Below are 288,358 nucleotides of genomic sequence, written 5' to 3' on the forward strand. Positions count from 1 at the left end.
CTCTTCTCCCTCTGCCCCTCCATCCCATACTCTCTTTTCTCTCTCTAAAATAAATGAAAAAATATTTTAAAAATTAACATTTAAATCAATGCACCTGAATAAAGCATATTACCCTTCATAATGCTGGTGGTCCTCATTCAATCGGGTAAAGGCCTGAATAAAACAAAAGACTGACCTCCCCAAGAGGGGAGGAATTTCCCAACATTTGGTTTTTGGACCCGAACCACAACACGGGCTCTCCCCTGGGCCTCTAGCTTGCCAATCCACCCTGCTGATTTTTGACTTGCTGACCGCCATTATCACATGAGCCAATTCCATAAGTAGATCTTTCTACAAGTACACATCTTATTGGTTCTGTTTCTCTGGATAGCCCTGGCTAATGCACACTGCACCTCACACCAGCACCAGTGAGACAAGCCCCTTCGCCCAACTGGCTCTATCATTCTTTCATTCCTAAAGACAGCCAGAGCAGGGAATCTGAGAACTTCCCAGAACTTCCACATTTCCTTCCTTTGGACGTCCCTTCTGAAGGCTCTGTTTCTGAGAAGGACTCATGATAGAAAGTAACATCCTCAGAGATTATGAACCTGGGTCTTCATAGAAAGGAAAGTGTAGGGTCAGCCCTTGGAAAGTACAGAGTCAAATGGGCAGAACATTTCCTGTTACTGTTCCATCTTTGATCCTCTTCCTGAATCTGTGTTGATGCTTTGAGACAAGAAAGAATGAGAGCCTAGGACTTAAGCTTTTCCTAAACATGCTCTCTTCTCTCCCTAAACATGCTGCAGACATTCATTATTCACGAATAATATGCTTTTCTGCATTGAATTAAGACCAGTTTTCCTTCCCCATTATTCATTTTTAAAGTGAATAAAACAATATGCCATTGTTTCTTCTCTGAAAAAAATCAAGTATCCAAGGTTTCCTGCATGAGGTGCTCAGCTGATATTCCCACCAGCAATTTTTTGTAAAAGGGCACAGATCCTCAGATCTTTAGAAACATCTAACTCCATGCAGTAGGACTCTGTTTCCTGAGCACAGATGGGAAAGCATCTGATCAGGGTCTTTGAGAGGACTCAGCATTGCTCTCCAAGTCAGCCTTAACACAAGGGGGAGGATTGTCCCAAAGACATGTGCAATGGAAGATAGCAGGCCAGACACAGCTATGGAACTGTCACGGAGGGCTCATTAAGGATACAGGAGGAGACAAGAGGGAAAATGTGCACCCACTATCCAGGCCACTAGATCCCCCTACCCTTTTCTAGACCTTACCATTTTCCACTCCATCCTTTCATCATGTCATATATATACACACTAGTACAACTTTCTATTTATTCTACATCTAGCCCAGATGCTGGCTGGGTCCTCCTTTTATCCTTGGAGATCTTGGCTTTGAACCTGTCAATTCTATGGCAACTTTGAAAGTCTGAAGTTTATTCTAGAATTTCTGCTAATTCCCTGGAATTTACACTCTTGAAATCTCCTCCATTCTTCATACCAGTCTCTCCACATGATCTATTTTGGCTTTGCATCCATCCAGACACATTCCTCAGCCTCCCCTCCAGGCATCCCCAAAGGAAGCCACTTTCATAAAAAAGTCTCCGTGAGCAAAATAGCCTGTACTAAAGATCCTGCATGGGTAATGATGGGTGGGTAACTCATCCCACCGCAAACAATATATATTCATCTCCTCAAAATTGTTTTCTATCCAAAGTGTTTTCTGGACCTTTATGCCCATCAGGCTCTCAGCTCTCCTCCCTGCACGTGAACAGTGTCCTGCCCTGCTGGGTCTCTCCTCTTTGCCAGGTCCCCACACCATCACCACCATAATATCAAAGTCACTCTTTTTTATATAGAGTTTGTCAACTCTCTCAACCTCCTACAGAAACTTGGATGGACAGACTCATCCTGATTTGGAGGGTGAGGCTTTCACTTTAGCATATCTATAAGTTAATTTTTTTTAAAGAGTATTTCATTTATTTAAATGAGAGACATAGAGAGAGAAATAGGCAGAGACACAAGTAGAGGGAAAAGCAGGCAGAGGGAGAAGCAGGTTCCATGCAGGGAGCCCGATGCGGAACTTGATCCTGGGTTTCCAGGATCACACCCTTGGCTGAAGGCAGCGCTAAACTGCTGAGCCACCTGGGCTGCCCATAAGTTAATTCTTTTATAAAGGTTTTCTTAATTTGTCCCATCTGCTTGCTAACTTTTCGTCTAAATCCCTATTGGTTGTTCAATACTTATTTATTTATTTATTTATTTATTTATTTATTTATTTATTTATTTTTAAAGATTTTATTTATTTATTCATGAGAGACACACAGAGAGAGAAGTAGAGACACAGGCAGAGGGAGAAGCAGGCTCCATGCAGGGAGCCTGATGTGGGACTTGATCCCAGATCCTGGGATCACGCCCTGAGCCAAAGGCAGACGCTCAACCACTGAGCTACCCAGGCATCCCTCAATACTTATTTAAAATAAGTGATGGTGGGGTGCCGGGTGGCTCAGTCTGTTAGGCAGCCGACTCTTGATTTTTGGCTCAGGTCATGATCTCAGTATCCTGAGATCTAGGCCTGTGTCAGCCTCCACATTCAGTGGGGAGTCTGCCTGGGGAGTCTCTCTGCCCCTCCCCCACCTCTAAAATAAATAAATATTTTTTGTAACAAGTAAGTGATGGTGGTTACTAAGGGCTGCAGGGTAGGGGCAAATGGGGAGGTGTTCAACAGGTATGATGTTTCAGTTCTGCAAAACGAGTAAGTTCTAGAGCTCTGAGGGACAGCACAGTGCCTACAGTTAATAATCACAAAGTACTCTTAAAGTTTGTTTAGGGGGTAGATCTCCAGTTGTGTTCTTACCACAAACAGCCACCATTACAACAAAAACCAAATGGGCAAGAGGCAACATTGGGAGGGGATAGATGTATTACCTTGATCATGCTGGTGATTTCACAAATATGCATATGTTCAAACCAGTCAAACTGGACACACTAAGTATATGCAGTTATTTGGATGTCAATTACACTTTCATAAAGCTGTTAAAATTAGTGGATATTGTGGTATATATATCTGTGTGTGTCAGTTTTATCTACTCACATGAGCCATCTATTTAAGAGATTTATACTACTTATAGCCTCATTCTTAAGATTTTACACGGTGGAATTGAAGCACTATATGATTTCCTTACTTTGATTTCCTCAATTCTGTTGTTAATGTTTATGAGTCATTTTGCCCAGAATTCCCAAACCTCTCCTATCCATGGGATGTGGCCTCATGGGAAGTGGCATTCCTCTCTTTCAGCTTCTTTCTGCATCAGTAGCTTCTCCAGAGTTGCCTTCCCACAAAAGGCTTACATTTTCAAGCTCTGCCCTACCATTCTCTATTCTCCTTCCATAAAAAATAAATTTTGTTCAGAAAAGTCCCTCTGCACATCCTAGTGTCTCTGGCATTGTCATTTGTGGCCTCACTCTATTCCCTGATTGATCTGAAAGGCAAGGACTCCCATATCTGTAAGTACCCTTTCAAGGATGAGCAAAAGGAAGCTCTGAGAAAACTACTTCCAGGTAGAAGAATAGGCTTTAAAAATGGCCATTGGCTGCATTCTTTAAAAATGTCAGTCATAAAAAATCTGGAGAGTTGTTCCAAATGAAAGGAGACTAAAGGATCATGATAAATAACTACAGTATATGATCCTCAACTGGTTCCTGCACTGGAGGAAAAGCATGCTGTAGAGAACATGCTGGGTAAATAAATTGATGAAATTGAAATAGAGATGGTAGCTAATATAAAAATCCAGTGTTCACATGAAATTACACAAGTTGAGAATTATATTGTTAAGATGTAAGGAAAAACTCTTTTTCCTAGGAAATATACACCAAAGTATTTGGGAAGAAAGGGCCACGATATAGGCAACTACATTTCCAAAGTCTGAGACAGGGAGCCCTGGGTGGCTCAGTGGTTAAGCACCTGCCTTCAGCTCAGGGCGTGATCCTAGAATCCCGGGATCAAGTCCCACATCAGGCTTCCTGTTTGGGGGCCTGCTTCTTCCTCTGCCTGTGTCTCTGCCTCTGTGTGTGTGTGTCTCTCATGAATAAATAAATACGATCTTTAAATAAATAAAAGTCTGAGACAAAGAATAATGTTTATAGAGACAGATAGAGAGCAAGTAGGACAAATTACAAACACTATGTAAATCTGGGAAGCTAAATCTGGGGCATTCTTGCAACTTCTGTGTAAGTTGCAAATTGTTTCCTAATCAACAATGTTAAGAAATGGCCTGTTGATCAGTCCCACGGAGTTTTTTTTTATAAATTTTTTTTAATTTTTTATTTATTTATGATAGTTACAGAGAGAGAGAGGCAGAGACATAGGCAGAGGGAGAAGCAGGCTCCATGCACCGGGAGCCCGATGTGGGACTCGATCCCGGGTCTCCAGGATTGCACCCTGGGCCAAAGGCAGGTGCCAAACCGCTGCGCCACCCAGGGATCCCCAGTCCCACTGAGTTTTAAACCCCCTGGAGATGAACAGACTCGTGTCCACTGCCATCACGATCACACTCAACTCCTGAAACTGAGGAATTTCACCTTCTAAACAGTTTTATCAAGGTTCTCTCTCAGGCAAAAACACTGGGATCATTACAAGTGTGGCTCTAAATGCTGTCAACATGGGTCTTAAAAAATTATTGGGAAAAAAGACAAATGGGATAAGAACACATACTACATATAAAGACACAAAAAGAATCACATTAATATCACAATTTCAAACCCTTGCCCTGTAACATACCAGCTGTTTGGGAAAGGCCATTTTACCTTTTCCTTTTCAGTTTCTTTCTTGGGAAAGCACAGATAAAAATCTGTGATAAATACTAGCTGTGATTAAGAATACTAACAGAATCAATAGGAGATAAGCAGACCTGCTTTATCAGGTCTTTATTCAGAGGATCCCAATTTATCTGAGTGCATCTGGCACACTCCCAGCTCAATGATCCATGGGCCACAGTCCTATAAGCCCATTGGTGGATTTTCCTTGCTAAGATGGAGTGCGCCATTCTCTACTTCTGTGAGTCAATATTGCCTTGGAATGCTGATTGTCGGGGGCCCACTCCAAGCTGAGGGCACCACATTTCAGCCTGACTTTGGGAGTCTTCCAGAGTCCTGTTACCTCAAGCTTATCTCTTCCTTTAGGCCTCCTCCCGGTGTTGGGTTAAGCAGATTTCACTTAAATTCTAATCCTCCTCAAACCTTTTCTACATTGGGATAAACCATGTTTGCTTACCATGCTTCATGTTTTGGTACTTCTTATTTCTCATTTCCTCTCTGAATATCAACTTAATGGTTGTCATTTTCTACTATCTTTTGTTGCCAGCCTCCTACACAGTCAAAACAAATATTCAGGTACAGGTGTCCAATACTCCTTTCTATGTACATCTGTGTCACTATCTAGAAAGAAATCTAGGGCAGCCCAGGTGGCTCAGCGGTTTAGCACCACCTTCAGCACAGGGTGTGATCTGGGAGACCCAGGATCGAGTCCCATGTCAGGCTCCCTGCATGGACCCTCTGCCTATCTCTCTCTCTCTCTCTCTCTCTCTCTCTCTCTCTCATGAATAAATAAATAAAATCTTTTAAAAAAATAGAAAGAAATCTATGGCTGTAGTGAGAGTATGACCTGCTTTTGGAAATTGCAGACCACCAGATCTGGGGATGAAGTGTGTGCTTCATCAGATTCTTGATTAGGACAATGGAAACCCCCAATTTGAAAGCTTAAGACAATAAAACATGAGGTTTTCTCATGTAGCCAATGCAAAACATTAATTACTGAATGATTTGTATTAATGAGGAAAGAATACAAAAGGTTTTGGCACTTGCTTTATGTAGTTGCAAATTTATACCAAAATTCATAAATTTTTTTAGAGATGTTTCTTCTGAAGTAAATTTTTTGGTCTCAAATACAATTTTTTCAAGGTGTTGCTTTTACCAAGTCCTATGTAGGCATAGCATTTCAGAGTTTCATATAATAAAATGATATTTGAAAAGCAAGGAAAACTTTTCAAATCATAACTAACTGGAAAATCATATGATGACCAATATTTCTGTGCTCTGCCTTCCTTCCCCAAAAGAGAAAATAGTTATTCACCTTTATTTCCAAGGAGTGAGATAAGAGATTTCAACGACGGAACATAAGGTTGTGAAAATGTAAGGATCTAAGAGGTAAATCCATTTAACTCTCTATTTCATATAATAAGAAACTGAGGCCACGGAAGTTTTGCCCAAAACCTACACAGCTACAGACAGCACATCCAGGTCTTCACTAGCCACCTTGTTCCTACTGCTGGCACATGGCAACCATTCTACGGCCTTGTCTCCAATATCGTTTTCCCTTGTCAAGGCCTCTTCTGGGCTTGCTAGACAGGCTGCTTCAGAATAACATCTTGAAGTACTTACTTCAATTACTAGTTTTCCTTCTGTAATATTAAGATTGAACTCGAATGGAAAAACCCCATTCTTATAGATTGAAGTGCGATTTGATAGCATTTGTATCAAGGAATACTTTCTTATACCTTTTCTTTTACCTCCATTTATCCAATATAATGGAAGTCCTACTGAATGAGGGGAACTATGATAGATGCTGAGGATATAAAGGAGAGTGAGACAAAGCTCCTGACAGAATTCAGAATGTTCCTTGAGTTATTTCTACTGTCATTATTTTTTTTAAGATTTTATGTTTTTATTCATGAGACACACAGAGAGAGGCAAAGACACAGGGAGAGGGAAAAACAGGCTCCCCACAGGGAGCCTGATGCAGAACTCGATCCCAGGACCCCAGGATCATGACCTGAGCCACAGGCAGACACTCAACCATTGAGCCACCCAGGTGCCCCTCTCTGTCATCACTGAGAGTATAACCCATCTGCCAGTTTGCCATTCTCTCAGTTCTCGCTTTTTTTCTGTTTGATAGGACATGGTCTGGCTAATATCAGCTGCAATTTGTCTACATGAATATCATATTGGCTTACCATCTATCTATCCATCGGTCCATTCTTCGTCGGTCCCTCCTACCCCTTTACTCCATCAGCTGATGATACCATACCATTCTGTTGCCTAGGACACTGAACTGCCCAATTTATCAGTTGGCCCAACAGAGGCATGTTTCATTGTATCACCTATTTCTCATAATGAATGGTCTTTTGTCCATGGGGCAAATGGTTTTGAGTTATGTAAAATGAAAATCTGGCATGCAGTGGTTTTTATTCTTGTCCCCTTAGGGGCGATCATTTTAAGGTGCTTCCTCACATTTTTTAAAGCTACAAGATGACATTTAAAAATAGTACCCTATAGCCAAATCTCAAAATACCAGGAAAGAATCAGTAAATGTATAGAAACTCGAGTCCTTGTGTTTTTAATGGCTAGTGTCTTAATTAACGGCTTAGAGATCCCATCTGCTATCAAAATAATTGTGCCATCTTTTCACTTAATTTTATATGACCTCAAAAGACCCCCCCCCCCCAGTTTGTTTGTTTGTTTGTTTGTTTGTTTTCCGTTTTGGAGATTTACTTTACTTCCCACTTTATGTTTCTCATAAAGTGTTTCCATATACCTTCCAACTCAAGGAAAAACTGAAAAGAAGGACTGTTTTCTTTGTTAAAATACAAGAGCCTTCTTGACAGGGAGGGGCTCTGAAATAAAGGGAGCAGCCTTGTTAAAACTTTGAGCTGTGCTTGAACACATCCTAAAATGATTAAATTGTCTGTTCCGGTTATAAATTATAAGCTGGGTAGTTTAAAGCCAACTCCCATTGACTAATAAAATGGAAAATATTGGGGTAGGCCAGATACTAGTTTTCTGTGAACTACTTCTTTATGAAATGCAATGCAAAATGTTCAGTACAAGTGACAGTAAACAAAAGTTGGATTAAAAAAGTGCCTGGAGGATATGTGATTCACGAGAATTATGGAATCTGTTTCTGCCGCCAGATAAAGTCTACTAATAAATTATAAGCACATCCAATGTAGCTGCTGATACAGTAATAAATATTGATGTAAAACAAAACTCAGAATACCTTCTTTTGCAGCCTGAATCTTGCAGTCCAGTCTGGCAGCTCTACGTTATTCAGACTTAAATGAAGGGAAACTTTCTATTTTTTTAGATCCAACAACAACCATAGAAAACTGTGTTTCTATCTGATACAGAGGCATTACAGGTCACATAAGAGGAATGAATTCTGGGGGAGAATTTTGTATAATGCCAAGTCCCCCTAACGTTTAAATAATCGCTACCTCTAACGAAACTAGCATGTAACAGCAATAAAAGATGAGCTTACATGCTTGCCTTCTTGTGTTTCAAGTAAAACCACAAAATTTAAGAGTCTACTTTCACTTTCCTTCAGAAAATAATAATATCTGATATTTTATTTCCGACTGATTAATTGCATTTTTGCCCTTTGCTTTCCTACCCAGAATGCTCCCATTGTGATTACTTTGATGAAAAAAGTTGACTTTTGTGATTGGCTTTGATTTCTGCTATATGCTGAAAATCTGGAAATGGTATAGAATCAAAAGATCCCCAGTTTGGAAACTGGAAAACCTGGACAGTGGTTTAATATCTGCCTTGAGTTAGCTGTGAGACCACAGGGAATTCATTTAGCATCTCTGCACCGCTGTGTTTTCATTTATGGCATGAGAATATTGGCCTGGATGACACATACAGTTCCTCTTAACTGTGGATCATGACTTAATCAGCTCTAGCTTTATACCCCCAAGTCTTATTAAGACTACCCCAAAAACGTAAAAACAAGAGAGCCATATCCAAACCCCATCCCCCGAGATTTTCTGATCTAATCAATCTGGGATGGGACCTGCCATGAGTATCTTTCAAAAGCTCCCTGAAGATTTGAATGTGCAGCCCGGGTTGATGACCACTGCTCCATAAAACCCTCTCAAGGCTTCCCATTTCTCAGTGCTTGTGCACTATCTCTGACACTCCACACCGTAGCCTGAATCATCCAATCTAGCATTTCTTTTTTTTACCGCCAGCTTCAGTTTTCCTCACCAGATTGTAAATGTCTTTTCCTGTGTTGGCCATAGAGTCTACCTCTGCTTATGGCAGGTTCTGAATAAATTTTTGATGATTGAACCATTTTCACTTATTGTATGTATCCTTGAATTGCAAAAACAGTCCCAGCCTTTGATTTTACAAACCCTGAACAAAGTTAAGTTTGCGGTTTCTGCCTGTCTTAAAACCATCCCCTTGTACTGTAGTGAGTCTGTTACCGAGATTTCTGTGCTAGGCCGTAAGCTCCATGAGAGCAGGGTCCATCAGCATTAACCACTGTTCCTACCACCTCGTATCTAGTTAAACACATAGAGAGGCATTGGAGCAATCATTGTTGAATAACTTAATGAAAAAATAAGTACGTGAACAAATACATTTAAAGCCATACCAGTGTATTGTCTTGTTCATGGAAAGTGAGCATACAGTCATCACAACTTGAAGTGGTATGTGTATGTGTGTACGTGTGCATGTGTGACTATCTGCGTGTTGGGGGGTGTGTGTTCCAATGCACAATCACTGTGAGCATCCTAAGAGGATCCAAAAGTTGCTGAGTATTCCGAAGGATCCCTCAGCACCTCTTGGTTCTGCACAGCTGGTAGCTCTGCTCTCCGGAGCTACAGTCCTGGGAAATATGGTATTAATACCGAGCGAACAGATGGTGTAGGGTGTGTTACTTAAGACAGTTTTGCCAGGAGGTAAATTTATGCTTTATAAATGTACTTCAAAACTATGCTATTTGATTTAATCACTTAATGCAAAGACAGCTGCATACTATATTTGCCTTAACTGCAGTTATATGGGTTATCTGCCAATCTGTTAATTATAGTATTTTGAAAGGCTTCGGGAAAAAAACAGTAATTATACAGATTGGGGCGGGGGGAGTGGGAGAGAGGAACATTTTTGAAGCCTAAATTCAGACATTCATTCCCGGCTAACACAAACTTATTGAAGATTTAGAAAACCTGTTAGGAAAATGGGAGTGGATGGGATGGTCTCCCTTTGCAAGGGACCTGTGTGTGTGTATTCAAAGTGGGCCTCAGTTACCATGGGTACCCGCCAGGGACTGGGGATGGGGTACTGTGTGACTGGACAGAGCTCCAGCCCACTCTCCGAGGTCTTGGAGCAATTGCTTGATTCCATAACATTTTTAAAAAGAAGGAGGACGATGAAGAGGAGGAGGTTCCACTTTAATTACAGACACCATTCTGCCCTTGCTTTTCTCATACTCTCCCAGAAGCTACTTGCTTCCTGAGCTCTCTGTACCTGCATTCTCTCTTCTAAGAAGTTGCAGTAATGATTAAGCAGATTTAATTAACACTATATCAGGGAAGAGGAATATTTTAAGCTTAGTCTGACAGTTTCCTTTTCTCTCCAAGGACTAGATGCCACACACTTGTAGAGAAGTCTGGCCCATTTTCCCCTTCCCCTGGGACTTATGTTCAATGAATTTCATTGTCATTTTGAGAACAAGATTTCCTCTCTTGGGGCAACTCTACCACAATGAGAGATTTGAATGGGACCCAGGCTATAAATCAAAGAATTCTGGGAAGGGCATTGCAGATTATCTGGTCCAACTCTCTCTTTTCACAGATAAGGAAACTGGGGACCCAAATCTTTAATTGATTTACCTTCCCATATTAGTTAAGGAAAGATGGGGACTTTGACCAGTGTCAGGGAGGGCAAATTAAAGGAAGGTCATGCATGGGAGGCTAACATTCCAAGACAGGAGAAATTGTTTTCTGGTTTATACTGAGTTGCCTACTGCACAGGGTTGTGGGAGTGTATGTGTGTGCGTGTATATAAAATAGCTTCTAAATAAATAAATATAAAATAAAATAAAATAAAATAAAATAAAATAAAATAAAATAAATAAAATAAAATAAAATAAAATAAAACAGCTTCCAGGGAAGCTCTGCCACTAGCCCAATTACCCACTTCTGTTATTCCAAAGAAGGCATTGTTCCTAGGAGGTATGTCAGCTTTGGGGAATTCCAGCTGTTTCCAGATTCACAGCCCCACATAGAAAAATCTAGGTGTCTCCTAGCATCCTCACTTAACCAGCAGTATATTGGCAATCCTTTTCTTGGATACTGTGATTTAGAGTAAAAAAAAAAAAAAAAATCTCCTACTGTCATCAAAGTTAAAATCTGTGTCTGCGTATGCCATTATTCTTGTTGCTTGGAATGATTTCTGAAACTAGGGAGCAAAACCAACTTTATTCAATCCTCTACCAAATTCAAATGAATACCCTCTCTTTATAGATCATTTATATTTTACTTATTTTGATTTCATTCTATTTTTAAAATCTAATAAGTGTTACTTTTAAAATAGAGAAAAAACATCAGATCTGCTCAAATACAGTAAACTGGTCTTTGTCCAAAAAAAGGGGGGGGGCAATTAAAAAAAAAGCATAGGTTTCCCAAAAAATGGGAATGGGACAACTGTGCATTCATATGCAAAAATATAAATCTAGACACAGACCTTATATTTCTCACACACACACACACAAAACAACTAAAAATGGATGATAATCCTGAATGTAAAATGCAGAACTATAAGACTCCCAGAAGATAACAAAGGACTTCTAGGGGACCTTTAGCTTGGCAATGAGTTTTTAGATATGACACTAAAACCATGAGAAAATACAAGAAAAAAATTGATATTTGGACTTTATTTAAATTAAAAACTTCTCTGTGGAAGACATTGTTAAAAGAATGAAAGGTAAGGTACAGACTGGGAGAAAATATTTGCAAAACACATATCTGATAAGTGACTTGTATCTAAAATAGACGAAGAACCCTAAAAACTCAACAGTAAGAAAACAAAGAACTCCATTTAAAAATGGGCAAAAGATCTAAACAGACATCTCACCAAAGAAGATATATAGATGGGAAATAAGTGTATGAAAATGTCATATGATATATGTCATGAGGGAAATTGCACTTTAGAACAAGATACCACTACATACTTAACAGAATGGCTAGAATCTAAAATATTGACCCCACCAAATGCTGATGGAGATATAAAGCAACAGGAATTCTCATTCATTGCCAGTGGGAATGCAAAATGGTATAGCCAGTCTAGAAGAAAGTTTGACAATTTCTTACAAAAATTAAACACATGATCCATTTACACCCCAAAGTATTTACTCAATTGAGTTGAAGGCTTCTGTCCACACAGAAACCTGCACATGAGTGTTAGGCAGCTTTATGCATACTTATCAAAATCTGGAAGAAAGCAAGTGCCCTTCAATGGTTGAATGGCTAAACAAACTGTGGTACATTCATATAATGGGATATTAGTCAGTGATAAAAGAACTGAGCTTTCAAGCCACCAAAACCATAGCGGAATCTTAAATCCCTATTGCTAAGTGAAAGAAACCAGTCTAAAAAGACCACGTACTATATAATTCCAACTGCCTGATATCTGGACAAGGTAAAATCATAGAAACAGTAAAAAGATCAGTGGTGGCCAGGGGGAGGAGGGTGATTTTTAGGACAATTAAACTATTCCTTATGATGCTATAGTGGTGGGAAAATAGCATTATGTATTTGTCAAAACCCATAGAACTATCCAACATAAAAAATAAACCTTAATGTAAACTATGGACTTCAGTTACAATAACGTGTCAGTACTGGCTCATTAATTAGTACAAACGTACCACACCACTCAATATAATAAAAGGGACAACTGTATAACGATGGGGCAGAGGGGCCATACACAGAAACTCTATACTATTTACTCAAATAAAAAGTATCTTTCGTGATGCCTGCATGGCTCAGTCAGTTCAGAGTCTGATTCTTGATTTTGGCTCAGGTCATGACCTCAGGTCATGAGATCAAGACCCATGTTGGGCTCTGTACTCAGCATGGAGTCTGCTTGGGATTCTCTCTCTCCTTCTGCCCCTCTTCTCACTTGTGCTCTCTTTCTCTCAAACAATAAATAAAATATTTTTTTTAATAAAAGCATTTTTAAGATATCACATTTAATTTGAGAGGCCAAAGCTTTGGGTGATAATGCTATCAAAATAAAGTCTATGGAAAATTCTTTTTCAGACTACTTTAAAAGGATGTGGTGCATTTTTTAAACATCTTCAATGCTAGCAAGCATTGTTTTTACTGTGAGTTTCTGAAATAATCTAAAGTCCTTAAAAGATAACATAGGTGAAAACTTCTGTTTATTAACCTAGGAAACACATCTGTATTTCAAAGACTAAAATTTAATGTGTTTATGGTAAAGCGTATCTGTGAAAGATGGATTTTTTAAAAGACCGCAAATAATGACCATGTTATTAGTATATTGTAGTTTCCTAAGGTGACTGTTGTGGAAGACTGCGTTCATTCAGATGCTCAAATACTGATTCTTATAAAATCCATCAGAAATATTAACCCATTTTATCATGCAGATACATAAGGAGGAGGAAAGAATGGAAAACAAGAGCAGAGGGGGTCGGGAATCAGGAACTTGACAGAAGAAGGCAGAAAGAAAAAAAATTGTGTGGGATGATGGTGCCAATAACAAAAAGGGAAATAATACCTGTTTACTTAGGAGGCATTTTACTTAGTCTTTTTACTGGTGCAATAAAGAAAAAAGGAATAGGTTAAAATTAAATCTGTATAATATGTATGCCAACATTATTTTCTTCTAGAATATAGAAGATATCCAGCTAATTATGGGAATATAAGTTACATGTAAAGATAGTTTTGGGGTGATCGTCTCTATTGCTTAGTATGGCCTGAGGGACAAGCTTACATATCCTTTGTTCACAAAACTCTTCTTTCTCATTGATTCTGCTCACAAAGAGCCACACCTTCTGTACTTCAAGTTGCCCTAGAGTGTCTCTTAAGTCTTCTTACCAAAAGACTCCAGATACGTGATTTAGAAGTGGATTAACCCAACAAAGGGTATTACCAGTGCATGCCCGTGGCTGTCTGAAGCACAAGCTAGAACAGAGAGTTCAGGATGCAGCTTCTGTCTGAGTAACACAGTCTCTGCCTAGGAACAGTAGAGAGGATACCACTGAGAAGAGCAGTCTTTTTTTGAAGAATGAGAATGGCATTTAGCCATGGTAGATTTTGGGTATCATGATTTGTATTGCTTAGTGTCCCAAGAAAGTGCCTTAATAACTGAATCCCATTTGATTCTTGTGTATCTGATGTATATTAATAATTTTGAGTTCTCTACAAACTACACAGACCAAGGTATACGGTTGACACTATCATTCATTTGGAACTACCTGTCATTTTCTTATCTGTTACTTATTTCTCCAACTATTAGTAAATTTTTTTTAATTGAGAAATACTATGTCTTATTCTTTGGCTCATAAAACCACACTGCCTTGAATACACTATATGCTGAAAAACATTTAATTTAAAACAATTTTTTTAAAGTTTCGCTTAGATTTTATTTAAATGTAAGTAGATATTCAAAAGCATATATGATGCAGGTTGTAAAATTTTTTGTGTTTCTCCTTTTCCTTCTTGAAAGCACTATTCTTTTAAATTTACTTCAAAACCATATCAAAACATAACCTCCTTTCTGTTTTTGTTTTCAGCAAAATTATTACAAATCCTGTCACATTAATGTCATATGCTTACTGTATACATTAGAAAACTGCTCAAGAAATGTGTGAAGATAGCTATTATAACATAATCATGTGGAATTTTTGGAGTTCCTATTTACTCTGTTTGAACACTTAGGTTCATTTTAAATTTCAGCATTGATTCATATATTGACATGTGTGTCAATGTTTTTAGAAATAAAATGTGAAATTTGACAAAGACATAAAACAGACTTTTTATAGGACTGTTGCATTTCTACAGTATAACTTACACATAAATTTTAAAAATTAAATCCCAATTGTAGGCTTTTAATTTATGGCCATGTTTAAATTACTTGTCTGAGACCTATCATTCTGTTATTAAAGAAAAAAACTATAAAACTTAACAAAATATGAGACAGTTATATACAGATAGTGGAAAAAATAATTGGGATCATTCCTACAGTCTCCCTAATGACCATAGCCTTTAGATTTATTTCTGGACCATAGTGCAGGACAGCAGAACTCAAGCATAGCACAGCCGACAAAAATCAAGTTTGGGGAGACTAGAATAACTGAAGTTTTCAGGCAGATTATAAGAGGTAGTAGCTGTGTGAAAAGTATCTCCAGAAGTTTGAACAAGAGTCCTTTTGAATCTTTTGCTGAATATTACATTGCACAGGCACAGGATGAAACTCCATAGGGGATCCACTGAAACCCTATAAAATAAAGTTTCCAGGGCTCACACAGAGATGAGAAACAAATTTGTAGAGCCATTGTTGAAAAACCATGGCATTCAGTACTGACCCTAAAAAAAAGTTACCTTAGTAATAGAGTTAAAGTAGCTATATATTAAAAGCTTCTCTACATGAGCCCTAACAGTGCTTAAAAGCAAATGTGTGGGAAATATCAGAAAGGGAGACAGAACATAAAGACTCCTAACTCTGGGAAACGAACTAGGGGTGGTGGAAGGGGAGGAGGGCAGGGGGTAGGGGGGAATGGGTGATGGGCACTGAGGGGGGCACTTGACGGGATGAGCACTGGGTGTTATTCTGTATGTTGGTAAATTGAACACCAATAAAAAATAAATTTATTTTTTAAAAAAAAGCAAAACTTAAAAAATGAAGCTGGTGTGTAAGTTACGTAACTACCTGTCAGAACCACATCCACCACTGTTTAAATAAGAAAATAAAACCAATTATATGCATAAACAATCTATATGAAACTTCTAGAAATAAAAACCACAATGTTGAGATGTCCAGTATACAATAAAAATTTACTAAACATACATAGAAGCCAAACAATATAGCCATTAATCAGGAAAAAAATCAGTAAATAGAAACATGCAGAAATAAAAATGGTAGTAGAATTAAGACTTTAAGTGAATTATTATAACTCTGCTCAAGATTTAAAAGAAAAATCTAACATCATAAGAAGAAAAGAGATATAAATATTATTTCCAGAACTGAAAAATATCTGAAATTTTAAAATTCACTGGACATGGTTAATGACAGACACTACAGAAGATCACTAAAATTAAAGGCATAGCAGCAGAGAAAGACAAACTGAAGCAGCAAAAGAAAAAAAATTGGGAAAATGAACTGAGACTGAGGAACCTATGGCAAATATTAAGTGTTTTAATATACATATAATTAGAGTCCCAGAAAAAGTATGGGTGACAGAACTATTTCAGTAATAATGACCTTTTTTTTCCCCAAATCTGACGAAATCCATAACTTAACACATTCCAAGCAGATAAACCCAAAGAAAACTACATCAAAACAAACCATAATCAACTTGCAGAAAAACTGTTGCAAAGAGAATTCTTAAATGAAACTAGAGAAAAAATGGACACACTACATATTGGGAAACAAAGAGGAAAACAGTATCAGAATTCATATTTCAGAAAATATGTAAGCCAGATGTTTTAGTTTATTAGAGGTGCCAGGTACCGAGTCTGTGGTACTTGAGTCCTGTGTTGGGCTCCCTGCTCAGTGGGGAGCCTGCTTCTGTCTCTCCTCATTACTTATACTATTTTGATCATTATCTCTGTCTCTGTCTTTCTCTAATAAATAAATAAAATCTTTAAAAGACAAAAGACACAGTCTATACACAGGAAGAAAAATAGAGACAATAGCAGATATTAGAAGCCATGCAAGTGAAAAAAAAAGTGAAGCAACATCTTTAATGAAAGAAAAAAAGCTTCAAACTTAGAATTCTATATCCAGTAAAAATACCTTTCAAAAATGAAAGCAAAACAAACATTTTTTAAGGTTTACAAAAGCTGAAAGAAATACCAACAAATTTTACATTATAAGAAATGCTAAAGAAAATGTTCCTTCAAACATGAAAAATGATATTAGATTGAAATATGGGTTTACAAAAATGAATAAAAGAACAATGGAAAGGATAACTACATATGCAGATATCTGATGTTTATTTTTCATTATTTAAATCTCTTCAAAAGATAATTGACTTCTTAATGATAATAACAATGCAGTGTGGAGTTTATATCTTATATAAAAGTAAAGCATATAGGAAAGTCAGCATAAATTGCAGAAAGGTAGAACTAAAAGCATACCATTGTAGATTTTTATACTAAAAGTAAGTGACAATATATAATTTGAAGATGTGTTGACTTAAAGATGAATACCATAAATCATTAAAATAGAAAAATGTATATTTTTCTATATTAAATATATAGTGTTATAGTTATAACAGGAGATAAAGTGTAATTATAAGAAATATTTAACTAGTGCAAAAGGATACATAAACAAAGAAAAATGGAACAGGGACCAGATGAGGTGAAGAAAAAAACAAGTAGCAAAATGATGGATTTAAAAGTAACCATATGATTGTCATCTTAAATATCAATGGCCTAAATATCCTAATAAAAAAAGAGAGGTTGTCAGATTGGATATAAAAGCAAGACCCAACTGTATGCTGCCTATAAAAAATGTACTTCAAATGAAAAAAAAAATTGGGTCAAAAGTAACAAAGAAAGATACAATGCTAGCACTAATGAAAAGAAATCTGAAGTAGCTATATATTAATATTAGACATAGATTTCAAAGCAAAGAATATTACAGATTAAGAGTTTCATTTAGTAATCACAAAGGGACATTCATCAAGGGAATATAGCAGGGGCATCTGGGTGGCGTGGTCGGTTGAGCATTCAACTCTTGATTTTGGCTCAGGTCATGATCTCAGGGGTTGTGGGATCCATTTTGTGTCAGGCTCTGTGCTCAGCAGAACCCACTGGTATTCTCTCCCTCTCCCATTCTCTCTGACCCTCCCCCTTGCTCATGTACTCTCTCTCTCTCTCTCTCAAATAAATACGTCTTAAAGAAAAATGTTCTTATCTTAAATGTTTTTGCAACTAATAATATGACTTCAAAATACATGAGGCAAAAGCTGATAGACTACAAAGACAAATTCACAGTTTCAGTAAGAGATTGCAATATCCCTATCTGAACATTATCAACGAATTTGACCTATTCATGGACTACTCCACCCCACAAGGGTGGAATACACATTAATTTGTAGTTGAAAGTCTTTCCACAAAGAAAACCTCAGATGGCTTTACTAATAAATTCTACCAAACATTTAAGGAAGAAATAATACCAATTCTACATAAATTCTTCCAGAAAATTGAAGAGAGTATTCCTCAATTTATTTCATGAGGACCAATGTTATAACCATGATAACAAAGTATAAAGACATGTAAGGAAACTATAGACTGATATTCCTTATTAACATATATGCAAAACTTCCAAACAAAATATAGCAAGTTGAATTGAATAATATTTTAAAAATAATACATTATAACTAAAGCTGACTTTATCCTAGGAATTCAAGATTGGCTGAACATTTGAAAATAAATAAATTAAGGTAATCTACCATATTAATAAACTTTTAAAAATTCAACTCAACAGACACAGAAAAATCCCTGGACAAAATTCAAGATACCTGATAAATACTTCCAGTAAATGAGGGAAAAAGGGAACTTCCTAAACCTAATTAAGGGCATAAAAAAAAAAAAAAAAACAACTACATTTAATTTCATGCTTAACAGTAAAAAACTAAACAGAACAAGGATATTAGCTCTCACTACTTCTATTCAATATTACATTGGACCTTCTATCTAATGTAATAAGATATGAAAATAAATTTAAATTGTCCATATTGGAAAGAAAAAAAAACTGCTTTAATTCACAGGTGATGATTTCCTATATAGAAAATGAAGTGAAATCTGCAGAGAAACTACTAGAATAAGTGATTTAGTAAGTTTGCGGAACATAGGATCGATATATAAAATTAATTGCATTGTTATATGCTGGCGAAAAACAACCAGAAACAGAAATTTAGAAAATACTGATTACAATAGCATCAAAAATAGAAAATATTTAGAAGAGATAAACCTAAGAAAAGGTGCAAGACTTATACTCTGGAAACTACAAAAGATTGCTTAGAGACTTAAATAAAAAAGAAATATACTTGTTTCACATGTCTAAAGACTCAATGTTCTGAAAGTGCTACTTCACCTCAAATTGACTCATATACTAATAGTAATCCATTCTAAATCATCAAAGGTTTATTTTGTAGAAATTGAAAATTTGATTCTAAAATTCCTATGGCAACGAAAAGTGCTCGCTATAGCCAAAAGTACTTAGAAAATTAAGAACAAAGCTGGAGGATTAATACTACGATATTTTAAGGCTTCTTTTAAAGCTAGAATAGTGAAAACAGTGTGATATTAATGTAAAGATAGTAAAATAAACAAAAAGAACAGAAATAGACTCACACATATATGAACAACTGATCTTCCCCACCAAAGATCATTCAGTGGAGAAAGGATAGTCTTTTCCATCAATAGTGCTAAAATAACTGATCGTTCATAAGTAAAAAATGAACTTGGATACATACTCACCTAATATATGAAAATTAAATCAAGATGAATCATAGACCTACATATAAAACTTAAAACCATTATACATGTACAAGAAAAGATACAAGAAAAGCATTGTGACTTTGAGGTAGACAAAGTTTTTCAGATGCATGATCCATAGAACAACAACTTAATAATTAGGCTTTGGTCAGCAAGTCTGACCATACCAAGTGTTCGTGAGGATACCAAGAAACCGAAACTCTCATCCTTGGTTGTGGGAATATAAAGTGGTCTAGCTTAGAAGTTCCCTCTAAAGTTTTATTCATACACACACACACACACACACACACACACACACACACACCCATTCCTCATGACCCAGCAATTCTAGCCATAGGTTTCACCCAAGAAATAAAAATGTTGTATCAACACAAAAACCTTTCCATGAGTCCTCATAGCATCTTTATTTACCATAGTTGAAAACTTGAAACAAATGTCCCAATGACAGACTGTGGACATCTCAATGATGAAATACCACTCAGAAATGTACTAGTGAGACAGAGAATATAGATGGTTGCAAAAACAGTAATAGAAGCCAATATAGAGAGAATGCATACTTTATGTGATTTCATTCATATGAATTTCTAATAAAGAAAAATTCATCTGTAGTGACAGAAACAGGTCAGTGGTTGCCTGTGACTTGATGAGTTCTCTGTGGGGAAAGGAACTTGACTCAAAAGGACACAATGGAACTTTTGGGAATATTGGAAATGATTGGTCTATCAAAATGTATTAAGATCTATAGTTAAACCTGGTACATCTTGCTGAATATACATTTACAGAATGTAAATGTGATTTGGGCTCTAGATTGTCTAACTCCACAAAACATCCTGACCAGAGCACCTGTTCAATGGTGAGACCCACATCATTTTCTCTGCTTACTGTACCTCAATTTGCTCTTTATTTAAAAAAAAAAAAAAGAAGAGGAAGAAGAAGAATTAATGGGTATTAAAGGAAGAAAAAAAAAGCCTTTTAGAGATGTGCTGGCTTGCTTTCAAAACAATCATTTATATAACTGAGATTAAAATGTAACTGGCCTTTTCAGCTGAAGCCGATAAAGATCTGGGTTGCTCAAACTTGTTTTGCTGCTCTATAAAATCACTGCAGTGTTACTGGCACATCCCAGGCGGAGATGTGGGGCAAACTCCCTGTTTAAAGACTTGAGCAGAAGAGTTGCATTCCGAGCCTCACTGATGTGGTTGAGGGTGAGACAGGGGCTGGAGGTGCCCGAAGGCTTGTTGGGGGTCAATGCAACTGTTCCCATTCAGGAACCACCCTTTTGCCTGGCTTATGCTTTCAAATCTCATTTTAGTCCAGTTGATACCATTTTTTCTGCTCCAGGAATGCAGCCACAGCTATGGTTTTGGGCAAACACAAGAGTGAATATGAAGTCAAAAGATGTGGCTTTCCTTCTTACTCTGCCTCTTTTTGGACCATGTGACCTTAGAACAATTATTTACCTAGGTGATCTTGGTTTTCCTCATATGTCATATGGAATCAGTGCTCCCACCACACGAGTAGTTTTATTCAATTTTATAATGTATTTGAGTGAATCGAGTCATCCTAAGCCCTGAATAATGGTTGACCAGGAAATCAGAGTTTCGTGCAAAAAGCTGACATGTTGAGGCCACCCAGAAACAATGCAGCAGACAACAATTCCGCCCACTGAAGACAGGGAATTGACTGTTCCTCTCCAGGCAGGCTGGCCCTCACACTCAACAGAGAGAGTTTTGGCAAAGTGGTACAAAATGGAATGTTAGTTGACCTGGATTAAACATTGGGCTAAGTGAGGTTATCCTCTTTCCAGCTTCATGTTATCAAGCATATCATCTAAGCATAATCAGAACTGTGGGGAGGAAGGGGACTCCTTTGCAGACCTCTTTCCCCCACCAAGAAAACCTTCCTCAGTAAAAGTTGCCAAATAAATATCTCATTCAAATTGGGTAGCATTCATGAGATAAGACAGGAGTTCCGACAGGTTTCCAATTCCAGAAAATTCCAGACCTGTACAAATGCAGGTCTTCATACCTGAAATACCAATGCTCCCTGCCTTAAGGTCTAAGGATTTCTCCTCAGCACTAACGGTAACATATTTGAGGTTAACTTGTATTTTTTAAGAACGAAGCGTCAGAATCCACGGTGGCTGTCTCCTAAGGAATCCCTTTTTAAAATATTGTTACTGGATTGCTTTGATATAAGCACGCTGTCCCTTAAGATCATGTCCCTGTAGTTCCCTAAGAAAGGCTGATGTAAAAAGAACATGGTGTGAGTAATAACAGACTTATACACCAAGGAGAAAGTTAAACTGAGCCAGGAGGATTTGCGTCTAAAAAACTCTTCCTGCAAAGCCTTTCCAGGAAGTTACTTGTCAAGCCCTAGGCCACATCCAGAATTAAATCCTTTGCAAATCTCCAAAGTGAATTTATACAGAAGGGCAAAGAATACCAAAGCTATTTGTGGGAGTTTAAAAGCAAATTTTGGTGATAACATACAGGAAATTTGGAGAAAATTCATCACCTAAGCCAGTAATTGATGGTACTGTCTTTGAGACGCTGTAGTTTACTTTGCAGTAATCTCAACATCTGCTTAAAAGTTCTCCACTAAAATTATTGAGTTCTCTTTACCTGGAAAAATAAATGTGTTGCAAAGCACTTTTGTGTGCAGAGTGGAAACTTTAACATTAGCAAATATGCTGTTAAAATTAATTTGTCTTACACTTATCAATGTCAAGCATTTATTAATCTAGAGACTTTAGTTCTCATAAGGAAGAAATAAGAGTATCTAGCATAGTGTTTAGAATTTAGATACTTAATAATGTGCTAATTTTTGTTGAACAAATGGACTATCTGCTCTATGCCCAGCCCTGCTCTTGGGAATACATAGTTACTCAAAAGTATAGGTAAAGGTCTAACCATGTCTCATAGAGTTTTCTAATGAATCTCATATTGGTTCAAAATGTTTCTCTATAGTGTTCCATTTCTCAAATGGTAAAATTATAATTTCTGTAAGTATATTTGTAGAAAAATTCAATTCTAATTGAATTTTTTTTTTTTGGTTCTAAAACCAAAGATACTAGCTAAGTTTACTTTTTTTTTGCCTGAAGAGGAAATTTTATGTACAAAATGTTGAAGACTGCAATGACAGTCACTTAGCAATGACAGTCACTTAGTACAGAAAGCAGAAATCAGAAAAATGATTTTATTTTTATCAGTGATATATTACAACATAACCTTTAATTATGCAAAAAACAAAATAAGCACTTACAAAAATCTATCTAAATTAAGTCAAAGAAAGTTCCAAACAAATGTTTCCTTTTACTAGAAATGAAAATCTTCCTTTTGTTAGGAGAGAAAGATAAAGAAAACTGAAAACAATGATTTTATAAAGTCATTTTTCACTTTCAAATTCTAGCCATGATATGCAGGATTAGCATCAGTGAGAAGCCTGGCTTCTATGTAGCAAGTATTTCATGTGGCTTTTATTTCAATGTTCTTCATATAGACTTTCTTGTTCAGAATACAAGGAGCTTGGCTTTATCACTTATATTTTCTGACTTTAAGTTAGAGTTTCAGGAATGCAAGATTTTCTTAAGAACTGACTGAACAATCCATTGATTTAGTGCTTGATATTTTTCAATAACCACAGAAAAGCCTGAGGATATACTCTTCTTTTTGCACTAAGCATTTACTTTGAAAAAAGAGCTAATTATAATAGAAACAGAAAGAACATAAACTCTCGAATTTGGGGAAAAGGGTGTATATCACTTTCTACTCTGCTTTGTATCTTGGGTATGTTTCTGAGGAAATATAATGATCCAGTATTTTAGAAATGAGAAACAGTTCCTTTCCTGAAGAATCCATTTAGCCACTCAGAATGAGGATGGGCTGGGGACCAAGGGGGCTCAGGGTCGGGAGTGAAAGACAGAAAGCAAAGGAGTGTGGACTCTACTGCCCTCTAGTGGGGCTGGGCTCCAGAGAACATTACCCTGTTTCACTTGTTTCCTTTATTCTCTAGTGGCTTTATTTTCCCTTTGAGAATTTAAACTAAATGGAAAGGTCTTTAACCAATTGAAAACATTTCCTGGAGTATCAGGAATTGCCACGTTTTCCTGCATTAGTCATAGTTATCATCTGGTCCTTTATTTTTTTAGGTCACTGAGGAAGCATACCAAGCCCAGAACCAGCACTATAAAAACATTCCTGGAAAGTGCCCCCACCTTCTTCTCAAATTCAATAGCCTAGTTTCAGCACTGTATGCATGTTTTCTCCATGTGCCTCCATTTCTAATAAACATCTAACGTCCTTACACTTTGAAGCTTTAAGAAGAATTAAGATAACTCTGGCCCAATGGTGTCACTGTTGCACTGCTCGTACACACCTGAACTGGCATTGCTTGTTGAATGCTAAATGGCGATGCTCCTGAAGTAGGCCTTATATTTTTATGTGGGTGCAAGGTTATTTTGCCTTTTACATTTATTTATCGTGTATCTAAAAATCATAGGCTGATATTTAATTTTTTTATTCCTTAATTTTCCCTTCAAAGAGGACTTGTGCTTTTTAGAAACTTACCCTGAAGCATCTTAATAGCGTTCATTGCTAATCTATATTTATCAATTTCAAATGCATTTCCATTTATTGAATGTGCTTTATAATCACATATAATTGCAAGTGAATCTATATGCACAAATGCTTTTTAAGCTTCACAAAATATTAAATTACCATAAAATGGCTCTGTTTTGTCATCTGATATTGCCATCACTGTTACACCAACAAAGACATTTAATCAAAGTTATGTAGGGAACTTGTGCCAGTAAGAACCACAACAGTAATCAAAATATAATTTTGCCTTGTTTTGCTTTCATGTAACTGTCCCAAGACTTAGTACTGATAGGTGCATTCGCCTTATGTTGCTATGGGTAGGGCAGATGAAGTTTAAATCAACTCCAACTCACAGACACAATTTAGGAAACCAAGGACTTTTTTTCAAAATACTTGCTGAGCAAGTTGCTCATCTGCAGCTTTCTTGTCGGTCAAAGAAAGAGCTGAATTAAATTAAAAAGATCCTCCAAGTAGTTTCCTGCTAGAAATTTCTATATACTGATGACTATGAACTCTAATGGTGTAAAGTCTGAACTTTTGATAGGACAGTTCAATAAGTTAATGATGACAGTCAACTATTATTTATCCATCTTTGCCCCAACTTGAATTGTACAAGGTGAGCCAAAGATCAATTAAGCGGATATGGTAAGACAGTATTGTTATAAGTTATTTCAAGTATTGAATTCTTTTAAAAACATCATTTTGATGTACTTGTGTTAAATTAAAAGAGTTGGTCACTCATCGTCAGAAAATTTTGAGTTTTAGTCCTAGTTTTACCATAGAACTGGTAACTCTGAAGATCACTCAACCATATTAGTGGATTCTTCCCTAATTTAAATTTTTTTATCTCCTTGAAAATCAGGAATTTCCAGGCATGTTACTTAGTATCACCTGTGGAATGATGCCATGCCAGACCATAGGATATGATCAATGCTTTGTTCAAAGTTAACAAGCTAGAGAGGTGGTAGGTAATTGGAATATGAAAATATACCCAAGCATAGGCACGTACCAAATAAAAACAGCCAACTTGGAAACATATTTTACCATTAATGGACTGGCTTGTACTCGACACCACCTAACTGTCCAATATCAACTAACATGTTTCGCTGCAACTTAGTGGGTATGCCAAACACTAACCCAATATTTCCCTCTCTAGCTCCATGCTTCCTGCAGGTTGGACCATACACAGAGGGTTTCCTTTTCACCACTCACAAGTCAGCTAATTCCTCAAAAATAAAAACACAACTCCTGTCCAGTTCCTTTAGGAAAAAAAAAAATCTTTCTCAGAAAGAAAAAAAAATGTATTATAGCCTGTTAAGTTTTGTGGAGTAAAAAAAAAATAATGAGAACCCAATCCTTCTGTCTCAAAGCTCAAAATTTGTTGGGGAAGAGAAAATATAGTTAAAATAGCTTCAACAAATCAAAGTCCAGTGGGGTAGAGGTGTGCTCCCTAAACAGGTATTCATTAGAGCTTGTATCTTACTAGATATTTCTGGTCAAACAGGTTTGGAAAATGGTATTCTACACCCAGTGAAGATTTACAATATACTGCTTGCTGTATTTGACATTCTGATAAATCTGACATAGATCAAATCTTTTTAACTGGATTTAACCAATATTCCAGCAATTTATTTTTGGACCATGATTTGTGAATGCAGAAAATTTGAAAAATACTGTGCCAGAGATAAAATTTTGAGCACAAGAAGAAAGATGAATTCTAATTAATAATAGCTACTGTTTTTTGAGTTTGGATTATGTTCTAGGTATACTTTCTATGAGAAGTATACCTACTTTAACATGTACCAGCTCATTAAATAGAAAACTTTGTGAAAAATAAAGAATTTGGGCTAAGTCTTGAAGAATTAATAACCCAGGAACATATTTGAGGAAAAGGTCATTCCAGAAAAAGGAAAGTATAAATAGAAACATGAAGGCTAGCATACGCCAATCACATTTGGAAAATAATAAAGCAAGCTATAGATTTAGGCTTCATCAGAATAAAACTTGGGAATCAGAAGGGAAAATTTGAAACCAGGTTGTAGATGCCTCAAATCCTACAGAAGGTATGACTTATCTCTCTATAGTAGAAAGCCTGAGACATACCTGAGCAACAAGTGGCATGTTTGAACAACTGGTCCAAGTAATGCCAGTGATACATATAGATCATAAACAATAAAGCCACATATTTGAAAGTAAAAATCAGGGCTCATAAAGAAGCAGTACCATGTTCACTTCTAGAGCTCTTGAACATGTCCAGCAGTTTTCTTCAAATTCTCTACAAGGAAGCCTAGTTTCCCTCAAACATTAGCATCCGAAACATCCCAACACTAGTTTTTCAGGTGGTTTATCTTAAATGTTAACAGAATACTGTATTAGCAGTGTTTATTTTATTTTATTTATTTATTTATTTTTTTTTGATAAAAACTGCAAACATGGGATCCCTGGGTGGCGCAGCGGTTTAGCGCCTGCCTTTGGCCCAGGGTGCGATCCTGGAGACCCGGGATCGAATCCCACGTCGGGCTCCTGGTGCATGGAGCCTGCTTCTCCCTCTGCCTGTGTCTCTGCCTCTCTCTCTCTCTCTCTCTCTCTCTCTCTCTCTCTGTGACTATCATAAAACAAAACAAAACAAAACAAAAAACAAAAAAAACAAAAAACTGCAAACATTTTAACCCATTTTGTGGGTTAAATATTTGGAGGTAAAGGAACCCATTTTATAAAGCACCAGAGAGGAGTGGCCAGATAAATGGCAGGAGGACCCATTCACTCAGAAAGATGGACACTCTGGCAAGATTTAAGGCAGGTTTCGGTCAGTGGACAAACATATGGCATCATGGCAATCTGCACTCCCAATCCAGATAAAGAGATGGCAAGAAAGGAGAGACACTAAGATAAGCCAGACATGTATTTCATTCAAAGCATGGGTATGTAAAAACAAACAAACAAACAAACAAACAAACAAAAAAACGAAGCATGGGTATGTGGCAATGATGACAAATGGAAGGCAAGCCATGGTGGAAAATGTAAAGCATGTAGTAGGGGATTAGGTGAGATTCGGCAGATTTGGACAGAATTCCGTATGATCCCTGGATAGGGAACTAACAAAGGCAAGCAGATGACTAGAAAAGACAATAAAGGCCAAGGGCAAGGACAAGAACAGGTCCTAGACAAAAGAGATGTGGAACATAAAGGAAGTAGGGTTTCAAATCAAGGTAAGGCTGGTAATCAAGATAACCATGTTGATCTGCAGATTGCAGAATGACAGTAAAATCTTTCCTTTCCTGTCTCTGCTCAGGGCACCCTGTGGGGAACAGGGCTAGACCTCTGCCAGTGACCATATAACATAGCCCAGGAGAAGAGGGCAGTACTGAATTATCTTTGCAGTTCAAGGAAGGAAGATTCTTCCCTTACCAAACCAGTCTGGACATCGAGAGTCTGGCCATTGGCTACAGCATTGGTATAATATGTCCTAAGTCCATCATCAACCAGCACCTTCTTCATTCCTAAATGGCCGCAAGTAAAATTGTGAAACACTAGCCACCTGAGAGTTAGAGCTATCCTCTGTGCATGGAGACTTAAAAGTTTGCATTTTGGGAAATAGAAGTGCCATAAAGCTTGTTGCCCTGCCTCTTAGAGAACTTTCCACCTGGTAATGAAATACACTCACCTCCTTAACCAAAGGGAGGAAGAATTTTTCCCCCTCCATGTCACCAAACTCACCCAAGTCATCCAATGCCTTCTCTATCAGTTGGGGGACTTATGGTGACTAGTTGTGTCACACAGTGGGTTGTCCACAGGTAATAGGGTGGGGAAGGAGGCAGAGTCAGGAGACCACTGGTCAACTGCACGTTAACTGGCAACCAGAGATTGTCACTCAAGGACACCAGGGGACTTGGTCTCTACCTCACAGCTTTCTGTTCCCTATACTGGAAGTTTCTTCTCCACTCCTCCCTCCACTTTAGGTCTCTCATCCCCTTATTCCTTCCCCCTCACCAGCCTTATTCTGATATAACTCAGGGGAGTGAAAATATAATGCATTAGGCACCCAAACATTTTCCTCTAACATTTTTGCCAGCAGGTACTCTGAGACTCTGCTTATATTTCAGTGTGACCTGAGGAAGGGAAAAAAGGCTTTTCGACAAGGAAAGAGAGAAGGGTGGAAAAGGAGGAAGGGGGAGAGAGATACGCAACATATAGAAAACACACATAATTACAGTTCCATGTATAATCCCCTCACAGATCTGAGCATTATGCTATACATACTCACATACCCTGCCTTGCCTTCCCTCAGTCTCCCAAGCATATTTTTTATTTCTGTTTGCTATAACTTATGTATGTCCTGAGACCAGGTAATGGGATTATTTTACCAAGAAAAGTGGTCAGAATTAGAGATTAAATGTATTTCCTAGGAGCTACTCTGTGCTGCCCTCCATGAGTCAAGGAGTGCATGGAATTTGGGGGTTGTCCAGAAGTTCTAGGTCAACCTGGCAGGCCTGGCAGACACAGGTGGCCATTCCAGTTTGAAGGTGGAGGGAAGAAATGGGGTAGCACGTACTGTGAGGGAAGTGCTGGAAAGTAGGGGAGGTGATATAATTTTTTATCCTTTCTTTGAGAGAAGATGATTAGGATAAGATAAAGGTCAATCAAAAGATTTTTAAGAAGGTTTAATGAGCATAACATTTAAGATTTCATAAATGAAATAAATATGTAGACTCCTTTTAGTTTTATTTTTCAGTTCCCAGACTGTGTTTCTTGGAATATTGCTCATTTATATCCGTAATACATATAGCTTGTGGTTTACCTATTGATCATACCTTTATGATATCAGCTTTAGCTTTCAAGTCTATCATAAAATTTGTATCAGAAGTTTGGAGGGGGACCACACAAAAGCCAAAGAGACTGGGGAGCCTGGGTGGCTCACCTGCCCCATCAGCACAGAGTCTGCTTAAGAGTCTCTCTCTCCTCTCCTTCTGCCTCTTCCCCAGCCCATGTGCTTATATGCTCTCTAAAATAAATAAACCTTAAATAAAAAAAAAGAACAAGAGCCCAAGAGATTGGTAAATTGATAACAAAGGTATGGGTAGAAAAGGCTTAGTCAGCAGGGATGTCATGTTTAGCTATGGAACACCAGGGAAAAATAGGACTTCATGAAATGCCCCATTTAACTCACTTAGCTTGCATGAATTTTGTTTGTTTTACATTTGTCAAGAAGGGGTTGCAAGCACCTTTTCTAGATGAAATGTTAGTGAAATTCTGAGAACGAGCTGTGGTCTTGAGCCTTTGTAGTCAGACAACAGATTGGAAATGAAGCCCTCCCTTGACTGTTACAATCAGATTGCCCTTCCCTCTCAGCCCAGCCTTAGGCAATGAGCTCTCAGCCCACACATCTGAACCAGGCTCCTTAATGCTGTGATCCTTCTTAAGGAAAGGTCTGCCATCACTGTCACCTTCCACTTCTACTGATCCAAACCAAACACCACACACCCTTTCATTTCCAGGAATTTAGCTCCTACTGATTTCTGAGAGAGTCAAGGAATCATTCTTCCTATAGTTTTGAACAAGAGCAACAATAATCATATGGACAGAAAGCATGTCAGTATTGCAAGGGAACTGCTCTAACGGGACTTGAAGAATGCAAGAATATTCTTCACTAAAGGGAGGGTTGTTTGGTGTGGGGGGAGAAAGGGAAAGGTGAGGAAGATCCCACAGAGGATGTCTTTATAGTCACTGAGCCTCTACCAATCATCCATTTCTAGGAAACATTCACTGTCTAGAGACTTCATGCAGAATATAGGTACAAAAATATTTATTTCCTGGACCAAAGACTACTCTGGTCATCAACTCTTACCTTATTTATCTAATATACAATCCATAGCCCTATGTGTTCAGTTTGTTATTATTGCTGTAGTTTGATTATACTTCTAGCCAAATCTACTCTAGAAACTATCTGGGGGACTGGGACACTTACTTAGCAATTTAATCCAGAAAATGAATTTCATCTGAAATATCTGGATCTTGGCTTTACTTCATTTCTCCTCTCAACCCATCTGTCATGATGCTTCTCAGAGGACTTCAGGTGGTTCACAGACTAAAGGAGGGAGGAAATACCTTTTCCTTGCATGATATCAAGTACCCTTGGAATGGACTATTCTGATTATAATTAATATTACCTAAGATAAATGTCAAGGCGATTGAGAAGGCTTAAGTGCTAATTTTTATAAAGATTTATTATTTGTCCAGCAGATGGGGCACCCATTTTGATATGTTGTATAAAGTGGGTGTGATTAAATAAGATACACCTTAACACCCTTTTTTTATGATAAAGACTACTTAGTGAGCAACTCCAATCCATTAAGAAGAATTCACAGAAAGATATAAACCATACTGCCAGCTAGATACCATCCATTCCCATGGAAAGCATCCACTGGACCTAAGTTTTGGCAATGTCTACAGAAACAAGCAACAGTTACAACCTGCCTTTCATGCCCTTGAGACTGTGAGCATTTTTTTCTATTTCCTCAAAGAGTGAAAAATATCCATGACTTATCACTGTTCTCTTTTTCTTATCATTAGTCTCATTTTCCCAAAGTTAAAAAGTTTTAAAAGAAGGAAGAGACAGAAGATACAAACCAACAGTGGCCCCCATTGGCATTATTCTTGGTTTTCTTTGATCTGTCCAAATCTGTCCTAAACTGATTATATCATTTATTTATAATCACTAAACACTTATGAAGCTCTTGGTAATTATATGCAATTTGTGAGATTTTTGTAAACTCTGCTTTATGTCCTCAAATTAGAATTGACCGTGTTTCTTTTGTTTTCCATGGACTCTGAGGAAGCCCCTATTTAGCCTTTATATACAGTGGTAGAAATTTTATCAGAATATGCTTGGGGCTAATGATCTTTCCTCTAAACTAACTTTTTCCTTCTAAAAAAAAATAATTTTTTCCTTATTCCTCCCACCCTTCTGCCTCTCCCTCACCTCCGCCCCCCCCCAATTGCTGAGCAGAACTCCTGAGCTAATATTATTTTCAATATAGTAGCAGTCCATAATATAGACAAAATAAAGCAACAAAGTACAATCATTTCCTATAAAATGTGAATGTACAAGACACAGTGAAGATAAGAAGGTGGAAATATCATACTTGGGAATGGATGTGGGTTTGTTTTTAAAAATTATGTACTGCAAGGGCACCTGGGTGACTCAGTTGGTTACGTGTCCTCTACCTATGGTTTTGGCTCAGGTCATAATCTCAGGGGTTGTGAGATCAAGCCTCACATGTGGCTCCTCACTCAGCAAGGAGTCTGCTTGAGAAATTCTCTTCCTCTGCCCCTCCCCCTGTGCTTACTTGCTCACACATCCTCGGTCTCTAAAAATAAATACTCCTTTAAAAAAATTATGTACTGCAAAATATTAAAAAATTATATACCACCTCATACACTGGGAAAAATGGGATACATGTGATTTACTAATAAAGTACTTTATTAGTAAAAATGTTTCACTTCTAGGGCTATATAACAGAAAAATGACAGCATAGATAGACAGCATTGGTCAATTTGGTAACATTTTAATCAAAATATCTATAAATGTATGGTTTACACCTAGTATGTAGCAATGGTCTATGCTTTAAGACTAAAAATGTTCACATGCATTACATAGTTTGACTTTCAAAAACCTCGGTGGAAGATATTATTCTCATGAAGAAATATATTAAGAAAAACTAAGTATCTGGCCCTAGTAAACACTGGATCCTAGTATGGATCCAATTCCTTTTTTCCTCCTTTGAATTTTGGAACATTTTTCACAATCCCATTCAAATTCTTTAGTAACTAAATTTATATTCTCTCCAAGATTCAGAATCCCCATATGGAAAGTTAAGTTACTTTTTTAATATCTTTTTCTTTTTCTCATGTGGAAGGTGAAAAACAGAGAAGCTCGGGTTTTCCAATAACATTATGATAAGTATGTCACACCAAAAAAGTGATGCAGGGTCATAGAGCAAAGCTCACCAAAGCCTTGTATATTTTAGAACTTGCCATCACAACTTCACACGGGTACATCTATCTGCCAATGATCACTTCTGCACAGGTGGTTATAAACACTGTATTCTTTGGGATCTCAATTCCTTAATGTTTAAGGGTGATTCTTGGTGCTTCACAATGTTCAATAATTAGATAACTGAAAATATGGTTTCTTTTATGAGTACTCATAAACTATTTTATTAGCAAGTGGGTATTGAGAATGCTTTATAAACTTACACCATTCAATGTACAAACTTAGGAATGACTAGTCTGCTCTCTGGCTCAGAAAAACACTACTCTTCATCACATCCAAGGAAAAGTGTGCTGTAGAATCCCAAATAGAAGTTTCTATTTTCCCAACCCTCACCTAAATCTTAAATAGTATGAACTTACATATAGCTTGAAGTTTATTTTATTATCACAGGGGATCATCACTTGGGAGAAGTCCTGTCAAAAAGCAAATCTGGCTTTCCCTGACTCCTTAGAAATTTAAACACTAAAAATTTAAAAAGAATTTAACCATTTGTAGTACATACAATTTCTACTTTACATTTCCCCAAATGATTTAGTATCAGTCACTTGAGAAATAAGATCTAATATGGAATAAAGGAGTACCTGACAGACATTCTGATCTCACCAACTTCCTTCTAGAAGACTGGTCTACCAAATTAATTTTTAAAAGATTTTATTTATTTGAGAGAGAGAGAGAGAGAGAGAGAGAGAAACCTACAAGTGGGGGAGGAGAGGAACAAGTAAGATCCCTCACTGAATGCTGAGCCCCCTGTTGGGTACCTGATCTCATGACCCTGAGATCATGACCTGAACTGAAATCAAGAGTTGGATGCTCAACTGACTGAGCTACCCAGGTGCCTTAGTCTACCAAATTAATTTCTGCTTTGTTCTCTTCCTTCTGAAAAGGGATTGCACATAAAAAAGAGGATGAATGTAAAATTTATTTATCCCAATGAACACAGATGACTGAGGGAGATAGATTATGCGAGTGACAGATATTGTATAATTCCCCATTTACTTTTAAAACTAGATACTTGGCTTATTATGCAAGAGATATGGCTAGATTGATAAAACCTCCCGCTGTGTTTAAAACATTCCCATCCCAATATCTTATTTAAAATATTAAGGAGTGGCACATCCACATTACCAACCAATGGGACTATAGTTCAATTCTCTTGGAATTATCTTTGCTTTTGCTTCCCATTCTAGCAGAAATTATGAGACAATTACTAGAATGAGAAAGGGGCACTTTACAAGTTTATTTTTAAAGCCAGAATATATATCAATACTAGTGATAGTGCATTCCAGATGACCCCCCACAATTCCACTATGTGTACCATCACAACCCTGGAGTTCATGGACTTTCTCATTTATCCAGTGCCATCATGTGCAGACCCTTCATTTCATTTGATACTAAAAGAACGAACTGTGAAGACGATGCTATTATTCCCATTTTACAGGAAGGAGGTAGAGGCTCAAAGATGTTAGCTGCCTGCCTGTTGGAAGTCAAGCCAGGGTATGAATCCAGGGCTTGGGAGCCAGAGGCCCAGACTCTTTAATATTTTATTAAATATTTCAGAGAAATATTTCAGAGAAATCTAGGGTTCCTTCAGCATAAGACATTTATCAGCAATGACACTCATGCAAGATAAAGTGGGTGTTGAGACACTGACAACTTCATTATATAAATACCTATAACATACTGAGGTGGAAAACCTTTAGAAAAAAATCAACTACCAAACAGAAGAAATAAGAGCCAGGGACTGATAAATTAAGGTAGGTGAATGGGGTGTAAATGATCCGCATAGTTTGTTATCCAAATGGCAAAAAAACCCTACAAATATAATTTTTAAATGTACAGTTCATTTTTTATTAACTCTGAGCTGAAAAGATATAGAAATTATATGCTCCTCAGCCTAAAAAACCCTCCACTTTTTTTTCTCCCTACCCCCACCACTTAAAAGTGGAGCAGCACCTTTATCATGCAATGAATGCCTGGCACCAGATCTCCTATTTTGGTGGAAACTATGTCTAAAAAAGAATAGTTTATCCTTTTATTTTTAAAATGTGGGTAGCAAATATATATGAGAAATAATAGGTGTGTATAAAAAGTCTCATGAAGGCATTTAAAAAAATCACTCTGATGCTAAAACTAGAAGATGCTGGTTGTCCTTTTAACTGCATATTCAATGGCCACAAAATGAAATTCATGAGAACTCACATTCCTTAAATGAAGATAACTCATAGAAAGTTTTAAAAAATTCACTGACATCTCTGAAATACCTGTAGCAAAACAAACTGTCTCTATACTTCATTATACTGATATATTTGAAGTAGCTACTTCTTAAAATATTGAACAAGAACTGGTCAACCCAGTTTACACCTACAGTGAGACATCAAGTAAAGTTTGTTAGGATTCAATTAGTAAATTCATCTTTCTAATTAATGTGTAGCCAGTGAGATGTAAACTTAAATTTAAGTATTCCCTGACTGCTTTGAGAGCAATCTTTTTCTTATGGGACTGATAGGTATTTTGATATTCACAAAAAGGACAAAAGACCATGACTGCATGACTGCAGTAGTTACTCATTTTTAATATCAGGTAAATATTTAATTATTTCATTTAACTTACATAATTGCATTTTTTCCCTTAAAAAAAGAAGTATGTCAGGCTGTGTTTATGTATTGTGTTGCTGCACTCAAATTTGTCTGGAGCCAGTGAATGAACATATTTTATACTCAGTTGAGAGATTTTTATCAGTACACTTAAAGGCAGCAGGGTGCATAATTAGGTATGCCTGCCATCTGCATAGCCCTCCAGGTGCAAGAGGCATTAGCTTTATTTAATATTACCACAACATTAATTTTACTACATTAATTTATGTCATTTGTCCTTTATTTCAAACTCAGATTGCCAAAACAAAAGCACTGGAGGTGATGACCCAATTCTGGTTTTAGAGAAAGCCTTATAAACAAAATCTTAACCTCATTAGCAAGAATACTCTTAAGAACAGGAATTGACTGGCTTGCTTTCACATTTTTTAAAAAAGAAGCCTACAAACAAAACCTTCCTGACTTTGGTATAACAGAATTTTTCCGAAGACGGAGTATCTGGTGAGATCACTGTTGTAGGTGGCAATGACAGGCATTAGAAAATACTGAATCACATAATGAAAAGGTATTTTCTTTCAGTTCCTTTAAGAAAAAGAGTTACCTGCAGAGTCACCACCATTTTAACATTTGTACATTTGTTATTTCTCCCTTTCTTACAAAGTGAGCAGGCCTTCTGATCCTAGGTAGGCAAGAGTATCCTGATGGATTTAATAACTTGGGTTTTGCTTGTAGTTACCTTATACTTATGGCAAATGAGACTAGTTTTCCATTTTAAGTCCTGAGACACAATTCCTCTTTTAAATACATTTAAGTTAAAAATTGGTCTATATTTAAAGAAAAATATTTAGCAATTATATTGTTAATTACTAAATAGTATAACAAAATACAGAGATATAGAAAACATGGATTGCATGACAACTGAAATTTTGATATAAACTGATTTACACCCACTTTAGAAGAAAAAAGACAATATTATACAAAAATGAAAAGTGAAGGTCATTAAAGAAAGCCATTGAATTTCTATTACCCTCTATCTACCAGAATAAAACATATATGCACAACTATTGCCATTCCTTGATAGATTACCCTTGCATGGTATCAATGCTTTATATACATTGGATTTTCCAAAGCAAGGTAAACCTGTACATCTTACTGAATGGAATAAAGTTCCTTTGGGTTAATGAAGTTCAGGGGAGTAGAACTTTGAATATCAAGCATTTCACGGTACACTCAAGTAAAAAAAATAATAATTTCTAGTACATTAATAAGAAAAGATGTGAGAGAAAAAAGTATGTTTTCCAAGGATAAGTGTGCTGTTTCTGAAAATATGTGTGAGTATGAGGAGAAGGAGGGCAGGGAGGGAAGGAGAAAGAACCACAAAGTATACCCAAATGACACCAGCCTCTGAAAAAATGCCCAGTGTTAAATGAACAAGTTGAAGCTCCTCCTCAAAGCCATCTAAAGCAGTCTTTTGATGGTAGTACTTTTAGAAACTTCAAGAAACATTTTTAGTGAAAGAATTCTGAGATCATTACCATGGATTTGCCTCCTTTTTGACAGAATTCTTTTTAAGGGCCTACTATTGAACTTTTAGTACTTCATCAGTAAGTAAAATTCTTAGATAATAGATTTTTCCCTAATTTACACTGAAATGAGCAATATGGACTACCCAGGTATATTTTGAAGGGAATAAGCAGCAGCAATATCAAGTACACAACCATCACTTTTAAAACATTTGCTCTGCCTAGTTTTCATGTTGTTTCATTTAGAAATTTTCTTGCCGCCCACAATTTTTTTTCCCACTTGAGGTAACAGAGGCCAATCCTGTCTTACAAATAACTCTCTTTCAAAAGGGCAAAGTAAAACATTAATTCCTAGTAGACCAAATGAAAGAACATCTTTGCATAAATCAAGTGCGTTCCAGAATACCTGTCACTGACATGAAACAACACACCAGGGCTGCTGGAAGCAGGTGACAATAGTTTTGGCATTCTCACACCTAGACCAAAAAAAAGGAAGGAAGGAAAGAAAGAAGGGAGGGAGGGAGGGAAGAAAAAGGAAAGGAAAAAGGAAAGGAGAGGAGGGGAGGGGAGGGGAGGGGAGGGGAGGGGAGGGGAGGGGAGGGAAGGGAAGGGAAGGGAAGGGAAGGGAAGGGAAGGGAAGGGAAGGGAAGGGAAGGGAAGGGAAGGGAAGGGAAGGGAAGGGAAGGGAAGGGAAGGGAAGGGAAGGGAAGGGAGACGCTGTTTAGTCCTGTTTCCCTGCAGGTATCCTTTCAACTGCTCTATTCACTTAGCCTGAGACACGAAGAAAGACCTTAAATCACCGCGCACCATCCTCAGACAAGAAGCTAGCTGACCAGCTCTAAGGCAACTTAGGACAGCTTACCTCAGAGCAAGGAAGAGCTTCCTTTGCTTCACCAGACCTATGAAACTCCGCTTTACCGCTATTCCCCACAACAAAACAAAAACTTGTCCTTTTCCACATTTCGTCTTCCATGAATTTAATGTTTTCATGCTTCCGACTCCCTCACCCTTCTGTTGTATGGAGCCTACTGACTTGCAACACCACATGACGACTCCCACAGCTACATACCAGTTGGTGCTGAAATTAAACACATTATTATTATTGTTATCCTTATTATCATCATCGTCCTTTGGGAGGGATCACAAAGAACACCACAAATGTGTCGTATTCACCAGTGTGGTTTAATCACACAAGCAAATATATGGCACCTCTTATGGGCAATCCACTATCTTGAATTGTACATAGCATTTATTATAAGGTTCAAGTCCTCGGACTCTACTCACTTTCTTCCACAGAGAACTCTTATATTTACACAAAATTATAAAAAGGAAGTATTTGTCACGTGTCCCCAATGCTGATGAATTTATATGCTTCTCAGTCTTTCCCTTCCTTCCTGTCTCCCTCCTCCTTCATGTGCTGACTTTGTCAATTAGTAGCAATTCAGGAGGCGAACTTTTCCTCAGTGTCTTTATATCCCTACAGCGGCATGCCCATGGTTTCTTTTTTTCTGCAGTTAGCATGAAGGTTGCAGCTAACCAACTAAAGCAATATTAACACCATGAAATGAATCATGACCTATAGTTTAATCATTTGCACGCTCAACAAACATGTTTAGCACTTCTCTTGTTAGCCAGGTACAATGATAGCAGCTGTGAATATAAAACATTTGAGACACTGTGACTAGTGTCCCGGGGCCTCCATAACAAAGTACCACAAACTAGGTGGATGGTAACAACAGATACTTACTTATTCTTCCACTGATCTGGAGACCAGAAGTCTGAAATCAAGGTGTCAATAGGGCCAGCTGTCCTCTAAAGACCCTAGGGAAAATCCTTCCTTGCTTCTTCCAGGTTCTGGTAGTCTCCAACGTGGGCTCTGGTGTGATTGTGGTCCCTTCTTCACATGGCCTTCCTCTGCTATGTCTCTGTGTCTCTATCTGGCCTTAGGGATTTGGGGTCCACCGTAATCCAGAATGATCTCATTTTAACTAAGTATATCTGCAAAGACTCTATTTCCAAATGAGCTCACATTCCACGGTTCCCTGTGGCTGTGAATTTTGGGGAGATGCTACTCAGGCAAGTACAGACACTTAGCTGGGCCTGTTCTTCTGTGGGGAGTACTTCCACATATTGACTCAAACTTTAATTTGGTTCTGTCCATTCTGTGTAAGAACCACAGAATTCTTATATTTTAGAACTCGGAGCAAGCTTTGAGATAAGATGACCTATCACTTTACAGGTGAGTGAATCAGATGGAACACACACATTCATTGGCTAATTAGGGGCAGAACGAGCAGAACAAAATGTTCTCCAATTCCTTGCTCAGTGTTCAAATCATACTTTTCTCATCTATTATTTATATTAATTTTTCTATCTGAACTCACTTTAGGTCTTGACTACCCCCAAGAACAATTTACAATATTACTACATTAATATAGCATCTCAGAAAAACAAATACAGGCAGGGCACACTTCAGTATTAGTAAAAATCCTGGATGTAAGAAACAGAGCTTTTCATAATGATGCTGTCCAAAGTTCCTCTGGTTGTAACTATGGACACCATATGTTCAGTTAGACATGATAAAAACCAATTTTAAATTGTAAATCTTGAACAACCTAATGAAGCCTTTTTTCCAATAAAAAGAACAAAAAAAATACGCCCGTTTATTTGTGCACCATGAAACTTGTTATTTATTCACTTCAATTCTGCGTTTACACAAAAGTGCTGTAATAAAATATCTGTACACTACTTCTGTTACAAATATAGATAATATTTAAAGTGACTTTATATATTCTAATGTAGGAGTTTCACGCTCTAAAATGGGAATGAACACATGATAATTCCTCACCAGTTGTCTCAATAAACAGCTCCATCTGTTTCCTTTAGTCTTAAACTATTGTATTATAAGATGTTAATATAAGGCAATGAAATGAAGTTATGTTAATCCCCTTAATTTTTCTATCAATTTACTAATGGCACACAACCAAAATAATTACTAACACATTGCTTTTTTCTCTGTCATTAAGATTAATAGTAATTGAAAACCAATTGCACAGCACGCTAACACATTTTTAGTGTTGCATCGGTTAAAACCAGCATTAAAGATTCTGAGAGACTTCTATGTTCTTCCATGGTTAGCATGCCTGCTTTCTAGAGAAACTATAGTCAATGGTGGGTGGCATCACCATTTTACTTACAGAAACATGAAAATATTTTATAACAGGTCAAAAATAAAAATGAACATCAAGATTCACATCAAATGTGTTCTTTACCAATTTAGGGACACTGCTTCATATAATCACTATTTACTCAGTCTTAGAAACTCATTTTTGGATGAAAATATGTATGTGTATATTAAAGGTGGGGAGATACAATTTTTCTATAATACTCAAATAATTTAGATACTGAGAGTGTTTTTAAAGATTTTCAATAGAAAAAAATGTTTTATTTTCTTTTCTAGTTAGAAATGGGGATAAAATGAAGCATTTAAAAAAAAAAACTTGAGATTTTCTTCCTTATTTTCTATTTTCATTCTCACCCTAATTTACTAAAGCCATTTCTCTTAGGTTAGCTTTAGAATTATTTCTCTCGTTCTCTACTAACCAGGTCAGCACCTAATTTCTTCACATGCGACTACAAAATGTCAGACATCTTTACAAAGAAAGACTGGATTCACCTATGCACACAGTCCATCCCTTTGAGTTTAGGTTCACAAGAATCTAAGGAGAAAGGAAAAATGATGCTAGCTTGTAAGAAAATCATTTCCACATGAGAAAAACAAACTTAAATGATACTTTCCCCCTAGAGTTCTGAAGAGCCTGATGAAGATGATGCAGGGAAAGTCATCCACAAGACCAGTTCCATTCTCTTCACAGTGTGGGATGTGAGCAAGGGGTTGTTGAGTTGGCCCCACTCTGCAGTAAATTCAGGAGAGAACCATCAAAGTGACAGTTCCTTTAGTCCGCTTAAGGATGGCAACAGCTTCTTCATGGGTTACCCCTTCCAGACTCTGCCCATTGACAGCAATGATCTGATCACCCCTTTTTAGACGCCCGTCTTCGGAGGCTGCTCCCTGCAATTATAAAGTAGGCTTGTTTGCTTCTCAAAAAATGCTGCCTTGCAGCTACACAACAGAAAAAGATCTAAACAAGAATGTAAATTGCTCTGCATGTACACACACATTGCTCTGGGTGCTCCACGGGTGCTCCACAGCCATTAAGCAATGATGAACAGACACAAAGGAGGTCTTGCTCCTAAATGGTTTCGGCACTAAGATTACAATTTCAGAGAGAATTTAGCAGTCAATAGATTAGTTGGATGGTTCTTGGCTGTTCAGCACAGCAGTTGGTGAGAACTCAAATTAATAAAGAATATTTGGGAATTTGCCTAGCAGGAATGATTTCATAGAATCCAGGATTTTTTATCCTGTAAAGAAGGCCTACAGAAGAAGACAAAGGATTAGACAGGAACAAAAGCAGTTTTACAGGACAAGGGCATCAGGGCATGGAGGCAAAGGTCTGCAGAAGCATAAAGCCCACATGCACATTGACAAGTGCAGGGCAGGGCAGGATGCAAGTGGTGCTAAGTCTAACTGTAATTCTTTCTGTGGCTTTGAATAGGCTGCTTGAGCTGCTTGTTCTTTACTTCCCAAGGGTATTGGTGGGGGGGGGGGGGTCTTCATATTTCTTATGGGCCTCAAATGATTAAGATTAAACACAGACATTGCTATTTGAAAAAGAATCCCATCTTAAGGCATGCTTATAGTAGGCAATTATGCAATTAAATATAAGATTAAAAATATGGAAAAGTTAATGAGGAATCCATAATGATGAAATTCTTAAAATATGTTCTAACTAGCATGCCTTAAATAAATTGTTCCAAGGCTGAGGAAAAGGACTGCATGACTCTTCTATTCACTGACAAATGCTGTTTGTATTTTTGGACATACCAATGGCTTTTAAAAAATCTCATAAATTAAGCCTTTAACTAGGTTGCTGTAGATACAGCACTTTAAGTTAGTTAAAAATAATAATTCTTTTTCAAAATAATGGAATTAAAACCTCCATAGGTAGGCACTTTAAAGGACTACAGTGCTAATCTAAAGCCCTGTATCAAACTGTTTAATAGGTCGGCCATAAGGTTTGATCCTTTGCACTGTAAAATCTTGAGATTCCAGATTTTCTCCTGTAGGAAATTATGTCCAATTTTGTGGCTCCTGAAAAGTGTCTAAAGAACATATTAACGATAATTATATGGGTTTGAATTATTTTAACAGCTTCACCAATGTTGCAAGTAAGTTTATTCTTATTCTAAATATCCTTAAAATAGAATACTTATTGTACCATTTCAACTAAACACAATTTTCTTCAAAATTTGAATTCCCTGATTATAAATAGCTGATTTACTGCAGGTGACAGAGCTTCTGGATATTCTGCAATTTTTTCAGTTGTAATATTTTCTATTTTATGCAATAAAATTAAACTGTAAAATAAATGCCCTATTAGTTATTTAACCTGCAGAACTATTTTATGTACTTTTCCACGTCTATTTTATATTCCACAACAGAAGAAACACAAAGAAAAAGAAATGCCAGCACTCTACAGCTTACACATTTAAAATGTCCCGTTTTCAAAAGACATTCAATCATAGGCAACCTGTTTTCCAAGGACAAAAAAATCAGCCCTTACTGTCTAACTAAAGTCCATTACTATTTTTGTTGCGTATTGTCAAGAGTTCCCATGGAATTTCAATTTGAGCCTATTTTCCTTTAAATATAACTAAACCTCAAATTGGACAAAAATATTTAATGACCTGTTCCTGAAGGGAGTTCCAAAAGAAAATGATCAACTGTTAACCATTTGGCATTACCTCAGGCCATAAACTAATAAGCCAGCTGCTGACCACTATTAATGAATGTTTCGGGGGGGAAGGGGGTGGTTAAAATGTGCAAGCTTACCTTCGCAAACACTGTTTTAACGTAAATGGGTAAGTCTCCATGAGGGCTGCCATACCCTCCTACTATACTGAAGCCTAAGCCATCTGGTCCTCGGTCTAGTGTAATAGATTTACACTGAGGAGGTCTAGAGGAAAGGGAAGAAAAAAAGAAGAGGTTTCTGATTTTTAAAGTCAAATCTGTAAATTACGGATTATCTGACATCCACCTAGAACCACTATAAATCTCAATTCTACTGACAGCGAGTATACTATGAGTATTTTGGGGAGCTTGAACTGTCGGTGCAGGCTATGCTCAGTATTTTAAATTTACTTAATCCAACAAAATCCTATTTTAACACCCTAATTCTATTACTCATTTATAGTTCCCCTAAACTAACACGTTCATGACATGTTCTCATTGAATGCTTGCATATTCTTTTTACAGTTTAAAGGAAGAAGACTACGGCACAGAGGACTACCATTAAATAAGTCATACATCAGTACTCCCAAGCTCAGAGAGAAAAATCTATTATCTAGCAATGTAAAGGCTGCCTCAAATTATTTAAAAATTCTAATATTTCCCTCTCTTCTCCTCTCTTTATATCCCAATTCTTGTGTACAACTGGGGAGCTATAAACTTTTTAATCAAAAGGATGATCTATTAAATGAGTTGGCAATGTGAAATTTAAAAAGGATAGGTTTGATCTGTTCCATGTCACACAGGGTAATGAGGTCCAGACTAAAATATTCCCCCAAAAACTCAGAGCCAAAAAACGTGGGAAGGTGAACAGCATGCTATCTAGCTATGTTCAATAAACTAAATCCATCCCATAATTACTTAACAGTTCAGAAACACTTGGTTTTCATATCTTCATACCTCATCCCGTTTTTACACCTTTTTGTAAGTGGTAGGGACACAGAAACCATAATACATGGACTCACCCTAAATCATCCTGAAATATACTGCTTGATGTCAGCGCAGTGAAAGAAAGACTAGAACTGGCAGGCTCTTGCTGATGACCTGTGACCACACTCACATCTCCTCCAGCAACCACCTGTACATGGGAGAAACAGAAAGAGAGAAACACGTTTGTGTGGCTAGAGAGACATCAGTAATTGTTCTTCAAAAATAGCTACAGGATTAAGACATGTACTTTACTGTTCACTTAATCATTTCTGTTAACCTGATATACAACCAAATAGAAATTTCACAAGGTCCAGAGGCCTCTTCCACTGACAGTAAAAATATCTGAATAATTCAGTTCTACAAAGTTTGATGTTTTTCAAACATGGTCTCATATGTAATTATTTTTTAAGGATCTTTAGAATACAGAGCCACTCACACCATTTAACCCTCTAGCAATTAATCATTTACTGCTAAGACCTTGTGGGGTTTTTTTCCTTTAGATATAAAGCATGAAACAATAAACACATCAAGATAAAATGTTTTTTACACACTTTCTTGGAACTCTCAATGTAATCATTTATGTTCAAGGGACTTACTAAATAAAATAACATCAGTAGTAATATTAAGCACTTTTACTTCCTTAATGCTAAAGCTTATGTGTCCTCAAGCTACCCATATTGGGAAGAGTGCTTGAGTGCGAATTTTACCTGCATTTCAATGGAGCCAGGGGCATTTTTCAGTAAGTTAACTGCTTGGGTGTGAGTCATGCCCTCAGTGGAAGTGCCACAGATAGTGACAATCCGATCCCCAACCTGCAAGGGAGACAAGGAATCAGGCATCTGTTAAAGCAGCCACAGAGAGTGAGACCCTGACACCTGAACGAGATTTCCTTCTCTACCTTGCACATCACATACACATTGCTCTCAGCAACTGAAATATAACCAAGGAAGCCAATAATTTCAAGAAGTAGCAATTATAAAAAGAAGCTGTACATAATGTTTGAGTTCAGTAGTCTCTGGGGGCAGGTGGAAAATCACTCTTCCCTTCTCTTCATTTCTCCTGGGTAAGACATTGCTTCCTATTGAAGAATAAAATATCTGCTACCCCTTAAGAACTAGAATGTCTTTGGACACTATAATTATACATGTTATCTGGAACTCTAGGCCAACTTTGGCCCACTGCTTATTTTTGTTGACAGAGTTTGGATGGAAGACAGCTGTCTTATTCATTGCCTTCACAGGGCAGAGCTGAGTCGATATAACAGAGACCCATTTGTCCCACAAAGACCAAAGTATTCACTATCAATCCTGCACAGAAAAGTTTTTTGGTACATGCAACAATCAATGTTTAAGTGTCAGTCAGTCACAAGTTCAGATATCAAAAGGGACTGAACCATTTTCAGTTTAGGGATGAAACTAAGAGGTGGTTAAGTTTTGAGGCCCTTTGTGACACATGAGGCCATGCAGATTTTACTTCATAGAGACTTTAATGAAATATTCACATGATTTCAGAACTGGGCAGTTAGCAAAAATAGGGCCCTGCATTAGCATAATCCCTCAACTGTGAAGTAAGTTTTGTATATTTTTACAATGAAGGTCACATTGATATTAAACTTCTGCAAAAAATTTTTTAAAGATTTCACTTATTTATTTGAGAGAGAAAGAGAAACTGAGCATAAGCAGGGTTGGGGAGGGGAGAGAGGGAGAGAGAGAAGCAAACTCCCCACTGAGTAGCGAGGTCATCTCAGAGCTCAATCCCAGGACCCCGAGATCATGACCTGAGCTGAAGGCAGATGCTTAACCGACTGAGCCAGCCAGGTGCCCCAATTTTCTGTAAAATTGATGATCAATTGCAACAAAATGATAGTCTTCAATTCAATAAAGTTAAATTGGCATTTAAACCAGTGACACATGTAAGGAAAACATTTCATCTCATTTCAAAGTGTTGTGAAACACTTTGTTTTAACTTCTCTCACTGAGTTGCACACAAGTAAAAAATACCAAGAAACGACAGATCTTCCATATCATTGACTTGTCAATTCTCCTCTCTTCATTTTCTTTACCTTTACTCAAAGCAAGCTCTGCTGTGGTGGGATTAGCAGATGTTTTTTTTTAATTTTTATTTATTTATGATAGTCACAGAGAGAGAGAGAGAGAGAGAGAGAGAGGCAGAGACATAGGCAGAGGGAGAAGCAGGCTCCATGCACCGGGAGCCCGACATGGGATTCGATCCCGGGTCTCCAGGATCGCATCCTGGGCCAAAGGCAGGTGCTAAACCGCTGTGCCACCCAGGGATCCCAAGGGATTAGCAGATTTAAAAGCAGATATAGATATTCAAACCTCCCTACAACAAGGGACAAGGTTCAAAGGGTTTATGAAAACTTTTGCCAGACTTGCAAGGGCTGCCAGGGTTATTAGCAGAACTTACTCTGAGTTTTTGGGTCTGAGCTGCAACTCCATTTGGGTGCATCATTGCAATAAATATAGGAACATCACCAAGTGGGCTGCCCACTCCTCCAGCAATGCTGATTCCCAGTGAGTCAGCAGGCCCCTGCCATGCAAGAGATTAAAATATTTTGGTCAATGTGGCATTTTAAATTGATGTTTGGTTTCTTTGGCCCAATATCCTATGGCAACTCAGGTCTCTGAGGTGTGAGGAAAATGAGACTCAAGAAAACTACATTACTTCATTTGACACAGGTCCTTACTGTGACTTAGGAAAATAAGCATCTGTCCAGGAAATAAAAGAAATCAAAACACTTTAAGTGAAAATCATGCTGTGAGGTTGATGAAAAGCAGGTATGTGAATGAAGTGAAAGACCCAATTTTGGAATCAGAAAGATCTGTATTAATGCCGGGGACCCACACTTAGAAATAGTGGGACTGACCAAGTTCAGCCCTCTTCCTAGACCTTCAATGACAAAACGGAGATCAGAGCAGCCCCTACCGAAGGCTGCAGAGATTACATGAGCCAATGATAACATGAGGCAGCTACAAGAATGATCAGCAGATAGCAAAGGTGCAATACACCGTAGCTGCTTTTACGTTCTCTCATGTGTACTGCTGTCAGGGGAATGTTTCATGAGAGTAAGAAACATTCATGGAAGGCAGAGGTTTGGTTCTCTGTGTGACAAGTGAGAGGTGGGAGGTGGGACTACATTGTGTAGGGTTGGGTGGATGCCATTTTTGGCAACACAGGATATGCCAACAATGATTTTTCATACAAGGTTCTGTGACCAGGAAATTCAGTGAAGACTGTATTGTGATATTTCCACTGTATACAGTGCATAAGTTTTCTGATGATACAGTAAAATCGTAAGACAGCTAATAGGAAAATATATATGCAGATGCCTCTGAGGTCAACAGAGTTTATATGGTTTTCTCTTCCCCAAGTTACCTTTTTTATTTCAACTGTTCTTAATCCTTGTATTTCAGATGCCACTGTAAAGGGTGAAAAATATGGTTATTAAAGTATTTTCATATTCAATTAAATTTCAGTCAAAGCTGGAATGGGACTAAATGAGATACATTATTATTTTTTTTTGAAAGAGCGTGCTCAAAGTTGCCAGTACGCATGATTAAATCTGTCTCACATAGGGAATCTTTATTTTGGAAAAATGTGCACACCATCCCATTTCTTCCTTCTTATTTCAATCGTTGATTATATAACTACATAATCCACTTTGAATGAGTCAAGAGCAGAATAGGCTTTGGGTTGAAAGATACATGTGCACAGCTGAGAAAAATAGTCATGGACACATTAAAAGGAATTCATGGACTTAAGTAGCTAAATTTCTAGAATATTAGTCACAATGCAAACAGAGATTGCCATATGGTTAGTTCTTCAATTTGAATAACTTTCAACCAAAGCTTCAAGCCAAAAAACACTCTGCATCATGATTTCATGTAATTAAAACACAGGAGAATCATACTGACTTTCTCAATCAAAATTTTTGCATCTTCATGGAAAAAGAAGGCTTCACTTAATGGAATCTTCTGAATTATTGGTGTTAGAATAAACAGAAAAGGAAATAAAAATTAATTACACCAGTCTGCTTAGTAAGAAAAAATTACAGAATCCTGATTCTAATGTTTTGTATATCATGTAGAAAAAACAACAAATGAGAAATCTGCCAGACAACAAAGATGCAGCTTCGTACTGTTCAGAATTTTTGCCAACACATACCTCTGCACCCATATTAGGGTATGAAATAATTTGGGGAAAGAGAGCTCAGAGACAGAGGAAAAAAATCAGTGTTGGTTACTAAAACTCAAACCAGTAATCATGCTTAAAATATCAAACCAATCTTACATGCATTCTTCTTCAGGCTACTTTCTAGTGACTCAGATGTACTGGATCCAGAAAGTGGAAAAGTGAATGATGACAGGCTGCCTTCGCTCATCTAAAATACACAACAATTATTTTAGAACGTTTTGAAGTAATAATATCCCCTAAATACCACTTATTTCAGAATTCAGTTCTTTTAATGTATCTAGAGAGAAATATCTATTAAGTAACAGTGGCATCTGATAATTTGAAGGGCAAATTAAACAGTTTCTATTGACTTTTTTTATGGGAGAATTTGCCTAGGGACATAAATAAATTGAGGCTAAAAGAATGAATGAGATTGATTCCAAAGCACCTAAAATTTTAGTGGATTTTATTTCATTCAAGCTAATCCTAAATTTAAATGGATGTTGTACATAGACTGGGGCTTATGAAAAAACTGTAAAATTAGGGCAAGTCAACAGGAAATGAATGGCAGTGTTGAAGGGGTGAGTAAAGAGTCTTTAAACACTGGCTGATGAAAATGGGCTTCTGTCATCAGAAGACCCAACTAAAGAGAGGGGCTGGCCAGCAATCCTGAACATACATGGAGGTGAGCTTCATACATAGTGGTGAGCTTCTATAGTTCACCTTACATGGGATTTTTTTCCGTTTAAAACTGATAAGTGTTTGTTAAAAAATACTTTAAAAATATATCACCTTGGTAGGCTCTACATATATTAATCAGTTAACTTATATAATTATGGAAAAAGAAAAGAAAAATGGTTGAAATTAAGCTCCTTAGGAAGACTTACAAACTATTCAAGAGCTATACCTTGTTCACTGCCCACACTCACTTGTTGGTCTTCCCCATCCCAGACTCCACACCTCACTCTGCCCTCTGCCAGAGGGCGGGACCTGTGTACACAGTACCAGCAGGGCCATCTCGGAGTTCCTCTGGCATGTGGACTGCATCACCCTGATGAACCGCACAGCTACCCACCTGGCTGCTTTGAGAAGGCCTCCTCTCTGAATGGAATGGACCGGCTTTGATTCTTCCAACTTCCAAGGTCACTGTGCCTAGGGAACACTACGGGAGTGGTTGTTTTATGAAAATGCTTCAATAAGATGCTACAATCATCTTCGGGAGTACATACACTCCTTAAGATTAGATTGTAAAGGCATCCTCCTTTTGGGATTTCCACAGTCAAGGATACCTTCAATTCTTTGTGGAAAGAGGCCTTTCCAGGGACGCCTGGGTAGCTCAGTGGTTTGAGCGTCTGCCTTTGGCTCAGGTCATGATCCTGGGATCTGGGATCGAGTCCTGCATCGGGCTCCCTGCATGGAGCCTGCTTCTCTCTCTGCCTGTGTCTCTACCTCTCTCTCTGTGTCTCTCATGAATAAATAAATAAAATCTTAAAAAAAAAGAAAGAGGCTTTTCTAAAACATAAAAAAGAATGACGGCAAGCAGCAGCAGCAGCAATACCTAGTGTCTGTTATGACCTCATGATTTACATGGAGACTGTTTCTACCAAGGAAAAGAGAAATTGGGAATTGAGCAACTATCTCATGAAACATACTGGTTTAGATAGGCCAAATGTACTAAGTAACTCGGGGCTTAAAAAACAAAAGAGAAACAGTAAGACAGCCATGACCACCACAACAGCTTAGATAACTGGGCAAACTCTCTATGGCCACACTGTACCTGAAGAGACCTAAGACACAATATTAAAATAAGCCATATTGCTAGCAACATAAAATTAGGACTGAAGACAACTTCCTTGTGACCTCTAACAAATAAATCACAGGCATGCAAAAAATACTATACAGTCTAAGGTGAAAGCACAATGAGGTATTTTGTGATTCTTGGCTCTTGGAGTTAGACATGCTGGTTTAAATCCTACTGTGTGATTTACTAGCTGTGTGACCTTAATGGATGTCTACCTTGAAAAGTCTTTTATTTGGCATAAAATATTTTATTTCACTAAAATATGGCATCGTACTTAAAAATGTGTCTTACTTGAGATAACACTTTTAAATAAAGAGGATTCAGTGCTTATTTGACCATGGTAGCCCATGTAGTATCTCTTCCTTCTTCCATACTACTATACGAAGTCCTTTCTGGCACTTGATCTTTACCTTTAGCAAAGCAGCCACAGCTTCCTGGGTGGCGTTACGGACATCTTCTCCGTTCACCGTTAATATCTGGTCTCCCTGCACCAGTCTTCCATCAGCATCTGCAATCCCTCCTTTGACAATGTCTGACACAAATACTCCGGTATCATTTCTGTAAACATAGTTTTGAGTTTCAACATCACCATTTTTTCTCCAACATAAGGTAGAGTGTTTATGTATTGGAAAACTTTTTTAAAACTAACATTTTTAACTGAAAACTTGACCTCCATCTTTGTGACTTTAGAAAGTCTGTTTTCAGCAACACAGGGGCAACATTATCAGAATTATTTTCTGTGATAATAATAGCTTATGTCTTATAGTATTTCATGGAGTAAATATCTTTCACAAGCATATTTATTCTTCAACCATTATGTACTGTGAGCTGAAGTGGCTACTACTGTTTACTCACTTTATGGGTCACACAGTTACTACACAGCAAAAATGCGACTTAACCGCCAGTTTTGGGTGCTAAGTCTATTGTCCTTTCTACACCATAACAAAACCCTGAATGAATACTGACCTGAGGCTACATATATATGTTGGTATTATCATTAATGTCATTAAATGTTCTTGAAAATAAATAATACGTACCTCTCACTGAAACTATTTAAGTACCATTCCCATGATGTCTTTTATTTTATTATGGATCTAACTTGTATGCAAGATGGATTTATGAAAAATAAACAAATGGTAATCTTATTCCAATCTTCCTTTCATTCATGAAACTACAGACAACTCAGCATCTTCTTGCTGAGATACAAAGACAACTGTTAAGTAGAAGTGCATAGTGAAAATGCAATTGTGTCACTTCTTGCCAAGGTCAAGACTTCAAGGGCACCATTTCACCATCTGATCCTCTGCTTTCCCATCTTTAGAATAAAGGCGTTGGAACTTACTGGATTATATGTTTGTTAATATTACTTATTTATAAATATTTAAATAAATTAGATACTAAATTTATATATATATATTCACCAATTTACCACCTCGGCCTCTTACTTTCTGTTTTCTTCTGATGGCATGTTTATGTTTGAGCCAATCCTTCTCCCCAGAAAATCCTCTGCTCCCTGCAAATAGACCAACTATCACTAATCATTTTCAGCCTCAGCTTAGGCATCTATTACCTGAGAAGTTTCTCTAATCTCCTTTCTCAAATAGAATCACTGGTCTCCTTTTGCTCTGCTGCCTAGACTCCTCCATAATATGTTTCTGTCACTTATCAACAGAATCCTTTGTTGTAAGAACATATTTAATTCTCGTTGACCAAACCATGAGTTTTTTGAGGTCAGGAACCAGGTCTTATTTAACTTTGTTCCCTAGAACTGAAGGTGCTCAAGAAATATCAAATCGTTTTTTGTCTAGTAGCCTCAAGAGCCCCCAAAATACGAACTTGAAAAGTTCAAAAGTGAGGTCTTTTGATGCTCCATTACTGAGTGAGCTAACAAGAGCCATCCACAGAACACCAGCAGCTGATAAAGATACAACAACTGTGATTTTTCTTTAAAAGAACCAAAACTCATCATTTCCTAAAGGTCATGAGGTTTGCCCTCTTCAGTCATACCTTTTCCCAACAATACTTAATCCAAGGCCTTTCCCCGGCTTCTTCTGCAGCTCAATGGTAAGGGTGTCATACACATCTTCCTCTTTGTATGGGGCCTCATCTCTGTAGAGTGTTAGGCGTACTCTTTGTGGGGTCTGTCTCAGGACATTTATTGCTTCATCATGGGTGGCCTTTCTCAAGTCAATTCCGTTCACCTGTACAGAAATGGGGCACTGTGAGGAGCCAGGGGAGTCAAAGAAAGAGCGAGCAAAGAGAGAGTGAAAGAAACAAAGAAACAGAGACCACCCTCCCCAGAGTAACCTTTTCTTTATTAGAAGTATTCTGTTACCTCTAAAATCTGATCTCCAGCCCAGAGTCTTCCATCTTTACATGCCGCTCCTTCTTCATAAACTTCATGGATAATAATGGCACCCTAAGGGCCCAGACAAAACATACTCATACTTTAGCTCATCCTCCCTAGGACTGGTGAGCAGAAATAAAGTTAAAACATACTGTACTTTTAAAGATAATGGTGGGTTATATACTCACTGGATCCATAGTGAGTCACAAAAAAATTAAAGGAAAGTGTAATGCAATTTTTGCTACAAGGCTCAAAGAAGTTTTTTTTTTTTTTTAAGGCTCAAAGAAGTTTATATATCTTTCTAACGAGAGGGAAGTTTAAAGAAAAAATTATGAAACACATAAATCATACACACACACACACAATGGATATACATCACCCTTCCTATATGCAAATGAAATCAATAGATACACATCATTTTCCTATCCACAAATGCAGCAATTAGATTTTAAAAGCCTTTTGACTTTTAGAAAATTTTGTCTATAATTTATCCAGTTTTCAGACTCCTTTCGATATGGATCAACCCCACTATATCCAGTCAGTAAAAGATAAATTAAAACATGGCAAAGACTGGTAAACAAACAGAAATGTTTTGAACCTAAAGGTCACAACCTCAAGTCTAACTATCTTATTGAGTCAATATTCACGGACTCAAAATGAAAGTCTCAGCACTCAATTTTTGGTATTTGCTCTACAGATTAAAATAACAAAGGATGGTGCATTTTTCTAAGCCTTCATGTTTCATTTAATAAAATTGATAGAAATCTCCCTGACAGATCTCTTTCAGGGCCCACTGAAGAGGCTATCTGTGTATCTGAAGCATCTGGGGGTGGTGTCCTCACCAGCAGAGTGTCAGACCCTCCAACAATGCTCAGGCCCAGCCCTGTGCGCCCTTTGGAAATTTCAATTGTTGTTTCACAGCCTGGTATAATGGGGCAGGTCGCAGGATCAGAAGCAAAGATCGCTGGTGTTGATGACCTGCTTGTACCTAAGAATAAATTTAAAATGAAATGAAATACAAATACAAATTGATTAGATGGTATAGACATCAAACTCATCCCACTGGTTGCCTGTGGAGGATGGAGCAGAAAAAGGGTCCAAGATTAGAGACAAAGAAGACTTTGGATTTACTTTAATCTTTTAGTTATATTTTTAAAATATCAAACAAAATGATTAACTAGTCATTAATTTAGGGCGGCAGGTACAAAGTTACCTTTTGCACTATGGCATCTTTTCTAAATTGCTAGAGAGAATACATATAAAGGAATAAAAGCAGAGAGTTGAAGTGAGCCTCTAGTTTCATGCTGAGATTCTACATTTCACTAGAGCCAAAAAACTTCTGATGAAATTATGATTTGTAAAACTTAGAAGTGAAATACGTGGCAGTAATCTCAAAACACATTCTGGGAAGACCACAAAACACAAAGTACATCAGTAATTCCGCTCGTGGCGCCTGCATTTCAAGGTTTTTTATGTTTTGGTTTTGGTTTCCTTTTCTTATCCTAGGGTATCTCCTCTTACGTAATCAAATCTGTGCACATGTACAACTGTATTTAATATCTGAGTTTATAAAACATGAAGTGAGACTCATGTGCAGTTTCTTTCTTTGCATGTCTCGATGTTTTATAAACTCAGATATTAAATTCTGATGCATATATGCTCAGGATTGAAGAGATAAGAATAGATTATGAGAAAACAAGGAGAATATAATTTCACACGTTGTTTTATGATAGTCTTCATATCATATGCTTTATGATATACCAAAGAGCATACAGTACATGTCATGCTTTGAAAAAGCTGAGACACTTGTTGAGTAGCTTTAGGCAAGAGGATCTCTTTTTAGAAAATCAGAGACAGACTAATAATTCTTGCTCCTGAAATGGTAAGAGCAGGTGTAAGATATTTTCTTTTCTGTTACATTTTCATTTAGCATTTCGTATTTTTATAGACAATGCTATTTTGGGAACAACATAAAATTGAAAAAGGAGACAATTTCTGTAAAACCTTTTAACATTTCAGTGAATTACCCAGTCTTTCTAAATAAAGGATTACTTTTATCAGATATGTATTACTTTAAGACTTTTTTGTCTAACTATTACATACGTTTTAAACTGCTATTTCCTTTAAAACCTGTCAAAAGAACTTAGTGTTTCCGTTTGGAGGCCGAAAGAGATATTTTTTCCTCCCATAGCAGAAAAAGTCTATGTGTTTAAGTACTTTTCTCAATGCTACGAAGCTTGAAATTTGCTGTCTTATTAAACACTAGTGTAATTTTTGTCAAAAAGTAGCTTAAAGGAATAATTAGCCTCAATTTACTGGACTGGCATTTTAATGACACACACGTCTCATTCCATGGTCCACATACAACCATTTCATCTATTTTAACAGGATCTATTTCACCTAAATGACAGACCTCAGATCAATTATGCTTATTATAGCAATGACCATTATTTTTAAGAGTTTCTTGTAATGCCAGGCACTATGGACTCTATTGGTAAAGTGGCATCACTGTATCAATTTTACAGATTAGAATACTGAGGCTTGAAAGAAGTTAAATTACTTGCTCAATATAAAAAAAGAATATTCAAAATGATGTTACTTCATTAGTCAAATGCCTGGAATCACAGGAACCTTCAACAAAAGATACTCAGAGAGTAAAGAGTACCGCTCAGAAGAAGCCGAGTCTCAGAGCCGGTGGATGGGTTGCCTAAGGCCCTCTGGGTGATTAACGTGTAGCACACAGGTGCCCTGCCTAACAGTCCAGTGATCTTTCTTCAGGAGCCCCTGTCTTTATACCATATCTTCACCAAAGTGTTCCCTGACTGGGGCCTGTCACACAGTGAGTGACATACAGGCAGCAGGCTCCCGAGGAACCTGCTGTTGGGTTTGGGTGTGCCACACAAGCAGGAATCATGGGAGACTGGCCCTTACTTGGGATGGACTCTGGTTCTGGGGAGCCAGAAGATGGGGCCATCAGAGCCAAGGAGCTGCTCTTCTGTTCTCCGCTGGCTGCACCCGCCGCTGAAGCCACAGCCTGAGGGTCGCGATTCTCAGCACGAATGCTAAGTTTCACTGTTGTCTTTGCTGTTTTCAAAAGGCTAATAAACTGGCAGGGTGTTGGTGTGGTAGGGAAACAAAATTCAGAAGCACATTAGTAAGTCACTGTTATAGCTGGAATCATTTTCCTTATCAGAACTTAAGGTTTCTCAGTTGCCTGATATTGATTAAGGCCACAGTGAATTCCTATTAGAAGTCTAGTAGTGACCATATCCTTTTTTATATAAGCATCAGGTTTTCAATTTTTGACATTTTTAATTAATCTCGCCCATTTGTCTGAACCCCCACAAACTTAGAAGATAGACGGGGTATTTTACCCATTTCTTGATTCTACTAAGAATCTGAAACAGCTTACACAGACACTTTTAATAAAATGGAAACATTTATGTTAAAAGCAGGGTAAGGAAAACTATGCAACAGAACAGTCAAGCCAAATGGAAAGTTAGAACATAGACATATGGGCTAAAGGGTCCAACCCAGACAATTATTAAAGCTGAATTTTAAAAAATGGTTTAACAAAGGGTTGCAGAAGGGGAGACAGGTGGGGGGTGGGGTAACTGAGTGATGGGCATTAGGGAGGGCACATGTTAAGATGAGCACTGGGTATTCTACTACACGTTGGCAAACTGAATTTAAATTAAAAAAGTAAAAATTAAAAAATGATTTAAGCTTCTTGCTGGTCAATGTAGAAATAAAAACATTTGCACACCAAATCTCAAGAGAAACACAGCTTTTTTTTCTAGCACTTGCTATGAAAGGCTGTAAGTGAGACTACTAGTTAAGTATTACCACTTCTGAAGAGAAGGAAACTCATAGGTAACTGTTAATCCCAATGAGAGTAAGGCATTTCATGACTGAGACTCTTTATAAAGCAATATATACAGTGGATATTTATTGGAGCAAATATTCATGAAAATTTCTTTGGTCTTAACACTAAGTTGACCTTTTATATTAGAAGTTTCAAGTTTTTCTAAGGGTAAATAGAAATGATATTTATCAAAAATGCCCACTTGACACTGGATTTACTAGGCAATAGAAAATACTCTAACATCATTTGATTAGAAAATAGAAAAAAGAAACTGAAGAACTTCTGTATACTCTCTTCTTTTCCTTAATGATCTCTGTTTTCTAGAATCTGTCTGGTATAGCTATATGGTTCCAATTCCCTATGATCACACACACAGAGACACACACACACACACACACGCCCTAGCCATGCCCATAGATGGGTTAACAGTGTTATCTGCTTCCTTTTGGAAACTTACCTTTTCAACAGGATAGCCAACAACGACTTCATCATCTACAGCCAAAATCTGATCTCCGACTTTGAGCCGTCCATCCTAAATGGAAACATTTAAGATTTGGGGTGATTTTATGGAAGTAATTCCCTTCTACACCACTTTATGAGAGCAAGAGAGCCTCACCTTGGCTGCTACCCCGTGCTCGGTTAGACTCTTTATGACAACTCCGCTGAGCGTGTCTTCCTCAGTGATAGCAATGCCCAAACCCCCTTGATCCTAGAGAAATAATAACAACTTAGAAAACCTGAAGCAGATTAAATTGATCCAAAGGAAAAGTATGTGGCCATGACTTCTGAATATTATCTTCTATCCAAGGGCTAGAAAACTGATTGAAGCCATTCTGAAAGTTCACTAATAGAAATCTCTTCATAAGCAAACTTTTAAACTTTTTAATGGAAATAAATTCTTTTCTATCAAATATTCAAATGTATTCTTTCCTCCCACATGTTTACTATTTCTAGTATATTTATCATATATATCCAGTTACACATCTCTAGTAACTTCAGCAAAACATCCAGAGAACAAAATGCGTTCAATAACTCATTGAATGTACATCATTTGCCAGTGCAGTTTTGTGTAACTGGCCGATGGAATAAGTCATTTAAAACCAAATCAAAGTATCTTGCTTCCTCTTTTTGGCCTACAGCTAAGAAATAACCACCAAAACGGGCCCCTTCATCCCACCCTTCTTCTCTTAGCAGACAGACTACAATTACTTCTGCATGCTCGTCCTTTCTGGGGCTGAATACCCAGTATTGTTTCCCCAGACACTTGTGTTTTGATTTGGTACAGAGTGAAAATCTCTCAACTCTAGGCCCAAAGACGTGTGCTGAAAGCCTGCCAAGCTTAGAGAGCGATACATATTTTGTCTATATTTTCCACATTTTCTTTTATCAAGACCAAATGTTCCAGAGTATCAGCTTTTACATTTCTGTAATGTTTACATTAATAAAATTAAAATAGGGTTTTGAATATTTTCATTCTGGTTAGAGCTAGCAACCATTTTCATTACAGTTTCTGCACAGGGAAATGTGAAGCCAAAGAGAGGAAAGGAAATTCTACCATGGTTTCTATGAAATGTGCACATGGGGTCCACACCTGCCATCAGGCATCAAGGGTCATGACAATGACATCAAGAGGAGGCCCACATCAGCATTTTAAAGATTATCAGCATTGTGGCTTTTCAGAGGTAGATTATTTGTGTTTGATGATTTTCAGACTGTCACTGTGCATCGCTCTCTACCACAGCTCTCCTATCAGTCACACGTTGGTTAAGGCAGAGAAAACTGCACTTTTAGAGTGAGCAGAGCTCAGTTCTCACTTACTTACTGTCTAGCTGTAGGAATTTGGATATGTCACATGACATGTGTAAATCTCAGTTTTCTTCTCTAAAAAGGGGGAAATAGGCTGACCCTTGAATGATGTGGGGGCTGCAGTCCCCCATGTGCAGCTGAAAATCCATGCAGAACTTCTGACTCCTCAAAAGTTGAACTACAAGGAGCCTGCTGTTGGCTGGGAGTCTTACCGATAACAAACAGGTGATTAACACATGTTGTATGTTATATGTATTATATACCATGTTCTTACAATGAAGGAAGCTACAGAAAAGAAAATGGTACTAAGAAAAATCGCAAGAAAGAGAAAATACATTTGTAGTGCTACACGGTATTTATCAAAAATCCCCACCTATAAGTGGACCTCACAGCCCAACCATGAGACTGCTGTGAGGATCAGGTATAATAAGAAAGGGACTGAAAACTTGATGCACTATATACAGTGTTATTATTACACATGCATTCCTTCTACTTATTGTCCTACAGGATAGAATTACATTAACTTTGGATACATTTTCTAAACTTGCCAGGATTTTGATACCCTGAATCCTGATCCAGTGGGGAAAGAATCAGGTTTAATGAATCCAGAGGTGAATGTGCTACCAAAAAGACAAAATCCCAATGCCAATGCCAAATACACCTGATTTAGTTAAACCCTCTATTTGGGATTTTCTATACCAATGATCTCTCCTGTTACCATAAAGAAACATTTGTTTGAATAAGAAATACTCTACATCTACAATGACTCTATGTATTCAACTCAGATTTGATTCTATTATTGCCTATCTATAGTCAGGAAAGTACATTATTAGTACAGTGGGCACTTGCTAGTTATCTATTTAATACCATTCTCATCTTATTCCTTCATACAAGCTCACAGATTTTTGTCAGAATATCCAGCCCCTTGCCCACCCCTTGCTGCTTCAAACAACATACAGGGGCATGCTCTCTTTCTTGCTCATTCTCTCTCTCTCTCTCTCTCTCTCTGCCTATGTTTTGGGTGGTGATTTTAAAATATGCTCACAAACCCTTTAATATTCCTCCCTTCAAGAAGGGGGTCCTGAATGTGCACTAGACTGGGTTACCTGATTGTAAAATACAGAATAAAGCAGAAGGAATGGTGTACAATTTCACAACTATGTTCAAAGGGCATCAAGACTTCTTCCTTGCTCTCTTGGATCACCTGCTCTGAGGGAAGCCTTATGAAGACAAGAAAGCAGCACCACAGAGAGGAAACAGGGTTTCCTGCCAGTAGTCATTCAAGTAAACCATCCTGGATGAGGATCTAGCCCTGCTCAAGCTTTCACATGACTGCAGGCCCAGTTGGCAGTGTGTTGGAAAACTGTACAACAGAGTCTGACCAGACCACTCAGCTGAACTGCTCCCAAATCCTTGACCCACAGAAACCGAGATAATAAATGTCTATTGTTTCAAGTTTCTAAATTCTGTGGTAATTTATGCAACAGTGGAGAAATAACTCCAAGGAATTCTATTCCCATGGTCACAGTCCCTAGCTTGGGAGTAGGCACGGGCTGAACTGGCTCACCTAGCATGGATTTGAGGAATTTTACTCAGAATTATGAGACAGCCACTTTCCCTCCAGCCCCCAACTGCACGTGAAAGATGTAGCACGTGACCCCCAACTATGGTTGGCAGCCATTCTAAAACTGAGAGGAAGACCACTCTTGCAATATACCTGACCATTGATGGCTGTGCAGAGAGAGGAAAAGAACTGGCTCTTGATGACACCACTGACTGAGCCACAGATCAACTATCCTGGAATATCACTGCCCAGTAACCTGAGACCATAAACCCCCTTCTTCCACTAAGCCTGTAGGAGGACGTGTTTTTGTTATTAGCAACAGGCAGGGTCCTAAAAGGAACAATAAGCTACACATCTGCATATATAATATGCTCAATGCTATATAATGCTATAAAAATAAACACATATATACACAGCTACAGACAATCTACTGATATCAGAAGAGCAGGATGAAATACGAGTAAGGGTAAGAGGGTGTGAGTGCAGTTTCCTAGCTTACTGTTCAGCTCTCCACCTCACTGCTGCCACAGGACATATTGTCCTGAACAGAAAAGGTCTGAGAAACACTGTTCTGAGCCAGTTACTAAAACGCCATCATATAGAGAAGGTGAAACAAGTTAGGGAAACTTATTTATGGAGTAACAGTTTTATCATTACACAGCTAGAAAAAAGTGAATAAGAATTAAAAGTGGGATGAAGCTAACCCACCATGATTATCAGCAGAGCTGTTCTGAAGTTGGAAGATGCTCCAAAAATACAGAAGAAAAATTCTTAATGCTATCTGAAGACTCTGACCCTATAAAACAGTATGGACATGAAACGTATCTCTGAAAAGTTGTGTAAGGTTGCTTTTGATGACAGGTACTCTCCTAGGGTAAAATGTGCTTTAAAACAAATCTGTAATCAAAAGTATTTTGTCTGATAAATTGAATTAGCATTTTAGTCACTAAGGGTTTAGATTATACACATTATAAACTTTCTGTTTATACTTCTATTCTCACACTTTAAAAAGGGGATTAAAAAGAAAAAGAAGATAACCGGGGCTCGTGGGTGGCTCAGTCAGCTAAGAGTCTGAGTCTTGATTTCAGCTCAGGTCAGGAGATGGAGCCTTATGTCAGCTTCCGTGCTGGGCCTGGAGTCTGCTTAAGATTCTCTTTCTCCCTCTCCCTCTGCACCACTCTACCCCACCTATACCCCAGTTACACTCTTTCCTTTTTTTCCTTCCCCCAGAAAAGATAATTAACCTGTCTGGAGAGCTTCTAAGGAGTGAAAACAGAACTAGAAATGCACTTGTACTACAATTTCTATTTTGAAACAGTTATAAAAATTATCCCATACTTGGATCTTTCCCTTGTGTGCACAGCATGTCAGTGTTCATCCATTCTTCCCTCCTGCATACTTAGTATGAACCATGGCATCCCATACTATGTAAGATAATAGAAGTAGTGTAACAGTTTCTTCTTTTTCAACATGTTTGCAATATAGACATATAGAAAATTTACCCACAGGAGTGTTTTCTGCAAGAGACACGTTTGAGCCAGCCATGGTCAAATGGCAGATAAATGAAGAATTTACTAGTAAACATTATATAGGTCAGAATGTTGAAGGAATATTTCAAAATAAACAGACATGAGATCAAGCTAGATCTTGAGTTATATAGGATTTAGATAGGCTAAAAGAAAGCAGAAGGTACCCCATGTGGTATAAGCAAAGGCAAGAAGGGAAGAATTCTCAAAATAAATCACCATGGACTCTTTTAAGATTTTATTTATTTATTCATGAGAGACACAGGGAGAGAGGCAGAGACTTAGGCAGAGGGAGAAGCAGACTCCCCACAGGGAGCCCAATGTGGGACTTGATCCTGAACCCCAGGATCACACCCTGAGCTGAAGGCAGATGCTCAACCACTGAGCCACCCAGGTGCCCACCATGGACTCTTGATACGAGTCAGTCTGAATGAAGTAGAAGATTCTTATAAGAAATATATAGGTGTTTTAGAAAAGTAAATGGGCCCCAGTCTCAAGCTGAAATAAGGAATGGAAAAAATGGGACTTGGCGGTATAAGACCAGAATGTAAGTTCTAACTCTCTCATTTTAAGTTATGAGAACTATTATAAGTGGGGAAAATTTTTTTAAAAAATCAGAGTTGCTGAGAAGTAAACAACATAACACACGTGACTTTGTCATTAAATTGTTTCAAATAATCATACTTTTTAAAAATACAGAGTATTTTTAAGACTTGCAGATGAGGTATGGATATTAGAAGGCTGAATTAATTCTCCCTTCTTTGCTTTCTTGAGTTTTGTTCCTAGAGTCAGCTAATAATGGGGTTCAGAGTGGACAGGTGTCTTTTAATCTTTCATTTTTAGCATTGGCTGCCTCAAAGAATGTTTTTAAGAACATATTCTGTGAAGCATTCAGAACCTTACAGTTAAATTATTAAGGAAAATAACTTGAACTGTGCTAAGTGTAGGCTGCTTTTAGGCAAACAGGCTTGAGCAATGGAATGCAGAAAAGGCCCCACCATGACTCTCCCCACTCCCCAGCTGAATACAGACTGGCTCATCAGGCCACCTACCTCAAAACATCCACAGGCCCTAACTGACCAATGGGCTCCTTACCACTAGGCACAGTTACCAAAAAAGGAAAAATTTCATACCTCTGCATACCTCCTTACCTTCCCTCTTTTAAAATAGCCCTCACCCGCTGCCTCATGGTAAACAGCCTCTCCTCTGCTGTCCTGCCCACCGCTTCCTGTGTTTCCAATAAACTTCTATTGCCTTTGTTCTGCCTCAGGTGAATTCTTTAACCCCCTGCATCACTGGCTTCCACACAATCATTGCCCCATATCTGGGAGCCCCCATCCAGTTGGGAGAGACACCGTACTAAGTGCTTTATACAGATTCTTTCATTTAATTCTTACAAAAAGATTTCTAATATAAAGGTTTTATTATTTCCCTCTCCTACAGACAAGGAAACAGGTCCAGAAAAGCTGAGGGGCTCCTAAGGCCCACACTTTAAGCCACAGTTGACTGCTTCTAATGTCAGCTGATTTTAAAGGAACAATGGGTAGTGGAAGGGAGGTGGGCAGGGGGGGGGGGGGGGCGGGATGGGGGACTGGGTGACGGGCACTGAGAGGGGCACTTGATGGGATGAGCACTGGGTGATATGCTATATGTTGAAAATTGAACTCCAATAAAAAAAAAGAATAGAACTTGGGGTAAGAAAATAAATAAAAGATTCTTATTCACTTTGGCTTTCATCAATAAATACACTGTAGTTAGCCAAGCTTTAGATTTGTTTGAAATCTACATATAAATGGAAGCTTTCTGTAGGCAATAAACCTGAAGTTTCTTCAAATTCTTGATTCCCCTACAGCAACTACTTCAGAGAGGTAAGTGCACATAATAGACACCTGCCGCATAAATCAGCAGGAGGCTAAAGACAGAGACTAGCTCTTATACTGACTGCCATAATGAAGGCAGCTTGCTTATTAGCTTAAAGAATCCCAACAGTAAGCCTTGATAAGGGCAGCCCCAGTTACAGAAGAGGAGTGAGGACCAATGAGATCAAGTTTCCAAGTGATTTATCAGAGATCACTCAGAAGGGCCTCTATCCCTGCCCCTTGCCCTCCAGTGCTGAATGCCAAGCCAAGAGACTTGAATTTATCTGTTTGAGAATGAAAGTCCTTGAAAGATTCTGAATAGGGGACTAGGATGATTAAACATCTACAGAACACCTTCTTTAAGTAGCCCAAGGCAGCAGGAGACAGCATCAGAGAAAACTGTTCCCAGGAAGCAGTCAAACGTCTCTCTGCCAGCTTGTTCTTTCCTAATAATTATGACAATAAAAAGAACACAGTAGTTACACAGGTGTGCAAGGTACTGGACTCTTCACACAATATATATTTAATTCTCACTACAACTTTATGAGGTGAGTACTACTATCATCTCCACTTGGTAGAGGGGAAATTGTCCAGATTAAGAACCCTTTCCAAGGTCACAGACAGCAGCCTAGAAGAGGCAAAGGAGGGCTCTGACCTAGGAGGTTTGGCTGTAAGTCTCCATGCCCAACCACTAACTACAGTGTTCTGCTTGTACTTCACCTGTTTAACAGGGTCATTCCTCCAACATTTCCTGGGCACTCATTATATTTTAGGATGTTCTAAACTCTACATAAATAAATTAGATCAATGCAATGAAAGGATATGTGTAAAAAAAGATCTTATTTTGGGCTTTTCTAAAGATAAGCATAAACCTATATTAAAAAAAAAACCCACATTATAATGAATCCAGCACACATATTTAATGCTTCATGATTCAAAAATTGTAGGGAAATGACTACACTGTTCACTGCTAGAAATTCTGATACTTCTGGATTTTTGAGGAAAAGTAAACTCAATCTGAAAACACCAGGGGAAAAAGGAAGGTATCTTCTTTCTTAAATGAGAGCAAGGGATTCCTTCCTGGACTAAAGTGTATGAACTTCTTGGTAGAAAAAGCAAAAGGCTTTACTGACTCCTGCTCTTCTCCTTCTACCTACAACACAAACTGCAGGTAATAATGATTTCTTTTAAATGTACTGTAAGGACGACCAGGGCAATCCATTTTGCACACACTTATTAAAAAAAAGAAACCAAATCAATAGAATAACAGTCAATTTTTCACCCCTAAATGTTTAACAAAGTCTGACTATATGCCAGGTATCATGCCAATGACTTTCAGACGGCTCGTTTAATCATTACAATCAGGTCAAAAGTAATATTATCATCTCCAATTAACTGGCGAGAAAACTGAAGCAAAGGAAGATCACGTAATGGGGTCAGGTACACACACGATGAAGCAAGGACTGAACCCAGATTCTTGGGCCAAGGCTCATGAGCACCATGCTATACTGCCTCGTAGCTGGAGAGGGGCACATGGACCACTTCTCTTTGTCCTGCCTGCAGTGAACATCCCCCTGCTCCATGCCAGCCCCTGGCTGGCCTTCCTCTTCTTCCTGAGCACTTCAAGGCTTTCTCTGCGAATATTCTCCCTCGACCACCCGCAGACTACATTCCAGCATGAGCCTGCTGCACTTTTCTGTTCAGCAAACCACCTCTTTAAAGTGGTCATTTGAACCTAAGATTCAGATCTTTTCAAAAGTAAATATTTCACTGATATCAGGGAAACTTCTAGTTATTTGAGCTTTCAGTTTTATGAAGGACAAAGACTATAATTTGTTTCTTTATTCTTTTTATTTCCTCCATAGCAGATCCTTGGTAAATGAATCAAAGGAGAGACTGCTAAATGCTACACCCTTGGGATAATCATAAACGCAGGAAAAAGCTTAGTCCCTGCTAAAGTATCAATTAACACAGACACTCTCAAACATCTGTGTGCACTGGAATCACCTAGAAGGCTTATAAAAACTCAACATGTGGGTCCACCCCCAGAATTTCTCATTCAATAGGTCTGGGTGGGCCCTAACATCTGCATTTCTAACGAGAGCCCAGGTGATGCTGATGTTGCCGGTCTAGAGACCATGCTTCTGAGAACTAGTGAATTGGGTCACTGGTATAAAAGGTGCTCACATCATTTCAAACCAATTCAAAGCAGATTTACCTTGGGAAGCTCCAGATGTTGCACGTTTTTAAATGAACAGAGGTCCACAGCTGCATCGGAAGTAGTACCAGTTGGCTCGGCCTAACAGAGGGAAAGAAATGCCAAAAAAAGACAAAAATTGTCTGTTTAATAAGGGCCACTTAATCAAAATTATTTCAAGTATTATAATTCATTAACATTTCATTAGGCAGTTTATGAACATTATATTCTCTTTAAAATACTTATAAGATATGATTAGACAAAAATTATTTTAGAGCACAGGGACACAGTGGTTCTCAAGACTACCTGGATTTATTCTATAATGAAGTCGAATAGCAACCCAGTTACCCAACAGTGAAACTCACTGACACACAGGACACTAGCAGAGGCACCAATCTCTATGATTCGTGGTTTTAGTCATCAAGTAAATTTAGCAGCTTTTAAATGTTTTGCTTGAAACTTATTAAAATATTCCATTTTATTAAGGGCTCTATATGTAGTACCATTCATATGAACATAAAATTTTCTCCTTTATAATCTTTAAAAACCACTTGACTCTATTCACCATTATGAATGATTGCTCAGCTCACCAGAATGAGTGACATTCATCATGGACAGATAAGGCCAGTGTTTATATACCCCTTTAGGGGAGAGTTTCCATTTCTATACCTTCTCACATTGCAATCATCATGGCTCCTCTCATTTTAAGCTTTTCATTCTCTAGGTGTTCTTTTATCCATCCTAAACGAGTATCTGAAACTTACACATATCAAAGTCCCACCAAAACACTCTAAAGTCTATATTATCCTCTAATCACTGTCTTCTCTATCCTAATTTTTTTTATCCATCATTTGCTTTTTCAGAAAACACTAGTAATCAGCTAGGCGCCAAGAGCAATGGACTCTATTGACCTCTTCGCAGCGTTCAAGATTGTAGAATATACCCTTCTTCTTGAAATGTGTGCTCCTCCACTGCTGTGCAACATACCCGCCTGGTCCTTCCTCATTACCTCTGACCATTCTTTGTTAGGCTTCCTCCTTGTTGTTATTAAATAATTCTGACCTTGGCCCTCTTCTCTTTTCTAGGTATTCTCTGTACTTAAGAGCCTCAGATCCCACTGCTAACAAATGACCAATATTCATCTATGGGAATTCATCTCTAAACTGTAGACCAAATGTCCTAATGTAAATCTCCACCAGGCTTTTCAATAGGCACTTCTTTCTTAAGGTGCCTCAATTAGAGTGTTTTCCATTTTTACAAATTATCTGCTTTTTAATTTTTTTTCTATTTTGGTAGAAGTCAGCCATTCACCAAGTCAGTCATCTGGAAGCCTTCTACATCTTGTCTGTACCATTCACCAGCCCATTCCCAGCCCCAAAAGCAGTACCTGATATAAGGCAGATACTCAATAAATACTTGTCATATAAATAGATTCTCAACCACTCACTGCTCCTCACTGAGTACATTTCACTATGGATAATGTACTGCTAAGTTGGATCCTAAATTTCGGAAACTTCTGACATAATCATTTCTTTCTCTCTTTGTCTCTTTCTCTCTTTCCTTTTCTTCTTTCTTTCTTTCTTTCTTTCTTTTTCTTTTTCCTTTCTTTCTTCTTTCTTTCTTTTTCTTTCAGGGTGGGGGGAGGAGGTCGGGAGGGGAAGGAAGAAGTAGGGGAAGGCGGGAGGAGGTCGTTGTGAGTGCTTTCTGTTTTTGTGTGTATTCTTTCTTTCTTTCTTTTTTCTTTCTTTCTTTATTTTTCTTTCTTTCCTTCATCCCCCCTCCCTCCCCTCCCTCCTTCTCCTTCTCCCGTCTACCTTTACTGCCCTTCTTCTTTCTTCTTTTCTTTTTTTTTTTTTTGGCAGTTAGTTGCAGGGCCATCCTTATCTTTTCTCTGAATTACTGTCCATGGATTGTTCTTACTCCCTTATACACTATGGCTCTCTTCCTTGAAACCTCTGATTTTTCTCTACATGATTTCCAGAAAAATGCTTAAAAATATAACTCCTATTCTTTGAGTTCCCCAAGGCCTCAAAAAGAAGGCCTCCATCACAATTCCCATGATCTGACGCTATCTCCTCCTTCTCAATGACCCTTTCCCTCACCAGTTCCTCATTCCCCATCTCCCACTATTCAGTGATGCTCTGCAATTTTCATTCCCTGTATCTGCCAGAGCCACCATGCCATTCCTTAGTCCATGCCCTATGCTTGGAATATTTTTGCCCCTCACATCTTCTACTTCCAACATATACTCCATGTGTCGCCTCACCTAGGGAGTCATTGTCACTATCTCTGAAGGAGACCTGACAACTTTTTCTACCTTCATTATTCCCTATGCAGACTCTACTGATGGCCTTCATGTAAGTGGTGTGCTTATTTACATGAGTGTTTCTTATACAAGGCTATCAACTCCTTGGGGGCCATGACCATGAGTCATTTCTCTTTTAGCATTCCTGTAAGGGCTCTATAATTGTTCGCTGAATTAATACATAGTTTATCAATCATATCATCCCAGAGAAACAAACACAAGACACATACCTCCTTATTTTGAGAATTCTCTGAGGCAGAAGGCAAAGGTTCTACTGTATTTCCAGGACATACAGCCATCTGACTTACCGCATCTTTATTTCTAAAAGAAAAAGCATTGACCTATCATAGCATAATGATTCATATTATTTCCATTCTTTTACTTTGAAGACTCAGAAGGATTATTAGAGAAAATTCTGCAACTGGGACTATAACACTCATACATTTATAAATGTTTTATTTTCAATTAAGGAACTCTGAATTGAAGACCAAAAAGTACTTAGTAAACCAGGAAAAGAAAATGCTTACCTGATAAAAATTATTTTCACTTTCGAAGGAGCACATTTAATGATTGAAGAAGCATTCTGATGACTCCTTCCGTATAAAATTTGACCATTGATCTATGAGAAACAAATAGCATTAACTGAACCTGAAATCTTAATTTTGCTAATTCTTTATCTTATCTAGCTAATAAAATGGTCATTTTTTCTTCCTTTAAAATATTACATGTGTTTTCCTTCCCAGAGCATGAGCCTGATTGTGATGGTGAATGAAGACAAGCATTTTTATTTTTTTCAAAGATTTTATTTATTTATTCATGAGAGACACAGAGAGAAAGGCAGAGACGTAGGCAAAGGGAGAAGCAGACTCCATGCAGGAAGCCCGATGTGGGACTCAATCCCAGGACTCCCTCCAGGATCACGCCCTGAGCCAAAGGCAGGTGCCCAACTGCAGAGCCACCAGGTGTCCCTACAAGCCCATGTTTAAAGCCAACTTTAAAATGCAGGTTGGGCAGCCCAGGTGGCTCAGCGGTTTAGCACTGCTTTCAGCCCAGGGCATGATCCTGGAAACCTAGGATCAAGTCCTACTTCGGGCTCCCTGCATGGAGTCTGCCTCTGTCTCTGCCTCTCTCTCTTTCTCTGTGTGTCTCTCATGAATAGATAAATAAAATCTTTAAAAAAAATAAAATAAAATGACATGCAGGTGGTCTGATCCCCACAGATGACAAAAGCATCACTTGGACCCACTATAGGTAAGCAGGGAGTAAACTTCCTAAAGGCACCAGGCTTCCAGTGTGTTCTGTACAAAGCACAGGCTCTCCTGGAAGCACTAACGACCTGCACAGATTACCCTGGAAGTCCCCTGTGATCACAGTTCTGAGTTAATCTCAAAACCCAGGCTTGAGATGAGGCCATGGGGAAAAGCACTCCCAAAGGCAGATTTGGGATTTGGGAAGCAGAAAAGTGCTGAAGCAGAACGGTACCCATTGGGAAGTGCAAGGCATCTGATCATTTAGCCACTCCTGACTAAGTCGTGCCAGCCAGTGGAGAAGCAAGAGTGCAAGAAAGAATATTAAGGCAATCTGAAGACACGTGGATCCCAGCCTCCAGAAGTCAAGGACAAACACAACAAGCAAATGCAATTCGAAACACTATAAAGTATGGTCCAGAAATTTATTTTGTTTGGATGGCTGAGTTACTGTTTTCATTATTTAGCCTTAACCTTGACCCCATGGCACCCCACCCTCATCACTTCTACCATAGGAATTCAACTTCCAGAATGTCCAGTGGGTCAACCTCATTACTGAAGAGGGATTGGTCATTTGGCTTTTCAAAAGCTCCTAATAAAAATGCAGCACACAAAAAAATGTTTTTGAAGTGTGATCTTTATTACTGTCTTGGGGCAAAAACTGTTTCTGGTGCTACCCAGTCACAACCTTTTAATGGAAGTTAATGGGAACATGGACTCTACTTAGCAGAGATCTGGTTTACAGCCAAATTTGCTGCAGTGCATCTATTTTATTAGGCAAGCAATAGTTTTCTCAGTCACCAAATAGGGCCCGAGTGGATTTTCTGGAAACTGATGATTCCAGTACACCAATTCAACAAGAGTAAATTCAGCGTTTTCCACAAGAACTTACCTCTAGAAGCTCATCTGCAATCTGCAGTCGACCATCTTTCCCAGCTGCTCCATTTGGATCAATCCCCACTACAAAGACACTCATCCTGGATCGGTCCTTGTTCCCAGCAAGACTTAGACCCAAACCACTACGACCTTTCTCCAGTTCAATCATATGTAGCTCTCCTGTTAGGGTTCCATACCGCTCTCTGACATTTTCTACACACAACGACAACAACAAAATCACAGGTACTCAGTTAATTTACAGTTGATGTTTACTATGAAAGGTTATTTAGCTTCAAAAGGACATTTACTTGGACCAAAATGTAAATCCCAATTACCAAATTGTAAAAAAAAAAAAAAAAAAAAAAAAAAAAAAACTAAACTCTGGCCATGCAGGTGTGTCAAGACCAGTTTCCTGGAGTACCAAACTTTGAGGAAATTTCTTTGCATCTGAAGCACAGAGAGTGGAGGGTCTGGACAGATCAGTTCACCTAGGTGGATTCATTAACAAACTCTCAAAAGACTCTGATTAAAATGGAGTGCCACTTTGTCATTTGCAGAGAACAGAACATTTAGAGGATTTATCTTTACTGGTCAGTGGAACCTTTTCTCCCATAGGAAAAAGGGCATGCATGTCGCACCTGGTTGGGCAGCTGCTTGGTACATATATCCAGAATAAGAGGAATATATTTTCTTATTGCACACAGCCATCAGGTAAGACAATCAAGATGCTTGTCTCAGCTTTAGGACACATGTCTTAATTAGAGGAGATCATTCAACTCTCCCATCCCATGTGTTCAAGAGGTAGAATTTATTCTTGAATCTGAGAAGATAAGACTACATGCAGGTGCCCTAGGCCACATAGGCCCAGATGAACAACCACCCAGGAGCCAACACGAAGTTCCAGCCATGTGAGTGAGCCCAGCGCAGCTAAGCCCAGTCAACCTCAACACCATGACACAATAATAAACTGTTTCCTTAAAGCATTAAGTTCTGGGGTGGCTTGTGACATAACATTCTGTCTCATGTTCTCAGAGTACGTTCTGGCCACCTCAATAGATTAGCAATATATCGATTCTATTGAAAATAGACTTAGAATATTGCAAACTTTACAAATTATGTTACTATGCAGCTGATGTCTTGCATTCCATATTGATTCTTAAGTGCATCAACTTCATAAACTGTCACTTCCTGATTCCTTCTAGAATCTAGCAGCACAATTTTTATACACTGTATACTCCCCAAAAGCATATGCCATGGTTTCTTAAAGGAAATAATTCTATTTTTAAAATAAAACTTTTTAAAACACTGATACATTGATAATTTTTCACTAAATTTTTAACATTTCCTTGTAAAAAGGTTTATTTCATTTAAAAAAAGAGACACTGCAATGATCCTAATAACAGCTGCCTTAGAATGCTTCCTGTGCATCAGACATGGTGGTTAGCATTTCTCAGACATTTCAAATTTAATGTTAGCAACCTGGGTAAGGACAGTATTTTCCAAAGAAGAATGGCCACTAGGCAAAAATTTAGAAGCAGTTTTACAACTTGTCAGACATCCCAAATTTTCATCTCCACAATTATTCCACATTACCACGCTAGTACCAAAAATGCCAGAGTTCAAGGCAAAATACCAGCAGCAACCACATTTTACAGTGAGGAATCTGAGGTTGGAGAGGGACAATGACTTGTTCAAGGTCATCCCGTACTTCTGAGAGAGTGCCCTGCCCCCTTTAATTCTCACACAAATGGCAAAATGGGCTTTAGCAGGACGGGTCCTTTAACGGAAAGGAAGAACATGATCTCATGCCTGGAGAATGTGTCCTGTGTTCAGGCAAAACAAACAGTAATTTTTCCACACAAAATTGCGGTATGTGTAACTAAAGCTGAAACATACTTAACCATCCAGGGCATAAGCCTGGAGAAACTCAGCTATTTTTAACGTCTCTTATATATCACAAAAGGCAACTTACTCCAGCTGTAACCAAACTCATCCTCTTTATCCACATCTTCTGAGATTTTGCTTGCAGATGACTGTGTATGATCACTGCTCATCTCTGCAAATGCTGAAGAAGGGGGCGGAGGCACAGTGGACAAGGGAGCCTTTTCTGGCTCTGATTCCGACTGACTGGGTGCCTGTGGGAACAGGAAGAATGAAGTGGGTATGCGCAGTCTAACGAAGAAAAACCCAAAAGAAATAAAAGTATAATGTCAAAAACTGGTGCTAAAACACCTGACACATAGATCATGGGAAAAAAATACACATATGTGTGTGTGTGTGTGTATGTGTATGTATATATATATATATATAGGCAGACAGGATTCAGGTAAGGTTTAAATATACCAAACAAAGTAGTATGTTCAGAGCATAATTCATTAAACTGCTTTTTGGTATTTTAGGCCAATGAATTATTCAATTTGAAGGCTTCAATGACAAACTCCTCCTTTTGGAAAAAAAACTCTCTTTCAAAAGTTTTCATAAATATGCAGGGGCATGGGCAAGATTCTGTGGATCTAGAAAAGTCTTCCAAGAAACTAGGACAAAGTTAACAAGTAAGTTAATTAAGCAATTAAAGAAGTTCACAGGTTGCTTGTGAGACTATATATATAAAGAATTCCTCATTGCTACCTGAATCCTCTCTCCAAGTGCCTCTCTTAACAGAACCATGAAAATGAGCAGGACACATGCAGGTTCACCTACCAGGGGAGCCAGTTTGTCAGCACAGAGCACACAGACTCAGTTTTAAGGGACAACATCATCATCTCTTTGTCAAGGTAGCTCACAAGGTAAATGAGAAAACGGAAGAGACCACCTCATACAAACCCAAAGTGTGGCATACTTGCCATCACTGAGGGCTATGGGTCCTATTTCAAAAAAGTGACTTGGTATCAGGTTCCTATATTATAGATTATCAAATAGAATACTAGAGTTCGAAAGGCCCGTAAGTCACTGAATTTGTTTTATTCACTTTGCAGATGAAAAACTTGAGGCCATAAGAAGATTTGTTCAAAATCACACTGGTACTATATTTGTTTTGCCTCAATTCTTAATCCAATGCACTTTCCATTATGCCATGCTGTCTCCTCCAATTTCCATAGTGACAGTAACTAATTCAATGGTCAAAGATACCCACTGAAGTTCTAATCGTAGTATGAAGCTGTCCCTGAGGCCCTGAACATACATTTTTCCTCTCTTTCACTGTATCCTTTATCCTTCCAAAAATCCTTCTGATATACCTCATTTTGTTTTATATGTGTGTATTTGGAAAAAGATTGCAATTTATAAAAACTTCCTATAGAACACATCTAATGATAAGCATGCACACATATTTAGGAATTATTCATTGGTGTCAAGAATCAGAATACCACAGAATATTACCTAATACTAAAACTATATAACACTGAATGTGATCTTTCTTTGTTGATTCAGATACCACTTCAGGATTCTAAGCTGCCCCAAAACGAACCCAATAAACATCAAGTACTGTTTTCCTGGCAAAGTAAAGGAGAATTGAATGATAGAAACTTATAGGCAATAGATTTTCAAGTTACAGAATCCACTGTGTTAAAATGTTTGGTTTACACACAACTGGCCACATCAGACCAAAAGTACCAGTGCAAACAATAAACAGTGCTCTGCCATAAAACTCTCAAATCAACAATGTGCAAATGAAAATGACCAAATAAAAAACCTCATTTGATCCAATCCAGGTTCATTTAATATACTAAGGTTGGGGAGGGGGAAAGTATATAATTTACATTTTCTTCTGGTTAAAATAAAAAAATTATAATAACAGAAAATGTTAGCAAGTCTAAATTAAGCCCATCTGATTTCTAAAAAGGGGAACAAAATCTGCTTTAAACTTCCCATAATTTTAATAAATTTATGGATGCAAATGTAAGAGATCTTGCTTCATAACTTTCCTCAGCTGCCATTTACAAAACAACAACAACAACAACAAAAAACAAAATCTGCCAGTCTAAAAAATTGCTCAGGACCTTACTTAGGCACAACGTTTTCATATTGTGGGTAAACTGAAATAGTGTCCTAACATTACTGATTAATCATAAAACAAATACAAGCCTGTATTTACAAAGGGGCAATTAGGTGTTCTATTTTACTACTCCTGAAACCTTCATTCTCAACAAAATCATGTAATTAGCTTGTTGTTGACACTTCTTAAGATTTTTTCGTGAAAATATAACTCTTTAACGAAGATCAGCTAGCCTTCATTGGCAAAAAAGAAAAAAAAAATGCAAAGTGCATTTGAAATCACTCCATGCCATGTATGCACACATGTATAACATACACACATAGCACACTGTAACACACCTACTGATTCACGAAAATTTCACACTGAGACAAACCTTAAATGGTGTGGGAGCAAAAGGGTTAGTTGGGGAACAACGGAAGGTAACTCTACTTGAATTCTGTAATTCCTACAGTAACAGAAAACATATTCCTTCAGATACAGAATCTTTGGTTATCCATATTACAACAACATGAAAATCCAATGAATATTCATAAAATGCTTCTGGAAATTGTTGAAAGCTTTCTTCCTTATCACGATCAAATTATAATATACAAGTTCTTGTAAGTTTCTGTTTCAATTTTGGGCTTGAAATTTCATCAAAATATGAGTCCATCCAAGTATAGGTTTACCAAGCAATGAAACAGTTACATGTTTCCTGATTCAGATATTTACATGGACATTCAATTTATGAATATTCAACACACTCCTGCATATACACAATTATTTGTAGAGAGATTAACACACAGAAGGTCTTTTTTTAGGACCACCTTGTATAAGTCTGAGAAGGACTTAAACGAATACAAGGCTTTAAATCAATCTTGTGTGAAAGTAGTTCACGTATTTGGCAATTAACAAAAATTTACATATCAGAAAATTTAACTCACAACCAAATACAGGAAAGGCACTGGACTCACGATTCTCCCTTACTGTTCAGGAAGGCCATCTAATTTCATAAAAATGAATATGCTCTGGCAAAAAAAAATGTGCTTAAGAAAGGATTTGCATGCCCACTCCAAACACACAGTTGTTTTTTTTTTTTTTCTTTCCTGCCCAAATTTAGTAAACAGTGAACTAGGACAAAGGCATAGTAACAAAGAACGAAACATTTGCAAAAAGCAATGGCAAGACAATGGCATTATCCAACCTTGTCAGCGTTGAATTGTAGAGAATCAGCAAATGGGTTAGTGCTGCTGAAGTTGTACTTAGGGTAAAGGTTGTGCGGCAAGGAAGGCAAAGGGGATTTCTAAAAGGAAACATAAGAGGCGCTGAGCGCAAAAGAAATGTATTTAACACAACTCAGTTTTAAGAACAAAGTACTGATTGAAATAACAGTGTGAAACCAGATCCTGTCAGATCTAGTAACTAATAACAACATCATATTAAACAGTCTAGAACTAAAGGTTTACCTCCAGTGACCTGGATCTACACCTGAATCTCAACCTGGCCATAAACTATGGAGGAAATGAGTTTGTGAAATTGATACCAAATTTCTTTTATTTTCACTATCACAGACATACACACATAAATTTTGCCCACTTTCTATATTAATCTATGTTCCATGCAGAACAATAAACAGTTTCAAAATTAAAACCATAAACGTTTTTTTGTTTATATTTAAAAGCAAATGATGCTTTTTTTTGGTAAAAATAAAAAGATGGTCTATCTGTTCCTGAATGCAAATTAAACATTTGTCTGCTATCACTGGTAACCTTCATGATTCTTTTATCTTGTTTCCCAGGAAAGAAAATTTTCATACTCAGGCTAGAGATTAAGGTTGCTTCAGATCAACAGTTTTTCATTTTTTAAAAAAATGAAATCAACAATTTTAAAGAAATGAACCACTGTTCAGTGGTATTCTCTATTTCTGTCCACTTTCTGTGGAGGTAGAAACACTGATTTATTTTCCTATAAAAGTTCCCATATTAGGGGGAATTATGAGGCTTTGAATATATCTGAGGGTCCTGCCTTAGATTGTTTCTCATAGATTTTGTGGCTTGCTTGAGATATGCCCTGCGCTAGGACTATTGGAGTTGAATATACATATTAAAGGCAGGATGACTGCCAGATAGAATTTAGCATTTTCATAGTTTAAAAAAAATAGGAAAGTAATTTCCTCAGCACAATAAATTCTTCTCCTTCTTTTCATACCCGCTATCTTTTTCTTTTATTGACTACATCTTTCAGGGGAAATTGCAGACATTTAAAATTCATTTTGGCTCCAATTAAATGTTTGTGTTACTTCTGTCTATAAAAAAGTCCTACTGGCAAGCATCAAGAGTAGGGAGAGGTTGTCATGTGACACCACCCTGTCTGGGAGAACACTCTGGAAAGACTCTATCCTCAGTATGCCTGCACTAAAGCTTATGCCACATTACCCTTTCAATCTGCTCTTCTTGCAATGTTTTTCCTACAGAGGGAAGATGGGAAAAAGAAATGGGCACAATGACATTTCTGCTCATCTCAACTTTCTCTCTGCTTTTCAGTTTAAATGTCAACTCCTACTTTACAAAAGAAAAGATCACAAATGCCAAGGAACAGGACCATTTATTAAGGTGGAAAAAATGACTAGGCAGAGATTAAAAACATATTTTAGGCAAAATAACTCAATGCTATGGAAGGTGGAAATTATTTCCAATCCTCATACATGGAATTTTTAGGCTTTACATTTCCTTTGTAATTCTATAGAACGATAAAGAAAATAAAAACCATAATGCCAATGGAATGAATATTGGAAATGGAATATTTAGAGAGAGCTCTAGTTTTTTTATTTTGCTTTTTTTTATTTGTTTCAATGTCCAACTCTTAGAGGATTAGAATTTGGCCCTGATAGCAAAGTATAAAAGTACAGCATGAGCACAGCAAATGAAGTGGTAGATCTATTATTATGAAGAGATTTATAGAAACAGGCCACATTTCTTATTAAAAAATCGATGAAATTCCTGTTTATAATTCGAAGGGCTGATAGGAATGAAGTATTATTAACTAAGAAGCACAAGGAAGACAAAAACATTCTCTGGCCCACATGAATAGGGCCTACCCTTTGGTATGAAATGTGGTCCAACTGATGGAACTGTCAGGAATAAATCAGTAAGTATGGAATTTACTATTATTATTCTCAGCTCTGGGAAGTTCTGATTCTCAAATAGTTTATGTGCTAAAGGGACTGTCTTTTCAGCCTATATATAAGATTTTTTTGAAGTTTTATTGCACCTACAAATAAAACATTTCCCACTAAGAGACTCTTATGTATTTGTGAGTTTTTTCCTTTAGATTACTCAAGACATGATTCTTTCATAAGGAAGTAAATCACTGAAAATAGAGTACATATATCTCATTTGAAATGCAAAAGTAATTCTGATTTCCCAAAGCTGAATGCATATGTAGAGGAGGAAAAATATCTTTCCTCTATTCATCTTAGGTTCTCAGCTGGATCTCTGTAATAAAAAACAGATTAACATGAGAAAAGTATCTATACTGATTTAATGTTAACTTTTATGTGACACAGAGCCTTCATAAGATAATGAAGACCTGAAGAAATGGTTAAATATGACTATTTTGACACTAGGTTTGCTGAAGAGTGGAAAGACAGGGAAACTCAATAGGACAAAAGAGTATGAGCTAAGTGGGGAAATGGGCAAACTTAGCATTCATTCAGATCCTTACCCAGGCCCCTGCATCTCTGGAGGTAAGGATGTTCTTTTCCTCCAGGTACGGGGAGGGGACCTCTCACATGAGGGTTTTTATGACCTGCTCCAGGGGAGAAGGGGGGGATCTCAGAGTCCTTCCAGCACCTGTCTTTTCCTAAATTATTTCAGTTTAAAATATTCAATATGCCAGGGTGTCCTATCTGGAGGTAGCACATCTCGAATCCTGTCACATGTATCTTGACTAAACATGTCACTCTAGACAAGATTTCTCCCAGAATGATTTCTATAAACTCAAGTGTCATTATACCTCAGAAAGTAAGACAGGAATGTTTTCCAAGTCTATGAGAAAGTCTTCCCAGCTCATTAGAAAGTGACTGGCATTGAAAGAAATGTTGTAGTTTAAGTTTTTAAAAGTACTATGAAGAATCCTATTCAGCAGTTTACAGTATTGTCCTACATGATATAAAAGGTGGAAATTAAAAATAAAACAAAAGGAATAAAACCCACCCACACACACACAAAATAGTTTTAACTGAAACAGCCATTCACCAACACCATAGTGCTGTATCTGTTTGACACATAAATGGAAACAAATGTGGAAGGATTTGTAGTTATTTAAACAAACTGAATATCATTTGAAGAGAATGCAGCATGATGCAGCCCGACCATTTGGCAGATTTTCTCATCTGAATGGATAATTATTACCTAACAATAAACAACTGAATGATTAAAAACGGCAGATGTGAAGATAACTGCTTACATTAAGAACTACTAGATTCATTTCTTACAGTGAACCCAGACCAGAGCTACACCTGTCTTGATAACAAAGGAAGGACCAACAGGATAAATTTGGTCACTTTGAATTCCTTGCATAGCACACTAACAAGTTACTTTTACTGGTCTACAGAGCTGTCCTGCTACTCTCTTTCTATCATTTGAGCACAGATGTCTTATATTCTTAATTTTGAAATGATAAATTATAAAATAATTGTATATATTAAAGTTTTAGATGGTTCTGTTAACTTCCCTCACATATGTTCACATTTTCCTTTTAAAGACAACCAACCCTCAAAGCTAATGAGCAGGTACTTCAAAGACAATCAGTATAACAGCAGTTGTTTTGTTTTGTTTTGACTAAAATCCAGAAGTAGAACCTCTGTAAGTTTCAGGAAATCTAGGAAGCTCCTGAAATGATGCCCAAACTTTTCAGTAAACATGTATGTTTTGGAAAAAGTTTTCAAGAGGTATGTGGCCCAAATATGTTTATGAAGTGTTGCATGTGAAAATAATCTTTTTTTACTGAGATATAAAGAAGGAATAGTAAAAAAAAAAAAAAAGTTTAATCTTGGAGTAATTTTCATCTTCAGAATCATTAGAGTATATCAAATATACAAAGACTTATTTAGTGTCTTCTCCATCAACATTCCTTAAACGCATTCACTGTACTTTTAAAAATATTTTTAAAGCCATTTGACTTGTCATGACTGATGATAAAATGGGCTAGTAGGTTTCTGTCTCCACCAGGGGCTGTCTAGTGATGAAGAGCTAGACGGCGATCATGATTGGGAAGCAGCAGTTATGAAATCACGCATATTTAAACATACTGCTTAAATTTCCACTATGTACAATGTTCAGTGGGACAAATACATTGAAGATATTCACAGGTGGTCGTGCAATTGCATAAGCTGGGAATTCTATCTAGAGGATATACGTATAAAGAAAATGTAATCTCTGGCTTCTCAGGAACTCAGAGGTCACACACTAGTAAGCTAAGTGATTATATCACATTCCTCCTAACAACTTATATATATATATACAGTGAGTACTAATAATTATCTATCTAGATACCTATGGCCACCAATAAATCCTACTTCTGTGTGCTTTCAATAGACTTGAAGTGTTTATTAAACAGGTAGAAGGGACTTTCAGGACAGCTCAATTTAAAAAAATATATATAAAATTTTAACACGTCTCCTGAGATTTCAAGACTGGATACCTGTTCCTAGAGACAACTTGGCCCTCGATACATTAGATTCCAAGTTGAACATTGTTTGGATTTGCCTACCTTGCCCTTTGTGTTCGCTTACCCTTGGTCTGTTTATAATGCTCTGTACCATAAAGACTACGGGGTTGCCTGCTTTCCGAATGGCTTCCACAGCTTGCTCATGGCTTGCATCTCTGAGGTCCATTCCATCCACCTGCAATGGAAGGCCTCAGCTTAACATTTCAAGAAGCTACAAAACAACAGAACAATTTGTGGATCTGGAGTTTTGAGGATCCTGTGTGAGGCTCCCAGAAAATCTGATCAAAAATAATTGAGACTACTTGTGAGACTCCAGACCTTTCTCATCTGTCTGGCAAACTTGCCGTCTCTTATTCTGAACCCTGATTTCCATCTCCCATAGTCAACTGAAACAATAATCAGTTGAAATGAAGGCTCTGCTTCTACTTTCCTTATACTAGCAACTGTTCCTTTAATAAATCAAAATCATTAAAGAAATAATAGAGGGGAACTGCCTTGCAGCAATGACTTCATCATGAAAGTCACTGTACAAATTTTCTCCTGATTCATTATAGACTAGTCTGGGAAATGAGTGGGCGATGTTTTGTGTGTTTCTCTCTGTTTAGAGAAGCTTCAAGTTAAAAACAAAATTCTGATGTTCAGAAAAATCAGGTTATGGCAAGATTAGTTTTGCAGAAAAATCTTTGTAGTAGACACGACAGGAGCTGGAAGCCAAGAACTTGTGCTTGTTAGTAATTCTTTTATAAATAGCTTGAAAATGAATGTTATTTTGTAACTTTTTATTGACCCTGGATTGCCTGGGTGATGATCAGCTCAGCTTATGTACTATATATGAATAGGAAGGAAAACAGTTTGAAGGCCAAATGCTAATCCTGCCAGAAAACTATAGGATACTATCATCATTTATCATTTCCAATTACCAAAATATGGTATACACAACAGAATAGCAAGATTGGAAATATACACAATTCTGGAAAAGAAAATCATTATCAGATCTCTGCATAGAACATTATCACCTTTGAAAGAATTATACCCATGCAAATGAAAACCTCCCCCGGGCTGATACTTAGATAATGTAATATGCATTTCAGTGCATATTAAAAATGCCTTTCATTTTTTGTAGAATAAAAGTTAGTATTCACATCTACTATATACTCCATTTGTGGAAACATTTAATAGGACATTAAATATCTTTGCTCCAGTCCAAAGAACTGTATCCTTAGAATGGAATACCTTGTAGGTTTCTACTTGTCTAGTATAAATACACTTTCACAAACTTGGCAAAGATAGGTTTCAGAAAACCCAGGATTACAGAGGCCTAAGGCTTTCTTACTTACTCCCATACATAATAGCCTTCAATAAACCACTGCTAAACTTCACACAATACTTTACAACACACACAAAAATACTTTTTTCTTCAATTTGAAAGGAATGCTTTAACTCCCTCAATACATTTAAATAACATTTTGGTAAAAACTATGATCAATCCTTTCTAGAAAGAATTATAAATAGTTCTTACTTTTTCCTCCCTAGGCTAAAGGTATTTAACAGTTAATTATCCATAAAATAAACTGCCCTGTGATAATCTGAAATTGGGAACTTTAGATAGTAGCCGAGTGAAAAAAGAGTTCTTTAAAAAGGGGCTAAGATATCCTCTAATGAGAGACAAGGAAGCAGGAAGAGAGAACAAGCCAAGCCCATCATTCTTCCTTATAAACGGCTGGTGGAAAAAACAAGACCAAACAGACTTGGCCCTTCTGTCCTCCCAAGTCTCAATCCTCTTCCCTCTTCAGCTCTCACAGACAATCAACCATTAAGGACTAAATAAATAAATCCTAAAAATGTTCATTTTACAATTGTGGTTCAGATGTTATAACCTTCTTCTACACAATTAATGCATTTTAATGGTAAGTTATACGGATTTAGAAAATGAGAGACAATCACTTGTATAAACTAAATGTAATGGTCCTTATCGTAATAAAGTGGTTGGTTTCTACTGGGAAGCTGTCTCTTTTACTCTCCTCTATAAATCCTGACAACTTAGTAAAACTGGGTCAGGTACCCTGCCTCTACTCTCTTAACTAAAACTAAATCAAATAATTTACCACACGGTTCTAAAGTGACTTGATTACTTGTTAAGTCTGTCACACTTGACAGGCAGGCATGGTGCCTTGTTTACTGCAAAATGCCCAGAGCCTGTCATAGCATCTGGAATGCAACAGCTGCTCCAGAAATATTTGCTGAGTAAATGAGTAGTGACCCTGGGAGAACAGTCTATTTAAAATATCATACTTTGTTTTGAATTAAGAGATTAGGAACATTTTGACTAAATACTTCTCTTGCACATACCAAAGTTACACATACATGAAGGTGTAAACACACACATACATTCTCTCTCTCTCTCTCTCTCTCTCTCTCTCTCTCTCTCTCCTCAGTAATGAATGGGCACAGCACTCAGAAGAAGGAGGAAATACTGAACCTGGACTGTGGGGGTGGGAGCATTTACATAAGAGATAATCAAGCAAATTAGCATAAAAGATTTATCAAAAAGACTAACTTGGAAAACAATTTTATCCAATAAAGTTAATCTACAATGAAATGACAATGTTAATCTACAATGATCATGACAACAAAGAATTTCTTGAAATAAAACCTCGTTAGAGAACTTAGTTATGATATATTTTGTGTATGCATACATAATTTCAAACAGTTCATTTTTTTTCTTCAAGAAATTGGTTTTGTTCTTTCAAACAGAACTTCATTATTTTAACTCAGGGCCAATGTTGGTTATACCTCCAAATATCAGTCTCTGAATCAAGATATATAATGTCACCATGCACTGAAGAAAAAAACTATGGATGAAATGGGACATATAAGAAAGAAATGCTTTAACAACAAACACATTTTACTTTCATATTCGGTCAAGTGACCAATGTAAAGATGATTATTCCCTTATTAAAGAGGATGGAACAGGTGAAGAACTTTGGCACAGAAAGCTCACTAGAGGGTACCTCTACTATTCTATCTCCAGGTTTCAAGGTTCCATTTTTGCCAGCTGGACTATCGTCAAGAACATGTTTGATGAAAATGCCCCTCATCACTTCACCGTTGCTTAGACGACTCCCCATGCCTCTTCCACCAACAATGCTGATGCCCAAGGATTTGCTTGGTTCTCTCCAAAGTTCAACTCTATAAAGAAAAAAAAATAACTCTTATAAGAAAGCTTCTATGGGATAAGCTTAATAACACCAGGTTTTGCAATGATTTTTGGATAGGACACCAAAAACATAGGCAACAAAAGACAATTAGACTTCAACAAAATTAAAAGTTTTTGTTAATAAAAAAATACTATCAATAAAGTGAAAAGGCAACTCACAGGGATTAATATTCAGAATATAAAGATAACACCAAAAATCAATATTAAAAAATAAACAATCTGATTTTAAAATGGGCAGAGGAATTACATAGACATTTCTCCAAAACGTGGAAGCAACCCAAGTGTCCATCTAAAGATGACTGGATAAACAAAATGGCATATATATGTAATATGACTTAGCCTTAGAAAGGGAGAAAATCTGATACATGTTACAACACAGATGAACCTTGAAAATATTAAGTGAAATAAGCCAGTTACATGAAATAAAGGACAAAAACAATACAACTGAACTTAAATACCTAGAATAGTCAAATCCATAGAGACAGAAAGGAGAATGGTACAAAGTTTCTTGAGACAAATGAAAATGGAAACAACATAGTAGAACTTATGGGATGAAACAAAAGCAATTCTGAGAGGGAAATTCATAGCATATATCACAACATTTAGAGACTACAAAGATTCCAAAGAAGCAACCTAAGTCTATCCCTTAAGGAACTAAAAAAAAAAAAAAAAAAAGAAATGACTCCAATTTCAGCAGAAGGAAAGTGAGAGTAAAGATGACAGCAGAAATAAATGGAGAACAGACAAGTAAAAGAAAAGATTAACCAAATCAGGAGTTTATTCCTTGAAAAGATAAGCAAAACTGATAGACCCTTAGCTACACTAACCAAATAAAAAGGGGCCAAATCGAAAAAATTATGAATGAAAAATAAGTTATCACAATTGATATCGCAGAAGTTCAAAGGATAAGAGGCTATTATGAACAACTATACACCAACAAACAGGACAACCTAGAAGAAATGGAGTAATTCTTAGAAACATACAACTTACAGACACTGAAGAGGAAGAAATAGAAAATCTGAATTGATCAATTACTAGTAAGGAGTTGGAATCAGTAACCAACAAAGAAATCAAAGAAAAGTTCAGAACCAGATGCCTTCATTCGTAAATTTTACTAATCTCTTAAATAATAAACACCAATCTTTCTAAAATGCTTCCAAAAATCGAAGATGAAGGAACACCCAAACTCACTGTAGAAGATTATCCTCATACCAAAACCAGAAAAGGTCACTTTTAGAAAAGAAAACTATAGTAGACAATATCGTAATACCGCTGAGTGAATCTGTATGCAAAAATTCTCAATTGAATACTAGCAAATTGATTTCTACGGCTCATTAAAAGGACCACTCACCATGATTAAGCAGGATTTATCCCTGGGATGCAGGAATGGTACAACTTAGGCAAATCAAGCAATGTGATAAATCACATTACCAGAACCAAATAAAAGAATCATATCAGCATTTCAATAAAGAAAGAAAGCATTTGACAAAATCTGACATCAGTTCATGATAAAAACTCTAACAAATTAGGCATAGAAGGAACATATCTCAACATTATAAAGACCATATACCATATATAGCAAGACTACAGCTAACATCATACTCAATAGTGTGAAAGGATGAAAGCTTTTCCTCTAAGATTAAGAAGACAAAGGTGCCCACTTTCACCACACCTATTCAACATAGTACTGGAAAGGCTAGCCAGAGCAATCAGGCAAGAAAAATAAATATAAAAAGTATCAGAACTGGAAAGGAAGAAGTAAAATTGTCTCTATTTGTAGATAACATAATTTCATATATAAAAAAATCCTAAAAACTCAGCTAAAAGACTGTAAGATATAATCAATGAACTCAATAAAGTTGTGGGATAGAAAATTAACATTTAAAAATAAGTAGCATTTCTCTACATAAACGATAAAGTTTCTGGAAAAAAACTGATCTCATTTACAGTAGCATCAAAAATAATAAAATAGTAATACACTTAAGGAAGTGAAATATCTCTCCTATGAAAACAACACACAGATAAAATAAATCAGAGAAGACATAAATAAATGGAAAATATCCTGTGTTCATGGATTGGAAGAATATTGCTAAAACATGAATACTATCAAAAGCCATCTACAGATACAATGCAATTTCCAATCAAGATTCCAAAGGTATTTTTATTTTATTTTATTTTTAAGATTTTATTTATTTATTCATAAGAGACACAGAGAGAGAGCAAGGCAGAGACACAGGCAGAGGGAGAAGCAGTCTCCATGCAGGGAGCCCGATGTGGGACTCGATCCAGGGACTCCAGGATCACGCCCTGCGCCGAAGGCAAACGCTAAACCGGGCTGCCCCCAAAGGTATTTTAAAGAAAAAGTATTGCCAAAATTTATACAGGAACACAAAAGATTCTTAATAGTGAAAGAAATCCCAAGGGGAATAAAAAGAACAAAGCAGGAGTCATCAGTCTTCCTGATTTCAAGCTATTCTACAAAGTTACAGTCATCAAGACAGTATAGTACTGGCATAAAACAGACACATAGACCAATGGACAGAATCAAGAGCTCAGAAATAAACCCAAGAATATAAGTAAATAATATTTGACAAAGAAGACAAGAATACTCAATGGAGAAAAGATAGTCTCTTCAATAAACAGTTTTCAGGTAACTCAATATTTACATGGAAAGGAATGAAGGTGACCCATATTTTACACTACTTACAGAAATTAACTTGGATTAAGGACTTAAATATAAGACCTGAAACCTACTGTGATAATCTTTCTATAATATATGTAAAATCAAAGCAACATGTTATATGCTTTAAACTTTTACAGTGATGTATGTTCAATTATTTCTCAATAAAATGAAAGTAGAATGATGGTCAAAAATTATGCCTAAATTTTTAAAAACTCACTATAATAAAATGTGATAGAAGTTATTTTTTTGCCAATTTTGTCAATTTATTAAGTTTTAATCAGTAGTAAAACAAAACTATTTTAAATAGTTTCCCAATTATGTGTTTTCTAGGGTCTGATCAACACTAATGTATTCCTGAAGTGATTGGTTATGAGTAAATACTGGACTCACACTCCAGGCTAGGACGTGGACCAATATAAAAGCACCATTTTCCAGGAGCTCTATTATGGCAGACATTAAATAATCAAAAAATTCAACTACTCTTGAACATATGGTAATGTCTAAGCTTGGAAATCAAATCAAGGAAAAAACATTCCTGCACACACCATGTCAGAAACTGATCTCTACAGAAGTCTTCTTTGCCAAAGGCAGACCTGGGAACTAATAATGGTCAGGGCATGGAAAGCCGTGGCTGATGATATTCTGCATGATCTGATCCTACCACCATCTCCCTAAACTCATCTCCCATAATTCTCTGCCTTCTTTTTTCCACTCCAACTACCACAGCATCTTCTTCTTTTTTTTTTTTTTTTTTTTAGCATCTTCTTGTTATTCCTTAAGTTCATCAGGCATGTTCTCCTGGTTTGGGGCCTTGGTGCTTGCTACTGCCTCTGCCTTGAATGCACTTCCTCTACCCAAGTAATACACACGGACACTCATATTTAATAACTTCATATAGCTCTGAAGAGCTATGAATGCATTAAGTTCACGTCTTATGAAAAGACTAGGTTATATGACTAAGGTCATTTGCAGTGAGGCGTCTGGCTGAGAGTAAAAGAGTAGAGACACTTAGCAAAGAGATCCGAGGAAATGAGACTATAATCTGCTCTGTGCTGCAGAAAGGGAGACAATGTTGGACATTAAACAGAAGAAGAAAGTATAGTCCAAACATGCCTCCATGTGAGGAGCTCCCAGAAGAGAGGAAAAGATTGAAGTAAGGATTACTATGGGGTGAGGGATGTTCCAGTAAGAAAAGGCCAGGGATAAAAGAGTACCAGGGGTGGAGGGAGATGAAAATCCTGGTCAGATGGAGGCACCTGAGTTCAGCATATTTTCCCTTATTAAAAATCTGTAATCCACTCTTATCTGTTTGGTTTGAAAGGATATCACCATGTTCCTGAATCTTAATAATGTTTGCGTGAATAGTCTAAACTAGTTAAAATCATATTCAACATTTTCTCCACTCTGTGAATTCTGTGAAAGACAAGAACCAAAGTCCTTCCTTGTTTCTTAAAGCAGTTCCTAAGATAACATGGCAAAGCAAAGAAGTCAGTAAATTGAGCCATTTGTAGTAAACATTTAAGAATTCAGAATACATACATGGGACTACTTAACCCTCTTAAAAAGGGGAAAAAATAAAAGAATGAAAGAAAATGTCTCCTAGGATTCTTTGCAATTAGGGTGAATTGGAAAGTGGTTCTTATAATTTCTTAAATAATAAATAATAGCAGCAAATACTCCTTAAGAGCTTATCATGTGCTCAGCATTATTCTCTAGGTGAGTTCCACAATCTTTCATTTAATTCTCACACCATTCCTAGGAGATGGATACTCTTATTAGCCCCATTTTACAAAGGGAAGAGGCACAGAGTTTAAACCACCTTTGGATAATAGCTCTGTACACCTACATAGGGTCTGGCCGAGAGCAAAGTGCTTTCAAATACAGTGTACTCTCTAGAAGAAAGGCTGTGACTCCTTAAACACAAAAACAGAGCTGCTAAAGTGACCACAGTGCTGAGGAACCAGACTCACTCACTGAACAAAACATGGTAAACATTCCATGGGCAGAAAAAGGAGACCTATAAAAGAAAAATTCTATAGAACATGTCCAAAGCTAGTTGTATGGCAAAACGGCAGCCTTTCTTGAACCCTATACACAGGCTTATAAGGAATGAAATTCATAAAAGCAAAGTAAAAGAGCTCCGAGGCCAGGCTGCTTGAGCTCTGAACGGAGTCCTTGGGTTCATGTCCTGATTTTTGCTACTTAATAATTGTGTGACCCTCTACAACTTAATTTAGTCTCTCTCTTCCGTTCCTCAGCTATGAAATGGAGCTGGTAAGTCTCTCTCTATTGGAGTTCACTGTGAGGATTAAATTAATGAATGTATGCAAAGTGCAAAATGAAGCTTTGGCATATAGTGAGCAAACAATCTCTTATTACTCTTATTATGATGACTGGGATTATTATTACTGAAGCAATGTAAGCAAGATATAAAATTCAATCCACATGAGATGTGAGAAACTGTGCACCCCACCACCTTAATCCTGCTTTGCGTATACATTGTTTATTAAGACCAGATACCATTTTCTAACTATGAGATTGACAAAAACTTGTTTCAATGATCATATGACATGGTAACAAGGATGTGGGGAAAAAGGGAACTTCCATATTTTGAGAATTGAAGTAGAAATTGGAACAGCCACCTTTAAAAGCAAGTTGACAACTTCTGATATAGTAAATAATACATTTAAATCTGTGAGCCAACAATTCTTCTTATGGGTACATGCCCAGATAAATTCTCATACACATACATAAGAAAATAAATATATTTACTGCATAAAATCATTACAGCAGTAAGTAAATGTTAAGTACTCAAATATTGGCCTGGGAATAAATGGTGTATATTCATATATTGAAAATCACTGCAACAATTACACTGAATGAAGTATCAACATGATAGATGTTCAAAACACCTGACAGAGAGAAAAGTAACAAGCTAGAAAATGATATATACAGTATTGCTACCAATTCTGTAAATGAAAATCACAGGCAAAATAAGAATAACAGCTTATTTATGATCTTAGAATCTATGCTTTGCTAAAAAATATTCTCTATTTCCACACAAAGTAAACTTCTTTTAACAATATAAATGAGTGTCCCATCATGTTTCCCATGTTGTCAAGCACATTCATAACACTTGCTCATTTACTAACAGTCTGTTTATTTTGGTGAGCTCTTCATACATTTCTGTGAACTTTTCCCAAAGAAGTACCTTTGTTAGTGAGTGCCGGGTATCTTCTTTAAGATTTCTGGAAGTTCCAGACATATTCTCTCTATAAGGTAGTTACCACCTTTAGAGATATCTCAGGCTGATGTAAAAACTAAAATTGAGGCTAAAAGTATAAAAATCTTCCAGTTCAGAAGCTACACCTAGCTTTTTCCTAACAATAAAATTTCAAAATGATTCCTGTGTCCAACATTTTCAAAATATTTGCTTAGTTATTAGTGATGTGGTGATTATCGACCAGGCCAACCACTGACTTGAGAGCTCACTCTGCATTAAGAACCATGCTAAAAGTTTTACATGCATTATCACATTGAGTTTTCCAAATTTAAGATTCTATTATTAATCTCATTTTACAGATGAAGTAACAGACCTAGCAAAGACGAAGAAATTTATTTTAAAAAGCGTCAAAGTTAGAATTCTAATATGGCTCTTCTGGACTCCAACCATTTTGCACATTGTCTTCTAAAATCTACTTTTTCTCCAACAGCATTATTAAAACTGACAAACCTTTTTCTTTGCCTGTGATTACTGTCCTCCAACTAAATTAAACTAAATTAAAGTTTATCACTATGATCATCATCTACAAAATAATTTCATCTAACTTACTTTTTTCTTTATCTTCATATAAATAAGAAACAACATAATCTATTTTCTGCCACAGGTTCAGAATTTATATTCATTCTCAGTACAAGTGATGATGTAGAGAGACCTTGATTTAAGAAGGCTAAATAGCTTTTTAAAGAATTCCAATCAAAAAGTCATTTTATTTTTTTAAAAGATTTTATTTATTTATTCATGAGAGACAGAAAGAGAGAGAGAGAGAGAGGCAGAGACAGGCAGAGGGAAAAGCAGGCTCCATGCAGCGAGCCTGATGTGGGACTCAATCCCGTCTCCAGGATCACACCCTGGGTCGAAGGTAGGCGCTATAGCACTGAGCCACCCAGGGATGCCCAAAAAGTCATTTTAAATGGCTATAAATGCTTACTGTTTTTTGTGAAAGCAACATAAAATGTTTTCTATACTTTGAATAGGGCTCACCCTAAAAATGTTTAAATGTAAGCAAGGAAAATCATCAAACTCTATTACATCTCTGCAGAGTAGAAATTTTTCTCTCTTGAGTATTTTATGTATTCATTGTAGAATACATATTAAGTGTTTCCTAAGAGCAAGAAACCATTATGATGGTTACCTGTAGATCTGTTTAGAGGGGATATCCATTGATGATTAAGATTCTACACTTAATGCAAAATACCTTATATTTTTTTTTAATTATTTTGTGTCTCTCTATATCTTGCCTGTACAAGTATATTATACTTCCTTGAGGGCAGGATTTAGGTCTTATACTTCTCTGTTATTCACAAAACCATCTGCATCCGTAATCAGGACTCAATAAATTCCTATTAAACTGAATTTGATTTTACTCAGCATGAACACAAAAATATGCCTTAGTTGATGCATAGTGATATATCTGAACATATTTAGGAAAGCTATCTTTTATACTATAAATGAAATTGGTTCCAGATAGAGTATGGGTTAAAATAACTGTGGGCTGTGATAACAAGCTGCTTAAACACACACACACACACACACACACACACACACACACACACATACACACACACGTTTTGAATATATATGCTACAAATGCTAGAGAAAATTTAAATTAACATTTGGTGGTATACCTAAGATTGAACTCTATAGAAAATATTATCCATTCCAAGTACTTATGCATAATTTTCTCTAGTTAATTTTATTTAGTCCCTCCTTTGTGCCAAATTCATATATACATGTTAGTTTAGACCTTGTATAATAACACATTGTCTTCTCCACCGCACACCTGAAGAAATGGAGGGTAGGGATATTAAAACTTAGCTTTGCCCTATGTCACAGTAGCAAGTCATAATCCAGTACATGACACCACACCTCCCTATCTTTAAACACTTACTAGGCAGAAGACAGAAATAGTCCTTACCGCCTGGGCTGGTTCCAATTACTGTATGCTGCATTTTGAAGCTCACTTTCTTCTCCCTCTCCTTCTTCTCGCTCTGGTAGTTCTGGAATGTCTCTGTCAAAAATTTACACAGTGAATACTCCAAAGTCCTAGTAAAACCATGCAAGTTTTTCATATATATATTTTATTACCGATTTGCTAAAAATGCAGAACTACTTTATATTTTCACCATACTTGGCCAATTTCACATTAAGGGGGGAAAGAAAACCTGATCAAATGAAAATAAAAACCTTACATCAGAATCAGTCTAACATAATTTAGTCTGGAGATACAGCTGAATAGTAAGGTTGTTCGGTAGTCTGTTTCCTTCCCAAGGAAACGTGGAAGAATAAGGAAAAGGAACAAGAAGGGGATAAAATGCCCGCATTTTAAGGAAAAATCTTCAACAAGTATTTCTTAAACACAATATATTAAAAGATAGAAGAACCATGTGGGTTATAATTTTGTACAGCCCTGATTGATCCCTGCCTTGAAAGAACTTATCATCAAGTGAGGCAGAAATTTAGCATCTCTGCTTCCTAAGGATGGGCCAATGTCTTCCCTTCAGGAAAGACAGAAAATGCTGAAATTCCAGCTTCAGTCCATCCAGAGGGGACACAAAGAATACTTCTTTCAGGAAGCAGTTAACAATGTCCCTGTATTCAAGGTCACTTTCCAATTTCTGTAGGAATTCAGATTTTGCCAAATGCCAGGCATGTAACAAAATGTGTCCAGTCTGTTAACTAATTGTAAAATAAACTATAAATAACCATATTGCTAAATGTCTTGTTTTTCTGAAGGTATACTCTGCATCAATGAGTGACACTGTAAGGGCAACAGAGGATGCTTAAGTCAATCCTGGTGTGTCCTTGTGCTGTTAGTTAAACTAGGTTTTCTAAAGATGTCTTTTGAAAGTAAAGAAGGCTATAAAATTATCATTTAATAAATGTTTGCAATTGATTTTTATAGGAATTGAATAATCTAAAGAAAGTATACGCTCAAGTTAGGTCCATTCTCCAGTGACAGGAATACTGAACTCTGTCAACCTTTAGAGTGAAGATGGGATGAGAAGTCACAAAATCCAACAATTCATCTGTGTTTGAATATGTTTCACAACATCTTTGGAAAGCAACAAACTGTCCAGGCTCTCTTTGAATGTGTCCTTCTTCCTTTGACCTAAATATTAGACTTTTGCTTTTCAACCATTCAGAGGAAATCTATCTGCTGAGCTATACCACCCACTATTGTATGTTTAAATTCCTCTCCAGTACAAAGTGAGGAACAAGGTTCTGAATGAGGCTGGAACCCAAGAGTTGAAGCATGACCGTGGGACAAGACTTCTGGGAATAGATCCAAAAAAGGGGTTTTATTTTATTTTATTTTTTTCCAAAAAAAGGGGATTAAAAAGGATGTTAAGAAGCAGAGTGAGGACGAGATAAATTGAGGGAAGCTGTCCTCCAGAAGAGGAGGGCAGAGAGGTGAACACTAGGACAACCTTCGGGAAACACAGCTGGAGGGAACAGGACAAAAGAAGGTCTGGAATACAGACAGCAATGAGGACTTAGAGTGAGTTCCTAGAATATGCAGTGATAGTCATAGAGAAAGGGCGATTCTCATCTACCAAGTCCAAGCTGAGGGAGCTACTCAGAGAGACTCTCAGATACACTGGATCACAAGTTTCTGTCTTTGTAACTATGAGAAGACTCATATCCTGAATCCTCTGATACAAAAACCGCATTTTCTTCAAATGATTCTAGAACCCATGAATCCTCTCATCAACCCAGATAAGCTCCTGTAAATGTGTTGATCATCCCTTATCCAACTTAGAATGTGGTTTACAGGACTCAAGTGTTGTGTGTTCCAAAGAGCAAAATGGATCAGTTCTCTTCTCCTGAACTCTAACTGCCTAAGAACGAGTGAGACTTCTTTGCACCCATTTGACTGTTGACTACCAATGACATTTCTATCAACTCTAATAACTCACTCTACACATCTGCATTAATATACCAGACATTGGCACAAAGTAACACAGCGAAGTGACAGAGGTAAAATATGAATGGAGGCCTCAGCTTCCATACTATGCTGCCCCATATTTCTATACTGGGCTTGTGCATTTCTTTCTTTGAGTCCAAAGGGTAAGAACATGGAACCTGACTGCTTATATTCTCATATTAGCTCTGCCAATTATTAGCCATGGAACCTGGACAATTTACTTAACCTCTCTGGTATAGATTCCTCTTCTATAAAATGCAGATTGCTTTGTTTTGAGGACCGTTATACTAAAAGCAAATATACTTTCTCTGCAGTGAAGCAGGTGATCACTGCACTGTCCAGTCCAGGCCATTCTCCTTTCTATGCTAGGAGGGAGGCAGTGCTGAAGTAGCTGTTTCTCTAATTACTTTTGAGAGCTTTAGAACTTAATAGGAATACAATGTTACCTTGGCATAGTCTATGCTATTTGAAATATTTTAGGGGGATACTGAAATTACTGCTTTTATCAATTTGACAGGAAGCTACAATCATTTCATACCATTAAGCCTGAGACAGAAATTCCATGCTCAGAGAGGAGCATGGCTAAACTCTGTACTTGGTGAAGTGAATACTCCTTCTCCTGTATAATTCATGAGGACCCAAGGCCTGTAACATCCTTTCCCTTAAATACATAACATATCTTTCCCTTCCCCTAGCACTTTCCATATTACTGTAGTCATCAGCACTTTACAGAGGAAACAGTGATGCCATATCAAGATACCTGTGGAGTCACGGACATCAGGGTGTTCTGGGATGTTCTGACACCCCCTATGGAATGGTGGAATTCTTCTGAGAACACCCCAGGATGTTTGCAGAGCCATCTTTTCTCTAGCATGCTTAAGGAGAAATCTGGTACTCAGTTGCTAATGGAACTGAAAAAAACAGGCCCAGGGCTGAGAGCATAAAATGCTTCATTCTTCATGGAAAAGCAATTTGACAGTATTTCTCTCCTTGTGCTGAACTCTGTTAGCAGTAGCATCAAAATTTAGTTCCTGCCTTTCTTAAGGGGGTAAAAAAAACCTTTATCTGCATTAACTATTCTTAATAAATTCTGCGTCAAAAGCCTTTAAAAAGCCATGCACTGTTTCCTACCATGCATGTATACACAGATGCTCAGCTCTCCAAAAAAGAAATAACCATTAAAAATGTATCTGAATCTACATTTATGTTAATAAAAAAATAAAATTTCTGAATGTTTGAAAACATTTATGAGAGGAAAAACATGATACAGTATCATACAAACTGTAGGCCTCAGTAAATTAATGAAATAATATTGAAATCTGAGGTGAATTTTCAAAACTCAGTATGTTCAAAATACTAAACAGAGTATTACAACTTAAAATGAATTTAATTTCTTGACTTGAATTTTCATGTATCTTCCACACTATATGATAATTTCTTTAAGGTTTTTTAAAATTTATTCATGAGAGACACAGAGAGAGAGGCAGAGACTTAGGCAGAGGAAGAAGCAGGCTCTCTGTGGGGAGCCTGCTGCAGGACTCAATCCCAGAACTCCAGGGTCATGACCTGAGCCAAAGGCAGATGCTCAACCACCGAGCCAACAAGACACCCCTATATGATAATTTCTTAAGTAGTGGAGAGGTTGCAGTAAATATTTTCTTTTTTAATCTTGAAAGAGAGAAAAGGAAATCATTCTTTTTCATTTCTAGTCCTCCTTGACTTTGAATCAAAACTCTTCTTTACAGCTTGCTGCATCATTTGCTCACTGCAGCAGGTTTACTGCTTCACTTACCTGCCAGTATATGAAGACAAAACATCCAATGCCATTACTCCTCCCGGCTGTTGCCCCAAACTGATTTTGAACTCTTCCAAATGTTCTGCAGGCACATAAGTAATTCTGGAACAGAATACAATCCGTGAGGGAAAAAAAAAAAGGAAAGCAAAGTCTTGCCTCACAGGAAAAGATTCCATAGCTCACAAATAAAACTATCTTGTCTCTTCATCCCTGCTTTTTACAAAGCTCATTTAACCAGCTTATTCAGCAGAGAAAGGTTGGAAAGGTTAAAGCATCCCACAGGCAAAAATAACAGACTGAAGTTTAAATTTCTTACTTTAAATTTTAAACAATTAAACTTTAAAATGCTGATAAATTATGTGTTTATCAATAATCACATGGAGGAAAAAAGCAGCCTTATTTCAATTTCCAAATGAGAAGACTAATAGCAATTTTTAGAAAGATCTATTAATCCTGGGGCACTTGAGTGGCTCAGGCAGTAAAGCATCTACCTGGGCTCCGGTCATGGTCTCAGGGTCCTGGGATGGAGACCCCCTCGTGAAGGCTCCCTGCTCAGCAGGGGACCTGCTTCTCCTTCTCTCTCTCCCTCTGCCCCAAACCCTGCTCATGCTCTCTTCTCCCTTTCTCAAATAAATAAATAAATGAAATCTTAAGAAAAAAATATTAATCCTTAGAAAAATAACCATCGGTAATAACATTAATTTCATCCAAAGACTTTTGGGTTCCTTAGCAGGAACAAATTAGACATACAATACCAAAACACTCCCACATTACCTTACATTCTTCCATAATACATAATAAATTATGGGTACTAGCAAGTATATAACAACTATATGTCAGCTCTATCAGGCTATGAACCCAAAAGTCTGAAGTTAAACCATCATAAGTTTATGGGAAGACTCTCTTACAAATTTGTAGCAGCTCTATAATAAGTTATTTTGGTTTTAGAGAAAAGCCTGATGTTTACACTTGAGTGGTCACTTAGTAATTCAACGAGTACTGGCTGAATGCCTGTAATGTGGAAGGCACTAAGCAAGGTGGTGACTACAGCTATAATGTTTAGAAACTGATATTTGAAAGTTCAAGTTTACTGTTGTCCTATAAAAGGCTGCATAACTTGATATACTTGTTAAGTAGGCTCTCCCAAGATCTTCAATTTAAGGAAGAGTTAGGTAAGAGAAACACTGACTTACAAGTTGGTTCAGCACACTGTGCAACCAAAAAAAAAGTATGTATCAAAATTACACAATATAAAAATCATAAAGACTGTTAAACCAGTTATCCAAAACTTACCCACAGAGACAGTGACTACATAAAACCTTAGCAGTGGAGGGCACCGATAAAAGGACTGCCTTTTACGTCATAATAAGATCAGAATTATACCAGTGGCATAATTTACGGAGTGAGGAAAATAAACAATTTCAGATATATTGGTTATTCCATAAAAAACATTCACTCTATGAGGTCCCTTACATTTGGAGTCAGAAGACACAACTCTATTTGCTCATCAAGAGTATAATGGGAAGGTAAATCACCACCACCGAATCTCCATATCCTTAGTCACAAGAAGGATGTCACTTTTCATGAGGCTATTAATAGTAAGCAGAGTAGCATAAAACACACAGAAAGCAGTGCCTTACGAGGGCATCAGCTAGCCTGGTTACACCTGATCCCTCTGGCAGACTCTGTGGACCCCGGGGAGTCTCTTCATGACACTTTTACCTCAACGACCAAAAAATAAAGCAGAAAGCTCAGTTCAGAGGGTTCAGGAGTAAAATGGGAGACAGAGTCGCATTCTAATTCTGGCCCTACTTAATTTATTCATCTATAAAGACACCTTCTCTCCCCTCGCCCCCGGCCCCCACCCCCCAAAAAAAACCACCTTCTCTATGGTGTTAAAATACATTGAATAGTAAATTTGAATTTACCCCTTCCTCTCTTCCCAAAATAAGGAGTAAAAAATGTACAATACATTATGTCAGGAAGATTGATTCCATTTTATACAAAGATAAAGAAAGATAAACCTAAAAGTAAGAAGCCCACTCAAGAAAACTGGTATTGGGGTGCCTGGGGGGCTCAGTGAGTTAAAGATCTGCCTTTGGCTTAGGTCATGATCCCAGGGGTCCTGAGAAGGTGCCCAAGCCTGTTCAGTAGGGAGTCTGCTTTTCCCTCTCCCTCTGCCTCTCCCCCCTGCTTGTGCTGTCTCTCTTGCTCTCTAAAATAAATGAAAAAAATAAAATCTTTAAAAAGATAGAAAACTGGTGTTATTTCTGAAGATTCAGTAAAGGTAAAATCATATAAATTAAAGCCAGGAAGAGGTGAGGGGGAAGCTAGAGTACACAAGCAAAGAGAATAATAATCAGTCCAAAGTATTATATTTTAAAAATGTTTTTAGAAGGAGAAAATGTTTCTATCCCAAACAATACCAAAAATGAAATTTTCCTCCATATTTGCCCCAAATTTTTCCTCCATATTTGCCCCCAATTTTTCCTTTTATCAAGGGTAGGAGACAGGGAGTTTTACAAATATATTTCTGATAGTTTACATAACAGTAAGAAAGAGGAAAGAAAGAAGTTTTCACAAATATAACCCCAATATAGACAGTGAGGACACCAGAACGAGATTCCCACAATGCAACAGCATGTGCAAAGCGAGTCAAATACCCACCTGGTTATAAGGCACACAAAACCTCCGCATCACAGAAAGGACACCAAAAATGAGTTATGAACTGAATAAACACACCCAAACAGCTTATTTGAGAACTGTATTAAATATTCTAAAACGTAAACTAACCTTTGGTTACAAATGGAGTGGAAGGAAGAAAGAATTGCATTAGTGATGTTGAAATGTGATCCGGCTGTTAATCCAGAGACCGCGCCTGCATGTGCAGGCAGGATCATTCCCCACAAAGAAGCCTGAAAGCTTAGTAGTTGGAAAACATGATTTTCAAATGAGTTCACAATCATCAGCGCAATGTGAAAATGTAACAATCTCATAGTTCTGTTGGGATTTACATTCTCATATAAATGAAGAAAAGAAAGCCAAAACGTATACACTGAGTCTATATCTGGATCTTTCCCTGCAATGGGAAGTTACAAAAGCATGAAATGGTTTTCACAGACAAGTTGTAACACACAGCCATAATGAGCTTTTGAATCACCAATACTCACACATAAAAGGGGGCTCGATCATCAGCAGGTGCTGTAGAAAATCTAGAATGTGAAGCATACGCCACGGCATCTTTTTACAATGGTGTTAACAAATGTCAATGTCTTGTGCGGAATGTGAGATGCATACATATGTAGTTAAAAGTGGGTGCTCCTGGTTGTTTTTTTTCCCCTTTCCACCTCCCTCCCCATCTACACCTCCCCCAGAAAAGCATCTGCTCTTCACTAGTGTCTATAGCAGTGATTATTAACAAGCATGGAAAAATGTAACTGCAATCAATCTTTTATTCCTTGATCAGGAATTCATCCCACACTTTAGGTTAAGGCAGGTGAATTCTGATTCAGCTCAGTAATTATCTGGCAGATGTTAGAAGCAGCTGCTGCTAAGCACAAAACCCTGGCTATTATTACAGAAATATAAGAGCTCCTGGCAAGGTGGAGTGAGAAGTGAAACAGAATGCATTCTGGTGAGGCTTCACATCTGGTTTTCCATACAAAATAATGAAACCTGGAACTTAAACTGGCTGTTCTTGAACTCCTGAAACTCAAATTATCTACCCAGGCACGCATGAATTCACACACAAAGTTCCTTGCTATCTGTTGCAAACAGCAAAAAAGAAATTCAGTGCTTTGTCTTCAATAAGCATGCTTTTCTAAAACCAATCAGTTATGTAACTGAACCATTTAGTCTTTTTTTTTAAGCCCCCTTCCCCCCACCCCATACACTCCTCCACTACCATACCACAGTATGCTAGGTTCATAACAAGAGACAAAGAAGAGTTGTGGAGGGAGCCTAGATCCAGGTAAGGACTACAAAGCTTAATTGGCCAGAGGCAATGTTATGGTACCATTCAGAGTAATGGAATGACTTTCGGGAGAATTATTCACAGAGCTTTTAAGGTAATTCTAAACCTTCTGCTTCATAAAAGCTAGTGATAAGAAAAGGACAGGGTCAAAACACTTCATGCAAAATGCATGAACATACTACACAGCCCTGGTCAATCTTAATGGCTATTTGTTTTTAACACTTAACACACTTTTTCTGATAAAGTATTATATGATTTGAATTTCTTTCTACCATTTACCCTGTAAGTCAAACTATAACCATCTGGATCAGTCTTAGTAGGACACTCGAGAAGAAAACAATGTGTTTTGTATGTTTATGAATATGTGTGTTTGTATATGTGTGCCCACACACAGGTGAGAATGTGGCTGATTGGCTAACTGATTTCCAGAGGAGGGAGAGTACAGGATTTTCCTTCTTTTTTTAAATTTAAGATATTACCTTTGACTCCTGGGATCCTAAAGCAGTAATTTATGAAGTTACCACTCTGATATCCTTAACAGTCTAAATAAAGCTACTGTAAGCACGAATGGGTCCATCCTCATGCTGACTCAGAAGGTGGGAAAACAAACAAAGCAAATGACAATAGCAATAGAAAGAATAAAAGGAGATAAAGGGCTTTGGGAGCTTGAAAACGTACCTGACAACTTTCCTAGACTTGACAAGATGCCTAAATTATGCCAAATCAATGTCACAATGTTTTAGTTCGTGACCAAGTTCTAAGTGCTGCAGTACATTAGAACTGAGGGGGACGGCTAGATAACCAAGCACCGTTTCTGGTGCTCAGTGCCAAAAAGTGGGCAGGGAACCTGCATCAGTGCTCATAGCATAAGACATGCATTATCACGCAATAAATCAAATTGATCAGTTACCAGGCCATGTGCGTTTTATACTACATCTAAACTATGTAAGCTTAAAGCCTTGCAATAAAGAGTCCCCATGTGGGTCTGTATCATTCACCTTTGAAGCTAGAGGAATGGGCACTGGCCTGCAAGTGGTGAAGAAAGCTCTTAAAGTTTCTCTTTTTTCTTCGAGGCACTGAAATTTTCAATGTATCTGGACTCCCATTATTAAGTTGATTAAGGAACTGTCACAGGGTGGAATGATATATTCCATTATATAAGTCACAAGGCCATGCAAAATTATGGAATCCCATTAAAGAAATTCTGCCCCTAAATAATGCTACTTTTGTCTAAGATGGCAAAATCCATCCATACATTTTTCTGCTTTTTATTGATGGCAGAACGAAAAACGGATTGTAAATATATTTTTTCTTACCTAAGCCCTAGAAATACATACTTTGCAAAAGAATAAAACAGAATGCAGTCAGTAAAATGACATGAATACAGCAAAGCTTCCCTTAACAGTAATCATTACATCAATTTAAGGTAAATAGTTTTTTCCTGAGCTCTCATTTTACTATTTTATCCCTTAACCATTGAATCTTTGTATTTAATGCATAATGCTAGAGAAAAAAGCCGAGCTATAACATTGATGAGGTGTGACAGAGTCATGAACTGATTTTTATGTTGACTCAAGAAATGTTCAGTGAGTGACTTAAAAAACCAAGCCACATATATAACATGCTTTTTTAGCACATTATGGGATTATGGGATAGTTTAAGCACTTCCTGACAAAATATCTTACATGATCTACAGTCAGACTTTACCAATATACCGGTGAATTCTCTTGGATCATGAGGTAGTTGACCAAAGGGTAAATTATGGGTCATACCAAGGCTATTCTAAATGATCTTTTCCATAACTGGCCATTGAAGAACTAGCTTAGTCCTAGGATTCATATAAGTCAATCAGGTAGTATACAGTTCCTTATAGTGAGGCCAATCCAAGCTTCACTGTCAGATCCAGAGTGGACCCTCCTGCTTTGTGAGAGATGCCTCAGGTTTTGTAGAAGCGCTGGAGTAAAATTAAACACAGGAGGCAAATTGTTTTCAAATATTTCAACATTAAAACATATCTTATTTATTTTTTAAATTTATTCATGAGACGCACAGAGAGAGAGAGAGAGAGAGAGGCAGAGACACAGGCAGAGGGAGAAGCAGGCTCCATGCAGGGAGCCCGACGTGGAACTCGATCCTGAGTCTCCAGGATCAGGCCCTGGACTGAAGGCGGTGTTAACTGCCGGGCCACCAGAGCTGCCCATATAGTCTTTAAGAAACTGTATCTACAATTAAGAACTATTGGGGAATAGTAAATTCCTGAGTGATTTATTTTTAATAGACATGTGATAATTTTTGCATACTAAATAGAAGTAGATGTTGAAAAAAAATTCTGATTCATGTGTTGAAATTCGTGAATTTCCCAAGCCAAACTGGAGTCCAAATGCTACTTACTTTATGTCAGGCCCAATGAGAGAGTGTCTTCTCAACATCGCTCGTGCCTGGGCATTGGTTAAACTGATAGTAGATTCTTCATTAATAGATAAGATGCAGTCCCCAACGGCAATCCGGCCATCTCGACTGATGGAACCTCCATGAATAATGCTTCGAACAATCATCCCCAAGCCATCTTTATTAGCACTTACTGTCATCCCTATGGTAAAGGGAGAGGACAGATATGTATCAAATATATAACTCTCAAATTCATTTTAACTTGAATTTAATAATCGCTATGGATTCACAGAAAAAAGGAGTTAACTTTTTTATCCAATGAAAAACAATCAAAAGGAAAGAAAAAAGTTTCAAACATAAAATTAATTCTAAGTACATTGTATCCAGAAAAAGATACTTTATGTTGAATTCACTGGAGATAAAATAGGTCTACACTGTGGAGTGGATATAACTCAAGCTATGTGATGTATTGTGCCTTAAATATAAAACTCTCCCAAGGAAAATGTCGACAATAACAAATCCATTTTATACCAGTTCATCTCTTATACATATAAGAGAATAAAGAGCAAGATTACAAATGGAAAAGGAGTTGTATAAATGAAGAAACTCTGTACTATTACCTTATTTCTAGATCATTTATTCATTCAGTATATATTCACTACATGCTTAGTCTGCACCAAGTACTATGCTGATATCTTGAGAAAAGAACACCTACCACCAGAAAGCTTGTATTCATGTTTTATCCTCATTGCCTGATGTATAGCGGTCTGTTTAACTGAAGTAACGTAGGCTTGATTCTAATCTCTTCTCATTTTATCTCTAAATCTGAAGTTCTAGGAGCTCTGGATCTGGATACTTATTTGCCCTCCTGACATGTTCCCTAGATGGCTAATAGTAAATGCAACCTTAGTATATATAAAATTGAATTTCCAAGCTTCTACTCCCCTTATTTCACCAGGTTGCTTCTCCTCTTTGGAAATAGCATCATTATACTACTCTCCACTTCTCAAAGCAGAAATGCTGGAGTTGTTCTTGATTCCTACTTCTCTCGCTCACCTTTTGTATCTAAATCCATCATCACATCCTGTCATTTCTAGCTCCAAAATTTAGCTCAAATGCACTCACTTTCTCTGTTTCCCACTAACCCTACATACACCAAGCCAGCACTTCTTGCCTCACTTTTTGAAACGGCTTCCTAATTGGTCTTCCTAATTGGTCTCCTGACAACCACCATAGCATTCTTCTCACAGTAGACACAGTGACCATTCACAAAAGACAGATCACATCACTCTCTGGTTAACAATCCTTTATCAGTGTCCTGTTGTGCTAATATACGGCACATCTAACTGGCATAGTCTATAAGGCACTGATGGCCTAGCCCTCCCGACATGCAGACCTCTTGAGTACTATGCCCTTGGCTCCCTGTCTTCACCCAGGTGGACTGCTTTCAGAAATACACCCAGTCTCTCCCCACTTCAGTCTTTGCCTGACACCTTCCTCTCAAAGCTCTCACACAGCTAATTCCTTCTCACTCTTCAATACCACTTCCCCAAAAAGGGTTTCTCAACAAACACCATCTGAATTTACGTTCCTTTATCACCCTACTCTCACTCTACTTCTTCAAAAATATAAAACCTTTAGAAATTATGTTTAAAACATTATATAAAACATTATATAAAATTAATATAAGTAAATTTGCTTAAAACCAAGTGCTAAAAGTTTCTTCCCAACAGGATAATGTAATTACATCATGTAAGGAAAACTATAAAGCTATGAGGTAGTTTATAAAAACTTGCTTTGAGAGACATCATAAATTCCTTTTTAGGTTTGTATTTTTATATAAAAATAAATTCTTCTAAATACTAATTTTAATAATACCAAATTAGAAATGATATTTCAAATATCTTTTTCCTACTCTAATTTGCCCTGATGGTGCCACCCTTCCCATCAAGACCCACCAAGTAAATGTACTATGGTAAAATTAACAAGCATGCTTATAAAACAAAATTTAACTTGGTGGCCCATACCTGGACTCTAACCCATCATCTTGTTCTCACTAGCACCATGTGCTCTATAATAAAGCAAGTCACAGCACAGACAAGTCATCATGAGCTATAGTAAACATGGTATGGTATATTTAACTCATGATTCTATCAACTATCAGACATTAAGGCCACCAGGTCACATCAACTACATAAACCAAGACGTTGGTACCAATTTGCTCAGCTTATACTTCCGTATCACCAAACGATAATTTTGTGGGTTCAACAAATTCAATGTAATAGCCACTAGTTATATTTTGGTTGTAACTTCTAAGATTCCTCAATTTTTTCCCCAGAAGAAGTAGAATAGCCCAAAGCATGCACTGTAGAACTAGAAAACTGGTTCCAAATCTGAGTTCCACCACTTCTAATCAGTATGGTCTTCAGTTGACTGAATGGCACCCTTGGCCTCATTTTACTGTGAGAAAAACATATGGAACAACTTTCAAAGTGCCTGGCACAAAGTGTTCAATAAAATACAAAAGAAAAACAAAAGAAAACTCACAAAATGTATTTTAAAGGCATCTCTATCCTAATCCATTGCTCTCTAAAGGCTAGACATAAATTTTAATTCGGCTTCCAAATGAAGCTTCTTTCAGCACTTTTTTTTTAGAGATTTTATTTATTTATATTTTTTTTTGAGAGAGATAAAACACGAGTAGGGGGGAGAGGGAGAACCAGACTCCTGGCTGAGCAGGGAGCCCAATGTAGGACTCGATCCCAAGACCTGGGATCATGATCTGAGCAGAGGATAGCTGCCTAATGGACTGAGCCACCCGGGCACCCATTCCTTCAGCAATCTTGATGTAGCCTTGGGTAACTCAAGCACTGAAATGTATTGCATGATATATGAAAATCAGAGAGAGGCCACAATTTGAGTACCGGTTCCACTCTCTAATGGCTGAGTACTGACAGAAAAATTCTTGAGTCTATGTTTCTGTTCCTAATCAGTGAAAAGAGGATAATACCTTTCTTCCCTTCTTACCTTTTCTTTTTGCCTTCAAAGTCCTAATATAATTAGCAACAGACCACAAACCTATCAAAAATAAAGATTAATTTTTTAAAAAATCACTATATGCCTGTGTGTATATCTGTGTATAACATTCCTCCCTTAAGTAACAAAGTAAAAAAAAAAAAAAAAGTGACTTAGGATCAAAGCAAACAGAATGTGGCAGCTTTTATGGAAACTGGTCATTTATTAATAATTTCTCTGGTTACTGCTTGAGAAAGGAATAAATAACCCAGAAGGCTAAAACTGAAAACAACCTTACTCAATTGATTAAAGGGAGACTATGAGTTTAAGAAAAAGGTGTTCAGTGATAGACCCTTTCATAACATCCTCTCCTACCAGCACAAAGCCAGCCTTTAGTTAGGTTTTCTAAAATATAAACACGCTTTTTATTACTTTAAGTTTTAAAGACAACACCTTCTTACACTAAAAGCTGAAATGAATCCTTTAATGTTTTACAGATTTTTTAAAGTCATATTTTGTGACCCCTTTTACATTTAGTTACTCTAAGTACTATAAAATCTGAACACTGAACATCTGTCATTTGAGGTCACAGAGATACATTCTCTCTTTGCCACACTGTACGTGAATCCCATAACACAAGAGGATTCTCACTGGCTTCCAGGAAGTCTAACGTTCAGGGACAAAGTCATGTAAACATTTTGCATACAAATTATTTCAAATAATGTCAATGAATCAGAGAGATAACACTAAAAGTCACTTACACTTTTTATACTACAACTTATTTGGTAAACCAATGATGAGGTAATTTCACACTTTCAAGTAAGTGGTTTAGTCTCCCAAAGCAAATGAAAGGGCTTCCTCATGCTTTACTTTACTTGAATTTTAAGTAAAAGCTCCAAATCAGTATGGCTTTATTATATCTTTAATATTGATAAAGAAGTCTGAAAAATCATCTGGCATCTTGTTTCTATAGCTGGATGACTGAGATCTCATTCATCAGCCTGCTGAACTGTTCCTTTTTCAGAAACATAGATACCACCCCAAATTTTCTGATATCCTTGCCTTTAACTGTTGTACCTTGCTGAATCATAGTAGCTGAGATTGATTCAAGTTCACTATCCTTTCCTTCAAGAATTAACTCATGTTTCTGGGCTTGAGATACTGAACGAGCAATAAATGGCCTCATTGGAACCCTGCAGATGTATTTTTCAACCAAGACACTTTGGATTTCGACAAGAAAACCATTCTCCTGGATACTAACGCTGATGGGGAAATAAGCATACACAGACCTCATCTTGCAATAGAAGCCCAATATAACACCCTTGGTCATGTTCTGTACAGGACAACAGACAGTACGGACAGTAGCCACTTCTTTGTTAGCTCCCCACCATTTGCCAACTCAGAGCCTCTTCTTTTGCTTTCCAAGCAAAGAGAGCTCTATATTGATGGACTTATGTCCTTCGCAGGGCTCCTCAGGGGTCCTTCACAATAACAGTGTGTCCCTTCCCTACTGAGAAGTGACATTTTCTGAAATGTAGACAGTCCAAGTCCTGAAAATGGTCTTCATCCTCACAATAGATGTGGCAAGGAGCTCTTATGCTTTAACTTTAAAATCAGGGGTGTCTGGATGGCTTAGTTGTTTAAGTGTCCGACTCTTGATTTCAGTTCAGTCTGTGATCTCAGGGACGTGAGACCAAGCCCCGTGCTGGGCTCCATGCTGCCTGTGGAACCTGCTTAAGATTCTCTTCCCCTCTTCCTCTGCCCCTCCCCCTGCTCATGTTCTCTCTAAATAAATAAATTTTTAAAATAAAATAAAATAACATTGAGGTTTAAATGAATTTCCTGAAATCAAGAAAGTAAAGACACTTCACCTTTCACTGACTTTTTTTCCCAAGAGCTTAATTATCTTAGCATATTTTTTATATCAAAACTTAAAAGTTAAGGTAGAAGGAACGCAAGTGTCCAACAATAAACAAAAAGAATGTTCAGCCTTAAGGAAGGAAATTTTTTTTTTAAATAGAAAAAGGAAGGAAATCTTGACATATGCTATGAGTGAATGAGCTGAGCCTTGAAAGCATTATGTTAAGTGAATAAAACAGTCACAAAGGGACAAATTCTGTATTAGTTCACTTACCTGAGGTACTTAGAAGAGTCAAGGTTTAGAGAGAGAGAGAGGGAGTAGAATGGTACCTCAAACCATGACTCTCACATGGGTCTCCCAACTGCTTCCAAAATAATTTACCAGCCTATGCCAGAATGATCTTTAAGTCCAATCTGATCCTGCCCCTCTTTGGCCATTAGCAACAACTGCTGATATTAACCTATGGCAGGAGGGCGTTAAGACAGAAGTCCTGTGTCCTACACACAAACTTCTCCAGCAACTGTATCCCACCTACCATTCCTTTAGCATCAGTTCTCGCTTTGCCCACTGTCACATCTCACTTCATCCATACCACACAAATACCAGTAATTTGTTTCACATTTCTCTGCCTCAGCTCTAGCAGCTTCCGTTTTTTCCCAATTATGTGATTTAAAAAATCTCCTTCTTGAAATCTTTCTAAACTCCACACTCAAGGTAGGGATCAGCTATTCCCTCCTTTATGCCTTCAATGTTCTTTCTATGAATGTCTAGCATAGCACCTACAATATTTTAAGGTATTTAGAATATGATATGTCAATTTGCTTACTCTCTTAAAGTCATGTTCCTTGAGGAAAGTGATTATATTGTGGTGTCTGCAGGGTGACTAGAATATAGAAAACAATAAATGTTTGATAGTTGAAAAAATAAATACACTAGAATAGGGATTTTCATATGTGCTTTGCAAAATCTCTGCCTTATAACAGGTCAAAAAAATGGGTTCCATACCCAATTAAATGTAAGAAATGCTGCATTCTATAACTTCTTAGAAATCTAAAATGCACATCTGAATACCCAAGATAGGGACACCTGGATGCCTCAGAGACTGAGCCTCTGCCTTTGGCTCAGGTCGTGATCCCAGGGTCCTGGGATCAAGTCCCACGTCGAGCTCCCCGCAGGGAGCCTGCTTCTCCCTCTGCATGTGTCTCTGCCTTTCTCTGTGTGTCTCTCATGAATAAATAAAAATATTTTTTAAAAAGTTATTTAAAAATAAATAAAAATGAATACCCAAGATACTTAGAAGTAATGCAACCAAAAACCTGTCCCCTTAAGTGTATCACATTCCCAACTTCTAAACTTGTAGCCCATTTATAACTCCTATTAACATCCAGTAGAACTAGAATTCAAAGTAGCATGCTTTCAGAATCACTGCATTAACAGATCAAATATTTCTAACATGTTTAGATATCTAAAATATCTGTCTCATAATCAACAAATTATAGAAAATTTTACAGCTTAAGTACTATATTGCTCTATTAAATGTAACATGTTAAGAAATATTAAAGCTAAGTAAAAATTCTCTGCTATAATTCTCCACTTAGCTGCTGTTAGTAGTACCCAGTTGCCACCAAATGGCACAACATTTAGAAGGAGACAGAGACTAGAATTCTACTCACCAAGTAAGTACTGTTAGACTACACTGCCAAGTCTCAAATTTAACAAGGAAACAAGACTCTGCCATAAGATATCAATGCAAAGGGCACTGCTTGGTTACATGATAGAAGGAACAGGATCTCTGATATAGAACTAAACAGTGTCTTGGGCTGCAACTGGGCATCCAGAGGAACTAATTTATGATCCTATTTATCAGTACAAGCACTAGGGACAGAGCAGAGTCATTAAAGTGAAAGAATAAATGTGCTCTGCCTCCATCTAGTTTTAGCTATTGTAATTAGGATTTTGTTTCTACAGGACATCTTCTTTGCCCAAGTCAGTAGGTTTTGTTTTTTTTTGTTTTTTTTTTTTTTTTTTTTTTTTTTAGTCAGTAGGTTTTGTGATTATTAACCAGCCTCAACCCTTTATGGGTAAAAGAAGAAAAAAAAATCCTGCCACCTGGGAAGAAATATTGAATAACTGCATTTATAGTCTGGTGGTGGCACACCTGGCTGTCTTTTTAGTCTTTATTTCAGTGAATGAGAGAAATTAAATACAAACTGACTTACACACAACTGGTAACATTCAAAAAAAACTAATAATTTACTTTTTCAAAGAATTTGAAATTCCAAATTGCTGACTTTTCATTTTCTACGAATTCCTTTTCTGATTTGCTGTTTCATATACAAACAATTCATATATCTTTTACTTGAATGTGAATGAGGCTCATGAATACTTTTAAATAATTAAGAGAGTGAAGATTTAAGCTAGTCTGAAGTCAACAAACCTGTTAACCATTTCAGGAAAAATAAAGAATACATAAAAAGAGAAACCAGAAAAACTACAGGAACACTTACAACATCTATTTTATTGCCTACAGTCAACAATGCTGCAACCACGGTCAGTATTTCATCTCTGGCAAGGGAATTGAGAGGGAGGATATATATGGAAAGGAAGAACTTACCTAGGCTAGAATTGCCTTTTGCTATAGTAATAGTCCTCTCAAACATTTCTTTGGATAGGTTTTGAAGCATGACACACTCACCAGTTGAGGTCAGAGAGCTCTGTTGAATTAAGAACTCGGAGCCCTGACAGAAAAATAAATAAATAAGTCACATGGAAAAGAAAACAAGACTTTGGAGTATGATTTCAACATCACCCATATTCTCTAACTGGTTGTGCCTTCTTCGGCAGGAAACTATAACCAAAATAAGTTCATAGGTTGGGTTCTGAAAATCTCAGCGTCAAGAGAGTACTTGCTCCAAATGCAGGGGTCAGCCAGAGTACTCCAAGGTGTCACTGATTCCAATCTCATCACAGTACACAATACATATCTTTACAATATTACCTTTCCAGTTGAATCAGGCAGCACGGGAGAAGTAAGTTCTGCACTCGATATAATTTCATTTGGTAGATGAGATTCAGCCCATGTTCTTGTGTTTTCACATTTGTATTGCTGTTCAATAGCATTTGCAGGTGTATAATCATTTACAGTAAAGCCAGAGGCAGGAGCCATGCTCAAGTCTACTGAAGACGGACTCTCATCCTGTCTTTGTAGGAGATTCTGGGTGTACAGTTCCTCCAAGGACATGTGCAGATCAAGTACTGGATCTGAAGAATTTTCAGTGACATCCTGATGATTAAGGAACAAAAATATTTTATTTTATTTTTTAAGATTTTATCTATTTATTCATGAGAGACACAGAGAGAGAGAGAGAGAGAGAGGCAGAGACACAGGCAGAGGGAGAAGCAGGCTCCAAGCAGGGAGCCTGACGCGGGACTCGATCTTGGGTCTCCAGGATCAGGCCCTGGGCTGAAGGTGGCGCTAAACCACTGAGCCACCCAGGCTGCCCTGGAACAAAAATATTTTAAATCATGGCCAGAGTTACATCAATGTATTTTATAAGACCATTTCTTAATAACTAGTGAAAAACAAAACACAATATAATCATTCATTACTCAAGAAGCATTAGCAAACATACAAATTCTTCTCTTACATGACATTCTGTGTATCTTTATTTTTATAAATGCTTTTGAATACATTTCCTGCAGACCACGTAGGTCATGCTCAATAAGTTATGTTGTACTATATACTGCACATGAGCTTATTTATATAAAATATTCTATTCGCAAATAAAATTATAGTTTAATCCACATAGGAAAGTAACTTGTGTTTTCAAATCTTATTTAAGCGGTAGTTCATTTTTAGTCAATATAAAGTTTCTATAGAAGTTCAAGAGCAAAAGGAGAATACTGATTCTGATTTACAAGAATCTCCAAGGAAAAAATATTTTGATAGGCATTTATAGGTATTTATGGAGAAGAACAGAAAGCTATGTCATTCAAATTATTATAGGAAAAATTTTCATAAATATTCTACATGATATACAAAGAGAGTACTAAGAAGATGTGTAACAAGGTGTAGGCTCTAACCTAGGCTCTCTTATTGACAATCTACACATCACAACAGAACCTCTGTTGACCTTATATTTATTTTCTAAAATTCATGAAACTAGGGGATCCCTGGGTGGCTTAGAGGTTTAGTGCCTGCCTTCGGTCCAGGGCCTGATCCTGGAGTCCTGGGATCAAGTCCCGCATCAGGCTCCCTGAATGGAGCCTGCTTATCCAACTCTGCCTGTGTCTCTGCCTCTCTCTTTCTCTCTCTCTCTCTCTGTGTCTCTCATGAATAAAAAAATAAATCTTTAAAAAGATATTCATGAAACTCTAAAATTCTACAGTTCAACACATATGTATGCATCTATTTGCAACAGATATATTGTATCACTTATGTGCTTTGAGCAAGCAGTTGCCCCATGCAGTGCTATTGAATAAACATATCAATTTTCCCTACAATTCTCTTATTAATATTTTAAAGTATAAAAGTAGTATATGAATATATTATCATTAGAAAAGACTCAAGCCATGTAGATATATATGCGTGTGCATACAGAGCACAGTATGAAAGCCCTCTCTTATGGCTCCTACTTTCATTATTTCCCTGGTAGGAATAGCTGGAATCAGCTAAATGTCTGTCAGAATTGTTTACTCATTTGCATAATCAATGTGTACAAGTACACAAGCGCACTCACATATACAGGCATTACACATTTTTACAACTAACCCAAACCATTAATTAAGTAGAATGTTTTTACTTTCTTTGTTGAAGTATCTCTATCTCTGGACACAAGAGATTTCTATGCTAGTAAATAAATACCAGCTTCTATCTTCTTATAACCACAAAACTATTCCTAAGTATGAAAGGCACTAGAGTGCAGGTTCAAAGGTGCTCACCCCACCACTAGTTATACTGTGTCTTAGTCCCCTCATCTATTAATTGGGGAACACAAAAGGACCCATCTAGTTCAGGACTATTGGGAGGACAGATAGAGTTAATACCACACTAATAACATGTCTGACTTAATAGAAAATGCCCAACAGTTAACCATTACTGTTATTTTTATTACATATCTTCGTGCATGTGAGAAAATTTATTTAGTATAAACTAGAACTGTGGGCCAAGTGATATGCACATTTAAAATGTTGGTACATACTGCCACATAGTCTTCCAATATTCTCTCACAAAGATATGAGACTACCTATAAACTCATCTTGCCAACCCTAAAATTAGTTTGGTAATTTGAGCTGAAAGAAACAGATTCTAAATAAATATAAAATTTAGTATTTACCATGCATGTCTCTGATGATTAATGAGAACATCCTATTTGTATATTTCCTGTCAACATTCCCTTTATATATTTTATTCTATCCAACTCCTCATCAGGAGGTTCCCACTTGTTTCTATCATTGAAATACTCTGTGGATAAAGTCTGTGACACATACCACAAGTATTTCTCCAGCCTGTTACCTCTCTCTTCAGTTTATAAATGTTATATAGATATTTATGAGAACGTAAATTCTTTATGTAATTCTTTATTAAATTATTTGTGTAATCAAACTTGTCAAAATTTTTTGTGCTACTTTCAAAAGTAGTTTTCCCCCTGTAAGATGTTCGAAAATAACTCTGTAATTTTCCAGTGCCACTTGGTACCTAAACTGAAGTCCTGTAAAAATCCACATTAATATGTGCCTCTACTTGATATATTCTTGTTCTCAGGAACAAAAACATACAGAGGAAACTAGGGGATCCCTGGGTGGCTCTCAAAGTGAGAGATGAGTTTTTTTGTTTTTTTGTTTTTTTTGCTTAAGAAATCCTTTCACACAAAGTAAGTGAAATGCTTTCTAGTATTTATTTTGTTTTATAAATGCCTTCTTTTTAGATTCATTTCTAACTTCTAGAACTGATTTCACGATGTGGTGTGAGATATGAATCTTATTCTATTTTTTCTAAAACACTAATCAATTTTTCCAACACAGTTAATTACATTCCTTTTATTAGCATACATGGATTCTTTCTGGAATCATCAAATATTCCTGGTAGAAAGAACTGAGGCAAGTGAGAATACTGTACAATCAAGTAACATCTTTAGCCTCTTCAGGAACAATGACAGGAAACCATCACCTCCTCATTGCTGGAACCTAAACAATAACCTGTTGGCCCATTCACCCAACTTTGATGATTTTGTTATAATGAAAAATAATAATGTACTTACTACAGAATTAGCTTCTGTATTACTAAATTAATTATAATATTTAGCAGGGTATCATCTTCCCCAGGCCTCAAATAAAGATAACAATTAAAACTGCTTTTCATCACAAAAAGAGGTCAAGTTGCCCTTGTTAGCTAGGGTTTACTATAAACCGTGTGACAGAAATTTCCATGCATTATTCATAAAGGAGTTAACACAGACACATAGAAAAGAAAGAGCTAATCAACACAGCAGACAACAGACGCCTACTTCAGAAACGTTTCTGGTTGCTGAACAACCAACGGAGTTTTATTTTTAAAAGACTTATGGATCTAAAAGAAAAGCAGTTCTTCCCCTGTAAGATATTCGAAAATAACTCCATAATTTTCCAGTGCAACTTGGTACCTAAACTGAAGTCCTGTAAAAATCCACATTAATATGTGCCTCTACTTGATATATTCTTGTTCTCAGGAACAAAATGAGAGACAGGTTAAATAAAAATGTCAAATACACTTGAAAAGAGCTGTTTAAGGGTGATGAATAAGTTACGGTCATACCTGGGCACACTATTTACTCAGATAATTAATTTATATAGACTAGCTAAGTACTGAAACATTCACTGGACACAACCTGATTTTCCTCAATTAGCAGTCTACTACAGAAATCCTTCTGTACTGTGGGAAAATATACCAAAAGCATAGCCACTCAAATTACCATCATTCTCTCACTTTAAGAAAAGGTATGGTGCTTCCTTTATTGTTTGTACACTGACACTACTGAGCAAGAAAGTGACTTCTTTTAAATACTTTGAGAGCTTGCAGTGTTGTCACTAAGACTTTCACAATCACTCTCATCATCTTGACTAGAGTGATTTAATTAGCTTTTGATATAAGAAAAAAAGAAAGAAAGACAGGAAAAACAAACACTTTAAGCATGGGTGTGAAGACAGCAATACTGATGCTATAAAATGACACTATGTGGTGATCTACAGGAATAGGTAGAATTTTTTTTTTAAGATTTTATTTATTTATTCATGAGAGACACATAGAAAGAGGCAGAGACACAGGCAGAGGGAGAAGCCTGGCTCCATGCAGGGAGCCCGACATGGGACTTGATCTAAGGACCCCAGGATCACGCCCTGAGCCAAAGGCAGACACTCAACCACGGAGCCACAGAGGCATCCCTTTTTTAAAAAATCATGGGATCCATTAGCTGTGTTTTGTCTGCAAGGTGCAAAGAGGGGCTTCTAATTTGACCAACACCAAATTCAACCTGTACTGGAATCAATAACATTTCCTAGTGGGACCAATATGAGGAATAAAGGACATGAATCAAACGTATCATTTCATTCCTAGAGCAAGAATAAGTGTGCATGTACAGTGGAGGGTGGGGCATGGGAGTGTGGATAAGGAACAGAAGGGGAGATGCATACATAATTATTTAATCTTTACTGGGTATATTTGAAAATCCAAAACAGGAAAAAATTAGTGAAAGCATCTTTCTCCCCAAAACCATAGTGAGCTTCTAAACGAAAGTCTACAAGCATTTAAGTTTAGAAAACAATTTTTTCTGCATTTTGTTCTGTCCTTAAAGATGACACAGAAAAGGGGATAAAAAGAAGAAAATTTAAACCTCTTACAATGGGAAAACCCACTGGGTTTTTGTCTTTAAAATTCACATCTTAAGGGCTTGTCTCTATTAGTTCAAATGCCATAGAAGTAGCTCTACAGTATTTTTCAGATTCTTGAGTAAGAGTTATTTCCCATAAATGATGATTAATCAAATTAAGTGAACACTACTCCTTTAAAAAATCAGAATAGGCTCCAAGACAGGAGAATTTTGGACAAAGGAGTTCCAACCTATGCCTATGAACCTTTGGTATCTCAGCTGCTGTCAGGCCTCCCTCCTATGATGAGTCCCTACTCTGAGTGATCAGTTCTCACAACTTCTAGTAGCATACCTGACCAAGGTCAAAGACTTCTTGTCAGGGTAAGAAGAAAGGTAAAATTATTTGTGCATTTTTAGCCACCAAGATTTACATATCTAGCAAAGTCATAAGCCTGAGGAATCACTGGAATCTCCACACTCTATTTTACACTTCTTTCAAATCAGTACAGAGCCTTCTCTGTCTTAAATATCATACACTCTAAGATTTTATGATACCTATTAAAGGGTTCTAAAGTGAGCTCATCTTAAGAAAAAATGGCCAGAAAAAAAGAACAGAAAAATGGCCAGTTCTAAATTCCATAGCAAATTGCCATTCTGACTTTTTAAAATAAACTTAGTGCAAAGAAACAGGAAGATGAATACATCATCTAATTTACTTACATACAATTTTCTAGTAAATATCTTGATACTATTTAGAGGCCACAAAATGAAAACAAAAATAAAAAACAGTGTTGCAGAGATTTACCACGATGCAGGAACAGTCCTACTTTCTAAGAAAACTGAAAGCACACAGGAGTTTCACAATGTGTTTTAAAACATCCTCATTAATGTCTTCTTTGTTGTTTTGTAGTTTAAATATTTCAGTTGATAGGCCAGCTTGCCAAAATCTGCTCCAACAAAAGAGTAAACTGCTTACGGAAAAAAAAAAAAAAAAAAAAAAAAAAAAAAGGAGGCAAATAGACTTCAGTAAGCCAATATGCTGTGCTACATACAGCCAGCATTTGCCCTGTAAAATATATGCTTCTCAGTATGCAGATTGTGTAATCCCTTTAAGTAACAATTACTAAGTTAAACAATGCAATCTGTCCCACTGGCAAGAAGAAGTGTGCTATGCTATGGATTAGGAGAGTCCATTAGGAGATGAACTCAGCTTCCAGCCCTGAGGCCAGTAAAGACTGAACACATTCCAGATAGGATGCAGGCACACAGACAGTCTCAGGTGTGGTGAGAGAGAAGCAGCTGCTCCATTCAAGATTATACCTTGCAAACCAATTCAAGGAGATTTCCCAAAATCATTTGCAAGGATAACAGGTGCACCTTGAACATAAAAGAAAATGCTTTGAAAATGTTCTGACCGAAAAATCACTTGTTAATCAGGAAAGAAGGAAAACTGTACTAGACCTGTAAAAATTCTATTTTCCATCTTATTAAAGATACAAATATACCTCCCACTGAATTTAATTTATATGGAAAATATGTATTTCATATATTTAAGAAAGCTACTGTCCAATCTTTTTATCTTGATTTTTAATGTTCATTTATGGTATGTTTCCAACATGGAAGAATAAGGAAATTATATTCATACAGGAACACTTTGCCCAAGTATAATAGATATTAACATTTCTCCATATTTTCTTCAATCCCTTTTTCCTCTGAAGAGGGCACAATGTATTACACATACAACTGAATTCCTACACTTCCTTCTTTCACAAAGAATACCTTCTTTCCTAAAGTTGAAAAATGTCATTCCTACATATCTTTAGTTTTTTTAATACACATACACACATACTCATAAAATACACTGAACTGTTTTGTGCATTTGTATTTTCATTTCTAGAAAACATAAAAACTCCAACAAATCAATAGGAAGATGGACAACACAATATAAAAATTGTCAAAAGATATGAAGAGGCCATTGACACAAGTGAAAACCAAAGGACTGGTATGTGAAACCGTGTCCAACCCCACTAAAAAGCAGAACTCCAAATGCATTAGTAAGATATCATTTCACGCCCAAAAGATTGGATAGGCTTTAAAATATTACTTATTAAACATTATAAAGTACATCACCAAAAAAATGAAGAAAGTTGGGGCATTTGTGCCAATAACGTATTTCAAAAGTATACATGGCACAGATATGTCAAATAATAACTAAACTCTTCATTCATATCCAGTGACTTAACCATACTTTGCCATTCACTCTGATTTCTATGTATTTTTGGCATCATTTTATATAAAAACATATGGCAGTATTAAATTTAACTTTCTAGTAAATATTAAATTAATGCAAGAAATATTTTACTATCCAACTGCATGAAAATCAATTTTAAAACCATTAAGAAAATAAAGTTCTTGTGATTTCTCTAAAGTAGACACAGCTAAAAACACAATTTGAGAAAAACATTTCATCAAAATTTTTCTATTTTGTAAATCTTACTCAAAGCTTTGAACTTTTTTATCATTCTGTACAAGAGAACCTAGATTTAAATATTACCTACCAGTCTAAAAGATGCTCAATCGACACTACCTAAATGAAATTACACTTTGATCTGATAATGAATCCGTAACTGGAAAAACATAATGCCTTTACCATGCTACTCCCACCATTCCCCATAAACAATGACCTCTAGAAAAATCAAACACAAGGCTTTCCCATAAATCAAATGGCAATTCCTTTGTACCTTGGGAGGAGAAGATGGAAGGGAGGGACCATAGTTCAGGCCATCGCTACAAGCACTGCCGTGAAGAGATAAAATAGATGCTTGAGTGGAGTAGATACTGTCATTATCAGGAGAGTACTGAGACTCAAATGTAGATTCATCTGCTAAGTCAGCCTCATTTGTGTCCACCTAGGAATAAAAACAATAATATCAGTCGGAAATTCTGGTTACATACATGACAAGTCTCCACTTGAGACTATAAAGCATCCTATTTCTTATAGACATCAGAGATTGACTAAGGCAACAGAATGAGGGCAAACTGGTGCCCACATAGTTATTTATTCTATCAATAAATGGACTAAGGTAACAATTAACAAAGGGCCTGGATTGGTTCTAAGTTTAAGTGGATTATGAATTAAGGAAAATATTTCCTTTTCCCAGTTCACAGTGTTTTTTAATATCACTTGCCCAACTCCTAGAATTTTATAATAAAATGGATGAGGTCAACACTTCTCCTATTCAACTAAAATAAACTATCATTCAACAAGGCTGTTATTTTTTTTTTAATTTTTTTTTTTAAGTAGGCTCCACACCTGCACGGAGCCCAATGTGGGACTTGACTCATGACCCTGAGATCAAGACGTGAGCTAAGATCAAGAGTCACACTTAATGATTGAGCCAAACAGGCACCCTTATTTTAAGTTATTTTCAACTAGATTTTAAAACCATTCAAGGTACAGATTCTGAACTTGTTGGTGATCTTGAGAAACCAAAAAGATTATCTGTGATTTCATATTGAAATAAAAGCCCTAGTTCTGGTTATGGGGAAGCTATAAAGTTGTAAACTTCTATTGTTGGAAAACTCATTCATATAAAGTAGGAAATCTCACTATATATTATCTAAAACTCCTATTTCTATCTTCTGTGGCAGAACCAAGTGAAAGAATCAACTCATGATCAGCTTAAAGTTCTATTTACAATTCACTCACAGTTATGCCCCAGAATAGATAGAACATTAATACTACCCTTCTCTGCTATTATCAGCATTTTCTATCTTGATGGCAAAATCCCATGTGTTTTTCTTTTTTTGTGGTTTCAACTAACATGTTTTGCCAGGAGAAGAATTATGACCTTATACCAGGTCATATTCTTATATAAACATGGTAAGAATACAGGTATGCCACTTTCAAGTGACTTTCTTTCTCTGATAACATATGTTAATTTTGTGTTCAAATTTACTAGTGAACTACTTTGTAGAGGTTTACCTTCGCAAATGTTCATCATGTACAACAATCGAGATAGCAAATATTTCACATCACTATCAAGATAGATGGCATTAACTAAGCCATTGTGGATTGTTGATTATATTGTAATGTGATATTACTGTATTTATTATAACATACACCAAAACTTTCTAAAAGGCAATTTCAAGAGCTGGTTAACTGAAAAATAGTAACAAGAACTGTCTCCCAAAAATAAGGATTATCAAAATCAAAAAATAATTCATACTCTGTTCTAAAGCAAAATGTACACAGCTGGTTATAAATATATAATGGAGAATGCCATGGGTTTTAAACCACATTCTATTCTGATACACTGAAACAAATACTTAAAAAGCAGGGCATATTCCTTAAACTGGGCAACATTTGCCCAAAAGGGAAATTAGGTCAGGAACCTGGCTTTAATAGGAGTAATGGAATAGGATGTACAATTTGTTATATTTATGGTGTATAAATGCCACATGTTTATTCCTATCTGGTGTTTAGCTTTATATCTCAATTATTGCTACAGTATTGTCTCCTCTCCCAGACAGGTTCTTAGAAACAAGTTTCACAGAATTATTCATCAAAGTGGCCTCCAGTGGTCCATGAATATATTAATTCCAACAAATGGTTTCATATAGGTCAAGTAAAAATAAAAGTTTAATTTAAAATTTTGTAGTAAATCAGTGATGTTTATTACATTTTGTAATTACAGAAAACATGGGTTTTGACTACTTTGGAGGATTCTGTGTTCTTAATAACTGAATCAATTTATGTGATTTTCAGATTATTTATATCAAATGGAAAAAATATACTTTTTACCTCATTCAAAGGTAGCCAAAACGACCAATTAACTGTAAGAAGTTAAATAATGACTAGAAATGGCCCAAGTATGAAATGAGAGCAAACAAGTGCTTTAACAACTTTTGGTATAATGTAAAGATTAATTCTACTAGTTGGCAGAATGCATTGCTAACTGACTTTCTTCCCTAAATCCAACAAATAGTTTTCACATATGTTGTTTTTCTTCCTATTTTGAACTATGAGAACCATTAGAGTTGAAATGAAAATGTTTGGTTTCCCAAAACAGAATAAGCAAAGAGTACATAGTAAGATTGTAGAGTACTTTGAAAGGCAAAAAAAAAAAAAAAAAAAAAAAAGACACATAAGATTTCTGAAAGAAGACCTGATACACTGAGGCCACTAACCAGAGCCAAGTCAGCCCTGAAGAGGGCTCTGTCAGCCGGCCCTTCCTCCTCGCAAGAGTGTCGTGGGTGGAGAAAGGAATCCTCCTTAGCAGAAACATACCCTTCTTCTGGTGACAGCTGCAGGGAGAAGGAGGCTCAGTGTTTGAGGATGAGGATGAGAGAGAACAGCAAAAAGGGAAGGAAGGAAAGGTGGGGGGGGGCGGGGGGAGGATGGAAGAGGACAGGGAAGGAGAGGAGACGGAAGAAATGAGAAAGTTTTCAAATGACAACCTGTGACTTAGAATGATGTACATGAAATTTGATAAATATTAATATTTAATGTTTTTATTTAAGATATAACAAGGACATTCTTCTAATACCAATACATCATCTGTTAGATGAGAGCCCCTTCTATTTTTTCATTCTTCTTATAGAATATCATCAAAATCGATAATTTTTTATGTTATTATAATTTTCTGATCAGTTTTATCTGCCAAATATTCTGGCTAAACAATGACTTCTTAATATAAAAACTAGTAAGGTGCCTTTTAGGTGTTAAGATATAAAAGAAGTTGCAGGAAAAAAATATTAAAAAGGAAGGATCAATTTCTGTCATCCCTTACTAGAATATTATTTTAAAGAATGTGATTTACTTGACAAGGAATGTCAGAGAACCCAACAGTGAAGTCTCTCAATAAAGCATAGCTTAAAAAACATAAAGAAAAAAATAAAAACCCTCTATATGTACAGAATCTAAATTACAGTCCTAATCTATTATATTGCAACCTTGATCGCACTGACAGAAAACCTAACATATTTATTCCAATTTCAAATTAAATCGCCTAAAATAGATTGTCTTCCCTACATCACCCTGTATTAGCAACACATGTAAAAGTTCCCTCCTTTCCTGTTTTCATAAATATATTTTCATAGGTTTCCAAAGATCTTTGTGGAATAGAAGGGCATGAAAAATTTAATTAACATTGCAAATATATTAACAAAGCTTACTATTTGAACAAATTCTTTCATAAAGTCAACAAATTGTTATTGGATGTTTATGCAAATGTACCGATGTGTCTGTGTTTTCTTAAAAAAAGGTGTATTTGCCCTTCAACTTAAAAATATATTTATACCTTGAAAAAGTCCCACAAACATTGAGAATGCCCCTAATATTTACCTGCAATTCAGTGCTATGCTGTAATCAATATACCTAAGAAACAAACTGACATTATGTAGCATGAACTGATTGTTTTAACTACTACACTAGTCAATGACAGGAAGGCTATTCTCTCCCAGGAGAAGAGCCACAAGCTGATGAACCCACTGCAAAAGGTTTATAATTTCTTGCTCTGCAGTCATTAGACAAGAAATGTGTTGAAATCAATAGAATGCAGGATCTTACACCACATTGACAGAGATTCTACTTTATTTTACTCTATTTGAAGATTCTACTGTTAGCTGTTAATGCTATTAATTTCTCTAATACCCCACTATATTTGGTATAGTAAGGCATATTTCCTTCAAAATATTCGATTCAATACTCATCATGATTTTATTATCCAATAAAAAAGATCAAAAGTGTACTACAAATCCATAATATAAAGTTAAATATTTATTTCTGAATTTTGTGTTTTCTCTCCTTTATTCTTTTAAAAAATATTACTCAAAATTACATCTTTACCCACATACAGTCAACAACCATATTGCTGAAAACTGAAGTCATGATTCACTCGTGAAAACCACTTCTGAAACTAAAAGTCAGCCTAAAAGCCATTTTTTTTTTTTACAAATTTAAGATCGATAAGATCAGAATTCTTACAGGTAAAGGTTTAGCAACTCCAATTCTCACAGTTCCCGATGGCGCACCCTTCAGTGCCTGCACAGCTTCTTCGAGACTGCTGTTCTCCAGGTTAACATCATTGACAAACATCAGTCTGTCTCCAGGAAGAAGCCTACCGTCCTTTTCAGCAATGCCACCAGGCACCAAAGAACGAATTACAATCACAGTGCTTGTTGGATCAATAGGATCCTGACAGAATGAGAAAGGGGGGAAAAAAAAAAAGAAGCTAGCTCCTTTTTATTGAAAATATGTTTTTATAGATTGCCACTGAATTATAATGGATGTGTAACTGTTTCTAAGGCCTGAAAAAAGAATTTTCATGCAACACTTCTAACAAATTACCTAGATAAAGGCTGTTTCCATTTTGACGAGTTTTGGGAGAGTTTCCCTAAAGGATGGTATCCTAAAGTATGAAGTTGTTTCTGAGAAGACCACTTCAACTGTACAGATCACTATAAAATTATAATTTTAAATTGTCCAATCTTCTGTTTTCTGAGGCTAGACATCAGATACAGGAATTATTAACAGTGTTTGTTAAATAGGATGTTACCGTTGTGGAACATCAGTAGATGTGAGTGTACTAAAGGTCAGGCCTATTTTTTTTGAAATGAAAAGATATAGAAAGAGTCCATACAGCATGCGACGATGCAGTGTTTTCAGATGCACAGCAACCTTAATATTAGAACAGGGGCTCCACAATCAAGCCCTACAAAGAATACAACTCCCGGGAGTCATTGGAGATGGCTCTCTGGTTCAGTATTAATTAATGAGGAGCAACAGCTGGGCTCTTTCACAGAAGCATAAGCATTTCCTCCGTTACTCAGCATAGAACACAATGCAGGGTAAGGATGCCACACTTGACCACTTTAAGCTTCTTCATAAATTTAGTCATTTAGTCAAATGACAAGAATCCATATTCAATTAGAACTCTCATTCACTACAGACAAAAGAAATAAGTATTTGATACTTTAGTCTTACCACTGAAATATGAACTATCAATTATGAGCATGGAAATACAAATAATGTAGACATAGTACCCCCAAAAAATGTGACATACTCCCCCCAAAAAACTGTATTTCTATGATATTCCTACATGTATTTTGTATGTTCTTCAAATTTTCAAGAGCTGAAATCTAGAAGAGCTCTATGAATTCAGTGTTAAAAGAAACCTTTCATGATAAATGAATCATATAAATTATTATTTTAGAAGATTCGCTAGGAACAAGGAAATGTCTTTGATAACTCTAAAATATTAACTGCTTTTTCTCTTATCTACAATATACCTTGAGTATACATTATCTTTTTTAAAAAAAAATTGTTAAAAATAAGATATATTTACCTGGTAATCTAAAATGCTAAAACCAAGTCCTTTGTTCCCTTTCTCCAACTCGATGTGTTGAACATCAACCTCCCACATGGCCAAAGGTCCTTGAACCTCCTCCGCATTCTGACTCACATCAGTCATCGCCAGCACAGGATCCTCAGTCTCTGAGGACCCAATGAACTCGCCTAGATCTACATGAGGCTGAGGAACAGACCAGACAGCTCTTATTTCAGAGGCACTAGATTAGCAGACATATACCAACACCACAAGAAAAAGGGAGAGTCCCAGCATCTGTCCGAACAAGCCACTCACAAATAAGAATAGCAACAGCTTACCATGAAACTTTTACAAATTAAGGTAGTAATTACTGAAGGTTGTTAAAGAGACAGAAATACCTAACATGGAACAGACATTAAAAATGTATGGTTCAAAGATCTATAAAAATACACAATGGTTACATCTCAGCAGCATGACTCTGGGTAGTTTTGATGGTGTCTGAATCACCTCTGTAGTGAGAAAAAAAAATGTAAACCTACTTTGATATTAAAGAAAAAATTCTTATAAATAACAATTCAAGAGGAAATGGCTATCTGTAAAAGTTTGTACTCTCTGCAAACAAAGGTTCTAAAATGTTGTAACCCATGCACATGATTATTTCATTAATAAATTAGCATGCACATTAGCAAGATAAGATTTGAAGTCAGATTGGTCTGGGCTTAAAGACTGTGTCTGTGATTTCTTACCTGTGTTGCCTTGAAAATGGGAGGCCTGGATGTCACAGAATATTATCTGACATGCAGTATAATGAGCTCAAATTTCTCATATTTAAAAAGTATAAAAATATTCAAATAAGACCTAAAGTCACAGTAAGGATGTATGCATATATTATATTATGTTCTTCTTTAAAGAACAGAACAATCTTCTGAAGACAGGCACTGTGATGCAGATTTTACAGAGAAGAAAGTGTGATTCAGAAAGATGAAATGACTTGCCCAAGGTCACAGAACTAGTGTCAAGTCTGATTCAAACGCATGTTTGTCTGATACCAAGGTCTTTCCTACAAGCCACTAATTTTGAGGAAATCGAATGCCAAATCAAAGAAAAAAAAGCTTAGAAATTTTAGATGCCATTTAGACTTTCCATTATTTATTCTGACTATTCTCAATCTGATACCTTTTCTGTCAGTTCAATATCACATAAGTCCAGACTATCCAATCCTGACTGGCTGGTGGGTGGCACAGTTCGTCGACAGCACACCATTGTCACTTCTATTGGCAGTTCTTTTAAAATATTCACCACATCTTGATGATTTTCCCCAAGCAAAGTTATGCCATTCACCTGTGCGAAAAGATAAGTTGCCCAAGGGAGAACATTTCATAACATGAGTACTCTTCTGAAACCAATATTTGATTAAATAAATATGAATTTTACTGTGGTGATTACCATAGTTCTGCTGTGCTCAGAACTAGTTACTTACAGTCGTATCATCTAAAACAACTTCAGAATTGTGTTGGAAATGCGCCTTCTAAGGGCCCACAGAAAAATCACTATCTTTCACCCCTGTTTCAAGTGCCAGCGTAATAGTTTGGAAAGGGAGAAGTAATAAAAAAAAGTACCCAGGGATGAAAGGAAAAGGAACAGAGTATTTTACAAATTGACATTTTATATCATTAAGTAAAAAAAAAATCAAAATGGAAAATGGCACATATTATAAGCCAGTATACTTTTAAAAGTGGGAGGAAACAATGTATCCAAATTTTCTTAGTTCTTCATTAAACATATCTGGAAAACTGCACTGTACCAAATATAATAGTAGTTACCTAATGAAGGGTGATAAGAACTGGCTGGATTAGCACAAGTAAGAGATTGTTCACAGTCTCTCTCTACGTTCTCTGTGATTCTAAAACATGTGAAAGTATTACCTGGTCTAAAAATTTAAAAAGTGTTTTAAATTGTTTAAAAGAAAGTTAGTACAGCTTTCTGGACTAAAACAAACAAACAAACAAAACACCCATCATGGAATTAGGTCTGAAGAATCAATCTACAGACAGTTATGAAATTTCTACTTTAGGTAGATTTTTACTTGCATATTTCTCTCAAGTACCCTTTGGAGGGGAAATTTAAAATAAGAACTTACTTATTATGCATATTATTATTACACATTAAGCCTCCTGCAGCCTTTTCAGAATTTTATTTAAGGGTATGGAAGAATGGCATAGCTCCTTACTTCCAACAGTTCATCTCCACTGAAAAGCTTCCCACTGTGTCCAACAGGACCTTCTGGTAGAACAGATCGGATAAAATGATGTCCCACTGTTGCTTCCAGACTTATCCCCAACCCGCTGTTCTCACTGAACTTGCTCACATGGGCAACCTGAAAGGAAAAAAATCATCATGAATCTAGGATTTTTTTCATTTTTTTTCTCATGTGTATATTTTATGTTCACTCTCCAAAAAGTCAACTTTCTCAAAAAAGCTTCAAAAACCTTTTCTGATAGAGCTGCAAAGCTCTGGAGCTTTGCCTCTGAAAAAAAGACTGATGTTCTATCAGTTTCATTAACCAACACAAATCCAGAGGAAGGAGCCAGGTGCCAGCACCCCAGATACCATGCAGTGCCTATAGATGTTAATAACAAATGGAGGGTAATCTAAACTACCACAGATGAAATCAAATGCCTGAGCTTGAACAACAGTATAGAAAAGACACATACTTAGCTCCTAACTTATGCGCTAAAACTTCATTACATAGATTATCGTGTGCTTCTCATAAACAACTCCAATGTCTATCCCTTTTTCCCAAATTAGGAAAATGAAATTTAAAGAGGGTTTCTTACCCAGGGTCACAGAGCTATAAAACAACTTTGACATTAGGAATGTCTGAGCCGAGGGCTCACATTCCTAATCTTATGCTGGTATCAATGGACAACACTGGTCTTCAGCCAAAGCTTAAAACAGGAGAACGAATTTCCATTTTCTACTGCTGCATTAAATAATGAAGGATGTTAGGAAATATCCCATTTTCACAAATAATCCAAAGATTATAATATTAAAATAAGAAGGTATACTAAAGATGATCTACTTCATCCCCTGTATTTTATAGTTCAGGAATCTGAGGGATAGTGTGACTAAGAAAAACAGTGCTTAATTAAAAAAGATCTCTTTAAAATCTTGCTAATATGTGTAGTTATTATCAGAAGCTACATCATTCCATTTTGAAATCTACTGTGGATGAAATCCTCTCATTCCTTAAAACCCAATTTAAATATCACTTCACCTGAGCAGCCCTCCAAATCCTTCCCCAGTAATGTCCATCAATCCTTCTTCTACTATACCACTACTCTTAGGACCACATTTATGCTGTATAACTACATATCAAACAATTTAAAGTCAGATCTATCTTATTTTTGTTTGATGACGGCCAATAAACAGCTTAGTTCTTACTAGAGCACACTTTGCCCTTGACAGATTACTGGGAGTACCACCAAGAAACAGTGTGCACCAAAAGACAGTCAAAAGTTCATGGTCCTGGGTCTTACCTCTATGACAAAGTGATTCATTAAAAAGTGCCCTTCACTATTCAATTATCATCAAAGTAGTACAGTCTCAGGTATACATCCCAGCCATGTTAACCTTCCCCTCTTAGAAGGAATCTCTCAACTTTCTTTTCATGCTAAATTAACCATTGTGAAGCTGGACCTTATTGTATTCTTCCTCAACTTGAATAAAATGGAAATAACAGCTATACCATCCTGAGTATTTAAAAAAGATCATTGTCACAGGAAGATTAAATGCAACACTAAGAATACTGCTTTGCACAAAGTGCTCAATAAATGCTAGTTTTCATTATATGACATGTATTCTTTGATCTCTCCTAGAGTTGTTTGAATATTCTAAGCAATATGAAAAACTCTAGTTAACATAGTATTTTTCCTTTTGAAATAAATCCCTGAAATTTGCTGGTATACATCTAGATTGATCATTTGTGTCACCTTCGTTAACTCTGTTTTTAGGAGAGCAGGTCATAATTACTATATGAGATATGCAAACTGTTAATAAACATAAAATATTCACTATGGCATAAATGGTATGAATAGAGGATATAGAATTAAACCACTTAAGGAAAATAAATATATAAGGACAGAGTGGGAAAAATCTTCTTAGAATTTTATATAGGGACGTGTGAGTGAATCAGGGGTTGAGCATCTGCCTTTGATTCAGATCGTGATCCCGGGGTCCTGGGATTGAGTCTCGCATTGGGCTGCCTGCATAGAGCCTGCTTCTCTTCCCTCTGCCTGTGCCTCTGCCTCTCTCTGTGTCTCTCATGAATAAGTACATAAAATCTTTTTTAAAAAAATTTTTAAAAAGAATTTTATATAGATCATAATGATTTTTATTTTATCTTTAAGTAAATTATGTTACTCTATTCTGGTTCTTTCTATAAATTTCCGATTCAAGAATAAAAAAAACAACACTCCTTTCTTTTGTCTATATAATACACACTACTGCTCAAAATATTAAAATATTGATGAATTGCAAGTTCTAAAATTTTCATCTCATTTATTTCAGCTGCTTTGTTACCACTCAACTTTCTCCAACCTGAATTTTTTAATCAATGCATTGAATCAACCTGAATCAATGCATTTAGGTCTTCAAAATAGTCCTGGGCATTTGCCACTTCTCTAGTACTCTTTAGGAAGATCATCTTCATTTTTGTCATAAACTTCTTGTTCAAATAGAGTTACAAATTAGGAAGTTAGGGAAGCTAAGCCAACCTACCACTATTTCATAATTAATCCCCATAATCCTTTGCCACTTTGTCAGTAGGGCAGCTTCCTGTTGTTGTGCATCTTCTATGTCTTCTATCTCTGCTGACAATAATGGATACCCTGAAATAGTCAACACAATTAAGTTAGTGACAAACTACAAAAATTTCCATAATTTTACATTCTATTTCAGAGACATTGATCAGAACCTGTCTGTTGTGGCAAGTCTGACTCTTTACCTAGTTTCTCTACACATTTTTATTGAAGTATAACAGACAAACAATATCCTGCTGATTTCAGGTATGTATCATAGTAGTTCAATATTTTCATACATTATGATCCCCACAATAACCCTAGCTACCATTTGTCACCCTATCAGGTTATTAGATTATTATTGACTATAGTCCCCAAGCTATACAATGCATACCCATGACAATAATTTTAACAACCAGAGTTTGTACCTCTTAATCCCCGTCACCTATTTTGCCTGTTTCCAAACACCTCCCTACTCTGGTATCCAACAGTTGTTTCCTGTATCTATGAGTCTGTTTAATTTCTTTTGTATGTTGTCTGAGGACCAGCACTAGGGTAGACACATAACAATCATTTAGAAGTTTTTTCTTAGTTTAAGAAAGAATCGGGGACTTCTGATCCTAAGTCTAGAGCCTCTTCCCCTCCTCCTCCCAAATGCATATTCACCAAAGCAAAGACATGATCTGGGTTTTTGAAGTGATCCTCCACACCCATCCCTACTTACTACCTCAAGTTTCAAGCTCTAAAACCTTTTTATTCTTTCCCACTACTCTTAGTTTAAATAATTAGCAATGCAATGGAATTAATACATATGAATCCTACAGATCACTCCTAGGATATTACTGCAAACACAAATATTCCTTTAAAATAATAAAATAAAGGTTTTCAGCAGGGAAAAAAACATTAATAATGAAGTAGATATTTTAAAGAACCACAGAGCTTCAATGTAACTATCTAGTGAAGGGCAGTATACACATGAAGGAAGATCAGTCTTGGACTCTGCTCAATGAATTTAACTTACCAAAGCACATAAATCAATGTGACAGATAAGGAAAGCACATAGCTCCCAGCCTAAACATGGCAGTATATTCTGACATAATTACATGTTAAAGCAATACTGCTCTAAAAAATGTTTAAATGGCTTGATGGAGCCTAGGTTCATAGTTAAGGAAATCTCAGAAAGGTTTAATAATTTCTCTATACAATTCCTTTCTAAATAAATTCCCATACTAAGATTTAGAATTTTTGAAAAATGGACAAGAAAAAGCCTCCCAAAACTGGCCAGTTTCATTCCCAAGAGCTTACAATTTAAAAAAGATTCTCAGGTTTATTTTAAAAATACTTTATAATCTTATTATTACTTGCTCAATAAGATATGGACATATTGACTGTACTGAAGTAAGCAGATTGACATAAAACCTTGTACCTAAGTGATTCCTAAAAGGTTCTGGTTTTAAAAATATGTAAGATAGAAAAACGTACAGCCAGAAAATATGCCAAGTGTAAATGAACTATTTAACTTACCAGAAAAATTAATCTCATCTATAAATAAAGACTGAAAAGTATCTCTCTTTCCTTTTTGATAGATTTCTTTTAAATAATATACTATCCATAGAGGCTTAATCACTTTTACAAAAGACATTCCTCTAAAAAACGAACAAACAATAAAGAACATAATAACCTGGCTCCAGGTGTTTACCTTCTTCTTCAATTGGTAATATGCTGGTGTTTCTACTCAAAGATGAAGAATCTTCATCTTTTTCATAATTTTCTTAAAGATAAGAATATTTTAGTAGTTACATCTATAGTATAATGAAGCACATGAAATTTTTCAAATCCCACTGTATTTATCTGACCCCCCAAGATGAGTGTTTTTGGTAGTTAAACTTTTCAATAACCACTTGTACTTAAAGGAAAGTTCTCCTATTAACATGACAAAGAATATATTTGTCGGGGCACCTGGGTGGCTCAGTCAGTTAAGTGTCTGACTCTTGATTTCCGCTTAGGTCATGATCTCAGGGGTCTTGAGACTGAGCCCCATGTGAGGCTCTGCACCAGCAGGGAGTCTGCTTGAGATTCTCCCTCTCCCTCTCCTTTCCCCCACTCATTCTGTCTCTCACTCTCTCTAAAGAAAAGAATAACTTTCTCATGTGATTTGCCTCCCTTTCTCTTAGTATTGTTATAAACAGTATATGGCATAAATAACCGGAATGGTCACTAGTTTAGGAAATGAAACAGCATTTTCAAACCAAAAGCCTAACTTCTACCAACAAACTCTTCACTTACATCAGTCAGCTACTAATTTTCAGAGATATTCACATACTAACAGCTTATGGATGACATTGTTAAACGTGTTATTAAAAGTAGATACCTGCAAGGAAAGGCTGGACATTTAGAAATGGGAGGCTTGCATACACAGTAAAGGCAGAACAGATTCCCCCTAAAGAGGAAACATGGAATGACACCCAAAAGTGAGGCAGTGATGGAAAGGTAAACACACGTTGCCGACTCTGAAATGGTAACTGAATAAACAGGAAAGAAAGATACCTGCTCTTTTCCGAAGCCTATTCTACAGTGAATGGACTCAGCACTAGTTCTGGTTAGTCCAGAACTAGTCATCAAATTTCCTTTTTATTTGGTTCATAATGAATAGTGAAGATTAAATGCTATTCTTTAAATAATTTTAGAATTAGAAAAATAGCTAAGTGATATAAGCATCTAACTGAAAACCAGTTTAGGCTGGCATTACCTTTGTTTCCGCTGGCATTCAAAGGAGACAAAACCATGTCCTTTGTGACATCCTCCCTTGACATGAGCTCAGCCTCCTGCTTCACTCCTCTTCTCATTAGTGTCAGGTGCACAGTTGGTCCTGTGTGTCGCAACACCTCTACTGCTTGCTGATTGGTAAAACCCTGAAGGTTTGTGCCATCCACCTGTGATAAGAGCAAGACACATTAAAAAATGAATGAATATTTGTATTATCAATTCACCAAATGCATGTTTACTGCTTGTTAGTGGGAAAAGAACAGGACTGAGTTCTCCCCTAATTGGAGAATGAACTAACACCTGTTTCAGGACCAGTAATAACTTAGACACACTAGAATTACCCAGAGTGTTTTGTTTTATTTATTACAGATCATGCTGTCTCACTTCTGGGTATTATGAGCCAACAGTTCCAAGGTGGGAATACTCTTTTATATTCCTCAGGTGATCCTGCCTGATACACAGTCAAGTTTGGAAACCAGCAATATTCAGGATATAAAAGTGTATAAGACAGTGACAAAAGTGGCCTCTAAGAGTACTGATGTATTTCATATCATACTTATCCCAGCTTTAAAAAAAGAAAACTGACAAAACTACCTTCCTTTTTATGTCTTTGCCTCTTCAGAAAATACGTGATTTTCCCTCTTTCTAGTTCACAAATATAAAACATTTAAAGATGCCCCATGATCTTTCCAAACTACAGATAGGATCATATTGTCCCAAGCCTGCCTTCCACAGAACACTCTTTAGGCCACCTTTCCATACTGTGAACATAACTGTGTCAACTGTCCCCAATTCCACCACCAGTATCATCCAGCATGGTGCTGCCTATCACTATCTCCTCCAGCCCCCGAGGGCTCATTTCCATTCCCGTCCTGCAATATTTCCCCCAGCCAGGAGGCCTCTGCAGCTTCTGTTCCCCCAGTCTAGACCCTTTGGCCTCCCTCCAGCCCATGCTCTTGCTCATCTGTCCACCCAGAAAATATCTGTACTTGCTTCAGATCTCAGTGCAATAGTTACTTTCATAATTGAACTATCCTAAGGTTGACTATAGTCAAAGTCCCTTTACAATTTCTCCTTCCCAGCATTTACCAGAATTTTCATTTTACATTTTCTGTCATTATTAGTTTGTGACTGCATGCTCCAAGAAGACAGGCTCTTCTGTCACTAAAACGTAGTCCTGTCTGCTCAGTAGATATTCACCCCAAATGGGAATACAGAGCCATTGATCCATATGTAAGGATTTCTTTGTAAAGCAAATTACCTTTTGGAATAGATAAATGCAGATTATAGTATCTTATTTTTAAAAATTTCATTGAAAATTACAAAATTTCAAAACTACATTGAAAACAGTTTGGAAAAGTGGAACAATAAATTTAACATTGAAATTCAAAGTCATTGATATTTCTTTTGAATTGTGAAATGGGTATAAAATGGCTGTGTAAGAGGCATGCTTTTCTAAGTACAGCACTGGCCACATTAAGCGCTGAATTATTTACTAAATGAATGAGAATTGGGATGCCTGGGTGGCTCAACCAGTTAAGCATCTGCCTTCAGCTCAGGTCAGGATTTTGGGATCTGATCAAGCCCTGATTTGGGCTCCGTGATCAGTGGGGAGCCTGCTTCTCCCTCTGACCCTTGCCCTGCTCATGCTTTCTCTCAAATAAATAAATAAATAAGAATTACTAAATCAGAGGTCTCTAAGATAAAGTATCTTATTTCAGAGGTTTCTGAAAGAATATAATAAAACTTCTAATTAAACATATTTTAAAATTCCATTTGTTTTATATACAGATACACATAATGTATAAATGATGTATATAAAACACTATATATGTAAATAACACAATAAATATATATAGTAAATGTAAATAAACTATATATAAAATATATATCATATATAAACGTATAAAGAGGAGAGAGAAAGGAGTGGTTGATTTTTTTATTGATGGATATATTCAAAAATCTAGAGACCTCTGATTTAGATTTTTCTAAGTTTCTCTAGATAATAATCTTACACTTTATAAGGTGTTTAGTAAGTAACTCCTCATACATTCACCCTGTTGATTCCCTTTCAGAATAACTAATAAAAATGTAACAAGAGAAAACACTCCCAACAAAACTGGAAACCATGGAAAAATAAAAGTCCCTCTGCCAGTAACTTGGAGGAAATTTCTATTAGGAGTGCTCTGGACAAGATCAGATCCAAGGCAGGCCAGCTGAATCTTTCTATGTGAGAGAATAGCTTGTTTGGCCTAGAAGAAGAAATTCCAGTAAAATTCAACAAGTCTTTTATTAAAAGTCAGGGAACTCCTGGATGGCTCAGTGATGAGCATCTGCCTTTGGCTCAGGGCATGATTCTGGAGTCCAGGGATCCAGTCCCACATCGTGCTCCCCCCGAGGAGCCTGCTTCTCCCTCTGCCTGTGTCTCTGCCTCTCTCCCTGTGTTTCTCATGAATGAATACATAAATTCTTTTAAAAAGAAAAAAAGGAGGCAGTCAGATGGTACATGTGGATAACCAGTGATTCCAAAAAATCACACCAAGTGCTAAAGCCCACACCATGCTGGGAGCATGCAGCAGCATGGAATTATGCAATGAAATCACACTATGCACACATGCATGCATGCACAACCCCAACTCCTGTTCCACAACAAACACAGAAAGCAATCTCTCAATACACAGAGGCAAAAAAATCCCCCATTGTGATGCTTCAGCACTGGTTTCGGCTTTATTAATCTACAAGCAAAACCTGAATAAATTTAAATGTTCCTTTTCCTTCTTGCTTTGTTAATTCCTAAATCATGTGGACAAAACCAACTTAATCTTCAGCAGATCTTATTTCAAATCCCATTTGTACAAGCGTAATTCTTACTATGAATGACCAAGGATAACAGGATATGAAATAAGATATCACAGTCCGAAAGACAGTGCTTGCACTGAGGCATCATTACAAACATCTTCCAATGAAATAGTTGCAGCAGTGAACAGGAGGAAAGATATCTTTTGAAATTTTCCTTCAAAGGATTCGTATTTCATTGCATTTATGGAAGTACGGATTATAGTTGCAAAGAAAAAATAATATCTACCAGAAAAGAAAAGGAAAATAGTTACCATGAGGGCAGTCAACAGGATTTTAAATACTCCAAAAACAAAGCCAGGAAATGGAAGGCAGGAATATAAAATTTTCCCATATTTCAGAGGAAAAGAATAAACAGATGATAAGAGAAATAAGACTAAAGGCATATAGGCTGCCCTACGAAATTAACAGAACTGAAAAGAATTATAAGGAAAAGCGAACAAATGAGAAAAAAATAAGCAAAGACATGATTAGGAGTTTAGGGAAATTCATCTTAGTCTACAAATCAAAGAAGTACATGAAACACCAGAAAACAGATTTAAAAAACAAAACACTAACACTTAGAACCCGGTAAAATTCATGGATTTCAAAGACCAAAAGAAAAAAAAAAAAAAAAAAAAAGAAATCTACCAACATCTAGGTAATAGAGTGAGAAGATTATCCAAAGAATTTGTGGTAAAGAAATTACGAACCAAGAGTTTTTGTTTCTTGTTTTTTAATAGGCTCTACACCCAGCACAGAGTCCAATGTAGGGCTTGAACTCATGAACCTGAGCTGAGGTCAAGAGTCGGATGCTTAACTGACTGAGCCATCCAGGCACAACTGAACCAAGAGTTTTATACTTAATAGTATACATGTAAAAATGGAAATTATAGTTGAGATGCTACGATAATTTATATCCTATACCACGGTGAGCTATGAGAGCCCACCAGGCAGAAATTTAAACCAAGTAGGAAGGAATGAAAATTTGTACACATTTAGGGTATAAAAGGACTGGATTGTCAAAGATTAGGAAAAATTTAACAGGAGTTTGTCTTATTTTCCTTTAAAGAGACAAGACTCTTGTAAGTCCTCATGCCACCCACTTAAATATTTTACCTTTGGCCTCAGGTCATAAGAGTTCTGTGACCTGTAGTAGAGAGGATGTGGTGGGTTGTGTCTAACTCCATAAGGAGGATAAGAAGAGGCTGTTCAGTTGCTCTGACAATGGAGCAAGAGAAAATTGCTATTATATTGAGAACTGCCTAACTTTGGGCAGAGTCCTGAGGAGGACATGAGAAAGTCAGGTTCAAGTCATTTTGAAACCTACCCAAGAGTACCCCCGAGGAATAATGGTACCCCCAAAAGAATCTATAGAGTAGACCGCCTAGATCCCAGGGGCCAAAGGTAAGAAGAATCAGATGAAAAATCCAACATCTGTCTTGGGAAGTTGATACAAACATCTGAACTAGGATCTCCCAAGAATCCAAGAAGGAGCCTTAAGACACAGATTTAAACATCTGCCAGGCTCAAAACTATCTTACAGCAGAGTCAGTCAAGGACAAAATGTCTACTCATCCTCCTTTCTCTTCCTTCTCTCACCTTTTACAGTGGTAGGGCCAGAAACTATCATAAGAAGGTGAGGAGAAAAAGAATAGCAAGGTAGATAAAGATAAAGTGGATCATATACTCTCTATCCCGATGTAAGCTAGAGCTGGCTTCCCCTACACCAGGAGTATAGTTTGAAATTCGATTATTACTTAGAGTGAGAAATTTTCAATTACAAAATTGGGACCATGTTTGGTGACTGGCCATAAGACATTTTGTTCTCTGAGAATAGTGTAAGCCATGATACTTGTCTAAGATTTCTTCCAGGGGAAAGGGAAGATCCTTCTCTATTGAAAATTAAAAGGGACAACTGATGACAAAATTTTCAAAGTTGTTTAAGATTATCTTCCCCTGGGGATCCCTGAGTGGCTCAGTGGTTTAGCACCTGCCTTCGGCCCAGGGCGTGGTCCTGGAGTTCCGGGATCGAGTCCCACATTGGGCTCCCTGCATGGAGCCTGCTTCTCCTTCTGCCTGTGTCTCTGTCTCTCTCTCTCTCTGTGTTTCTTATGAATAAATAAAATCTTTAAAAAACAAAGCAAAAAGATTATCTCCCCTGAGTTCCACTTGTGCAGTTTCTGTTATCCCCAAATTGTCAAAGTGTGCAAAGGCAACAGAAGAGATTCTCAGACAAGATTCGGTAAGTCCACCAATACATTCTCTTCCTGTAAAATTTATTCAAAATACTCTAACTGCCTGGGAGGTTAACCAGATTTAAAATCCAAAGTAAAAAAATAGTGGCATATAAGGTCCCATGCTGAGTAACAAGAAAAATGCAGATCTAAAAAAACATAAACATTCTTAAAATTCACAGAATTTAGGTTAAGTTTTCATTTGCAATAGATTTTTATTACTCGACTTTTTAAAAATTCAATTTCATTTTAAAAAATCAAATGCATATGATTTTGTCAACTTAGCAGCAATAAAGTTCAAATATATTTTTAAAAACTGCAGTCTTCCTTTATTTTCAAAATTTGATGGCCTAAATATAAAAACATATTCCTTACGCAAACATCAGATATGGTACCGGCAGAGAAGAAATTGATATGTTACAACTATGGACTTTTAAAACTAGATTTCAATTCAAATTTCTCAGTATCTTCATCTGTAATATGTGAATAATGGTATCTATCTTCCCAAATTTCGGCACCTAGCACTTTATACTGGGAAGAAATTCTGGAGCTGGTATTATTAACAGACTGAAGAAGTGATTGATAAACATAAATCTCAAGCCTTCTTGAGAGCAGTTTCTGTTCAATATCATTACACTTACCCATATGAGCTGAGATCGCCAAAGCCCAAATCAGCACCCTGGGCAGCTCAAGTCTGTTATCAAAGACAGAGTCAAGACATGGCTTCAGACCCAATGGTACCACAGACAAGAGTGTTCTGGGACTAGATGCAATGTCAGCGGACTGCCTATGTGCTCCCTCAAGAAAAGCTCCAATAACCTCGTAACATACAGTGCAGACACTACAATTAGCAGGAACAATTATATAGGTGAGAATTATTGGTTAAAACAAATGGCGTTCAAACCCCAGCTCCTGAGAACACTCAGTCAAGCCAGCCAGCCCTCCTTCAAAAAGGCTTACAAAAATATGTATTAAGAAAGAACTTGAGCCTATTAACAAAGTCAGAATATCAAAGGCAACATTTGACACCTTTCCTTACTTATGAAATTGTTTAATAATTTCTCTAAAAATTTTATTTATTTATTTATTTATTTATTTATTTATTTATTTATTTATTATTTGTTTGTTTATTTATGGGGGAGAGGGGGAAGAGAGTGTGCACGCTAGTGGGCAGAGGGAGGGCAGAAGGAGACTCCACACCCAGCATGGAAGGAGTCCGATGTGGAGCTAGATCTCATGACCCTGAGGTCATGACCTGAGATGAAATCAAGAGTCAGACATTGAATCCACTGAGCCTCAATACTTTTTTTATTCTATCATAATTCCATACTGCTTTTAGCAAGGCTCTATATACATCATTCTAAAATGAATGAGCATATGATTTCATCTGATGGTCCATCTGGTCAACTTTTTAAAATATAATAGAATCCCTTGATCAAATACTTCTTATATGAAATACCAGTGGAATAAAATGGAATCATTCATTCTATTCCCTCCCCTCCAATGTCTACAATGAAAACCAAAACCCAGAAGCATGAGGGGCCTGGGTGGCTCAATGGTGGAGTGTGCGCCTTTGGCTCAGGTCGTAGCTCAGCGGTTTAGCGCCGCCTTTGGCCCAGGGCATGATCCTGGAGTCCCAGGATCAAGTCCTGCATCAGTCTTCCCACAGGGAGCCTGCTTCACCCTCTGCCTGTGTCTCTGCCTCTCTCTCTGTGTCTTTCATGAATAAATAAATAAAATCTTAAAAAAAAAGAAGAAGAAGAAGGAAAGAAAAGAAAACCCAGGGGTCAACAGAGCACAATTTGTAAAACAGGAATCTTGTAACAAAGTAAGTTTAATATTATAAAACAGTACTTCCTCAAAATAGCAAGAAATAGTTTCTTCATCTTCTCAAGGCTTGGACAGCTACAAAATAAAAACAAAGTATAGCTCTGAACAGCTGCTGACAAAACAAAATCAGAAAAAACAAAGACTGTGGTTGTGAAAATGCAACTAGTGTGAAGAACTTTACCGCTAGTATCTGAAAAGTCCACAAGATGGTGATATTTCACAAAACTTAACAAATGGCCAGATGGGAGAGCCTGAGGTAGTTCTAACTTTGAAGTAAAAATATATGGCTAAAGATTAAAACTCAGAACACTGATAACAGTGAAGACAAGTGATTTTATTGACAGCAAGAAAACACTTCAGAAGAAGAGGGGGCTTCTCCTTTCCAGTCAATGATTTCCTTTATTACTGACCTTACCTAAGTAATATCCTATGTGAGGTTCAACTTACATAAGAATGAAATTAATGACAAGTTTGGAGAGAAGCTACGGAGAGACTCTTTCAAATGTGCAATTATTCCAGGCCTTCAGTAAAGATTTGCTTTGTTAATTAAACTGTATATGTGCCAAGAATTACACCAGGTATTTTTATTAAATTACTCATTTGGTCTTCCTGAAAATTATAAAGGGAAGTTTCCTTCTCCCAATTTTGTAGGTGAAAAAAGTTCACTAAATAGTTATCATAGGATCCAGCAATTCTATTCCTAAGTATATACCCAAGATAAATGAAAACATACATCCACACAAAAACTTGCACATAAATGTTCATGGCAACGTTATCCTTAACAACCAAAGAGTAGAAACAACCCAAATGTCCACTGACCGATGAATGGGTAAATAAAATGTGGTATATCCATAAAGTGAAATATTTTCAGCTATAAAAAGAAATGAAGAATTTCACATGGTACAACATGGATGAACCTTGAAAACATGCTTGGAGAAATAAACCAATTACAAAAGACCACATATTGTATAAGTCCAATTACAAGAAATGTACAGAGTAGACTATAGAGACAGAAAAAAGATTGGTGTCTGTCTGTGCTGGGAGGATGAAAGAATTAGGGACAGACTGATACTGGGTATGGGGTTTCCTTTTAAGGTAATGAAGATTTTTTAAAATTGACTGTAAAAATGGATTCACAATTGTGAATATACTAAAAGTTATCCATTAAGTGGGTGAATTATAGGTTATATGAATTATATCTCAATAAAGGTGATTTTTAAAAGGTTTTCTAATGGATTAAAATACATATCTTAGGGGAAAAAGAGTACATTGACTATGTTTTCAATTTTTAATTCAGTATTGGAAATGGATTTAAAGTCTGTATCTATGCACTCTCTTTCCACTCCTTTTCTTCAAATTAAAAAAAAAAAAAACAGTAGTTAATTTTCATGGTATGACAAATGAAGATGCAGTGCTTAAAACTCATTCCCAGGTTATAACCAACTTAAGTGACAAGTGCAACATGATCTTCAAAGTAGGTTTCCTAAGGTGAACAGGTGTACTTAGCTTTATAGACCTAAGCCCAGAAAGACTCAGGAAATTGTAGAAGCAAGGGCAGAGATAAGGACACCTCTTTTTTTAATTGTGGTAGAAAACATGTAACAAGAAATTTAGCATCTTAACCATTTTTACATGTGAAGTTCAATATGCTGTATTTATTCACTGTCATACAACAGATCTCCGGAATGTTTTCTACCTGACTAAACTAAAACTCTGTACCTATTAAACAACAGCTCCCGTGTCCCCTCCACTCAGATTCTCGCAATCATCACTCTTTCTATTTCTAGGAGTTTGACTACTCTAGGTACCTCATGTAAATGGAAACATTTTGTGACTGACTTCACTTAGAATAATGTCCTTAAGGTTCAACCATGTTGTAGGGTGTGACAAAATTTCCTTCTTTGTAAGAGTAAATAATACTCCATTGTCTGTATACACCACAGTTTATCCATTCATCCATCGATGAACAGTCGGTTTACTTTCTTGTCTCCGCTATTATGAGTAATGCCACTAATAAGCAAGGAATCTTATGTGAACATTCTACTTTCTTACAATAAGATTCCAAGGAAACAACAGAGACTTATCTAAACATAAACAAATACATATTAAGATAAATCAGTATCCTTCGAAGTATCTTCCAAGAATATTAATACATGTTTGAGGGAGGAAAGAACCCATGGTTACAAAAGTTAAGGAGAATCTAAAGTAAAAAAGCTGAATTTTCTCTATTGCAGAATTTCTCACTGTCTTAGATTTTTCAACATGTATTATGAATCCCTAAAAGACCTTATCACATGCAGTTTTTCCTAAACTTATCTGACCAGGAAGCCCCTGAGATAGGGTCTCTCAGACTTGTGCTTTAAGGTGTAGGTAGCGTAGCCAAGTTTACATGGAACACTGAGCTGAAGTTGTATTCTTTTGTACCCTGCCTTGAACAGGCATTTGCTCAAAATATACTAAGGTTACTAAATAGCAATAATGGACTTCATCTGATTAAGAGCGACTAGATCTGTTTCTTTAATTCCTGTATATTCTTAGAGCTAAAAGGAGCCCTGGACACAGCCAACAATAGTGTTATTCTGCTGATAATAAAAAAAAAAATGCACACACCCCAAATTTCAGATTCAAATACACTAAAGATTAAGATATCTGGTCTTTACTTTTAGAGTGTCTGCAACTAAAGTAGAAGTATATCAACGTAACAAATTCATTATAAGCAGAAATCAGATATATCAGAAATTATTCTATTATTTAGAATTGAGATCAGTGAAGCTTGTATCCAATGCTCTTCCACAAAATAACAAAACGGGTAATTGTAATGATAGCCTCAAATCACCAAAAAGCTTAAATTAGTATGGAGCCAACTGTAGTTCTCAAAACTAGAAGAATGCATTTCTCAACCATGAAAATTAACAAAGCTCTTATTAAATGTGTTACTTACTGCTATAATTTGGTCTCCAATTTGGATTCTTCCATCATGTTCAACAGCACTGCTCTTTGTAATGCTCTTTACAAAGATTCCTGAAGGTTCTAAGATTAGAAATAGGGTTTTGGATTTTTTTGTTACTATTTGCAAAAGCACACTCAGAAACTATCCATCCTTCATTCTCCAAATATAAAGTCCTAAATTTGAATAAAAATAAATCAACAAGCCACAGGAACAAAACCAATAGGAACTAAGGCTAAAACATAAGACAATGATTTTGTCTATCAAATACAATATCAGAGTTTCCCCTATTGAATTACCCAAGGAAGTTTCTGATCAGTCTATCCAACAATCTGAAAATACATAACACTGTTTCAATATTTCAGAAGACAAAGATATTAGAAGCATTTTTCAAGTTAAAAAAAAGTATATAAAGCTACCTAATTTTTTATCTCCAATGTAACCAGCAATGGTAATTCCTAATCCTTGGACATTTTTAGTGAGTTCTACATCAAAAGTCTCACTTTCTTCACTTTTCTGAGTAGAAGCATCAACCTAAAATAAAATCGATATATAAACAGAACAATAAACATGTAAGCAAGCAAGGCAAATTCAAAAGGCAATAACCTATATTTAGGAAAAATATGGTATCATTAGGTGGCAAAGAACTTTGCTGGAGAACTGCAGTAGAGACTAGTCTTTCAATCTTGACAACAGGGACTGAGCATTACGTTGTCACTCAAAGGTAATATGAAGAGTAATGCTGAATACCCCCTTTTCAGAGAAATGCATGATTATCTGTGCATATAAAATTTTATGAATGAAACAGTCTTTTATTAATAAATTATATTTTCAAAGATGGCTTAGCTTCATTTCTACAATTGAAAGAACTCATGTTTTGAATTCAGGTCAACACGTTCAAATCTACCTTTGCCACTGAATTTTTCTAAGCATTGCTCTGCTCAACTGTCTATCAGGAAAGACGAATCCAGTTAACATTTATTGAGCAGTTTCTATGTAATAGACACTTGACATGTCTTAATTAATTTACTCCTTAGAACAAGCTTATGAGGTAGGTACAATTACTATCAATTTTTCTCTGGAGAAACTGAGGAACATAAACCTTCCCAAGGACAAACAGTAAGCACCCTACAGATTTCCGAGATTAAGTTGGTTGCAGAACCCCTGCTCTTAAAAGGCTTTGGAGTGGGTAAAATCCCTAGTAGAACACAGGAGTGACAGTGTCCACCAACTTGCTATTACTACCATCTTAAGTGAATAGATGATTCTAACACCATGAATAGGAGTTAACCTATCATACAGATATTTTATTAAAACACTGACGATGACTTTGAAAACCAGTGAAATGCAACAAAGAGCTATTTAAAATTGTTACTGTATTTGTTTTGTAAACTCAGAATTTAACATAAAAGACTCTTTATAAAGAAAACATGCCTTATGCATTGATCTTTATTCCTGAAATGATAGCTAAAAGCTAGAAGTTACATGTTCTGTAACATGTAACACTGTTATTAATTATACATTGGGCTGAAGGAAAAAGTTCTCTGTATTAGTGGACCAGGGTAGGAAGTCATCAGTAAGCTACTGGCATTATGTACTTGTGTACTACCAGCAGACTCCCCAGGAAATCCTACAAAGACCATGAAAGAGTGGAAGGTTCAAATGGACATACAGGTTGGGGCTAGCAGGTTGGTTGTGTGTGTGTGTGTGTGTGTGTGGCTTTTTTTTTTTTTTTAATTTTCTTTAAGCAAACCCTGACTGCATCTCACTGATAGTCCATCTAAGTGAGATGTAATTTTATAGTAAAGTTTGATTTATTTTTTTCATTGCATATAATTATCTGTGCAAACTTAGCAAAAGTTTAAAGTTTAGATAATTACAAGAAAATGACAGGATGAAATCTGCTTCAATTGAAACAAATGTGTTTTCTATTTTTAATAAGACTTATGCGAGTGCTATTTTAGAGGGTGGCAATTTGACTATCGAATGGTTTTAAAAGGGGCACAAGCTTCAGAAATGATGATATGCACAGAATAGATATTTTTCTAAGCTTTCAATTATATCAAGTGGTTTTCGGTATTGCATTCATTTATATATTGCTGAATAAAATGTTTTGTTTACCACAAAAGAATGTGATTTAAATACTTTCATACACAAGCTTTCTTTCTTTACTTTTTTTTCCTCTGCAAAAAATAGCAACTAACTCAATCCTAAAAACAACAGAATCATGGAAATTTCAAGTGTTCTAATAAAGTTTTTAAAGGGCTTGTGGAGGAGGTTAGGCTATTAAAAAAGAATCTGTAGCAACTAATTAGAAAAAACTAACAGAAAAATATAGATGTTTTTAGATGTATGAGAAAGGAATGTAGGCCTTCCATTTGCTATAATGCTTATGCAGAAATTGGACGCAATCCTTTTCTTAATTTTTTAAGAGATTACCAGATAAAATTATTTTGTTGGTACCCCCAGCTGCCCTCCCCCCTCAAAAAGAAGACACTAAAAAGGAAAGTTATTGAAGGAGAATGACTGGAACTCACAGCCCACCTAATGGAGAGCCTTCTAGTTAAGACAAAAATAAAATTAAACATTTCAGTTATTAGTAGCAAACAATTCTTTAAAATGTTATCATCTTTCAAAAAATTATCTTCATAAACATGAGATTTAGAGAAAAATGTAGAACACTAATCTAGAATTTAAAAAAAAACGATTTTTCATGTTATGCTTGACTCTTAATATTATTAGTGTTGAAACACATCTACCCTTGAATTTTCATTTGTTAGCACTAACATGTGAATATCATTAAGTCTAGTTTCTAAACATGACTATCATCTAAATGTTATTGTCTAAGACTTTCCTAGTCACTATTTACCTACTTACCTGCATTTCTGGTATAGAAGATGGGGATGAGGAAAGGGTGATGCCCAAAGAATTGGGTGCTGCTGGTTCTTCTATGGCACCTCTTGCGATCATCAGTTTAACTCTATTTCCACACTGCCTGAGCACCTGTGCTACTTGCTCACTGCTCATTCCTGCTAGATCCGTGTCACCTATCTTTAGAATGTGGTCTCCACTGCATAATCGCCCATGCTGAATAAAGAGATCAGTTAATCAAGCCATTAATATTTTAATTTCATCAGAGAAAAACTAAGTGAAGGAAAGAGAATAATCTAAAAACAGCAGTAATGTGAATTACCAGTCAGGGAACATTAAAAATGTGGTTGTTATTTTAACTATCTTTTGAAGAGTATCTTAACATGATTCAATGTGATACAAGTAACTGAAATTCACAAACATTCCTAATTTGATAGTTGATAAGAGCTTTTCAATTTGATTTCTCCCCATTACATACAGGAAAATATTAAGCCTTTTAGAAATTTTTTGAGGAACAGGAATAAAAGAAAATGCCACTAAGCAAAGATGAAGCATAAATCACTATGCAAATACACATGACTCAAAAAATACAGTACAGACCACAAGAAAGCAGTGAATACATTTATATCTTGCGTTTTCAATTAAAAATATCACTAAAAATAATTTGCAGATCAAATAGATGAAAATTTAGATGCATAAAGGGAATGAAAATCAGTCTTATTATCCTCCATACCTAGAGCTTTCAGCAATGACAGAAATGTTCTGCATCATCCAATATGGCATGTGGTTATGGAGCACCGGAAATATGTCTAGTCCAACTAAAGAACTGAATTTGTTATTTTTTTTTAATTTTCTCTATTTATTTTAGAGAGAGAGCTCAAGCAGGGTAAGGGGGTAGGCAGAGGGACAGGAAGAGAGATTCCTAAGTAGACTCCATGCTGAGCACAGAGCCCAATGTGGGACTCGATCTCACAATCCATGAGATCATGACCTAGGCTGAAGCCAAGAGTCCAACATGACCAAGTGCGCCATCCAGGCACCTCAGGGATTCATTTTATTTAATTTTATTTTTTTATTTTTTTTTATTTTTATTTATTTATGATAGTCACACAGAGAGAGAGAGAGGCAGAGACACATGAGGAGGGAGAAGCAGGCTCCATGCACCGGGAGCCCGACGTGGGATTCGATCCCGGGTCTCCAGGATCGTACCCTGGGCCAAAGGCAGGCGCTAAACTGCTGCGCCACCCAGGGATCCCCATTTTATTTAATTTTAATTATTTTAAATTTGAATTCTAGAAGTAGCAGGTAGCTACAAGTAGCGATAGTACTACACAATGCAGTTCTATACTGAAGATAAAGCTTAATTTATTGAAAGTCAGTCAACTAGGGGAATTTCATTAAATACTGGTAGATGCAGGCTAACTTTAAAAGGAAGAAAATATGCTTATTATTGTGCTACTGTCAATACCTCTACTGATAAAGCTGCCATTAAACAGGCCTTTCATTTATGAATATGAGAAATATTTGATGAACTGACTTCCTAGTTTAAGTTCAAACACGCAAAAACAAACAACTTTATAAACAAACATAACCAAAGTAAAAGTTACTTAACATTAGAACATCTCAAATTAAAATATGAATCATAACTAATAACTTTACAAGTTTTTCTCACATATATTCCAACAATGTCACATAACATAAATGGCAACACTTTAATGAACTATTCCCAGTGCTAAAAATAAGCTATACTTCATTTTCAAAGATGACACAAATGACCTATCACCAAAGCGACGGTTGAATCCTGTTTTTTCTCACAATAATAAAGTACTCTCCATTCCATAATACACTGTGGCTATAAAACAGCTAAGTTTATAAATATGATTTATGATTAAAAAATAAAGGGTAGCTGCCTCTACGATGACCAAAACCATTACCTGGGCTTTAGTGTGTGGCTCTACAAGACTCTTAAGATCACTGTCTAAAACTGTGACTCAAGGGGCTCCTGGGTGGCTCAGTTGGCCAAGCACCGAACTTGATTTTGGCTAAGGCAGTAATCCCAGAGATGTGGGATCAAGCTCTGCATTAGGCTCTATACTCAGCAGGGAGTCTGCTTGAGATTCTTTCCTCTCCCTGCTTCTCTGCCTGGCACATACATATTCTCTTCTCTCTCTCTCTCTCTCTCTAATAAATAAGTTAAAATAAATAAATAAACAAACAAACTGTAACTTAAATTAAGATCAATGTCCTTTTCAAAGATCCTTCTCCCAGGCTAAGAAAATACTTTAGGAAAAGCCCAGCAAAACATAAGCTTCCAACCTAGCTTCTTTGACATTACATAAGGCCAAAGTTTCTTCTTTCTAACAGATAATATAGAAGATGAAGGCATATAATTTAATAAAACACCATAAAAGATCTGTTGGAGTAGCTTACCTGGTCAGCCACTCCTCCAGGCAAAATGGTTTTTACTATCACGCCAGTTGCTTTTCCTCCAACGATGCCAAATCCCAGTCCAGATCCATCATTCACCAGTTCAATAGTCTCCACATGCTGCCAGTGAATCTGAAAACAAAACTCCTATATGAGTTTGAAAAAATTTGGGAAAACTGAAACTTTACTATAGTTGAGATTTCTGTGAATATTATCTTGTGATTTGTATTAAATAATGGAGGTCATTGAAAAAAAAATAATGGAGGTCAGACATAATAATAAGCCTTAACAATGTCCCTTTTATTTAGTATACTTTACTTTCAGCAGATTGTTACTGCTATTGATAAAATCATTCTTGAAATTATCAATACATCATTATAGTGACCATATTTAACCAGTTGAAGATAGGCACTGATTTTCAAGATCCTTCGTAGAACTTCTAAAAAAAAAAAAAAAAAAAAAAAAAAAAAAAAAACAAGGAGAAATCGAAATCATCACCTGTTAAGATTATCTTCTATAAAATCTTGCCTCAGAGGATTTCAAATCGGAGGACTCCTGAAAGTCACTGACAGCTAACTCTAACAGTTATAATTCTGTAATTCATAAAGCAAAATCAAGACTATTATCTGCTTACAGAAAGAGTCAGGTTTGTTGAAGAACTGAATTTGTTTTCCGAGGAACGTGGTCAACTAGCAGAATTACACAAAGAAAGGTAAAAGCTGATTTAGAAGGTAGAAACTTAATCCTAATTAAACAACTAATATTCCAAGCTAGGGAGAGATAAAAAAATAAAAATGGGAAAAACTCAAAAATACCAAGGACCTATAGGAAATGGAAATCTGTAGAAAACCAAAAAGAGCTAGAAAAATAATATCTATCCCTTCTACAAATCTTATGTACTCACCGGGTTAGAGTGAGCTGAAATTGTACTGGCTGCAGATGGAGAACGGGAAACTATGGGGCTGATGAGTTGAGGCAATGAGCCTCTGGCAATAACTAGCTGAACGTTATCCTTGGCTTTCTGCAGGATGCTGATAGCCTGCTGATGTGTGATTGTCTGATCAAGTGCCTGTCCATTGATAGCAAGGATCTGATCAGTTTCCTTCAATCTTCCATCTCTATCAAGAAAGAAAAAAGGAGTAAAAGGTAATCAGATAGCTCCCAAAAAAATGACAGCCTCTTTGGCATATATTTTTCAGGTTATTTTAAGCCAGTTTTCTAATGTCCGAGTTTTTAAGCTTTTCCCTGCAATTACTTTAAAAAATATGTTTGGGGGACACCTAGGTGGCTCAGCGGTTGAGCGTCTGCCTTCGGCTCAGGACATAATCCTGGAGTCCCGGTATGGAGTCCCACATCGGGCTCCCTGCATGGAGCCTGCTTCTCCCTCTGCCTATGTCTCTGCCTCTCTCCCTGTGTCTCTCATGAATAAATAAATAAATCTTTTAAAAAAATTTTTTAATAAAAATAAAAATATGTTTGGCCTCGAGTTATCCACCCCTAATCAACCCCTCCAATTTAGAAGCCACCTTCTTTATAGCAATACACTCAACCTATGTGGTTTATCTTAGATTCTGTTTCTATTTACTACAAATAAAAGCAAAGGTATAAATGTTTAGTTGTTTAGAATATATTGCTCAAGTTATCATGGGTCATTTGTATACTTTTCTAGAACAACTTTTATTTATTTTTAAAGATTTTATTTATTTATTCATGAGAGACACACACAGATAGAGAAAGAGAGAGAGAGGCAAAGGCACAGGCAGGCTCTATGCACGGAGCCTGACATGGGACTTGATCCTGGGTCTCCAGGATCACGCCCTGGGCCAAAGGCAACGCTAAACCGCTGAGCCACCCAGGCTGCCCTATAACAACTTTTAAATCTAATCGAAGAGCCCCTTTAAAAAGAATAATGTCCTACTCGAATTTTCCTTTCCTTCCTAAAAAATAATTATGACTGTATTTAAAAGATACTCTCCCTTCAAAAGACTTGCTTTTTATCACAGCAATGTTAAAGATCTCTAAAAACTGATTAATAACAGATATATATTAAGTTTCTGTTTTTATTCATTTATTCTAAATTACCCCAAGGTCATCAACCCCTTCTGAATACAATATCAAATACAAAGAAGATGTACTGAGAGTCTCACCTGTGAGCCACACTGCCCTCTTGGATCTCTTGCACAAATATTCCCAGTTCTCCCCGGTTTTCACTCCTTAGTCCCACAACACTAAACCCAAGGCCTCCACATGGAGGTTTAAGGAGCTCAAAAACTTCCACATGGCGACCCTTTTTGGGAAACAAAGCAAGAAATAAAATTAAAAATTAACCACTCCATTCACAGTTATTTTATTAGTGGCATTACTTAGTTTTAAAAAATAAAGGAACTTTCTCAGATAACCTTTATCACTCATCACTTGGAATGAGGTATTTTATTATTGATCCTAAAGAAAAAAAAAGAAAAATGATATAGAAAAATTTCTGAATCATCCAAACTCACATAAAATCTACTTTTTTTCCATTTCAATTCCTTCAGATGTTATAAATGTCTTCCTAAATATATTTAACAATATATACATCTATATATTGTAATATAAATATATATATTTTTCCAATTATTCAGGCTTGTTTATACTGTTCTATCATAACTAATAGGAATAAATGTTCTTACCTGGGCCATATTTTTGATTAGTTGATCAAATTCATCACAAGCAGGTTTCCCATTGATATGTAGAGTACCAGATCCTGTAAATGCTTCCAGATTCCCATTATTTGAGGATAAGAATAATTCATTTTGCAGGGTAGGAATTACAGCAGGGCTGGTATGTGGAATGTGGGCATATTCAACATTTGAAATCGCTGATGTTGTAGTGTTTACCTAGGAGCAATATAGAGATTATTAACAATTTGACATTCCATAAACTATTTCATAGAAAACATCTCAAGAGGGGTAGAAATGAAGTACATATGAAATTTCAAAATTTCCATACCCTTTAATTCAGCAACTCTATTTCAAGAAATTAATTTCATGGAGAAAAATGAGAATAATATACAAAGATGTGTGTATAAGGATGCTCAATGAAACACTGTTTATTAGGTGGAAAAAATTTTAAAACCTACCTTCAGTGTTCAACTTCAAGGTCATTAAAACACATACATTCACATTCATATACCACTCAGGTGAAAAGGCTAGTTATCAAACAAAGTGTATAGTACGACATAATGTACATTAAAAAAGATGTTCAATTTTTTTAATTTTTTAAAAAGATTTTACTTATTTATTTGACAGAGAGAGGAAGAGAGCACAAGCAGGGGGAGCAGCAGGCAAAGGGAGAGGGAGAAGCTGACTCCCCGCTGAGCAAGAAGGAGTCCAAAGCAGAACTCAATCCCAGGACCTTGGGATCATGTACTGAGCCAAAGGCAGACACTTAACCAACTGAGCCACCTAGATGCCCCCAAAAAAGATGTTTTCATTTATATTAAGCATCTGGGAGAATATATCAATATAACACTAGTTGTTCCTAAGAGACAGGAGGCCATTTAATCTATATTCTTGAAGTTTTAGAACAATGTATGTAGTAAAAAATTTGGTCTTTCCCAGAGAGAGAGAGGTCTGATCTTTACTCCCAGTTGCTAGAAGTAACCTCTATACCCTTAAATTTTACTGGATAATAGGAGTGTCTTTACTATTCATGGTGGGCTCCATGTCCACAAGATACCAGCCCAAACTGACACTAAGTTAAATCATATACGCAGTCATTCATGCCTATGAAATGATACCCTAATAAAATTTCGGAAGACCAAATTCAGGTGAGCTTCCTGGGTTGGCAATACTCCCCACATATTGTCACACATCAATTCTGAAAAGGAAACACTTTGTAAGGAAAACAGAAGCTTCATATCTGAAATCCTCTCAGGCTGTACTATGTGTCACTTCCTTTGGCTCATTTTTTACCTATATCCTTTCTTTATAATGGACCATAAGCATGAGTAACAGCTTCCAGTAAGTTCTATAGGTCCTTATATTAAATTATTGAACCTGAGGGTGGTGTGGGGAACATCCAGAACTTACAGTTTACCTCAGAAGTGAGGGTGATCCTTTGTGGATTCTTGGCCCTAACTTGATAATTAGAACTTAACTCTTTGCTGTTGGTGTCAAAAGTCTAGAACAGAGTTGGAAGTCTGGAGGGTTGTGCCCTCAAAACTTGCAGTTTGGCTAAATCCAGGTACAATGACATACGTAACCACAATTACAAAAAAGATAACTCCATTCTGGAAAAGCATTCTATAATTACTTATATGTGCCTGTTACAAAGAGCACCAAGTTAAAGCTAAATAATTTCCATTTCTGTAGGGTGTCTATAATGTAAATTTTTACCCACAATTATTTATTTGAAAGAGTACATCAATAGTGCTTTCTGAATCACTCTCTGAATTCATCTCCTGCACTGTGTCCCTCACCCAGCAGGCTCCAGCTATACAGTTCCTCAAACCAAACTGCTCCTTCTATCAGCCACATGCATCCTTCCCCAACATCTATATACTTATTGCTTCATTTCATTCAGGTGTGCTCAACTTCAACCCAGAGAAGCCCTCCCTGACAGCCCTACCCAAGACAGCACCCCACCATTATTCTCCATGAGCTTACCCTGTCCTGTTTTTCTTCTTGGAACTTAATACCACCTGCCATGTACCCTGTTACCATGGAGCTTCCATCCCAATCTGTGTGGACAAACTATATAGAGTTTTCCAGTGGAGGAATTGGACTATTTTATTCTCTATTATATCCTTCATCTCTCTAAGAGTGCTTTACAGAAAGTTGACATTCAATATTCATTTACAGAATATTCATCTTTTTTTAATTTATTTATTTATGATAGTTACAGAGAGAGAGAGAGAGAGAGGCAGAGACATAGACAGAGGGAGAAGCAGGCTCCATGCACCAGGAGCCTGATGTGGGATCGCGCCCTGGGCCAAAGGCAGGCCCCAAACCGCTGCGCCACCCAGGGATCCCCAGAATATTCATCTTTCTAGGGACCTACTCTGATCTCATCTCCCTCATCCCTCCAACTATCACTATTTCCATTTTTCAGATGGCAAATTATACACATTCACATAACCTACATAAGTAGATTTCAACTTGGATTTTTTTCATCTCTATATTACTATTTGTACTATACACATAACAGAGTCATTTGAGATATCACTTCTGGAAATAAGACATTGGGTGAAGTTTACACTGATTGACAAAGCAATCAAAATATTTTATAACCCATCACCAATCCATGCCTAAGAGTTTGTTACCTGTCCTTAAAGTTAAAGAGAAGACTCAGTAAGTTAATTAAGTCACCAATAATCTAACTTACATTGGCTTATATTATATTGGCTATCTACAATCACAAATACAAGAGAGAGATCACTGTGTTTAAAAGAGGCTTTTGGGAATCTTTTTGGTTATTTTTAAATCTATAGCAGGCATGACCAATTATTATTTTTCAAAAGCAAACTCCTTATGCCAAACTTGATTTTTTTTTTATCCTAAGCCATGGCAACTTCAATTAAGTCTGCCAACAGAAGATACACCGCTCAGGTTGAAGCAGATGGCATAATGAAATCTGTGACAGGTTGAGGATCCCACACACCAAGACCTAATGCCTATAGTATGTCTGCATAGGAGAAAAATATTTGGACTTCTACTGTGGTAAACCAGAATGAACAAATCACATTCCAAGAATAGAGAGTTTATCTCTATGAAGTTAACTGGTGAAACAGAAGCTCTGATTTTATGGAAGATTAGGTGGGAAAACACTAAAAGTAAAGTTATAGGACCAGAACAAGTACAATACTATGAGAATCACATAAAAGTATTGTTTATAAATGTTTTTTTTTCCAAATTTGCCAGTCTTAGTGTCAATGACTCTTCCTATCTCCTCCTGGCCCTTGAGGTCTATGCAAATATAAGAGTAGAGGTTAAAGAGATCATATATTTAAAAACTATATATCATTATACAAAATGGTTGTTTTAATGTGCACATTCACACTCACAGAAAAAGCACAAAGACACCTTTGACTCTGCTGTAACTGTTTAATAAAATGGTTTTCTGAACTATAATCTCCTTGAGAAACAGGAATGGATCTTATTTGTCTTGATAGATCTGTTCATAGCAGACATGGAATAAATGTTTAATAAAAAAAGTTTGACTCCCATCTTGGCTTATAAATGTAAAATAAACAGAAGAAAACACAACTATCTGGTGATTTTTATATACAGATAAACAATCTGTATAATTTATGGAAGTTGCTAATAACTGAACAAGAGTCACCAAATAATTATCTGTTCTCTGCTTAAGTTCTGGCTGAGTATCTCAAACTAAAAAGGCCTTATATGTTCTTAGTAAATAAACATATAATATAATTATATTATTATGGATTTGAATTAGTGCTAATACCTAAAACAACTTAAAATGAAGGTCATATAATTATTTAATTAAAAAGTCAAATTCTTTGTAAAAAGACAGGATGAACCACCCTTCAGTATTTACAAGTATAGGTGAAGTCCTCTTATAAAATGCAGCCAGACAAAGCCCAGGTGGTTCAGCCAGCTAAGTGTGTGACCAGCTCAGGTCATCATCTCTGGGTCCAGGGATACTCAGGTTGGGCTCCCAGCTCAACGGTGAGTCTCCTTGTCCCTCCTGCCTCTCCTCCTACTTGTGTTTTCTCCTCTCAAATAAATAAATAAAATCTTGAAAACAGAATAAGATGCAGTCAGAACAGGAATTGGTTCCGTTATTTCAAAAAGTCAGATAAAGCAGAAATCATAATACGGGGCAAATACATAATTTAAGTACTTTAACTTAAAGCATGAATGTATTCATTCACAAATATCTTGATACACAAGAGGTCCCCACCTCCTCTCCTGCATGAATTGTACTGTTTAACATGGCATTATTTTCAACTAGTCTCTTGAAGATGCAACCAGAATTTGGACACCTGAGAAATAATTTCATTAAGGAAACCTGGGTTTTTATGAGATCTCTCTTCAGTGTTTTATAGTGTGATTACACACAATTTGTCAACAACTGTTTTGTTAATTCATTTACGTAGTCTTTCAAAAAAAATTTAAGTTTTCATGAAAAAATCTTTTGCCATAAAATTTTATATTAGATAATAAAGTCATATAATTTAAAAATAATTATGACTGGCAAACAGCTCTAAAAATGACTTTGATAAATGTACATTTACCTGATGACAGCTGGAGAATCACACACAAGAAAATATCTGAACGTGTTTTGTGCTGTGAGCATCAGTCGTTTGCCTTATAGGACAGCATCCTTTCACCTAGCAGGTCACTTATTTAGAGGTGTGCTAAGAGAGTTGCTTCTTTTAGGACAGCATTCCAAGAAAACAAAAAAATCCTCTTTAGTTCTATATACAATTAAGCTCACCCTGTGGAACCAGCTAGATCAGAATAACCCACTGATACCAGAAAATTTTTATAAAGATGATATCAACCAGAAAATTTATATAAAGAGCTGTTAAAAATATGTAAAAGTATCAAAAAGAAACAACCCCTCCTGCCATATTCTATTCATCAGAAGCAAATCAATAAATTCACCCTATACCCAAGAAGAGATCACACAAGAGTACCAATGCCAGAAGGCAGGGATTACCAGTGTCCATCACAGAGGCTGACTACCACCACAGCAAAGCATAATAAAACTGCTGAAAGCCAAGACAGAAGGAAGATCTTAAAAGCCACTAGAACAAAAAGGCACCTTACCTTCAAAGAAGAATAAAACTGATGGCTAACCTTTCAAGTTAATCAATGAAAAACAGAAGACAACAGAATAAAAAAGAAAAATGAAAACAAAAAACTGTCAACTTAGCATTTTCAGAATACCTTCCCTTACACACACAAACACACAGTGTTGTTTCAGAATTGGACTACAGAAATACACAAATAAATTCTTAGAAATAAAAAAGATTCCTGAAGGAATTTCCTAATGCAGGAAAGATTGAATAGCACAAAAAAGGGGTTAAAAATTTTGAGAAAATCAGGGCACGCCTGGGTGGTGCAATCTATTAAGCATCTGACTCAGTTTTGGCTGGGGGGGGTTATGATCTTGGGGTTGTGAGATGGAGCTCTGCACAGGGCTCCAAGCTCAGCAGGGAATCTGCTTAAGGTTCCCTCTCTTCCCCCACCCCTCCCCCTGCTCACTCTTACATTCTCTTTCTAAAATAAAAAAATAATTTAAAAAACAGAGTAAATCAATGATAATTTCTTAAAACAGTAAAGACAATTGTGGAGTTTTAAATACTGGTAGAAATTAAAGTACACAATAATTACACAGAAGATATGACTAGAGTACATGAGGTTGAACTGCATGAAGTTCCTTCCATTTTCCAGAAAGTAGCAAAAGTTCCAATCAAAGTAAAATCAAAATAATTTAAGGGTAATATATATGACAAGACTCCTGTCTGGCCTAAAAGAAGAAAACTCAAATCTCAATGTTATAAAAGATCCAATTAGAAAATGAACAAAGACATTTCACCAGAACGGATATGTGGATGGCAAGTAAGAACACAAAAGGCATTCAGTATTATTATCCATTAGAGAAATGCAAATTAAAAGCACAAAGAATATCACTATATTTAGTCATTCTGACTAAATAAAAAAACAGTGACAACACCAAATGCTGGTAAGAATGTGGAGACCATGCACTGCTGGTGCACTGCTGGCAGTAATGTAACATGGAAGAGCCCCTCTGACAAAGAGTTTGGCAATTTCTAAAAGAAACCAAACATGCATTTACCACACAACATGGAAATTACACTCTTAGGCATTTGTCATACAGAAATTAAAATTATGTACACACAAAACCACACAGCACCTTTACCTACAGAGTGAAAATCTGGAAAGAAACAAAGGGTCTCTCAGGAAGTGTGTCCATACTATGGAATAAAGCTAACCAATAAAAAGGAACAAAATAACAAAATATCAATATACACAACCACTTGGATGATTCATAAGAGCATTACATGGAATGGAAAAAAAGACAATTTCAAAAGGTCATGTATACTATGACTATGTTTTTATAAAATTCTTGAAATGATTAAATTATAAAGATGGAAAAGTTGCCAGTGGATGGGGTGGTGGCAGGGAGGGAGCAAGGTATAGGGATTAATGAGTAGCACAGAGAGGTCACTGTAGTGATGGAATAGTACCTAGACTGTGAAGTTATTACACAAATCTATGCAAGAGAAAGAATGACACAGACTGAAAAAAATTGATACATATTCAACCATTATCAGTTTCCTTGGTTTTAATAATTTTACTATAATTACCAACATGTCACCATTGGAGGTAACCTGGAGAAGTACATATAGGACCTCTCTAAATAATACCAAAAGTTACTGTGAATCTAAAATTATTACAAAATAAGTTTTTTTTATGATGACTCAAATAAGCCAAGGATACTTACTATAATCTTTAGGATAACCACTAAAAGAATATTAAAATTAAGTATAAATAGCATGCTAATGGAAGAAGAGATGAAATAAAAAGTGAACTAATTGGGATCCCTGGGTGGCGCAGCGGTTTGGCGCCTGCCTTTGGCCCAGGGCGCGATCCTGGAGACCCGGGATCTAATCCCACGTCGGGCTCCCGGTGCATGGAGCCTGCTTCTCTCTCTGCCTCTCTCTCTCTCTCTCTCTCTCTCTGTGTGTGTGACTATCATAAATAAATAAAAAATTAAAAAAAAAAAAAAGTGAACTAATAAAAAAAAGAAAATATAAGACAAAAAGAAAATAAAAATAGGAAAATAAAATTTATTATTATATTTAGTAACTACAATTTTCAGATTGTATAATACAATAAAACACAAATACATCTGTTTACAAAAGATATGAGTTAATAGTTAAAAAGATAAAATTGAAAGTAGAAAGATCTACCATCTCTACAGTAACCAGAAGAAGTCTGGTCCATCTATCCTACTATCAGACAAGTGGACTCTAAGTCAAGAAGCATTACTCGAGACAAAGAGGAACAATTCACAGAGATAAAGGGTTAATTCAGTAGAAAGTCTTAGTCATCTAAAAATGTAACCTCAAAACATGGAGGACAAAAGGACTCAGAAATCAAATGAGAAACAGATAAATTCACAATCAAAAGTAGAAATTATAGCTTATCTCTTTCAGTAACTAATAGAATATGGGGGACAAGTCAATAAGGATATGAAAGATCTGAACAACATTCTAAATACAGTTGATACAGTCAATTAAAAAAGCAGCTCTATTTCCTAGGGGGAAAAAAAAACTAGAAACTAAAACATATGACCACATGATTTACCATGCCAACGTAAGGGAGAAAAGAATGATCTTTTCAGAAAAAAAAAAAAAAAAAAAGAATGATCTTTTCAATAAATGGTTCTGGTTCAAATGGATATTCAAATGGAAAATTAACATACATACTTCACCTCACATCACAGTGCAATTTAGAAGCTAAAACAAGCTTCTGAGATAAAGTCTCTATATCCTTGGAATAATCAATGATTTAAGTAGGACAAAAAAGGCAATACACATAGAGGAAAAGTTTTAAAAATTAGACTTTATTAAAATTTAAGAAAACCCTCTGGTCATCAAAACTTGTAACTAAGAGAGTCAAAAAGCAACATACAAAGCAGAAAAAGCTGCAATACAAATGTCAAAAAAGATGGTATGCCTGGGTGGCTCAGCAGTTGAGCGTCTGCCTTCAGCTCAGGTCCTGATCCTGGGGTCCTGGGATTGAGTTCTGTATCAGGCTCCCTGCACGGAGCCTGCTTCTCACTCCACCTGTGTCTTTGCCTCTCTCTGTGTGTGTGTCTCATCAATAAATAAATAAAATCTTTAAAACAAACAAATGTCCAAAAAGAAGTTATACTCAGAAAATATTTTTTAAAACTCTCATAAGTCAGTAAGACTGACAAACCAATAGAAAAATTGGCAAAAGACTTTTAAAACAGGAACTCCAAAAAATAAAAAAATAAAAAAATAAAGCAGGAGCTCCACCAAGGAGGATATCCAAATGACCAATAAGCGTATGAAAAGGTGCTCAGTATCATTAATCATTATATGGTACTACAACATATACCCAGAGTGGCTAGGATTGGAAAATGAGAAATTTAAAGCTGAATGTACCAAATGTAAGTAATGATGTGGAGCAATGAGAATTTTCTTATAGTGAGAGAGCACAGACCTACAACTACTTTGACAAAAAATTTGGCAGAATCTACAAATGCTGAATATGTACCTTAAGACCCAGAAATTTCACTCTTAAGTAAACATCCAAGAGAAATGCATGCTTATGAACATCAAAGGACATGTGTTAGAATGTTTATGGCAGTTTATTACAATCAGCAAAAGTAGAGATATATTCTAGTACTATTCATACAATGAAAAATTAAAAGAACTACAGCTACATCTAATAACACGGAGGAATATCACAGACACAAAGTGAAGACAAAGCCAGGAATGAAGCATGCATACTCAGATTGTGTTTATATAAGATTCAAATACTTATTTATAGGATAAAAGTCAAAACAGTGTATGATCTGACTTCTACAAGGAATCTAAAAAAGCCAAACTCATATAAACAGAAAGTAAACTGGCGGTTGCTAGGTGCTAGGGGAAATCGGGAGATGTTGATCAAAGGATACAACCTTCCAGTTATAAGTAAGTGCTGGGGATCTAGTATACAGTGTGGTCACTGCAGTTAACAATACTCTGGTTTAAATATACCATAAAGTAAACCAAGCTAAATGAGCAAAGTTAAGTGAGTAGATCTTAAATGTTTAAACCACACACAAACATAAAAACGTTATTACTGAGATGACAGATATGTTAACTAATCTCATTGTGGTAATAATTCCACAATATCAAATATGTGCATATCAAATATCACTTTGTAGATTTTAAACTTACACAGTTAAATGTCAATTTTATCTCACATAGGCTGGAAAAAAAATAGTGATTCTTTTGGGGTAATGGATAAGGACTGCCTGAGGGGATACCGAGCATTGTGGAGTGTTAGCAACTTTCTATACTTTGATTTAGGTGAATGTATACATTCCATTTATTTAAAAAAAAAAAAAAAAAAAAACCTTGACCTATATAGTTTTCCTCTTTACTGTATATTAATTCTCATTTCTTTCTAAGTATGCAAGGTAAGTGATAAAATCAGAGCACAGAACGTAGGACACTCCAATGATTGATAAAACACACACAACTAACATGGAAGTGGTTTAAACAGCCTCCATATTATCAGGCTAAATTTTCTGACAGAAACTCAGAATTTAAAGCTCAATTGCCAGGCATATAGAGTGAGAATACAGAAACTGAGTATCTAAAGATAAAGCCAAGTCTATTGCTGTGAGGTATGACCCTCTGTAGACTTGATATGGATTCAAATGGCTAATTCCCATTAACAGAGTAAATCCTTCAATGAGTACTCTAGATGAATCCTCAGCAAGTGCGTTTTAAACCCTGTAGCACATGTAGATTTTTCTTTTTTAAAAAAGATTTTATTTATTTATTCATGAGAGATACAGATAGAGAGGCAGAGACACAGGCAGAGGGAGAAGCAGGCTCCCTACAAGGAGCCTATGAGGGACTCGATCCCAGACCCTGGGATCATGCCCCAAGCCAAAGGCAGGTGCTCAACCGCTGAGCCACCCAGGAGTTCCTCATGTAGATTTTTCTTGCTCAAAGGTTATGAACTTTTAGAACTTGTAATCATTTAATTGCACACCAACATACAAGAAGAAAAAATAATCATTATGCTATCTAATACTTTTATACTGAAGTATTTTGACCCACCCTGGTACAAGGTTGATATTATCTGCATGAGATTTCAAAATAACAAATTTTCTCAATAAAAATACCTACTCTATAAAATTCATTTCATTCCAAAATTACTCAAAAAGATCAATGTCTTAAATATTTTGATCATATAAATATGATCTATACATTTAAGTTTAACCAAATACAATTCCCTCAAATATGCAGATCTGCTTAACTAAATCTGCTAAAAATATTGAAATACTGACTTCTTATGTTTCATCTATCCCTTCTGGGTTAACTGAAAAGGAAATTAATATTATTAGTTTTACTTTAATGGCTAACATCAATCTTTCCAGAAGTACTTGTATAATTGTCTAGAAAAAAAAATATTGCTTCGGATCAAACTGAATTTCCTAAAGTATTTTTATATAGGTTATCAAAACCTGTTTTCTGGTTCTTTTATTTTGACCTATTTTGAATACACAGAATAGCAATGAGAATAAAGGGCCCCAAATGCTTATATAATTTGAGGGATAGTTCTATCCTTTAAAAGCTAACGTATGGGATCCCTGGGTGGCGCAGCGGTTTGGCGCCTGCCTTTGGCCCAGGGCGCGATCCTGGAGACCCGGGATCGGATCCCACGTCGGGCTTCCGGTGCATGGAGCCTGCTTCTCTCTCTGCCTGTGTCTCTGCCCGCCCCCCGCCTCTCTCTCTCTGACTATCATGAATAAATAAATAAAAAATCTTTAAAAAAAATAAAATAAAAGCTAACGTATATATTATCTTGAATTAAGAAAGAAAAATGACCACTGTTTTTACAACCTAGTTTTAGTAGACTTCAAACAAATTTATAAACATATATTGCTAGTTCAATTTCCCAATTTTTTGTTTGTTTGTTACTCCTTAACGTAATGAGAAATAAGAAATAAGGCACTCTCTCGGGAATTTGCCATAACAGGTGCACCTCATAGAAATGCAGACTGTTTTTTTCTTAATCTGCACCTTGTCTTTTCTTCTTGCAAAACAAGAAAAGTGCTTATTTTCTTGTGAATTTACAAAAATGCTGTAAAACACTCTCTGGAACTGATCCCAAATATGAAATTCAAAGATAGATAGGATACCAACAGTACTTAATGAAATACAGTACGTAAAATGGTAGCAATCACAGGGAAAAAAACTGTTTATACATAATAGAACTGCATTTCAAGTTTGGAAGCAAGGGAGGCCTCCTTTTCCATAAATCTTTCAGTGAAATACTGATTAGAGCACAACTCTGATGCATTATTGAACAGGCAAACTCTTGCACAGTAATTGATGGTGGCACTCTGATTTAATGATCCTTATTTTTAAAGCTAATTAAAGAAATTGAGTTGCATGTTCAAAGGGGATTAGCTTAATGTGATGAGACTATTTTGGACATAAAGTACCTCCATAGTTCCTGAACTAAACATGATACAAAATGGAGCAGCAAATTATAAGGTGGTGGGAGGGGGGCATTTTCTGATGGAATAGGCATAATTTCACATTTTCTATGTGAACTTCTTTTCATTCATTCAAATACTTACTGCACACCTCAAATGTCCAAGACATTGGGCTCTAGGGGATGGGACAGTACTTAAAGAGATAAAATGCTTTGCATAACCACTAATACGTTAGATATTCTATAAAATTGCTTCACCAGGCACCGTTCACCCACCAGGCACCGTTCACCCACCTACTAAGATAGAATACCTTTCTCTTCATAGCTGCAAATTGTTGAATAGCAGAGCAGATAGTAGATGAGAATTTGTAGATAATCTAAAAGTAGCCACTGAAGATCTTTGGCTGATAAATTTAAAATACAAGGTCACTGAATTTAGAAAATAATTCCTTAACCCAAGAACGTTTAAGCAGTCATTCTGAGTAACCAAAATATAAATTTTCTTCATCTGCCTCTGTAAAGTTTCAGTGGTATATTTGTCCTTAAATTCCCACATGCTAATTGAAAAGGATAAATGGGGATCCCTGGGTGGCGCAGCGGTTTGGCGCCTGTCTTTGGCCCAGGGCGCGATCCTGGAGACCCGGGATCGAATCCCACATCGGGCTCCCGGTGCATGGAGCCTGCTCCTCATATGATCAACCAAGAAACTCAAGATGAAAGGCAAAGAAAAAAATGAATTAAAGAGTACCTAAGACTCTTCTGGTTTTCTCTCGTTTGATATTTAGAAAGGCATAAATAATTGATCAATCATCTTCCTAAAGCAATGAAAGTAATGCGTATTGTTACAGGCTATTAAATGACAAGATCACGACCAAAACCGTAAACTCTATACAACATAAGTGATGTTGTCAAGTTAAATAAATGGCCACATGGCAGGTTATGCTATTTTATTTAGGATGTTCTAGTCTTCAGTCAGAGCTGCCTCTATGAAAACTTTATTCTTAAAATTACATCATAATTAAAATTAATACACAATGCATTCTGCACTAAAATGTCAGTATCAGGGATCCCTGAGTGGCTCAGTGGTTTGGCACCTGCCTTCGGCCCAGGGCATGATCCCGGATCGAGTCCCATGTCCGACTCCCTGCATGGAGCCTGCTTCTCCCTCTGCCTGTGTCTCTGCCTCTCTCTCTCTGTCTCTCATGAATAAATAAAATCTTTAAAAGAAAATAAAATGTCAGTATCAGACAGCATAATGCAGAGTATTCCATGAGTATTTTATAAACTAATTTTTTTAAGGTATAAATTTCACTAAGATCTTTAAAAATAGGGACGCCTGGGTGGCTCAGCAGTTTAGCGCCTGCCTTCTGCCCAGGGCATGATCCTGGAGTCCCCGGACTGAGTCCCACATTGAGCTCCCTGCATGGAGCCTGCTTCTTCCTCTGCCTATGTCTCTACTCTCTCTCTCTCTCTCTCTCTCTCTCTGTGTCGTGTGCCTCTCATGAATAAATAAAATCTTTAAAATAAATCTTTAAAAATACTCAGTTGAAAAGATTCAAATTGCCCCCAATATCCTAAGATACATATGAATACTTTTTTTAAAAGATTTATTTATTTATTTATTTATTTATTTATTTATTTATTTATTTATGAGAATGAGAGAGAGCAGGAAAGAGCACATGAAGATGTGGGGCAGAGGAAGAAGCAGACTCTTCACTGAGCAGGGAGCCAGATGTGGGGCTCCATCGTGGGACTCCTGGATCATGACCTGTCAGAAGGCAGACATTTAAACAACTGAGCCACGCAAGTGCCCCTACATACAAATACTTGAGTAACGTTGCAAAATAAAACTTAACTTATACAAATAAAACTTGAAATTAACCACAGTTTTGCTTTAAACTTTTTTTGTTATTGTTATAAAAAGTTTTAAGTTTACCATTCAAAAAAAAGTTATTTTCTATAATGAAGTATGATACTATAGAATTCTTTAACCTATACGAAGTTCCCACTGAAACTCCAATTAAAGACCACTAATTTCAAAAGCAATGGTTTCTTTCTCACACTTGTTTGGTCTTTTTTCATAGTACTTTACTTTTTATCGTTATTAGGGAAGAGGTGTCTGTGATATGTGGGGGGGGAGGGAGTCATATTCCTATCAGCTCCCCTCATGAAGAGCAATAATCTATTACCCTTCTTAAGTCACTTTAAAAAGTTCTCGATGAAGGGGGCACCTGGGGTGAGAACCTGAGATCCTGGTCCTAGTACCAAGCCATGGCTTGTCCCTCTGCCCATCCTTCCTAGGCCCCGTCCCTTCCCTGACCATGCCCCCTGCCTTAGCCACGCCCCTCCCCTGCCACCTTGTGCTCTCTCTGCTCCTGCTCTCTTGCTCTCAAATAAATATCTTTTTTTTTTTTTAAAGTTCTTGATAAAGTACTTAAAATTATTAGTTTTATTCAATCTTTACTCTTATGTGTATATGTTTTCAATAATCTGTGATTCAAAATGGGAAGTGAACATAATGCAGTTCTGCTGTATAAAAAAATACAACTCTTGTCTACAGGAAAAGCATTATTATTTCAGTTGCAAGCTGAACTAGCTACTTTTCTCAAGAGCACCATATTACTTGAAAAAACAACTGAAAGTAAACAAAAATGATTGTACAAACCTGGTATATGGCAAACAATTTCTCAAAAATAAAGTAAGCCTGTCACTTCAAGGAAAACAACTGACAGTAATTGTTGCAATAGTAAAATGTGAGGCTTCAAGTGAAAATAAGAATTCTGGAAAACTTGTTATCTGTCACCCTGAGCTTAATAACTTTCCATAATTTAAAGACTATTGATAATACCAGAAGCAATGATAGTATAAACTTTTGATATTATATAATGAAATGTGAAACATAATTTTCCTGTTTTCAAATTTTCCAGAAAACCAATGTATTACACAATTATGCATGGTTAAAAAAATTCGAAGCACAGGATAGATTTTACTGTAAGAGTACAGAATGTTCACTGGTTTGGTTTCTGATAGCACCTTATAACTAAACTTTAAGAAACTACCAACAGGGGCACCTGGGTGGCTCAGTCAGTTAAGCATCAACTCTTGGTTTGGGCTCAGTTCACATCTCAGGGTTGGGAGACCAAGCCTGGCACTGAGCCCTTCACTGAACACCGTGATGAACCCTGCGCTCAGTGGAGAACCTGCTTGGGATTCTCTCTCTCTCTCTCTCTTTCTCTGCCCCATCCCTACCCTTGCTAGACCCTCACATGTGCGTGCTTTCCCTCTCAGATAAATACATATATTTTTTAAGACTTTATTTATTTATTCATGAGAGAGACACACAGAGAGGCAGAGACATAGGCAGAGGGATAAGCAGGCTCCATGCAGGGAGTCTAACTCAATCCTGGGACCCTGGGGATCACGCCCTGAGCCAAAGGCAGATGCTCAGCCATTGAGCCACCCAGGCATCCCAATAAATAAATCTTAAAAAAATAAAACAATCCCTACCAATAGTTTTGGTGTACTATCAAAGGATATTCACAAAAAGGCTATCCTCCTCCCTTTGCCAGCTAAATATATACATCAACTGAAACAACAAATCCAAACAGATCAAATGCAGAAGCAGATATGAGAATCCAGTCTTCTTCTGTTAAACATTAGAGAGATGTACAAAAATGTAAAACAATGTCACTCTTTTAATTTTTAAAGCAATAGGTTTATTACTGCTATTCTCAAATGAATTAATAAATATTTAAAATACTTCTCAATTTTAATTTCTAACCTGATAAATATTGATGCATAAAACCACATAAATTAAAGCTCTTTGAGGTCCTTAGTAATTTTTAAGGGTGTAATGGGGTCTTGAAACCACAGTATCTGAGATCCACTGCCTTAGAATATTAAATTTCAGTGAGAGAAGAAAGCACCAAGAAGAGAATCAATAGTTACTGAGTGCTTGGTAAAAACCCAGCTTATGCCTTAGAGGTTTACCTCCATGCTATATATCATTGCCATATCACAACTAATGGAGGAGAAAAAAGAGGTTCAGCGAAGAAAATACATATATGTATATATTCATTTTAAGAAATAAACTCCTGTAAGGTCATCTCCTAATATATATAAATGTCAAAATACAAATCTGGGTTGTGTCTGTCTCCAGATCCTATTAGACTGCCAGGATCCAAGATCAGATAATCATAACGATGGCCTCAAATCACCAGGAGATCCTTAAATTATGTTCACCACACGGTTTACAAGGACAGTGAAACAAAAACAACATAGCCCTATGATTAAGACCTGGGGTCTGGAGTCAGCCAGCCTGCATTTAAATGCTAGCTCCACCATTTAAACTCCCTGTGCCTCCATTTCCCCATCCATGAAATAAGGAAAATAACATTATCTATTACATCTACCTACTACTATCAACCACATTAGAATTGTTGCAGTGATGAAACAGGTACTTAAAATAGTTCCTGGCACACAGTAAGAATTTCATACACGTTCATCACTCTGACGATGATAATGGTGTGAATAGTGTATCTTTCCAATATGGTTACTAAGAAAACACTAGTTCTTCAAAGTAACTTCAGTTATTTGGCTAATATATTTATCCTAAAAATTAGTTCTCTGGCAAGGAAAGATAATTACTGATGCACAACAGTTCGAATTTTCATGAATATTTACATGTCTCTTAATTAAGCAATCATTTACTGAACTTAAATAAAATATCCTATTAGGTACAGAGTAGTCAGAGATGAATGTGGCATGGTTTTATCCCAAAACTAGTAAACGGTCTTCAAATCTGAAATGCACTTAATTCTAAAACTGCTTTTTTGCTTGGTAAGAACAAATGGCAAATGGAATGCCGCACATACACCACAGTCTAGGCATGTGTGTTGACGTGTATTTGCAGAATGTCTTTTCTTTATTTAAATCTCAACACTTCTGTGCTTTCTTAGCAAAACTTCCAAGGCAAAAAATTTAGAGAATGTAGATTGACCAAAAGTAATATTCTTATCAAAGTATGCTGAAATAGTCTGCATCAAAGGGTGAAGTTCAAATTAAGTAAATTAATATGCCTTAAATGCCAAGACAAATCGAAATTTAGAAACTGAAAACTTAGGGGTTGCTGAGTGGCTCTGTTGGTTAAGTGTCTTACTTGGGTTCAGGTCATCATGTCAGGGTCCTAGATCAGAACCCTGCATCAGGCTCCGTACTCAGCGGGGAGCCTGCTTGTCCCCTCTCCCTCTGCCCCTTCCCCTGCTCGTGCTTTCCCTCTCTCTCAAATAAATAAATAAAATCTTAAAAAAAAAAAAAAAAGAAATTGGAAACTTAGATGAACAACATGTTAGAATGTTTGTAGTGTTTTTTCTACCAGTTCCACATTTCCAGAAGACAAAACTGATTCACAGTTCACAGTCTGCTTAGAGAAAAATAAAACAAAACCTCACAGACAAGCTTAAATATGTGGAAATGGGCATATGAAGACTGATGGTACTTTGTCACACTGCCTCTCCATTCTACTATTATCCTACCCAGATCACCTAATCTCTAACAAGTAGCGTAATTATTTAAGAAGCATAATGAAAGTTCTGGTTTATATTAAAAGATTCTGATTAAATCTGGGTAAGGATTTAAGGGAAATGGCAAATCTTAATGAACCTGAATTTTCTAAACATTAAGTGCATTTCTCTTTAATAATGCTAATAACTGCTTTTCCAACCTATTTATTCCTTTTTTTTTTAAGATTTATTTATTTATTTATTCAGAGAGAGCAAAAGAGAGGTAGAGACACAGGCAGAGAGAGAAGCAGGCTGCACGCAGGGAGCCCAACGTGGGACTCCATCCCGGGTCTCCAGGATCACACCCCGGGCTGCAGGCGGCGCTAAACCGCTGCACCACCGGGGCTGCCCCCAACCTATTTATTCCTTTATAGAAGAGGACTAAGAGTTTAGGAACAGTGTAAATTAAAAGTAAAAAAAGCACTGGCTTTGGGATCAGACAGGTTTACATTCTTCTTCTAAACCTACCATTGAATAATTGCGTGGTCCAGGATTAAGCTATACGACATCTCTCAGCCCCAATTTCTTCATGGATAAAATGGGGATAACACACACCTCATATAACTGATGGACTAGTCAAATGAGACAGTCCACAATACATGAGAGCTTCCTAAAGGTGAGGGTGGCTATTTTTGTTATATAGCTTCAGATGTAAATTAACCTGTTTCGTTCTTAAATTCTTAACTCATTTAGGTTATACCCAGTAAATTTCACATTTTTCCTCTCTTCTCCAAAGACCATTTAACTTTGTCACAAAAACACCATACAATTAGCACCATTTGCTGTTTTAGACACACATGCATACCCAATAGCAAGATGGTGTTGCATTTTAATCCAGCACTGTATAAAAAGCTTGAACACTGCCTTCTTGCCCAGGATAAAACAAGAATTTTAGTCCCTCAAAGGCTCTATATTTACAAACTTTTGGTTAAAGGAACAAACATTTAAAAGCTGTTATTGTACCAAAAATAAAGTATTTGAAATTCCTACAGTAAATAAACTCTATGGTAAATGTAAAAACATAAGAATCACTCCTTCTCTTTTAACTTCTCCTAGATAATGTATGTTAAAGTCTCAAGAAACAGATACTTTCCTGTTAGGCAGCTGCAATGCCCTATCATAAAAGTCAAACCATTTTGGGAGTAAGAAAAATATTTTTTTCATTTTCACAAGCAACAACAACTTGGAAGAATTCCGTTCCATTTTTTGATAATTCCTGTTAACAGGGTTAAGGCATGTTTTCTTTCTCTCTGTACTTCTTCCCCCCAACACCAAGTCGTAACTTAACCTAGACATTCTTGGGAGACAGCAGTTGTTATTCCTCCTTTACTGATTGCATGGCTAGAGATGAATCTTCTCCATTTCAGTTTTAAATTAGAAACCATAGAGAAAAGGGTGATTTTTTTTTTTTGCCATTTATATAAGTACTAAAGCTGAGTAAACACAGACATTGCCACTCTGTAAAACAAATCCTACAAAATCGTATCCTTCTGATTGCCAAAGTTAGAACAGAGGAACAAAAATGCCCAGCTATGAAAATTTTCATCTTTCCATCAACCCAAAAAATATAACAGTCAAAAGTTAACAGTTCTGCTGATGCCACTGCTTAAAAGCAACATACCTCAACAGTTTGGCCATGAACCTGATTTAGCAGTTTTATAAATGAGTACCCACAGAATAGTAGTTACTCCTCAGGCATGCCCCTAGATAGTGGTGCTCTAGCCAACACCCCCTGCTTACATCATGTATTTGAAAGTGACCCTATGAGATATACGTTAACTACTTATTTCTCTGGGCTCTCTGAAAGTTGTTCCTGTTTTAAGACAGAGCATTGGAAAAAAATACACAGGTACAGTACACTTTAGCAGAAAAGCCATCATCACTAAATTAGTATGTGATGCTGTATTCTTAGTGTATACTCTTAGTATACCTCATTCTTAGAAAGATGAAAGAAGCATTTCTCTGAAGAATAATTCTTGTATTTTATGATTATAATTAAAAGTCTTATCTATCAGAATATCAATAATACCTTTACCATAATTTTGTTGAGGGTTTTCACTATAATTTTTTAAATGTGGAGAAACAAGATGATTGTTAAATATTGTTTTTAATAAAAGAGCTAGAAGATAAAGTTGATACAATTTTTAACTTGATAACAATAAAGTTTGATACTGAATGCAAAAGAAGAAAGATGAAAAACACACCTGCAACCTCCAGCCCTCCCCAAAAAAACTCTACCTAAATAAATCCTTCACAAGTGTCCTCCCTTTCCAAGAACTCACACATAGGCTATTGCCCTGGTAACAGAGATCTACAGGTGACTCTATATCAGGGGTTCTCAATCTCAGCACAACACACATTATAAACCCAATAATTCCTTGTTTTAGGAGGCTGGGCTAGGCATTGAGGATGCTTAGCAACATCCCTGGTGTCTACTCATTTACACATTAGTAGCATGGCCCCTACACCCCCACACAAGTTACAACCAACAAAAATGTCTCCATATATTGCTATATGCCCCCTGGAGGGAGAGAATGTAAAATCATCCTCACCTGAGAACAGGTCCTCTATACCCTTGTAAACACTGTGTCCATTACCCAAAATAAATTCTCCTATCACTGCAGAAAAGTCCTACTCATTTCTCAAGACCCATCTTATATGTTGTCTCCAATGTAGTTTTCTTGTAGTCAAGGTTATTTGACTTTTTATTTATTTTATTTTATTTTATTTATTTATTTATTTATTTATTTATTTATTTATTTATTTATTTATTTTATTTTATTTATGATAGTCACACACAGAGAGAGAGAGAGAGGCAGAGACATAGGCAGAGGGAGAAGCAGGCTCCATGCACCGGGAGCCCAACGTGGGATTCGATCCCGGGTCTCCAGGATTGCGCCCTGGGCCAAAGGCAGGTGCTAAACTGCTGTGCCACCCAGGGATCCCTTTTTTTTTAAGATTTTATTCATTTATTCATGAGAGAGGCAGAGACACAGGCAGGCTCCTCTGTGGGGAGCCCAATACAGGTCTCGATCCCAGGACCCCAGGATCATGACCTGAGACAAAGGCAGATGTTCAACCACTGAGCCACCCAGGTGCCCCCCAATGTAGTTTTCTTGTAGTCAAAGTTAATAATTCCTTCCTCTTCTCCCAATCATTTTCTTATTTAGTTACATAAAACATGTATATTCTCTTTCCCCTCTAGATAACGAGAACCTGTCTTATTTATTCATAGTATTTTTATCAACTTTATTAATAAATGATTATAAGCCTTCTATAAAAGCACCCATGAGATAACCCTCCCATTGCCAAGGAAAATTTGGCTCACTGAATCATGTCTGACGCTGAGCAATACATAACCCTCCAATGCTCTCTTGCTCCGTGTGTGTGTGTGTGTGTGTGCATGTATAAAATTGTTGCCTTTGCTCCTGAGAAACGGAAATTAAGTGATAATACTCAATTTTAGTTACACAAGGTCCCTGGAATATCCAGTTCTCTGATATTTTTATTTGGTCTTTGTTTAGATTTACCTTTGAATCACCCACTATTTGATATGTTATGCTCTCAGAAGTTGTTCCAAACTCTTTTGGGAATGTGAACAGGTAAAATTTAAAAGCATAAAAATATAAGACAAAATTTGTATACCATGAACCCTGTATTTCAAAATAAAAAAGAAGGATCCAATTACTCTAATCAACACTGTACAATAATTTCCAACCTGATTCTACATTAAATCAACACCTCTCCAATTATTTCAAGAGGTGTCACAAAATTTCAAAAGAGAAACTTAGGAAAAATTCGGGCTTAAATTGGTGTGTGTGTGTGTGTGTGTATACACATTACACATTTAGATGATATGCATATAAGCCAACAGTTTTCTGGGAAAAAGGTGAATGAACAAGGAGCCTGGAAATAGCAAACAACAAGAACAGCAGCAAAATAAAAGAATACCATATTCCAAAAAGGCCAGAAATCACAGACATGGAGAAAACTCCAGAATATGCTGAGCCCTGGGGCTTGTTTCCCAAATCAGCAGCATTTGTAGCCTGAATTACACACATTATTTCTTCAATCTTAGAATTGGTCTTGGTTGCCATAGCTCTTAAAAAAAAATCTCAGGGCTGTCAATTTCTAAGTATTAGTCCTAACTTTCTACTGAAATTAATAATTTTAATTCCCAGTTTTCCTACAAATAACTCAAGGTAAAAAGACATTTCATCTCATATCTATGGTCAATTCCTAAGGCAAGGCAATTAATTAATCAGGAAAGTAGTATACACCTCTACTGGACTGAAGAAACATTACAGAATAAATATGCAAATCCAATATCCTCATGGCTGACAAGTTTCTATTATTAAACTGCTAACGTGTTTATTTCTCCCACAATAGCTGGATCTTTGTCATGAATACGCATTGAGCCCTACAGTTATTAGCTGTGATGACTAGGTGACAGTGAGGACACTACTTGAGAATTTGCATCTGACAGATCATTGACACACGGTCACAGTTCTTTTTTTTTCTTCTCATTCACTTAAGCAGGAATCATGCAATAGGAAAGGAACTAGAGCTATTAGAGATTATTCAGGTTTAATAGCACACATCCTTTTAGCTGGCGGTTAGAACAATACACAATGTGGCAGAGTTAAACAGAGGCATCAATTATGCTCTCAGACCTGTTAATATTTTTGACAATATTTAAATAGCACATCCCTTCAGGGCATGGCTTTTTTGCCCTCTCAGTTACACACCTGTCAAGTGTTTAATTTGCCAAAGGGAAACAGTTTGATTTCTAAGGGCAGTCTTAATACTGAAGACGCAAATTGGAAAAATTACACATTACTGAATAGAAGTAATGAGAAAGATCTGAGGGGGAAAAATAGTCAGCTTAATTCAACATGGCATGTCAGCATCTGTCATTAATGCAACAATATGATCACATTCTCCAATATGCTGCATATACCTCAGGCTTTTCAATTATTCACTCCTTTCACTTTCTAAAAAGGCAGGAGGGTGATGGAGGAGTAAAGCTGGAGGAGTCAAATTTTTTGGTAATACTAAAAAAGATGGAGACACTAACTTGCAGCTATTGTGCACATAAATCTACACATCTGAAAACATAACATATATTTTAAAAGATAAAAGACAATAAATAAAAGCCACTGGTCAGATTGGCATAACTAGTGGTTTAAAAGCACAAATTTCATCCCTAGGTTAATTAATTAAATTATAAATATTAACAAATTAGCAATTGGTAAACCACATAGGAAATTTAATTCTAACGTAAGTCTATAATATTCATGTCTATCCTTTAAAACAGAAAATACTAGGTTCTGACATTTCTTCCAGTCATACAAGAAAAATATGGTTTAACAAACAAATGACACTGAGTCAGTAAGAATGAAGACTAAAGCAAAGAGTCACAGAAACCGTGAGAGACATCGATGGTTTTAATCAAAACTGAACTCACAACTTCTAGAGGCCTAGTTTCTATCCTCAGAGAAAAAAAGAAAAAAGATGACATGAGATATGCTACAGAATCACAAGAGAGGAGAAAGACTGTGCCTTGGAAGCCAAGAAAACCAAGTTTCAGATCTGGCTCTGTCCTTATAATAAACAAGTCACTCAGCCTTTATAAGGAGTCCTAATAAGCAGGGTGTGGGTCAGCTGGGTTCCTTGGTCCCTTTCGGTACTTGAAGAGATGACCAACTAGCCAAAAGTCCAAAGGCATGTAAGACATGCCTACAGAATTCCCAAACCTCACAATGAACTGAGTCTTGAAATGTATCAGCATCTATCATTACCACAAGATCAGACTGGACCTGGTCGCAGACTACCTGGCTTGATAACATAATGTTCAAGGGTTTCTAAAGAGATTTTAGGTAAATCAAGTAGAACTCAAAGTTTTAGAGCCCATATCCTAGTTTGGAAATAGTAAAACAAGGTCTAGCCTCCTTTCAGGGCTAGAAGAGATTGTTTCCAGTTATCTCAATGGATCAGTGGTATTTCCTAATACGCTTACTAGTACTTTTTATTTAAACTTTTCCTCTCATTGTAATCATATTTTCATAGAATATGATAAAAGGAAGGATCCCTGGGTGGCGCAGTGGTTTGGCGCCTGCCTTTGGCCCAGGGCGTGATCCTGGAGACCCGGGATCGAGTCCCACATCGGGCTCCCGGTGCATGGAGCCTGCTTCTCCCTCTGCCTGTGTCTCTGCCTCTCTCTCTCTCTCTCTCTCTCTCTGTGACTATCATAAATAAATAAAAAATAAAAATTAAAAAAAAAAAGAATATGATAAAAGGAGAGGATGTGTTCAACTTTTCCACTCGCTGAAAAATCGAATAATTGTCCACATCATAATTACACTTATATTCAGAACATTAATCTCTCCAAACTCTTGCCAATTCATTCTGAAAAGGAGTACCTAAAACCAATCTTTTCAATAACTTGCAAAACAAACAAACAAACAACAACAACAACAACAAAAAACAGATCTATGGGGATCCCTGGGTGGCTCAGTGGTTTAGCGCCTGCCTTCGGTCCAGGGCGTGATCCTGGAGTCCAGGGATCGAGTCCCACGTCGGGCTCCCTGCATGAAGCCTGCTTCTCCCTCTGCCTGTGTCTCTGCCTCTTTTTCTCTATGTCTCTCATCAATAAATAAATAAATAATCTTAAAAAAAAAAAAACAGATCCACACATAACTGAAACAACTCTTTTTCTTAATTCATGATCACAACTTTTAAAATTATTAAGTAGGGCAGCCTGGGTGGCTCAGCGGTTTAGTGCTGCCTTCAGCCCAGGGCATGATCCTGGAGACCTAGAATCAAGTCCCACGTCAGGCTCCCTGCATGGAGCCTGCTTCTCCCTCTACCTGTGTCTCTGCCTCTCAGTCTCTCTCTCTCTCTCTCTCTCTCTCTCATGAATAAATAAATTTTAAAAATCATTAAGTGGAAATACACTAGAGAAAAATATTTTTAAAAATTAAAAAGTCTTCTTTATTTTTTTGCTACCAAATATCCAGATTAAGAAGTAATATGATATCAAACAAATTCCTTCTCTCTTGCTATTTGCTCTTTTTGCATTTGGCATATTGTTTTTAATTGCAGAAATTCTTTCACTGAATTATGAAACAAGTCTTCAAATTTCAGTTTTAACCTTTTAAGGCAGAATATTTGTTAGCAAGTCATCCATAGTGATTAAATTAATGTTAAATACATGAAAATGAGAACTTAGATTGAAGGCATAATGAGATTGATTTCAAATCCGTAAGGATAACAACCATTTAAAAAAAAATTTTTTTAGGGGATCCCTGGGTGGCGCAGCAGTTTAGTGCCTGCCTTTGGCCCAGGGCGCGATCCTGGAGACCCGGGATCGAATCCCACGTCGGGCTCCCGGTGCATGGAGCCTGCTTCTCCCTCTGCCTATGTCTCTGCCTCTCTCTCTCTCTCTCTGACTATCATAAATAAATAAAAATTAAAAAAAAAAAAGAGAAAAAAAATTTTTTAAACCTGAGAAATGGTGATTAAGTTCAAAGAACACCTAACTTGAGTGTTCATCCTGTCATTGTGATGTTTCAATTTTAATATAAACGCTAGGAAATTTTAATGCTCTTAATTTTTACAGAAAAAAAACAGTGTTACATTTAGAAGTTCTAATGTTTGTCACCATCTGATGCTGTCATTGGAAGCAATTGCTACTTACACTCTTTTAAGAAGTGAGAATTGCAATTCCTGTAACTGATGACAATGTAATTATTTCTTTTACTGTCAAAATAGAAGTGATTTCCCTTCCTCACACACATGATTACACATGCAAATTCAGGCTTATCTGAAATCTTATAAGCATGATGAATGTCTGAGTCCAAATGCACAAGTTCACATGAACAATGAGCCTTAGAGGGGATGGAAACCAAGTCTACAGCCATCTATCCTACACTTATTTTTATCAACCCCTTCTCCTGTAGGGACTCTGCTTCAGCATCCACACAGCTTTCAACACAGTGTCATACCATCTACAACACACAGCCACAACCATTACAAAAATAACTGGGGGTGGGGGGTGAGGGAGTCACGGTGAATCTGAATGTTTCATTTGGAGGTTTAAATGACTTCATTCAACTATTCATTAACATATAGAAAAATCAACCTTTCAGAAAAACACAAGACTTTCACAAGATCCATGTCATGCCGTGAACCCCAGCTTTGGGAGAATTGTGTCCTACCTGGTCTTTCAGCTGCTGTACGGAACTCTGAAGGTTTAGGATCTGACTGAAGAGTGAGCTCTGCAAGACTGACTTCAGAAGATTCAGTTTGTCTTCATTTGCTACATCTCCACGTTCTCGCAGCTTGGCTTGCAAGCGTTCTGCTGCCTGCAGGGCTCGATTTTTGTCTAAACCAAAGAGCAACACTGGTCATTAACGGGACTCAAAAGACTCACATCAAATCATGCTAACAGAAGAGAAATCCTAAAACTATTCCTTCTGAGAGCATAATACTGACTCGGGGTAAAAAGGACTGTAACATGTCCCTTAACCTGGAAGTCCCTGGTAGGAGAGTCTGTTTGAAAGCAGAGAAGTGGTTATAGTGTATGCTATATGCAACTAATGCAACTTTATGCAACTAATTTTGTAAAAGTACAGAAACTAATTCAGATGGAGTACATTTGAAATCCAATGCCAGCTGTCAACTCTTTTACATAAACTATTGAAAACCAAACATTTCATGATCTGGCAAAGGCTGATATTTTCACTTTTTTAAAAATTTTATTTATAATTTCCAATTAAGAAAAATTGGAAATAGAGCTAACTCACTAATAAGTGGATGTGGATGATGTCATTGATGAGTCATAATCCAAAATATGACAATTTCATATATTAAGGAACACACATTCTACACATGAGAATTTACTTGAAAGTATATTACAATACCATATAACCCTTCAAAACACTACTTGTTAACACTTAAAATGTCTTTCCCCAAAATTAAATAGGTATTTATATATGCATCAAACCAAAATAATTGAAATATTTATTGATCACCTTATATATCAGGCATAAAGTTGCAAAAGTAAGTATTCTGAGTAAGTATATCCCTAATAATCCTAGCATCTTATATGCTTGCTTCCACAAGATGGTTAGTCTCTATAACAAATAACAGTTAAAAACATCCTCCTGTAACTATCACTCTCTCACAAGTGAACCAAAATTTGTTTTAAAGGAATGGAGACCATTCAATATATGTTCTAACAGATTCATCATGGTAACAAGTGTATCTATTAACATTCATTTGCCATATGATAGTAATCAAAGAGTGGGAATTATCACCACAGAGACTTCTATAGAACCAAATGCAGGGTTATACAGAAATGGGGAAATTAAGGCATGAATTAATGTGAACCACCCGTTCACACACACACAAAAACTTGAACAGTATCTATTCATCTGTACATTTTTTTTTTTTTGAGAGAGAGAGAGCATGAGTTGGGAGGGGCAGAGGAAGAAGGAGAGAGAAAATCTTAAGCAAGCCTAGCAGGGGTCTAGATCTCACGACTCTTGAGATCATGACATGAACCAAAATCAAAGTTGGATGCTTAACCAACTGAGCTATCAAAGTGCCCCATCATAAGCACAATTTTAAAAGTAAATAAGGATATGATAATTTTATTCTGGGTCTTATTTCCCACAGTATCTCAGAATACAAATCTAGTATTAATTTCCATCTCAATTCTTGAAAGGTGCACAAATCAGTAATAATTTAAAAAATAAAATTGGAAGGTGATAGCTTCGATAACTTCTAAAACGAACACTGGATGATGACAGCACTTCACCAAAGTGCACCAGACCAACTGTCCACTTCCTTATGAGGCAGTCTGCTTTGTGGATAGTAGGAGTCCTTGTGGTACAGGACTTTACTATAAAATGAGGGATGACGGTAATACACACCCTCGCATTTTCATCAATGAAAATGAATGATTCCTGCTATCACAAAAATAGCTCCTTTTCCTTTTCCTTCCACCTACTTTCATCCTACTCCCCAAAGCATGCAAGTATCAAGGCACCAGCCACAATCATCAAGGCACTAGAGTGAAATCCAGATACCTCCCAACTGTCATACCCAAAAATTTCCCTGGAAAACATGAGACAATAGGCCACCAGGAAAGGGATGGGTATATGCAAGAAATATGCAAGAAACTCATTCTACAAACCAGCTTCTCTACAACTGAAGAGCAGTGAAAAAAAGATTAACACAGAAATTTGGGTATTTCAATCTACATTATCTCATGTAAAAATTAAACTGCCTTAAATCGTCACTAAAGTTTGTCAGCCTAAATGTTTATTATTGTTATGGCTCGTCATCAACTTAAAGGCAAAGCTCAGTAGTATTTCAACTGCCACAAGTAAAGAAGGTAATGAGCTTCTTTCAGTATTAAGAATAGTGTCAAACTTTCTGGTGCTATCCACAAACACCCATTAACCAGAAGTGGGTCCATAAATCAGAATGAGGTTTACATTAAATTTCATCAAAACTCATAATTGGTAGAACATTTCATATGCTTTTATCTTTTGCTTACAAATGATTTGTTTTTATAACACTGCAGATTAAATCATCCAAATATAGAAACACAGTTCCCTGCTATAATGCTAGTGGAAAAAACTTATAAAAACTAAGCTACCAGACAAAATCCTGCTATGTAGAAAAAACATTTCAAAGACCCCAAGGGAAAAAGTTTTGACTCTTAGTAAAATAAGAAGGAATAGGTCTTACCTATAGTTTCTAACATTTTTTTTCCCAAGGTTTAGTGCTCTTCTCCACAACGATCTTAAACAGCAACTAAAACAGAACTCTGGGGAGAAATGGAGTAAAATGGAATGGTTATATTTTATCACAACATTAAAACTATATACTCTACAAAGCATTTGATGCTACTATAACTCCTAACTCCTTTGACCATTGAAATCCTGTTAATTTAAGGTCGTTTTCTTTATAGGCCAAAAAAGTAATCATTTTAGGACTTACTCAAAATTATCTTATATTTACAGATAATACTTGCATAGTAAGGTAAAAGGTATACAATCTGTTTTATGTAAGGTGGTATAGCTATCCAAAATATTTGAGAACTTCTCAACACACACCACTCTAACCTTGAATTCACTTACAGATTTTCACCTACATGGTAAGGAGCTTACTTTTACTCTGCATGAGATAGTCTTGGGCCAGAAATCATTAAAACATAAAAAGCAGAAGATGGGATCCTGCCTTTGACTGCTTATGGTCCTAACTGGGGTGACAGCACACATATCAATTAGAAATTAACTATGACACTCATGAAGTATGTGAACCACGGGGAGCTGATAAATCATAGAGGAAAAACTGAATAAAAGGGAACACAGTGTTAAATGGAAGAAGGGTTTTCAAAGGTTTTCCAAACACTCTCCCGACTATAATATTCTTTTCTCCCTCATTCAAAGCAAACTTTCTCAATCCTTCAACTCACACATCTTTCTCTGACCAGAGAGATCTAAACTCTTTAAAGTATCAGCTACAGATTTCCAATGACAAAGTCCAAATCGCTAATCATTAATCCTTGACATCCAACAATTTATATATTCTCTGCTTGGTCAAACCTGTCCTCTGCCTTGCAGAAAAACCTCAGCCATTCCTTCAATGGAGAAAAAAAAAATCTACAGCCTGATTTCCTCACTTTTAGAAGATGAAACAGGATTTGCCTGAGAAGGAACAAGTTGCCCCTGTTGTCTCTTCAATAGAAAATGCATTTGGGACAAAAGGAAGTACATGATGCATATGACCAGATACACACACCATCCACCAATGCCTGTGATTAGCTCTATGTAATAACAGAAAACAGTTCCTTACCCCAATTCAGAATATACTATTTAAAACATCAACTCCATTTCAAATAGCCAAAAGGCTCTACTACTGGCACTTGCTTTATAAAATGCCCTGATATCCAGAAAAGAGGGCATCGGCTCTAATTTGGAATTGAAATTTAAATAACCTAGGTATTTAAAGGTATGGGCAAAGGGCCTAACACTTGAACCTTAGTTTCCTAGGAAACGTATTCACTGGGTATACTGTGATCCATGAGAAAAAGCACACAGATTTCTAGCTCGTAGTATAATTCACATGGTAAAATGTGTATTCAGGAATAATGCTGAGCCCATGCAGTTGAGCATTTCAATGTTAGGCATTGTGTGGTTTCGTGGGGGAAAAATACAGGGAGATCTTTAAAATAAACTAGTCCTGTTTTTATTCTTATTGACAAGGATACTTCATAAGATAGCACACTATTAGGTCCCCCCCTCAAAAAGTTACTAACTTCCGACAATTAACAAATAAAAGTAAAGATACCCCAATATAAGAAAGGTCTATAACTGATACATGCCCAGGAGGCAGCATACTAGCAACGAAAGAGCATCACCTAGGAATTCTGATCCCCTGAAGGAACATTTCAGCTTGACCCCCTTACCAGATGTGATGCCCCGCCAAGTCGCTGTCTCTCCTGAAATACAAAACTCTAACCACAAATGAGTGACACTCAAAGTTTTAAAAGGATAAAACTATACACATGAGTGCTTGCTAGGCACAATAAAGTCAGCTCTATCTTCTTTCCTCTTTGAAAAATTAACTCAGAAAGACAAGCAGTATTCATGACCTGGAGGGGGAAGTGGCCTATGGCTTCAGAGACCCACTGATTTATGAGGAGCCTGCAGAGAAAGTACATAGTAAGCAATTCCCCACTGAGAAAAACACTGTCATCCCAAAGTTCACCTACAAGTCGATTATGTGAAAAGAGAATTACTTTTTTTTCTCCAGAGAAACTCTTATCATAAAGGGTTTTTTTTTTTTTTTTTTTTTTTGGTTTTTTGGTTTTTTTTTTTAAGGAAAAAAAAAAAGCCCCATTCAACTGCAAATCAGACATAGCTGCCAGATGAGAGCTCCATTCCTCTGGATTTCAGATATTAAAAAAAAAAAAAAATGAGTTTCAGTTTCTCTGCTCTACTCTGATGTCCCTAAAATAAATATATGTAGTTTTTTTGAGGTTTTCCAGATTTTATAATTAGTAGCCATGACAAAGAGACAAGATGTTTAAAAAAATCGTTTCCTTTCCATGACTATACCCTATCCCAAGTATTCAGCTCTAACAATAAAGAAACTCATTTGTAACCAGACTTTTTGATCTGGAGAGATGGAGTTCACATGTATCAAATTGCATGAATTCTTCTCACCCCACCAACTTTCCCTCTTCACCCCCCCTCAACACCATGCGGATACAGGAGGGTACCTGGGTGATAACAGAGGGTCATGGCCAATGGGTAAGACGTAAAGAAGATCCAATACATGTCTGAAGAAGGTCAAGTTCTCAGGGCTGTTCTGGACAATCTGGGCTAGCAGTGAAGATGATGAGTCAGAGGCGCAGCAAAGAGAGGAAATGAGATGAGGACAAGTAGCAACACTAATGCTGGGGCAGAAGGCTGGTAACAGCAAACATCTAACAGCCACCATGTCCTGGGCACCACTCTAAACATAGTATCCATCTAAGATCTTTAATCTTCATGCTATCCACTCACTTTACAAACAAGAAAATTGAGGCACTGAAAGAGGTGCTTACCAGTAGTCAAAACCACCAGTATATGATGGAGCCAGAGGCGAACCCAGGCAGTTTGGCTCCAGAGCCAATTAACAATTTAACTTCTACAACATGCTGCCTGTCAACAGGAGGAAGATTCACCTTACCATTCTCCTTCCTCTTTCCAAGTTCAAAAGTATGCTGACTTTGCCCTATACAAGAAGAAACCAAAGGAAGAAACAGAGACCCCAAATGCATGAAGTCTGAAATGGACTGGTGTAGACAACTTAACATAACCAACAATCCATACAAAGGTATGAACAACTCAGAACTTAATAGAAACCATACGTAGGTACATCAAAGAAAAATCAGTAATAGTCACCATTTATATAATGTTTGTATATATATTTAATAAACCACTTTTAAAATACAAGATTTTAAGAAAAATGTCCAAGAAAAAAAGAAGCCTCTTTATATTAACATTCAAAGTATATTAAAAAAAATAAATAAATAAAAACATGGCTGGGGCAGCCCGAGTGGCTCAGCGGTTCAGCACCACCTTCAGCCCAGGGCATGATCCTGGAGACCCGGGATCAAGTCCCATGTCGGGCTCCCTGCATGGAGCCTGCTTCTCCCTCTACCTGTGTCTCTGCCTCTCTCTCTGTGTCTCTCATGAAGAAATAAATAAAATCTTAAAAAAAAAAAAAAGCAAACAAACATGGCTGTTATATTTCAAGGTGCTAAATCCCTCAACACAATGAAAATACATATATTCAAATACTATCAAAAATATTGCTACTGTACACTAGCCTCTCTAGTTACTGCCCATGTAATACTCCTATAGATATATCACTACTTGGTTACAACTGAACTTGTTACAGGAGCCATGGCACTTAGAACTACAGAACATACCATAAATGGCTCAATGAATTCAGTACTTATGAAGCACTACAGTGTTGGGCAAGGGCAAGCTGCACACTTTACATCATGAGAGGGACCCTGAAGCTCTCCACATTATTCTCCACTGCCTTGCATATTATTCTATCTTCCAGAGAAGACAACAAAGGAAGGGAGAGACTCGGTCTTACTCAACGTCACATAGCTAGTAAGCAGAACGTGTAGATTTGAATCCAACTTTGCCTGAATTCAAAGCCCACACTCACTCTATCACACATCATATTTTCTATATTGTACTGCAAAAATCATATGGTGGGGATACACTGTTGAATGAAAGAAAAAAAGACTATGCAAGACAATGTATTAAGTTGCTAGAATTTGTATAAAAGAATAGGGAAACGTAGTGTAAATAAAATTAACATGTATATGTTTGTAAAAGCACAGACTATTTCTGCAAGCTTTCCCAAGACACTAAGAGTGGGATTTAAGGGGCTATGGGACATTAAGAGAAACTTATTTTGCAGTGGATTTTTTTTTTTTGGTATTTTAAATTTTATATCAATATAACATTGGCAGATTTAGCAAATAAAAATACAGGATACAGAAAAATTCAAATAAATTTGAATTTCAAATAAATGAATTAATGTTTCAGTATAAGCATATCCTATGCAATACTTGGCATATACTTATAACTAAATGTTAATTTGCTGATTATCTATTCAATTCAGGCATCCATTATTTTACATGGCAACTCTATTTATGTATATATTACCTTGGGGAAAAAATCAAATTTTAAAAATCCTTTTTAATTTAAAGACTTTATGCTTCTTGTAGAACATTAACATAATGACAGAGTTGCCAAGTCCTTTGCAAATCTCCAAAGATTTTAGCTGTGACCCAATGACTGTTCAACTAGTCGATAATGCCAGTTTCAGAAGGGGATAAAAATCAAATCAAATTTGGTTTTATTTAGAAATAGGAATTGATTAATTGACTAATCATGTACTTTTCAACAAGTTGTACTGGTAATGTGTGGGCACAGATTGTAAGTAGTATAGAATGAGTGCTTCAAACATAAAACAGATCATTCTGCCCAATGCAGATTATATGGAAACTAACAAGTGAAAATAGGTTTTCTGCTAAAAATAACCCAGAAAGAGAAACTGTCCCAAATGTATAAAATTTTCTATTTATCTTAAACAATTCTAACTGTAAAAGAGGTACAACTTTATCTTGTGTGTGTGTTTTTAAAGTTTTTATTTAAATTCCAGTTAGTTAATGTACCGTATTGTATTAGTTTCAGGTGTATAATAGAGAGATTCCACAATTCCACACATCAAGCAGTGCTCATCAAGACAAGTACACTCCTTAATTGCCATCATCTATTTTTTAAAGATTTATTTATTTATTTATTCATGAGGGAGAGGAGAGGAGAGGGGAGGGGAGGGGAGGGGAGGGGAGAGGAGAGAGAGGAGAGAGGAGAGAGGAGAGGGGAGAGGGGAGAGGGGAGAGGGGAGAGGTGAGAGGGGAGAGGAGAGAGGAGAGAGGAGAGAGAGGCAGAGACACAGGCAGAGGGAGAAGCAGGGTCCATGCAAGGAGCCTGATGTGGGACTTGACCCCGGGTCTCCAGGATCACACCCTGGGCTGCAGGCGGCGCTAAACCGCTGCGCCACCCGGGCTGCCAACCATCATCTATTTAACCCATCCCTCACCCCTACCCCTTTTGTAACCATCAATTCATTCTCTATAATTAAGAGTATGTTCCTTGATTTGTCTTTCTTTCCCTTAGCTCATTTGTTGTTTCTCTAATTCCACATGAGTGAAATCGTATGGTATTTGTTTTTCTCTGACTTATTTCACTTAGCATTATACTTTCTAGCTCCATCCATGTCATTGCAAATGGTAAGATTCCATTGTTTTATAGCTAATATTCCATTGTATATATATACCACATCTTCTTTATCCATTCATCAACCCATGGACACCTGAACTCCTTCAATACCTTGGTGATTATAAATAATACTGTTATAAACAGCCAAGTGCATGTATCCCTTTAGAATTAGTGTTTTTGTATTCTTTGGGTAAATACCCAGTACTGCCATTGCTGGATCATAAAGTTGTTCTATTTTTAACTTTTTGAGGAACCTCCTTCCTGTTTTCCATAGTGGCTACACCAATGTTCATTCCCACCAAACATGCGCAAGTATTCCTTTTTCTACACATCACCGCCAACGCCTGTTCTTTCTTGTGTTGTTGATTTAACCATTCTGACAGATGTGAAATATCTCACTGTACTTTTTTTTTCCTCACTGTACTTTTGATTTGCATTTCCCCAATGGTGAATGATGCTGAACATCTTCTCATGTGTCAGTTGGCTATCAGGATGTCTTCTTCAAAGAAATGTCTGTTCATGTCTTCCGTCCATTTTTAATTGGATTATTTGTTTTGGGGGTAGTGAGTCTTATAAGTTCTTTGTATATTTTGGATACTAACCCTTAATCAGATATGTCATTTGCAAGTATTTTCTCCCATTCCATAGGTTGTCTTTTAGTTTTGTTGATCATTTATTTTGTTGTACAGAAGTTTTTTATTTTCATGAAGTCCCAGTAGTTTACTTTTGCTTTTGCTTCCCTTGCCTCGAGAGAGATCTAGAAAAAAGTTTTTAAGGCCAGAAGGGGTATACCTTTGAGTTTGCTGCAATGCAAACTCAAAGAACTCAATTCTTTTATTTACTGATTCAACAATACATGGGACACCTATGTGACTAGCATGTTGTTGGGTGGCAGAATCAGAAAAATGAAGACATGGTCTAGGATTTCATGGGCCAAGTGAATAGAAGGATAAAGCATATAAGCAGACATTTAAAAATACAAATGACAAAGGCAAAGCACCAAACTCAAACTGAAGAGAAAGGGAAAGCTTCCTGGAGACAAAGTTTCCTGGACCTCTGCACAGTCCTGAAAAACAGGTGGGAATCATAGCAGGAATGATGAGAGCTCCCCACATCGAGGCAAAAGCACATAACTCCTGTGCATTACAGGTAATTTATTATTCCTGAATTGAGACTGGAGAAAAGGAAAGACAGAAGTAACAGGGCTAGAGATGCAGGTACAGGCTCAATCACTGAGGGCCCTGCATACCATTCTTAAGGAGTTTAGACATTAAATTTTAAAGTTTATTTTGGTATAGTGGGTGACATGGTCAAACATTTTTTAGAAACATCACTCTGGTAATGGTGTGGAATACCTATAAAAACAAGAGAAACCAGAAACAAGAAGGACAGGTTAAGAGGTTTTTCAAAAACAGACATGAAAGTGAATAAACTCAAATGAGAAATAGATTCAAGAATGAATGAGAATGAAAAGCTATAAGCAACAAGACCTGATAATGTGCAATAGGAGCCTAGGATGCGCCCAGGTTCCCGCTTGAGTTTATGACTAGATGGGAATACCAATCACCAAGAGAACATCAGAAGAGGGCAATGGTATGACCATTCCAGAAATAAAGATGTGTCCTGGGCAAAAGTTTAAAAGGCTGAGTTCTAGTACTTTACAATGCTGCTATGGACTGAACTGTATCCCCCCCCACCCCCCCGAATTCAGATGTTGAAGCTATAACCTTCAATGTGAAGGATACAGGGCTTTTAGGATGTACTTAAGGTTAAATGAGGTCATAAGGAAAATTGTCCTAATTCAATAGGATTGATCCAAGAGGAATAGCTAGTTATCACTTCCTCACTCCCTCTCTCCCTCTTTTCACATGCAAGTACCAAAGAAAAGCCATGTAAGGACACAGTGAGAAGGTGACTATCAACAAGCCAGGAAGAGAGTTTTTATCAGAAATCAAACCCTGCCAGACCTTGATGTTGGATTTTCTAGCCTCCAGAACCATGAGGAATTAAATTTCTGTTGTTTAAGACACCTAGTCTATGGTATTTGTTATGACAGCCCAAAGTGACCAATATAGATTTCAACTTTCCCACTGCCCCTGTTGCAAGGAATATACTACTACACACGATGCTACATTCCTCTCTTCCAACCATAATCAGGAGAACAATGGTTGGGATCCTCACTCAAAGGAAGATAATCTAAGTGCTGACTGGCAATGTAGAACTAGGCTAGACTCTCTCTTGGGACCTGAAGAAGAAAAACATTGCAAGAATAAACAAATAGCGGTGAAGATATAGTTGAAAATAGAAAGATAAGTGAAGATAAGATAGGGCACAAGCCTGAGTTATTAGAGCAACAAAAATCAGCTGATAGAGACAGAACACAGCTGACATCATGAGAGTAGCAGGTATTCCTCAGGGAGATCCAACACAGCCAATGAGAGGTAAATAGAATCACTGGTCCCTAAGATACATAGTCACTGACATCCATTCTTACGGTGAACTCCATTTTGACAGAGATCATTTGTAAGAGGCTCTGTTGATTGCATTCAAACACACCTAACTATTCGGAGTCTGTTTGAGTACAGCATCACACTATCACACCCCAAATACACCAACCCCTTCAAGCACTCTGCTTAAGAAGTGCCTTGTTCCTTTAACTACTTCACTTGGACATTCTACTTTCCATAAAGATTTGAGGGAGCTTACAGGCAAAGCTAACTTTAATAAGACCACTGAAATAATTAACAACCTCACAGGGAGGATAGCTACATCAGAAAAACAAGGCACAGGGAAGCAGCTACTATGGCAGGTGAATAAAACATCATGAAGTATTCAGTTTTAATCACAGCCTGACAAAAGCCACTAGGTTCCAACCAAACAAAACAAATCCGTTGTTGAAAAATGTATGTGAGACCTAACTGACAAGGTTTCATTCTATCAATGAAACCATAGTAACTGTGAAAAACATTAACAAATAATTAAAATACTTCTGGCTAACAAATTTCAGTCATAGGAGAATAGAAATACTTTCCTTTCAAACTTCACTAGAAAAGCAAGCCAAATATGCCCATTAAAAAATTAAAGTAACACAGACACAAAAACCAGAAATGAAATCTATAATTTATAAACCAGGAGGGAAAAAAATGTGTAACAGAGAATATTCAAGCAATCTAAAAGATGCTGGGGACAAATAGAAAAGGAGAAAAGGAAAAGACACAGTCAACAAAAAATACAAAACAAGGAGACTAAAATAAGTCCAAACATCTGTATTCACAATAAATATGAATCGGTTAGACTCAGAGTAAATTCATAATCCAGATTTCGAAAATGAAATTGAGTTGCAGAATAGTTTGATACTGTTTGCCTGCATTTTTAAAAATACATAAAATAACAATATTTGCTTACATATAAATAAGTATATACATACTTTCATCATATTCAACAATGAGTTAAAAGGATACATTCTATAATTGATTATAGCAGCAGTTACTTTTAGAGGTAGACAGATGAAAACGGTAGTCTCAGATCAGGGAGAGATCAAAAGGGAACTTTAATAAGCTTTCTGTATTTTTTTTTTTGAGGAAACTATAACTTTTATTTTTTTTTTAAGATTTTATTTATTTATTCATGAGACACACACAGAGAAAGGCAGAGACATAGACAGAGGGAGAAACAGGCTCCTTGCAGGGAGTCTAATGCAGGACTCAATCCCAGGACCCCAGGATCATGACCTGAGCTGAAGGCAGACACTCAACCACTAAGCCACCCAGGCGTCCCAGCACATTGGAATTATACTGAAGTCTCCTCTGGAGTCACAGTCTTTGGTATAACCAATTTTTTCATAGCCTATTTAAATTACCCATTTTGGGCTAAGGCTAAAGAGTAGTATCCATGGGTTTGATGAAAAGCCCAACGTCAATGGCAATAGTATAGTGTTTAAGAGCACAAGCTCTGGAGTCACACTGGTTGGGTTCTAAATCCCAGGTTGGCTACTACTCAACTATGTGACTTTCAAGAAAGTCATGAATCTGAGTCTCCATTTCTTCATCTCTAAAATGGGGTAATTACAGCACCTGCCCTATAAGATTGTTATAAATATAGATGAAGAGAGCCTTGTGCATAATACGAATGGTAGATTATAGTACTGTTTGTCTAGATTTCTTAACCCTTTTTGAAGGACCTCTCTCTGTTGAATGATTATATGTATATCTCTGTCCTTTTGAATTCAGGCATGGCTTGAATTAATGACTTGCTTAATGAGTCACATAAGGAAACTATAACTTTTAGAATGTTTTTGAATTTTGCATGTAAAAAGTAACTGGGCTGAAATATTTATGGATAAAATGATTAAATGTTTAGTATCTGCTTCGAAAAAATAAAAGGACAGAAGCAACAGGACTGGTCATGAACAAAAGGCTGTTAAAACGGATTGATACATGAGGATTCTCTGAATAATAATTTATTGTAATAGGTACATTGTAAAATGTACATTTGAAATTTTTCATAATAAATATTAGAAAAATAACAGATGGGCAAGTAAACATGTGAAAATGTTAATATCTAATTATGGAGAATAGAACTAGAGAAGATTGTCTCCTTCTTCATAATTTACAATATTTTTTAAATCCTATCATTCTTCCCAGGAAGAAAAAAAAAAGGTTTCACTTCAAACTATGAAATTTCTTGGGAAAAAAAAATGCCACTGGTTAATGCTGCCAGAAAAATAATTGTTTCAGGCTAGATAACTCCAAAAAAAGGAAATGAAATGCTATGAAAATATTTCTTCAAAATTAATATCTCATAAGGAATTTTTATTTACAAAATTTTTATTTTAAAAACAAAGCTTTATTCTGATTTACTGATGGTTACTGAGCTGCTAGTTTTACCAAGCCATTTTAGGTAAGAGCCTTAGAAGAGAAGCTTATGGTTCTGGATTAGCCCACTCTGTGTGTGAGAGAGAGAGCAGCAAGGCAGGAAGTGATAAATGACCACTGCTGTTCTACTTCTACAGTACAGACCAAAATCCCCACCTCTGGAAATGATGAGTGAACCCAAGAGTACACATAAATATAAATATAAATCTGTTTTGATTAAGAGAAAACTTATTTATCTTTCATGTACATTCAAGTAACAATAGAATGAACAGTGACATATCTAAGTTAATGCTATAAAACAGAGAAATGGCAAATTAATCCATAATTATGTAGACATAAATCAAGATTATTACTTTGACCAAGAATATCCACAAACTCTAAACAAGTTTTGGTGAAAATAATATGAGCTCATTCCTTTATATAGTAATTTCCTAATAGGGGGAAAAAAACCCTACGGAAAAGGAAAATACATATAATTCACAAGTTGGAATATTTTATTATAGGTATACTCACACAATATATTTATACTAACATGTTCATTAAACTTATTTTTGTATTGAAAGCGACTTCCTTTTATTTTTAAGACTGTTGGCTGGAGATAAAGGGGCTCACTGTCCTTTCAAAAGAGTATGCATGTTCCATCCTTAACTGCAGATTCTCTAAACCACACAGATAGTTAACGTTATAAAGACACCACATTCATGGCCGCTTCCAGAATTACACACTTAAATTATATTTTGTGATGCCCTTGAGTTAATCTCTCCTATTTACTGCTCACACTCAAGTCAATGTTAGTGTTGAAAGGAACAAAAAACTTGTAGCTCAGAGACATGCTAACGCTCACGGAGGCATGGTTACGTAACAGATCACTGGTGTGTCTGGGATTAGAACCTTAGGCTGCTACTATTACTCAACTGATTATCTGAAAGGCTGAACTTTCTTTCCTTTTAAATATATTAGACAAATCAATTCTGTTTATAGTCTATTGTATTATATTTATTTCCTTTCTTTTCACCCTCACTTATAATTAAAAAAAAAAAAAAAAACACACCAAGACACATGTACACATACACATAGGAGAACTATGGACTCCACAATACCTTCTTTCCAGGCACCCTTTTTTACATATTTTCCATCCATAATGCTCTTAGTATTTCCCTATAAGCACAAGGACCCTCCCTCTAAAATTGTTACCTTACACCAAACACGGTGACCCAGGGAAAAGATTTAGATGCCTCTGAGGATGCACATGTAGCCTCTTCTGCTCTCCCACTCCCTAGTTAAACTCAGAGAAATTTAGATTGTTGGGCAATTTGCCACTGTTTGCTACGATATTTTCAGTGTTAAGGACCAAAATGCAACAGGTCAGCATATTTCTTGGACAGAACCAGGTAGGGGGATTCCTCCCAGGGCTGCCCTTGCTGGGGAACAACAGGCTGGCATCCAACTCCAGGGGCACCTGCTCATAACACACTCACTGTGGTCACATAATTTTTGAGGTAAACTGAAAACACACAGAAGGATTAACTTTGTGCCAGAATTCTCAGGAGCAATTCCTGCACAGGCAACAAATTCTCCAGAGAAATTACTTCAGGCTCCCGCCTCCTGCCCTTTTGCCTGCCTGGAATGAGGCAATTCTCCCGTGGGCCCCCAGCAAACTGTATCCTTGATGCTTAGAAGAAGCACAGGTACTCGAAGTGTCCCCGTGGGACCCTGAATCACGGCCAGGAGCTGCTGTTAGGACTTATCACCTGCAGGAGCAGGTGACAGTACAGAAGATACCTGTCATCTCTCGGCTGTCCTCTCAGAGACTGGACTTTCATTGAGTTTGTGAGATCTCAATGATGATACCTGAGGCGAACCATACAGGGCTTTGTCTGTTGCGACTGAACAATTCCTCAGGGTAAAGCCCTAAAGGACAGTATAGAGACAACCTTTTCAATACAGACAAAACTGTGGAAAGGGAGGAAGGGGGCCGCACGACACACAGTATTATAACTGCTGCTTCAGCGCATCTCCCCAGCCAACTATCTCAAGTTCATGCTCCTCACCCAAGGTCCATTTTCTAGGGCATTTCTCCATTACTTTTCAAATAACTTTTACTCCTGCCATTTCACCATTATTGTTCCTAATTGTTTCTTCTGTTTGGGAAGCTTTTCTACGAAAATTATGAGTACTATCATCTATCATATCGCCTACTTGGCTGTTACAGAGTTTTAAGTACTATACATAATTAGATATTATTATTCCTCCCCATCAATCAGTGCCTCCTAAATTCAGTTTGTGGCCCTCATGAATTCCCTCTGCTGAATTTGGATAGGAATAGGGATTAAGATTACAAATTTCACTCAGAAAAGGGCAGGCTCACATTTCTGATAGGAAATCCTCTGGGAAGAGAACAGCATATTAGAGTGGTATTTAACGTGCCTGATTTTCTCCCATGTCCCAGGTGTGGGGTGACCAGTAGTCCACATGCCCTATTGGTTTCATTGCCAGCTCTTTGTACAGAGAAGTACCATGCATGTACTGAAAAGGCATGGCCAAAGATCATGCCTTCTCTGTGTCCATTTTTGCAATTCTTTTCATGGAGCAATTCAGAACCCTTAAATTCAGCCTGAAGAAGAAATCAATGCATTTTTTACAACTATTAGTGCTTCATAATTTCAAATATATTATTTGAAGATGTAAAACATTCCATGCACTTTTACTCTTCCCATAACTTGGTAACAACACATTTTCATATGTGGAAGTAGAAGGCCAAAGAGATTACTAACTTTCTCAAGGTCACATAACTCAGATTTTTATTAAGCAATCATATTCCACAGCCATTATGACGTAGGGGTACTGAAAAGTCTACGTAATAAAACAGCAATAATTATCTGAAAGTATCAGCCAAAGTAATCTAATTCAGCTACAAGAGGATTTCGGGACAGAGAAGAAGGAAGAAATAATAGGCTTAAAAGCTTATTCAATCAGATTGGATGTCTGTTACTAGATTCCCTAAGTAACTGTTAAATTTTCTATGTCATTTTGCTGATTAAAAAAAAAAAGGCAACTTTATTCCTCAGATATAAACTGACCCTCAAACATCCCCTTCAAGAGGCAAAGTTTCTAAATATATATTCACTATTGATGTCTAAAATGTAAGCTTGGTGTAATCTACAAATTAAAGCAATAATTTGTTATTTGGACCTTTAAAAATGCTATTCAGTAAAAACCAATAATAAAACTGCATATAAGAATTGATTGCTATTGCATCTACTATAACAGTAATTCTTCCATGGAATTAAATAGTCTCCATGAGTGACTTTTTTAGGCAATAAACTAACATTATTTTCACTGTATGAAATCAAACTATCTATGAAATAGCTTCCCTATATCCCTGTCTTCTTAAACAGAGCATATATGCTTCACACACATGCATCTCCTTTAATCCTACCAAGAGCTTCATATTAGATACACACATTTTTAAATAAGAAAATTGAGGATCAGAACGATAAAGTGTTTTCACCCACATTCACAAAGGCTGTGAAGTAATAGAACTATTCTTTAAAGTCAACCCAAGTCTGATTGATAGCAAAACCAAGAACTTTCCACCATATAGCTCTGTGCTTTAACACTACTACTACAGGTAAGGAAATAATTATTTACCTTCAGATTATGTAGCCCCAGGCATCTATGCTTTCAGAGTTTCCAGGCTGCCTTATAAAGCTCACTTAAAAAACTCTACTATATTATTATTGTGAGATCCTGAGCTGCTGCTGTACAGTGGGCATTAACAATAACATGCAAAGTGCCTGGAAATAAATAATAAGCATACCAAAAACTATTGCTATTATTATCTTGTCTTCTCTTAGTGTCTGGACCCTAATTTCTCCATTTTGCTATTTCCAATTTGCTCTCGGATTAATCAGGCTTATTAAATCAGTAACTCCTTAACACAAATGACAATTGATATGTCTGAATTGGGACCCTGCAAAGTGCAAAAAAGAAAGTACACAGCTTTTAGGACACTTATGTTCTCATTGCTGAAAACTATACTGTTTGTGCTATTGAATATCCCTGAAATTACCCCCTACGATACTTCAAAGAAGTAGAAATGAATCCAATCGTTTCAAACTCTTAAAAGTCAGCTTTGTCAAAGAACTGACTCGTAAAGGTAAAATGTCATCTACCAGGGAAGACAGGATGAAGAAAGAACAGATTGATGTACTGCAAGACACAGATAAACAGGGCAGGAAAGGAAGAAAAAAAAATATGAAGTGAGGAAGCTGAAATGGAAAAGAGAGAGGCAGCAAGATCTTTACAAAACTCTCAGAGAAGTACTGAGCATTCACCAGCCTCACAGGAGGTGGAACAGTCTGAGGTCACAGAAGCACAGGAAGAATGGAATCATTTCCCCCACCAAAGTGAAATCTGATCTCAAAGGAAGAAGTTCAGCTCTCTCTTCTATCACCCACCAAATAGCCAAACGTAGTAAAGATCATTAAGTCTGAGTCACTTTCCTTATGACTCAGTTGTCAAAATCCTGTAAGATAAAGTATGTGTAAGTATGTAGAAAATGGAAGTGCCGTAGGAGCATTTGGCAGCAGCATTATTATCAGCAGTATCAGCATCAGAATGGCTGATAATGTTTCCTAATTTTAAGAAAATCAACAGCAAAAAAAAAAACTATACAAAACACAGCATTGATTCAGCAAGATTTTTTTTTAAGATTTTATTTATTTATTCATGAGAGACACAGAGAGAGAGAGAGAGAGAGGCATAGATACAGGCAGAGGGAGAAGCAGGCTCCATGCAGGGAGCCCCATGCAGGACTCGATCCTGGAACTCCAGGATTATGCCCTGAGCCGAAGGCAGAGGCTCAACTGTTGAGCCACCCAGGTGTCCCTGCTTCAGCAAGATTAAGATAAGTACACACATATTTAGCATGATATACTCGCAAAAGATCCTTCCATTCTCATTCAAATAAATAGGGGCTTTTGCAACTACTTTTGCATTCATAATTTTATTTTTTTTATTAAAGAGGGCCATCTCAAATTCTACAAACGTTAAGCCCCGCCAAAGTCCATATCTGCCTCTATCACTGAAGCATATGGTAAAGCAAAATATAGACAGGTACCTAACTTTTGAGCTCTCATTTTAGTGGAAACCAGTTAAGTAATTACACTGCAGCGTGATGTGCTAAATTCTCTGGGAGTACAGAGAAATGCAATCCTGTCAGCATGCATCAAAAAGAATTGGGAGATGTGACATGTGAGCTGTCCCACAGGACGCACAACCTAGGAGTGTGTGGGAGACAGCCAGGAGAGGAAAAAACATGTCTTGCTAAGGGAAGGACAACTGCTAGGGCAATGTAGCTGTAAAGAAACCAGAGAATTCAAACGACAAGGGTTCTATAGTACTGGGCTTCCAAACTAGACAGGAGCTAGGAAAGCAATGTTTCATAACCCCCTTGGGGCCCTTTCCCTGCAGGCAAGGCAGCACGTGGGGAATGGGTGGGAAGTGACAGGCAGTAACTGAAATTCATTTTCTGGAAAACCAGTCTTGGTAATAGGGTAAATAACTCATGAAAAAGAGAAAGAACTATGATAGTATAATCAGATATTCGGCTATTAAAGCAAGCCAATCGAAAAATAACACAAGGGAGCCTGGGTGGCTCAGCAGTTGAGCGTCTGCTTTTGACTCAGGGCATGACCCCCGGAGTCCTAGGATCCAGTCCCAGAGTCCTGGGATCCAGTCCCGAATCAGGCTCCCTTTGGGGAGCCTGCTTCTCCGTCTATGTCTCTGCCTGTCTCTGTGTCTCTCATGAATAAATAAATAAATCTTTCGGGGTGGAGCGGGGGGAAGAAAAATAACACGAGCCAAGATTAAGGCAGATACCAGAAAAACAAGGAAATATAGACACGTTCATCAGAGGGAATCGAAAAAATTCAATGACCACTAGACGTGTGCTGGGGGCTGGCAGACTGAGTAACAGCAACAGACACTGACTTTCAATGTTTCCAATTTGGATAACTAAGAAATACTGGGACACTGTTAGCTTAAACAGCAGAAAGAGATCTTCTGTTTTTAGAGGAATGAGTAGAAACGCATTATTTGTGAACATATCCAGTTTGAAATGTCTCTAGAAAACAGGAAATATTAAAATTTAAGCTCCATGGGAGTTTTTGTTGGTTTTTTTGGTTTGGTTTGATTTAGTGGTAGTGGTAGTCCCTTTTGCTCCCAGGGCTGTATCTCCAGAACCAGAAATAGTGGCTGGTTCAGATAAGGCACTCACCAAATATTTGTTGAAAGAATGTATCAACTACACATATGTATCTAAAGGAAAAAGAACTTGGAAGACCCTAAAAGTAGGCAATCATTGGGCTTTAGGTGTTGCTGGGGATAAAGAAGATTAATCAGGAAGAAGGTACAGATAAACAAGGAGGGACAACAGAAGTTGGAACCCTAGCGAGCATGAACATTTTAAATTCAATATATAAGAATTATTTTAGTGGTAAAAATCAATTAGAAATGAAGACCCTAAGCAAGGTAGTAAATGAAGGTGTTCAGAAAAAATAAAGGAAGGAAGAAAGGAGGGAGGGAGGGAGGGAAGGAAGGAAAAGACAAAACTGACCCTTCATGCTTGATCACTCTAAGTACCATATTCAGAAAGCACCCACAATGGCCAAAACACTAGGCAAAGTTATTTATGATGCTGACACTAAATATTAAAGCTTATTTCACATCACGTTGGTTCCTAAACCAATGTGAAGACAAATTATTTATGGAAGATGGCCTTAGTAACGTCCAATTAAAAACAGGAAGAGATCAAAATACTTTTTTTTTTTTAAGTATACTCCACACCCAACGTGGGGCTCAAACTCCTAACCCTAAGATCAAGAGTCACAGGCTTTGCCACTGAGTCAACCAGGCACTCCAAGATCAAAATATCTTAGATATCAAACAAAATCTGTGAAGTAAACTAAAAATCCCAGTAGAATCAAAACCAAGATGAAATAAAGCCTACTTATAAAGAGAAGAATATATCTAAATATATATATATATAATCAGCCATGTTCCTCTCTTATTCATCTCTACACTAAGCCAAAACAAATTCACCTTTGGATCTTCTGTTAATTGACTATGCATACACTCAAGAAAATAAAATTCGCTCACAATAATAAAAGCAATGTTTTACCTAACCTGTACTAAAGAACTGTTGGAGAGAACCTTGTATTCCTCTGACGGCAAAGAGATGTCATTGTCTAAATCAGCAGACAAGCTTGTCAGTCAGCGATAGTCTACATTGCTGAGAGTACACTGAGGAAAGTCAGCAAAAAAGATGACAATTTACATCTTGCTGGCAAGATTCCAAGTAGTTCAGACAAGGGGAAATTATATAAAGAATCCAAATTCATATGAACCTATCCAAACATGAACCTTAGCCATATAAGATAAATAAGCATGAACCAATTCAAATCTCTACTTACTAATTCACAGATAATTGTAATAGGCTACTCTACTTAGTCACCACATATAATTTCATAGGACTCACTGGGGCCATCTTTGAAAACTGGTATTTTCTCTCTGAAAACATTTTAAGAGACCTTACTTTCTTTCAATAAACGTGACTATTTGCTTCTTAATTAACTCATCTATAATTTTACTACATTCATTAACTGTATTTTACTATGATACTCAAAGGACTAGCTGTTAATATTAAGAATATAAACCAGCTTTTCCTTTTGTAATAATCCAGAGACCACATCTGCCTTAACTGATGTTGTTTGGGTTGTTTTTTTTTGTTTTTTGCCACTTAATTTCAATTAAGTCATTAGAAAGTAGAGACAAACATACGAGTGTTAAAAAAGGCCCAAAATATCTAAATGATGCCAACAAGAACAACATGTTTTCACAAAATGATGATCATCTTCTCTCCAATTCTTGATATATTTGACGATCTTAGGTGTAACATACAGAATGGCAATTATTTGGATAATTCAGGCACCAAATTACAATTTAGTTATATTTACTATATATGATTGTCACATAAATTTGTCATAGGAAGTGACAGATAAATCTGTCAAAATCTATAAAAACTACAAAAAATATGCAAGTTAGTGAGAGAATTAGCCAAGCAGTCTTAAAGCTTTGAGCTCAATATTCACATGGTAAGATATAAAAGTCTGTGGAAAGCCTCAACACCCACGTGACCAATTTTTTGTTTGTTTTGTTTTTACATATCATGTAATATTTTTAAATATTAGGAAATTTTAAGTCTCTTTTACAATGGCTAGTTTTTTTTTAAAAATTACACATAATTTACATATTTTGAAACCTCAAATACATTTTATAAGGGCACTTAAATTTTAAGTGTATTCACGAGGCATGAATTTAAGAAGACTGAGTAATATGTCAAATACAAAAGTCTGACACAACAAGGTTGAAACCAAGGACAAATACACGACAATGGACAAAATACAAAGGAATTCTAACTTATTTAAAAAAAACCTCTGAACGGTACATCCATTCAGTACAATGATCTAGCACTCAGCAATAAGCAGTATTAAACTATGAATAGAAGCAACATGGATGAATCCCAAAATACAGAGTAAAAGAAGCCAGATAAAATGAGAGAATGTCCTGCATGATTCCATTTATTTAAAACTCTAGAAATGCAAACTAATCTGTCCTGACAGATCAGTGGTTACTTGGAGATAGGAGATGGGTAAGTAGGGCAAGACAAGAAAGTATTACAAAGGGTCATAAGGAAACTTGTAGAGGTACTAAGTATGTTCACTACCTTGATCATGGGGATGATACACAGTGGCCAAAATTCAACAAAATGTGCACTTCCAATATGTGCAGTTTATCACGTCAATTATAAATTACACATCAATAAGAAAAATAATCCCTCTCCCCCTCTTGAGAAAAGGGTGGAGTCTGAAAGTCCTTAATTTAACACCTAAAAGATGTTCACTGAACTTCACAGAGCAGGCAAGGGAGCAATAATCCTGGCCTAGGGGCCGTTTCTTTTGTTTTCCTTCCACAGGCATAAAACATCTAAAAATACCTCATGATCGAGCCTCCAAAATTAACTATGGACTATGTAATATTTACTTTCAAGCAGAGACCGAGATTAAATAATTGATGCTCCACTGGTTTCCTATGTGCCACATCGTAGTTAGCCATATTACCATATCTCCTCAAGAGTCAATGGACATTGGTTCACACAATTGAGATCAGTTTCAATTCTATGTATGGATGTTTAATAATCTCTGATCATATTATCTTCACTGAGAAAAAGAGCAATCAGTGAAATCTACTGATCAACAAACAGTGCTATTTATTCATGTGTATTATTTGAGGGGGGCTGATATATAGGTGACAATCACAGGCAAGTTTAATTCTTTGCACTTGCCTACCTCATATATTTTTTTAAATGTGTTATTTTTATTATTAAATAAGTTACTAGGAAATAACTATCTCATGTCTTTTACTATATAGTTTTAAAACATAACTAATAAAGTAAATTGCAAAGTATCCCAAAACATTTTCAAGTTATCAACACTATATTATCAACACACCCAAATAGGTCTTTCCTATTTTTTTCGTAGTTCATGTCTGTTTTTCCTCTCTTACAAGAGTTTCCTTTTTCACTTTCCCCTCATGCATTTATTTATAGCACCTTAGATCTGAAGGTAGAGTGCTTTATAAGAAAACAACAATGAATACTGTTTTCTAAGATATAAATAAAACTAAAAGGAGAATAAAGACCAGAATTTCCGGGCAGCCTGGGTGGCTCAGCAGTTTAGCGCTGCCTTCAGCCCAGAGCATGATCCAGGATCAAGTTCCGCATCAGGTTCCCTGCATGGAGCCTGCTTCTCCCTCTGCCTTTGTCTCTGCCTCTCTCTATCTCTCTGTGTGTATCTCATGAATAAATAAATAAAATCTTAAAAAAAAAAAGACCAGAATTTCCTATACTAAACAAATGTAACCATCACAAGCAAGAAGGAAAAAAAAAAGCAAGAACTTAATTCTCAAATTCTCTTTAAACTTAATTTCAATTTACTTTTCTTTTTTTTAACTCGGCGGGCCAAATTTGGAAAAATTGCATTAACATTTCTCTAACTCAACTAATCTCAACACCTAAAAAAGTTTTTGTTATTTTATAATATACAATCTAAATTACTATTTTAACCTCAATTTTTTCCAAAAAGAAGAGGAAATTTCTGAGGGGAAAAAATGATTATGTAAACTACTTGCTCACAAAACATGCAAGTACATACAGTTTTTAGGTCAATGTAATTTAAAGAATAAGTTTTGCTGTTTTAATCAGGTTCCAGAATCATCACGAAATGTTTACAAACATTAACATTTCATCTTTGACAAATTTAATGTTTTACTGATTTTTTTAAAGGAATAGAGAAAATATTTTTTAAAATTAGCGCTTTTATGAAATACTTAAAAAGGAAACTAATGTAGCACTCTGCTCATAAAAAGCAAGAACCAGTTTCTCAGTGAAAACCAGGAAAAAAGAAAAGTGGCTTCTGGCCAAAGATAAAGTATCTCTTTCCTCAAGTAGCAGTTTCTTTCTTCCCAAACATCAAATTACCTCAATAAATGCTTAGACTAACACAAGAGCCTCCTGTATGACCTGCCTCCCTGCCCTAAACCAGTCCTTTCTTCAAGGTCTCCACGGATTTATAACCTAGGTCTTTTTTTTTTTTTTTTTTTGTAAGATTTTACTAATTTATTCATGAGAGACACCAAGAGAGAGGCAGAGGGTAAAGCAGGTTTCCTGCCAGGAGCCCGATGTGGGACTCGATCCCAGGATCCTGGGATCACGCCCTGAGCCAGAGGCAGATGCTCAACCACTGAGCCACCCAGGAGTCCCTATAACTTGGGTCTTTTTAAGAACTTTGTTAAGGGCTGAATTGTGTCCTCCTCTCTACCTCCCCAAAATATGTATGTTTAAGTCCTAACCCCTGTACCTCAGAATGTGACTGTATTTGGAGACATAGTCTTTAAAGAGGTAGGTAGGGTTAAATGAGGTCCCTGGGGCTCCACTAATCCAATACGACTGAGAGACACAGGGAGAAGACGGCCATCTACAAATTGCCAGCAAGCAATCCTATGTTGATCTCTAATTTCTTTGAAATGGTATAACTTTTATTATGTGTAAAACCTTCTTATTCTTCCCACTGTGTGATTATTCTTTCAACCAAGTCCGTAGACTTCTAGAGCAATACTTTACGTTCCTCCCAGTGCTTAACCCAATGCAATGTACCTCCTAACCCGTCCATTATTATCTACTAAATAAACGATTACCTCAGATCTTCTCAGAAAATATTTCACAGGAAGACAACAGATTATTTAAGTAGACGTAGTTCTTCATCTCCTTATTCTTATTCACCCACACAGAACCCCACTGTAATTATTTAATCATAGTATATCAACTTTACCATACTAACCATCACTTCCCAGTGTTTATATAGATGCTGTCTTATGCATGACAATATCTCCCAAGGGAAAATAATACCTTTCTTGTTATAAATATGGGGTTGATAATGTATGTAACAATGTAACTGTATCAAGTGAATTCCTATTCAGGCCAAATGTACTTTAAAATCACGTACAACTACTTGAGAAATATAATAATAATAAAATATAGCATCATTCATATGTACCATCAAGCAGTCCTGAATTCTATGGGAAGTTTTCTGCTTTCTTACTTTGAAATATAGGATCATTCTCTGCCAGATGCATTGTTTGCTCTAGCAAGTATGGAGACATTTCCAGTCCAATATATCAACTTTTTTCAAGCTGCTTTATGAAATTCACAAAATACATATTATAAATATGTATATAAGTACATATTATAAATATACAAAATGGAGCCAACCTGCAACTCAACCTAAGAGGGTCAAGTCTATGATGTCAGACTCGGGATGTAATCTAAGAAAATAATCTGCCTTTAACTCAGGGCAGTTTGTTATCTTCCAGGCAATTCATTGTTGCATGCCAGCTTCTAAATCCCTTAATACTAACTCAAAACAATGGGTCCACTTCATTTATAAAGCAGAGCCTCCACACCCAGCACCCAAAGGCTGAAAGCCTGCATCAAGGCAAAATTACATTTCAAGGATTCCCACAAATCTGAGCACACCCACATTGCAGATATCTAGTAAACTCTGGGGACAGCCTTCACTCCTTCATGATATATGTGCATTTAAAAGGTATCTGACTGACTTAGTTCACTCAGCATAATACCCTCCAGTTCCATCCACGTCGAAGCAAATGGTGGGTATTCGATCTTTCTAATGGCTGAGTAATATTCCATTGTAAGTCAGTTGGAGAAGCACAATCACCATATGGTTTCACTCATAAGGGCAATATAATAATGAAAGGGATTATAAGGGAAAGGGGGGAAAACGAGTGGAAAAAATTAGAGAGGGTGACAAAGCATGAGAGAATCCTAACTGGAAAACGAACAAAGGGTAGTGGGTGGGGGATGGGATGACTGGGTGACAGGCACTGAGGAAGGCACTTGATGGGATGAGCACTGGGTGTTATATGTTGGCAAATCGAATTTCAATTAAAAAAATAAATAAAAAATAAAAGGTATCTGAAATGCAAAGAAGCCTTTAATGGTTAAACAGGCTCTGTGATAGGGATTTGGAGCATACTGAAAATGTCTTTGTGATAGGGATTCGGAGCATACTAAAAACAGTAACTCACATCTTGCCCTGCCTAAACCACAGGCAACAGGCTTAGGAGATAAAAGGAAGGAGTACAGAAAAAAATGAGGAAGAAAACCAGAAACGAGAGAGAAGAAATGAAATACCAATACCAATGAAATGAAAAGAATGCATATTATACGCATGTACACATATGATTGATCTCTTAGTAATATGTTGAGAATAAACATTTTTTTTTGTTTTAGCAAAGGTTTAGGGAAGAGGATTGTTGAAGAGTCAAGCTCCCTCACAAACTAGCTTTGCCTAAAGTGGTAACTTCCCTGCAAAAACGTATTCCTGACATCCTCTAACCCCAGCTGCTCTCCACCTAAATGAACAAAACTGTGATTCTCAAAACCTGCTCAGGTAGCACAGTAGCAAGAAGCCGCTAGAACTCAGCGAAGAACACCCTGAAATTGGGCTATCTATATTAGAGTAACTACACACATAATTTCTGCCAATCAGAAAACTCACTTTATCCTAGATTCTGACAAAAAAGAAAAAGAATCAAAAGGTTAAGAATCTTTCTGAGAGTGAAACTTGGAAATGTGAAAATCCAATACATTCACTTAATCTGACTACCTAGTTGGGAAAAGTCAGCCACTTCAGAGGACACCAGAAACAGTTAAAGGCAATGAAATTAAGCAATGCATCCATCACACGAGGAAGTATTTAAGCAATTCTTTTAAAGCCTGCTCTAGGTTGGCGATTTTTTCTGTAAAGAATAAGAGAAAGGCAACATACTTTCTTTCATACTTTGAAGGCTATGTATCTGTGTCTCAACTATGCAACTACTCAACTCTCCCACTGCTGCTGTGAAAGGAGCCAGAGACAGTAAGAATCCACCACACACAATACTAATGAGTGTGGCTGTGTGCCAATAAAACTCTACTTATAACAGCACACTGAGATTTGATTTTCATATGATTTTCACATGCCATGATATAATATTCTTTTGATTTTTTGAGCCATATAAAATTGCACAAACCACTTCTAACTCCTACGCTTTAGGGGAAAACAGGCTGCTGCTGGCCAACTTGGCCTATGACCCATTAACTTTAGAGACCTCCGTTTTAAAAGACCCTAACATGGTGGCACCTGGGTGGTTCATTGGTTTAGCGCCTGCCTTTGGCTCACGGCCTGATCCTGGGGTCCCGGGATGGAGTCTCACATCGGGCTCCCTGCAGGATGCTTGCTTCTCCCTCTGCCTATGTCTCTGCATCTCTGGGCGTCTCTCATGAATAAATAAATAAAATCTTTTTTTTTTTTTAAATAAAAGACCCTAATATGAACTGAGCGAGGATATAGCTCAATCTAGAAAAAAAACCACGTTTGTAAACTAGCTCATTAGCTAGCAGGAAATCTGGGCAGCCCAGACAAGATTATCCCCACCACCCTCTAAACCCTCTTAGCTCCTCCTTCAGGCAAAGGCACCAGAGCATCCATCCAGAGCTTTACGTTATATTAATAGCTCAAACCTAGGAACGGGAAGTTTTGTTTTTCTTAAATGCATTTTTTTAACCTAAATTCTATCAGGCGCTCAAGTATATACCAAATATAGATCATGTGACCCTTAAAAAAAGTTCATTGTAGTCACCCATACTAAAGTCAGCGTGTAAACACTCCCAAGCCCCAAACCATCACCTCGTTGGTTTTTCAGATCACGGGGTTTTTTGGTTTCTTGTTTTGTTTCGTTTTTGTAAAAGGCAACCTAAATGAGAAGAAATGCCTAGGGAAACACAGAGGGATGTTTACAGCACAGCTGTCCACCAAGGCTGGGTGACAGCGTCTAGTCACTTTGCTGAGTCTTCCCCTCTGGACATCCAATGAACATGGAGAGTATCGACCTACGCTGAAGTCACGGTCCTCTCGTCTGATGCTACCGAAGCAGCACTAGCTGCCACCGCACCCTCCCCGCACCACACGCAGCGCCCACGCTCGGGGTCCGGGGTCCGGGGTCCGCGCCAGCCCAGCAGGCTCCGCAAGCCCCACCCGCCCAGCTGGCGTCCCCCCGCCCCCGCCCCCGCCTCGCCCCCGGCCGCGGCGCAGCGCCCCCCCGCCCCCCACCCCCCGCCGTCGCGGGGCCCCTCCTACGCGAGGCAGTCCCAGCCTGCATTTCCATGTGATCTGCTGGAAAGAATAGCCCGGCCTTTGTGCCTCTGCAAAGAACGCAAGCAAAAATTTACACCATCACCACCCCCGACACACACGCACACAACTCCCAGGACACAAAGCGTCTGGGAACCGCGCTCCCCGAGGCACATCCGGCACCCCCGGCTGCGAATCGCAGACAAAGGCGGCCCGTGGGCGCGGGGCGGCCGAAGCGGGGGGCGAGAGCGCAAGCTCCCCCCGCGGGGGGCAGGGGATGAAAGGGCACGGGCGCCGCGGGGGACGGGGGCGGGCATCAATCAGCGGCGCGCTCGGGGCCGGCGGCCAGGGCCGGAGACGCCGGTCTGCGGGGGGCGGGGGGCGGGGGCGGGGGGGGGCTCTCTCCGCACCCGCTACGCGCCCCGCACCGCGTCACCCCGGAGCGGGCGTCCGGCCCGGGGCGCGGCCACGCCGGCGGCGAGCAACAGGCTCCTGGGCCTGGGCCGCGGTTCCCCCTTCTGGCACCATCCCCGTGCCCCTCCAGGCGAAGAAAAAGAAAAAAAGAAAAAAAAAAAAAAAAAAAAACTTTTAAAGCATTTAGAGTCAGCAAGGGCAAAGGCGGGGGGGCTGGGGGGCTGGGGGGCTGCCCGGACTGGGGCTGGAGCTCGGGGGCCAGCAAGTAGCCAAGGAAACTTCCAGCCCCCATCCTGCTAGAGCCGGGCCGCCCGTCCGCGCGGGGTGGGGCGCACGCACCCCGCCCGCCGAGCCCCGCGCCCGCGCCCGCGCCCGCGCCCCGCGCCCCGCGCCCCGGACCGGCGCCCGCGCACCTCCCGGCCGGCGCGCGCAGAGCTCGGGGGCGCGCCCGGCCTCCCCGCCTCCCGGCCCGGGCCCCGGCGCCGCTTACCCGGCTGGCGGCGGCCGCCCCGGGCGGGGGCGCACAGGGGAGGAGGGCCGGAGGGCCGGGGAGCCGGGGAGCCGGGGAGCCGGGGCCTCGGCGGCCGCGCCTCTGTCCCCGCTCGCCCTCTTCTCCGCTGAGTAACGGCCCGGCGAGGAGCTTCGGGGTAGACGCGCACCGACACTCGCGCGCCGCCGGGAAACTTAATCCCGCCCGCCCGGCCGGCGGCGGCCCGACGCCAGCCTCCGCTCCGCCGCGCCCCCTCCCCCGCGCGCCGCACTTGCGCCGACCGGGCTGCCGCGGAGGAGGCGGCGGGGCCCGGGCTGCCGGGGCTGCGTGACGCCTGCGGCCGGCGGGCGGCGGGCGCGCCTCGGCCAATCAGGGGGCGCGGCCCAGCCCCGGGTCCTGGGTTTTAAACCTGCGCGGCGGGCGCTCGGCCTGGGGTGCGGGGCGCGGGCTCTGGGACCTCGCCCGGGTGGGGCTGGGGGGGGCTGGGGGGGCACGCGGGGCGCCCGGTCGACCCGACTGCCCAGGAAGCAGCGGTGATTATGTTGGCCAGACGTGGCCCCTGGGATGCTTGGGACGTACTTACACTAAAAGAAATGCTCCTTGTTTATCTGAAATTCGAATTTAACTGGGGTCTCTTATGTTCCTAAGTCTGGCAACCTGTGGGAACTGGTAACCCCTATTTCTGGTTTTGAGGACTTAAAATTTCATTATGTGGACTGCCTTGTGGATGCCGTCTGTATGGGTAGCTTATTTAAGCGGTTATGGGATGGTGATGAGAAGAAGCGCTTTAACGATGAGGCATGGGGAGTGGAACTAATGACCTCGCATTCTAAGTAACTTTTAGAACGTTACTGTGCTGCTTAGACATATCCAATTAAAAGACAGAAACAATATACATAAAAGAAGGGTTCAGAATTGCATGGTGCGAGGAAAGACATATTCATCTCTATTTTGTGCCGCTTAAGGTTGTGTTTCTGATACCTTCAATTCCTGAGCCCCAGGAATCTTTTCTGCAGAAGAAAATCCCTTCCTTTCTCAATACGGACATCTAATATTAGAATATGGGTGGCTGAGCGGTTTAGTGCCTGCCTTCGGCTCAGGGCGTTGATCCTGGGGTCCTGGGATCGAGTCCGCATCAGGCTCCCTGCGTGGAGCCTGCTTCTCCCTCTGCCTGTGTCTCTGCTTCTCTCTCTCTCTGTGTGTGTGTGTGTGTGTGTGTGTGTGTGTGTGTGTGTGTGTGTGTGTCTCATGAATAAATAAACAAAATCTGTAACAACAACAACAAAAAAAGAACATACATTAAAGGATACTCAGAAGTCTAACTTAAAATGTTTAGAAGAATTTCTTTTAATATCCCGAATTGAAAGTTCTGATTTCTTTAGCAGACTTGTAAATTTTTTTTATTTTTTGGTCTACGAAAAAAAAGTCAATTCTATTTTTCAAATATTCACCAAATATTTAAGGGGAAATACGGTTTCAAAACATACGAGGCCCCAGAGGGAAACTGAGTTGAGCTTTAAATGAATATTTTCAGAAGGCTTCAAAATAGATCAGTTGCCTGCAAATGACTGGGAGCAAAAAAGCCAAAATGCCTTGGGTGGAGAGAGTGCCCCCAGCCTGAGACCCGTTGTGCTTTCTCAGACGTAGGCATCGGTGTAGATTTGCCCGCTAGGGAAATAAAAACACTGACTAGATTTCTTTAGCATCTGTGGATATTCATCTTCTCTGGGTCCTTTGAAAATGAAGGTGAAGTTAGGATGAAGGGAAAACTCATCCCTTGTATCTTCAACACATCTGTGTCTTGGGTAACCTTTCAGTCAGCGCTCTCAACTCTCTCCATTGAGAGAGACAGAGGAAAGCAGGCAGGCAATAACATTACTCTCCAGCCCACCTCTCTCCAGTTACATTTTCTCCTCTTTTCTAAACAGTTAAATTTCTGACACCAACCACCTGCATCCTGACTTCCTGCCGCCCTCACTGCCCTGAAAGGGCTTTTGCTAGACACCAATAATCTCCCTTTACCTAAATCCAATGGGTAGGTTTCTCTCCTTATATTCTCTGTCCTTTCAAATGCATTCATAACTATTGAATACTCTCTTGAAGTGTTGCTCCCCCACCCCATTATTCCATACAATCACACTTTCAGTTTTGCTCCTTCCTCTTACTGAGTGGCCAATGTGTGGGACCTGAAGCTTACACAATTTGGGGCTCCGCTTTAAGAAAAGAAAAACAAAGGTATTTTTCTTTTGAAAACTTTACAGAAATATGTGACCATGTAAACACATCTCTAGGGCTCCTCCTAGGCAAGAGAAAGACCCAGAATCTTTCTTCTTTTTTTTTTTTTTTAAGTTTTATTTATTTAGGGACCACTCTATAGGCTCAAACTCACGACCCTGAAATCAGGAGCCCCATGCTAGCCAGGCATCCCTGACAAATACCCAGAATTTTAAGCTTCATTAGCTTCAAGGCAGATCTGCCTCCCATATCAGGCCACTCTTGGATCTCCTTTGCCAACTAACCTCTCCTCCCCTCCTCAACCTCTAAATGCTGGAGTTCCTCAAGTAATGTCCATGGTGAAGCCATTCACCGAGACACAGAACTGTGAAATATTATGGCTTCATTTTGGATGTTCTAGGTTTAAGTCAGGCAAACAAGGAAGTCAAATAAACACTCAGATATGCAAAGAAATTTAAGTTGAAGATAAAAAATGATGACTCTTTCCCCAATCCATGAATATCTGGAGGGGAAAATCAGCTTACTTAGGGAGGGCCAGCAACTAAGATTATTCCATGATTCCCACAAATTAGTGTAAAACTATTGTACTACATGTTCACTGTACGCTATACTATTGCTTCATAGTATTCATCCTACTTTGTAATTATATATTTAGTTTTATCATTATTTATGCAGTGGTTCTCTGCCCCCCTTAGGTCACAAACTCCAGGAGAGCAGAGACCAAGTCACTGTTTCATCCTCAGAGCCTAGCAAAATGTTTCGTAAGTAATTATTGTTCAAATGGAATGGGACAAATATATGACTGCAAAAATGAACGATTCATCTAGAGAGCTTTTGTGTGCTTGCCATAGACTCATCCCAAGGCATTTCATGCTGAGAGGATTTTCTTGTTGCTTAGAAATCCCGGAGGATTCCTCTTTGAATAGCAAAGTATTTCCAGTTGCCATTTTCCAAATCTGGTCATTCTCAAATGCAAAGGAATTAACTGCATGAAATGCTAGCTGCTACAAAAGTACGGAAGGAGAGCAATTCCATGACTAGCTACTACAGGTTTTCCAAGGGTCTTAAAAGGTAAAATGGCATTATTCCTTTGAACTATAGGGGGAAAGCGGTTTAGCGCTGCCTTCAGCCCGAGGTGAGGTGTGATCGAGTCCTGCGTCAGGCTCCCTGTGTGGAGCCCACTTCTCCCTCTGCCTGTGTCTCTTCCTCTCTCTCTCTCTCTCTCTCTCTCTCTCTGTCATGAATAAATAAATAAAATGTATAAATCAATCAACCAATCAATCAAAGGATTTTACCTTGTTTAAAAAGACACTATTGCTCTGGTCTCATTTAGCAAAGCAAATTCTATCTGCCCACCTTAAGCAATAGTTACACTTATCAGAAGACAAGCAGGCATCTTGCTTAGGCTAGTTCTTTGATAAAATTATCTAGCACTTGAGAATGATTTCATCTAGGAGCTTCTCCTTTTGAAGTTAACCCTTCTAGTTAATTGCTCTCTTCTCTTCTGCTTATTCTAAGCCAGAGGACCCAAGCTTTTCTAGAAGTAACCAGGCAGTATGGTGTATCCCTCAGGTTTATTTTTATTTTTTGAGATTTTATTAATTTATCAATGACAGAGACAGAGAGGCAGCAACATAGGCAGAGGGAGAAGCAGGCTCCCTGCGGGGAACCTGATGCAAGATTTGATCCCAAAACCCCAGGATCACAACCTGAGCCAAAGGCAGATACTGAACCATGGAGACACCCAGATACCCCCCTTCCTCTGGTCTAAAAACAAAATTCAAGAGGTTTAAGTAAAATCTTACAGAGAAAGCCAAAATAGAAAGATAAAATGGAGCTGATCTTCTCTATGAGGTAGGTTAAAACTGACCCCAAACCTACAGATTAATAATTTTTTTTCTATTGCGTGTTGATCACAGCCTCTGGGATCTGAAGATAAAGGAATTAGGAAAGTTGTGTGCCTCCCAGGTATAGCCTCAGTGAGGCATTTTCTTCAGCAATTTGTTTTTCTTAAATCTCAGTAATGTTCAGACTATTTTTGTAAGGAAAAATATTTGGGGGACTTCCAGAATAGGTTTAAATTATTTTAATTATAGTTTTATTTTAATTATTTTATTATAATCTAAAAGTACAAACATAAGTACATAACATTATTTTACATTTGTTGTTCCTCTGTAACTCTAAAACTGGCCAAAGGCCCAAGGTGTCTGCTCAAAATCTTTAATATCTTCTAGAAAGATAGATCGTGGAAATTCAATTTTTGATTCATGAGGATACAGAGGAAGGACTCTTTTAGTTGCCTTTCAAGCACATAGTCTCTGTTCTGTCTTCCTAACAGTGAATAGCCTAGGTATGGAAGAGGGGCAGCCCCACCCATTGGTGGGTGTTTCTAAAGGGTTCCTGGGCCAAGGAACACTTCATATGAAGCAAATCCTTTTCCATGGACTAAGTGATTCTGGGGGTATTCTGTGAGACTAAGTACTATTTCCATACTTTAAGTTGCTCAGACTCTTCTTAATGTTTCATTTAATTGCAAAGTAGGTGGCATACCTGCATCTCCCTCTGCCTAAGCGTTATCGTTATCCCCTACGTTAACAAATAACCATTTCTACGTCATTACAGTTTGCAGAGTAGTTTTTACACTATCTACTGGCTGACTGATTTCATAGTTTCAACTGGCCTCTAGTTTCTCAAATAAAACAGAATACTTTTTTTCCAGTCTTTTGAATGTTAGAAAAAAATAGACCACTTTAAACAAACTTTTGCTTGTTTTCACCATTGAAAACAGACAAGATTGAAAGAAGAGAGTAAGAAGAAGAAAGAATGTTAGGATAATGAATATATATGTGTCTAGGAGAAAGCCATTAAGAGGAAGGAATGGCTAAGAAAGAATCCCAGGCATGAGAAAAATGCAAAATTATATCTATTTTGAGGACATGTAGAATAATCTGTCTTTCTTCATGTAACAACTGTTTATAGAAGAATAGAGGCAGTGAAACCTACAATGTGTCCGACTGAGTCTCATCTCTCTAAGGAAGAAAGAAAGGGCACTGGGAGGTCATGACCATCTGACCTTGAGTTAATTTGCTTTCATAACCACAGATTTCTGGTGCAGTGAGGAAATCCTGGGCAAAAACTTTGAAACTAGGTTATTTTTTGGGTAGAATATATCCAAACATTGGTTCCAGAATCTCTGACTCAAGTTCATGCAAGCTGGAATGACATTGTGGAATCTCTCTCCTACAAAATGTGACTGTAAGTCAGTTGTCCAAATGGAGGGCAAGAAAAATAAGCAATTAATAAGTGATTAACAATGATGAAAAAATTTGTTCAAGTTGCACAGTGTCTTTTAGGTAATACCCCTCTATGTTCTATAAGAATAGGGAAAAGAAACTGAGTTTTTGAGATGACCATTGTGTCACTAGATCACATTTTACCTGAAGCCTACGCCATGTCTTGAATTTTCATTTAGATGGGCCAATAAATCACCTTCAGTTCTTAACATAATATGAATTGAGTTTTCTGTTATTTGCAACTAAAATCACTTAAGCTGTGAAATTTACATATTAAGCCATTCACAGTGAGCTAGACAGGTACTTTCAAGTGTTAAGGAACATAATGAGATTACCTCAGTTGGAGGGAGTTTGTTAAAGAATAGCTAGGATTATTGGGAAGAAAAGAGTGTCCATAGGTAAAACATCTTTCTGATTATACCACAAGCACCCAGAGAGAAATGAAAGGTCAGTTCAGAGGATGCAGATTTCATGACCAGGTTTTCTTAGAGTTCTTGTACTTCTACCATAATTATGATTCAGCACAGCCCTGTTTCTCTGTACTTTGTTTTCCTTGAACCTCTAACAATAATTGATTAATAATTGGTTCCTTGGAAATTTGGTGATCTTTCATGTTCTTTTTTATTTAGCAATGAGGCAATGAACAGCGCTATACACAGAAGGCTTATTGACTTATGTGCTTCACTTTTAAGGGAGTAGCATTATATTCAGAAGCCCCTAAATCCCAGAAAAAAAGAAATCTTTGCTCAGAACTATTTGATGTATTAGAGGATATTTTTGGGGTGTTTGAGAAATAGACTCCTAACTGCCAGGAGTTCTGTTTAGTAGCTGCCTCTGTATATGTATTTATGTGTGTGTGTGTGTGTGTGTGTGTGTGTGTGTACTTGTTTATGTGCCTGTCTATATGTGTTCATATGGTGGTGGTAATAATGGTTATATCAGTTGTTTTAATCCCCACATTTTATACCTGAAATTTTATTTCAACTCTTCCTTATACCTGATATTTCAATGTTCCCAGTTTCTCTGCAGTTTTAGTAAAGGGATTAGTCCATTCCATTGCTGTAGTATTTTAGATCCTAGGGCAGTGCCTCTCAGCCTATCTGTGAAGAGTCTAGTTTTTTTGTTTTTTGCTTTTAATTTCCAAAGTATCATTGACCGATGCACTTAAAATTAATTATTAAAGATTATATGCCTGGATGTTGGGTCAATGTTCAATTGTTATAAAGATTTTTAAAGAAACGTTTAATTTCTTTGTGGACCAGGCTGCCAACAAAGCAATTCCCCAGGGCCTTGTTACTCCAAGTACGGTCAATAAACCAGAAACATCTGCATCACTTTGGAGCTGGTTAGAAATGCAGAATCTCAGGCATCACCCCAGACTACTAAATCAGAATCTTCATTTTAGCATAAGGTCGAGGTGATTTATATACACATTAAAGATCTTAGGGAATCTCTACTCTTTCATCTGTTTTTTGTCTTCCAAGAATGTTCTGCTGTATCTTTACCTAGAAAGCTTTTTCTTCTTTTTTTTTTTTTTTAAAGAGCTTCAGATTGCTGGCATCTTTTCCTCAGTCATGTCACTGATCAAATGTCACTTATGTTGGAGAAGGTTTTTCTGGCTCTCCAATAAAATTAGCAGCCTCTTCCACATCACATTACCTTGTATTATATTCTTTATGGTATCTATTGCTATCTAAAATTAGTATTGGCCTCTTCCTGCCCCCCACACTCAGCCCAGCTAAAATGTAAGTTCAATGAGAGCAGAGATCTTAATCTGTTTCATTCTCTGTCCTTTATCCAGTGCCAGCTCAGTGTCTGCTTGGAGGTACGACTCAAGAGCTGTCTACACTCTGTTTCTACTCACTTCATGACTCTGCTTGCTCCTGGCTCCCATGACCTCATGGCCTCTGTTTATTGCTTTTTTGTGTGTGTCCTTCTGAGTTTCTAGTAGAGAGCCCAACCCAAACTGGCTTATAAAATATAAAGGATGCTGGCTTATATAATTAGAAAGGTCTAGAGTAAATGTAGTAGTAAGGCACAGTTCCCTTCAGGCTCTGGCCGTCTTTCGCTCCAATTCTTTCAGCTTGGCACATCTCCATGTGTTAGCTTCCTGTTCCTGCTGGCAGCTGCATGACCGCCACAGCCCCAGCTCTCACATTCACATGGGGTGCTATGCAGAGACCATGCACTGCAGCTGTATTCTTTCACAGTAAGAAAACTGTCCCCCAAACCTCCTGCAGCATTCCTCCAACATTCCTTGGACTGAACTGGATCACATGCCCATTCTAAATATGTATACACATAGAGAGTGGTGTATTTACAAATGATAAAATGGATAGATCTTAAGAGTTACATTTCATTAAGTTTGACAGTTACATACATCCGCATAGACACTAACCAAACCAAAATGTAGAATATCTCCATCAACCTGGAAGGCTGTTTTGTGTCCTTTCCAGTCAAGCAGATGAGTAACAGTGCCCTGCTGAGCCATATTGGAATTGGAAGCCAAAAGAATAATTAGAAATAGTTAACCTGTCTTTTTGTAAAATATTGATGTTATTCATCATGTACATTAACTTTCAAGAAAAATACTGCATTAAAAATGATTTATACTAATTACTAGTTGTTGTTTGCTATCCTCCGTCTTAAAAAAACAAGTGCCATACTCACCTTTCTTCCATCTCTGTAGTTGTTACCCTGCAGTCAAAAAACCTCTGTTTCTCTCTTTGTCTCTCTCTTTTTTTTCCAAGATTTATTTATTTATTTATTTATTTATTTATTTATTTATTTATTTATATTTGTTTATTTATTTATTTATATTTATTTATATTTGTTTGTTTGTTTTATTTATTTATTTATTTATTTATTTATTTATTTATTTATTTATTATAGACAGAGAGAGAGGCAGAGACACAGGAGGAGGGAGAAGCAGGCTCCATGTCGGGAGCCCGAGGTGGGACTCGATCCCGGGTCTCCAGGATCGCGCCCTGGGCCAAAGGCAGGCGCCAAACCGCTGAGCCACCCAGGGATCCCTGCCTCTCTTTTTCTTAATATGATCTGTGCATGTGAGTTCTCCATATGATGGCTTCAATATAGCTGAACTTTTTACATGGTAGCTAAGGCTCCCAGAGTAAGTGCCCAACAGAAGCCAGCAAGCCGGCTATATTTCTTACCTAATTTAGCCTTGGAAGTTACCCACGGCAATTTCTGCCATATTTCATTCATCACAGCAGTCACAAGAAGAGGAGACATAGACTGTCTCTCGATAGGAGGAGTGTCAAAGAATTTGCAGAAGAGGTGCCTGGGTGGCTTAGTCAGTCGAGTGGCTGGATCTTATTTCTGCTTGGGTCATGATCACAGGGTCATGACCTCAGGATTGTGGGATGGAGCCCTGCATTGAGCTCTGTGCTCAGTGGGCAGTTTGCTTGGGGATTCCCCCTCCCTACTCTCCCTTTGCCCCTCTCCAGCTTATGCTCTCTCTCTTTAAAATAAATAAATATTTTTTAAAAAGGAATTTGCAGATGTATTTTTAAACCACTAAGGAGTCCACTGCTTCTATAACCATTTTTGGATAATAGTGAATAGCCCTGATTTTTGAGTATTAAAAATTCCTATACCAATGAAATTTTTAAAAATTCATCTTCCTTTCAAGTTCAAGTGTCTTCTCTTTGCTCTTTTGTTTAGTTGGATATTGTTGCTTTCATTCACTCCCTCCTCTCCATTCACTCACTCACCCTTATTTTTGGCCCATCCAAGTTAAAAGTAAGTAGTTAGGGATAAGATGAAAAGAAACAAAAACATCTTTTTACTTGACTGAATGTTGAAAAGAGTCTTCAAGAACAGATAACCAAAGGCCAACTCCCTTTTGTAGGGGGTGATTTGGTGAGTTGTTTGGAGACCTCCACTCTGGCTCCTCAGACCTCTGTCCATTATGAAGATGATGTACAATCTTGCTGACCTTGTAACACTCTCCTTCAACTCCTGTTTCTTGATCCACACTCACACAATCTCTCCCTGCTATGATCCACTTATCTAATCAGGACAGTTCTTTGGGGAAATGTTTTCAAAATGGTACCAGTCTAGACTCACTACATCCAAGTTCTTTAAGAACTGCAGAGAAATTCAGCAATTCAGTTGCCTTGAAATCTGCAGATTGGTCTTTGCCCTGCCATCAAGGCAATTCTAGACAGCCTTTCATATCCAGACTTTTCTAGGGAAGAGCCAGACAGTGTTCTCTACGCTCCCCAAACTCCAGATAACCCAGAACAAGTTTCCTTTAAGGCATTCTTAACTATTTTCTATTTTAATAGCTGTACCAGGCAAGACCTAAGTTATATAGCTCAGCAAGCATCTAGGCTGGATGATGAAATGGCTTCTTTGTATCAGTCAAACCAGACTTGGTCAGTGATTCTCTTGAAACTCCCCTCACTTTTATGGGGAGATAATGAAGAAGCAAAATTCTACCACTGTGAGAAGTGGTAGAAAAACATAGTAATCTCTCCCAAGTGTGCAGTTTTCTCCAAAGGAAGCCTCACCCTGAAGACAATGTTTGAAATCCTACTCTCTTTTAAAGTAGCCTTAAAGGGGATCCCTGGGTGGCGCAGTGGTTTAGTGCCTGCCTTTGGCCCAGGGCGCAATCCTGGAGACCCGGGATCGAATCCCACGTCAGGCTCCGGGTGCATGGAGCCTGCTTCTCCCTCTGCCTGTGTCTCTGCCTCTCCTCTCTCTCTCTCTCTCTCTCTCACTGTGTGCCTATCATAAATAAATAAATAAATAAATAAATAATAAATAAATAAATAAATAATTTAAAGTAGCCTTAAAGGGTGACAGGATCCATGTTGTATTTCTTAGTAAGATGGTGGGCATGTATATCATTTCTCTGTTTAAAATATGTACAACAAATATCCCTTGGGTCCTGAGATTTAGGATTTCATCAAAGCTTCAAGACAACAAAAATGCCCCAATTTATAGCACTAACACTTCTGTTATTTTTTTTTTTTACATTTATTTAAAAATCAGCTCTGCATCCAATATGGGGCTTGAACCTACTACTCTGAGATCAAGAGTCTCTACAGACTGAGCCAGCCAGTCACTCCAATACTTCTATTGCTGTATATTAAAGTCACATATAACAGTGACTGTTCCTGGATCATTTCTCATCTGTCTCATTTCTTGCATTAATATCACCTTGTTTTAATTATTATTGCCTTGTAATAATATTATTATTATACTTTGTAATAATAATTATTATTATTTTATTTAATTATTATTATTATAATAGGTTGTAATAACTGGTGGCCTCTCACTACTATTTTTTCCTCAAAATTCTCATTGCTTTTCTTAGCTGATAGAAAAATTACTTGATTATCTACTTCAGTCAATGGAAATTAATAATATTAGAAAATCCAAAGTCAATCTAAATAGAATTTGTAGCTTATATTTTCTTTTAATAGAATCTGAATTTATTCATATTTTTAATAGCAGCATTTTCAGATTTTATGGAATCTATAGTTTAGAGGCAAATACATAAGAACAATAACAGTGGTGGTTTTGAGATATGTTTCTTTCCGTGACATTCCCTTTAAAAATGCCTCAGTCAACCAGAGGCCACCTATCAATCTACTTCATGATAAAGTGTTAAATGTGTGATCAGGTTCACGAAAGTGTTAAGATTCAAATTATCCATAGACTAAATAATTCACCTTTGAAAGGTCTTATCTTTTTTGCAAGAGAATTACGTATTTAATGAACCTAGAGATTATATTTTCTAAAAAAAAAATGCGTGAAATTAACAAACACGGTGTATTCTTAGTACTCTTAGTTCAGTAACGTGATTGCAAAATTAAAAAGGGGAGGGTGAGGGGCATTAGGGTGGCTCAGTAGATTAAGTGTCTTCCTTAAGCTGGGGTCATGATCCTGTTCCTGGGATGGAGTCCCACTTTGGGCTCCCTGCTCAGAAGAGGGTTCCTGCTTCTCCCTCTGCCCCTCCACCATCTTATGCAGGTGTGTGTGCGCTTCTGCTCTCTCACTCTCTCAAATAAATAAATAAAATCTTAAAAAAAGAGAAAAGGGAAGGTGAAAATTTTGACAAGAGCACACTAACATCAGTAATATAATTTCAGGGGAATATTTGAGTTTCTATGTTGGAGGATTTTGTCATCATGCTAGTGTCTGAATTTTGGCACTTTATCTCTGTGATGCATGCCACCATCTTTATGAAATAGTTCAATCATTGAGAAGCTTGTTCTAGTTTACTCAAAAATTATGGGCCTATTTACATTTGACAGCAATTCAATTTTGAGGCTTTTTTATGTTGCAACTATATTCCATATAACGTAAATGATAATGTGAAAACTGAGCTTACATGAATAATATTGTATATTTAGCATAAGATAAAATTTATACAAACTTAGAGTTCTGAGGCAAAGAGAGGAAGCAGTAAGCCCACCACAGAAAGCTGACTACAAACATGGGGATGATATGTACATCAAAACTGCTTAAGGACCCCATTGCCGTATCTCCTAATACCTACACATGTGATTTACAAGGCCCCTCCTGGCAACACTCTCCTATACCACCAGTGTTGCAACTGACACCACAATCAGTACCAGCCACAGTCACTTCCACTACCCTGCACCACAATGATGAACCCCAGCACTGCTCCCAACAACCACAAGCATCCTGCATGACTTCCTGGTTTGGGTAGTGACTGTGTGTCTGGACACCCAATTCTGAGCCCTAGTGAAATCATTCTCTGCACAACACAGTGTGAACTGGACATGTATACTGGGATGTTTCCTCTCCCCTCAGTGAAAACAGAGAAACTAGTAAAATTGGCTAGTTTCTTTTTGCAGAGCTGCTCCAACCTGATTTATTTTTTACTTTGTTTTCTAGATATCTTCTTGCTTTTTGACACATTTTGATGTAATGTTTATCTTCTGGGTCCGACATCTCTGCAGAATCATATGCCATCATAGAAAAACCTCAACTCTGACCCACCCATCAAAATTACACTTTTTGAATTGTCCCACAGCCATTTTTATCCAACTGACTTTTGCACTAGATGGCCTGACTTGACCTAGTTCACATCTAACAAAAATTTTAGAGGATGTCTTCTTCCTGAAGTTTTCTCTTCTCTTGGATTTCATGTAATTCTCCTCTCCTAATCATTTCAATCTTTTTCTATAAAAAATTTATTGAAAATGTTTAATTATTCTCCACTCGTACTCCTTTTCTTTCTAGAGATTGGTGTCTCCAAAACCTTTAGACAAAAACAAGCTATTTCCATATCAAAATGATTGTGCTTTGAAATTTTGACTTTTCAGTTAGTAGCTACCTATCAAAGTAAAATTTAAATTAATACATTTTGACATTACTTGGATTCCTGGGAAGTGTGAAGTTTTCTAGGGGAATGTTCTAGGGATCAGCAGTTAGGTGAGGGGATCATGAAAGTAGGAGGACTGGGCAAAGGGAGGTGTTGAAAGTTATGCAATGCTACAAAGCCCTTAGCACATCCTACAGGTGTTCTAGAACTAAGATGGCCCTTTAGAGTTGTCCCACCTTGAAGAAAGTCATCTGGCCTTTTATAAGTTTCTGAAACTTGCCCAACTTATTAAACATTATTGCCAAAGATTGTTTCAACAACATCATCCTTGCTTATATCTTTGTGGACTTTACTCAAACAATTTGCTTTTCCAGATATTCTTCTAACTCTAGAATTGTTTTTCATATAAAATCTAATTATGTGGAGGGAGTTTTTTTTTAAGCTTTTATTTATTAAAAAAAAAGATTTTATTTATTTATTCATGGAAACACAGAGGGAGAGGCAGAGACACAGGCAGAGGGAGAAGCAGGCTCCATGCAAAGAGCCTGACCTGGGACTCAATCCAGGGTCTCCAGGATCACACCCTGGGCTGCAGGTGGCGCTAAACCTCTGGGCCACTGGGGCTGCCCCTATGCTGAGGGAGTTTTGCCTTCTGCTCTTTCTCTCCACATACAAGGGTGCAGTGCAAAAAAATGCAGTGCTGATTACAGCAAGATTAGGGTGCAGTCAGCACATCAAAGAATTCTCAAATGGAAGCAGACAAAGACTTGACTGACTCCAGCCTGGGAAAGCAAGTACAAAGGTCAAGTCTAAAGGCAGAAACAGGGTAACTAACAAACTGGAAAAGTAGTTGGGGATCAGGATCAGGAGAGAAACTGGAGCAGGGAAGAAACTGGAGCAGCACAAGAGTAGGTCAAAAACAAAGCAATTGCTACAAATAGCACCTGATGACCACAGGATGCCTTTGTTGGTCATTTAGTCCTGAAAATGTAGTGAATGGAGTTGTTAGTATGGCTTAAGAGGAGACAAAGAGAGAAGACATCTTAATATTTGGGTTTATTCCAAGAGAAATGAATCATGAAGAAATAGAAAGTCTGAACAGACATTACCAGTAACAAGGTTACATCAGTAATGAAAAACCTCCCAACAAACAAAAGCCCAGGACCAGATGCCTTCACTGGTGAATTCTACCAAACATTTAAAGAATTAATACCAATCCTTCTCAAACTCTTCCAAAAAAATAGAGGAGGGAACACTTCCAAATGTTTTAGGAGGCCAGCATATACTCTGATACCAAAACCAGACAAGGACATCACAAGATAAGAAAATTATAGAGCCATATATATCCCTGATGAACACAGATATAAAAATCCTCACAAATACCAAATCAAAATTATCAAACCAAATTCAACAATACATTAAAAGGGTCACATACCTTGACCAACTGGGATTTATTCCAAGGATGCAAGGATGGTTCAACATGTGCAAACCAGTCAATGTGATATACTATATAAAAATCATATAGTCATCTCAATTAGATACAGAAAAGCATTTGACAAAATTCAACATCTATTTATCATAAAAGCTCTCAAGAAAGTGGGTATAGAAGGAACGTACCTCAGCATAATAAAGCCCATAACAAACCTAGAGCTAACATCATAATCATGGTGAAATGCTGAACTGCAATCAGAAATAAGAAAGGATGCCCACTTCTACCACTTTTATTCAACATAGTCTAGCCAAATCAATTAGGCAAGAAAAGGAAATGAAAGCCAACCAAATTAAAAAGGAAGAAGTAAAACTTTTACTATTTGCAGGTGACATGATATTATATGTAGAAGATTCTGAAGACTCCAGCAGCAAAAGAAAACAAAACTATTAGAACTAATAAGTGAATTCAAGAAAGTTGCAGGATACAAAATCCATGTATAAAAATCAGTTGTATTTTTATACATTAGTAAAGTATCAGAAAGAAAAATTAAGAAAACAATCCTATTTACAATTATATAAAAAGAATAAAATACTGGGACACCTCGGTGGCTCGGTGGTTCAGTGTCTGCCTTCGGCTCAGGTCATGATACCAGGGTCCTGGGATTGAGTCCCACATTGGGCTCCCAGTAGAGAGCCTGCCTCTCCTTCTGCCTACGTCACTGCCTCTGTGGTGTGTGTCTCATGAATGAATAAATAAAACCTTAAAAAAAAAAAAAGAATAAAAGACTTAGGAATGAATTTAACCAAGAAGACAAAAGACCTGTACACTGAAAACTAAGACATTAATGAAATAGGAAAAGACAAGAATAAATGGAAAGTATTCCATGCTCATTAATTAGAAGCATTAATATTGTTAAAATGTCCATACTACCCAGAGCAATCTACATACTCAGTGCAATTTCTATCAAAATTCCAATGACATTTTTCACAGAAATAGAACACACCATCCTCAAATTTGTATGGAACCATAAAAGATGCATTTCTTCCCTATCTCCTAAAACAACATTTTTCAGGCTCCTCGGCCAGCTGGCTTCCAGCTCAATTCCACTAAGGAACAGAAAAAAGGGAGAAATCTGTTTTTGACTTCTTTTTCTTTGCTTTGGGCACCCTCTAACAATGCCATATTTCTTGGAGATTTCTGCTCCCTCTGGATTGATCCATGAGCCTCCATTTAGCCTGCTCTTGAGTTCTGGTAAGTCTCAAGTTATCCCTTTGTTCCTTATTCCCTTACTAAGGAACTATAAGCTTCCTGCTGTAGCTAATGTCTGGGAGGTCTCACCATCCCCTCTTCGGTTTTTCTATCTTTCCAATACATTTGTAGGTCATTTCTCATGCTAAGTTCCTTTTATTAAGCTAGCTGGCATAGGCTACATTTTTCTCCCCGAACCTTAATATATCCACTAGTTTTTTGTGTCCACTTACACAAAAATGTGGATTGCACTGACTTCTAAAGTCCTTTCAGCTCTTTTATTGTGGATTATGTCCCACTACGTTTTCCCTGTGATCTTGCACACTCATTCATCTATTCATTCATTCAGTTATTACTTACTGTGCAACTACCAAGTGCTAGGCATTGTTCTAAGTGCTGAGGATACATACAACAGCGAAAAAAAAATTGAAGTCTTGCTATCATAGAGCTTGCATCCTACTGTGGGATAGAAGAAGCAAATGTCTTTTTTTGATGAGGACTGAGGGGATTATCCGGACGTAGGACTTTTAGCACTAACGCTGGAAAACTATCAGGCATTTTGAGACATGGTCATCCTTGTGTGTGTTTATATATATATATATATATATATATATATATATATATATATAAATCTTAGGTGGTAATAAATGCAATGAAGAAAAATAGAGCAGGAAAGGGAGAAGGAATAGTAGGGGTGATAACTTAGGGAAACAAATATTGCAGATACCTAGGTTGAGAGACCAAAGGAAAGGCCCTAAAACTGAAATATATTTGACAAGTGCATCAGTCATGGTTCCAGTAGGAAACAGATGGCTTAAGTAAATAAACAATAGGTAGTCAGGGGGATACCTTGAAGATGGAAAAACCTAAACCAATTAATGAGCCTGGGTACACGAAAAGATGCCATCCCAATTTCTCCATAATGCTCAGCTCTGTTCTGCTCATCTCAAAGATATCATCACAGCAATCCCTTCCCACAAAATAAATGGAAAATAAATGTCTAAAAAAAATTTCTTCTTATCAGAAATCAAAGACTTCATGAATCAAAGGATTTATTTACCCTAAGTATGCAAGTTTCAGTTGCAACCTAGCCAGAACGCTAGGTTATAATAAAATACCTTAGAAATATTGGGTTATTTAAAGCCTCATTAAAATAAAATTCATTGTATAAAATAGAAATCTCACAAAATACATTAAGATTATGTGACAGAGACTACTCATTTTAAAATTTTTAAAAAAGATTTTATTTATTTATGAGTGACAGAGAAAGACATAATGAGAGAATGCACTGAACACAAGGGAAAGGGAGAAGCTGAGCAGGGAGCACAAAGCGGGGTTCAGTCCCAGGACCCTGGGATCATAACCTGAGCAAAAGGCAGACACTTAACTGCATACGTCACTCGGGTGCCCCACATTGGGCTCCCAGTAGACAGCCTGCCTCTCCTTCTGCCTATGTCACTGCCTCTCTCTGTGTGTGTCTCATGAATGAATAAATAAAATCTTTAAAAAAAAAGAATAAAAGACTTAGGAATGAATTTAACCAAGAAGACAAAAGACCTGTACACTGAAAACTCAGACATTAATGAAATAGGAAAAGATACCAGTGGTTTTAAGTGTCTCAAAAGCATACGTAATTTCTCAGAAATGTCTCATAGACCTGTCCGAAAAAAAAAAAAATCAGTAGAACTGGGAGTCAGAGAGTATGTTGGGCAGGCTTCTGGGTCCCTCCTCCATAACTTTAGAGAAAACTTATTTTTAGCTCATTTGTATTATTTGGTCTTCTAGATAAGGTGTTTGGGGTTTTTTTGGAAGATTTTATTTATTTGAGAGAGAGTGAGTGAGAGCAAGACAGCATGAGTGAGGGGAGGGAGAGGGAGAAGCAGCAGACTCCCCAATGAGCAGGAAACCCAAAGCAGGACTGGATCCCAGGACCCCAATATCATGACTTGAGTCAAAGGCAGATGATTAGTCAACTGAGCCACCGAGGTGCCGCTAAATAGGAAAAGACAAGAATAAATGGAAAGTATTCCATGCTCATTAATTAGAAGAATTAATATTGTTAAAATGTCCATACTACTGGTATCTCATTTATTAGGTGTTCATAATATATAAAAATTCCTTAATAATTTTGAAAATAGGGGACCCCCAAGTACTATAACAGATGATTAGTCAACTGAGCCACCGAGGTGCCCCTAAATAAGTTTTTATTTGAAGAAAGACTCCACCTCTATAAGAAAGTTTAAAAACTACTGTGGTAGAGAAAATTTATAAAACACCATCCATGTTATTATGTGAACTTGAAATTAGAAAACTTTATCTTAAGTTTACTATTTGGAATTCATTTGATATTTTATAATTGTATTTGCAAGAATAGAAAATTAGTTTTAGTTGTGATGAAATGCGTTTTGGCAATCCTAGTGCATGGATTTCCATTTGTAAGTAATTTTAAAAGGTTATATTCTTCCCTGAGTACACATTTTCCAGTACCTATTATTACTCTTCTGTTTTATGCATTAGTATCTTGGGATGAATATGGCCCTTAATGTGGAACCAGGGATTACAATCTTATCATTTAAAATTTTTTTTGAACTACTAAGAGGACTCTGCAATTACAACACATTAAAATACTTTTACTACTGCAGAAAAATAATCTTATAACAACTGCTTCAGCTTTTACCATAGGAAACACAGCAAAACTTTGATAAAATACAACGCAGCCTAAACAAACACAAAAGATTTTTCAGATGCTAACTAAATGAAACAGAATATGAGTTGGTTTTATTTTATTTAACTTAGTCATAGGCCAATTTACTTTGAATTCAGATCTAATATGAGTAATGAGAGATGGGAAACAGTTACATAGCATCCTAGCTAGTCTTGAGTTGAAAGCACCAAGATGTCTTTTGAGTAGCAAATATTTTTCAGAATTACAATAATGTTTTTATAAGTTGATCTTATACAACCATTCAGGGACAATGATGCTATTTCCTGTCTAAGGAGCTACCAGAAAGGTTGTGTTCATGACTCATTGACAATGGCTCCATTTCCTTCCAGTAAAGGAAGATTATGTAAGATAATGATCCAGAATCAGCAACTAATTGAGACTGAATAGGAGAGTAAGCAGGGATTTATTCAAAATCTTTAACAACTAGTATGGCCAGGGCACTGGGACATAAGGACAGGAGACTCCACCTTTTTACTGGAGAAGTGTGAAAGTCACATGACATAAAGTCACGTGATACAGGAGAGATGTTTGTGACTATCTTCAGAAAGAATCAGCTATAATTTTCTTATCTCTGGTTGCCCCAGTTGGCTTACATCTGAGAGTCAGAAGGCTTTCACAAGTAGGCTAGGAGGAAGAACCAAATATGTGTTCCTTTTGTGGAAATATTGGGTACTCCTAAGTTTCTGCTTGAGCTATAGTAAGATGCTCTGGAAAGATCTAAGCACACCCCAGCCATAGTCGCTAGACTCAGAAAAATCAATGGACCACAGTGGAATCCTGTGACTGAGTTCTAGTGTCTAGGATTAGGTGTTAAAAATGGAAGCATGTAGGAAAACTTCTCATGGGACCCCTGTGGCTCATCCACCCGCCATCCCTCAGATGTCCTGTAGATTGTCCCTGAGACGGGCTTCTGTCATCCTTCTAATGAAAACACTCCAGTTACAGAACAAATTGTCATCAGTAGGATTTCTAAGTACAAGATTAATTTAATCAATTTGATCTTTTCCTTATTTGTAAACAAATATAGTTAGTAAATATTATGAAAGAAAAAATCTCATTTATAAAATCAATAGAATTTAAAAAACTAAGAATAAACTTCTTAAAACATAGGACATACATTAAAAAGACTGTATTAGTCAATGTGCACAGAAAAAGACGAATAAGTAGAGAAGAATGCTTTGTTGTTAAAGAAGACTGAGCAGCATGTTACTTCTCTTACATCAATCCAGAATTTATTTATTATTTATTATTAATTCATTATTTATTTATTTAATGTAATTCTTTTTTTTTTTTTATTTAATGTAATTCTAATAAAGATCTGCATAGACATTCTTGGGGGGAAGTGATCCAACAATTCAAATGTATATATAGAAGGACGAATACATGGACCTTCTAATTAAAGATGGTTGATAAAAACATATATATTTCCCTCTGCTGCTGAGCCCTGCTTAAATAAGAATAAATGAGTATGACCATATAAAAAAGAATCATAGATAAACAAAGGTAACACTATTGGGGGAGGAGTCTACAAATTTGTAAAGTTGGAAAGAGATGGAAAGCTGCAAAACCACTCAATTTGCATTGCAGAGTTGGAAATTGATGGTGCCAGGTACTTCTGGAAATGAGAGTAAAAGTAGTGCAAAAATAGTAGATTGGTTAAAAGTATCTTTAAACAGAACTAGGCTCCAAGATTCTCTGATTCATCCCACACAGCTGGATTGTTGCCTCTTTTCTATCATGATAAAAGACTGGGATTTATTCTTTGTGATGAGTAAAACCAAAGGTCTCTAGCCTGGAGAATATTCGGCACAGTTGAGGGCCAGTGTACTGTACTGAAAAATAAGGGATGTTGAATATGAAGGATGAAAAATAATTGATAATGCCCAATAGTCTCCTCTTCAGTTCTCACAGCAATATAAACTTCATCTATACTCTTAAGCATGGCATTAGAAAACTCTTCATCAATTAATACAATCAAAGATGAAATTCCAGAAGATATTGATATTAGAAGCTTCCTAATATTTTTAAATAATGATTTTTTTTAAGTGATTATAGATTAGGTTCTCTAGGAAATAGACACTGAAATAAAGATTAGCTTACAGGAAGTTAACTGGGGAGTACTCAGTAGAATCACATCTATGAAAGGAAGAGATGGGAAGAAGCAGGATTAGAATGAGGTAGTTGAGCTATAACCACATCTCAAGCTGATCCCATGGGAAACCTGAAGCAGGGATGGTCTCTCAGGGTGCCCTGCATTGTGGGCTCTTATGCCTTCATGCCAACCAATCATTGGATGCAGGTTGCCCCTAAGAAGGAGGCATGACTTGGATGAGGACATTTTTTTCAATTGGGGGCGATTTCCAGAGAGGGCAATTTCCAGCTGATGACTGTCAGTTAGTGGCACTCCTAGCAGCCAAGAAAATTAGACCTTCGGTTCTAAAGGATCTGGGAACACCTGCTAGAATGCCTACAGTGACTCCCACATATGTCGTAAGCACATGTTTCCCATCGGCTGTTTAGTGTCTATATCAGGCAAAAGATGCTAAGTTATGCTAGAGTAACAAATGATCTCCAAATTACAATGCTTTATAACAATGCAGTGCCTTGCTCAAAGTCAACTTTGATTTGAGACATAAGGCTACTGGAGAATAACCTCTTAACTGAAATATTGCTGACTTTTTGCAGATTGAAAGGAGCATGCCAAATTGTGCACTGATTCTTAAAGCTCAGAAGTGACAGACATCACTTCTGCTAACATTTCATTGGTTAAAGCATAACACCTGGCTAAGCCTGACGTCACAGAGATATAGAATGCCCTTTACATTAATTATCTATTATCTCAGAGCTTAATGACCTAACACAATATGTACTGCTGTATTATTTTTCATGATTTTACAGGTTGGTAGGGCTCATTTGGGCAATTATTTTCTATGATATAAGCCAGATTCACTGAGGTGGCTGCATTTAACCAAGAACTTAGCAGAGGCCACAATATGGCCTCTTTCTCATGTTTGACAGTATCAGCTGTTGGTTGGAAATCATCTTGGTTTTCCTTCATTAGGTCTCTCATTACACAGTAGACTAGGCTGGGCTTATTTATATGGTGGTCAGAGCATTTCAAGGGAGTCAAAATGAAAATTGTCAGGCCACTTAAGACCTACGCCTAGAACTGGCATCTCTTCTGATGCACTCTGTGTGTCAACCCATACTTAAGGGAGAAGTAGACAAGGATGGGAGAAATTGTTGGCAGCTGTCATTGAAAGCCATTTACACTAAAAGGGAGGGAAAATAGGAATTTTGATTAAAGGTCATACCATCTAGCACTGGAGAGTCTGCTAATATAAACATCTGGAACATCAGGTGTTTAAAATTGACAGAGAGAGCATGAGTGAGGGTAGGAGTAGAGGGAGAGGGAGAGAATCCTCAGGTACACTCCCTGCTGAGCACAGTGCCTGGCCTGGGGCTTGACCTCATGACTCATGAGATCATGACCTAAACTGAAAACGAGATTCAGACGCTTAACCAACTGTGTCATCCAGGCACCTCTGGAACATCAGGTATTTAATGAAAGCCTTGAATATAAAAGAGAACCTTAAACATATAGAACAAGAAGTAATGTGGAAAAAATATACTAGAGGAAAATATAAAAAAGAAAAGAAAAGAAAAAAAGAAAAAACACTTAAAGGTAGAGGAAAAAAAGAAAAGATTTCATTAAAAAATTAACATGATTTAAAAGAAGAGAGAATTCAGGAGTATCTGAGTCATTCAGTCTATTAAGTGTCTGCTTTGGGCACAAGTCATGATCTCAGGGTTCTGGGATCGAGCCCCTCATTGGGCTCTCTGCTTGGTGGGGGTCTACTTCTTCCTCTCCCTCTGCCACTTCCCTTGTTTGTAATTTCTCTCTCTCAAATAAATGAATGGAATCCTTAAAAGAGAGAGAGAGAGAGAAAAATTAAAGTTTTGGAATTTAAAAACAGTGGTAGAAATGAAAAACTACATTAGAAATTTTGAATTATTAAGTTGAAATTTGTCAGGAGATAAAAGACAAGACAAAAGATGAAAAATAACAAAGAAAAGAGATGAAAATTAGAGGCTAGGAATTCCAAATTTACAGTCATCAGAAATGCAAAGACAAAGAACAAAAGAAACAGATGGAGGACAATCACTAAATAAATAATTCAAGAAAACTTCCCAGAACTAAAGGTCATGAGTTTTCAGACTATAAAGTCCTCTGACAGCAAAATGGATCAAAATACATTTAAACTAAGGCACTCGATTATGAAATTTCAGACATTTGGGAGAAAAGATAAGAGCCTACAAGTTCCTGAAGAGAAAAACATATTTCATATGAAAGATCAAGGAGAACAATGGCACTGAACTTAAGCAATAATGATACTGGGAACTAAGAGCCAAGGGAGATTTGTCTTAGAATTCCAAGAGAATATGATTTCCGATTTAAAATTCTAAACTCAGCTGTCTATCACAACTAAAGGTATCTAACAGTATTTTTTTAAGTGTGTGGTGTCTCAAAATACTGTCTTCCATTTACCAGAATAAAGGAATAAATCAAGAAAGAGCAAAACATATGAGCCAGAAAGCTAGAGATGGGTTAGGAGAGGCAAAAGGAGACCCTGGGATGACACGTGTCTTAGAGCCAAACGGTCCATATATATTTAAAACAACAACAACCACAACAACCTTCATTGAAGATTCAATGTATTTAAACAACCTACAACCTGAGAGATTAACACTTCTACAAGTGAATTTGTATATGAATTAAAATGGAATGTTCACATAGCTTGTGTATGATGACAGTTGCATTGCTATAGAAATATAACTCTATATTGAGGTTTATTGGAAAGTATGAGAAAAGGAACATGGCAGGGGAGGGACATAGATTGGTAAATAAACTAAATTCTCATCTTCCAAAGTGGGAAGTCAATAGAGAAGTCCTACAACCAAAATATTAAGAACTGAACTGAAACTACTCGTGTTATTGAGAAGTAGAAAATATATCCTTGTAAAGACATGTAAAAGAGTAGACCAGTGTTATGCAAATTAATAAATCCATTTTTCTTGCTTAAGTCAATTTTAGTTTCTTTTTCTTCTTTTTTAAAATTTTGTTTTTGTTTTTGTTTTACACTGACAGAGTCTTGTCCAAACATATATATATATATCCTCAGATGCCACACCAGACTTTTTGGGAAAAAGTGTTTTGAAAAACTTTCTAGGTGATTCTGATGCATAGACTGACTTGGAAATTATTGCTCTGAAGAACATTGACCTTAGCAATGAGCTGTGTTCTTTGATAAGGATTCTAATGAGCTCATCTTTCAAATTCAGATACAGATAACAGCTCTTCACTTCTTATCTTCAGTGTAGGAGGCAAGATGTTATCTCACATATGCAAGTATGAAATAGTGATGATGGTGGGAGGAAGAAACACATTGCTTACTTCATTAAAAAAATCACAAAAAACAAAGGACTTGAAGAAATCAGGAATTTTGTTATCTGATATATACATAAATTACTTCATGTGCTTTGAACTTTTCTGCCTCCCTAAAACTCCTTCATATCCCCTGCTCTAACCCTGGAAAAAATGTTTTAGTGTTTTATGCTTTATAAATAAAGCTGAACAAGGGTAGCACCTTCATCCTTCATCCTATGAAGAATCAGTTTCTTCTGCCAGGAGATGTTTTGCTAGTTGAACAGAATCTGTAAATTCACATAACAAAACGGCCAACTGGACTTTGTTAATCCTATTTCACCTGATTAACAAATGTTTCTGCATCTCCATTCATTTTGTTGAATGCAGAATTTTCATCATCTCTACCATATTAGTGTTGCTCACAGGAAAATGGGTGTGAAATGCTTCAAGAATGAAACCACCAAACTTCCACAATCAGGGACGGAATCAATCATTGCATAACAAACTACCCCAAAAGTTACTGATTTAAACAATAACAATTTTCTAATATTTTATGATTTTGTAGGTAGGAATTCAGGCTGGTCTGGGTGATTATTCTATCCACATAGCATAAAAAGAATACCACTTGGTGGTATTCAGCCAATGATAAGTCTGGGCTGGAGGATCTCAGTAGCTTCATTTTCATATCTGTCCCCTTGGCAGAGATGACTGGAAGGCTGAGCTCAGCTGGGACAGTTGACTACAGCATTTGTAAGTGGCATCTCCAGATTGATGGACTCAGGGTAGTTAGGTTAGTTACCTGACTGGACAGTGCTTCCAGAAAAAATGTTCCAGGAGATCTAATTGAAGGTGCAAATGGTAGCCACCTTTAATCTACCATGGAAAGTACCATGATATTCATATTTCTGAGCATTGGGAAATTCTTTATGATACAGAATCAACCTAGTAGCTTCCAACTAAAAAATTCTTTATTCTTCCAACTAAAAAAAAAAAAAGAGGAATAGGCTGCTCAGATCCATAGAAAAAAAGGATGACCCAGAAGACAAGCAAGATACATGAACACTCATAATAGAACATCAATTAAAAATAAAAACTTAATTGGGAACAGGAATCTAATACAATCATTTAGCAGAGCATATCAAAAGAAGAAATATCTCTGTATCAATGTAATTGAAAAATAATTTACATTTAAAATAAGTAATTGCAGATATGAGGATTTTCTGCAAATAGTAGTAAGGTAGTATGTAAGCAGTATGTAAATCTTTACATATGAAAAAAATTTCTACTTTGGGTCATGAAAGACAAAAGCCATTGAGACACCCACAAAAGATGACCATAGGCAATGAAAAAGGAAGAGAAATATGGATAGGGCAAGAAATAAGTCAGTTTTTAAGTCACAGATGACTCATTTGAGTAGTTCTTAGCATAGGGACATTATTATAAATATCCTGTTGTCTTTATGTCTGCTATCTATAAATTATATTTGTATTAACCATCTAGTAACTGAATACATATTTCTCTTCTCCAGGCATTATTTCTAACTTGATATATATTTCTCAATTGAATAATTGAATGTATAATGAAATCACAAACAAAAGATTAGTAATAAAGAATAAATAATCAAGATCCCCAATGTTTGAATTAGTCTCAAAAACTTCATAATCTATGGTACAGCATTCTAAATTATACTAGAAAAAGCTAAAATCTATTTTTTTGCATAGCTGCTATACAAGTTTGTCTCCACTATTTAAGACAATGAACTTGGACCTGAAGTTCTCTTTCTCTCTCTCTCTCTCTTTTTTTTTTTTTTTTTTTTTTTTTTGAGAGAGAGTGAATGTGAGAGAGAGGGAGCAAGTGGATGGAGGGCCAGAGGGATAAAGAGAAAATCTTAAGCAAGCTCCACACTCAGCACAGGGCCTAGATGCTGGACTCAATCTCACGACCCTGATATGACCTGAACAGAAATTAAGAGTTGGATGCTTAATCAACTGAGTCACCCAGGCACCTCTGACCTGAAGTTCTCTTAAGTGATTACAAATTTCTTTACAATGTCTGCTTATGTTTTGTTTTTAACTTAGAGATAATTATTTTAACTATGCTGCCAGAATGTATGTAGAAGTGTACAGGAAAAAGGTAGATGATCTTTTTTCTCTTATCAAATAATAATAGTTATGCTGTTGACACTGAACCATCTGAGGATAAGAATATCAGGCAAGTTAGGAGCTTGATTCTCTTAGACTGGCAAGCATCCCATGGAGGAACTGTCTCTGAGGAATAAAACAGGGAAAATGTCAGATATCACAATATAGTTAATAGAAAGTAAAAAGCAAGTCTTGAAATGTGATATAAAGAATTCAGGAAAAGTCAGTTTTTAAAAATCTTCCCTGAGAAATGATGAATAACTTTACATAACACAAAATTAGGAAATAATGTTAATAGTTTAGCTTCCTGAAACTTATTATAAATTTGCTCTGCACTGTTAATAATATTAGCCGTATAGGCTGGGGAATGATACACACTGGAGCCAGGCCAGGCATAACCATAATGAATGTTTTTTATTTGAATGGGATTGTAATTATGCAAATTAAGCTTTAGCTATAGTTGCTCTTGCCTCCATGCTGAATAGGTTGTAAGCACAGATCTTATGGAAATTTGGAATTATATTTCCAGTGATGCATACTGCACCTGTACATCAGGAAAGAGGGTGAAGGAAAGGCTGTAGAAATGAGGAATGGCTTTGGTTAGCAGAATAGTTTCAGTCTGCATTTTTTTTTACGGGTAGCTTGGCTTCACAGAAAGACTGAAATATTTTTGGTCCAGAAAGAAGTCCTCAGAATTTCTTTCTTTATGCAGGTATGTATGTTTCTGATTATAAAATTAATATTTACATATTTAAGGAAATTTGGAGATTGTACGATAGCAAAATAAGACACCTGTAATTTTCACCACTTCAAGATAACCACCATCTTCACGTACCAGATTTTCCTTCCAAAGTGTTTTTATGTATCTATGTGTATATATTCAATACTTTGGGAGTTAGTATAGCAGTGGTTGTAAATATGTGCATTGGAGCCAAAGTACTTGGATTAAATTCTGGTTCCATCAGTTCTTATCTACATGATCTTGTATAATGCCTCAGTTTCCTCATTGGTAACATAGTGATAATAATCTATTACTGAGAGTTTCTATGGGCATTTAATGACCTAATTAGAGCACTCAAGGGAGGATTTCTACCCCCCCCCCATCCAAACCTTATTAGAAAGGGCTGATTGTGGCACATATAATGGAAGAAAACTTGCTGTGGTAGCTAGCACACTTGGAGAACTTACCAGAAATCTCCCCTCTAGAATACCAGGGAAAGCTGTTCATGGAGAAGTGTCTAATGGGAGGCTCTAATACAAATTGCCTGTTGGGGAGGGTCAGGTGCCAAGAAAAACTGCTGGCCACATTGTGTTGCATTTGCCAGCTCCTGGAGAAACCATGGAGAAGGTAAAACCCTTTCCTCCTGGGATCCCTGGGTGGCACAGTGGTTTGGCACCTGCCTTTGGCCCAGGGCACGATCCTGGAGACCCGGGATCGAATCCCACATCGGGCTCCCGGTGCATGGAACCTGCTTCTCCTCCTGCTTGTGTCTCTGCCTCTCTCTCTCTCTCTCTCTCTGTGTGACTATCATAAATAAATAAAAATTAAAAAAAAAAAAAAAACCTTTCCTCCTGCCATGTCTCTCCAGCACCCCCTATGACAAAGCCTAACATTGTGCCCAATGACAAAGGAAAAATTATTAAAGGGCCTGGTTTAATTTTCACAAAGCAGGCAAAAAGGGTAAATTTGGAACTGAGAGGTAATAAACTGATAACTGGCAGACCTTGTAAAACATTTTGAACAGTGCTTGGAATATAGTAGATGCTCAAGAACTATTAGCTCTCATTTTTTCAGTCACATGTGCATACATACAGGCAAAACTGGGATCACCTCTACTAAATACATATTTTGTAAACTGAATTTTAGCTTAGCCATATATTATGGTTATTTTCATTAAAATTTCTTGGAATTCCAATTTTATGGCATGTAATTATCCAACATGTGGACACATCATAATTTATTTAGTCATAACACTATTACATATGCTGTCAATTGTTATTAATTTTTAGTCTGGTAAGTAAGGCTGGGTGAATATCTAGTTTTAAATGCATTTTGAATAATTTCTTATGGTTAAATCCCCAGCATGGAATTCAAGGGTAAACATTCTTAACATTTTTATATATGTTGCCAAATGGCTTTGTGGAAATATAGTTTCAGTCTATAATTTCTCTTGGCAACCACAATAGGTTTAATAAATATTTTTTAACTTTGACTATTTGATAAAAGAAGAATAGTGTTTTATATTGTCTCAATTTGCAGTTTGGCCATTAATGAGGTTGACATTTAGCATCTTATACCACTTGCCTCTATTCCCATTAGATTATTAGAATTATTATTTTGAAGAATTCATCCTTCCTGCATAAAGGATAATGGTCTATTTTCTACTGGATTTGTCACAAATGTTTTTCTTTTTCTAATTTTACATTTGAGATTTAATTTATGGTTAGGAAGACAAAGCTTTAAAGTTGATTCACATATATTTTGCTTCATGATTTTTCCGTTTCTTTTATGGTAAGAAACTACTTCCATTTTCTTAAGATTATTTACATATTCACATAGTTTCTTTTGGCCTGTTTATGATTTCATTTGTTAGATATTTAATTCTAGGGGCACCTGGGGACTCAGTGGTTGAACATTTGCCTTTGCTCAGGTCATGATCCCGGGGTCCGGGGATCAAGTCCTGCATCAGGCTCCCCACAAGGAGCCTGCTTCTCCCTCTGCCAATGTCTTTGCCTCTCTTTCTCTCTGTGTCTCTAATGAATAAATAAATAAAATCTTTTTAAAAATTTAAAAAAGATATTTAAATTATAATGCATTTGAAATCAAGTATAGTGATTATGTAACATTGATTTTTTTAAAAAAATAGATTAATTATCCAAAATTATTTGCTCAATAATCATTTTCTGATTGGTTTGTAACATTCCTTTGTACTTACATACTCTTCTTCATTATTCTATTTGGTAAATTCTATGCCAGTAGGGTGTGTTTTGTTTTGTTTTGTTTTGTTTTCCTCTCTCTCTCTCTCCTCTACAATAAAAGCTCCTTGAGGGTAAGGAATTTTTTTCTGTACGTTAGGTCTAAAAAATTTCTTACTCATAAGAACTACACATATTTAATGAATAAATCAATGCTCTGTTGCCCTTCTTGTTGTCAATTAACATGATGCATGGCAAAAGAGGATTTAATGATTGTTATAAGCATTTTTTTTAGTTTTATTTTAATTTCAGTTAGTTAACATACAATGTTATGTTAGCTTCAGATATAAAACATAGTAATTCAACAGTTCCATACATCACACTGTTCTCATCATGACAAGTATTCTCCTTAATTCCCATCATCTATTTAACCCATCATACCACCCCACTCCTCCGGTAACCATCAGTTTGTTCTCTATAATCAAAAATTTATTTCTTTGTTTCACCCCTCCTATTATTTTTTCCTTTGCTTGTTTGTTTTGTCTTTCTCTGATCAACTTACCTCACTTAGCATTATACTCTCTAGCTCTGTCTATGTCATTGCAAATGGCAAGATTTCATTCTTTTTTATGGCTGAATAATATTCCATTTTATAGATACACCATGTCTTTATCAATTCAGCAATCCATGGACACTTGGGCTGCTTCCATACCTTGGCAATTATAAATAATGCTGCTATAAACATAGAAGTGCATGTACCCTTTTGAATTAGTGTTCCTTTATTCCTTGGGTAACTACTCAGTAGTGTAATTGCTGGATCATAAAGTAGTTGTATTTTTAACGTTTTAAGGAAACTCATACTGTTTTCCACAGTGACTGCATCAATTTTCCTTCTCACCAACAGTGTACAAATGTTCCTTTTTCTCTACATCCTCACCAATACCTGTTGTTTCTTGTGTTGCTGATTTTAGCCATTCGGACAGTTGTAAGGTAGTATCTCTTGTAGTTTTGATTTGCATTTCCCTGATGGCAGATGATGATGAACATTTTTTCATGTATCTACTGGACATCTGGAGAAATGTCTGTTCAGTGTCTTCTGCTTATTTTTAAATTAGATTACTTGTTTTCTGGGTATTGAGTTTTCTAAGTTCTTTATATATTTTGGATACTAACCCTTTATCAGATATGTCATTTGCAAGTATTTTTTTCCCATTTTGTAAGTTGTCTTTTAGTGTTGTTGATTGTTTCCTTTGTTATGCAGAAGCTTTTTATTTTGATATTGTCCCAATAGTTTATTTTTGCTTTTGTTTCCCTTGCCTCAGGAAACATATCTAGAAACAAGTTGCTATGGCTAATGTCAAAGAGATTACTGCCTGTGCTCTCTTCTAGAATTTTTATGGTTTCAGGTCTCACATTTAAGTCTTTAATTCACTTTGAATTTATTTTTGTCTGTGGTGTAAGAAAGTGGCCCAGTTTCAATCTTTTGCATACTGCTGTCCAGTTTTCCCAACAGCATTTGTTGAAGAGACTGTCTTTTTTCCATTTGATATTCTCCTACTTGGATGAAAATTGATTGAATACATAATTGTTAGTTTATTTCTGGATTTATTGAGCTATCCCAAAATATATAAAAGGAAAGAAAACTTCCAAATTCATTCTGTGAGGTTAGCATCATTACTTGGATACCAAAAACAGATAAAAACACCACTAAAAAAGAGAACTACAGGCCAATATCTGATGAACATAGATGCAAAAATAAAATAATAAAATACTAGCAAACTGAATTCAATAATACATTTAGAAAATCATTCACTACGATCAAGTGGGAATTATTTTTGGATTGCAAGGGTGGTTCAATATACATAAATCTATCAATGTGATACATCACATCAGCAAAAGAAAGGATAAGAACCATATGATCATTTCAATATATGTAAAAAAGAATTTGACAAAATACAACATCCATTTATAATAAGAGCCCTCAACAAAACAGGCTTATAGGGAACATACCTGATCATGATAAAGGCCATTTATGAAAAAATCCACAGTTAACATCATCCTTAATGGGGAAAAATGGAGAGATTTCACCTAAGGTCAAGAACAAGACAAGGATGTCCACCCTCACTACTTTGTTCAGCATAGTACTGGAAGTCCTAGCTTCAGCAATCAGATTTAAAAGGTCCAAATTGGTAAGGAAGAAGTAAAGCTTTCACTACTTGTAGATGACATGACATTATATACAGGAAACACGAAAGACTCCACCAAAAACTGGCTAGAACTGATATATGAATTCATTAAAGTCACAGGATACAAAATCAGTGTACAGAAATCTGTTGCATATCTATACACCAATAATGAAGCAGCAGAAACAGAAATTAAGAAAACAATTCTATTTACAATTGCACCCAGACTAATACAATACTTAAGAATAAATGTAATCAAAGAAATGGAATACCTATACTCTGAAAACTATAAAACACTGATGAAAGAAATTGAAGATGACACAAAGAAATGGAAAGACATTCTATGCTCATAGATTGGAAGAACAAATATTTTAAAAATATTTCTACTTCCCATTGCAATCTACACATTTAATGCTATCCCTATCAAAATACCAAGACCATTTTCACGAACTAGAGCAAGGAATCCTAAAATTTATGTGGAACCACTAAAGAACCCAAATAGCCAAAGCACTCTTGTAAAAGAAAAGCAAAGCTGGAGGCATCACGATTCCAGAATTCAAGTTCTATTTTGAAGCTATAGTAGTCAAAAGAGTAAGGTGCTGGTACAAAATAGACACATAGATCAATAGAACAAAATAGTAGCATTTTAAAAAAATAGTAACATGTGTTTTTAAATGTAAGCCTTGTGAAAATATGTTTTCATTATTATACCCGTGATCACATATAAGGAGCATGGTATTGCTTATTACAAAAATCCCAAGAATTGCAGAGAAGTATAGTTCTACATTTTTAAAAGTCTGTTTGGTAAAATAATTCTGCTCTGCTATTATCAAGGTAAGAGTTAAAAGAAAGAACTGACCTAACTTAGAAAAACACTGAAGTTTTATCATCTGCACAATTTTCCTTCCTTTAATAGAAGTTTTTTTCTTCACTTTAAGATCTTCTTTAATTTCTGATTCTGTAAAAATATATGTATTGGATATCAGCAGTGTACAGTCACACTGTGCTTTAGTCCTGAATGAGTTTTAATTTTAGCAATTTAATTTAATCCTTAAAAATTAAATATTTTCTAAATCTTGCACACGTACATGCACACACACCTCCTTCTGATTATGTGGTAATTCACGGACACAGAAAATCTGTGGAATACAGGGACACATAGAAAAGAAAATCTAACATCATTCAAAACTAACCACTAGGGAAAATCATATGTTAACATTTTAGTGAATCTCCTCCCACTTTCAGGGTTTCCCTGTGCACACTTAGAAAATTGACAATTTTTGGAAACAAATCATATAGAGTTTTGTATATAGATATTTCTTATAAATAATTAAATATAATTATTATATTATTATATAACAATAATTTTATTAAATAATAACATATTACTGAAATACTCCCTATATAAATATATAAACATACTCCATATGTAACTTTTTATTTTGTTCTAGTATTCTAGTACTTTTACTTATTCAATTTTTTTTCATTTTTACCTCTACTCTATTCAGTATTTTTTTAAAAAAATCCCTTTAGAGTCTATGTGCCACTTTAATACATGCTTTTCCATAATTTAATGAATTTTATATAGTTGAACATTTATGATGTTTACTTTATAGAACTATTATAATGCTACCAATAATTGTCTAGCTAGATCACTGTGCAGTCTAATTACCTTCTAAGTATAAATTACTAAAAATTGAATTACTAGGCCAAAGGATCTGAACATATTTACGATTTCTGTCCACATTACCAAATTGCAACTCATGAAGTTTGAACCAATTTATACTCCCACAAGCTGTGAGAATGATCTTTTCACCACATCTACCCTGTACTGGATATTTCAACCCAGAGGGTAGGAAAACCCTGCTAATTTAATTGGTAAAAAAGTATATTTTATAGCTGAAATATTATTATATGTTATTAAGTTTTCCCTTTGATTGGGCAAGTATCCTCTTCAATATTCTCTAGGAAAAAATCTTAGCTTGTCTTGCTAGGTTTTTTGTTTTTGTTTGTTTGTTTGTTTGTTTTTTTTCCAAAGCAGCTCTAAATGAAATTCCAATTTAAAAAAAGTACTGTGAAGAAAGGTTAAATCTAAAAATTGATATGGGGGATGCCTGGGTGGCTCAGCAGTTGAGCATCTGCCTTTGGCTCAGGGCATGATCCTGGAGTCCCAGGACCGAGTTCCACATCCGGGTTCCTGCAGGGAGCCTGTTTCTCCCTCTCTGTGTCTCTGCCTCTCTCTCTCTCTCTCTCTCTCTATCTCTCTCTGAATAAATAAATAAAATCTTTAAAAAAATTGATTTGGAAAGAAATGACATCTTCACAGTATTCCAGTGAAGGAGCATTTTTCCCCTGCCATTTACTCAAGTAATATTTTATATTCCCTAACTTAATGTTTTCTTTATATATTATTCTCTATACATTTGTAAGATTTATTCCTTTTTTTAAAATTTTATTCTGGTCTTTTTTTTTATAAATTTATTTTTTATTGGTGTTCAATTTGCCAACATATAGAATAACACCCAGTGCTCATCCCATCAAGTGCTCCCCTCAGTGCCCATCACCCAGTCGCCCCCACCCCCCACCCACTTCCCCTTCCACCACCCCTTGTTCGTTTCCCAGAGTTAGGAGTCTCTCATGTTCTGTCTCCCTTTCTGATATTTCCCACTCATTTTTTCTTCTTTCCCCTTTATTCCCTTTCACTATTTTTTTATGTAAGATTTATTCCTATATATTTAAATGACTTTGATGTTTTATGTATTTTAGGCATTTTAGGATTTTTGCTGCCACTGGGATTGGAATCCTTTTTCCCTTTTGATCTTCTAAAAGGTGATTTTGAGATTAGGAAAAGCAGAAAATGTGGTAATTAAAAGCTCAGGTCCTATATCTCAATGTTTCATCTGTATCTGGATTCATATCTTAATGTGTGATTTGGGCCACGTTGGTGTGTTGAATATCTCTTTCTGCGCTCCTGGGTTTTTCTCTGTGCCCTGCTTTGTGCCCACAGACACAGACCTGGAAGCCTCCCTCACTAGTACTCCCTTGCCTTTTGGGTTTCAGGTTAGATTCAGCCAAGGAGGACATTGGCAGGAACTCAGAGTGGGAAGTGAGGGGGAAGGTCTCTATTTCCACACCCCCTCCCTGTTTCATGGTGGCTGGGGCTGTGTCCTGCCCAAAGGCTGCAGCCCTGTCAGGCATCCTGTGCACATAGCCACCCTCTCCAGGTTCTGTTTATGGGTGCTTTGCTTTGCCCCTTGAGCCTTGCAAGAAGTCTAATTTCCCTGCCTTTGCTAATTTAGGATGCTACCGGATCATTTGGTGTTTTTTTAACCCTGCTACTCAGCTTGAATGCATCATCTGTTTCCCGCCAGGACCTTGACTGTAAGCAGGCAGCACACAGGGAATGCACATACGTTGGCCATTTTTCTCATATGATTGACACCACTTCTTGGCTTTCATCGTAATTATGATTTTGGCAATCGGTGTGAGATAGATGTTCGACATTATGTTCCAGAAGTATCCTTCTTTTTGTGATTTTCTGAGTTTTATCAGTAAGGGTTGCTGAATTTTAACCTCTGCATTTTGATATAAATTGAGATTATTTTTAAGTGGAACTCAGTGATACCGTCTTTCATCTTCTGAAGTTTTCTATCAATAAAGCATTCTTTCATCCCTACTTGCTTTGATAATGTTTTATTTTCAGGTTTTAAAAATTTCTCTCACTTGGCTACTTTGAGCCATCTATAACAGTAGACTTAGATGGGAATTCCTATTTTGCTTAAGTATGAATCACCTTGAATAACTGGAAATCTTAGTAGCCCTTTCACCCAAAGTCCTTTTTGTTGTTGTTTATCGCATAGTTTGGAGTTCAGAAGCAAGTGGCTTACTTAACCTTTCAAAGTACCATGTTTGGTCAGGCAAGAGTAGGGGTTGTGGCAGGGGGTAAAAGTAAGGAGAGAGGGATATAGTAGACAGTGTGTCCAGCAATTATGTCTGACCCAGAGTGAAAAAGAGTATAAAATGATTGGAGTATCCTTCTGCCTTTTTCATTTCTTGAAAAAATTACTTTGTTCCTTCAATTCTTTTTTTTTATTAAAGATTTTATTTATTTATTCATGAGAGACACAGGGAGAGAGAGAGGCAGAGACACAGGCAGACGAAGAAGCAGGCTCCATGCAGGGAGCCCGATGTGGGACTTGATCTGGGGACTCCAGGATCACGCCCTGGGCCGAAGGCAGGTGCTAAACCACTGAGCCACCCAGGGATCCCCAATGTTCCTTCAATTCTTATTTCTTCTAACTCTATCAATCTTGGATTTTGAATCTGGCAATAGCTTGAAATAGAAATTTTATCTAGGTGATTACAATGTATATTAGGTGAAAACCTAAAACAATCAAGTTGTAGCAATTGGTATAATTCCAAAATTTTATACCTGTTCTATCAAGCTATATCATATTATATCAACCATGGATTTTCATTTTGGTTCCCATAAATCAATTCCATCACAGTACGATTCTGAGCACAATATCCCCTAGGGAAAAGAATAATTTTATTTACTATTTTTATGAATTGTTATATTTTTGGTGCCAAGCACTTGAAATATTAGAATCATAACCAATGTAGTTGCTGAGTCATTGACGTAAGAGAACAAACACTGTTTATTCTAACCCTGAAGAGTCTGGCATTGAGAAAAGAAGACCACAAAGATTGTTTCTGAACTTTTAAATGAAATTCAATTTGATTTGATCTGATTTAATCTAAGAACAGAATCTGCAAATATTAAGCTTTACATTTTTATTTAAAATTTTGTCAGGCAAATTTCTAGTAAAGACAAATGTGATTTACGATCAAAGGTAGTTACAAATATCAAAGAAGATTTAGCATTTGTTTGAGAAGAGGCAAGTTGCTAAATTCCATAGTGAAGAGTTTACTTTCTGAAGTGTTTTCTTATTTATCATCCCTTCCTCACTTCTCACTCCCCCTAGCACGTGAAAATTCCATTCCCACATTAAACTGGCTTCAGTCTTGTGGTTTAAAGCTAGAAACCGAGCGTGAGAACGTACAGTATCTAGTAAAAGCCCACATTACTGAATGAACTCATTAAAGCCAAGTGGGAATTACAACTCCAAAAATTAAAACATCTGAACATCTGTTAAAACTCAATCTGTGTTTCTTTGAGAAAAATAATACATCTGATCGCCTCTCAGTGTAGCATCTCAAAAGAATAAACAAAGGAGCCAGATAAGTAAAATTAATTTGGCAGATGGTTCAATAAGTTAGAATCTGGGACAATTCTTGGAAAGTTTCCCTAATTTCTTTTGAAAAGCAAATATAAATCAAGAAAATTCCCAAGCAACAGTAGAGTAGAACTGGAGAATTGCATTTACCAATTCTCTAGAAGAGATAGAGAATGACTAAGAAAAACTCCATTACTTGTAAAGAGAAGAAAGAAATGTCAACGGTATGTACTCTATCAGCAAATACTTTAAGCGTTCAGGAAAGCTAAAATTTTGTGGTTTTTTTAAAAACTTGATTTAAAGTTGTTTATTTGTTTAAGCTTAATTTTTAACAAAGTGTTTCCTCCCACCCCCCAACTAAGAACAGGCCTTATTAAGTTGCTTTTCATTCTTTCTTCTCTCTCTGTCTGTCTCTTTTTGTATTTGCAATCGGCATTTTCTCACAATGGAAAAATGAAATGTTTGTAGGATTTGTCGAAAAGTCAGGTTTCCGCAGCATACATATCACACTCATGCAGAAAGCACAGCATATTCCAGTGTCGCTGTCAACAGCACATTTAACTCTTATTGTCTAGGAACAGCTAAACTAACTCTCCTGTTTATTATTTATCATTGTTCTTTCTATAGCTTCCGAATTAAGGTGTGACTTCTTTGTGCTCTGCTCAAGAAATTCTTAATTTTTTAAAAATGTGGTGACAAATTTAAAAACAGTAAGAAAAGAGTCATGATCAGTTTGGTGCACTGAAGCCACATTTCCCTAAGCCATGCCAGCATAGGTGTCAGTGGCATCAGGTCCCCCTGCATGGCTGGCCCCCATGGTCTGGGGTCTGGAAACATCCGCCCCACATACTCTCCACCCCATCACTGTTCTTTCTCTTTAAGTGGAACACTCAAGGAAGAAAGAGATGCTCATAGAATCTCCATGACCTTGGTTTTTCCTCCATGATCTCAGATGCTGCAAATAAGGCTCTTTGGTGTCCAGTTTTAGGCCATCTGGTTTCTGAGCTCCCAGCTATAGATTTATCAAGTATGTCTGGTATTTTTGTCAAAACCATCTGGAAACATACATGCTAAGACCTGCTTCAAGGTGGGAGAGTTAGCTCTCTATGAGGACACTATGATTTCACTCACTTTCCCCAGATTCTGCTTCCATGTCTGCTGTTCCTCCAGCTGCAAGTTTTAATGTTGTGATCTGTCTTGCCATTTGGGGAGCATCAAGATTCTGGGCGGGGCTTGAGATTGGATTCTGGGAGATTTCTTCACTCCCCCCTCCCCCCATTCTTATCTTCTCCTGCATAGGCAGAACGCTGTTCCCTTTTGCTCCTCCCTTCCCTGTCCTTCCAGTTCCTTCTCTCAAGCTCCTTCAAGACAAACTCAATTCCTTGCCACGGTTTTTCCTTACCTCCAGAAAGGACATAGAAGAGTAAAACTGGCTTTAGATAAAAAATATTTCCATGTAGCATTTTTAACAGGTGATACTAAGTATAATTGCTTTTATGGTGGTTTGGGTGGATTGTTTTTTGTTTTGTTTGTTTTTAATTTGTTATGTTTTCACAAAGTTAATTCATGCACATAGTACAAATTGAAAGAGGTAGAAAGGGTAGAATTAAAAATGCCTTTTCCTCCTACTCTTGATTCCTATTCATGTGGTTCATCACCTAAGAGGAAACTCAGTTGTTAGTTTCTGATGTATATTTCTAGAGATAGAGAAAAGAAATGCATATCTAAGCATGCATATATAATTGTTTTTGCAGAAATGCTAACATGCTGTGTATTCCTTTTTTCATCTTTCTTTTTTAAGTTAGTGAAATATAATAGGGATAATTCCATGTCAATGTCACAGGCTGGTCTTCGGTTGTTATTTGTGTTTCCCCTTGCAGGCATTTTTTTTTTTTAAGATTTTATTTTATTCATGAAAGACGCGCACGCGCACACACACACACACACACACACACACAGAGTCAGAGACACAGGCAGAGGGAGAAGCAGGCTCCATGCAAGGAGCCTGATGTGGGACTTGATCCTGGGACTCCAGGATCATGCCCTGGGCCAAAGGCAGGCACCAAACCACTGAGCCACCCAGGGATCCCACTTTGCTGGCATTTTAAATGGATACAGAGTATTTCACTCTATGAATGTATCATATCTTAAAAACAATCCTTCACTGATGATCATTGATGTTGGTTCCAGTCTTTTTCCATGAGTCTCTATGTGTCTATAATAAAAGCAGAAAAATTAGAAGGAAAGTCATGGAGTCAAAAGCTATGTAAATTTTAATTTTTAATAGAGACTGTTGAATTTGCCACTCATACTGATGAATTTTGCACTTGTAGGGAATTTGTTCCCTTCTTTCAACCTCACCAACACGGTATATTTCCAAAGGACATATTTGGATCTTTGTGAATCTAATAAATGCAACATTTTTTATTGTTATTTCCCACTTGTAGGGAATTTGTTCCCTACAAGTACTTCCCTTCTTTCAACCTCACCAACATGGTGTATTTCCAAAGGACATATTTGGATCTTTGTGAATCTTATAAATGCAACATTTTTTATTATGTACGAAGAGAGCAAATGGATAAACTATGATCTTCCTAACAGTGCCTAAGCATAGTTATTGAGTCCTCATCCCTCCTGATTCCAATCTTCACTATCTCTATGCCTATAGGCTAGTTATTTTACCTTTCTAAGCCTTATTTTTCAAATCAATAATATTAGCTTACTATGTAAAAGTAATATTGCATACATCAACCTTCACAACAAATCTATAGGCTAGCTATTAATATCTTTATTTCACAGATGTGAAAAATAGTTTCTTCATCTTTTAGACTGACACAAAACTGCCTTTTTATAGGGTATTATGAGAATTGAATGATAAACTGCATGTAAAGCAATTAACACATTTGGTCATGACTCAGTACTTTGTTTTACTTAAAAGGAAGCAGGAAAAAGCTTTATCACTATAGGTGTAAATGAATAGATCTCCAAAATATGTTTAAAATATTTCACTTTGTTATTGTGTCAAACTTAACAAATGATGATAGTTTTGGCATTTTTGCTGTAGTTAGTCTGTATGCCTAAGTGATTCAAACATACAAAGATGAAATCCTTTGTTCTTCCATCTAGGAAGAAAAATTCCTGTACCACCACAAAGGCAAACCCTATCATTAACTCAGGATATATTTAGGCTCTGTTTTCATGTATTCATGTATATTTTATTCTGTACTTGTTTCCCATCAACACCCTTTTTTTTTAGATCTATGTAGAATTGTTTATTCCTTTTAATTGAGATTAAATTTATTTATCCTAACTTGTAATAGTGGAGATTTGAGTAGTTTCCAAAGCTTACTTTTAAACACAGTGCTATAATAAACATTCTTGGACAAGTTTCTTTGTTTCTGGAGCGTAGTTTTCTGGAAACCAAATTATTAGGTCAGAGGGAGTTTGTTTCTTACCTTACTAGACATAGAAAACTTCATTTTTCAAATTTAAAATCAATTAAGTAACATATAGTATATTATTAGTTTCAAAGGTAGAATTTAATGATTCATCTGTTGCATATTACACCCAGTGCTCATGACATCAAGTGTCCTCCTTAATGCCCATCACCCAGTTACCCCACTCTACGCCACCCCCTCCAGCATCTTTCAGTCTGTTTCCTGTAGTTAAGAGTCTCTATGGTTTGTCTTCCTCTCTGATTTTGTATTATTTTATTTTTCCTTCCCTTCCTCTACGTTTGTCTGTTTTGTTTTAGTTCTATATATGAATGAAATAATATATTTGTCTTTCTATGACTGACTTATTCGACTTAGCCTAATACCCTCTAGTTCTATCCATGTCATTGCAAATGGTAAGATTTCATTATTTTGATGGCTGAGTAATATCCCACTGTGTGTGTGTATATATATACACACACACATACATATATATATTACACACACATATACATATATATATTACATCTTCTTTTTTTCACATTTATAAATTCATTACCTTTATTGTATATTTAATAAGTGCCAAACACTAAGCACAAATAATAACTTATTTAAAACTCAGCCACAGTCCAATTTAAGTAAGGGACCTGAGTGGGGCAAGACCATGGTATACTCATTCAAAGTCTTGTGGGGAAAAAGTGTGTTTGGGGGATATCTCTCCCCTGCCCCTTCTAAATCGTTTGACATCTTCTTTATCCATTCATCTGTTGATGGACATCTGGGCTTTTTCCATATTTTGGCTATCTTGGACATTGCTGCTATAAACATTAGGATGCATGTGCCCCTTAGAATCACTATGTTTGTATCCTTTGGATAGATACCTAGTAGTGCAATTACTGGGTCATAGGATAGCTCTATGAAAATAGAACTACCCTACTTTTTGAGGAACTTTCATAACACTGGCTGCACTGGTTTGCACTCCCACCAGCAGTGTAGGAGGGTTCCCATTTCTCCACATCCTCATCAACATCTATTGTTTCCTGACTGGTTAATTTTAGCCATTCTGGCTGCTGTGAGATGGTATCTCATTGTGGTTTTGATTTGTATTTCCCTGATGATGAGTAATATTGAGCATTTGTTCATGTGTCTGTTGGCCATTTGTATGTCTTCTTTGCAGAAATGTCTGTTCATAGACATGATAACTTTGAATGGTTGAATCATTTATGCCTCTACTGAAATATATGGCCATTCCCATTTTCCACATCTTTGCCAACACTAACTAGTGTTGACTTTGAATTTCTTCTCAGTGATGAATATGAAATGTATCATATTTAAATTTGTATTTCTCTGGTTACTAGAGAAGATGATTATTTCTTTATATATTTACAGGTTCTTGAATTTTCTTTTTCTCTGAATTGACCATTTTTCTTCTTTTCTTCCTTCCTTCCTTCTTTCCTTCCTTCCTTCCTTCCTTCCTTCCTTCCTTCCTTCTTCCTTCCTTCCTTTCTTTCTTTCTTTCTTTCTTCTTTCTTTCTTTCTTCTTTCTCTCTCTCTCCCTTCCTTCCATCCTTCCTTCCCTTCCTTCCTTCCTTCCTTCCTTCCTTCCTTCCTTCCTTCCTTCCTTCCTTCCTTCCTTCCTTCTTTTTATTGTAATCCTTATGTGTTCTAGACACTAATCCTTTGAATGTTGATTATAGTGCAGTGTGTTTCATCTGTCACTTATTTTGGTTTACCATTGTGTGCTGGGTGGTTTCTGTAGAGCTATTTAATTTTTTTATATATAAAAATCTTTCCTTTATAGTTTTATCTTTTTGTATCTTGTTTAATAAATAGTTTCTTAATCCCAAATTCCCAAGATATTTTACTCCTACAGTTTTAAAGTTGTGTATATGTGTTTACATGTAGTTATTTTTCCATTTCAAAATTTTTTGTGGTGAAGAGCTACCTTTATTTTTTGATTTATATGGTAAGCCAATAGTTTTGATACCATATATTGATGTATGTTGTATTCTCTGTGCTGATTTATAATGATATTTCTATATATATTAAGTTTCCTTTGTAATTCTAAGCTCTTGAACCTGTTTTATTTCCTACTGTCTATCACTGTACAGGTATTACTGTATCTTAATTACTGTAGACTTACATGTTGCGATGTTATTGTTCTGTTTTGTCAGAGGGGTATTTGCTACTCTTGGTCTTTGCTTCCATAAGAATTTTGGTAAACATATTTCAAGTACCAAGATAAATCCTGTGACAATTTTTATTAGAATTTGTATGTATTTGTCCTGTTGATATACCAAGTATTTCTGTCCATCATTTCTTGCCATTAAATTCAATTTTTTATTATTCCTCAATAATATTTTGTAATTCCCACCCTACAGGTCATGTATACCTTTTGTTATATTCATTCCTATCATATTATGTATTTTGTTGCTATTATAAATGACATATTTTTCTATTAAATTCTTTTTTGCTATTCATTGTGATTAGAAACATTACTGATTTTGTATGATGATCTTGTGTTCAACAATTTTACCAAACTTGCAAATTCTAATAATTTCTAAAGATTTCATGGCTTGTTTAGTCAGACATTTATGTTGTTTGCAAATCATGAATTGTCTCATTATCTTTCTATTTCTTATCTTCTTTTCTCTTATTTTGCTGCATTGGTTAAAAATTCCAGTATACTATTGAATAGAAGCAGAGTCATCTTCGATTGACTGCTCCATCATAAAATGTGATGTTTACTAGAGATATTTGGTAATATCTTCTACTAGGTGGAATAAATTTATTGTTGGTTTTCTAATAATTTTTACTGTGAATGGGTGTAATATTTTATCAAGTGAATTTTTTGCATCAATAGAGATAATTACATGAGATTTTTCTCCATTTCTACATGAATATGGTTATATAGTAAGTCACATTTCTTGATTTTCTAATGTTAAGCCATCTCTGCATTGATAAAATAAATCCTACTTAATTCTGATACATTATTATTTTTTTTAATACACTGTTGGATCCTGTTTACTATTTAATTATCATTCTTATATCTATATTCACAAGTGAGGTTAACTTTTAATCTTATCTTCTTTTACAAAAGTCTGCTTTTTAAACTAGTTTCATAAAATGAATTAGATAGCTTTTCCTCTCTCTTTCTCTCTCCCTCTTACACTTTTCCTCCTTTCTTTTGATCTTTTTAAAAGTTCTGAAATCGTTTTCATAAAATAGTGACTGTTTTGCCTGGGTAAAGGTTGGGATTGGGGGGGATTTGACTATTAATTTTTTTGGTTATTGATTATTCAATCTTGCCAGATTTCTTCTTTAGGTCAACATTAATGATTAAAGAAAACTTTAATTTCTTTTAAATTTACAGGTATAATATCACGAAATTTCCCATTGTACTGTATCTGTGTATTTCTTTTAACTACTAAAATTTTTTATTTGTGCAAACTTTTTTCATTGATTAATGTACTGAACATTTTTTTATTGCATTAGCTTTCAAAATAAATTTCTCTAATATTTGCTTGTTTATATTTGACTCTTTATGAGTTAATTACTGTCTGTTTATGGTAGTGCCTTGCTTTTTTATCTCCTATAGGTTTCCTTTCAAATTTTTAAAAATTTCACTTTTACTATTTATTCTACATATTTTATCATTTCTGCTTTGGTGTATCAGTTATTTGTGGATATGAATTATAGCTCCCAAACAATATGTTGTAACTTAAAAAAATTGTATTCCTAATTGAATTGCAGTAATGACCAAGTGCTTTCATTGTGGTCCTGTCTCCACCCAGCTTCTCTATTAATTTTGCCCACGTTGTATTTTACTGCCTCCCTCCATGGTATTCTTATTTTATAGTCAACCATTATTTTTCCATGCTTTTTCCCCTATCATTTTAGAACTTTGTGATTTAAAAAATCTGTTTCAAAATTCAAAATATACAAAAGGATCTCTGGTGAATTTATTTATTGTTTTATTTCCTTCTCCTCTGAGGGTCCCAATCTTATCAACTTCTTAAGTAGATGGAAATAGTTAAACAAGGAAACATGTTCCCATAAAATCCCCAAATATGTATCATTATGGGTAGAGAAAAGGCCCTAAGTGCAATAAATAATGCCCAATTTGAGGGTATATAATTAACTGAGACATTGTATACATATACTAAGGCACTTAAAATGATAATTGGGACACAATAAATGCCAAACTAATGGAAAAGATCCACATAGTGTTAAGTATTATTAATAAAAATGTATTATTACCATTGTGTTCTTAGCTGGATAGTTGCTAAGAATACAGGCTTATTGTCAGACACTCCTGACTTAGAATTAGTATTTAAAGATTTTTTTGTTTGTTTTAGAGAGCAAGTGTGCACAACTATGATGGGTAAAGGCAGCGGGAGAGAGAGCACAGAGCCCCACACAGGGCTAGATCTCACAACAATGAGATCATGAGCTGAGCCAAAACCAAGACCTGGATGCTCAACCAACTGTGCCACCTAGGTACCACAGCCATTCTTTATCTAGATGTCCTGTTTTGACACTCTTTAATAGGGTGATCTTGAAGAAGTAACTTTAATCTCTTGAATTTTCCGACTTGCCGCCTGTGAAATGGGCATCATAGTAATACTTACCTGTTAAAATTTTGAGAATTAAGTGAAATAATGGATGTTAAGTGTGTGTACATCTAAATCATGGTAGTGCCTAAAAGATAGCAAACACTTAATATTATAATTATTGTTACTTTATTTGTGGTAATTAATGATAATTATAATTTTAAAATCATAATGTCTATCTGGCAGACTAGTTAGTTGATCCAGTTTGAGACTGGAAAGATAGATTGGATGTGGATCAGGAAATTTAAAGATTGAGAGGAGTGTGGTTCTCCCAACCTTATGCCATAGGAATGATATTCAGTTTCTTTCTTATTAAAATTTTAAATATAAAATATAAATATAACATAGATTTTTGTCCATTTTCCAGAAAATGAAAATAGAGCTACCTAAATGAGAGATGGTCCACCTGTGGATTGAGATCATGGGAATCACAGCCATGTTAACACATACTCCCTTATTTGACTTTCTGTTTCTCCTCAACACCAGCTCCAGGCAAGACTACAGCTTTAAGTTATGCATATAGTGGGTGGGAGAAGACTGATCTGGGTAGGAGGTAGGCTGATTGCCATATTCCCCAGGGTGATAAAGAAAGCTTTTTATTATAATTTAATAGAAAGTGTTATGCCAAAAATGTTTCCATAAATAAATGCAAATGTTGGTTCTTGTTGAAAAATGCAAATCAGATGGTTTCAATGTTTTAAAGCTTACTTGAAATACTTTAAATAACAAGCACAAACATTTATGTGTGTACATATATACATTCACATGTACACCAAATTAGGTACATAGAAAATGTTTTATAAAATAGCATAATAGGACCCCACCAACATTCTGACATCAGGCTGAAATTCAAACCAAATAATACAACCCTGAAAACACTTGGAACTTTCATCACCACAGCAAGTATTCATTAGACCTTTCTGTAGGTTATATTTAAACAATCACAGCCCCAAACAGACAGAAATAAACATCTGGTCTGTCTGGCTGCATCATTCTTCTTCCAAAATATTAATCTTCTACTTAGAGGGCATCAAAACAAATTGGGTAGATTAAAAATGCCAGTGTCTGATCCAAACTCTGACTCCTCTATATCAAGTAGAGCTGACTTGATCTTTCTGTTCCACTACTGAGGCAGAAATGACAAAACTCTCTGAGAATTAGGATGCTGGCATAAATTATGGAGACCTGATGGTTAAGCTAAACTTAAAGATTGTGCATTCCTTATGAGAACCATCTGTAGAACATAATAGTGTTCTTTAGGTATTAGGTGATTGGAATAGATGATAAATATATACAATTTGCTTTATTAAAGCTTTCCTGATGTAATCAAAATATTTGCTGAGCTATGCTGGCCAACTCACTTCTAAATAATGTATGCCTGGGAATGAAAGACTGTTTTTAAGACTTGGCTGATCTAGCAAATTGCAAACTTTTCCAAATAAAATGTGGATTGATGACAGATTTCATATTTGAATTGTAGGCTAAATCATCATTAAAAAAAATTTTATGGAGAAGTAAAGATAATGTCAATAGTAAATAATAATAATAATAATAATAATAACAACAACAACAACCATGACTGTCATTATTGATAAGTGCCCTGTAGCTGGAACATAAATCTTATTACAACAAATACATAATAATAAACCCTACAAAGTAGTGACATTAAATAACTTTTCTTATTGGGGAGTAATTTATCATTTATTCTCAAATCAAATGAAGTACTTAATAAAATGACATATAATGGCCCTCATATGCATCCTTTGGTTGCCTAGAATGAGATACTAATGCCACCAAATAGTTTATATAACTAAATAATTTATGTACCTATCTCACGATTTGACCTTAGTCAAAAGAGCGTTCAAATGAAGACTTTTAATAACTTAGTAGAAACCCTCATTGCCACAAAAATAGCCCAAGTTCCTATTTTAACGATGACAGTAGATAAGGTCAATTTTCTAAATATATTTCAGAACTTCAGGAAGGAAAGTGAAAGGCTAATTTATTTATTTACAATATTTAAATATCTAGTTAGGTTTATCAGGCACTGTGCTGTGTCATAGAAATTAAATAAGGTATGTCTTCTGCCCTCAATGAGCTGGCAATCCAGCAAAATGGAGTAGAAATGAATATGTTCACCCACGCCCAGGAGCTCAGTGTATATATGGAGAATGCAGTTAGAGGGCACATGATGCCTTTAGTACTGGGGTCCATGAACATTTTCATGAAAGCTAAAGCTGTAAACATTAACCAGGTTAACAGTAGATCAAACAGCATACCCAGGGCTCCCATGGACAGGGAAGAAACACTGGAAGAAATTCTTGATCTCTTGAATACATGTGGATACAGACTTGAAAAATAATGGTAAGATAGGAAACAGGAGCTGTAGGCATTCAGGGCTGAATCTGGGGCCGGAAATCAATCCTGCAGTGGAGCAGTTGACTATTCTAATCCAATTCTTAGTTGGCGCCCACACACAAAAGTCAGATGTCAGGGGTCTGGGGCAAAGATGCAGAAGCAATATGGGTGGTTATATGCTATGTAAGCTACACATCTGGTTACTTGCCAGGACATGGACTTATTGTCACATATAATAATTACATATTATAACAATATAACGCATAGTATAGTTGTCACTATAATTCAAAGGAGACTGAAGCTGAGGTCCCAATGGAGATGACTCCAGAGTGTTGGTGTGTGAGGGCCAGTAGCACTTCAGATTCACAGGAGAGAGCATAGCAGTTTTCAACCCTGGCTGTACGTTAGAGTCATCTGGGCAACTTTAGCTAGGTACTAATACCAAGGTCTGATCCCCAGAAATTCTGAGTTAATTGCCTGGCGTGGGGTCAGGTACTGGCTATTTTCTTTCCTAATTAATAAAAAGTATTTTTTTGGAGTAGTTTTAGGTTCTCAACAAAACTGAGCAGGAAGTACAGACTTCTCATATACCCTCACCCGACCTCCAGAGGCTCAACCCCTCTGCCCCAACATCCCACACTGCACAGGTACGTTTGTTAGAATCAATGAACACACCCCGACACATCCTTATCACTCAAAGTCCAGAGGATACATTAGGGCTCACTCTTGGTGTGGTGCGTTCTATGGGTTTTGACAAACATGTGACAACATGTATCTGTCACTGTAGCATCATACAGTTGGCCAGGGTTTTGTTTTTTTAAAATGTCTCTTGGTAGGCCACTGCTTTAGCAATAAGGAGCCACAAGACAGACCTGATATCCAAAAACTGCCATATGATACTGCCAACAAAATCACAACAGGTCCATCACTCCCCAGGATCATTAACCTTTAAGCAAAAGCAGAATACTTCTGACTAGCTGAAGGAGTGATCACTTGTTGAACAATTGTCATTGTTGGTACAGAAAGATGGGGACAACCTTATAGCTGCCAGAGGATGAAATGCTGCCAAAAGCCCCTAAGGCTGGTTTTGGGACAGAAAGAGTTTTCAGACAACAAACTTATCTATTGCAATGGGAGAAGATGTTTGGAACTCAAGACAGATTTGGTTTGGAAACCTAATTTTGTCGAGATGTGTTGCATTGAACAAAGTGACTCCTCTGAGTGTCAGTTTCTTTGTCTGAGAAATGGAGATGATAGTACCTAACCTGAAGGATTCCTGTGGAGACAATCTATACATGGGCTCTATTATAATTATTATTGGTGATGCTTAAGAATAAGCATGTAATTTCTTAGTGATGTGTGTAGACCAGAGAATAATGAGAGTTCAAAACCAGGGAAAGGACAGCTAGAAGAGTGGTCAGGAAAGCTTTTGGTGATTTTAAAATTTAGATAGCTTTGTATAGAGGAGGGAGGGAGGGAAGGGTATGGCTGACTGGTGTGATGGAAGACATTGTCGAATGTCACTTGTTTGTGTGAAATGTGGGTCAGAAGAGAGGGGTGTTGTAGCATTCGGGATACCTCACAGAGTTGAGGATGAACAAGAAGAGTTTACAGCTGTCAGGTGAACAAGACCTCGGAGAAAAGACCACACTGTCAACATGGAATATATAGGTTATATCCAGGGGACTTCAAAGATGATGGTAGTGAGACCATCCTATAAATCTGCAATCCATGCAAAAACCTTTCTCCTTCATTTTCTCCTCCATTTGTCAGAAATACTGTCTCTCGTGGGCATCCTAGCTAAGAAGAGACATCTGGTTTTGCATAAGCATAAATGAAATGATTTGTGACAATCTGTTACCAACAAAAAGGACATTTCTTCATCATATTCAACAAAGATAACAAACTACCGCATGCCAAATCCTTACTCTGTAAAAGAAAATGTTTTCTGTTTATATTTTATGTTATCCAAAAGCTACTGAAATGAGTTAGCTGAAGAAAAGAAAGAATTTTCTTTGGATGGCGATTTGGGGACCCAAGAATGGAAAACATGACCCTATCACATTATTACTTTCCGTATCTTTTAAGAATTAGGTGTACCTCAAGACCAGTAGGTGTCACTGCAACCATTAAACACAGTCTTTGTTTCTAGACAACGTTGTCCCATAAATGCTGGTGTAATTTAATTGGTAGAACATAGTTATGATAGGCATAAAGGATATTTATTCTGAAAAGCAATATATTTTATCATGGTCATGAACTTGTAAAAACATTGGCTTAAGGAAGCTAAAGTGTATACTTTAAATGGGCTTACTTAATACAATATACTGAAAAAGTAATAGAATCTTATGAGTTTTTAAATATATACAGTGGATTTTCCTGGATAAGATAAGGTCTGCTTTTCAGAGTTATTCTATGCAGTCTGATTTATAGAACTACTTTAATGAGAATTCATAGGCCCAAATACTACCTTCTAAATCTTTGTGCAATTGGCATTTTTTTTTTCTTTGTAATGTTCCTATAAGTTTTGTTAGAGAAGGAAAGGAAATTAAGAATTTTAATTTGAATTACATTCGTTACCCTCTTTTGGGTTTCTTTGGCTCTTTAAACATAGAGTATCTCATATTAGGAAGTTAAATTCACTAAGCTCTTTTAGAGAAGCACACTTTAGTGGCTTCCAGGCATCTTCCAGAGAAATATTGGCCATAACAAAACACTGATCTCTTTCTATTTCTACTGTGGTTTTAGAGTTGATTCATTAGTGCAATCCTGCTGGCATTGCTGAGTTGAACTTTTGAACAGAGTATTCTCAATAGAAATCCTTGCACTTTGAAATTAATTTGCCTGCTGAAGGTGGTGGTGGTTCTTATTTATGCATAATTTAAGGGCTAGGTGTGTGAATGTGCCCCAAGCGACAATTTCATTGGCTCCATTTTACAAATTGAAACTGATGGTGGTGGTTGTGGCGCTTTTCAAGTGTGACTTGGGGGCAATCTAATTTACCTAAGCTGTTCAAAGGTGAACTCAATCTTTTCAATCATAAATTAAAAATCTATTCCAGTTTTCAAATCAAAAACTGCACAAATTACATATCTGCAGGCCATAAAGATTCTCTTGCCCTGGCCTCCCTCTGTTGATTTCATCAGGATAGACAAGACATTCCCAGACACCATGTGTTTTAACATGTTCCCTGTAACATCTAAAGTATTTTTGGAAGATCACATTGCCTTTTCTTCCTGTATAGACTAACAGGAGCTTTGTGATCCTCTTGCCTTTGCCTATCCAAGTAAACCCTTCTCTGATAATATTTTTGACCTGTTAGGTTACTGAACTGCCATAATACTAACAGGGTTTCTCTGAAAGACATATTATTATTATAGACTAAAAATCCAGACCTTTAGAAAATACTTAGTAATGCCAACTATGTATATATTCTTAACACATAACAATATGCCCGTGGTAACTATAAGATGTAGACACTGCTCTCAACGAAGCCTACATTCTAAGCCTACACCATAGATCTTAAAATGGAGACACAACAAGTAGACAAAAATGTATTCAGTCAACTGCATGACACACAAATCACTGTATTTGTAGCGTTTGCAGTAAGTAGCACTCCTATGTGAAGTCTGGTGCAGAGCCATTGTCAAAGACCAATCTTCCAGATATTCTAAAACTTATGTTAAATTGGACTTCGGAGATCAATAAGCTTCAATCACATCATTGTGACACTTAGCGTCATTCTTTTTACTTTAATTTATTCTGTTGGGATGCCTTTGGCTTTTACTGAGGGCCAGCACAGGAAAGAGGTTTTTTTGGGAACTTGTGTTAAGAGTGAGGATGTGTTGAGAATGCTGATTCTTGTTTCATGGAGTTCCAAGTTTCAGTCTTTGTATCAGTAATGGCTTGCTTCTTCCAAGCTCTTTGTAGTTCTTTTTACTTAGAGTAGATTGTTTCGTAACCAGATTCCTTTCTCTTTCCACTAACTTCAGCTTAAAAGAAATCACAGCAAGTGTGATGGTCTCTACAGTTTACATTTTTTACAATAACTTCATTCCTAAGTGCTCTTGATTTTTTAAATCCTTTTTACTCTCTTATACTCTCTTTTTGCTGTATGTTATATATCCTTATAGGCTCTGGGACTTTGGGGACAAAGTGAGGAGGGTTATAAATAAAATATAAGAAAAATAAATAGAACAAGTTTCCAGAATAGACCTATGTTATACTTAAAATTCACATAGAAAACCACAGCCTAACCCCTGGAGTTTACAATAAAAGCATAAAAAGATAACACCCACAGTTAAAAGGAAAAATAAACAACACTAAGATCCTTCTACAATACTTACATTTTTATGCTGTATAACCCTGTACTAAGAATTGAGTTTGTAGGTCTGTAAGAGGGGTGAAACTCATGCAGTAATTATTTTTCCAAGTAGTTTGAAAGGCATAGTGTTCGGGCTTCCTCCATTCAAAGCAAGAGCATTTGTTACACTAGGAAGGGAGCTCTTGAGATTTGAAATAGTAATCCATTGTTGGAGTTAAAGATATAGGCATAGATATCTTAAATTATCACGCAATCAATGAACAGAAATAATGAGCGTACGCCTGAAATTTGTGGTATCTTTGAATTATAAAAGCAAATAACTTTATTGAGCCAGAAAGGAGTTATCTTTCTAGGCTCAGAGTATGGCTTGTTGGAGGATTGGGAGAACCAACTGAGTGGGGGAATGAAGCCTGTTCTGGGTGGAGGAGAATGACTAGACATTGGGCTGGGACAGGGAAAGTGACTCATTGAGATCCCTTTCAGCATTATGGTTTTGTTATTTGATTTCGGACTCTGAGTATTTTGGCAAAATTTATGAAAGCTGAGACAGGAAATTAGTCTTCATTTATAAAACATTAAATGGTCTTAGAAATAGGAAAGATATTGTCAAAATAGAAGTAAAAAATTTATTTCATTTTAGTAATAGAATGAATAGTGAGAATGATGGGTAGATAAGTGCTATTAAAAATGGAATCCCTTTTAAATATTTATTGTTCCATTGGCATGTGGGATAATTGATTGGTAGAAGCCTTGATCCCAGGAAAGGATATCTATGTTTAAAGATCTTTTCCCTAAATATTAATAATCTAATATGATCACTTTTTATTCTTCTTGTCTTTATTTTATTTTTTAAATATTTTATTTATTTATTCATAAATAAATTCAGTCTCTCCACAGAGAGGAGAGAGAGGCAGAGACACAGGCAGAGGGAGAAGCAGGCTCCATGCAGGGAGCGAGACATGGGACTCGATCCCTGATCTCCAGGATCACGTACTGGGCTGAAGGCAGCGCTAAACCGCTGAGCCACCGGGCTGCCCTCTTGTCTTAAGAAATTTCCTGAAGTTTTTCAACCCAGCCGATAGAAATTTCTTTATAATTGAAAGTGTAAGACAGCTTTAAAAAATAGCTCTTTAAAAGCATTTAAATAAAATTCTAAGACAGTAAAAAAAAAATCACATATGAAGATTTAAGAATGTCTTCTGAAATAATGTCTCTGCTTCTCTAACTTTGTAGAGGTAACATGGTTGAAAATGGGCAAAATGCACATATTCATTATTTAGGCTTACATATCATCGAATGGACACTGGAGAAATATACTACTTTGAATTTGGGTTTTGGCTTGAATTATGTTTCTCCCTTTGGCATAAGGATAGGGTTAGTCATTACAATTTGTCATCTCAGAAGAGAGGAAAGCAATCATTTGATTTGGAAGCCATGCATTTTCCAAATGACCAACCTAAATTTTCTGTTTAGCTGCTTTTATAAATGAGAAAGAGGAGGCCACTCTATTTAAGTGACTGAGACACAATTATTCACTGAATCAATGGCAAAGTTAAACTTGTATTCATCTCATCTCTTTTTGTCCCACAATCTTATTTCAACTACGGGATAATTATATTTTTAAGTACTCATGTGTCTACGACATGATACATGAAAATTTACTATGAGTTAGCTGTAATGGAATACTGGATCTGGAATTAGACAGATCTGGATTTGAATTTTTACCCTCCATTTACTAGGCATGTAATTTTGGGAAAATTACTTTATATTTCTGGATCTCAGTAATCTCTTCATAAGGCTATTATGAGAACCAAATGAGAAGATTTATGGGAAATGCCTGGCAATTTTAAATGCTAAACAAATGGTAATTCCTTTCCTGTTCTTTCCCAACTATAATTGCCACAGTGAACCTTACCATTTTTAATTGAGACTCATCATTTAGGTAAGATTACCCTGATTCGAGTAGAACTGTCAAGAGTCTACCCTGAGCAGCTATGTTTCATTCCCATACTGTGAGTAAATCATGTACATCCAGCTCTGTATGTTGAAAGAGATAACACATACACTTGGAATCTAGAAATTTGCCAACATGATTTTAATTTACTTCAAAATCTAAAGTTTTTTAAGTTCAAAATGTCCAATTTAGAACTTCACTATTGGGCTTTTTATTACTGTCTGTCATTTTTATCAGAACCTAGTTACTCTCTCGAGACTGTAAAGTCAGATAAAGAGAAAAGAAAATGCTTCAAAAAGAAGTCTGCATTCTTAGACTTGCAGCTTTATCCTCAAGAAATACCTGCAGGCTGATGGTATGAAAACTCCATTTAGGCTCTTAATATTGAAAGAATGACACTGAAGCTGATAGTATTTTTAGCAAAATAGACTCAAATTCCCTAGATTATCTGATTAAATTTTGGAATTTTAAGGAATACCCATATATATAACTTCCGTATACTGGGCATTACTATTCCTAAGAGTATTCACATGAACAGGATTAGGTATCATTTGATTTGGGTGGCACAGGGAAAAAGAAACATTCCTTAGCTTTTGTTGTCTTCACGGTCTCAAGAAATCACAAAAATCACTTGAAGGGGTGACACACAGTAGATTCATAGCAATATTTTGTACCTTAAAAATATGAAGGGGCCGTAAAGATCATGCCAAGGGAAAGCAATGATATTTCTAGTCTCATTAATCTTAAAGCTCTCCTATTAATTTCAGGTCCAAGGAACTTAGCTAATACATTTTCCATCGATAGGCACTCTAAATCGTTTTCATATGTATACCAAGGGAAGGAACGTTTGTCCTTGGAAAGTAGAAGAGCTTTAGTGGTAAATGAAAAAGATCTTTATTTCTTCCCTTTTGAGGCAAACTGAGGACCCTAGGAGGTTAGGTCTGTGTCTTTTTGGTTTTTGCCGCACTTCCCAAACCATGCTGCTCAATTACTAAAAATTAAGAACATCATTAATCTACTTAATGACAAACATGACTAAAATTAATAAAATTCAATAAAAAATTGCTGTAACTCTTGGGGCCCTAATCACTGCCCACCTTCCCCCCTCAACTCTATCTTTCCACTACTAGACAGTGATATTCTCACTGTGCTGTGAATTCTAAAATGTAGCAACTAGATGATCTCCAGGTCTCAGATTCTCGGTGCGTTAGTTCACCTACGAATAATTTTCCAAACATTTCAAGAAAAGCTGGTCAAATCAATGTAAAATGAATATGCAGATGTTTGGCGCCATATGGTCAAACATCTGGCTATTTGACTCAATTTTTCAGTTTTTAAAGGTGTTCAATCTTTTGAAGATACTTGTCTGCTGCTGAACTATCGATTCAATTCCAGAAAGGTGGAGTGATGGTGTTAACTGCTCTAGAAGGAAAACAGTTTACCTGAGCCACACAAAATTAGCAAATCAGGCAACATTTCAGCCACTCTTTGTTCTTTTAATAGCACCCATCGATCACTAGCACCCATTGTCCGGTGTTGCATTTCTGCACATCTGCTCATTCCACACCTTACTCATCGTTGCAGTGCCGTAACTATAGAAATGGGAGTCTGGCTTTTGTTAGCAAAATGAGAGAAACCTGTGCAGTAATAAGAAGGTAGCCCACCTCATGCTTAACAGTAGTTGTAAGGCTCAAATACCTTCAAGGCTTTTTCCTTTATGTTGAAGTTCTCTCTCTGGTACACACAAACACGCCTGCATACCAAAAACATCTAGTCATCGACTATATTCACTAGATGAGAATTGGGCCTACAGCCATACCACCAACAGACTACAAACTTGCCAAGGCTCACAGGGAAGAGTCAGGCCAGCTTCTCTCTGGATAAGTTAACTATGAAATATCAGGTTGGGAAAGTAACAGCCTGTCAGAATGAATAGATTCCGGAGAGCTGAAGTCTCTAAAATATAATCATATTCTAAGGTCCCAGTCTGAAGGGATGCCTTGGTCTTTGCTGAGCTAATTTTTTTTTTTTTCAGACTAAATCTAATTCATATAACCTCTTTCAGCAGGGACATCTTTAATCTGGGTTTTGTTATTCCACATGCAGAATTGCTTTTAAGAGTAATCTTGAAGTGTAGTAATCTTTCCTTAGATCTTAGAAATCGGTCACTGTGTTTCAAGTCATCTACCAACACTTCATCTTCTCTTCCTTCCAAATTTACCCCCCTACCCTATACCACACTTCTTGCTCCCAAAGCTCTCCTGATACTCCTTCCAGGAAAACCTTGACATAGATTCATCTTCTAGCTAGAAAGCTCTACCTGAAGCTCTGTTTCTTACCTGTATGTGGGTGGAACTCATTTCTTCCAGTCATTTGGCATAGGATCCCCAAATTAAAGTTAATCCAGGAGCTATAAATATGGTACTTAGGAGAAAAGATCCCAGATGATTTCCTTATAAAAATGACATTAAAAAATTACACTCAGAGGTGATTTGTCAATTCTAGTGCCCCAGAGATGGTTATCACCATGATGCTGAGTGTTGATCTACATCAAACCTAAGTGAAAGAACCATGCAGCTCTGTTAACATCTCAGTCATCCCATTCTTGTCGTATTCCACTGCCATTATCCCATGTCCAAACCTCTTCCCCCAAAGAAGGCAATAATCTTTAAATTGTCTGTCTACCTGTACCATCTCCTTTCCAGGTCTCTCTGCCTTTTGCCTCCAGATAATCCATTAGATGGTGCAAATACAGTTATTGTCACTAACTGTCAGTGACTCTCAATTGCTTTCTGATGCTGGACCAGCCCTTAATAACCTGATATTCAGTCCCTCTTCCCATCTCTCCCAAAGACTCTTCCACTGCTGTACTGTGGTTGAACCTGAATGATTTAATGTTTCCTAAATATACTCTGTGCTCTCATATCTCTTAGATCACACTGGCTCCTCTGCTTGCAATGCCCTCTCTGAAATATTTACCTGAAATTTGAACCTAAGGTCTTCAAATTCCTACCCAGTACCCTTTCAACAATTATATTGTCTTTATGCGAAGACAGTTTGTGTCTTATGCACATAAATTAAGATATTGCGAGGAATCCTGGTGTGGTCGACAGAATGCCTCCCCCATGGCTCCCATGGTGCCATGGTGTCCATGTCCTAATTCCTGAAATCTGTAAATACATTACCTTACATGGAAAAAGAGACTTTTGAGGATGTGATTAAGGCCTATGAGATGGAACGATTATGCTGGATTATCTGGGTGGGCCTAATCTAATTACATGGGTTCTTAAAAGTGAAAAATCTCTCCCAGCTGCAGAGAGAGGTGATGGCAGAAGAAGGGTCAGAGACATGAGACATCGCTGCTTTGAAGACAGAGGAAGGCTTCGTGAGGAATGTGACCTCTAAAAAAGTGGAAATGGATTCTCACCAGAGCCTCTAGAAAGAAACAAAGAAAGACCTGCTGTAACCTTGATTTTAGCTCAGTGAGATCTCTGTCAGATTTCTGATCTCCACAACTCTAAGAAAATAACCTTGTGTGGCCACTCGGTTTTTGGAAAATCATTGCAGTAGCAATAGAAAAAGAATACATCCGGGTTCAAATTCCAAAGTTTGCTAAACTGACTATAAATTGAGGAAATTGGAACAAAGGGTTTCTTAAGCTCTCTTTCGGTGGCAAAAGTCCTGTCCTAGGCTAAGTTCTCTTGATCCTTCAGAGACCAAGATACTACTTAGTTAATATAAGGAACAAATATACAGTAATGTGCTAATCAGTTCTATTCGCATAAACTAAAAACATTTTCAAGTAATGAGAAAAATAAAACTCTTGAAGGACACTAAACTCCACCATTGAACTAAAGCCAGTTAAATCAATATGGAGTAAATTGAACACCAATAAAAAAAAAAAAAAATCAATATGGAGACATAATGTCAATGACTAGGTACCTTGTACATCTGAGTTGTCAAATGAAGATTTTTTGGTTAACCCCTCATTTAACGTATTAAGGAAATAAAGCTCATGGATATTAATCCACTTAGCAACAGTCACTGAGTTAAGTGACTCACTCATGTATTAATTTGCTCAGTAGCTATTAAGAACCTATTATCAACCAGCCTATTCATGGAAAATCCAGAACTCTAAACTATGTCTGGTGCTGAAGAAAGGTAGACTTACCTAAGGAAACAGAATTATCATCCTTGGACAGCATGAAGTTTTGAGGAAGTCGGACAGACCACACTAAAGGGAGGTTTTTGGAACAGAACATTTTTATAAAAGAGAAACCATAGAATGAAAATGAAGGATCCACTGGAGATAGCTCTGCATACTTAATCGTTTTTATTTAGGGTTGGCTTTCAAAGATTCAAATAATATCATTAGAAGTAGATAAAATAAAAATAAAAATAGAAGTATTTATTTAACAAAAACTGTGAATATGAAGTGAAATATTAAATTCCAGGCATGTGTGATGAATTCAGGATAGATTATGTCCCTTATAGTCCTGGCTTTTCTGAACCTCACAGTTGTACTGCCTGTCGAGAAATACAGACATTAAGAAATAATTGTAAATTACATGAGTGCTAAAAAGACAAGTATACAAATAGGGCCCTAATTAAATATTACTGATTTTTGGAAGAAGTGGTATTATGCTGAGACCCAAAGGATGAGGCAAAGATGGTAAGGTTCTTCTTCTAGGAGAATATATCCCTTAAGATAGTTTTTTCCTCTCCGAGGGCTTGTTTCCTCAATGAATTAACATGGCAGTTGCATCACTTAAGAGGTTTTAATGGCAAGTAACAGAAGAGCCCTTATTCTCTCAAGAAGTTTAGAAGTAAATCCCAGGCTGATGATTTTAAAGTTTAACAAAGTTGTCAAGAATCTAGACCTTTGTTAACCTTCTCCTCAACCATCCTCAGGAGGTTGGCCTTTCTTCTCAGGTCTGTACACTCCTAAGATGGCTGCTCTACCTCCAGGAATCATGTTCTGCCTCAAAGGCAGGACGGAGACGAAGAGTAAAGTTTGTTTGTTTAACACATTTCTCTCTTTTTATTATGAAAAAAATCATTCCCAGAAGCAAGTCATTCTGTACCCACCCCTAAGAATATTGCCCCTTCTGTATAAGGCTGTGGCCAGGTCTACTATAGGCCACACAATGCAGTTAAGAATAGAACCTGGAGGTATGAAAGCTATGACGCTGCAGGGAGCTGCCTTATAAAGTAGTAGGTAGATCCTCTATAATCAGTGGAGCCTCTCTCCTGGTCTAAACACATAAAGGACTTGAGAGTGCAGTTTCTTGGCTCCCAGGAGCTGGTGGTTGTCATTCTGTGTGAGTTTCACTGGGCACCACTCCTCAGACAGGCTCCAGGAAATGGCAGGCACCCTTTCTTGTATACTTATCTGGTGCATGTGATTTGTACCACTTGTTTGCTAGTTCAGTTGTAAACCAAAGTGATAGACAGCAACCTTGAACCAAGTCCAAATCCTTCTTCTCATAATTTTAACCTGGACCAATCTTTTGTTGTCTGACCTAGCTTATTACTCAGAAAAGCATTTGGTTTCCCCTAGCTGCAAAGAAGATTGGGAAAGAAGTATCCGGAATTTTCGGACTCTACTGCATGTTTGTACAGAATGGATGAGGAGAAACTGACTGTTGGTTAGGGAACCAACATTGTCTGGGGCCCCATATGCGTTTTTAGAAACCAATAAGAAACATTGTATCTTCAAAAGGAAAAACCACCATAATGATAAGATGGGAAAAGAAAACCTTAATGTTCCTCAAGAAAGTTTTTTAAGATGAGAGTTCTTTTTAAGTTCTAGAAGTCTAAACTCTCTATACTATTTCATGTTTCTCAGCAAATTCTAGAGAACCCAAATTCTTTCTGCTGTTGGCCAAGGCTGCCACAGATAACTCAGGTTTGGAGGAATTTTTATTGTTCTTTTATATCAAGGACCATGATTCTCAGTTTAAGACAATCAAAGTGAAGCTCGTATTCAAATATCAACGGAAGAATTAGATAGCTGTGGCAGACCCTAAGCCAAATCATTTGCATTCTGTGTGGTAGGTGTTCAAATTGCCCTCAGAGCATCTTGTATGGTTCTGAGATTATTGTATGCTCAATATTAATGAAGCGAAAAACATGGTCACATTCCCAATTATGGATTAATTCCACTGTCCCAGAGTAAGAAATGAGAATAGTCTTGTATATAGTCATATCTGACTTACACCAGAATTATCAGTGAGCATATTTTAGCTTGTTTTCTAGACTGTTCCTTCAGGACAGGAATGCTGTCACATAAAGGAATGCTGTATCTCCAAAAGGCCTGGATTCATATCCTTGCTCCGTTATTTGGGACTAGTGTGACCTGGGGCAATTACTTCATTTCAATTTTCTCATTGGTCCCAGAAGGCTTATCCGCTCATGCATGTGTGTGTGCATGTGTGTTCATGCATGTGTGTTGTCTGAGTTTGCAAATAAAATGTAGAAATTCATTAAAGAATTTAGAGCCATGTCACTGAGAGAAAGTGTCCAATAAATGTTAGTTATTAAGAAGCAAATTTACTTCTTAATTGGAAATTAAGGCCTGCTTTTACCACTAGCTAGCTGTGTGTTTTTGGCTATGACACCCGACTTTCTGGGCCTCATTTACCACATCTGCTGAAGGAGGGAGCTGTGCTAGAATCTGCAGGCTCACTTGCAGCTTTAAAGATCAGTGATTTCTGATTGTTTGTCGCTAATCCTCGAGCATGCTGCAGGGGCTTGAGAGAAGAAAAAAATAAGTCTAACACCCACCAAAGACACCTAGCACAGTTAGGAAATGTGGAAACTTCATGATGTAGTTTCATAGCGAAGCTGTCTACTAGTCATTACTCACCAATCTGTTACCATGAGACAAAGTGTTGATAGTAGCGAGTAGAATGTCCAATAAGTAGAAGGACCTTTTTAAGAAAGGGAACCTTCTCTCCCTCCTGTCACGTGGAGAAAAGGATCCTTCCATGGTGTTTTGTAAATGAGCTCTTGGCTATTGCCGGGCAGTAAGTTCCCAAGTTTAAGTTTTACCCTTTATTGGCATCCAACAGAGAAACAGAGTACTTTTATTTGGAAATACATTTGGAAAGGATTCCAGAGAGCCCAGGCAGCATTAATTGTACTCTAGTTTGGGAGATTTTCACCTTTTCTGTGCTCTGTAACTAGCTGGCATTCTTCCAACTGTAATTTAGACTTACCATGAACTGTAGGGCTTTTTTAATGTGTGCAGTGATTTCTAAAAACCAATAACTTCTTTTACTCGATCTAAATTTTAATTTTGCATCTGCCTTCATTTTCAAGAGCTCTCTAGCCCCTCAATGTTTATTCTCAAAAAAAAAAAAAAAAAAAAGATACCAATCAGTGGATTCTAGTCACATTTAAATACTTTGGATAGTTGGTGAATTTGGGTTCACTCAGGAAACTTTTACTAATCCCTTTCTAAGCTCTCATCAGTAAAGTCTACTACCCCAAGACTGCTTTATTTAAATTACAATAGGAAATGCCTCTGAACCTTTAAGCATCCCAATTTATGCTCTTTTAATCAAACAACTGCAGGCCAGGGTGACTCTCCTAGTGAACTCATTAAAGGAACCAGGTTTCATTTAAGCCCAACTTTTTATTTCTTAGAAGATTAAAAAGGTAGCAAAATTTAACATGCAGCCTCATCTTATAGCTGTTTACAAGTTAGGACCAAATAATCCATGTTGTAATCAACCAGATATTAGCATGAACGGTATTTGCACAAACAAGTGAATAGCCAGATGCACTTTGGGGGTCTCGGGATTCAATTCATTAAGATGGACAATTATTGTGTTTCTGTTGTGAGAAGCTCATTCTCTGGGAACAAAGAGGAATAAGATTGATATTTACCTGGAGAATCAGATCAGTATTCAAATTCTTATTTTGTTTACATGTGCCAGTGACAGTGATGATTAATGTCAGGTTACATATTTTTCCTAAAATCTAAATAAAGACTCTACTACCTTGGAAGAGTGGAAGAAAAAAATGTAGAAGGTCATCAAACACAAACAAAGCTAAAAGAAAGACTGTTTTGGTGGGTGTGAGGATGATAGACATGCCCCCAAATGTAGACTGAACAAAAGATTGAGTCAAGAACAGGCATTATTTTTAAGATTTTATTTACTGATTTGAACAGAGAAAGAGAGAGAGCGAGCATGAGCATGAGGAGAAGCAGAGGGAGCAGACTGTCTCCTGAGCCGGGACCCTACGTGGGGCTCAATCCCAGGACTCGGATCATGACCTGAGCCAAAGGCAGACACTTAACTGACTGAGCCCCCCAGGTGCCCCAAGAATAGGCATTTTTAATATGCTTTCTGTCTTGTTCAAGATTGGCCAGGAACTAGGAAGTCTGCAAGGGAAGTGAGAGACTTCAGAGCTTACGATATCTGCCATCAGAGTTCTCTGGCTCATTGGCATAGTGGGTGATGAGGGTGGGAGAGTCAAGAGGAGTATCTCTTCCCTTGTCACAAGTCTTCAAGAGGCTGCTATGCTTTATTCCTATACCATACTTCTTCGTGAATTCTCCATTGCTTTTTCCTTAAATTTGGTGATATATCTTTTCACAGTGAAACCTACGATTTATTAGAGATTTACACTTGGTGTAAGTTGCCCTGTATGGGTCCAGCTTATGTTTTTCAGGTGACTGACAAACTAGTTGCCTCAATACCATTTTTACAATAACATATATTTTCTCAGTTGGATTAAGATGCCCCCCTCCACTTTTATATTCTAAATTCCTTTTTTGTATTTAAATTTATTTCTGGATTCTCTGTTGTATGTCATTGATCTGTCTGTCGAGTCATGCACCAGTACCATACTGTTTTAGTCACTGTGAATTTAAGTTAACTAACAAAACCCAGTATTGATAGTACCTGGCTCATGTCCACATTCCACCCTCTTAAAAGACAAGTTCTTTATTATTTTTCATCTTTTTGCCCAGGGCCAACCAGATGATATGATAGCCTGACGATTGGATCTTCATCATCTCTTCACCCACATAAGCATTTATCTACAACATATTTACTGTAAAAATTGAGAATTTCTGTAGTGTGCTTCACCAAGTGACAGATATATCAAGAGGCAGATCTATTTTTTTTAATTTATTTATTTATTCATGAGAGACACAGAGAGAGAGAGAGAGAGAGAGAGGCAGAGACACAGACAGAGGGAGAAGCAGGCTCCATGCAGGGAGCCCGATGTGGGACTCGATCCCGGGTCTCTAGGATCAGGCCCTGGGCTGAAGGTGGCGCTAAACCACTGAGCCACTCAGGCTGCCCAAGAGGCAGATCTATTGTGGAGGAAAAAGAAACAAAACTATTCTGGCATATGAGAGAAGTATTTCCAGAAATATAAGCTATGGACTGCAGAAAGTTCTTTCTGTCAGAAGTGCCACATCATTCTTCAGTACTAATGCCAGGAAGAGAAACAACTTTCATGCTTCGGAATGTATTATTAATTAAGTTTAAATATGAAATATCTGAAGCTATTTCTTAAAGCAAACTATTCTGCCTCTACAGAATATAAAATAGTTTTCATTCATTCATCTTTCCTATGTAGTTCTTTGCATGGCAGGATAAGTTTATCTGCAAACCAGTGTATGTAAAACATTTTTTTCATAGCTTCCAATTTTTAACACAATAGTTGCATTTTTTAAAAAGGGTGTTTTTAATTTTAAAAATCCTTAATTGAAAATTTTATCTATTTTTTATTTTTATTTTTTTGAAAAATTTAAAACATCAGGGGAACTTACTATTTAAAATAAAAAATTTAGTAAATCTCTTTGTTGAATGAACTACTGCTCTTTTACGTTGGATAAGTCTATATTTTTATTTTGCTAAAGGTAAGGTACCGTTATACAGCTATAACCTGCAGTGAATGCTATCTTCTATCTCTTGCAGACTTTTTTTGGCACGTCTGGAAAGAAGAGAAGCAAATGGATCAGGCAATAATGCAGGAGAGATCAAAGCAATTCCTTCTGTCAACAGTAGCAATTCAAGCAAATCTCTAAATACTGAAGGCTTTCCTTAGCTAAAGAGAAGTCTGGGAGAGAGGATCATTGTGGAAATCACATCACAGAGACTGGTATCAGCTTCTGAATTTTATGTCATAAGTAAATTCTGGTTAAGGACAACCAACCTTGGCATAGGAAGAGGGGAGGAAGGGAAGTGGAATCAGGATTTATTGAACACTAACTATGGTATTTCACCTGCATGATGGCCAAGACTTCTACAGCGTGCTCCTCTATGGCAGAGTGGTAATTAGTGTGCTCTTGAGCTAAGTTGTCTTGCACCTATACTCTGTCTCGGCCACGCACTTTGGTGCAGGTTATTTAAGCTTCTTTTGCTAGCACTTTCATCATCATGAATAGTAAAATCAGATTATTGTAAGTATAAAATAAGTGAATTGACATCATGTATTTACAACAGTACCTGACATATGGTATCAATGAAATATTATCGCTCCACTTTGCTGGTGGGAAGACAGAAGACACTAATCTCAATTCATTTGCTTATTAAGTGGTGGAGCTTAGTTTCTAAGTAGTGGTGTGACACCCTGCTTAAGGATTGTTCTACATGTTTGCTTCTCAACTTGTGGTCTCTGAATCAGTAGGACGAGCCTCACCTGGGAGCTAGTGAGCAATGTAGACACTTGGGCCTGCTCAAGAGGTAGAGTCTGCAGTGAAGCAAGATCTTCTGGCGATTCCTATGTACTTTAAAGTTGAGAAGGGCTACAGAACACACCACTGCCCAGTCAGACCTCTGCTAAGTGGAAGGACAGCAGAGATTTATTTGCATAGAATCTACTGCTTTAGAGACCCGAAGTATCCCAGAGCAGGGCTGGTCTTCAACACTTTAGGTTCTATCTTTCTTGTCAGGTGTACTGCCTAGAGGCTAACTCTCAGGGCTGACTCTTGCTTTCTCTAGAATGAACGAATCCCTGTGGTTCCTCATTTCTCTCTCTCTCTCTCTCCATCTCTCTTTCCACCTCTCTCCCCCCTCCACCTCTCCCATTCACCCTATTTTTCCCCTAGGTTTGGGGGCTGCCCAAGGGTAGTTGTGCCCTGTGGTTCTGAACAAAATCCCACCGCAGCATCCCTTGATAAAGGCAGTGTTTATGGAAACAGGGCAGATTATGGAATTGGGTGACACTGAGTCCAAATATTAATTCTTTCACTTTCAGTTTTCTCCAAACAATTTCTTTAATCTCCCTGAAACTTGGGTTCCTTGTCTTTAAAAATAGTGATATTAATAGCTGTATCCCAAGGTTGAGAAGATCAAATAAAATCAAGGTATGATAAAGCATCTCCAGCATAATAGGTGCTCAGTAAATTTAAAACAAATAACTAAACACTGACCTATGTATGACAGGAGGTTTTCTGTCAGAATTAAGGGGACTCATTACATTTAAAGGGGTGGGAGATGCTGACTGCCCGTCATGGGATGCATGAATTCCAACTGTGTTTAAAGGAATATCTTCTGTATGTAAAGACTAAGGCAATTGCTTTTATGTGGAACCAGCCCCAGGAGGGCTCTGTTTCTTAGAGAGAATCATCAGTTTCATTTTAGTCTGTACAGATGTTTTTTTTAGGAGATTTACCATTAGTGATTTGTAAGAAATCTTGTCCCTTTCATCATGTGATTAAAAAAAAATTGCTCCAATCTTAAGAGGAATTTTTATCAGAGCTAAAATTCTTTATGTAAGAATATGGGATGAATTTTATTAATTACAAATTGAGGGCAATGAGCCGAAATTTGCTTTCTGGTCCTATTCAGAGTGTATGCTCTTTCCATAAAGGAAGGTGCACCCGGATAGCATAAAGGCACGGAGCAGGGCAGGGTAAGCTCCCTGAGTTCCGGTTCTCAGGACCACAGCGAGCAACTCACAATGGAAATGCCTTTCAAATTGTTGCAGCTGCTCTCTGCAGAGCACCCACTGAGTTAAAGGACAGACACTCCACGTACATGTGAAATCCTCAGGCTTCAAAGCCTAATTAATGTCCTGAAATCTATCCAAAATGGTCCAAAATCATGCATCTAAAGTATGGACACATTCTAGAATAGAAAACAGTTTAAAAATAAATTGAAAACAAAAAGTAAATTGCACACAACTTTATTCTGTCCTTCTGTGTTTACACACTCCTTAAAGATTGAACTTAAAACAACCTAAACCTTTTCACCTCACAGTTTGGCTTCAGTTATTTGACATTTTTGGGTAGCCTGGCACACTTGAAATTGGATTTCTTTGTAATTTGCGGTTATGTGCAAATCATGTAGGCACACCACTCCTGCACATTTTCTCCTGATTCCCTTTTCTCCTTTTTAAAAAGCAAGAACAATGCTCATTGCGATTAAAAAATAAAAAGCAAAGAATCCAGCACAGTTTGGGGGCAACTTTTTTATTTCCCATTGAAATCATTTTAAAAAGATTTACAGACAACATAAATATGAGATTACATGACACTTCTTTAGTCTTTCTCCTCAATTGAAGGATCCAGGTATGAAAATGTCTGGGCATGAACAGAACCTCTTGAATATCCATAACATTTAGAAAAGAAAAAATTCCGGTACACCTTGGGGAGAAAATGCCCTTAGAATTTCCTTCCCTTGGGAAACCACATTTATCACTGGGAGTTCAGAAGGGTCTAGTCAAGGACGATGAGGCTGATTGCTTCCTGTCTCATTCTGTAGAAAAACAGGGCTAATCCATCCCCAACATGCTAGCTGTATGCAAGCAGGTTCACAGATATTTGCATTGTTCCTCTAAAATGCATTCAGATAAACTCAATTTGCTTCCTCTCTCATTGCTTGTTCACCTTCCTGTTTCCATTACTGATTTTTTTTTTTTCTTACTGTTTTCACTCTAGTCCTTGAACATTGGGACTAACTATCCTGCTTTAACCCTGGAACCCTTTGGAACATGGCTTCTGGAATTTGTTTTCTATCTCCCTGTCCCAGTAGTTTACTCATGTGTCATAATGTGGCTCAATGAAATAAAATGGGTTTAGTGGGGCACCTGGGTGGCTCAGTTAAGCATCTGACTGTTGATTTCAGCTCAGGTCGTGATCTCAGGGTCATGGGATCCAGCCCCACGTGAGGTCCCGCAATTGGTGTGGAGTCTGCTTGAGACTCTCCTGTCCCTCTCCCCCTCTCCCCACCCATTTTATCTCTCAAATAAAATAAATGAGTAAACAAACAGATAAATAAAATTGTTTTAAAAAGATGGGGTTGGTGGAGACGGGCAATGTGGGGCATTCACTGGCCTTGGAGGGATAAGCATTCCACATTGTATCACAATACAAGAGCCTGTGGGTAATGGATTTTTTAAGACTTCAGCCATTCTTTGCCCCCAGATACCCCATTACGATACAATTTGTTTAAATGAGCATTAGAATTCTTTCTTGAACCGTCTCTGTGCAAAACTGGCAAGGAACATTCAAATAGCTAACTTGCAAGCTGTGAGTATTTCCTTTGCTTTGGAGTTTGCATTGACAGGTGGGGAGAAGGTAGGTAGCTGAGATCCCTTGAATTTCTGGGGTACAGAATTAGGGATCTATTCCATTGTATAATTCCAAAGCATCCAGAGTGATGGAGGTGCTCCATTATATCTCTTAAAGTCATTACCTTCCCAGATTTTCTCTGAAGCATAATATGTGGTCTTCTTTGAATGTCCTGAGATGACATGGCTACATTTCATCATGGAAACTACCATATTTTATCAATTTTAAGTCATCCGAATTTTGTCAGTTTAACTTCTCTGAAACTAGAAAGTGTCATAAAATTGATGATGCATCATTGCTTGATTGCCAGTATTTTTTTGTACTTAGTGGTACAGAAAATCAATGCTCCATTTTGCAATCAAGTCGTCTGAAATTTAAGAGTTAGGATACACCTTTTCAAGTGTATCTTCAAAGAGGCCCTACCTGTCAAATCTGGAATTGCAGTAAGAATAGCAACCTTAGCCATCTCTGTATTCTGTTCTGCATAGCAAGAACATTTGCATGTGAAATTTAAAATAAAAGAAATTAATGAAAAGCCAAACTAGAATGTTAGAAAACTTTTAACATTTGAATGTATTGTCATTTACTATGAACTATTGGACTGAGAGCTCTTTTCCTTTTACACCCACTTCAACTGTCCATAATAAATGAGTTCTCCATTTGCAAATGGTAAGCCATTGTAGTCAAATAACTGCTGATGTATCATTAATCTTCACTTCCAACAGAAAAACACATCCTGAATTGGATCGATGTGTTCGATCCGATCAATTACTGCAATACTGAAAGTGTCTGAAACTCTGAATTAACTGTGTCATGACTGATTAGTTATACTTGAGTCATGATATTATTAAACCTTAAAGTCATTGCTCCAAAGATAGCTTATATATTAGATTTTCTTCAAATATGCAAGATGTTAGTATAGTTCTCTAGTGACTTCCGAGGTTCTCTCAGTTATTTAATCTGTGTTAAGATTTGTGATTGGTGTTGAATAAAGTTAGAAGAGAAGGATATGAGACTTGAGACCTTTATTGAGCAAAACCACCCTGAATCCTTCATGGCTATTGACCAAGCAGTAATGGAAAACGGGAACCAAGAAATAAAAATCTCATCAGCACAGTGAAATCTGTTCTTCTCTCTGTATATATAAACCTCATGTGTTGGCTTTGGCAGCAGTTTGAACTTTGTCATTCCAATAAAGTTCCTGAAATTCACTAGATATCACTTCTCTTTACAGGAAAACATCTGCAAGTGTATTTATCTGGTTATAAACAAAAATACATTTTACTTTTTCAAGTGATGTAATAGAAATATTTACTTGTACTTGCAATATACATTAGCCCATCGAAGAAATCTGTGAACGCACACACATTATTAAAACATCATTCATAAGTTTAAAAATATACTAACTAGAGAAGCATACATAGTTCTCTACTTCAGAACATTTTCATTGTACTGTTGAAAGAATTTTACTTGGTTGAACGGAGAATGCTTTTAAACTTTCTTTAGGGAAATTTAGTTCAAACTTTCCACTCTTAAACTTGATGCAATCTGCAGTTTAACTCTTTGAACACACACACACACACACACACACACACTGTATTTTATATAGCTAAGATTAAACTTTTTTCACATTCCTCCCGTTACTCAAATGTGATGCATCTTATAATTGATGGCAAGGCAGAGTTCAAATGCCAGTTTTTTTTCTTTCTTTACTGCAAAAAAGAATGTGTTATCTAAGATAAAAAGTAAGCCTCGAGAATTTGAGTAGAACTTGCCCATGCCACTGCGTGAAAAAGCTTGATGTTTTTAAGAGGGGCACAATGAACCAGCTTCAAATGTAGCACTTGTGTTCATTTTTGTCCCAAAGCCGACATTTGGAAAGTATTGTCATTCTGCATGCATTCTCACTACAATAATAAAATCATGGCATTATTAGGTGGTGAAACTCATCTACTTTTTTGTAATGTGTCAGCCTATTCAGGTAGGATAGCTTGTCTTCCTTCAATTTATATTTTCTATGGACCTTTTTGGGGGTCAGGCACACAGAGATGAGTAAATATTGGAGGCATGTCATGAGGAAGGGGAGTCAGCTGAAATGAAGCTGAAGAGCCAGCCCTGAAATGAAACTGGATCTGGGTTCTGTTGCAGAGACCTGGTGTACTGACTTGCTGAGTTGTGAAATACGAATCCTTCCCGATAAGCTGGTTTCTGCACCAAAATCTCTTCTACGTCTCATGATTGTGAGGATAAAATGAGATTCAAGCCCCACAATAGAAGGTTTGTGTGTGTGAGAAAGTGGGATTATTCTCTGAGAATCACAAATGAAACATTTCTTAGCCCTGAATTGTCATTTCCTTGGTATTAGTTAAATAGTATTGCTTCTATATATAGACACAAATTTCAGTTCTCTCTCTCTCTCTCTCTCTCTCTCTCTCTCTCAGTGGATAATACTCAGTTTTGGAGGTCTACAGAGTGAGTTTGAGCCTTGGCCTCACCACTTAACTGTGCCACCATGAGCCTGTTCTGTGACCACTCTGAATCTCAATTTCCATATTTAAAAATGGGAATAGCACCTTCCATTCAAGGATTTTTTTGAGACTGAATAACATAAAGCACCTACAATTGGGCCTAACACATAGTAAAGATTAAATAAACATTGGGTACTTATTATTGTCCAAATAGGTTGCAACCAACCATCAGTATTTTAATCTTACTATAAATTCCATATGAACACAGCAAATCTGACATAGAAAATGTTCTAGTCACCATTGATGATACAGAAATAACTAAATACTGTCTATGTTCTTGAAAAATCACATGTGGTTTAATTTCTGCCAAATCAATTATTTTGTCCATTTATTTAATCTAATTTGATGTATTACAGAAAGCAAGGAACTAGCATTTTTTTTTTTTAAAGGCTGTCATTATGTAGTCTGTAAGAACCAACTTGCTCAAAATAATTGTTCTGGACTAACCCAAACATTATTATTCCTTTTTTCCAGTTGAGTCCCATCAGTAATTTGTCCTTAGAACACTGGTTGAAAGCTCAATTTCCTTTATTCTATATATGAAGTCAGCTCTCTTTCTTTCTTTCTTTCTTTCTTTCTTTCTTTCTTTCTTTCTTTCTTTCTTTCTTTCTTTCTTTCTTTCTTTCTTTCTTTCTTTCTTTCTTTCTTTCTTTCTTTCTTTCTTCTTTCTTTCTTCTTCTTTTTCTTTTAAAGAAAGAGGAGAGAGGAGGGGCAGAGGGAGAAGGAGAGAGAGAATCCTAAACAGGCTCTATGCCTAGCGCAGAACCCCATGCAGAACTTGATCTCATGATCCTGACTGAGATCATGACTTGAACCAAAAGTCAGACACTTAACTGGCTGAGCCACCCAGGGCATCTGAAGGCAGCTATTTCTGAGCCCTATGAAATCTTCTCCACTTTATGCATCTGTTATGTCCTTCCTTCCAGGTGGCTTTGTCACACTAAATTCCCTTATCTGCTGTATTATTGACCATCTTGGACATCTCTCTAAATTTTTCTTGAAAATTTATCCCAGACTTACCCGAAATTGTCTTCTAAATTTATTCTAAATTAACTTCTTTATATTTTTGCCCACATTCTGTACCTGTACCTGTACTGTCTTCATCATTGGGAGGCATTTAAAATAAAAAAAACTCTAGAGCCTGACCTGCTAAATTCAAATCCTAATTTGAATTCAGCTCTAGGATCTTAGTGAGCTAGTTCTTTTTGCTTCAGTTTTCTCATCTGTAAAACAGGATTCTTAATGACAGTACATAGTGTAGAGGGTCATTGGGATAATATGTCATTAATATGTGTAAAATCATGCTTAGAATCATGCTTATAAATGTATATAAATGTTTGCCATTATATTATTAATGCTTATTTATGATAACTCACCCTGAGTTGTTGGTGCTGTCAGATGTGTTCATAATTTTACCACTCCAAGAAATTAGATGATGTGAAGGAAGAACCAAGCAGCAGGGGATACAAATAGAGAACATATATCCAGAGAAAAACAATAAAGCTACAATAAGATGGGAAAGTTATGGAAGGTTAGACAGAACAATATTCCTAGAGATGGAAATGATAAGTCTCAGAAATCTGAGAACAGGTAGCAAGAAAGATGGACTGGAAAAGAGACCTGGGGAAGTACCAGTGATCATCATGGTGATGGCAATTTTCATAGTGTGATGCACTGGAAGGGAGACTTCGACATACCAAGGACTAGAGAAATGTAGGGTGAAAAGCAGGCTGTAGGAATTTGGAACAAAAAGAACAGGGAGTGACAGCTTTTTAAGGATATTAAAGATGAGTACAAATTTGGAAGAGAAAAGGAAAGAGCCCATAGAGGCAATCTGATCAATGGTGAAGAAGTGAAAGACAATTTAAGCCACATTCCTTGGGGATTACTAATAAGGAAGACAGCTTTCCTGTTGCTTGTCAAAAACCAGGTGGGGGCAAGGAATGAGAGAAGAGAAACAGAGATAGGAGCATGAGGTCATGGAGAGGCTACTGGACAGGAAGTTGAGACATCTTCATTCCTAGATCCCCCCAGAACAAGGGGCACGAGCTTTGTCCAGTTTCTTAGTATTACTGGGCTAGATAAATGTAAAGTCCTAAACATCCTTTTCACCTCTAAATCCTAATGAGCTTCCAGGCTGAGAAGAGGGGTGGTTGGGAAAAGGTATATATATGTCACATCAGGTTTGATCTTAGAAAATAGAAGTCAAGGTCATATTCACGAACCAATATCACAGACAGGCACATGGATGACTCTCACATGGTGGAGTGAAAGAAGCTGATCACAAAAGCTTTATACTATATGATTAGGGTTATGCAAGATTCAAAAATAGACAAAAATAGATCTGTTTTTGAGGTCACAAGAATGGTTGGTTGCCTTTTGGAGATGGTATTGACTTGCAGGGAGGAGCAGCATTAGGGGATGCTGAAATGTCCTCTCTGTTAATCTAGGTGGGAATTACACGGGTGTGTCTATAGATAAAAGTAATGGAGCATTGTATAGTTAAGATTTGTGCACCTTACTGTTGCAAGTTACACCACAACTACAAAAAATAAAAATAAATGAAGATTCTAATTAAACAAAAAACAAAAAACGAGAAAAAATGTCTGCTCAAAGTGAAAACCAAGGGCCTTGGATATATTAACTGCTTTACATAGTGAATAGTTACTATTAGTAAACTATCTGTCATTGGTACTAATTTTACAAATATATTTCATACACATTCATAACATACAGCATATATAGATTAGAATAATAATTTTCAAAGTGCTTTCCTAACTTCCAATGCCTCGTGGAGGATGCTCAGGGTCACTGTGTGGGGTGAAGGGAGGGTGACCCAGCAGCCTGAGCTCCTTGATCTTCTGTGTCCCTGTATTGGCCAGTGTGGTTCTAATTTAATCCGTTTTATGAATTGTGGCTTAACCACAAGAATTAATATATAAACAGTAGTGTCTGAAGATATTGTAGGAAGTTATACTTAAAATATACATAGGTTATGTGTGATCTAAAACTTCATTTAAAAAAAATGGGGTCATCGGGACTTTTTATTGATGCCCTACTAGTAACTCTCAGAATCAACAGAATTCGAAGTATATTTACTTTCCTCCTCCAACTAACTATCCTGTGCTTGCAGTGGGGTGTTGGAAACATGGAATGTGAAGTCTCCAACGTTAAAGAGTTTAAAAGCCTTGACAATAAGCCCTTAGATCTAGCCATGATATTTCTGGTCTTCCAATATCAAAGATTTAGGATGAAAGAAGTAAGTGTGCTTTTTCTGTTTTGTCTGGCAGTCCTGACTTCTCGCTTCCGATAAAGGAAAAGTCTCACTTTAACTCTCCTCTCTGCCAGGGAAACTGCTGGCTCTTTGTTAAGTTTCCAGAGCCTGGGTGCTTGTAAGGAGAGCTAGAGGGACAATGTGATTTTATAGTGTATTATGGAGTGTTTGACATACTCTAGTTCCTTATTTATACAATTGGGGGGTGGGCAGAGGAGGAAGGAGGTGTCTGTGATGATCACTGTTATTATTATAATTCTCACTACGCACCCACCAACTAGAGTTTCCTGTTTTCACCACCTTTGACAGCCACCTCTGCCTCCCCACCCTGAAGGTTCATTTTTCTCTCCATCTGCTCAATTGACAGTTATGACACTCATCAGGCTTTTGTTTTCATACTCTTCAGATTCATCTATTTTTCATTGTTTTTGTACTTACTCAGAACCCATGTCCATCAGCAGCACAGAAGCGGCATGTAACATGTTAGACTTTATCCTTAGTAAGGCTTCCTATTCCTGGGACCTAGAGGATTTTTTAAAGCTCTTAATCATAAATGTTGGCAAAATCTTTTGGGGTGTGTGTGTGTGTGTGTGTGAGTGAGAGAGAGAGAGAGAGAGAGAGAGAGAGAAGGTGGGAGAGATAGTCAAATTGCCTTCTAAAATACCTATTTTTAAAAAGATTTTATTTATTTGTTTATGAGAGACACACAGAGAGAAGCACAAACATAGGGAGTGGGAGAAACAGGCTCCTGCAGGGAGCGTGATGCAGGCCTCAATCCCAGGACCCTGAGATCACAACCTGAGCCAAAGGCTGATGCTCAACCACTGAGCCATCCAAGCGTCCCCTAAATTATCTACCTAACTTGATTAACAAAGTTATCTACCTTTTATTTATTTATTTGAGAAGGAGAGAGAGCACAAGTGGTGGGGCGGGGAGCAAAGGGACAAGCAGACTCCCTGCTGAGCACAGAGTCAGGATGTGGGGCTCCATCCCAGGGCCCTAGGATCATGACCTGAGCCGACGGCAGACGTTAGGCCTACTGAGCCACCCATGCGCCTTGAAGAATCCACCCTTTAGATTTCTTCCTTCTCTATGGACCCAAACTACCTCAATTAAAATAAATATGTTTAAAAGAGAGATCCTAAAATTCTCCAACAGTTTCAGTCACAGCATTTCATTTGCCATTAAAAAAATCCATTGTGAAAAAAAAAAATCCATTGTGGGCTCTGTATGCAGAGATAACCCCTCTTTGTCTGTCTTGTTATTTTAAGCATCTCTGTATTTTGTATTTAATCTTTTGCTCGTAGATTTGATGCTGGCTAACCCAAATCAGGGGGAAAAAAAAGTCTACTTCGTACTTTCATACCATGAATTATTTTTCAAAAGGTGAACATGTTTTTAATCTGTGATAGTATAATTTATGTTCCTACAAGCATGGAGTTTTAGAGGATCAGATTAGTGGAGCATTGAGCAGTTGGAACAGCACACCACATTCCTGAACTTCCCACACAAATGTTTCCATGCTATTCAGTCCGTTCCAAAACCTCAGATTTCCTATAACCTCACGAGGAGCCTCCTGCTGGTATTCTTTCCTGATAAGGTCCAGATATATTTATTTTACTGTCTCACCTTCTCCATAAAATGGAATTAGAAGGAAATAAGGGGCTCTTGGCTTTTACAATTTATTATCCTTCAGAGGATTAATGTTTGTACTTTTTAGCCACAGAAACCTTTGTTCAAATAAAACATTACACTAAAAGCCAAGTGTGGAAAACAGATAAATGTTCAGTTGCTCCAGGTGAATTAGGGTGGGGGCCCGAAGCCCTGGACACTGGGCTTATTCCTACGTGACAGCGGCCCAAGAAGAGCTCTTTAAAGCAGGGTTGGATCTGTTGATTTGAAGCAGTGGTTCTCATTCTGATTGTCCATTAGAATGACTGGAGGAACTTCTCAAAACTCCCCTTGCTTGGAACCCACCCTGGATATAATGATCTAGCTGATAGAGGTTAGGGCCCAGACAGTTGTTTTATTCAGAGCTCCAGATGTTCTAGCAGGCAGCCATGGGTAAGAACTACTGCTTCAGTGTGGTGCTTCTCAATTTTGAGCGTGCATCAGAATCCCCTGTGAGCTTATTAACACACAGCTGGCTGGACCCCACCCGAGCTTCTGACTCTGTAGGTTTGGAGTGGGGCCTAAGCATTTGCATTTCTAATAAGACCCCAGATGATGCTGATGCTCTTGAGAGATCCAGGGAATATATGTTGGAATCACTGCTTGGGAGAAATGGTGAAATTGGCCAAGATTATATCACTTCTGCTAAGAGCTGAGAAAAAGAATGAGCTTCCACAGGTTTGTTTTTCTCTACTCTTTTTTGAGTTGAAAATATATAATTCCTATGCCCAGACATGTTAGAGTCTACAAAGAATGCATCTTATAAGTCCATGTATTGTGCTGGGAAATCAGGGTAGAGGAAAACCTGCATCTGCCTTCGGATAGATTAACTAAAGCATCACTCAGCTTCCTGGTTGCCTTTATTTCTCTCCATGTACTTCTCCAGCTTTCCACACACAAGATCTGGGAAGGAGGGCAGCAAAATATTTACTTAATGACAATCATTTGGGGGCAAGAAGATATAGAAAAAGGAGTTAATAAAGATGAAAGGTTAGACAAAGTTTGGGGACTTAGGTAGACTTTTTGTCAGAATCGCTGCCATGGGATGGAGGGGGCACCTGGGTGGCTCAGTGGTTGAGCGTCTGCCTTTGGCTCAGGTCATGATCCTGAGGTCCTGGAATCAAGTCCTGCATCAGCCTCTCTGCAAGGGAACCTGCTTTTCCCTCTGCCTGTGTTTCTGCCTCTCTCTGTGTCTCTCACGAATAAATTAATAAAATCTTAAAAAAAAAAAAAAAAGGAATAGCTGCCGGGGGACATGACAGGCTCAGTCACTGACAATCACAAGGCTGGGGAGCTCAAGCTAGGTGCACATAAGGTGCCCCCTTGAATTGAGAGGACTGGGAGTCACAGAGCCTAGGTACTGAATTCTAGGTACTAAATAAATATAAGTGTGATAACATGGTGGTCATCCCATGCACTCCTGCAGAAGCAAGAGCTTGGACAGGGGCTGATTGGCAGGAGAATTGTTAATACTGACTGTTGCGGGTTGATCTGTCTTCCCCAAATTGAAATGTTGATGTCCTGACTCCCAGTATTTTATTTGGAATGCAACTTCATTTGGAAATAGGGTTGTTGCAGGTGTAATTAGTTAAGATGAGGTCACTAGGGTGGGCCCTAATCCAATATGACTAGTGTTCTTATAAAAGGGGAAATTTGAACACTGAAACACATCCACACAGGAAGAATGTTATATGGACAATGAAGACAAAGATCATCAGGGTGATGCAACCACAAACACAGGAATCAACCTTGCTGAGACTTTGATCTCAGACGTATAGCTTCTGGAAAAGTTCCTGCTGGTTAAGCCACCCAGCCTGCAATACTTTGTTATGGCAGCCCTGGAAGACCAATACACTGCCCAGAACACCATGTCAGATAACTGTGCTGTGAGAGAAGACTCATGTGACTCCACTCAGAACTCAAACCAGCATCTCAGAGGGAGCTGACGTTGCATGCAGTACAGGATGCCAGTCATGACCACGCAGAGAAGCAACAGCCAACAGGGACAGATCAATGGAAGCAGCTGGTAAAGAAATGAGACAGTAATAAACACCTGCCTCGTTCAGAATTGCTGTGTCCTGAAGGGCACGCAGGCAAGAGTCAGGGCCATACCACCTGCCCTCACTCTATGAAGTCAGATCCCCAGTTCAAGGCTGCTGGGGGAGAGGACAGTTGGGGAGGTAAGTAAGAGGATGAGAAAAGGTGGTCAGGAACTGAGATAGAAGTATTAAATAGCATTGCATTTTAAGAATCTGAAGGGCCAAGATAGGTATAGCCTTCACCCAAGAGATTGCTAAGAGACCAAGAAGAGAGGTGAAAAGTTGTGACCAGAGAAAAATGAAAGTCTTTCCTGATTATATTTTACTGAGACACTTATTGGAACTTGTTGAAAACTGGTGGTAATAATAATAACAATAAGAGTACACAACTAATATTTATTTTTCCTTTAAAATTATAGTCTGGAAAAAAAAAATAAATAAAATTATAGTCTGGGCCAAGTGACATGCATTCTATCATTTAATTTCCATAGAATCCCAGTAAAGTGGGAGGTAAAATACTATATATTAAGAAACTGAAGTCCAGGGGTGCCTGGGTGGCTCAGTCGGCTAGGGGTCTACCTTAGGCTCAGGTCATGATTCGAGGGTCCTGAAATTGAGCCCCATCTAGGGGCTCCCTGCTCAGTAGGGAGTCTGCTTTTCCCTCTCCCTCAGCCCCTTCTACTGCTCATGCTCTCTCTCTCTCTCAAATACATAAATAAAATCTTAAAAAAAAAAAAAGAAGCAGCACAAGTTCCATAAAGGAAAACATGTGTACGGCCACCTAACCAGCAAGGTGTAAGAGCCTGGGTTTGAACCTGAGCTCCCCATGGCACAGTAGTACCCCAGCTGCTTTGTTTCTGAGCCTCATTGTGTCTGCCTCCCACTCAAAAATGAGCTCTTCTTGGGGCCTGCTATGTGGTACTTGCTCAAGTATATTGTGGCAAGTGCCTCTGACATGCAACTAAGAGATACGGCTACTACAAATGAAAACCATCTTCAAATATTAAGGGGGTTCTTAGTCTCCCTCCGAGTTTCTGAAAGCAAGCACTCAATGTTACTATTTAATCTGAAAATAAAGTCAGAATTCTAATTCTGTGAACTAAATCATTAATCCACCCTGATTCTGGTTAATATGACCTGAGTCATGACTCAACACTTCATAAAACAATGCTAGGTTGATGTGAAAGATATAATTGCCACCCACACGAAGAAAAATAAGCCAAAAATAATGGCATGCATCTACCATGGTTCCAATCAAGCCGAACAGAAAGAAACCAAAACGTTGACAATGATTATTTCTAGCTGGTCATATAATGTGCAATTCATAGTTTCTTTTTTATTCTTTTGAAGATTCCAGTTTCCTTACAACGAGCATGTATTTCTTTTTTAACCAGAAAAATATATTGCTGCAGGAGCAGCAGGCTCTGCCAAATGCTCCAGCATAACAAAACAGTTATCTCCCTGAGTTTCAGTGGCTAGATAGGAAAACATTTCCTGGTCTCATCAATATTATTGTAACACATTTTACCCTTAACAATTACATTTCTGCCCTTTACCATCATTTCCAAAACACCGTATCTCCTTTGCTCCTGTTTTTATTAATGTGGTCATACGGTCCACCCTGACTGGAAGTGCTAAAGGAGAGTTTGTGGCTTTCAGTTCATTTTTGGTGAACCAGCAAAAACAACATTGATGATTTTTCCTTACACATTAAAGTATCTTTCACGTATGATTGGTTATGAAATATTCTCAAGTTCCACTGCAAACTCTACCCTGTATGCCGAAATTTATGAGAGGAAATTATCTGAGAGCTTGGAGCAGAATAAAATTACTGAGCAAAAAGATTTGCTGACCATCTAGTCCAGACTTTATTATTTTACAGTTGGGAGGGTAAATGCCAGAATGCCTTGTCCACTCTTATTCACCCAGTAATGCCAATGCCCAAGGCCACAGGTGCACTCGCTTGTGTATAAATGGGTGAGTGGGCCCTCTGGACACTTTAGCAAATAATAGGTAATTGGGTGAAAACTTACTTGATTGGCTGGCACCAAGGGCATTCTTAAAAAAGAAATTGTTTGCCTTAAGAAAGTGCCTTGATGACCTGCCTGGGGCTTAGGCTGAAGCTTTGAGGTGACAGTGGGGAGGGGGCAGACGGAGAGCTCTTCCTGCCTGGTGTAGAAAATGAACGTGGTTTGAGCACGGGAGCTGGAGCCATATTGGCTGGAATGGCTAAAGGGACTTAAGGAACAGACATGTCTAAAATTCGAGTTTATGCTTTTCCAACCATGGAACAACTATAAGCTATAGAGTGGACAAAACAAGTTTACTGGGAGCAGGAAATCACAGAGCAGAATATCAAGCACTGGTTATTTTTGAAAATATTGGGAAGGACAATGGGTTATTAGCAGGACAGATAATGGAGTTTTGATACAGTTGTCCCTACATTTTGGGGTACAAGTTATCCTCTGTTGACACATGGGATGTACGATATAATAGCTCTCAGCTATTGGACAGCCTTTCATGTGCCAGGCACCACCAGTTCAACTTTTCATCTATTATTTGTAACTTTTAGAGCATTTCTACAAAGTAGTTATTATTACCCTTTATTTATAGATGAGGACCCACAGGCTTAGAGAAGTAAAGAATTAGATCCGCTTACTAGCATGGTGATCTTGAGCGAGTCATTTAAACTCTGAGTATCCTCTTTTTTCATCTGTGAATGGGGATAATAACCACATTCAGATTTAACATGTAGATGAACTGCTATGCAAATCACCTAGCATAGTGTCTTAAATGTAGAGTATACTTAATAAGTGGATTAATTATTAGAAATTAGGATGAAAGAAGCATAAATTTGGAAATATTTCTTAAAAGTTGAATGAGACATATCGATGTGATAGTGAATTAAAATGCAATATGTTCTCTATTTGTACTGTTCAGTCTAGACACATGAGTGATGAAGAATGAAACTGAAAACATCACGACTTCACCCCATTGTCTTCTATTCCTAAAATTTAATTTGCAAAAGATTGGGATTACAAAAAGTTTGATTATATGTAATACTTTTTACTTTCCTCTGTTATTCCCTTTACTTTCATTCTGTTCACTCTTTTTCCTTTAAAAATTCTGATATTAAACTGTTTTTATATATTTATTTTTTAAAGACTTTATTTATTTGAGATAGAGAAAGCAAGTACGAACTGGGTAGGGGGGAATAGAGGGAGAGGGAGAAGCAATCTCCCCACAGAGCAGGGAACCCCATGCGGGACTTGATCCCAGGACTCCAGGATCATGACCTGGGCCAAAGGCAGATGCTTAACTGACTAAGCCACCTAGGCACCCTTAGACTCTGTTTTTAAATAAAATAAATATTGTATCAAAACTCAAAGCACTTGCGGAAGGATGTGAGGTTTAGATTCTTTACAGCTAGAATGTAAGCCCTCTGAAGGTAGGGATTTTTGTTTTGTTCACTAATGCCTCTCAAAGTCCTAGGACAGTACTGCATATATGTAGGAGACGTTCAAAGAGCATTCGTGGAATAAGGAAAAGTTTTCTGAAGAATTCAATTGATCAATTCTTCTTGCATTACTATGCCTTAGATTTGTATGTAATACAAGTGGCTGGTTATAATGGTGGCTCTAAAAGAATTTTTTGCTGGTGGGGCTCAAGCATGGTGTATAGTAGGGTGCCTATGGATGATGGGAGGTAGGAATCTCCTCTGTAGGACTGAGGATAGGGAGGAGACCCTGTCTGCTCAAGCTCTGGTCCCAAAGACAGGCAGTGGGCACTACAGTCTCTAAAGTCTTAGTGGCCAATTGTAGTTCTATTTCCTGAATGAGACAACTGAGATGAATCAAAGAGGTTCTGAAACTCAAGGTTGAAGCTTCTGTGCCATTACTGTTTTCTACCTATTTGATGGCTAGGCCTCCTTATTTAATTACTTCAAACAATTGCTTGAACTGCCAGGCATACTGCATGGATGCTTTGTGCATGGGAAAGAGCAAAGTCCTTTGTGTCCTTCCCTCCTTCCTTACCCTACTCTCCATCAAAGATTTTATTTTCACTGAACTAGTGCTTCTTCCCAGACAGTAATTTAACTTCATAGCTTTCCAAATTAGAAGGGTTTGCTAAGGAATGTCTCTAAAGTCTCTGCATAGGCTAGCTGTAGCACTTTGCCAACAGGAATTTGAATTTGGTGTAATTCACTGGGCATGTTTAAGAACTTGGCATTCCCAGCATCTCTGCTGTCTGCTGCCTTAGAATTTAAAGGGACCTCAGTGCTCTTTTGAGTCCCCCTATGCTAGACACATAGACCTTGACCTCTGACTTTTGCACTATCTCGGCTCACTCAGGAGGAAGGAATGCTGGTTCCAGAATGCCTTTCTCAGAGAAGGCAGTTTTCCTGATAACTAAAACCCCAACACACTAGATTACTCCCATGTGGATTTTAATGAAAGGCACCTGAGAGAGTCTGGGGATGCCTTGAAATCTCTATACAAGTAAGGAGAAGCCTATGGACAGAGGATATCCAATGCTATTGTTAAGAGGTATGACAGAAAGGTGTGTGTTTTTAGTGACCTGGTCAGGTAGCTACTGAGACTTACCCATAGCCCCAGGAAGAAGATCAGTAAATTATCCCTAGGGTCAACTGAAGCCTGCTTGTAGATGATCTAGGGGCAGTAGAAAGCTAAAATTACATCCCAAGAATATATTCTCTTTGTAGAGAATGGACAAGAATATCTACAATGTTTGCCATATAAACATCTGTGATATTAATAATAATTTTAGAAACTATAAACATACAGATGGGATTACAAGGATTTGTAGGTAAGAAATAAAGCATACCAACCTTCTAAGACAAATTTGCGCCAAATCTTTTCCTCGTTCCTCTCTTCTGTTTTTCATCAATTGGCTGAGGTCACACAGCTGTGATTCAGGCCCTGGTGACACAGATGAATCAGACATGGCACAAAGTCCAGAATTCTTGGCCAGCCTTACAACAGATTTTTCATCTATCAACCAGAAATGATGCAGTGCTCTGATTCAGTTATGGTGGCCCAAAAAGTTAGCTAGGCTATTTTGGAATTATTCCTAGTATTTAGGCAGTCTCTTACCTTCTTTTTGCTTCTTCACATAACAATTATGGGGAAAAAAAACAACAAATAGATGAAGTGTTTTCATCCCAAATACCTGGGCACTGCCATGTTATTTTTCATTATTGACCCTTCCATATATACCACTTCTCTTGGATCAGGTTGACAAAATAAGATCTAATGTATTCAGGTAAAAAAAAAAAATGGCTGAAATAAATTATTAATGTTTTCCTAAGTCCCAATGTTAAGTATCTTTTTTTTTTTTGTCGGGCCACGTGCTAGGTGTCTCAAAAGATATCTATTAAGCAGGCTTCCAATCAAGTTAATTTAATTCACCTTCACTTTCTAAAAATTTATTGGTTAAAAGCTTGGAACTGAGAATCCTACTTGTCTGGATTCTGTTAGTAGCTAGACAACTTATTTGGTACATGCCTAAGAGAAGTTTGACTTCAAAGACACACTTTCTTCACCTGGAAAAAGAGGAAAATTCTATTTGCCTTAACGGTTAGTAATGGGAAATAAAAGAGATAGTGTGTACCAAATGCTTGGTATAACCCCCAAGCTCAAGGGCAGCTGGTTTAACAGTACGACCTCAAGAGTCCAGCGCTTGATTTAGCAAATAAAGCTCACAGTTCAGAATAAAGAAAGCACCGAGAATGAAAAGTTCACGTTGGATGACAAGAGAAGCATCGTTTGTGGAGGCCTGCCATCTCTCACTGGGGCAGTTGGGAGAAGCCACCCCACCTCAGAATGGAGCAGGGGGAGGAGAGAGGAGAGAGGGGACAGAGAAGAGGCAATTCTGTTTTATGGAAGAACAATGCTGGTGAGCAAAAGGTATTCCCCATCTTACTTCCTTGCTCAAGAGAGCACTGGAGGGCTTCTCCACAGTGAAACCAAATGAGAGGAGCCTAGAGATTTGAGGAAACTGCGACATTAGACCCCACTGGTCACCTGGCTAGCCACCAGGTGCAGGCTTACCTGCACTTGCTTTCTAATGTAGGGGTAACAGCATTGGAGAGAAACACTGAGCCTTCCAAGGAGGGTGGAAGTGGGCTTCCATAGGGGAGCCTCATACCCTGAAAAGAGAGAGGAGCTCAAAAGTCAGATGAAAATAGAAGGTCAGTGTTGCTGGGAGCTCACAGGGAGAATTGGGGTGCTCTGGAGGAAGTGAGAGAGTTTGCCAAGGAACTGACAATGCATGCTTGGAAGAAGATGTCTTTGAACAGATATGAAAATGAAGCTCTAAAATGAATGACTGAATCATAAGAACAAAATAAGGCCATTTTAATAACCATCCATGAAATCAGACTATCTATTATTGGAACTTCCTACTCAGGGGGAAAAGGGGAGCTTGAGAATTTATTTTTATAACATCTAGGAGCCGGTAAACAGAATGTGAAGCATTTTAAAGTTTTTTGAGGCCCAAATGGGATCAGTCTAAAAATGTGCTATCTTTCCTCTGATTTTGTGACATTTATTTTCTTCCTTTTCCAGAATTTCTATTAGAAATTATGTTTCTCAACCTCTTTACTTATTCTCATTTTTGTTACCATAGAATCTGCCTTTTGAGTTTTTTTCCCCTAATTGTCCTTTCTTCATGAAATCTTAATACTCCCACTATACCCTATAACTCTTTATACACTCACGTATGTCTGTGTTTTTTATGTAGTAAGACTTTTTTCACCGTTCAAGAACAAATTTTGACCCCTCTGGGGGCAATATCGCCCTGTTGAAAGTCCATCGATGAAATTGACAGAAAGGCCTCCTAGCCAGATTGGGCCTGTATCTCCTCATTTCTAAAACTGAGAATTCAATTCAGTAAACATTTCTTATGCTCCAGGCATCTTTCCAGGCCTAAGGATATGAAGAGGAAAGAGGCATGGATACTATGCTTAAAGAGATGGTTGCTGTATGTTCTACACAGAGCATTTCCGGTGTGTAATATCTGTGCCTTCTATTGCACAGATCTACGATGGACTTACGAGTGTTCCTTGGATCATGGTGACTTTATACATTTTTTTTCTTTTCTGTTTTGAAAATTTTTATTCTCAAAAATTTAAGGGCTATTTTTGATTGAAAAAATCCTCAAAATGTTAGAGCCAGAAGGACCCTTGAAATCATCCCCTCCAAACTTCTTGGGTCCTCTTACACATACAGCAGAGTCCCTGCTGCTGGCTGCACTTTGGGTTGTAATTATTCATCTGGAGCTGTGGTTTCTGTCCCTATTCTGTAGCCAACAAACTGAGTGACCTTGGTTGAATTATTGATCATTTCTATGTAATTTAGGGAATGAACTACGGAACTTCCTAAAGCTTCTTTGAATAAGGAAATATTAAGATTCTAAGATTATTTTTCTTATGTACAAAATAGAGTGGTGCCAGTGTCTAAAGATATTGTAAAAAAATTAAAGAAGTATATTATTTTGTAAGATAGTACACCTTCACTTTAGGAATGAAAACCACAAATAGCCAGACTCCAAGTTAGCCAACAATACCGACACTTTACTTCATTTTTCACATATTTTCCTAGATCAGCCAATATCATTATTTGAGGTTCTTTTGATCTTCTTGGAAGCTTTCTTTTTCTACCTTCAAAAAGCACAGTTGAAGTTCTGCCTGAATTGATTTCTTTATCACATTTGAATTTTGGTTTGGGGTATTCTGCCTAACATTTTACTTCTTGGTCTAATGACCAGCAACTTGCACTACTAACATTAAATTGGGTTGCCATTATTGGAAGATTATTGGCAATAACCTGCTCTGCTCCCTTCTGGATCTCATTTACCTCCATGATATTCCTTTACATCTTCTTTTTGTCTGTAGGACTCAGGCCAAGTCCGGCTAATCTTTATCATGATTTAGCACTGAATCATTTTGATTATTCTCTGATGTGTGTTCTCAGACTTAGAATGTCCTCCTATAGCTCTATGCACAACAGTGCATAGCAGCATTCCCTGGTGAAATTTCATCAGTACTTTATGTGATGCCAAAATAACATCAACACCGTAAAATATGCTTCATAATAATCTTACTTGCTTTTCTTTCTCAGCTGTCAAAGATCATACAGATGGTTTGGTGAAAAGTCCACATTGACTCCCACAGAGTACCCTTCACATTTCTAGTTGATAATAATTTTAAACTTTCATTCCTAATCATTTTTTATTATTAAAACAGCTTTGTTTTGAGAAGTGGGATAGTGGGATAGAAACAATTTTCTCCAGATGAAAAGATGGTAGCCCTTTCCTGGGGAAGTGGGAAGAAAAGATTTATCACAGCCCACATAGTCTCTGTGGACTCAATTCTGGGTTAGAATATCATGGGGAATGGAAGAGAAATGAAAGTCATCAAGAGGAAAGTGGCGTCTTAAGACAGTGCTGTCCAATAGAACTTTCTGCGATGATGGTAATGTTCTACTTGCACTATGAAACACAGTAGCTATTAAGTACTTGAAATGTGGCTATTGTGATTGAGGAAATGGGTTTTCAGTTTATTTAATTTATATTAATTCAAAGTGAAATTGCACCTACCATATTCATAGTACACAGCCCCAGAAAGTAATGTGACTAGTGCTGGGGCCCAGAGTCCAGTACAACGTTGAGCAAATTCTGCTCCACCATTTAATGAATGTGTTCCTGGGGAATATTTAGCCTTGCTGTAATAATATACGGGCAATCTTTGTACCTGCTTCTGAGGGCTCTTGCAATGAGTAAGAGCGATAATCCATGCAAAACACTTGACATGGTGCCTTTTCATTCTACTTGTTATACATGTTTGGTATTATTTTAATCATTCCCTTCAGGAGGTGTGATTTAGACACTTGCATCAGGAAGCTGACATAATGTATTCAGAACCTAAGGTTGGAGTCCTCCATTTTTTTCTCACAGGAACGCCATCTGTTCTAGAACTGGGGTGGTAGGAAAATCCTTCCTGAGTGAACCTGGGGAGGGAGCGATGTAAACTTCCTGAAGTTAATATTATTCCTGCTGAACACTCTTTGCTCCGTCTCAAACTTTTCCTTTCTTTGCATTTCATCTCTCAGGATTGTTAAAAATTTAAGAATGTGGAAATTCATCATAGAACATTTAGTCGGCAATGATCAACTTACTTCTGGTGTTTACTTCATGTTCCCTGTGCGACACTTGTAGAAATGAATACACTTCTGTGGAGAAACCTTCAGATGTCAGCTTGATGAACTACAGCTACCTTCCTGGGTCATTCTGAAGAGACCTTGTGTTTGTACCCCTAGATGTGTGCTGCCAATCCTCTCTATCTTTAGCTAAGGATCAGAGCACTCACTGAGTGTCCAGCCGTGTTAATAGGAATGGTCTTAAAATGGTATACCCAATGAGGCAAGAAAAAATTATTTTCTTTATTGACTAACACAAGTCAGCTATCTTCAATCTGATGCTTTCAAATATGCACTAAAAATTAAATTATGTAAACTTTGTCTTTGGAAGCAGCATAGAAATTTAAGGAGCATTTAAGTAATAGTGGATGGTTATTGAATGTCAATGGAAGCACTTCTGACATCTATGTTAATGGAAATTAAATTTGTAATCAGTGATATGACAATCAATACCTCATGTCAGCCCAATATATACATTATTTTTTTCCCTCTTGAGTCAGAATAATAAGAAACAGCTTTCAACTTATCTTATGCTTCCTTCTTGCTTTTCATTTCTGTATGCTGTCAGTGTAAATGGAAAAGGATGTTTGGGCTTTTCCCCACCTTTCCTCCAAAATTAAAGCTGACTTCTTTATTCTGCATCCTGCTCCAAATTGTACAGCTACTACAGCTGTACCCATCTCCTTTAGGGAGACATGGATGTGTATGTCCCAACTTCTCATTCTGAACTGCGTACACCTAGAGCCCAGCTATGCATCCATTAAATCTAAACTCATAAGCAAGGATGCTGGAGTGCTATGAGCAACAAAAAAATAAAACCTGTAGAGTCTGGCTGAACATGCTGTCCTTCTGCAGAAGATAATTTATAGTTTGTTTTTTTTCTCTTGCTGAACTGCTATGGTCTACCTTTTGACCTTTCTTTCTTTCTTTCTTTCTTTCTTTCTTTCTTTCTTTCTTTCTTTCTTTTTAATGGGAATGTGGGCAATTCCTATCATTCTTCTGTTTTCCTAATGATTCTCACCGATAATGATAAAATGTGATCCTAATATAAATTAATTAAAGATTTTCATTAAATTTTGATCCTGGAACATTTTAATAGACTGAGTCCTTCAATTGTTTTTCTTTTAATTTGTGAAACACAGGCTTCTTAAATCATGCTTCCTAATATTTTCCTAGGAATAAGACCACATGAAAATCTTAATTAGTCCCTTAAGCTTTACAGACATTATTTTTATGTCCGATGCCAGTTTAACACAAAGTACTTTTGCAGTAATTTTCCTTTGGAATTCTTTTTTTTTTTTTTAATCTTTGAGGTTAGAGTTTGAGGTTTATGGAGAACGTGTACACGGGAGGGCAACTGTTATATCAATCACATTTAATCAGTCCCCTTTTTCAGTTACTTGCATCTTGAAAATGAAAGTTACATCTAAACTAAAATAACAATTATTATCTAAAATCTTTTTAAAAAACAATACAAACTTTTGACTGTGGAATGCATGACAAAGAATTTATTTCAAGAATGTTGTTCAATTTGTTACCATCAGATGTTCAGTTTTCCATCTGGAGTGAGTGATATGTTATCATTAACCAATATGGACTAAATTTTATCTTATTTTTATTTCAAAATTGTTAAAATACAAGGTGGGAAGGAGGCCTTTGTCTTGTATGTATAATTTTTTGTTCCTTTTAAAGCTAATTAAGACTAGTACTATCTTTCTGAGGCTTTCCCAATGGGATATTTATATAAATCAGTTTGACTCTATTAATATACTGTATTGATCTACAATTCATCTAATTGTTAGGAGGATATTAATGGATTCCATTAGTCCATTTTCTAATTTCCACATATTCTAAGGACCATAAATCTCTGGTTCACCTACTTGTAAGGAAGAGTCAATTCCAATAGAACCAGTTGAAAATAGGACAAAGGACTTTTCTAATAAAATTTATTAGCACAAGTAAAATCCATTTGAAGAATTCTAAAGTCTCTCCTCTTAAAATAAACTCCTTTTAAAAAATCTTGCTGATAGCTAATGTATTTACAAATATAGACTCATAAATACAAATTTGCAAAGTATCTTTCCTGTAACTATAAGGGTTAACATCTAAAGAGCAGGATCCATCCTTAACCCCTAATCCCAACTGATTTATGATTGTTATACTGATTTCAAGCAGCATTGTGTAGGAGAGATAACTTTTCAGCTAAAACAAGGAGACCTACTTAGTAAGGTTACTGTAAGCAAAAGAGAAAATATTTGTTAAATGACTAGCACAGTGCCTGGAAACACACAATAAGTACTCTGTGTTCTGTTTCTGGGCTATGTCATCTCTACAAGGTGGGAAGGAGGCCTTTGTCTTACAGGTATGATTTTTTTGTCCTTTTCAAGATAATGGAGACTGGTACCGTCTTTCTGAGGCTTTCCCAATGGGACATTTATATAAATCAGTTTGATACTATTAATATACTGTATTGATCTCTAATTCATCTAACTGTTGAGAGGATCATCTCAAATAATTTAGATAACAGCGCACAAGTTGTATACAAGCGCTTTCCAACACACTTCTTTGAGAATATTTTCTCAGCTGATTATCTTTTTGTTTTTTTAAGATTTTATTTATTTATTCATGATAGACACAGAGAGAGGGCGGGCAGGGGCGGGGCGGGCAGAGACAAAGGCAGAGGCAGAAGCAGGCTCCATGCCCGGAGCCTGAGGCAGGACTCGATCCCGGGTCTCCAGGATCACACACTGGGCCAAAGGCAGGCTTTAAACCGCTGAGCCACCCAGGGATCCCGCTGATTATCTTCTATAGCAATGAATAATAGGAAACCAAATATAATCTTAATGAACTCCCCAGGAGATCTGATGAAATCTAATGCTTAATCCATCCATACTGAATAAAACTACCTAGAAACACTGGGAGACATGACCTAGTCGATCCGTTACAATCTGGAGGAGGACCCTGATTTCAGGGAAGAGAAAGAACTTGATGAAGGCTCCAAGCCATTGAGTTTATAGCTGATGTTCTCATGCCACC

The 288,358-nt window shown here is 37.0% G+C and overlaps 1 protein-coding gene and 1 pseudogene across 13 annotated transcripts; both read right to left on the reverse strand.

Moving 5' to 3' along the window:
* Nucleotides 1-38,953: 38,953 nt before the first annotated feature.
* On the reverse strand, nucleotides 38,954-200,373 carry MPDZ (multiple PDZ domain crumbs cell polarity complex component). 13 transcript variants are annotated; one of them, XM_038552394.1, is made up of 49 exons: nucleotides 200,208-200,370; nucleotides 174,005-174,083; nucleotides 171,463-171,629; nucleotides 146,118-146,324; nucleotides 145,596-145,735; nucleotides 144,353-144,566; nucleotides 143,452-143,580; nucleotides 141,028-141,237; nucleotides 138,570-138,684; nucleotides 138,145-138,233; nucleotides 128,285-128,468; nucleotides 127,907-127,975; nucleotides 127,235-127,306; nucleotides 125,516-125,625; nucleotides 122,967-123,113; nucleotides 121,913-122,077; nucleotides 120,755-120,940; nucleotides 119,395-119,604; nucleotides 117,597-117,713; nucleotides 115,148-115,315; nucleotides 107,561-107,845; nucleotides 107,177-107,300; nucleotides 99,690-99,888; nucleotides 93,323-93,427; nucleotides 89,521-89,613; nucleotides 81,434-81,611; nucleotides 78,487-78,597; nucleotides 73,897-73,995; nucleotides 73,087-73,158; nucleotides 70,692-70,854; nucleotides 68,736-68,932; nucleotides 67,124-67,215; nucleotides 66,827-66,917; nucleotides 64,313-64,393; nucleotides 55,956-56,048; nucleotides 55,797-55,871; nucleotides 54,406-54,580; nucleotides 52,317-52,462; nucleotides 51,463-51,546; nucleotides 51,135-51,328; nucleotides 49,538-49,685; nucleotides 48,402-48,488; nucleotides 47,444-47,534; nucleotides 46,529-46,572; nucleotides 45,560-45,682; nucleotides 43,840-43,944; nucleotides 43,168-43,280; nucleotides 42,248-42,371; nucleotides 38,954-40,363 (listed from the first exon to the last, which is right to left on the reverse strand). In XM_038552394.1, the coding sequence occupies exons 2-49, from the start codon at nucleotides 174,018-174,020 to the stop codon at nucleotides 40,217-40,219; spliced, it is 6,354 nt and encodes a 2,117-aa protein (XP_038408322.1). In that variant the 5' UTR covers nucleotides 174,021-174,083; nucleotides 200,208-200,370; the 3' UTR covers nucleotides 38,954-40,216. The 13 variants fall into 13 exon arrangements, with proteins under 13 accessions (XP_038408322.1, XP_038408321.1, XP_038408326.1 ...); XM_038552393.1 differs by having other exon boundaries at nucleotides 127,217-127,306; XM_038552398.1 differs by lacking the exon at nucleotides 93,323-93,427 and having other exon boundaries at nucleotides 127,217-127,306; nucleotides 200,208-200,373.
* Nucleotides 103,691-104,268, reverse strand: LOC119876801 (annotated as a pseudogene).
* Nucleotides 200,374-288,358: the final 87,985 nt, after the last annotated feature.

This window comes from Canis lupus, chromosome 11 (genome assembly GCF_011100685.1).
Source record: "Canis lupus familiaris isolate Mischka breed German Shepherd chromosome 11, alternate assembly UU_Cfam_GSD_1.0, whole genome shotgun sequence".
In the NCBI taxonomy this organism is placed as follows: domain Eukaryota; kingdom Metazoa; phylum Chordata; class Mammalia; order Carnivora; family Canidae; genus Canis; species Canis lupus.

Coding starts and splice junctions, on each gene's coding strand:
- MPDZ (XM_038552393.1), bottom strand. Junction 107,301..107,560: donor TGCCTGATTCAACTGGAAAG/GTAATATTGTAA, acceptor TTTTTCTGTCAG/GGCTCCGAGTTCTTAATTCA. Junction 48,489..49,537: donor CTGTGGCTGCTTTGCTAAAG/GTAAAGATCAAG, acceptor CCACTCCCGTAG/TGTTCCCTAGGCACAGTGAC.